Genomic DNA, 250320 nt, shown 5'->3' with positions numbered 1-250320 from the left:
TCTGCATAGATGAGGGTCCCGAGGAAGCAGAGAAAAAGTGAAAGGGTTTCTTCAGGAATGAGGAAGAAGAGGAAGGAAAAATGAACCAATCTCCACCTATAAGTTCAAACCATCAAGAACACACCTATTCTTCCTTTGATGCAGAGATGGAAAGCCACCATCTTTCATCCCCAGGCTAACCATGATACCATGTTTTGCACAAAAGCCCATCTGTTGTTGATGCTCAGTGTGCTCGACAGTTCTCTGTTCCCCTCCACCACAAGCTGTTGCTGTGGGGTTCAATTCTTCTCTTCCCAAACCTCATTTGCTTTCTGCAGCCAACAAGCTGCAGCTCTGAATGACTCCTAAAGAGAACAGAAGACATGCAGTTTCTGATCTTGCTGATGGAAGAATTTGCTTTGTAACCTTTGCCTTTTTTATTCCAACACAGAGGAATTCCTCTGTGTTCAAACACCCCCTTACTTTTGTACCAAATTGCCCCAGATTCTTGCTCCTCCTACTTCCTGTGTAGCATTCAGCACATCCTGCCTCCTGGGCCAGACCCTTCTGATAACTCAGGTGAATAAAATAGGAGAACTTCTATAATAGAACATTTTGTTTATTTTAAATCTATATTTATCATGCCAGTGTGCATCAGAGAAGATTTAATTAGCCAGTGAAGCTCGCCTTTGGTATGTTTTCATGAATACAGTAAGAGTTTTGATGCATGACTTCAGGCTACTACCACAAACAAAGAAAACATACCATGAAATTAAGAAACATAATAATATACAAGAGAAGACACTTGGCTGCTGTTACACATTTCACTGAGAAATAGGCCACCACCAAACCTGGATCAAGCTGCCTAAATCTGGGGATATATTTTAATTCACATCAAATTTTTGCACTGCACTCTCAGTTAATTGCTGGAAAGCAGTTAATTGCACGTGAGCTGCTGCACAGGACCCTGGGCCAAAGTGAGGAGAGAGAAGAAAGCATGGGCAACTAAATAAATGACACTGATGTGACACATTAACGAAACCCCAAGGTTGTTTTGCATTATTTTGACATCAAGGGCTCCAAAAAGACTGCTGTTCCAACCAGGACAACACCAGAACACAGCACAACCCTGCCCATGTTCCTGCCATGCTCCCTTTATGGGTCTGCAAGATCTGAAGCAGACTCACCCAGCAGCACAGCTCTTCAGAGCATAGTTAGGTCCTGCTGGTGTCAACAATGTGGTACAGCCAAGTAAATACTAAGAGTCAGCATCAAGAGTCAAAGCTGACCTCTTCAAAGCAGCTGCAGAATGGCATCCTTGGGATATCCACGCCACCTCGCAGTGAAGGAGATGTTCAGGTCTTCTCTGGTATCCCTTTGACCCAGTTCTAACTCCATCACACATGTCTTGCCTGGCCTTCTCTGATGAGCAGAAGTTAAATAATACATTTGACTTTGCAGGTATGCCATAAAGATTCATTATTTATAATTTATACTTCCCTGTGTGTACTGCTGTGTGATGCCATTTATTATCTTTCAGACTTCCATTCATGTTCAGAGGAGAAATCAAATTCAAACCCCCTATTTCAGACTACCAAGAGGAAAACTATCTAGCCCAAATTTCTAGAAACTGCTTTCACTTTTATCTACCATGATTTCTAGATAATAGACTTTTTCTCCCTAGTTTCAAAAGAGCTGGTAACATGCCACCTGAAGGAGCAGCACTACATCAGGAATCTTTATCAGGCATGGTTCTGCTGGCAAATTCCTTACAGCTTTACTGTGCTTGCAGCACCCATTAATGCATGACTGTCTTTCCCATTACCACTCCTACATAGCACAGAGTGAGGAAGAAAATAGCACCTGCCAGCAGACACCTGGGGTTTGCATCCAGGTGTGAGCAGCTGGGGCTCTTTCACGTGACTCGGGTTATGAGGAAGCAACATTTGGAGCATACGGATGAGGAGCAGTGTGGGAAGGTCTTGCCAAAACTGGCTCTGTCACTTCAGGGTTGAAGAGAAGATTTCATTCTCCAAGAGCTGCCAATCTGGTACTTTTCTGCTAGTGATAATATTTCCTAAGTTTAAAAATAAACTTAGTGAAGTATGTGCTACCTAACAATGTATGTCTCTTCGTTATCAGGAAAAAAAAAGAAAAAAGAAAAAAAACTACTGAATATCAAGCACTCCAAACCCAAATCAGGTGTAGCCAAATTATAGCTTAATATGTTTCAGGTATTCCATTTAGAGCTTCTGATCTTTCAAGGAAATAGGTTTTCCCCACTGAGAAATGTATATGCAGTGAAATTAAAGCAACTTTAGCCCCACGTGAACCAAAAGTAGGTTGGGCATCTATTTTAAATAATCACCCAAGTGTTAATTTTTCATGATGGAAAGAAGACCTGGGAAGAATGGAATATTCTCTTCTTCTAACCCATATGTTCACCTCAAAGCTACTGTCTTTGCTACTCAAACCTGGGGTGTAATACAGCATAAAACCCAACTTGCTGCTGTTTGCCATCTTTAGAGACAAGGCAGGGCACAAGGTGGCCTGGGGAGTCCTCTTTGAATATTTGGGGCACCAACCAAGTGCTATCTAGCACAAGAGGAAAACAAGATGCCAGGGTGAGGGGGGGAAAACCCAGCATGTGTACAAGCCTTGAAGCTCAGACCCTTCTTCCACCTGAAGTCCATCCTCCTTCTCCCCATCCTCACTTGGGAGGCAGATCCTGAGGGAACGGTGGCATCCCAGGTGGCCACAGGGGCAGGGAGCTGTGTCTCAGCTGGTGTGGGACTTCTCCTGCCACCCCACACTGGCCCTCCATGAAAAGAGGAAAAAATAAATCCACAGGCAAAGAAGGAAGGCAAGTGCTGCTAAGTGGCTCATTGGTTTCTATGGCAACTGGCTCCGCTCTACTCCAGCTGCTTACCCCACAGTCCCTCTGTCACCCTATTTTTATCTGAGGAATCAAAGAAAAAGGAAAAGTGGTGGAGGTTTGGGGAGGAGAGAGTTTGGAAACCTTCTTGGGTTTCGCAGAGAGAAGGTTAATACGCATGCAGCCGTGTCTTGCTTTTAATCACAAGTTAAATCCTGTGTGTGGAGGCTTCCTATGGGATTCCTCAGACTCCATGCACTGCCAGATTCCACATTTGCCACCATCACGAAGCAGCATGCAAGAAAGGCAGCCCAGCCATGCCCTCCTAAGATTGAGAAGCAGCTAGGCTGTGAATTTGACCTAGGCATTGACACCAAAAAGCACAAGAGGAATCTTCTACTAGGGAAAAAACTCCCACAACCCAACACAATGAAGTGATGGAAGTCAAGACACCAATATTTTAATAGCTCTTTGGTCTGAAAAGTTATTTCCTTTTTATTAAATCAATGTTGAATCTGTCCATGATCCCTCTGTCCTGCATGATGCCAGAAAATCCTCACAATAAATGCAACATGTTTTGCTCAAGTATCTCATTAAGGGAAGAGGCAGAACCACATTTACCTGGGCTGTGCCAAGACTAAGCTTTAGTTCATGGATTTTGGTGTTGGAGACTTTGTTGTTGAGCTTCAATGTATCTGCTGGTAAATCTAGAAGATATTGTAGCCTGCAGTTTCAGTAAGGATAGGAGTGTGTGTTAACTAAAGCATGGAGCCCTTGCCCTCTTGTGATTGACTCCAGAATCACCAGATCAAAGAATACACTGAGTTGGAAGGGCCCACAAGGATCATCAAGTCCCTGGCCCTGCACAGCACCATCCCCAGGAGTCACACCCTGTGCCTGAGGGCATTGCCCAAAACTTCTTGAGCTCTGCCAGGCTGGTGCTGTGACCACTGCCCTGGGGAGCTGTTCCAGTGCCCAAACACCCTCTGGGGGAAGAATCATTTCCTGATATCCAACCTAAACCTTCCCTGACACAACTTCAGGCCTGGGTTCCCTTGGGTCCTGCCACTGGTCACTACCTGCCTTTCTGAAATAAATGTGCCCAAACACTGTGAGATACAACTATTTTGACAGTTATTTCTAGTTTCACTCCCCTCCTTCTCCCTAGCAGTTCCAGAAGTTTTATAACAAAATGTTGCAACTATCCTCCAAATAATGATGCTTAAATTCCAAAGAAGGCAGATTGATGCCATAAACATCTATATTCACTTTTTCCATTTCAACTGCCATGACATTTGATGCTTACATCCATGCTGTTCCTGCTAACAGCACTGTGGAAGTCTACCTTTGCACCACACATTTTCACTGGCTGCCACAAGAAGGGATATTGATCTGTGTATCTCTGCTCACACAGCAAGGCTTTCCATTTTGGAGCTGTGATATTGTCGTACTAAGAGGACAAGGAAAAGATCAATGATTTCTAACAATGATCACTTTTAAGAGGAAGAGCATTGGTAAAATGACTTACTAGTCCAAGTATCGCATTTGCAGTCTCTGCAATAAGTTCTGTATCCTGGCAGGCATTAACTCCCTTGCTTTTGATAAAAGCAGCATATTGGGAGAGAATCACCCACTTTAGAAATGTTACTGACTATAGCATGTGATGGTATATACTTTATATAGAGGAGGTTGCAGCCTTACAAAACTGTGTAAGAAGTGCTAGGGCCCTAGGAAGGCTGGGGGCTCCACAGGGACATCCCTACTAAGAAGCAGAGCATCTGGGAGGCATCAGGGGCGACCCCATCCCATGGCATCAGGCACCTCTGTGGAACAGCAGGGCCATGGCTGGGCAGGGCAGAGCTGTGGGGAGCTGGAGATCATCCCTGCTGCAGCCTCGCTGGACAGAGGCTGATGGCTCTGAGGGCCTGGGACCTGGGCAGAGTGGAAGAAGCCCTGAGAAATGCTGGGCAAGGACAGACAGGGTTGTTGGTGTCCCCTTGAGAGGCCTTGAGAAGAAGCTGTACGAGGTATCTCAAGAAACATTTCAAACATTTCAGTTCCTAGGAGTTTGGAAGCTGGCTTACTCCATAAAGCTATGGGAATTTTTTACTTCCATGTGTGGCCCCCAGAACATACAGTGGCAACACACCTCATGGTTTATTCACCACCGTGTGTGAAGCAGCCAATTGGCAATTGCATTTGCCAATTTTTCTCCAAATGGCACTCTGTTAGTTTCTGAAAAGGCAGAAAGAAAAGGTGCTCCCAACGAGACCTCTTCTGATACACATTACTTCAAACATTGTGATCAAGTCCCTTCTGAATGTATTTAATTTCTTGAAGCCACTACCAAGCTCATCCTCCCAGGGAACCTTGTAAATTGCATTATCAAAATCTTCTCTGGCACAAAACAACACATTCCCCCTATAACCCTCCTGCACCTCTGCACAGTCTGGGGGCCTGTCAGGATGAAAACACACAAGAAAGCAGAGAGGACTCAGGACTACAAACCTTTGTTTGACAGCCTTGGAAAATGAGAGGCCCCTGAGAACAAGACAAGGACAGAAAGAAACATACAGAAGACTGAAGCACACAATCAGGACTCTTCTGCCAGGACATCTGCTGAAGGTGGCCTCTGGGCAGCCCAAAAGAGATGCACGGGAGAAGAGATCCTTTGCAGTAAGGGGCACTGAAGGCAGAAGCAGAGGTGGCCTGAAGGGAAGCAGCAAGGCATGCTTACAAAGCCTTCAGTTCACAGGATGGACAGCAGCCTCTGCTGGATGGGGATGGACAACCTCACGTGCTGAGCAATAAATGAAAGGGTGAGTGACTCCTTTTAAAAGGGGTAGTCAAGGGCAGAAGTGAAAATAATCAAACGTGCATCTGCACTTGCCTCTGCAGGTTTGGTAGAGAGGTGGAAGCTCTTTGACTGCCAGACAAGTGGCTTTACTGAGGAACAGGGTCCCATTTGCAAAATTGGAGGCTATGATTCCTGACCTTCTTTGCAGAGCATTTTCATAACTACAGATAGAAATAACCAGCCCTAGGTGGTGATTCTGATCATCATTTATTCTGCTTTCTGACAAGAGGAGTGTACAAGCACTTTGAGATGAAATGTGTCTGCACATTTAATATTAATTTATGGAAAGTATTCATGTGCAGTCTTGACATTTATTTTCCACATATAACAGCAACAGGAAACTCAAGCCTTTGAATGTTTATAAGAAATGAGCACACATGCAAACAATGCTGACAGAAGATGATTTTCTTTACTATCTGAATATTTTCACTACTTTTGCATTTCTCATTTGTCCTTATTCAGCACATTTTAACCTGCAAATGTTACCCTCAAAGGTCATAGGAAACTCAGATTGTCAAATAAAGCTGAGGCACTGTAAAGATTGTACTTGGTAACACAGACTGAAACTGATAGAGATATGTGTAGAGAAATCTTACAGAGGTCTGACCATAGTGTTAAGTCTGACAAAAGAATCCTCCACTCATCAAGAGGGACCCTTAGCCCTATCCACCATAAACTAGAAGACCCAAGTTAAAAAGGAAAAGCCATATTAATTATCAAACATGAATTGGCTCCATGGAATAGTCTCTCATATCTGTACTTCCAGATAGTCCATGGCAGCAGGGTAACACAAAATACTTTAGTCTGGCTGACACAGCCTAAAACTCAGTACTGACTCCTTCACTGAACTGCCAGGACTGTCCACAAAAACATGTAGAGCAGCTGCAAATCTTATTTGCTCTGCAGAGCCCTTGGATAAATCCCTCCTTAGAGTAGTCCTCAGGATGACTGAACTACAAAGCTGGTGGGTGCCAGTGACCACTCCAACACCTGCTGTCTCACTAACGATCTCAAATCCCTCATCCTCCAGGGAAGCAAGATAGATCAAAAATAGAGAGAGGTGACTCTCTCCTGAAGAGGGAAATAAGCTTTTCTGAGTGTCCCATCCAGCAGTTCAAGGGAGTACTAAAGGGAAGAAAGGTGAAAATCAGACAAACAGCTTTTGTTCCTTTTTTGCAAGAACTGCTAAGCTATTTTGCATTAAAGAGATGTTCCTTTGTTAAGGCTAACTCCATAGCTATTAGATCTCTTTCAGCAATGTCATACATGGATGTTTATCATCTGCTCTGCTAGACTTTGTCCAAGCTCAGTCTCCTTGATATCAAGCAAGAGTGACCTGTAGGTCCTAGTCCAGGTGTTGTGCCATTTGTGTGCTTTGCATTCCGGGCACAGAAACAGAGGAACTGAATCTTGAGGTTCTTTGTTTTCTCATCAGTTGTTTTAATGAAGCAGAATAATTCCATTACTCTATACAGAGGGAGCAGGCAGTCTGTCTTTTCTTTCTGAGGTCTGTTTGCTTGTTCATAATTTGCAGTGGTGATCTTGAAAAAGCTGGCATCGTTTACAACTAGGCACTCTTCAGAAAGGAGATATATCACTGAGAATTACTTGCTTATCAGGTCACTCTCCCCATCATCCAGTGCAAAAGGCCTGCAAGGTAATTTTCATTCCACCTGGTGTCCTAAATCCATGTCACTCTGATGTTTGCAGTAAAGGAGTTCATTCATTTTATTTGCATCCTTAAAACTCCAGCCACACCTTGGTACCCAGCGACCCTGCTTGCCTTGGCTGCAAAGAGATGACAGGGGCATGTCAGGATCTTGGCCAGCAAAAGAAGCAGCAATAGAATGAAAAAGGGAGGAGGATGCTGTGCTACACAAGACATCCAGAAAAGACATTATGCAGGTTACTAGAAACATCCTGCAAAAGAAGCAGACTTCCAGGTATTTTTTGAGAGACTGGCAGTTTCTGAAACATCACAGGATGATGATGTTGTGACTACTTCAGTACTTCAGCATCTCCAGCAGGAAACAGCTCACAAGGTGCTTACACTGAAAAGCAGTAAACAGCTGGCTGGAAGTTAGAATTGCACAGCAGCAATGGTCCACAGAAGAGATCCAAACACCAAGCACAAGAATCCACTGGCAGCATTCAAAACACATGAGCAACTGTGGCTCACCCCTTAATGCAGGCTCTCAACTGGATCAGTGAATACTCAGTTCAGAAAAGTGATGGAGTAACACACATCCTGACAAATTTGGCAGACACTAGATTTCTTTAAGGACATTGATGCACCCTGATCTGTTTTTCCTGCCCCACGCCACACAGGCACATCCTTTGCTCCTTACGGTCTGTGTTAATGGATCATCAAAGGTTTTTCTCTCTGTGTACTACTTTGAGACACCTTTGCAGCAAATTGCATGGCATCATTCAGCAAGAGGCAAAGGTCACACATCCAGCTGTGAAGTGGGCCAATAACATCATACTGGGTGGTTCCTAAATCCAGCTGCAATAATGGGGATAATGTAAGGGACTCACATAATGGCAATCTGACGATTTAGTGTTGCTATGCAACTTGAGTTGCGAACAGACTTTTGCAGTTGCTTCTTAGTTGTCCATTGAATGCTCACTGACAGTGTCTGGCAACATTCCCCACTCATCACTTTACCTAAAGCAGCAAGAATTCATGTGCAGCTTTTGTGCCAAGGTGCCCTCTTCAAGCCACTAGTGTAAGCAAACTGAGATGCAGACACTTGCAATGCTTTTTCCAACCTGAATGAGATTCCTGTTTTGCTACACACTCACAGAAACGACTACATAGCTTCACACACATTTCTCTTTCCTCTGATTCATTGCAGATCTGTCCCTTTTCCCTCCTTTGTCACCTTAAGGTCATCATGAAAATGACCTTCTTGTCAAAGAAGAGCACTGTCTTTGGAAGCTTTTCCCTGGCCATGTCACAGCTATTATCACACCAGTTCACACAGTTTTATAACTTTGTACATGTGATTCCTTCAGACCTTTTTATCTTTCTCCCAACTGTTTTCTCAGACTCATACAAAGTGGGAATAGATACAGTACTTGCTCCATCTTGTTTTATTCATCTGCCCTGAAAGTGCCTTGACCTGTCTTGAAACTGACCAGTTCTAAAACCCCCAAGCAATGATGCCTTCAGCCCTTTCCATGGGACTCTGAAAGACTGACAAAACTCAGTGGTTAAGGAAGCTGACCTGCTCATCTCCCATGCTGAAACCTGACTGCTCCTAGTGACATCTCCTTGTGCCACCCTCAAAAACCTGCCCTTGCATCCTGGTATCACCAGTACGCTAAGCTGATGGCTATTCTGCATCATGAGTAATTCATTCCCTATGATCCTTTGTTATCACTTCCCAGACCTCTGTGAATTTGTTGCTTTTCTGTGAATTCCTGTGCTTTCCACAATCTGTTTTGTGGTGTTGCTTGTGTGATGTTTAATAGCCGCAGCTCGGAGTTGGCTGCATTTCAGTGGTAGGAGGGGGAACACAGGGAACTGTGAACTGAAACTCTGTATAATGTTGCTGGAGATGAGAACAAGTAAGGGAGTGTTTGCTATGCACGCTATCTCCAGAAAAACATCTTTGCAAATGTATATCTGTGCAGGCATTGTGGAGATAGGGATTACGTTATGCAGAGGGGAAGGGGAGCTGACTGACAGTAGAGATTTGCAGTCCATATTGATGTTTCACAATTGTGCATCTGCCTGCAGAACAGCCATGAAGCTCTTGAAGTCGTTGCACTGAAAAAAAAAAAAAAAAAAAAAAAAACAGAAGGAGATAAATCAATAATTTCACTCACTCTTACCACAGCTTTATCACAGAGGGTGAGGGAGGAGTGTGTCATAACAGCTCATACTAGTGCAAAAATTTTAATCGAAACAGTCTTCAACCAGAATAAACCACTTTGATAAAATCAACATTTTTCAAAAAATTCTAAGTACAAATGAAAAATCCCTATGTAAAAGGAGCTGAAACAAAAATTTCAATATTGAAAAGTTTGCCTTAAGGAAAAAAACAATAGATTTTTTTTCAAATTAAAATACTGTTTTTTAAAGCAACCTTTTCTTTTCTTAACATATTTTTCTGCTTGTTTTTATGTTCCTCAGTTAATAATGAGAGACCTTGATGTGTTCAATATCCTGCTATTAGCCTGGAATCAGGTTTCCCGGATATTAAAAACAATTGGTCCCTAACTGGTACCCAGAACATTTCTATTTCAGAGTGCAAAAATTTAAATTGTTCCATTCAGCACAGACTAATAAAGCTACTATTGCTTTTGATAGCAAACTCATTACTTCGTAGAAAAACCACTTGTTTTGAATACAAAATATCACCTGTACTAAATTATATAACAATATTTAATTATTATATTCATGGTATGTTATGTTACTGGTAGGATTGCATAACGTGGCCTCATATGAGACTTGACTTGGCATAACTTAACTCTCCATTTCAACTGATATGTGAAATGACACCAAAACTTCACTAGTTTTTAAAATAAAATATCAGTTATTTTTCTAAAAGCATCTAATTGAAATGTTCATAATTTTTAGTTTCTAGGAATACACTGAAAACAGTATTTTTATCACTAAAAGTAACAAGATGCCTTGAAATCATAAACTTTGACATTTCTCTCAAATGAACATTTCAAGTTTCCTCTGGCTCTCACTTAACCTGTGATTCATTCTTTGTACTAGCTCTAAATCTCCCTATTTGGAATAGTTTTCAGATTGGCGGCCTTGTCAAAAGCAATCATCATAAATTCAGCATGCACTTTATCGTAGCTGGTTCTACCAGCATTTGTTGCAAGATAGAGCAGTTCATCGGTACTCACTTTCATTATTAATTCTTTTCTGTGCACTCACAGGGATCTTAAAATTATCCCCATCAGAACATATAAATGAGGATAAAAATAAATCAGGATAAATTACATCAGTCTTGCCACCCAACCACACCCAAGAACACAGAGGATTTCAAGGCTCCCACCACAGCCCTGCTCACAAGATCCTGTTGCAGGGAGGACCCGGCAGGGGACTGACACTTCTCCTCCATTCCTCTGCTCACCCCGGTGCATCAGAAGAGCTTGGACTTCCCTTTCTAGCATGTCAAGGCAAGAAGAAAAGAAAAAGCTCTCCTTGCTGAAAGCCCAAGTCCCCTTCGTGCCGTCAGCAGCTGCAGTGGAACTGCAACCCAAGGCTTCCACCTAGTGTCTGTGTGCCGGCCAGCTCGGCACAGCGGCCGCCGCCAGGCCCGGGCGCCAGGGCTGCCCTGCGGCCCTCAGCAAGAGCAAAGCCTTGGCTTATTTGTGAGGTGGGAATGTTTTCCTCACAATACAAAACCAAACCTCGGTTCATTATGGACCACCCAAGCTGTCACCTAGAAATAACCAGCTTCTGGTTTTCATGTGGAAAGTACGATTATGTGCTAGAATCCAAGGCTCTGGGTGGATGCAACAAGAAAAGAGGAGGAGAAGCTTGTTGAATTACGTAGGACCATTCTCACATGCCCAAGGATATTTTCTTAACCTTTCTCTGGTGCTAACTTGCCTTCAGGGTAAGCCCACAAGAAAACTGAGTGACTTTCTAACATTTCAATTCTACTAATTAAGAGATACTTAAAAATTAAGCATGGCCTTTAGAATTGATATGTGAGAGACAGGCACATTTCTTTTACTTGTGTTTGACTCCTTCCTCCACCTTCATTTCACATCAAGGCGATGGCTGTTCTGCATCATGAGTATCTCATTCCCTGTGATCCTTTTTTCCCCCATTTCCCAGACAACCTCTGCAGACTTGGTGGGACTTTAATCAGAACAAAGAATGAAGGACCTTATCAACAATTGGTTTTGCCTATCCCTTTCTCCATCCTATGAAAAGACAGTGTGTTTAATGTTGGACTTTGATCTCCTTAAGGACATCTAAAGCAGTACAATCTTGGTAGCTGTCAAAGCAGCACCGTTTGTATATTGTCACCCTCATACACTCATACAGTGACCTGATATGAAAGTGTCTTCTGCCTTCTCTGATAAGTCCAGTTTTTAAAAATCTCTAGTGCAGGTGTTTCCAAGACCTTTCACAAAAGGTGAGAAGCATTTTTAAATGCTTCTCTTGATCTCTCTGCTTCAGCTTCCTTGGAGCAAATTTCCTTGTGCTTTCGTTTATATAAGCTAGAGGTTGTGTTCTCCCTCCAACACCTGCTATTAGTCATTTGGGCAAGTGGGTGTGTATATGTAGATCCATACATACACCCATTCACAAGAAAACTCTGTTAAGAGGAGCTCAGAGCTTACAACAGGGCCCCAGAGCATTTTAGAATACGTAGTCACACTTGGAAACTGGAGTCATTGAAAGCCAGAAAAACTCACCAAGCCATGAAACCTGATCCAGCTGCCTCAGCATTCCAGTATCCCACTGCTCTCGCCTTAAAAAGCCCATATTCCTTCAGCTTCCCAGCTGCCTACTCTTTTTATGATGTGCATGAAATTCAGGGTATGTTCTATGGGGTTAGAAGACCATTTTAGCTGAATCAGTCTGTGTGCAGTGTAAATGTAAAGAGGAAAGGAGAAGCCGCTGACGGAAGAAATGGTTGGAGCTGATGCACACACGTTTCCCCTTGGGGATGATGAAGGACTGTGCAACACAGACACAGCATTCTGCCACACAAGACCAGCAGACTGTCATGTGGGAGCTCCACCACAGTACTGGTAGGAGCTATAGGGTGAATACAGAGAGTATATTTCATTGACGTCACTCGCCAGCATTACTTAGAACAGGGCTAAGCACAATTGCAAAAAGAACTGCCTCCAAGCTATTCTATTTATATTCCTACCAGAGCTACCATTGGTACAGTCATCCTGCTGCTGAAATCCTGACCCTGTCGTTACCAGTGTAGCCACAGACCAGAGGAGATCATTTTGGATCTTTTCAGAATTTGGCATGTCTTAATACCAGCAAAAGCAGCATTGGCAGGGGGTGGAGTGTGCTATTTGCACAGGACCTGCGTCAGGATTGGCATTCAGTGAATAGCAAGACATATGAAGGCATTTTATCCCAATATAGAGAATAACGCATCTTCCTCTGCGTTGCTGGTGGTAACTTTGGCAGTCCAAGGAACAATGGTAATTGCTTGTTACTGTGGAAACAAGACCTCCAGAAATAACACTAATGAGCCAGCAGGGTCGTGGGAGAAACACAAGCATACTGTCTCCTGCAAACATACATGATTTGGCTGCACAGAGGAGCTGGAGCTCAGGGAAAGGAGCAATTTATTTGAATGCAACAGGCACCCAGCACAACCTCCATTCATCCCCCAAGCCAGTCTGAGCCTGCAAACAATTTAAGCTACTTGGAAAAATGTCCAGATAATTTTGGAAGTCATAGCTTTTCACCCTCCTCCCTGCCTTAAATTTTGGGGAAGGTGACTGGGAGATCCTCCCTCCTTTGGAGGGAGCCATTTTGTGCAATACACCTGATAGGAAGATGTCTCCAAAAATCTCTCTATGAAAAACACATTCTTACAAATTTCCCTACCCAATTCTGCAGATGCAAGGATGTCAGTAATCTGGGAGATGGGTCTAGAAGCATCTGAATGGCAAGGTCCTTTCCTAGTAACAGTCTGTTTGTGATCCACCACCACCACTCCAACCTAAACAAGACAAAAGGAGGAGCGTGCACAGCAGAAGAGGGGAAAGAAAGTAGGAGACACCAAGAACCTCAGCATGTGCCTTTTACCCCTTTCATGCTGTATTGCTCTTGACAAAAAGAGGAGAAGACAGTGAAAAGGAAGGGAGATGGTGGATGGTAACCTCTGAACACAGATATTTTTTGTGCTCCATATTCTTTTGCCTTGTAAAATCCCCAAAATGATGCTTTCTGCCCCCAGTCCCTACTGGGACAGGAGCATGGTGGGTGCCTGCATATTAATTGTATGCTCAGCCTCATGTGCTAGATGCCAGGAAGTGGACCTAGTGCTCAAAGTGCCCTACAGGATTATTCCTTCTGCCTGCCAGTGGCTCCGGGGCTGTTAAACTTGATCTTCCTACTAAAGGTGTCGTACTTCAGATTAGCAGATGGCCTCAAAGGAGCAAAGATAGGCACTGAAGCCAGAGGTAGCCTGGGCCAGACAACACTTTCAAACACATCCTGCCTTAACATGAAGGAATGTTTTTGATTACTCCACCCTACAGGGGAAAGATAAGAGGATGTAAACATCAGTCACAGGGAGAAGAAAGGCGTACTCAGATGACAGGGCCTTTTCTACTGGTGGCTCCTGTGGCAGGCCAGGAGCTTCTCAAAAAGTAAATAAACAGGTAAGGTCACCACTTTGCTTGTTATTGCACTCCCTTGAATAATTTTTATTCACTGTTTTTTAATCTATACCAAGAGACCTCAGATAAAATCAAGGCCCTCCTGCAGGGATGAGGAACACTCCTGACACCAGCTCTTGCCATACTGTATGCCCACACAACAAGCAGAAGGAGAAGAAGAAAGAGGGTGTTGTCTACAGACGAGGACCTAAGGCAGGAAGACATGGAACGACTCAGCCATGGTTATATCAAGAGTTAGTGGCAGTCAATAGTTCATTAATAGCAGTTTCAGTCTTTGTCCAGAGCTTTTGCACAGCCTTTGTCCAGAGCTTTAATCATAAACTCCTCCATTTTCCTACAACCAAAAACAGAACATGGGTAAGCAGTGCAAAGAAGCTTGACATATAAATGGGAAATAAAAGTCAGAAGTTAAATGATCAAGATGTTGACATGTCCTTCAAATATTATTGCATTGACACAATATTGTGGGAAAGGGCTCTCCACAGCTTTAATAATTTTAATTTCAGAAATTTTAATCACATTTGTGTGAGGGGGTTTTGACTCTGCAGAATAAACAAAAATAAACAATTTTTTTTAAAAAAGTTTAAGGTCTGAAGTTGCTCTCGAGACATGTATGTCAAACAAAACAAAACAGAGCTGTGTGCATACTGAGGCCAGCAAATTAACAGTATGCTCCCCACTGCTGAGCTGCTGTGGGCCCATTCAGGATTTCTGCTTTTCCCCAGCAGCAGTGGGTGACATTGCAGGTATCGGAGCAGAGCATGGTCCAGCAACACCTGGAGAGCCAAACTGGTCTGGGGCTGCAGTCAGAGAACGATGGAGCCAGTTGAATAAGGGAGGAAATTGCCCCAAACACTGCTCCTTTCAAAAAAAAGAAAACAATTTAAATTCATACAGCCTCTCTCTGATCTGGTTACGTGAGCAGTGTCCAGTGTGTACAAACCCCACAGATGTTAAAGAAAGAGAGGAGAAATGAAACTCAGTTTGGGTAACAATTTTTGAGGTTGTAGCTGCATATTTGCCTAAAGCATCCCACCCCTCCAAACACAGAAGGTTACCATGGTGACAAATTTCAGCTGTAGGTAAGGAAATGTTTCTGTATGAGAGCCATTTTGTAGAAATATAAAACCTAAAGATTAAACCCCATTGCACCATTTATAATCTTCGTTGCCACACATTCACAACTAGATGAGCTTTCTTGTCTCAAAAACAGTTAACCAAAATGCAAATAAAGCTGCTTTGTTTTAATTCATATGTTCTGCTAATGGAGCTCATCTCCGTACAGTAAAATAACACTCTCAAATTCAGCAAAAAATGTAGGTATTCATTTGCTTCCAAATTGTGTCTAAGGGAGTTATTAATACTTTTGATTCTCAGAAGACAGATCTATTCCATTGCTTGACTGTGAATTACAAGAAAATTGCCTTAAATCATACTTGGATCCAATTCATAGCACCTTAAGCACAGCAAGTCCCCAGTGCAGCCTGCATCACGCAGGCACGGCAGGGAGCCAAGCACGGCTCGCATTGTAGATTTCCTCCCAGTCACTTAGGAGAAGGTTACAGCCCAATGATCACATGTTCAACCAGGCCTAAATCATAGATCAGCTTATGAAAGCCATCACAGTAAGCTCCCTCTCCTCCCATCCTAGGATTCCTAAGTAACTAAGGCACCATTTCACCAGTCTTCCCAGCCTGAGCAGTTCTGCTCCTGCTGCTTTAATTTGTCTGAGTCTTAGCACAGACAAAGGGAGGCACACACTCTTGGACCACCATCACCTGGGAGCCAGCGGCAGAGTGCCATCTGCTAGAACCTCCTGTAAGATTACTGACCTTAACACTGCTGAAGCTTTGTGGCATTCAATGATGCCTTTCTCTGCAAACTCTTCCTTGCCCCTTGTGTCTCACACAGACACCAACATGCCTGGGGCTGTAAAACCTTCCCTCATAGCCAGAGCACAGCTAAGTGACACTCTGGCTTTAGTAGAGTCAAATGAGCAGCAAGACAATTGTGGGATAAACCCCTGCCTTAAGCAATGTATCCTTTTTATGAAAATTGGGCTGGAGAACTACTGAGCATGGGTCCCTGACATGTCTGGCAATGCCATTCCACCTTCTTTGTGTTCACTGCAGGAATGAAGGCTCAATCCTTCCTTCTCCCCACGAGCCCATGCAGGCATGTGCTGCTTGACCATCCTGTTAGCATACACAGCCACATCACAAGCATTGCAGAGAATTGCAGGTATTCTCCTTTTGCCTCAAATCCTTTCAAAAAACCTACTCTCTGAAATTTCAACACCCTGCTTTATTTAGTCTTCAAATTGCCTTTCAGTCATCACCAAAATGTATTGATTACAATTCATTTACTGTGTAAGGATTTACAGTGAACTATGCCTCAGTGAATTGTGCCAGATTAATTGTGCACTCAGCTCAAATACACAAGCAAAGTTCAGCCCTCACCCAGCTAAGGGGAGGGCTCTCTTGGTAATTTATGATGTCCTCTAGCCAGGGGAACAGAAGAGGGAGCAATCACTAACCAGTAAAGCCAGCAGCAGCTCTGAGTTTTTATCACACAGCAGCAAATGGGCCTTTGTGGTTTGCAACAGGGTGAAGATCCTTGCTGCAAACCCTTCTTCCATAAACCATTTGTACTGGAGAGTCCAAGTTAAGAAAAGATTGGTCTGGTCAGAGTTCAGATGGGCACAGGACTGTGTAACCAGTCATTTCATCCACTTCAGCAGGACCAGCTATTTAAACCTGAATACATGGTTTTGCATGACCTGGTTTGTGTAGCAGGGGGCTACAGCATGGATTCCATGAGAAGCTGCCAGAAGCTCCTTCTGTGTCGAGCAAAGCCAATCCCTGACAGCTCTAAAGATGGCACATGCTGGTCAAGGCTGGGCCAATTATGGTGGTAAAGCCTCTGTGATAACGCATTTAAGAACAAAGATAAACAGAAAGTGGTTGTGTAATTTTTTTAAAAAGTGATTGGACCACTCAAACCACAAAAAGTGGTTGGAGTGAGAACACGTGAGAAGAAAACTGCAGACACCAAAGCCAGTGAAGGAGGGGGAGAGGTGCTCCTGGCACCAAGGCCGGGATTCCTCAGCAGGCCATGGTGAAGACGTGGTGAGGCAGCTGTGCCCCTGCAGCCCACAGAGATCCATGGGAAGGCAGAGATCCACCTGCAGCCCATGGAGAAGCCCTACACTAGAGCAAGTGGCTGAGAGGTGGCTGTGAGCCCGTGGGACACTCATGGAGAGAGGGGCCCTCCTCTCAGGCTGGAGCAGCCTTTCTGTGAAGGACTGCACCCCGTGGAAGAGTGACCCACGCTGCAGTGCTTTGAGGAGAACTGTTGCTTTTGAGCTGGACTCGTGTTGCAGCAGTTTGCAGGGAGCTGTTGCTTGTGAGATGGACTGATATCAGAGAAGTTCATGGAGAACTGTCTTCCATGGGAGAGACCCCACAGTGCAGCAGGGGAAGAACTCCTCTCCCTGAGCAGCAGGAGAAGCCACAGGTGATCAACTGACCATAACCCTCATTCCCTGTCTCCTTGCACCGCTGGAGTAGAAGGTAGAGCTGGGAAGGAGGGAGGAGTGGGAGAAAGGTGTTTTTAAGGCTTTTTTTTACTTCTCATTCCCCTGCTCTGATTTTGGTAGTAATAAATTCACTTCATATCTCTAATTTGAGCCTGTTTTGTCTGTGCTGGTACTTGATGAGCGATCTCTCCTAGTCCTTATCTCAACCCATGAACCCTTTGTTATATTTCCTCTCCTCTGTGCAGCTGCAGAGGGAGGGAGTGAGCCACTACCATGGGTGCCCAGCATCTGGCCATCATCAGCCCATGACAACCCGCCACTGCCTGCCACCTCAGACAGGGCCAGCACCAGCCATGCTCAGCTCAGACATGTCACCATCCTTCCAGGGCCAAGCCCCAAGGTCTCTCTCCTGCACAAATACCTGCCCCACCTCCAGAACTGGTGAGTATTACCCGGGCAGCCCAAGACAGAAATTCTCCATGGGAAAATCACTTGAGAGAAGGAGGGACATTCTCATGGGAATTCAATTTTTTCTGGAGCTGGCAGCAGTTGTCTTCTTTCCGGATGAAGTAGAAACTCAAGGTTCTTCCTGCTAATAGTCATTAAATAACTTTTCTTTTTTTTTTCCTAGTACCATTTCAGTATTTTGATCAAGTTCCAGCTTGGTTTAATTACATACTTTCTATCTGAATTCCTGCCCAAGCTTCATTTAGAGAAATTATTCATTTCCTATCTTCAACATTATTATTATTATTGTGCTTATTTGCACGATGTGCTTAGCATTCATTGTACACATCTTCAGTGCTCTGATGGCCTCATCAGAGTGGTGCCGGTGGGCTGGAACAGAAGAACACTTCTCATCCGCCACCCTGAAAAATCAGCCCTCCTTCCCATCACATATAGGCAATTTTGCATTGCTGCACATTAGGGAATGCTCACACTCACATCTGGAATATGACAAAATTATTACCAGTTCCTCCTGAGAACATGCCTGAATGCTGAACAGTAACATTATTTAGAAACAAAATCCGTATCTGAGTGCAAGTAACAGGTAAAAGGGAAGATGTTCATTTCAGACTATAAATTTTTCCAGGACACAGATTCCCAACAGTGAAGACAAGGAAAAGTTGGGTAGAAATGGCAAAAACACATACCCAGGAACATTTTTTCTCTTTCCTTGCAAGGATTAATGATTTCAACAGTCTTCATCTCACATGACGAACTTATGCAAACCTCATGCACATGGTTTTCTGTCCCTTAGTAATGGATGTGAACAGAGAACTTCCATTTCTTTGTCATGTCGACAGCAATGTTTTTCTTACCACGGTGATTTATTTTCTACCCAACTGTTTTCAACTGCTTTTAGACTTCACTAAATATCTCCATATCTCTCCTGCAGCTTTCCAAGTTTTAGCACACAGGGTCAGAGAAAAGCACTTTTTCCTTCTTTCCATCTCAGCCAAGGGACCTAGTTTGAGAACTCCTGGAGACTGGCAGAGACACCAACACAAAAGCCATTTTACTGGTTCACTGACAGAAGGGCAGTGATGGTACAGACAGAATGGAGGAGTACATAACCCCACACATGCTCAGGAGCAGTTGTGATCATTCCCCATCCATGAGGTCAGGCAAGTATTAGTTAAAATTATAATTAATATAAAATGGATGATCCTTAGATCTGCATTATATTGCACTTTTGCTGGGCATTAATATCCCCAGGACAAGAGCAAGCCTTGCATAAATGTCAGAAATGGAGCAAACACCCAGTCAGCCTATCTTAATAAATTAACTGCACTCCAGCTCTTGGCATTTGCTTGCTTTCTGATGTGGATTAGGATCTGATTCCAAACACAGGGCATCAAAATCAAAGCATTAGCAGCAGCTGGACAGGGATGAGACAGCTCCATGTGGATTTAATCATGGATAGATGCAGAGTAGTGATGGAGCAGAAGATGACATATCACTATGCAGCTGACATAGCACTTCCTAATGCTGAAATAAAACCCAAAACAGTTTCAGTGGCTCAGCCTCAGTCTAGATGGCAAACAAATTTCAATAAGAGGACACCTGATCTTCTGCTTGTCATGCACACTCCTTCCCGCACCACACATTACTGCAATCTCTCTTGAGAAAGCACAAAGCCCCTCTGAGGCAGGAAGTTTCAGTGTCTGTAATATCAAGCCACGTTACTAGCACCTTTCCAGCCTTGCCTTGGGTTAGACACGTTTTTTCTACAGAAAACTGGAAGTGATTTAAGACATTAGCATTCCTTAGATGCATGTCACCCCCAATCTCCTCACACCTATCAGTAGGATCCTCACTCCCACTGCCAGGAGGACAAAAGGTGCAAGCATTCCTCACCTACTGTTCTTCAAAGCCGGTTATCTGAGCTCAAGGTGCTGGGGGATAACGATCTGACAATACTGTAGTATCCAACTGCAGCAGCTCAGCTGGCGAGACAGAAATCTCTAGCACTGATGGAAACTGAGCAGCTGGGGATGAGAGCTTCTTAAACTACCTCACCTAGAAACAAAAAAGCCTGTCCACATCCTCAGACATCTTGCACATTCTCTAAACCCACTTCTACTCAAGATGTAACATGTACATGTCTCACCCTGGCACTCAAATTCAGGCTCCTCACAGCACACAGGTGTGAATCTCCCCAGTTACACAATCTGGGTAGCCACGCTAGCAAAACTCTTGTGGGATTTGGTGAGTATTAGCAAGTATTGCCCAGGCTGTAATCAACTAACTACCCTAGAATCTGAGATTTGATACAACTTTGCATACTTGCAAGCAGACAACAAATATTCCAACATTACACAGCAAATAAACAGAATCAAAAAAGTATTGCTTTCGTTTGTTACTGGTAGTGGTTTGATCTTGTCATTTTAAAGGCAATCACATTTTGGAGAGGAGGCTTGGCACACCATTTCTTTATGTTTAGGTTGACAGCATTGTTTCCAATCAGCAAACATTCTGCCATACTAAATACATACATGTTCAGGGACCGACTTACTACAGGTATGATTATGCAACATATTTCTGGTATCACAAGCTCATACTGGTCCATAATACATGTGAAAAAAGCCAATCAGTTGGTTTTAAATTTTTAAAAATTTAATAGTAATAAAATTGTTATAAAAATAGTAATATAATTAGAAAATAAAAAATTTGGACAATTGGGATTAGGGCAATACGAGACAACAAAAACAAAGAGTTACAGACAGTCTGGGTACCTCTTCCTGGGCAAAATAAGCCCCAAAAAGGGGGCTTGTTAACATGTTAACAGAGGATTAACCCTTAAAAGCAATAGCCTGTTGCATATTCATACATCTTATACCCTGTTGCATATTCATACATCTTATACATGATGCATAAATTCCATTCAAACAAAGGATTCTGTCTGGGATTTGTGTGATACATGTGACTGCTAAAATGGCTGGGGAGACAGAATGCAGATGAAGGGACAAGGTTTGGTGGTCAGCAAAGAAGATGAGCTGGCAGATCTAGAACAGGATAGAAAATTACAAGACACAGAGCTGTAATACAGTTGCTTTTTACAAAGAGAATAGCTAATGGGAAGAGGAGACAGCTAAAATGCTGCTACAAAGAGGTCACCACCAGTTCACACAAGCTTTTTGCAAACACATCATGCCTTCCTCAGTATAAAAGCAGCTGTGAGACTGGAAGTCTACAGTGCAACCAGGTGAAAAAGACAAAAGAGGTTTGGTTGGTAAATTCTGCAGAGATAGCCACAAAGATCAGCTGAGGAGTTAGATGGGAGCTTCCATAAGTACCACACTAAAGTAAAAGAAAATAAGAGAAAAGACCTAGGAGCTGCTGTTTGAAAGCAGCAGCAATCAGAAAAGGAACAAAAAGCTACCGGGAATCCCTCTAGAGCTCCTTAGAAAGCTTATCATTTTATTACACCACAAGATTTCATGAAATCACCAGAGCCTTGACTCTACTTGCTGTTATCTCACACATAGTCAAACTTTTTGTTTACTCTCCTCACTCTCTTTCAAACAAACCAGTCAAAAAAAATGTGTTTCCTTTCTGAAGAGCCCTCAATCAATGCCAGCACGACCCTGTACCCAGAGCATGGTGACGCAGAAGCCACATGGCCACTGGGACCTGCTGAGTAAGGAGCTCTACCAACACGCATCAGCACAGAGCCAGGCACCCTGTAGGACCACAGGAGGACACAGGATGCTCCTGTGCAGCAGAGCTCAGGACAGGAGCATGCCCAGGGCCACAGCACGTGCATTCAGAGAATCAGGGGAGACAGGGAAGGGTCCCTATTTCAGCCTGCACAAATGCAAATGTTAGCCATGGCCTCAGCAGTATTACCCTCCCATCCATGCCAGTCTGTGAAAACTCCACCTCCACTTCTCCAAATGGAATTGGCCCACTTCTCACCTCCCCAGCAAGCTTCAGCTCCCAAAAAGCTTTGTTTTTCAGGTGTCCTTATAAACACACACCATCCCTGCTCCACTGCAGCTTCTCCCAATACAAAAATAATGTGTGTACCAGCAGGGTTTCATTTGGGGAAGAACAGAAAAGCAATTTCAAACCAAACATGTCTTTAAAACACTTCTCAGATCTGACTGTCAGGCCTCTGGCAACCAGGACAATCGTCTAGAGCTTGTTATTAGGCCATAAATTATCTAGCCAAGAGCACCACAACCAGAAGGAGTCAAAGAAAAACACCAATAAAAAAACCAATGTGAAAATAAACCAGTACAGTTGTCTTCCCCTACCACTAAAATGCCCAAGTAGCAAAGTTACAGAATAACATTACAGTGAGGTTTTCTAAGAAGCTTGGTGCGAAATTGTATTACAAATCCTAGTATTTCTGAACCATCAGTTCTCTTCCAGGTCAGACCAGTATTCTATAACACATAACTTCTCAGCAGTACTGCAAATCTCAGACCAGTTCTCAATAAAAACCCCAAAGTGTTCTCATTGGAAATGCACCACCTTATATTGTAAGAATTAGAGAAAAATCAGAAAATATATAAATTAAACTCGCATTTGTTTATCACTTATTTTGGTGTTCTAAAAGGATTTAAACAAGAATTTGTGGAAATAGCTAGACAGGCATAATTATCTTTACCTACCAGGTGCATTTGCCAAGACAGGGACTATAATCATACCAGCGGTCCAGGATGGAGTATATTTAGAAACAAGTTCATTTTCATCTGGCAGCAGAGCTTGGATCTGTTGAGAAATGCTATCTTCCATTCAAGTTAATATCTAACCATATTAATTTTTATGACAGATCAAAACATAACTCAGCTATTTTTTTAAAACACAGAAATAATTTCAGAAGGTTTCTACAGAATTATTCTATCTCAATAATTTAAAAGTTACACCTTCAGATTTCAGTGGGTTTCATATATACTAGCTTAAAGCAACTGTCATTTTAACCTAAAATCTTAAACTTGCATGTTTTAAAACACTGATAAACTGGAGAGGAAAAAAAAAAAAAACAAATACCAAAACCAGACTGGCCTTTTTGCTAAGCTGTGGAAAAATACAAGACTATTGCAATTCATACTTTCCCAATAATTTTTCAGGTATGGAAACTGGTATCTTTCTGGACAAAGAAAGTGAAAAAAAAAAAGAAGAAAAAAGAAACAAAATCATTGTAATATCCACACAGAATTATCATTTGGAATCAACATTTTGGATGGCCCACTGGAAACCAAGCTAAGCCCCTATTTCATAAAAATGTCAAAGCAGCCATTGCTTAGTGAAAGAAAGTGGGGTTTCAACTTGTGTGAGCACAGAAAAAGACTGTCATCTCGACTCACAATCTACTCTCATCATGGCTTCCAGTAATAAAAGAAACCTCTTAGGAGGTTCAGGCAGCATACAGTACTGCTGGATAGATCTGTTGTTTTGATTTATCTGTCGATTTAAATTTCTCTGTTTCTCCATGTTTGTTTTTAATCTGAATGACAGCAGCTCAAAACAACCTCAAAGTTAGTAGAACCCATTCAATGAAGTTTTAAAATAATATAAAAGACTGAAAGCAGCCTTGTTTGAGGTAAACGAAGCTGTGTGTTTAAGGAGTTTATTTATATAAAAACTGAGAGGTTTTAGGAGAAAAAAAAAAATATGCTGCTGTCATTTGTCGACTCCAGGGTCTGGAGGGAGAGGTTTTGGGTTTGCCTTGAAAGATCTGACAATTTGTCCATGCATTTTCAGGGCTGGCAATACCACAGAAGGGCAAGAGATGGCAGCATTGGTAAAGCATCGCACGGCTCAGCCTCTCCCTTCCCAGGGCCGAGCCAGACGCTTTCAGGGCATTGTTCCATTGCTGCTTAACCCCCACATCAAAAATGTTCTGATGAAGCGTTCCCTGAATTGCTGGCTATTTGCAGATCTTGTTTGTGTGCGCTGCAAATGTAGACTGTTTAAAAAAAAGGGGAGTATTGGAAAAGAGAATGTTACTACTCTTCTTACCAGAACACAGGCCAGTTTTCAAAGGCTAGAACTGCCAGTCACATGCTCCTGCTCCATGTAGAAAAAAGATTGTCATTCCTCATGGTAGGCACCCAATATTCCAATCAGAACTCTATGAATTCTGACTTGCTGAAAAAGCATAAATTAAAAGGCAGTCCTTGCAAAAGAAACTTACAATGTAGATCAGGACACACAAAATGAAAACTCACTAAATCACTGAGAATGAGAGCAGAAGGATTGCAAATACAGAAAAACTATTCTACATAGGATAGTCCACCCTCACATAAATTTTGTAAAATAACCCTGCACTTAACAAATTGAAGTGTTTGGAATCATAAACTAACTGGAGAAATTTTATTTTTTTTTCAAATATCACGTGGTTATCTCTGGCAAAGAGATTGCTGGGTTCCTGCATTGTTTCTTGAGAATCTGAAATCCTAACTGCTCGTAATGCGTGACTGTATTTCTCTATGTAAGACACAAACACTCTTATTAATAAAGCAGCCAGTGATGGGTTCATTTCCAATTGCTATGACATCATTCTAATTTCCTAATGGTATTCTAATGGTATATATAATGGTATTATAATTACAGTTGTAAGTACCTGAGAGTACTTATAGCTGTAATTATAAAGAAATATCCCAAGAGTGCATAGTATACAGACCTGACTTTTCCTGATCAAAGGCATTAAAGCGGTTTTAACACAAAAACTTGATAACCCTTAACCCACCACACTGGATTAACTGCAGAACAACAAAGGGGCCACAGACTACTCTTCTTCCATATTTCTGATCTCCTGGAAGCACACCACAAACCTTTTAAATAGTGAAAAGACTTTTGGAGTGACCACACTGCCAAAATACCATAGGGCCTTTTCTTTTAGAGAGACTATTTTAATTGCCTGAACTATATTGCAGAAAAGCCCAAACATTTGTGAACATTGGTCAAATGATTATTTTTTTAAGTGAGAACAGGTTTCTCTCCTGTTTTTTTGATAAAATAGTCTGAATAACCATCAGTTGCTGTAAATCTAGCTGGATTTATTCACATAGAAATAAAAAAGCAACAATTTTTACAAAAGTATTCTCTTACGCAGAAACTGGGGAGGTGCCCTTTATGATAACACTGGCAAAACCACAGATTTGTTCCTTCTACAACATAAAAGTACATTTTGTACACAGCAAAACTGCTGAGTAAAAAAAAAAAATTAATCAATTATCCACTTTACAAAGGTTCTTCACTGGTTTTATAAGACTGGTGTTTCCCAAACAGAAATTAAAGAGGGCCATTGTGGCACATAAAACTAAGCAGTTTTTCTAAAATGTAGTAAAATACAATCTTAATTTTAAAAAAAATAAAAACACAAAAAAACAAAACTATCTTCTCTCTGTTCCTGGGAAGAGAATTACTTTTTATTTTATTTTTTACTAAAAAGGTAAACATAATGCCCCCTAGGGTTAGTGTCCCACTGATATTTTAATAACACTTTAAAACAATGAGGTAATCCTACCTCATTCAATGCCTTCACTATTTGAACATTGGAAAATGCCAGACTTTTGCTCGCATGAACACGTAACCCTGTTCTTTAAAGTGATATTATTACTGCTATTCAAACTTAAAATATTTCTTAGCATAGTCATTAAAATATAATACGCTGTTTATGGTATTTTCTTAAAAAGCCCACTACATACTAGCTACCATGTAATGTCTTCAATTTAAATTATACTGTAACTTCTTCTTTCTTCACAATTTTTTACTAAGATAATTTCTTGCTTTATAAGAAAACATTTTGCAGCTCTGCAAGGTAAGAATCTGTTTCACAGCAACAGAGATACGTTTATGTGGTGAGATTTTTTTCTTAGGGAAGTGTCCTTTAGTCTCACAGAAAAGCAGTTACAGAGATGCTGAAAGCTGGTATTGAACACAGCTTAAATTAACATGAAGCAGCACAAAATAGAAGCTAACAGATAAAATATTCATAGAAACAATGTTTCTAGAGACACTCACTGAAATTCTTAACTCAAGAATGAGTATTACTTTGAAATTCTAAGGGAAAAATCCTGAGCTTGATTTAAAAACATAGAGAGGGCAGTTCTACAGTCTGCTGAAACGGGATGTCAGAGATATGTTCCTTTCATATCTGCCCTTAAAATATATTATTATAAGCATAATTCTCAAGAGGACATATTTTATTTTCCTAGTCATTTCATCAGCACTTCCGTGGGGAGTTGCACATCTTTCCTTTCATTGTTGTTCCACAGCTGTCACGTAAGCAGAGAAATATGCAACACCATTAAGCAACCTCATCCCAAAACCTTGTGCCTGCCCCAGAACATCCCAGTTCCACTTACACAGACACAAGAAAACATACCTCAAGTTCTTCAAATCTTGCATAGTATGCCTTCTTCATTTGTAATACAAGAAAAGGAAGACATTGTGAAGTTAATATAAATGCAGATGTAGGTGGTCAAAATAGGGTGAAGGCCCCAGGAGCACAACTTTTCACTCAGGTGAACAAAGTTTCAGCCTCCCAAATCTCGCAATTATTTCTGCAGTTATTCAAATAAGCAGCGTTTAAACTCAAGTATTTTCAAAAGGAGAAGAATTCATCTCAGGTGACCTGGGCCAACCAAAATTGCATTAGCAGGAGAGGATAAAGCCTGAAAAACACACCTGTTGTGATGCTTCCAAAAAGGATGGTGAGGACACAGGTGGCAACACTTGAAGTCTCAGCAATTTGTGCTATAAATAACGGCAAGCTATCCCACAAGCAAATTTACTTCCCTTAATTGATAAATTTGCTAGATACTACAGGTGCTGGCCATGAGAGAAGTCTGTATTGTTAAATAAAGCTTTTTTAAACATAATATCCAGTCCAATAGGTTGCTATGCTACATCTTGCTGTGTTTTTTTCCTATTCCTACCTTTCTACTGCCTCTTAGTTGTTACTGCAATCATTAGTTGTTAATCAGTCCTGGTCACAGGTCTCTCATGAAGAACTCACCACTTCTTCCAAGTATTTTCATTTTCATAATGTCAAAACCAAGAAACAAAATTCTTGTGTCACATCATTCCCCACATGAACAACCATGCTGTCTTCAAAATCATAGAATACTTTCAAACTCCCATCCTTTTTACTATAATCTTTTATTTTTTTGGCTTTAGGGAAGGGAATGCACCCTCATATCAAACCTTAAATCACACACAAAAATATTTGCTTCTTATTGGCTGCTCCAGCTAGAACCATGACTGTCCTCCTGTACAGAGAATTATGGAGTTCTATATTCTACTTTTTTTTCAACTCTCACTTCTCTTTTCCATCTTGCCATCCTGTTCTCTTCCACTTTAACTTACAGCTGAACCCAAGAGCTGTGAAGTATTCCCAGATTCCCACAGTCAAGAAGAACTAAAAAGATGTTGTGAGGGCAAGGAGCTATTCCAAGTATCTCACAGTAATCTCTAACTTCAACTTTTGCTCTCCTTTTTCTAAAGCAGAATCACAAGAATAAAACTCATGAAGTACATAAAAGTGAATAAAAGCACTGTCATAGAGGACAGCCTAACAAACAGCCCTCAGTGTGTGGGCCTCCCACTCATCTTCACAGAAGGCAGCATAAGGAGTCCCTGCACAAAGCACAATCTTCTTCTGCTTACAGAGAAGAAAAGCAGTTACCTGAATTCAAGCAGACAAGTGGTAAAAATGATTATGTGATTCATCCAATAAAATCACAGAGAATCATCACACAGTCAATGTGTCACCTTCATTGGTCACAAGTAACAATTACCAACATTTTCTGTTTTGGTAATTGAGATCCAACACCGGCAAGAGGAAGACAAAAACCACGTAGCAGATTATGAGTGCTTCCCCCCTCCCCGCCCCAACTGAGCAACATAAATCAGTCTGGTGGGCAAATGATTTACAACCCTTGACTCTCAGACTGAAGATGTCAACAACTTGATGTTGCAAGTCTGGGTGCAGACTCTGTTGCATGTCTTCCCACCTCTCCCTGCTCACCAAGGCACTTGGAAAGAGACAGAGAGCACAGTCTGTCATCTTGTGGTTACCAGAGCAGTAAATCAGGGGAGAGTCAGTAAAACAGCAGTTGAGACAGACACTCCATCATCTAACAGAAAAGCCTTACTGGATACACAGGATACAAAATAAAGCAATATCCATTATTATCCATTATCCATTAATGTTATCCATTATCCATTGTTAACAAGACCTCACTAATCCTAGCTATCATATATCCCAGCAGTCTTGAGCAGTCAGAGATGGTAGAATGCAGAGATCCATGCAAATGCAGCTCCTTCATATTTGGTGTTCCTCAGTCCTTTCTTCTTGTGATTCTTGTATTTTTTCTTAGTTCTTTCCCCTACTTCAGCACTTGTTTTTTCTGCCTCTTTTCTAAATCCTTACACAGATACTCTCCTCAACTTCTTCATCTCCTTCCATTCTGCTTACAGGCTTTGAAATCACACAAGAGCACCATTTGTCTCTGGTTTACTTTGCTGGGCCAGTTCTGGGTTACTCAAGCCAATGGTCACACATGCCAACTACAGGCTGCACTGGCTACATCAGGACTGCATGTGTAATGATTCTCTCTCTTGATTAACCTAGTGGTGAACTTTGGGATACTACAGTCTCCCTAGCTGTCATTCTAGAATGTCAATCTTGTCTCTGTAACCATGTCTACAATGAACATGAAAGAAATGTCATGGAGCATGAAAAGTCAACACATAGAATGCATTTGCCTGACTAATGCAAAGCCCTTAAGCTAATTGCCTGAAAAACAAGTGAAACATAAACTCTGACTTAAACAACTCAACATAAACAAGCTCACAGGAGGAGTTTGACTGTAAATGTATAAGAACATGCAAGCAAAAGGGTTATTCTATTTTCATCAAGCTCAAGAAAAGGGGGTGATATGCAATGTTGATTTAAGGACAGGAAAGCACAATCACTTTCCAAGAACTTATTTTGGTTTAAATAGAAAACTCCCATTCTCTTCAGATTTAGAAATTTTTCTCTTTTTCTAAAGTCTCACTATGCTGTAGGAAAGTATATGACCAACATTACTACTCCTATGTAAGCAGCTGCTCGGGAGAGTGCCAGGACACTTTCTTGTACTGCCAGCAACCAGCAAGTATATTCAGCTCTCAGCAAGCATCCTTTGTCAGAGATCTGCAGGCTTCATCACTTGCCAGGAGAAAATTTCAAACTCGATTTTTCTAATTCCTTACCTCCTGTTCATTCACGTTCTCATCTCTCCTCCATCTCAGCTTCCATTCCCTTTCAACTCTCAGCTCTCTTGCAGATTATTCTGCACCACCTGATCAATCTCTTCTGCTTCCAGGCTTCCTGAATATGACTTAACACTTCCCCAGGAAAGCTTAACAGAAGAAACTCAGTAAATTAGACCCTCTCCTTTTCCAATATTCACTCCTACATTTTTAATCCACCTTTTTTGTAACAAAGTTAGATAAATGAATAAAATTTTATATTTCTTTCACTTGAAATGCACTGCTGAAAAAATTATTTAGCAGCACTATGTCTGCTTCTGTATATATTTTTCAGACAACATTTTACTGACCATCTTGAGGATTTTAAAGCATTTCAAGACATTTCAGAATGGCACTGACCTAAAAAGAGATGATGCAGAAAGTTCCCAAGACAAATTCTTGCTATCCTCTAAACCTAGATTTCCAGAAGTATTATCAGAGTTCCACATAGGGATTCAAACTCCCATTCCACTTTAAATCCTGTGCTAATTTCTGTAATCATGGCAGATGCTATGGAATACCAAACCAAGATGAAATAAAGCATAGGGATAAAGAACAAAGGCAAATTCACACATGAATTTTTACAAAATTTTTATGAAAAATGTTTACGTACATTTACACATATGAATTTTACACTTGTAGTCTTTCTTTTTTGAGTAGTGGTTTCAAGTCATTATTTTTAATTTACTCATACGTTCCATAGTTTCTTACTCATTTAACTGTATATCTGTTATGCATATATTAACTAAAACTTTGGCAAATATACAGAACCAAAGTTACAGAGGTCCACTTGGCAGCAAAAATCTCCTGCAGCTTCGTATGAGACCACTCTGACCTAAAGCTGTGGCCAACTCTCTCAGTCTCTGCCAAAGCTTAAGGCCCTATGAATCTCTAGACCAATCCAAGACACTTTTGAAGCCTGCAAGCATAGCCTACCTGTATCTCCATTAGATGCTGTCCTGGTTCCAGCCAGGACAGGATTATTTTTTACAACAACCAGGAAGAGGCATGGCTAGGACACGGTGGTTATTCTGTATCACCTCATGTCACTGCCAGGAGTAAAGGAAGGGATTCTCTTACGGGGAGAAGTTCCTTCCAGTCAAGAAAATGTGGTGGGGATAGCCATCCAGTGTTCTCTACTGTTAGGAGGTTTCTTTGTGAATCATTTCTTTGCTTGTCCCCTCTGTCATAAGTATTGGTACTGTTACTGTGTGTTTTCTTATCTCATTGCTGTTTCCAGTAAATTGTTCTTATTTCAACCCTGGTTCTTTGCCTTTTGTGCCTCCAATTCTCCTCTCCATTGTGTCACAGGAGGGAGGGGGTGGGGAAAAGTGGGGGAGCGTGAAAGTGGTGTATGGTTTGGAAAGTCTTGTTGGAGGCACTGAATTGGGGTTTCCATTCCTAAACCACAATAGATCCTTAGAGGCTCGCCAAGATTGTATACCCAACACTTCTACCAATTTATTTGTTCATCCAAACTGAAATTGTGTGGTTCTCAAGCAATTTGTCTTTTACTGAAAAACAAAAGGTATGTGAGTACAAAAACCAGATTAATTCATTCAACTGAAAATCACTTTTCAATCAAGTTATCAATACTTTGTAAAATTAGCAAATAATGACTTCTCTAATTCCTGTTGAGCTTAAATTGACCATTAAACAAACATCAAAGAATAATACTGTTCACCTCCCCACCTTTCTCTAGACACTATTTCCTGTTGCTGCCCTTGGGCTGGCATTGCTGTTTGCACTCCTCACAGTCAGGAAAACTACGCCAGCAAAAGAAAAATGAGCTTTCAACTGGAGTGACATCCTCAAGCAAGACATCACATAGCCACAGGTGCGTAAGTGGCACATGGGAAGGGGTGGGAAGAAGTGACAGAAGACAGCAGGAGAAGGAAAGCCAGCCTGCTCCTTTCAACAGCAACCCGTACTTCTGTCAGATTAAAATAGCAGTGCAGTGACAGTCTAAACCATTTTGAACAAAGAAGGGAAGCTTCTTTTAGGAGAATTTGTTTCCTGTAAAATTTCCATAGTAGAACGTTTGTTTGCTAAAGGGAAAGTATTCAGTTACGACAAAGTATGGAAAAAACAACACATGTTTAAAAATCCCATTGTTATGTCAGGGTAGGAGATCTGAGTGAGCTTAATGGACTGAAAAACTTGAAGAATTATCATAAGACAATCTACGACAATTAAAAAACTATTTTACATACAGCTTTCTTAAAGGATTGTTTTGGATTTACAGCTAAATTGTATTTTCTGAGAATATATATTCTCCACTCAGAAAAAACATGGGCATACTCTTAAAAAAATACAGTTGTTGAATGCTTGCTTTGCTTTCTGAACAGAAATGTTGGAACAGAATTGTTTGAGTTTTTATCACATTTCTTCTTCACTCTGTTCTCTGAAACGATTTTTCACTTATCTTTTATGTTGATTCAATTTTTCCCTTTGCCTTCTATATAAAAAATGTTCCAATTGGCTACTTTCTTATAACTCAAAGACTCTGACATTCCTGATTGTCCTAGTTTTACTTGCGGGAGTTGGGAAGGGGGCAGAGCCTAGCACTGTGTGGGCACGGCTCGGTTGCTATTCTGTATCCTGAAATCATCACTGGGGGCCATGGGCTTGGGGGGAAGAGAAAGATAAACATACACCATGAGTGTGCCATTTTGTTCCATTCCTTTCTCAGAGAGCCTGCCAGCAACCACACTATGAACTCTGCCCGTATCCATGCTGCCTGTCCCTTCCTGTCCCTCAGGTGAAATGCAGGTTGGAGTGGTGAACACCGTCAAGCCTGGCTGTGTACTGCTGAACGCAGCTGAACCTACAGAGCAGTGCAGTTCAGAAGCTGTCAGCCTGGGCAGGGCGCTATGGTTCAGATATAGCATCATTCAGATTGGGGCATTTTCCGACAGCTGCTTTTTGTTCTCTTGAGCTCAAAGGAGAATGCCAGGCTGCAGTAACAGCTGCCATTTTCGCCTTTTTCTCAGGAGACCACATGGTGCTGGTGATGGTGCCATCCACCATCTTGTTTTTGTCTCAGGATGGTGCCATCTGCCATATTGTTTTTGTCTCATGTCAAACTGAGCCAAGGTGATGAGCGCCTTTGAATGTGTAAATCACCCTCTCCTTTGTATACTTGTGTTAATTGCTGCTGTTACCCTCCCTATCATCATCCCACTGCTGATTGTTTTAGCAGATTGCTATCTCAACCCAAGGGGTTGCATTTGTCCTTTCGAAACAGGGAGGGGCAGGGAGAAGGGGAGTGGCTTATTTGAACTTTAATTCCCAGCTGATTTTAAACCATCACACTTACTCATTTTTAGCCCATCTTAAGTATAGAAGTCTCAGACAAAGAAATCATTAAACATCTCTGCCTAGTTTATGTCCCTGTTTGGGAAGTAACTGTCCTCATCAAGTAACTGACCAATGCTGTTTCTGGTCTGCCTTTTGCTATTAATGTTTTTTTTTAAGCTCTTTTATTGTTCCTGACAGTACTCGCCAGTTTCAACTCCAATTCAGTGAAAAGCATCTCTGTAGTCCTCCCACATCGCCTGATCTTGCTTCTAATGGCCATTTTTTCTTCTAAGGCACATTTCCTTTCTTTGCCGTAGTGTCAGAAGAATATCACTGCTCAGTAACAGGCACTGTCAGAAGTAGAGCAGGAAGATTAAGCATTATCTGAGTACCCCTTAGACTGTTCCCAGGCTTTTCATTATACACAACAATAAATTCTTTTTTTAATTCACATTTCATTTATATGACCGATTGAAGCAAAAGGTAAAAATTGACAGTCTACACTGTATTATGTCCATACTAACCCTTAAAAAAAAAAAAAAATCAATTAACTATACCAAAACTGTCAAATTCCCTTAAACTGACTCCAACTCTTTTCCCTGTCACCACCTCTTCAGAAACGCATCCATCTCTCAGCTCCACTATTCATGGCATCATTCCAGCATCCTGAGCTCGACTGAAAGTGAGCACTCTCCTTGCCTGATTTTTTCTGGATCTTTTTCAGAGATATGGTAAAACTTATGTTTTCATTCCAAGACTGCAGAAGTGAATTTTTAAATATATAAATATCTAAATACCTATCTTGCCACTCAATCCACTGGAACAAATATGTACACATAAAATCTTTTGCTAAGCCACATATTCAGTTTGAGTTCTTTGTGTATGGATAAAAGCCAAACAAAGACTTTCCTTCTCAAATTCCCACTGAAAAAACAACTGCCATTGACCGGGAGAGGGAGACAGATGAGAACAGCCGAAATCAGGACTGTTGGTGCTGATCCTAAATTAGACATATTGCATTACACAGGTTTTTTTCACCTCCCATTTCAAAAATGGTCAGTAGAGTACGTCTGTTACAAAATAATCCATATTCAGTTGTAATGCAAAATGGTTTCCTGATTCCTTAAATTCTTGAGGGTTTCTACTTTCTTTTATTTGTTAGTCTTATTCTTGCAGTTACAGTTAAAAACTTGAATCCCTTCCCTAGAGTATTTTCTGAGGAAACCAGGGAGAGAGTGCAAGGAAATGGGGAAGAGAGGTAGAGCACTGACTTTCCCTTTGTTGGAGCAGCCTTCCAGAACCACAGCCAGGTCTGCCAAGATTCGAAAATTATAAATAAGATGTGAAAATGAGGGGATACTTTCAACTGTAAGAAAAAACGTGGAAATACAAGTATTTTCTTCTGGCATGAGAGATAAAGGCAATGGATGAGGTGGGGAAGGGGAAGCAGTTTATTCTACAAAGGATCTAGTCCGTTTTAGAAGACAGTTGTTTGCACACATCCTCCTGTGAGATCAGAGTAAGACTTTTTTTCCTTTTTCTCTTAAATCATCTATTTTACAGCTAGACAAGGAACCACGTGTTTTGAAACGCAACATTCTTCTACTCCTGGAGCATGAAGTCCTTGAAATGCACAGCATAACTGCAAACCACTATAGTGTAGTGAATTCTGTGAATTCCCCTTTTTCCAGGCTTGACTTGGTAGTGTGCGTGTGCTTGTGCACACACAAACGTACATATGCAAGTTTGCACACACATAAATTTCTTGTCAGGTCATTGCTGTGAGCAATGGTGTCTCCTTCACCAGCTAGCAGTGAGAATAGTGTGTGAACAGCCTTCTGTAAGACCCTTGCAGCTGGTGAAGGGAATTCTCATGCTGCAGCCAGAAAACGGGAAAAGCAGAGATCAATGGTCTTCATGAATTGGCTTGCTGCACAGAAGTAGCCTTGACAAACTGGAAAAATAAGTCAAAAGAAACTTCATAAAGGTCATCCAAAATAAAGTCCTCTAACTGGTACAGTAATGTACAGCTTGAACTGGTCCCATGAGATGGAACCACAAACAAGGTAAGCCCTGTTTTTTTACACATTCACCCTATGCATGATAGTCTAGGGTCTTCCAGATGAGACCTTGGCTGTGTCTCTGAGTGTCTGGTCACCTGGCTGGGCCACAGGTTCCCTGTGCCCTTTGTTGTGCAAACTCTTGCCTGATGCTCCAGCCACTTCCTGCCACCCAGAGCTCCACCAGCAGCTGCACTGCAGCTACACACTAAGCTACTGAATGTATACTGCTCAACACTGTCCACCATGCTGCTGTGGATGGGGAGCATGAGAGCAGTTGGGTCAGAAATTACAGTAAAAATTTTACTTCTCACTTTACTTGAAGAATCTCTACATTTTGCAAACATTTGTCACAGTGCAGCAACAAGATTACTTTTGCCTGGTTTTTGTGCCACCCTTAAAATCAATACACATATATATATATTTACATCCAGACATGGCTGAGAAAGGCCAGTAGGAGAAATCTTTATACCTAGTCCTTATACCCTTAGGGATGATGAATGTTGGAGATTCAGGTGCAGGTACACATGGTTGCCTCTCCTCATTAAGGAGGAATTGTTCACAAACAGCTTGACAGCAGAACAAATTAACCTCGCTTGTGATTGCTTGCTGCTACAAACAGGGTTGTTTACTCCTTTGCTACATCCCACATGTGCAGCACACCTACTCTACAGCTGGTTGCAGCATTTTGCTGGACTCCAGTGAGCCAGCTAAACTCATGGATTTGGCCCTTGGAGGATGGAACTAGCATCTGGAGTGTCAGTGAACTAAATTGACTTGGGGGATGTCTGACAAATACCAAAGCTAGTCCAGGTGAAAGTGGGGAATATCTTCAGCAGCAGCTGCCTTTTAGATCTACTCCACTGAAGATCAAACAAAAGCCAGGGAAGTGAGTGGCATACGTCTTCCCCTCAGGTGTGTAAGGTTAATGCCTTCAGAAGCATGGAGGTCTAAAAACAAAGTTTGCACTGAAACTGGAAACTGTGTAGCAGAGATGCCTAAAATTCAGGCATGTATACCACTTCAGCGTGGCAGAAAATCATGCCTGACTGTGAGAAACGACACTCGCTTAAAAATGTCAAAGGTTTATTAAACCTTAACAAAATACAACAAAGGACTGAATAAGGAAAAATTACAGCGCTGAAACTCTGCGACCAGCAGCCACATACTCGTCTACAAAATGGATGCAGTGCCTTTTATACCCTTGGTGCCTCCCAAAGTCTTGTCAGTCAACTCCTTCTCTGCCATCCATTGGTGGAGATCACCTTCTTACACCTTGATTGGAGGTCAGGGGTTGCCATGCCGTGCCTCCTGGTAACAAGCTTGCCCTCCCCTAAAGGCTCCGACTAGTGGCAACAATACAAGGGGGAATGGAAAGAGGACGATGGGGAGAACACATAAAAATAACATAACTATACATCTATAAAACTTCTCTTAACATACACATAATACTAATCTCTAATTGTGAGAACCAACCACCGCACTACCCATTTATAACATGACAAAACCATCAGCCACAGAGAAGTTGTGCTAGCCACTGCCTCCATACGGCTGAGAGACATGCCACAGCACGGCCAGGGTGAGGCGTGCTGTCTCCCTTCTGCTCCACATGCTGCTGCAGGAAATGCAAGTCAAACCTCCAGACAAGATCCCCTCCAACATGGAGTAGGACGGTGCCTTTGATCTGTAAAAGTGAGGAATGCATTGGTGGAGGGAGGGGAGAAGAAGAAGCAGCGTTTTCCACGGTAATGGGCTGACATAGACAGGGTATGCTTATCTTGCTGGTATCTGCATGGAGCAGAAGGGAAAGGGTAACACCCAGGTTTGTGTCCTGTACTAATGAGAGTGACTGAGGAAAATAGGCAGGCACAGGGACACCTTTCTTTGTCATGGCGGCAGCTGGCAGTGGAGACACAGCGCTTGTAGGGCTGTGATAAAAAAGAACGGAGCAACTAGGGTTGCCAGGGTAGTAAAAAGTCGCATCCAAGCATGGGGCAGGCAGGAACGAAAACTGCACACAAATGCAGGGGAGCAAGGGACGGGGAACACTCCAGGTGCAGCCATGTCCCTGCAGACAGGCATCTTTCACCAAAACCAGAAAAGCATGTTCTGCTTATTTCCTCTCTAAGTGGAAAACCCCCAAATGTTCAAAACAAAGTACTTCCCTCAGTATGGAGGGAACAGAAATGTGGTTAGGCAGCCAGGGCAGAGCGACAACACACACGGACTGAGGATGAGTAGCAGCCCTAGAGGCACAGAGCAGTGGTGGGGGCTGTGCTGGGCTGTGGGGAAGCCGCAGGGGAGCACAAGTTTGCCGTGCTTCTGAGAAGGAGGCCAGGGCGAGGGGGGAAGGGAAGGAGGAGGCGGCGGGAGAATGCTGAGGAACAAGGAAGCAGATCCGGCTCGGGCCGGTTTGAGCCGGTTTGGGCCGGTTGGGGCGCTGCAAGGACACAGCAACTGAATAGGCCGCCCCTGCAGCTGGGCGGGCGCTACTCTCCGGCACGGATCACCAGAGCCCTCGGAGCGGGGCGCCGCGCCCCCGCCGGCAGCCGCGAAATGGCCCGGCCAGGCCACGCCGCAGCTGGCAGCTGGAGCCGCCTCCAGCCGGAATCCGCTCCTGGCTTCTCGCCGCGCCCCGCGGGGCCCCAGAGCGGCGGCGGGGCAGGAGGCCCCGGTGTCGGGTTTCAGGCGGAGGAGCCTGTTGTGCGGCCGGGGGAGGGGAGCGGCGGGGGAAGGGCGCTCCAGGGCCGACCTGAGGGACCGCTGCCCTGGGCAACCCGCAGGGCAGTGACCGCCCCGGACACGGCCCAGCCGCCCCGGGGAGCAGCCCCAGCCCCCGGTGCGGGTCCCAGTGCGTACATCCCGCTCTTGCCCGGCGGGAGCAAGGAGCAGTCCTGGCCCGGGGTGTGCCCGGCGTGCTGCAGGGATGACAAGGCTGTGTGGGGCAGCGCCGCTGACACATCCTGGGCTGGGTGGGGGCCTTTGAATCGCTGGTAATGCATGGAGAAAGAAATTGGGGTTTTCTCGGTAACCCTTAGGCCAAGGTTTTGGTCTGAAATGCCCGTTTTCTAGGTTCCTTTTCCACTGTGTTTGCAAATACATAAGTATTACCTTTACGCCGTGGTACCTTTCGAAGTACAAAATGGCATCTGAACTCTTGCAGGAGAAGCAACAATGGCCCCTGAAATACATTTGCTGTTTTTCTTCCCGTGACTGATACAATCTCAATAATAAAGTGCCTCGTCAGTGGAGCATTGAGCCACAGACTCCTGACTTTCTTTGGGTAACAATTTCATGCTTTAATACTTGAGCGAGTAGAAAGTGATTTTTTATTCTTTCTTAGCCTAAATTACTGTTAATTACGTTGTATTTTCAAAATCTACTTTCAGTGGCAATCTCCAGCGTAGTAAGTTCATCAGTTTCTAACAAATGGTACACTTTTCATCTGTACCCATTACTTCAATGGAGACAATTACTGGTGTTCATATTCTTTTGGTTTTTCTGTCACACTGAGCTGGTAACCACCATATACACTGGTTCATGGTTTCAGCTTAACAGCTAACTCAAATCATTTAATCATCATACTGAAGAGCAAAAACAGCCTTGTCCCCTCTTTTTGTATTAGCTCAGATCTCTCTGTGTATCTTTAATCTCCTCATGAGCGTTTGATCTGCCTCTGGTTTCAGTCTTTCATCCCCACGACTCCTACTGGGTTATACAGTTCTGCAGATAACCCTGAGAAATGAGAGATGTGCCCTATCCACCTGTCCGTCGTTAGCAGTGGTTTTACTAATTGTTTGTGTTGGGGATTTTTGTTCCTTGGTGTGTAACTGTGTCAGTTTTTCTTTGCTGGCAGAAGTAGGAATGGTGATACAGATAACATGCACTTCTGCTTGGTTTTCTGACCCATTTAGAGTCTCTGGAGATCCATTTAGAGACACCATTGATAAAAAATAGTGACCGTGCAGCAGTATGGTCACACATCTTGCCAGAAGTGGAGCTGCTCTGATAACTCCAAAGCAGCCACTTTGGAGTAATCTAGCTCAGGCAGAATCTAAGGGTGTAGGAAGCCGCAGGATATGTATTTTGTTCTTCAGAAGTGCAGAGGAGTCGGCATATGTCAATTTGGACAAATTCAGGTTTTATAAGCAGTAGCTATGGACAAAGTCACTGGGCCAGAGGTGTTTGTGTTTCAGCTCAATGTGATTAGTAAAAAGAGATTTGCCAGTTGCTCATATCCGTATTTTCCTCCAAGAAGATACACAAGTAAATATAGCTTAGCAGCAGGTACTTTTGATCCTCATGACAGAGAAATTAATGGAACAAGAAATGTTCTTACTATATATATTGGTTACTACAGCACATTCAGCTCTGGTGGTTTGGGTAAGTTAGCTGTGCTGTACTATTCTGATACTCCATATTGGCAAAGAATGGGGATGAGTCCCCTCATGTACTGTGGCATTAAAATTGTTTTTAAATCCATGGGACAGTTTATTCTCCTAACTCTGCTTCTGCTCTGGGTTTTTCTGTTTTAATAATAAAATGTGCACTTGTGGCTCATCAGAGGAAGAAAGAGACTAAATCCAACATTTCTGTTCTTTAGTTTCATGGATATTGCATCTTGAAGCATTTCTGCACTTCAGAAAGTTAGTCCCAACTATCTGTGACACCAACACAGAACTGTAAACTCCTGTTGCAGACAGATTTTTTTTTGCCCATGCTGATTTGAGAAGTGTGACTCAATGAATAAGTTGTTTCCTGCCTGAGTCTCTTAAGTGTTGGTGAATATGTGTTGCTTCAGCCAGACTTGCTGTGTTAATTTTGTTATGTTTGAAGTGTATCAAATTTTTGTAAGAAAAAAAATAGGTCTAAATTATAAAAGATCATTATTCTGTCTTCTTTTTTTCCACCATCTCCCCTGAGTGTTTATTGTAGCATTGTGGTGTAACCATAAGACAAAGTGTCAAATAAATGAGTCAAACATGAAGTAGATTCTTCATTATTTGCATATTTCAGTTTTCGTGGTTAATGCATCACATGGTGAGTTTACGTTTTAGCACTTTAAAGGAACAACATTGTGTCATCTGTGTCACAGATCCTTTTATAGGGTAGGCATGAAAAAAATTTCCTCACCCAACAGGAGAATGAGTTAAGGGGAGTTGCTGAAGGTCACTGCAAGTCATGTCATGCCCAGGACATCCATCATCTGACACCTAACTGCTAGGCTCTGCTACTCTTCTCAGATTACCGGGGTTTAGATTTTTAAATAAAATTGAATTGGCAGTCATTTTTCATCTATCTGCAAAGATAAGAATTGAAGATTCCGTATCTATAGGCACAATTAAGAATATCACAAGTGTCTAAAGCTATATAGGATGTTCAGTGAGCTTTCATTGCCTTTTATCCACTGTTGCTTAGGCAACAACAAACTTTGAACATGAGTCCTGCAAGATAAATGAAAGAAAAATTCAGTCTTTTTAGTGTAAATTGTACACGTGCAAGCGAATTGTAAAGCATTGCTTAGTAAAATTGAATACATATAAATGGAATTTCTTTATTTAGTTCCCAGTTTTCCTGATGTTTTTAATGGAGTATAAAACCACAGAACTAACGAAATACCCTTCCAGAAGATCTTAGAGATCTTCTTTTTTGTCATTGTCTTGTCATTGAATATAACATCTTGATCAAACTTCAGTTTGTGTAATTACATTTGGTCAGTTCAAGATTTAAGCCACTGTGGTATACAGCATGTGTTTGCAGAATCACAGAGGTACTTTGTTCTGCCCCAGACCTGGCTGAATTTTAACTATGCAGACAGACCTCCTAGGGATAATCAGAAGTGGAGGGTCTGGAGCCCAAGTCTTACAAGAACCGGCTGAGGACAATGGAGATATTCAGTCATTAGAACAGAAGGCTCAGGAGTGACCTTTTCACTCTACAACTACCTGAAAGAAGGCTGTAGCAACTGGGGAGTCAGTCCCTCCCCCAAGTAACAGGACAACAGGAAATAGCCTCAAGTTGCACCAGGAGAGGTTTAGACTGGATATTAGGAAAAAATTGTTCATGAAAAAGAGTGTCGAGTTTTGAACAGGCTGCCTGGGGAAGCAGTGGAGTCACCATCCCTGGAGGTATTGAAAAGACACGTAGATGTAGCACTTAGGGACGTGGTTTAATGGTGCACTTGGCAGTGCTGGGCTAATAGCTGGACTTGAACATCTTAGAGAGGTCTTTTCCAATACTTCCCATACTTTTTTCCCACGTTTCCAGTACACGTTATTTTCTTTCACAAGATCTTGGCCATGTTCAATGTACAGAATTAATCAAAATTATACAGCAAAGGAAGCATCCACAAAAGCCTTGTGTTTTTTGATGGAGATAGAAATTGTGTGGTAGGCTACCATTGTTAGTCTGGGCATTGCTCATGTTTTTTAACAATTTACAACTGTGCAAAGTCTCTAGATTTGTTACTAAGTTGGGCCTTGCTTAATAGCTTTTGTTTGTTGTAATTGTAAAAAAGTCTGAATCATTCTGTTAGTGTTTGGTCAGTTTTTAACTTACTGCTAACACAAAGAAATGTGGGCATATGAACAGTGTGTTGTTTCCCCTTCTTTGGGGGCATATTGATCCTGGCTGGTCACTACTTATTTGACATTTCCTTTGTTTCCTCTATCTTCTTGAGAATTCAGCGCAGTTTCTTCATTTTTGTTATTCATGCAAAACAAATCAAATTGTTTGTTGCTGTAGCATTTGGGGAATCCTTTGTGCCTTGTTACTGTTGAGGATTAAAATACAGATAACAGGATGTTCTTCTGAGATGAGTAATTGCTTATCTGTGTTACTCAGCTTCATTTTCTATAGCAGTTTATGGATTAAAACCTGTGTTAAAACCTCACATGTAGTTCTTTGATTATAATCTAGCTTTGTCCAACAGCTAGAGTAAAAACTTCTTCACTTATTCACTTGCTTTAGGGAATTCTAATTACCTCCCACTGGAAAAGGGAGTGTTAACATCCTTTGGGATAACTGAGACTAGAAGGAGTTTGTTTCAGGGCAAGTTTACGGTTGCTCCAAAATTCTCCAAATCTCTGAGTGCAAGAGAGATTGTTCTCCACTTTGGGTTCTTAAACACAGCAATAAGAACCTTGGTAAATAATGTATTTAGAGAATAAAATGCTTTATTCTCCTGTGCTGTTAAGTCAAATGGAAAAACAACATAACAACAACAAATGCCAACACCAAAACAAACAAAAACCCCCAGATGAATTAATTTTGCTTGGAGCATTTAAAAATACTTTCCAGCTGAAATTAAACATGGAAAATTGTCAAGGCCTAAAATTTGTTGTGATTAAAACTATTCTGAATCCTCAGTAATGATGTCTTAGGACGTGTCTGTTAATATCAAAGTAATCGCAATAAACAAATAACGGGGACTCATGAGAAATAAATTTTGAAGGTAGTGACTCTAGATTTTCTTTTCTCCAGAAGTCCCACGCTCTAAAACTTCCAATAGTGTTTTCTGGCTTGTAGTTATTTGCAATAGAATAGAGTTGCTGGAAAGGCTTAGGGGATCATAAGTCTTCTCTTTAATTGTCTGAACTACAGACAAGTTGGAATTGTCTGGCAGTCTCTAAAGTTACCTGAGGGCAGGGGGGGAAACCTGATCTGCTGCATACCACCTGATTCAGTCACATGATGGCCACATCCAGACCTGACTACCTGTGAAAAGTTGCTTGAAGAAGGTCAGAGACGAATTAAGAACACCTCTCCCTCTGTAGATGTCTTGATTAAGAATTTACATTACCAAGTACATTACAGAGTTACCTAATTTTAAATGGCAGCACGGCCATGAATGTGTTTGTTTTTTTACAGTCTGAAGTATTTTGGTTACTCAGAACTTGACAAAAAGAGGGAAGGAGAAAGAGAAGAATGCAAAACTATGTCTGTCTCCTTTCTTGCAAAGTGAAACATAAAGTTAGAAGAGTTGAGGACAGGTCCTGTGAGACAGCGCCAGAAGAGAAGTGTAGTATATGGTGGAGATAATTCATGCTATTAATGTATAAAATATTGTAAGATCCAAGCTATGTGTTTTGACTACCCCAGCCGGGAGCAGTCTTATTCTTATTCATCCAGTTCCCAGACATTAAGATCATATCAGGTTCTTTAATGTAAGAATAGAACCTTCCTGAGCAATGATCACTGACTTCCCTGGAATGCCAGGACCACTCAAGAGTGATTTCACACCTCGAAGATTGCATCTACTTACGGTGATCACCACCCAGGCCACCCTGTTACATGTGAATGCCGACTTCTCTGGAGTGCTCTGACAACATCTAGACACCCAGATTGGACTTTTGTCTAACCCTGCACATGTATAGCCCTGGTTCTGCATGTGAAGGGACACAAATGAACATTTGGTCATCTCTGCCTCAGGCGGAATAAACTGTATAAAAACTCACTGCGCAAAGCAGCATTTGTGAACAGGGGAGACTCTGACACTCGGGAGTCAGATCCGTGTGTTCACCCAGCGTCGATACCAGGCTCGGCGCTGCCCTTGGCTGTGGTGGTTTTTTTGTTGATTGAAATTCTGTTTCACTGACAATCTAATAAATCATTGCTTGTAGGAAGATATCATGATGTTATGCTCAAGATATCGCAATATTACGCTCAGGCAGAACCCCCTCCCCTTTTACCGTTACCGTACCGTTACCCCCTGTTATAAATTACCCTGTTCAGCCATTAATAAACGCCATTTCACCATCCACCACATTGGGGTGTGCGTGTGCTTGGTCCCTGTGGCAGGGGTGCTGCCACCAAGCCGTCCTTGACCCGGGACACCATGCCCCTAGCAGTGCCCCAATTGCTAAATTTTCTTATAAATTTGTCCCTCGATTTGATAATTTATAACAGAAGCAACTATGGCCAAGAGAATGAGAAGAGAGAACAGGTTGGAAAAACTACACACGGCATAGGAGGGAGAACAAAAAGATTGTAGATTGGAAAAGGACAATAAATGATGGAGGTTGGCAGAGTGTTGTGGTTTAGGACTTCTCAATTCAGCATCCCCACTGACTCTCCAAACCACACTGCCACTGTCTCTCACTCCCTCATTTTCCCCTTCCCCCTTAACCCCCTGGTAAGATAGAGAGGGCCTGAAAGGCAAAGAACACGGGTTGAGATAAGACCAATTTACTGGAAACAGCAATGAGATAAGAAAATGGACAGGAACAGCAACAATACTAACCACAGAGGGTTTAAGAAAAAAAATTATTATCACAGAAAAACAATGATAATAGACAACACTGGATGGTTCCCTCTGCTCCGTTTTCTAAACCAGAAGGAAAACCTTATCCCTGGAAGAAAGTCCCTTTCCCCTGCCCTGGCAATGGTATGAGATGGTATAGAATAACCTCCAGGTCCTAGAACTGCTCTCTCTAGAATACTCTAAAGAAATTAAATCTGACACAGAGGAAAGGAATAAACCAGGAAGAAGGAAGATTAAATGAAGAATAAAACAGAGAAAAAGTAGGAATTAATGAACAAGTAGATTTGCAGCTTTACTTCCAGAAATCCTTCGGAGGTCAAAATACCTCCATAGACCTCAGTATAAAGTCTACTTTTTTTCTCACAGATTTATTTTCTAGATGTTAAAAGGTTTTGATTGGCATAGTCTAGCTTAGAGTTCATAGTACAAAACATGATGTATCTTGGGTACAGCCGTGCAGACCATGGTTTATAAACATCCATGTTTACAGGTCGTTAAGTATGAAATAACCAAGTAATTGAGATTCATCTGGTCATTAGTTATTGGGCTTTACCTCACAACTGGGATAAGGCTAGTAATGTAATATTCCTGGAGATATCTTTTAAATGACATTCGTTGATTAGACAATAGCATTTGTCTGAGTTATTTTTATTAATGCATTTTTCTGAGTTCCATAGTTTACTCATGGGTGGTGGTGATGGGTGTTTTAATGAACATTCTCTGTAATACTTCTTTTCCTGAACTGGACTAAGGAGCTTTCAGGATTAATTTTTCATTATTCACTTTAATTAAGCAACAACTACCTTGTTTCAACCAAGATTAGAAAAGTTTGTACTCCTTTACAGTGTCAGAGAATGGTTTCTGTCACCAGATATATGCATGTGTTGGCAAATAAAACAAATATCAGAGCTGTAAGGGAGATTTCTATTTCGCCAGTTATTTTCTAAGAAGTTGTGTCCTGTTATAATGTTCTTGCTTATTTTAGGCAGTATCACTGTGCACAGTTTTTCTGAAGAAGTGGAATTGATCAAAGTGCCTCTTGCTTCCATTGTCATTTTTAACCGACTACTATTTCTAATCTTTACTAGAAGCAAATGGCAGTTCCCTAAATTTGAGCAATAATTTGGGAAATTATATTGGATATTGCACCAGTTCTGGATCACACATTGCCCCATACTTGTATTGTGTGGCTTGTATTGTACTTGGCTAGAAGGAAGGAATGTATGTACTGAATGTACATGGATTTCAGATGCGTACTTTTTAAGTGACTCTTACCACAGCAATACACTTGTTAAGCAAGTTATTTCTTCTTTTGCTCTCATTGTTTGTGAGTTCTTTTTCTTTAATGCTGAGGTTACACAAAGTGTTCAGTGTTTGATAGCATAGGGTATAACTTTCTAAATGCCAACAGAGATATATAACAAACTGTTTCTCAGAGTGAGAGAAAAACACTGAAAACTGAAGAGATACTGCAGCAGAATTCGAAATATCACTAATTTATGTCTTACTAATGGGCATATGTCATAGTTCCAAATTTTTCTTTATGTAACCTGAGCAGGACACATATTTTTGAGCAAACTGTACTTCTGTATGTAAAATGAAAAGGCAGAAGTTCTTTGAAGTCTTACTGTGAAATGCTCAATGCCATCAGGACTATGAAACCAGGGGAAAATAGCAAAAAGTGTTTATCTTCCTTTACACTTAAGTTAGGATTGCTAGAAAAAGAGGGAAGGAGGAAGAATTTTACTCCTTGATCCTTCAGCTAACTCAGAAGTGAGCAGTAGTGCTCTAACCAAAAGCTTGTGCCTGGAATGGCACAAATCCTCTCCCACACCCTTCCAGACTGACCTTCCCTCCCCCACCTACCATAGCTCGTATTTCAGAGCCGAGCTGGCCGCCAGCAGACTGTGAGCTGCCAGGAGGAATGCATTATTTGCTCAAAAGAAAAACAGAGGTGCAACCATTAACTGCCCCCTCCTGCCCCACTCCCCACAGAACAAGACAGATTTCTACATAGGAGAGGAACTTGCTATTGGTACAGCAAATCTCATAAAAACCATCATGTGTGCCCACCAACAAGAGGGCTTTATCATGATCGAGAGGCTGCATCTCCTCCCAGAAAGCTGAGTGGGTCATGGCAGCTGACTTGTGCCTGTTTTCTCATGTGATCAAGTCCTAAAGCCAAATCCAGACTGTTGTTCTCATGTGATTTAGGCAATCTGCTTACATCTGGTCAGCAGAGAAGACACAAATCAATAAAAGCAAAGTTTATAACCCAGATTACGCTGTTGTCCTTGGGCACAGGATATTTAACAGAACATCTTGCCTCTACGAAGAAATGTTTATTTAGGTAGTTACATTTTGTACCAACAGACACTGCAAGTGGATATGTATCAAAAGTTGAGGGTCTTTTGCCCCTGCTTCTAACAAAAACAAATTGGCAACAGTGCCTCTTGCATTGTAGCTTCATCTCTTCTTTGCATTTTTGGCCTCATGGCTCTATTAGTCATGGAAACTGGAATGGCTGAATTTTCTTTAGCTTTTTCACTCTAAGAAATCAGGAAGAACAGTTCCAAAACATGAAATTAAAAATTCAATATTAGGAAAGTTTTATAAAAGCCAGGGATATTTTTGCTTTTCTTCTTCTACATCTTTTCTTTGGCAATGAATATTCACTCACTACTAATCATCAACCATAATTGAAGCATTTGTGTTAATGTTTGCACATTGTGCTTAGAATATATTTTGATTCCCAGGTAAGTTTTACATTTAACTGCAAGAGGACCTTTCCATGGAATTAGGTATGATGAGGCAAAGGAAATTACTTGAAAAAATGGCTGGACATAGAGTGACATGATGGCTGTATAATAAACTCAACATTAAACATCTATAAATAGATGAACAAATTAAGCCCAGTGGCATTGGCTATTGTACAGGAATTTTTATTCAAACAAGTATGCAGATATGTTTTTCCCTTGAAGTATTCATATTTGTCCAATAAACATTCTTTATATCATGTCATCATAGTAAGTGTGGAATGAAAAGAGTTTTCCCTATCAAAGCTCAGTATTTTAGGGTGACACAGCAAAAAAACGAAAAGGGTCAAGTGCTGTCTGTATAAATTAAAAACTGTGAAATAAGCTGGGATGTAAATTTAAGAGCACAACAGCTATTCTCACCTCTTCTTAACTAACATGAAGAGCATTCATATTCTGGTTTTGAGTATCAGTGTTATATTGGCAGGTAGACAAACTCTCAGTTACAATGTTTGTTTTAACAGCACTATGAGGTTAGGTTGAGTTGGGAGAGGCGATGAATTTAAAAGTGCAATGGCTGCTCTTCGGTAACTGGGTATGGATATTCCTTATTAAGAACAAAAGCATGTACAAATGGATCTAATCAGCAATAGCTTCATGTGTGAGCAAGTACTAATAAATTATTTACTTAGAATCTAAGTGACAGAATTTGTCAGTCAGAGCGGTTATTTATTCGTTCCACTTAGAAGATCTGAATGCAAGCTACTCTTCTGGATAAGAAACTGTACCTGACCATGCCTGCACTCAAATTAGAGTCTTACAGAAGCAAGGTGTCAGAGAGGAGGTCTGCAAGCCATCTTTCATTTTCCCCCTGCCTCTGGACCCATCTTAAAGCCAGATCAAAAGAGGTCTGAGGATGCAGTTAACCGTGAAGAAGGGCTCTCCTAGGCACTAAAGAGGTAGAGATCCTTGAGCAGACATGTTGATGAACCCTGGGTCTAGAAGTATTGAGTCACAAATGCTTTTGACATGATATATTTGAGAAAATTCAGCATCAGTGCCATCTCCCAGCCTCAGCAGTTCAAAGCAGTTTCAGAGGGGACACAGGTCTAGACTTGTCTGCACAGGTTTCCCATTGCCTTTATCTTTTTGGCTCCTTATTGTTAGAATGAAGGATTTTCCCCAGCCCATGGAGAGAGGCAATCACATGCACAGATTGTTGTATGGGAAGGCATACAGAGAAGCCTTGTAACTAGTTTCTCTTTTTTTTTATTTTAATTGGGGAAGAAGATCTTGTCAGTTCACGGCTTCCAGGAGGTGATGGCTACTGTGCTGGAAATGCTGACAACTCCAAGAGCCTTATGTAAGAGCCAGCTAAACCTGTTACACAAGTATATCAGTTCCAAGGCATTGCCAGGCTCCAGAGCTGCTCTGGAGGCTTCCTGTTTTGGCACTGCAGGAAGGCCTGTGTGCAGTGCTGCTTGTGGCATGTCCTTCCAAAAGAGGATGGAAGAAGCCATCACATTTTTTTTTTCTGATCTCAGGCTTCACTGCCAAGGAATCTCAGGAGAGATTTCTGAGCAATAGAATTTTTCCAACCACTGCTTGTGGTTAAAGCTCCTGCTATCTCATGCTTTAAGCGAAACTATGTTACTACTGCAACTACCAGTGAAGGAATGCGTTGAATGCAGCAGGCAGTCCCGCTCAATGCAGACCTTGTCTTTACAAGCTCTTGAAAGAGGCCACACCCTCATCAAACCAGTTCTGTCTAGATTCCTTCTGCTGCCCTCCCCCACAAGAGGTGACTGGCACTGGAGCCTGAACCTTTGCACACCCTCTTCTCCAGCCAGGATGACTAATAGCTGTATGGCAGTGCCATGGAAACAGTTGTTAGGAAAGCAACAGAATTGCTGGTGACCAGACCCATGAACAAGGATGGTGTCATGGGGAAGAGCTTCTCAGGACCTTGAAACCTCATCTGACATAGCTTCTCCCAGTGCTCCCACAAAGAGACAACCCTTCACCAGGTGACACAAAACGGTTCTTCCAAATACTGTTTTCTCAGCATCAGGTCCCAACCCTCAAGGTGTTTATTCCTCCTCACTAATGCAATTTATCCCTCCTCAGTGAATCAGATCAATGGTGCGTGAAGCTGCACTGTTAATTAGGTCACTGGAGAGAGGGGTGAAAAAAAGAAAACTAACCCAAAGTATATTCCCCTCTGTAAAGCTACATTTCAAACCGACAATTTCTGTAGTCTGGTGTAAAGTACATCTACATAAAGGGTTTATCAGCACAGGAAAAGGAGTGGCAAGCAGCTAGGGGTAGGAGCATGCAGCTGACCTTTTCATCCCTGTTAAGGTGACATGAGCCCCAAAGCCAGCCTGTGGTGTGATGGTGCAGCTGGTGTTGTCCTCTTCCTCCAGTTGAGTGTTAACAATAGCAGAATAAGGTGTTTTTTAAGGTGCGCTGTTTTTGAAGAACTCTCTGCCTCAGAACACTGACAGTGACAGTCTTTGACTAATCTCAGAAGTGGTGAAGTGTGGGTAGGAGTATATTAACATCCATCTACTTTCTCCTTCCCCTTGTGGCTGTTCTCTGACATGTCCACAAGACTCTATTAAAGGAAAAAAGTTTAGTAGCCATGGTTTTGCTGTAGTAAGCCTTTCAGCAGGGGTTCCTAACACAAGAACTGTGTTGTGAAAGTAGCCCATGAAGTAGAGGGAAATGAACACTACTTCCTCAGAAAATAACTGTCAGCTCATTTTGTACAGGCTGCTGAGGACCACCAAGCAAATTAATAATTTACAGTCACTCCTAGCCTGAGAACAGTTGGAAAAACCTAGGTGACCTAGCTTCTGGTTTATTAATCCTTTTAGCTTAGTTTTTTAACACCTGTGGCACCATCCTGCCCTCTCACAGTAAGAACACAAGAAGGTCCCTTGACTGCTCCTTTTCTTGCTGTTCATCTGCCATGTTCTATTTGTTTTTCCTGGCCAGCTGTGTCCCATTTCCTTTCTGTACTGTTCTCTTCCTTCCTTCCTTCCTTCCTTCCTTCCTTCCTTCCTTCCTTCCTTCCTTCCTTCCTTCCTTCCTTCCTGCCTTCCTGCCTTCCTGCCTTCCTGCCTTCCTTCCTTCCCCAACCTTAATTATCATATAAATCCCTCTGGGTTTTTTCTGTTCCTGTCAAAAATTACTATTAAAACCACCACAACAACAAAATTTTAATTTTTACAACATTGGACAAAAGTAGGTAATTTTGTTTGCCAGCCCATAGTCCTAAGAGAGAAAATCATCTTGCCTATAAGACAGAAAAACACTTTGACAGAAACAAAGCATAAAACATTAGGAAAAAATTTCTAGCAAGATATTTTTCTGGGCATTCTACAGCAAGGAAAACATTACTTTGGTAGAGTGCTTTAATCAGTATGCTCTGTTCTACAGTAATCAGGTGTTCGTTGCTTCAGAGGAAGGTACAAGCTGAGGACTAACTCAGCTAACTAAATCAGAGAAAATCTCTTTAACACTTCTCATCATCCCAACAGAGCCTGTCTTCACCTGACTTTACCTTTTTGGCCATTTAACTTGAGGACCTGATGTTTGTAACGGTTAATTTGCCCGCTCATTACACAACTGATCCAGATTCTAAAAGTTTCTTCTCCAAGATAAGGCTATCTTTGCTGATGAAAAGGGGTTGTGCTTGTGTGCATTCCTAAAATTTCTCTGTGGAATGCTAAAGGAGACAAACGTGGACAATGACTACTTCAATACAGTTAGACAAGGTCAGCATTATGCTCTAATACAGTCTGATACAGTCTTTCCACTCACCAGGCTAGATGTAGTGTAACAAAACCCCCAAAGCTCTGACTTTCCCTGGATTTCCTAGCAGGATAGTGAATAAAACGGAAAAACCCCTCTAATTTTGTCTGTAAAAAAGACAGGCGGCTACTTGCTTTCCTCTGGAATCTGCTAGTTGTTTTTTCACTTCCTTTCCCCCCCCATTTAAATATAATTCTTGTGTGATGACTCATGGCAGGAAACAGGGCTGCCTTGTGTGCTTGTGCAAGCCCCAGAAGGCATATCTGGGTCAACAGAGCATGTACAGAATGTCCTGCAAACTAGAATGCTAGGCAGTCCACATTGTGAGTGCTTACACTTAGAATTCAAGAGTACTACAAGTACTGGTGGAACACTATGTCCTGGGAAAAAAAAAAAAAAAGAAAAAGAAAAAAAAAGGAGGAAATCCAGCAGCAAGAAATGTCATTTGCTAGGAAAAATCTGGAGCCATCCTTGCTGAGAAACCACTTTGTTTCAAATTACTCTTTGCTAAGTTGTGCAAAGAGGTGCAGAAACTAGAGAACATAATGAAGTTTAGGTAGAGTGCAAATTCTGATTAAAACTAAAAAAGTGATAAAATTGTGTGGCGACCCAAATAACTTTTTCCACTGTCCAGCTTTTTCCATTGCTTCCATGCCTTTGCTGTATGACAGGTAATTATCTATGATTCATAGAGGGTTACAGCCTGCATCTGTTGAGAAGTTCTGTCCAAACACTTATAGTCACATTTTCCAACAGTATCAGCCATGACTCATGTGGAAACGAGCGCGAAGCCTAGCCATGAAGATAAAAAAAAAAAAACACTTTTAAAATTTGTTCAGATCTGTAGAGCCCAAATAATGTAATTTGGTTTGCCATTTCACTTCCAGGAAGTCCCAACATCCACTTCATGCAACAAGTCATGCCTGGGAAACTTAAATAGACTTCTGAGGACTTTGCAGATAGCTGACTTTGGGCTGATATAAAGCTGGTTACTACTTTCAAACAGAACAGAAAATTTGACACTGATGCAGTCAATCCCAAAGTTACTTTTTCCAAGTACCACTCCTGAGTATGATTCTACTGTATCAGTTTTTGACAGTTAAATTTTTCTGGTTTTCAGATTGTCTTTCCATCAATACAAATACTGGTTAGATGAGCTGTGATTCTGATTGTGCAGAAAATGGTAAATTTACAGGTTCATAAAGCATAAATTTCACTGCCAGTAACCTCTCTCAGTTGAACTGGGAATAAATATAACACCAGTTAATTACGGTGATCTTATGCTTTATCCTCTCAGCTTCTTAAGATCTCCTGGGGTCATTTTTTAAACAATCTACCTTTTTTATTATTTATTCAGCCCTGAAGTGCCAGAAAATTTATCTATCCTGGAACTGTGAAGACTGGTTGTCAGAAAAAATTTCTAATCAGAGAGAAATATGTTTTAAAACAATCCTTAGACTGCAAGGAATCCAAATCTTATCTGTCTTTCCTGGTGCTAAAAACTAAAAAATGCTGCTCGATAAATTTAAGACCTTGAAACTTTTTTCAGTGATACAATTTGAAGTCAAGTTGGGAGCACAGGGAAGAGACAGTCTGACTTAGTTTCACTCTTTTATATGTCAACCACAGAAAGAGAAAGGCTCAAAAAAATTAAAAAATCATGCAGGTTCTTGTTTGACATACTCAGTATATTTCCCTTGCAGGAGCATTGAAAATGTGTCTTTCTAAGAACATACCAGTTATCAAAAGCACACAATGTCTCTGCAAAACATAAGCCATCTACAAAGGTCAGGAGACCTCTTGTAAGGTGGCAGATTTTACCTCTCTCATTTGAGGGGTTAGGACTGCTTCAGACTGGAGAGAAGTCACACAGAGAGGGGTTTGAAGAGAGTCAAATGAACTATGCAGAGGCTGAGATGAGCTCTGTTCTGCAAAGAAGGGGTTTCAGCTGGGGTCCTGGGAGAAAACTATCCATCTCAGCTCTTTCAGCTTCACCCAGCTTCTTCTTGTTCAACAGTTATGTCAAGGAGAGGCATCAGATCAGAGAATTCCTTTCAGCCATGCCTTTCCCTTAGCCAGCCTCATCTGCTGAGGGTTGTGCTTGTGCTCAGTTGGGAACAGATTTCATTGCACTGTGTCTTGGAAATGGCTTCCATCTGGTTTTTATACTGTAAATTCTGGATTCTATGTAATTACTTTAGCCCAGGTTTTAAAATAGATCCATATAGTTTTGCAAGAGATTTCAACTGCCAAGCACCAATTTCTCCTATGCTGTTAGTGAACCACTGAATTTCCATTAGCAGGGTATTTCAACCAAGGACATCTTGAAATTGTAACATGATGTTTACTTGTCAGGCTCTGGTGCTGCGTGAACTGGAGCTTTTCAGATTTGGCATTTCCAATCAAGAACCTAAGCATGATAGGAAATTTTTTAGACTTTGGTTTTGACACTTTCTTCATCATGCTGATAGATAATCTCCATTGGTTCATCTCCTGATTGTCTTCAGATCCTGTTAACAATTCAGGAACAAACAAATATATTCCTCAGCATTCAGCTGTAATAACACAAATTTGTCCCCTTCAAGTTTCTGCTTTTTTTTCCTGAAGACAGCACAGGAAAAAAAAAAAAAAAAAAAAAAAAAACAAACAAAACTTGGGGGAAATAAAAGGCAGGAGGTTTGAACTCTGATGTTCAAAACCAGATAGAATTCTATTTTCTTCAAAATTCTCCATAGAGAAAAGAGATTTATCATAACACCATTTCCAACAGAAAAACCAAACAAACAAACACAGAAACAAACAAACAAACCCAGAAACCCAGCAAATTCTTTAACCTATAAATCTGCTTGCCAGTATTCCAGATCCTGTGTTGCTGGGTTTTTTTGCTTTAAGATCACAAAATAGCCTGACACAGCAGGAGCTGGGAGCTGTAAGAACCCTGAGGTCGAACCAGTAAGGAAACCAGGTCAGACTGTGTGAGAGTGAGGTGTGTAGGGCATCAAGCTGCTCATTGCAAAGGGGCCTCCATCCCATTAGTTAAAGTCCCTGGTGGTGAGAGTGTGACTGCCAGAGTCCTCCTGAACAGTCCAGGAATGTTTCCTTAGGAGTGTTTCCTCATTCCACAGGAGGGCTGTGAAATACCTGCCTTCTTCACTTGTCAGGTTTCTGGCCATTTTGCTGAGGTCCAGATATGAGCTCAGCAAGTTTATCCCTCAACCCTCTCTCTTCCTTGGAGCTTTATCAGCTACTCAGCAGGTGACAGCCTCTATCTACAGAGGTATGCAGGTGAAATAAGGAAAAAAAATTGTAAAAAATCTTTATTGGCCCAAATACTAGGCCAAACACCACCAAGGATGACATTTTGTTTTCTTTATCACTTTTTGATGATTTCTTTTCCCAGTTTGAAGTGCACTTGAAAATAACATAGTTTTTTCATTTGCAGTTCATTTCTACACAACCATCATGCCTATATGGAGTTGATATTCACTTGGAGCTTGGTGAGCATCTGAGGAATCTGCAGCTGTGACTGTAATTGCATAGTCAGACCTTGTGGTAAAAAGATAAGAATTGTGCAGTGTTGCTTTAAGTTGGTGAAGAATTGATGAGGCTTGTTGAGAAAAACATGAGCTGGACCCCTTGTTTGTCTTTGCAGCTCATGATTGAAGGATCCTCCATAGAAAGAACAGGGATCTGTCACAGGGAGGATCTGTCAGGGGATCATGATGGGGCTGTATTGAAGCACAGGAGAGAAAGGTGTGGTCACTCTAAGGAGGTCTGTACCGTTTTCTGTGGAGCCTCATTAACAAGTTGTAACTGCAAACACTTGTACTGCATGGTGCACTTGTGTTTTGACATCAGGCTGACACAATTTGAGGAGGAAGCTGTACAGAAGCAAATGGAGAGGTTGATCCAGGTGCGGAGGAATGGCGGATGGAGAGCGACAGGCAGCAGAGTGGCTCGTGTGAAACACACACGGGTTCAGCATGACCCTGTTTCCTGCAGGACTCTCACGTGTGCAGCACAAAATCAGGTGAGATGACTCAGAACCAGCTTCTTGGATATATTTGTCAGTGCTGCTGTGGGAAGCCAGAAACCAGCAGGAAGGTTAGAAAGGTCTCTTCTTTGTTGGTCTTCAGATGTAATGAGGTCATTCCTTCTCCTCTTGATATAATCTGGCAGTGGGTATAAAGCCATTTCCTGAAACCATGTGAGTCCTACTGACTCATTAGTTTTCCTTTGGTTTTCTTTGAAAAGGATAAGTGGGTTCTAAGGCAGAAGATTAAACACATCTAAGGCAATTGTATGTTCATTTTGGCTCATTGGTCTGTTTTAAAATGTCTTCCAAGCCTTTTCTTTCTAAGTCATGGTAATTTAAGGGGTGTACATTGATGTTAAAATCTGGCCATCATAATTACCACTGCTTTCCAGAACCAGCTTTGGGGTTTTGTTTTGGTTTTGTTCCTTTGGATTTTTTCCTGTCACACTCACAGATTCCTGTGTATCTTTTTTTATTCCCTGGTGTCATGGTTTTAACCACATTATTATTCTCATACTTAATTCAAAACAAGTACTTATTCACTACTAAGAAGAAAATTAACTCTACCAGCTGAAAATTAACCCAGCTGAAGGGTACATGAAGGAAAATACCACATAATTCTAGAAAAGCACCTCTTTGGAAGGACATAAGCAAATTACATTTGCAATATGGAGAGGAAGCTAGTGGTTTGTCCCCTCAAAAAATATTTCTAGAAAAAGTGACTTGGATTCAGGTACACATAAATATAGCATCACTGTATTTCTAAGTTCTCAAACAGATCTTGCCTCCTGTGGACTTACACTTTTTCTTGCCTACAATATGGCAGTCTCAAAATTTAAAATATCTTGTCATTTATTTGTTTAAGATCGGAAGGCAAATGTAACATCCACTGATAAACTGGTAGGATACCCTAGTATTAACATGCTGTTGAAGGAATGGCACTCCCCCATTTAGTGGTCCCAATGAAACTCCAAATCCCACATTTCTAGTCCGTTCTCCCCTTTCCTCTCTGCCTCTGTGCTGCAGCGGATTGGAGAGAATTGGAGGCACAAAAGGCAAAGATCACAGGCTGAAATAAGAAAATGAACAGCAACAGAAAGAATATTAATAACAAAAGGATATAAAAGAGAGTGCAGAGTTTGCCCTGACCACAGCCATGCTGACCATTCCCTCTACTCAGAATCAGCATTATCCCACTGCTCCATCCACCATGCTTGCCCAACCAGCAGGAGCCCCTTCTCCCCTGGAAGCAAGCAAGTTTCTCCCCTCTCCCTGCCCCCAGCAATGGCTGAGGTGGTAAGGAACAACTGCCAGGTCCTGGCTGCACCCACTCCCCTCTATTGCAAAATTTAACCCCGTCCTGGTTGGAACCAGGACACAGGGTGCAATTGGTGTTAGCATTCCACATTGTCTCTTCTCTGCCTCTTGACACTGGATATTTATAAGAGAGAGAGGTTCATTTTTAAGGACCTTATGTTGGGTTTCAAGTGAATCAATTCCCATGTGCTAGCATGCTTATATGGGAAACTGCCAAGGAAAACCCATTTGCTTCAGTTAAAATACTAGATTTTTTCCCTCCATGCTTTTAATTTTTAAAACTTTGATTTAAAGAGACCTTGAATTATTTTTTAAAAGGGAAAAATTGAATTAATGTCCACTACCATGCCACTTCATTCATGCTTCTGTTACAGAATCAGAGTTTTCCTACATTAGAAATGAAGTCCTGTGATCATTGGTCTGTGGCAGAAATGATTTGTTACACATTTGTTGTAACATTCCTCAGCTGTCTATGATGGTCATACCAATAGCATTACATATTTTGGCATGCCATAATAAAACAGAACCACCCATTAAATAATTATTACCTATGTGAGACACCTGCTGAAGGTCCAATTAGGAACATACAAGTCTGTTCATGGATGAATATATACATATATATATATATATATATATATGGTGAGGTAATGGTAATAAATATGGCTAAGCCTTGCTTGGTTTGGATACTTCAGAGACATGTTTTCATAGGTATATTAACCCAAGTTTACTGCATTCAGGTAAGGTGAGCACAGTAGTACACAGGGTTAGTAGTTAATTGACTGACCAGGCTTGGTAGCTTACAAAGTAATTCTGTTTAGAAGTCACTCATGAGAATCTTATTCTAAGTAGTATTTAATACTACTCTGTAATACTCCAGTGCAGGCATGCAGCCATGAAAGGATTGGAATATATAACCTTCTGCTTACAGAAGCAATGATGTAATGCAGGAGTGTATACAGTGTGAAGGCTGCATTAGCTTTCGTGCCTCTCAAGAGAGGAAGTTAGGGGAACATTGTTGTTAGAACTGAGCTGTTGTGAACAGTGGGATTTCACAACAGAGATGACATTGCAAAGGCATCCTGAATTGGTAAATGTGTATCATGACTTGCTTAACTACACATTTCTACTTTAATTACAAAATATGCAGAAGTAGAGTTCCAAGGACATTGGCAAATAGGTCCTTCTTATCTGCATTCTATTCTCAGCCATAGTTCATTCAGCTTTGCTGTAGGAGAAAAATCATAATTTCATACGTCATCATTCAGTGCCGTAGTTTCCATGCCGTCATTTTCTTAGCCACCACCACTCAGTGTTTATATGAGCTAAGGGGAAGGGTTAGCATTATCCTGTAAGGACTCCACCAGAGTTTGGGCTTGGGAGACGCAGAAATAATTTCAGTGGGTGCAGTGATGATGTCATTGCACAGTACTCTCTGTTCTTAACTCTCCTGACCCCGTCGGATGGACTGCTTCCCTTATGGCTCTCACTTCCTTCTTTCATCAGCATTGCACTTCCTGTCTCCAATGGTCCTTCACAGCCTTTCATTCTCTTTGTTTTGCCTGCAACCAAGCCCTTCCTTTTTTCTCCCTGCCATATAAAGCAGAGAGACATATCCATAAAGGCACACCCTGAAACTGAAAAACCAAGACAGAAGTCATGGAAGCAAAAATATTAGCTACTGTTTTGCTCTACATTTGTCTTTTTTGTCCTTTGTATCTGTCTTAATCCTTAGATTTTAAGCATTCCTTATGCTCCATAGTGAAAAGTATTAGTGCACTGTAAAAACTTAAATATTTTTAATGATTCCAACAATAGAACATTTAAGTTCAACCATTGCATAAAAGAGCTTGAAAATTATTAAATTTTATGAAGGTTTCCTCTTTCTCTCCCACGCAAACACCTTTCCCATTTTTTTATAATTAAAAAGAAGAATCCAGCAACTGAAAAATTCATGACCACGAAACCTATCCAGCAGAAAAAAAACTATGGAAAATTAGCCATTTTCTTCAATGCAGAATTGAAAATTATTAAATCCTACATGTATATTTTTCTGAAGGGTTTTACAATAAATCCAAAATTTGTTTTAATAGATCTTTGTAAGATACTGTAATAGGATGTTTTGTCCTTTGTGTCTTCCTTTTAATTAATATAATTATAGTATTTATTATTTCCATATCTTATTTTACTGTAGATGCATGCAAATCACATTGCATCTTGAGACAGAAATAGAGAATAAAAGGATCCCTACAGTGGTGTTTGGCCACAAAACCTTGCATTTACAAAACATACAATGACATTACGAGTTAATATAAACAAGTATGACTGTTGCTTTTCACGTGAATGAAAGGCAGTTACTTTAGTTATATGTCCCTGAGAAATCACCTATTTATTTTGCAGCTGAACAGTAAAACCAGCTTTTAATTCTTTAAGTAGAGCAACCCAGCCTAGGATGCTCAGAAACTAGGGCATCATTGCTGAGTTTCTTAGTGCACAGTATGGCAGCTTTAGTTGAAACCTCCAGCAGGTGACTCTTTTCCTCCAGCATTGGCATCTCAGCTTCTGAAGTCCAGCTGCAATAAACCTCCAGTTCAAAGAAGATCTATATTTTGTCCTGTGCCAAGTTCCCCTCAGTAGGGAAAGGACAAGTTACATCCCAGGCTGCAGCCAGGGAATCTGCTTTTGGGAAGAAGAGCACACTGAGAGATGTGTATTATGGACATGGCCTGGCATTACTCCTCATGGAATAATGGCTCTGTCACTCCTGATTCACCACATGGCAGACAGGCATGAGTGATCTGATCTTGGGTGCCGAAGTGAGGGGAGGCAGCACACTGCACCAGCAGTGTGTGAGCTGTGGGTGATGGAAAATGAGACAAGAAGAATTTGAGTCAGCCTGAAGCTTCCTGAGTCAGGGAACCATAGCCTGTTTATTCCTAAAATGTTTTATTGTTTGTGCAAATGTCAGACAACAAAAGGTGTAAAGCTCTACAGTCCTGCTTTCTCATTACCCTGTTAATGGGTTTTGAGGCCTCACTGCTCCAACGTTTATGGCATCATTTACAAATTCAGAATTGTATATAACAAATCAATATATCAATACACATGGTAAAGCATGGGGCAGAGGAAACCCTCACCTTCATATGTAATTGTTTAGCATTGCTAAATAGCAAACGAGGGTACATGCAATAGTTGGATACATGAAATAAAATATAGTGCTTTCAATAGCACAGTTGACTATAAAAGTATTACTGTTCTGTGCTTGATATTAAACATGTTTTCAATTTAAATTCAAGGTGAGTGTAAAGTAAGGTCTCTTTATGGATGGAATTACTCTCTTCCATTTATCTGATAAAGAAGAGCATACATTTTTTCTAATGCAGAAGACCATAATTTGACCAATGTGTGCTGGTGACAGTAATAAAGAGGGAGACAGAAAGGCTGGGCATTTTATCACATTAACTAGGAACCAGAAAAAAAATTCTACACTTCAGAAATGCTACAAAGTGTGCTTATGAATTATAAAAAGAACCTGTAGTCACAGTGATTTGCACTTCCAGTAGAATCCTGGTGGCTGAAGAACTTGGGGTAGTTAGTGGTTTTTTGCAGTACAGGAACTGGGGAGTGAGGGAGCACTACATCTGGGACTTCACAAATTTACTTTTAGACTGTGGCAGTGAATCTGCCTACTTACTTGCTTCTAGACTGGCTCCTCATCAGCTGCTCCTTAATGTACCCACTTCACAGACAGTAGGAAAGTTGATACTAAAATGGCAATTCTAAAATGCTAAACAGAAGTCCTGTAGAATAGGTCTGGTACCAGAAATTCAGTTTGACATGTAGGGATTTTAACAAAACAATTAAAAAATTATTTTCCATTGCAGAGTTTGATAGTAAGAAAAAAAAGCTCAGAATTGGTTTCTCTTGTGGATGCAAGAGACACAAGATTAATGCCTGGAGTGGAACAAAACTCAAGAATATCCAAAGTGGATACATTTTTATTTATCTTTGGGTCACAGAATGATTTTTGTTGGTAGGGACTTTTAAAGGCCATCTAGTTCAACCTGCTGCAATAACCAAAGACACTTTCAAATTGATCAGTCTTCTCAGGGCCCCATCCAACCTGACCTTGAATGTTTCCAAGGACGAGACACCTACCACCTCTCTGGGCAACCTGTTCTACTCTCACTGTAAAAAGCAGATTCCTTATATCTAATGTCAATTAACCTTCCTTCAGTTTGAAACGATTACACTTTGTTCTATCACAACATCTTTCCTATAGGCCCCCTTTAGGTACTGGAAGGCTGCAATATGGTCTTTCTGGAGCTTTTTCTTCTCCAGGATGAACATCCCCAACTCACTCAGTCTACTTACATGTAAGTAACTGTACCAAACTGATGTGTGACTCAACAGGCAAGAAGCCACAATGCTGCAGAAGTATAGTTGCTTTGCAGACTTTTACTATGATTAGCAATTAGTAGTGTTGTGTTAGTGATTAGAGAACCTTGCATAAAACTGTAATTGGGGTGTCCCAGTTTGGCTGGGGACACATCACATGCATGCATAAATATTTACCCTCGTATTACATATTTTTTGTCTTAGCCACTCTACTCATTTGGCATGAGCAGGTCATGAATTTTCAGAACATCTAGAACAGAAAACCAAAAATGTTTGCATGTTGTTATGCAAACATCTTGCTTTCTCTGTTAGTTTCCTCTGGACCTCTCTCACTTTGTGACCTCTTTTGTTGGGATGCAAAGTCTAGATCTCAGCAAGTCTCTGTAAACACATTCTGATTTAGGGAACTGTACTTTACCTACCTGCATTACTAATGCTACTGATGAAAGTACAACCACAATGACCAGACTTTAGAGAGCAACTCTACTGCCTGAGAGTGATTCTCTCCAATGGGTGCTTCTGATCTCAGTCTCCACCATAGAACCAGAATTGGGGCAGGGATGGTCTGTAATGCCCTTTCACACCCCAGCAGTCTCTCAGCTTGCCCTGTGTGTGACTGGAGAGGGGGGCACAGAGCAGATAGGAAGGGCCAGCTGTGCATGCCAGGAGCCATCCCCAGGGATGGCCAGAGCCAGATCCCATAGCACTGGGCCAATGCAGGCCCAGCACCCCAGCACCTTCCTGCAGACACTGGCCGTGCCCCTTCCACCTCAGCCCATCCTTGCTCCTGCTCCTTGCCCTGTTGGGGCCCCCCACACCCCTGCCATGTTCCGAACTCTCTGGAGGCACCTCATGTCCCGAGCCCCGGTTGCCAGGCAACGCCGAGTCCCTCACTCGTTTCCAGGGAATGGTTCCTGCTGAGGCCGCCATGGCCGTGGGCCCCTGGGGCTCTGTCCATAGGCTAGTGTCCATAGCCCAGGCCGCATTCCCTCCACTGCCCTACACGGGTATGGGACCACTGGCCACTCCGCGGCTCTGAAAAGCACAATGGGAATATCTTGTTCATAGTTTTGTTCACTAGAAGCAGAACCCAGGCGTGCAGGTGGGCTACCCAATATCATGCACCCCACTGTGGTCACAGTTCAGCCAACAGGCAGACGTGTTATTTCCATGAATGCCATACCTTGGTAGAATTCGTTTTCTCTGAAGGTACTTAAGGGAGTTGAAGAGCATTTGCACACGGGCGTGCACACGCCTGTGCATGGCCAGAGAGGAGACATCACAAAGGGATCATCTGGAATAGGAAATAAATCCCTAAAAGCATTTGGTTTCTTCTTCTAGGAAAACTATTCTTACCACTTACCACTCCACCAATAAATTTGCAAGTAAATAATAAGTAAAACCATGATGCTAATCCTTGGCAAGAAGCAGAATGGTATAAGGGAAACCCAAAACTCTTCTTAAAAATGGATGTTGCTTTTGAGTAATTTGAAGAAGCCACTTTAAGATTAGAGGGGCCAAGCCCACTTAAAAAAAAACACAAGCCTGCAAAGCACAAGAAAGTTATTCATCCAAGCAAAATCTGAAGCAGCACAAACCTATGACCCCTTTGCAACATGTAGGTGGCTTTCCTAGATAAATAGCCTCACCTCCTTTTCAGTATAATTGTAAGGTAATTTCAGTTCTTACAGTTTTGACGGATATATATAAAACAACTTTGATTTTCTGCTGTTGCTCCAGTGCTGTAGCTTACAGGTTTGTGAATTGGTAGCTACGTAGTTCCTCACTGGTTCTGCTGTTGGGTCATCAAAACTGTGAATGAACCTGCTTTTTCCTCAGCTGAGAAGCTCTGAAAAGTTTCACATGTCTGGCAGAAGTGGAAAACCATGGACACACTGGCAAAGAGTAAGGCAAAAGAGATACCAAACCCTGGAGTTGCTGGAGCAGGTGAAACAGAGTAATGCCTTGTGGACACATCTCAGAAGTAAATGGGCTGGACATTAGCAGGAGACTAGAACAAAAGGCAGAACTACACAGAAGACCAGAATGAAATGCACCTAAAAACCTCAGTGATCTGAAACGGGATGACTATTTACCTGAGGGTTTCATTCCTTTTGATCAGAGTTTTGTTCCCTGATGGTGACTTGTGACCAGTTTCCAATACAATCTCAAAATATATTTTTGTGGGTCAAGTCTTGGGGACAGGAATGGAAGAATTTTTATGAAGAGGAGGATGCAAAGAAAGAAAAGATAATTGAAAAAATTTAATTAGTTAAGCAGGATTTAACAGATATATTCTTTCAAAATATATCAAATATTCAAGTGGTGTTTCTGACAACTATTTCTATAGTTGTCCAAGTCTGTTGTTAATCAAACACTGTGCGGAAGGTTCAAACACTGTGCGGAAGGTATGTTATTGTAAGTGTTGTGATATATTTACTTCTCTGTCATCTATCACACAAAAACTTTTATTTTGGTATCTGACAGTATTACTGTCAGATACACCAAAAAATTATGCATGCCTCTCATTTCAGGCAACTTAGCACTAGCATCATGAGGGTGGGCTGTTTAGTTCTGGTTAGGGTGTAGAGTTCTGGAGATCTCTGTATGTTTTCTCTTTCGAAACAAAAGACGTAGATAAACTGAGGTCACACAATGAGTGTTTATTAGTTTAAAAAGTCTGTATTTTCAATGAAATAAATTTTAATGTTTTCATAAAGTGCTATTAATATAATACAACTGAAAGTAAAATATAATTTTCTTTCAAAATAAATTCTAAAGAGTAGCATTGGCATTTGAAAGTTCGGTGAAAACGCAAAATAAAGTGTGAATTTGCTCAAAGATATTATAGGCATTTAGAATATGCTGTTGAATCACAGAATCATAGAAGTGTTAAGATTGAAAAATACCTCTAATATCAAGTCCAGTCTTTAACCCAGCACCACCACATTCACAATTAAACCATTAAACTATGTCCTAAAGTGAGTGTCAGCATAACATCTTCCATTTATCTATGGAGTTTTTGCATGAGCCATTTCTCTTCCTCCAGCTCCAACAGGGAGAATCTTTCCAGAAAAGACTGCATTATAAATATGGTTCTACCCGATCATAATGAAGAAACTGAGCATGATGTTTTGTTTTGAATTTTTCTAAGTTGTTCATTTCATTTTGAAACAAATGAGCTACATTTGAAAAGATGATTATGTTAATAATTAATAGTTTGACTTAAATGATGAGCTATGTCAAGAAGACATTAAAATTCCAATTTGCAAGATAGAGCAGAAAAACAGAAACAAAGCAAGAACCTGTACCAACTTGTGTGAAAAGGAACTAACATTTCAGTATTTTTATCAAAAGGCAAAAGAATAAAGGGAAATACATTATTTATTACACAATAACAGCTTTGGGCTCTTCTTATTTTGAGACAGGGGTGGCAAAAAGGTGTTTTAATTTTAACTGCTCATTCCCCTAATCAATTCTAATGGGCAATAAATATTTTTCCTGAAGTCAAATTTGTTTTCCCAGTAGTAGTAACTGGTAAGTGATTTCACTGTCTATCTTGACTGTCCTAAGTTTGTCCACGCTGTTTTTGCCAACAGCTCCTGTTGAAGAGGGGGAGTGAGAGATCAGCTGGGTGTTAAACAAGGCTAAGCCACCACAGTCTGTTTTGTTGTCCAAAATGTGGTTGAAGGAATTAGAGATAATGACATTAATTGGGAGAGGCGGTGTACAAAACTTGAACTAGACATTGCCAGGGAGTGGAGTAATTTGGGGGAAGCTTTTATTTTCATGTTGTAAATTAATTTTGTGGATAATGTGGGATTAATGTATATTTTAATGACAAAAGTGTCTGTGATTTCAGGATCCTGTATTGTAGGGAATGACACCATGAGAGGGGTCTGCTACAGTGGTAGGGGCATATGATTTTTTCTATATGGACATGTTAGCTTCTTAGCCAAATTCTAAGTAGGTTTTCTCATCAGTGGCTCCTTCCTTCCTTCCTTCCTTCCTTCCTTCCTTCCTTCCTTCCTTCCTTCCTTCCTTCCTTCCTTCCTTCCTTCCTTCCTTCCTTCCTTCCTTCCTTCCTTCCTTCCTTCCTTCCTTCCTTCCTTCCTTCCTTCCTTCCTTCCTTCCTTCCTTCCTTCCTTCCTTCCTTCCTTCCTTCCTTCCTTCCTTCCTTCCTTCCTTCCTTCCTTCCTTCCTTCCTTCCTTCCTTCCTTCCTTCCTTCCTTCCTTCCTTCCTTCCTTCCTTCCTTCCTTCCTTCCTTCCTTCCTTCCTTCCTTCCTTCCTTCCTTCCTTCCTTCCTTCCTTCCTTCCTTCCTTCCTTCCTTCCTTCCTTCCTTCCTTCCTTCCTTCCTTCCTTCCTTCCTTCCTTCCTTCCTTCCTTCCTTCCTTCCTTCCTTCCTTCCTTCCTTCCTTCCTTCCTTCCTTCCTTCCTTCCTTCCTTCCTTCCTTCCTTCCTTCCTTCCTTCCTTCCTTCCTTCCTTCCTTCCTTCCTTCCTTCCTTCCTTCCTTCCTTCCTTCCTTCCTTCCTTCCTTCCTTCCTTCCTTCCTTCCTTCCTTCCTTCCTTCCTTCCTTCCTTCCCTCCTTCCCGCCTTCCCTCCCTCCTTCCTTCCTTCCCTCCCGCCTTCCTTCCTTCCCTCCCACCCTCCCTCCCTTTTTTCTCACTTCCCCAGGTACACCAATGTTCTGGAGAAATCATCTAAACTCATTCTACTAAGTCATGGAAATTAAATGCATGATTAAGTAACAGCATGGTAACTCCCAATGGGCAGTGCTGACACCTCCATTTGTTGATGACTTTAATCAGTACCAATGAATATTATGTGTTTTGGTTAATTGCATGCCTCAGTATTGGAGGAATGGTTGGATATTATCTAAGCAATATTTACACATGAAATAATAATCTTTGTTTACCACATAATAAAACCCTACAGGAGGAAGTAATGACAAAGTACTCAGAATCTGGCCAAAAAATACCAGATGACAATTTCAATTAGGAAGAGGTTTTAAAGAAAGACAATGACTTCTAGCAAAAACAATAACCAACTTAATACAGACAAAACCCAAAACTTGATGAGTTTTTTCTTAGAAATATGATTGCTTTTTTTTTGGTTTGTACAAATACTGTGACATTTAAGTTATCCTTCATTTCTGCTTTAAGACATCGTGGAGAAAATTCAACCCAAGCTGGAAATACAGAAGTAACAAAACTGATAATTATAAATAAATCCAAACAAGCTCTTTCTTACATTCCACCATTCATATGTCAGCCAATTTTTTATTTACAAAGTCTCCAGCAAGTCTGTAGAAGGTTGATCGTACTGGGATTGAAGAAAAAAAAGACCTTTTAAAATACAATTGAGATAATGAGATACCCTAAGTCCCAGTTATTATGTAATTAACATCATCTTGAAAAGCTCACTGCAGCTAAGCCCAAGTATTTTACTTCTCAAAGTTGTTACTAAATCACTCTGCATCTGATTCTTCATTGGCAAGTTCCTCCAGATTAATATAATTTATTGAGACATACCACTTTAATTAATTAACCCATGAGTCTTCCACTTTCTAGAAGGATCTAAAGCAGGTATGACATTGAAGGCTTGAGCTGAGAATAAGAAAACTGAGAGAAGAATGATTTGCCCTGAGGGTAAGCCTTTTTACCAGTATATTTCCTATGCTCAACATTCAAGGTCAGTGCTTTTTCATTTATTTTTCATTTTTAGATTATGTTAGGCTAGACAAAAATCAACCCACACATTTCAGATGATTTGCAGATAAGATTATCAGTTTATTTACTGAAAACATCCAGTATGCATTACATTCCAGACATGTTCAAGCAGACTCCTTCTAACAGGTCAAAACGTATTTCCAAGGAGGAATCATATAAAATATTCTTTACATTTCTTTACCCAATTCTCAAAACACTTATATTGGGTAAAACTTAATGAGACACATGTTCAGAAAACTATGTAGTCTAATGATAAAGCATCCTGCATCTGAGAAGTATTATGAGAGCAAAAACTGAGTACTAATTTCACAACTTGTACTGCAATAACAATGCTCCTTTACCTGACTACTTTGTATTACTTTGCATTTTTAGAGGGAGAAAGACATCTTCCAAACCAAGCTATTCCAAGAGCAATTTTCCTGAAGTAATGGAAAGAGAATTGTGTTAAGGAACTAAGTTTCAGTCAACACACTTAATGGCAACCAACTTATTTCATGGCCAAATGAATACTTCTAGCGATTATATCCTGTATATCAGGTACTGGTTTTAGAAACTTGGCTTCCCAAGTTTCTCATCTCAAATGAGACAGTAGGAGACAAGCGATTCCTTCTAAAAAATGTACCTGATTGGTGCTCAGAATTGACTTTATTTTTGGATTCTTTTGGAAAGGATGTTAATTTAATGGATTCCAGTTGTCAATCACATCTCATTTTGTTAAAATCACTTTTTCTTTCAAAGTCTGATAGACTCTTTACTAGATGTTTAGCATAAAAATTAACAGACACTTGCCTGTATCTCAAAATACTGATAGTTTAGTAGAACAAATTTCAAAAGCTGTAAAAGCATGGTTTTGTCATTAATTGGACTTTGCACTTACCACTGAACTATACAAATATTGCTGCTACAAAATAAGATTTTCTTATTAAAACCAGAAATTAAGTTAGACATAATTTGTTGGTGGTGGAAGGTAGCAAAGTGAGAGAGGACAACTCCATAGGAAAAACAACTGGTAGGTGTTTAAACTAAATATGTCTGCTCAGCAAATATATTAGTTAGTTACTACACCAAAGTCACAACAAAGTAAGTTTAATCAAAAACAGCTGAACAGGAGGATATTTATTTAATAATTAGTAAAATTTATTTTTAAAAACTAACATAAAACCCAAGAGGAATAGAGAAGACTTAAGAATTTTCCCCAATCCTCTTATTTGCCTTAAAGATAATAGATAATAACAGTATATTTTACAAAATTCGCCTTACAGGAAGGTACTTAATCTGGGAACAGTAACCTAAGTGCAAATGCCTTAACTAGCTTTAATTCATTGCAGGAAACTTTCCTCAAGTATTTTGGTTATATTATCCATGTTCCTGCTCTTTGTTCTTATACTGTAAAGTTAATATATTTAAAATATTTATAAAATGTCTTAACATAAATTCATAGAGTACTTGAAGTTTTGTATTTTAAAAAAGTGCCCTTGTATGAAAAAGGAATTTTAAAAGCTTTCTGGTTTTCTTCACCAGAAAGTTAACATGCAGTTACTATACCAGTGACATTTTAAGCCTTCACAGTGAAATTCTTGAAGACTGAAATCAGAGAAATGTTAATGTTGGAAAAGACCTCTATGATCAGCAAGCTGAACCATTAATGTAACAATGCGAAATCACAGATCGGGTTGTCAGATAAGGATTTATTTTTTCTTACCAAAAATATATCTGTTAGTGAAATTACTTTCTGGTATTATAATGTTTCTTTAGACCTGTGTAGGAATTGTTTATAATCAGATAAGTTTTAATCATTCCATCCTATTAGGCAATTAATATGTAAGAAATACTGACTACTCTAGCGATTTACCAAAAAACAAATAATGTAAATCTTACTGGCTCAAAAGTGTCATCCATTTAACAAAGTGAGGTCTTTAAATACATGTTCTCCAGTATTTATTTAAAATTACTGGAAATAAAATTACTTTTTCCCTCTTGCTAAATGTTTCTTACAATCATCTTTTGTTTTTATTAATAGTCAGCAGTTATCTTTATATAAAAAGTACATTTTCATACTGGGAATTGTACCTTTTTTATGCATCACTTTTCTTTCTTCCTTTTAGCATTCCCACTGTGACCCTGCAATGTCTCCATTAGCAATTACTAAATCATATGGGGAGAGTTAATATTTTGAAAATATTCATGGTGTTAATGTCACACTTCTACCACAATCTAACATACAGAAAGAAGGATCATGTAATCAGATTTCTAGTGATATTCATAGGTTGGAAACTGTCCTATAACACTACCTGGAAATAAGAAAATTAAATATTGTATGCAGATTTTAAGCCTCAAGTTCACTGAAGAATTGAAATCAAGAAGAAATTCTCTGTTGCACATAAGATGCCCAATTTTTAACATTATTTTTGTTAAGTCCATTGGAATATATTTTTTTCTCTATGTTTATCATTACAATGCTTGAACACATTAATAGAGTAATCAGACAGGAAACTAGATTGATATCTACTTTTTTGTGGTGTTAAAATTTTGTATGTTGTCATTTAATTCCAGCGTACTGTTTGCTTTGCACATTCTTCTTACAGCAAAACCCTCACATTTTGCAAATAGAGACAAGTTGATGAAGTTTCAGTTCTCTGAAAATTTTTTATTTTAACCTTCTTCTTGCAAAGATGCCAAGCAATATAAACTGATACTACTGCTTTTTCAAATTTATGACCCGTCATAGGAAGAGTCGTTGACAAAAACCTGGAATTTCATGTCCTCAAATTCCTAATCTTATAATTCAAATATTATCTTTTCTTTAAATTTAAGGATGCAGTCCTACTACCACTGCTGGTGGCTGAAATGCGATAGCAGGGCACTAACTTGCTATAACACTACATTAATACAACTTCCCTGACTCCTCTTCATGCCGTTCCCTCAGGTCCTGTCACTGGTTGCCAGAGAGAAGAGATTGGTGCCAGCTCTCATTCTTAACTCTCTCTTTGCTACATGAATTGTACTGCATTGAACAAAACTACATTGCTGAAATGGCTTCTATACTAAATTGAGTTTGGAATAACACCAGTCGTTACTCAAAGAGATTACAGAGATTGAAAAGATTCACAGTTTTCTGGAAACTCACCTTTTAGCCAAAAAGCATTCAATCCTGATTGACTCCCAAAGGACTTATATGCAAGGACCCTGCAAAAGGGCTCACCAGAAGTGAATTTACAAGTTAAACAATAGGCATGGCTAGGAACTGCCAATTTATGGGTGGTTCTGGCCTCTTTTTTCTGAAAAATCTTGTCCTCTGACTGTACACAAAAGCTTAGAAGGCTCAACTTCAAATTCATGTATCCCTTTTTCAAGACAAAACATTTCACCATGGCACTTTCAACAATGAAAGTTTAAGACATTACGGTTACAGGTTTCTGTCACACTTCCTCTTAGAAATCGTCATGCCTGCAGCAAAGACAGCTGAGAAAGATGCATGTTCCCATTTCAGCAGTTCAAGTTCCAGGCTAGTACCTCTTCTTAAAGCCCTGTTGTAGATGTGTTTGCAAATTTATAGGCATGTGTACATTTCCTTGTTCCATCTTGGCTGTGCAATGGAAACATGTAGCAGAGAGATCAGGAAAACCACTGGGAATGGCGGAACTCTAAACCACCGCCCCTCAATCTGTTGAGGAATACCTTCAATGCAGGTAGCTCAGTGTGTGGCTGCAGTGCAGCTGCAGATTGAGCTCTGGGGGGCAGGAGCCCCAGAGGAGCAAGAGGCTGTGAACTGGTGGCAACCCTTTGCACAACAATGGAGGCAAAGGGCCTGTGGCTTTGGCCACGTGATCGGGACACTCAGAGACATGGCAGGAGCCAAGGACTCAGCTGGAACACTTCAGACTATAGTGTGCATAGAATGGGAGGATAAAAAAGCCCAGGGCTTCCTTTATTCAGGATCCCTCCTCCCTCCAAGGCACCAACCTCAGCTCTGATTCTGTTGCTGCACTGTGATTTTATTATTTTAAGGATCCAGATATTGGAGACTCTGCTATGGGAAGCTTGGGGTAAAACCAGTAAGGAAACGTGGTCTGACTGTGAGAGTGTGGGGAGGGTAGGGAGTCAAGGGGATCACCCATCGGTTGCTGGAGCCGCGAGTGTGAAGCAGCTTCAGTCCCAGCTTTGGTGGTGTGAGTGCGACTGCCAGAGTGGTTTCTGGACAGTCACACAGGAAAGTTTCCTTAGCCCATCCACCAAGCACACCTGACAAGACTCTTACAACGGCTGTGTCTCAGATACTGTTTCACAACATATGTGCACAGAGAAACCTATTGCCCAGCCTTGCCCATATATGACAGACATTAGTTTTATCTATATTTAGCTTAATTTCTAAGAAAACAAATAAAGTTATGTTTTTCACACCTTCAGTTCAGGAAGAACGTGACCTTTCTATGCCTCAACAGAGAAAGAACATGATTCTCCACTACCAGCTTAGTAGGTGACTGGTATTTCTGCTGGGAAGTCTACACGTGCTCTTCCATGGGCACAGCCATGGGTCTCTCTCCTAGACCTGACCCATGCCTCCTGGCACAGACCACCTGCTGCTCAGTTCTGCCTTTGGCTGTTCAAAGAACACAATGTTCTAGCTCATGTCAAAGCAGGCCGTGTGTTTTTCTCCCCCTTGCCAGAGGCAGAAATGGAGGGTGGATGGGGAAATTGTCGTTTTGACCTGAAGCTCATCCAGGATAACCCATGTGCTTCAGCTTCACCTAAAAGCAGAGCCAACAGGCACCCTTAGGTTTCTTGGCACTCTTGAATCTCAATGCGCATTATCAAACAACTCCAAACCTCTTGGGCTTTGGTCAGGCACAGCCCTAGCCCAGAGGCGGGACATGAGGTGTGATAAGGGACGAGCAGCGAGCATTGCAGGTCACTGATAAAGCCGCCTGGCGGATTGCAGGCGGGCTTTCGAAGGTGTCACAGAGGCTGCAGGGCCACGTAGCCTGCAGCTCCTGTGGCGGGAAGCTGCGAGAGGCAAGGGAGGAAGGAAGGAGGGGGGGTTGGGCCGGCTGCTCCCGGCACCGCCCTTCGGTGCTCCACAGCGCCCCCTAGCGGCAGCGGCCGCAGCGCGCCCCGGCGCTTAATGCGTCTACCCTTGCACGGCTGCGCGCCAAGGGGCGGGGCCACTTCTCATTTAAATATCACGGAGACTTATTTGCATGCCACCAAGATGGCCGGCCCTGCGATTGGCCGGTTCCGGAGCAGCGCCCCACTGCCGGCCCCTGTGCCCACGGGGGGGCGGGGCAAACTGAGGGAGGGGAGGAGACACGGGGTTCATTTGCATAGCGGCCCGGCGTGTGCGACTGGGGGAGGCGGTGTTTGTGCCCGGGGCGCGTTGCGAGTTTGAATCCACAGCGGCGGCGGCAGCAGCAGCGGCGGCGGCGGCTGCTCGGGCGGGAGCTGCCGCGGACGCGAGGGCGCAGGTACGGCGGGGCGCGCTCGGGGCGCGGGGGCCGGGCGGGCAGGGCACGGCACGGCACAGCGGCGGCCGTGCTCGCTGCTCCGCGCGGCGGCGGCGGCGGCGGCTGCAGCGGCGGCGGCTGCAGCGGCTGCAGCAACAGCGCGCATGCGCCGGAAAGCTGCAGCGCTGTACACGCGCATGCATGGGAGCACGTGACCCGGCTCCAGTGCAGCGGCGGTGGCGCGCGTGCGCGTCCCCGTTGCTTTCGCGCGTTGGCGGCGGCGGTGGCGGCGCGGGCACAGGTGGGTCTGACGGGGGCGCGTACCGGGAGCAGCGGGCACCCGCATGGGCGCGCCCCGCCTCACGCGGCCTGGGCGAGGCGAGGCGAGGTGAGGGCGCGTGTTTGGGTGGGACAGGGGCGCGTCGGGCGCTTCGAGAGCGTTTCCTCGCTCCCTGCCGGAAATGGGCTGGCCTGGCCTGGGTGGTTGGTGCTGGGCGCCGCCGGGAAGGGCCTCACCGGCGCGGCGGGCGTGGGACATCGCAGCGTATGGACTGTGGACGCAACGTGGGGAAAGTATTGGTGGTGTTTTTACACTGGCAGACACCAGGGCACAATTTTTGTACTTTATGGATATGCTTGTTCCTTGGAAACCAAACAGTTTCTATATGGGAACAGAGAAGGTCGAGTTGTGCTTACTCGTGTGGTGTCACCAGTAAACAAGGCCCAAGCGGCTCCTCGAGGTGTCATGGCCGCCCACATCAAAACATGGCAAAAGAGTTTAAGCCATGTGCTAAGTAAAGAAGGTACATTCGAACCTCTTCTCATCCTTAAGGTTAAATATTTTAAAAATCCAAACTTCTCCCAGTTAAGTGCTTTTTTTCTTTAATTCTGAGGCCTGGTGTCGCTCTGCCCTGGAGTAGTTTTTTCTTCTAGCAAATCCATCTTTCTGGATTTTGCAGTCGTTGGCAGATATTCAGTGGAAATGCTGATAGTAAGATATTTTATTTCTTAACAGTAATCTTGAAATCATTCTAAGTAGCGTCACATGACTAGGTAGACTTAGCAGAAAAGTTGGATGGAAACGTTGATGGAAAAGTACCTGCTTAAAATAAAGGGGTGAACAGCTCTGCTATTCTAGGAAGCAGTCAGTGAGCTTAAAAATACAGGCTTCAGGCACAGAAAAACATCACTTACACCTCTAGATATTTGCTATGCTAACCAGTGGAAGTAAGAGCATGTTAATGGGTATGTTTGCTTAATATTCCAAACTATACAAAAAATGCAGCATTATTATAGCTAGGTTTATTAGAACTAATTTCTGCAAGATGAGAGTATTTTACAAGCATACTATTTGTCTCTCTTTTGCAAGTTAAAATACATGCTTGCGCTTGTTACAATTCATAATACTTATGTTCGTATTTTTAAAAGCAGAAGAGTGAAGAATGTTTGTAATCTCTGCTTAAATGTGGAATGAATAAATATGTAATCTGTACACGCTCATCAGCTATCAATATAAAAAATAAGTGGTGTTCTAATTAGGTGCTGGTTTTTGCAGTCCTACAGGAAGGTATGAAGGAGAGTGTTGCTGCAGATACTAAGAATTTCTTGGAAGAGAAGAAACCAAACACAAAAACCACTGCTGTTTGATACGTGATCTTGGGTAGGTAATTTTTCAGTTTCAGATCTATGAAATGGGGCTAATGATTCTTGTCAGGCCAATTGTAAAATATACTTGTTAACAATTTCATGAGGATTTATGCATTTTATGAATTGCGGTAACTGCACCCACTAGTTATTTTTGACATATAGCAATTATTATTTTATATGCTCCAGAACTACCAAGTTAAATTTTTATGTGTGTATAATCGAAGGAGCCTTATATTAACAATTTTGGATTCTTGTTACATTTTTAGTTTGGAGAACTTAGTATATTTCTTGAAGTAAACCGTATTTTTATTAGCTGCAACCTTTCTACCAACTGTAGCAGTGCTGAGCTGATGCTTTCTGTGATAATATGGAACAGTGTTGTATTTTGTTCTATGAAGTAATTTACTGAAAGTGCTTTGGATGTTGTGTAGACTTAAAACTAATCACAGTACCGTTCATTTGTAAAACGATTGAACAATAATTATATGCATCAATTTAAATTGTTATTTTGATGACTTTTTTGTGAAACCATTTATCTTCTACCCCATTTGAAGTCTGTTTTCAAGGAGATGCTGATTCTAACAGATACATCTTTTTTTGCCACGTTTCCTAAGCTGTAGGTTGTCTTATTGTACTCATTTCAAAAACTTACAAAACCAACATTAACTATAGCATGTGAATTTCTCTATAAAAGCTCCTTTGGTAATCCCTCCTGTGAGGACGTAAAACACATAAGCATATGCTTTCCTACCGTCATGGAAGGTGATTTTTCCAGCCAAGCAAGAGCCTGAACAGCTTAATGAAAGTTATTAGTTAATAAAGCTTAAATACTGATTTTACTGAATTCGGTGCAAACAAAAATGTTTTACATGTTCAGTGAATTCTAAAGTACTGATTTGCTGTTAGTAACTCAATTTTCATTTTCCTTCTATTTGCGTGTGTTTCTTGTTACTAACTAGAAATATTTTCACCATGAAATGGATCTGATTAAGCCAAATACTGTATTTTGTTTTCGAAGTAAGGTAAAAAAAATCATTTCTTACTATTTAGATGTTTTAACGATGTAAGTATTCATTAGGTGTATTTCAGCTTAATTGTCAGAAACAATACGTGTGGCAAAAATGTGAAGTTTATTTATGGGATATAAGCAGTAAGGCCAAAACATTCTTTAAACCGGTATGTCCTTACTCAATAGTTTGCGTGTTAGTGCTTTTCTTCTTTCGTATTTATTCTACTCCTGATGAGGTTTTTTTGTATTATGGGTTAGTTCCATCTTTACGTGATGAATTTTAATTTGCGAGTTATGGCAATGACACGTGTTCATTGCAGTTTTCATAAGAGGTAATAAATGAAGAAAATAAGTTGTAAGTTACGAAACTGTTAAGATATTTGAGTATGGGGAGCTGGGATTTTTTTTCCCCTCCTTGATGTTTTTTATTTAATGCTGCTCTTAAATGCAATGAAATCTAACGTTATTTTTGCAGAACATCGCTCATTGGTCTCCTTGGTTTTCTCTAGTACCTGACGTTACTCTGAGGAATTGACCTATTCACATAAAATAAGTGGGAGTTTGTAAACTGATCAGCATAAATGCTGTTTTCATGATGTATATTTGAAGTCCTGGTGTTTCAGTTCTACTCACTGTGCTATGTGTTCTGCATGAAAAAGTTTTTCTAGTTCCACTGTGCTGTAAGAAGCTGTTTATCAAGCAGCAGTGACTTAATCAAATACAGGATGGGAGTAAGCTAGGGCTGTTGTGTGTCAAGTTCTTTTTTTGTTGTTGTTGTTGTTTGTTTGTTTGTTTTGATAGTTCATTAAAAGAAAGTTAAAGTGATTTCTATAATCATATTTTTCTTGTCAAGTCAGCTGTAGATTGTTTTAATCAGTGAATATGGTTTAGATATGAATTGTGTAATACCTAATGTCAAAGTTTCTCTACTTTGGCCTTGGTTTAGATACTAAAGCTTACTGGATGATGCCAAGGAAAGTAACTTAAAATATTTTGAATGCTTGGGTTAGGAGGATCTGGAACATAGTTTGTGTCTACTTTTGACTTCTGGTTATCCTGTTGAGAGAATAATTTCACATGGCATTGTGAGAATCTTAGTTTTTATTAGCCTGAAAAGCTTTTGTGTATTATTGGTGGCATTTTTAGATGTTTTTCATTTTTCATTCATGTTCAGCTTTATCTAATTTTTTTTTGTATTTTTATAGTAATGGTAGTCAAATTCTTGATTTCATACGTACAGCGTGTAAGTTTTGAGAGCATTTAACTGAAGTACAGTATCAGTCTACATATTAGACTAGGAGAGTGTCATTGTAGATAAAAAGTACTGATATTCATTATCTAAATACTGGATTTTCAGAATGCGTTATTATTTTTTTATTGTGGTGAACAATGGAAGCGTGATTCAGAAAGGAGAGTCTGTTTTGTTAGTGTGGAGAGTTGGTTTTGTTTTTTTTTTTTGTCTTAAACTGCATATTCTGGTTTTAATAAATACTCTAGTTCTTAGCTCTGTTCTTCCTTGACTGTTTTTTTGGAAATATATGTAGGCCAAAAAGCATACCAAAGTTGAAAGTAGATTTCTCAGTTGCATGTGACTTTTACATAGTTTTGTATTTCGTGGTTTCATCTTGTGTTGTATTACATAACGTTAAAAAAGCCAAAATGCTGTAGGTGCACAATAAATCATAATCATAGAATGATTTGGGTTGCAAGGGACCTTAAAATTCATCTGCTCCCAGCTGCCCTGCAGTGTGCAGGGAGACCTTCCACTAGACCTGGTTGCTCAGAGCCCCATCCAGCCTGACCTCAAAAACTTAACATAGGTGAAGCATTCCCAATTTAATCGCCTCACAGTACAGTGCCTCACCGCTCTCACACAAAAGGATTTCTTTCTTAATATCTAATCTAAACCTACTGGTTTTCAGTTTGAATCCATTACTTTTTATTCTATAACTACATGACCTTGTAAAAAGTTTCTTTCCAGCTCTTTTTTACTCCTTTTACAAGCACTGGAAGGTCCCTTAAGGTATCTACAGAGCCTTTCCTTTTCCATACTGAACAACCCCAGTTCTCTCAGCATTTTTTCTTGGGAGAGGTGATCCATCTCTCTAATCATCTTGGTTGCCCAGCTTTGCAGTGAGTGGTTCATGTCCTTCTTGTGCTGAGGACTCCAGAGCAGTGCAGGTGGGGTTTCAGCAGAGCAGAGAGGCAGCATTCCTTTCTTCACTGTGCTGTCCATGCTGCTTTGGATGCAGTCCAGGATAGAATTGGCTTTCTGGGCTGCAAGTGCACATTGCTGGGTCATGTCCAGCCCTGATCCACCTGCACCCCCCCAAGACCTTCTCAGCAAGGCTGTTCACCAGCTGTTTATCAGCCCCAGCCTGTACCAATACCAGAGGCTGTGCTTACATGCAGCTTCCCCTTTGCATGCAGGCATAAGTTTCAGGCTTGGATAAAACTTAAAAAAATTTGTGTGGATAAGGTTATTAAAATGACACTTAAAAATTCTGCTGGGAGAATTTTTAAGTATCCAACAAGGTTATTTTTCTGCCTAAGAAGAAAAATTGCAATTTCAAATTGTGCAACAGCCCTAAAATTTTTAAAAGAAACCTGTTCATCTTTAGCACAGTAGCCCAGTTTTATGTGAACACTGATTGACAATTGTTCTTAGTAGTTCTTGGAAAAGTTGTTCGTTTTCAGTAAATATAAAGCATAGTCAGCATCAAATGTGATTATTAATAATTAATGATTATTATAGTTAATACCTGCAAATCTTGTGAAAAAATTTGCTGGAGTGAGGAGAAGCTACTAGTGTTGGTAGTGAGGGAGGTTTGAAATTATATGGTGTTTTGGGGGGATAACTTGCTGTCAGTCAGTGCATAGGCCAGTTTCCACTGTTCACTTGCTTGGTGTAGTAAGGCACCAGTGATAACCTGAGTGAAAAACAGCAAGACAATATTTACCATCTGTAAGAAACGTGGATTCCCTAGTTCCATTGCTCACTCCTTATCTTGCTTAACACTGCTGGTGTATATTTTTTTAATTCCCTGTATATTCAACAGCAAGTCTGCCCTCCCTTTTCCATCCCTCCCCCCATCTTTCAGGGGTTTTTTCTGAAAGTAAAGACTCCCTTACAGGTGTAGCTGAGAGCATGGTACTAACTATACCATGCTAAATAACTGCCTGATTTTCAGTTGTAGGTCAGTTTGCATCCCTTTGTAGTGGAAGAATTCACGACATTGTGTAAATGTATGTATGTTGTATAAATACCTTTTATGTTTCTCTGGGAAAACTTTTGTTTTGGAAAGTAAACTATGCCTTTTGTTATATTTTGAGCTATGCTTGTTACAAATAATTTAAGAACTACATGTAGGAATTACTAGCACTTACTTCTTTCATGAACCAACATCAAATCATTTGAGAATTTAGGGAATTAGGTGGCTGGGTGCAAAGTACCTTATTTTAAAATGTGTTTTCAGAAATATTAAAGTACCTTTTTAAAATGTGTTTTCAGAAATATTTAGCTCAACTAATAGAGGTACTTTTGTTGTGGGTAACATGAATTTTTGTAATACAGGAAAAATCTTCTCCTTTTTCTAGGTACGGTTTCTGGAAATGCTTTCAAGTAAACTCCCATAGTCAATGCACAGATTTCATTAAATATATGGCTATGGATATGGGAGACAAAATAAACACACAGATTATTTTAACAACTGTCATTTTGTGTTGTCTCAAGTATTATCTTCAATTTCATGGTAGTGTCAAAAAATGCTATGGTAAAAAAACCCTGAACAATTTCCTGAACAAAAACTCATCCCTTCTCCTCTCCTCCGTCAAAAGAAAAACGCCAACCAAACAATCCAAAAGCTGCCATCTTACTTCTAGCTTTGCTTCCAACGTGCTGCACTTTCCATAAGGTCTTTTTTAAAAGAAGTTGCATTCAAGTTTTTTGTTTCTTTCAGAAATGCATTAAACACATTAATATAAATGCTTGCTGACTTCAGTCAGTGCGCTGAAAATTTCCCTCTTTGGTCCTACCATCAAGAAGCTTGGAATAATGAAGTGTCCTTAAATGTGGTGCAGACTTTTGCTTTTCTGAACTTCTGTGCTGTTTGTCTAGTGATTATGAGCTTTTTCTTTCCCCCAGCAGTTTAGTTAGTGTTTATATGTGATGTCCCAAGTGAGAGCCAAGATGTTTCTTGAAATCAGTGTACTGGCCTGTGTGAAAATAGGAATATAAAGGGATTTCAGTAGATAGTATTTAGAGACAACAGTTGAATTGTGTACAAGTAGTAGTTTCTCCTTGATTTCATCAATGTAAGAACTGTTTTTTCTAGTTAATGTTAATTAACATATAAAACCCCACACAACAAAACAAAAACGATCAATAATGGAAGAGAGTAAATTGGAAAAGTGGATAGGATGTGGTTTGGACACAGGGACTTGTGGATGAGACATAGCTAAGTGATTTCTACGCATCTAATTTGAGCAAAAGAAAGTATTCATGCTTCGGTTGTTCTCTCCTGCACTTGTTATGTTTAAATAACAATGTTTTCTGTCCATTGTCTGAATGGACAGAAATTTCTGCCTGCCCTTGATCCTTCAGGAAGGAGCCCTGGTATGAACTGTGGCTCTATGTAATGGTATTGAAGAGGTGTGTGCAAAGGTGATATTATTTACACAGGGTAATAGCTAGAGAAACAACAGGATGCCATTCTCTTGCGGTTCTTGTTTGATGTCCATGAGAAATTGGAAAAATGGAAGTCTTGCTTTAATTTATGGCTTCCGTAATTGAACTTACTGAGATGATATTGGAATGTTTTGGCATGTTATCAAAAGAGGCCAGGATTAAAGGTTGTTTGGTGTTCTTATTGTAACATGTTAAACTTAACTTCCATTCTCTAGTCTTACAAAAGTGCTTTATTTTCTTGGGATTTTGACTAGAGAGGCTGTATAAATGCCATGCTAGGTAGCAATGAAAAAACTGTAGTCCCGTGCTAGTACAGAATTACACGTTAGTGTGGGTGCAGTCTAACATTTCCAGGGCTAATAAACCAGTTTCAGAGGACTTATTCCATTTATAAGTCTATGTTTATTTAAACAACAGGTTTTATTTTAAACACACTTTTGTGTGTTAATGGAGGTCTATTGAACTAGACATTGAAGTTAATTAATGCATGTGATTTCTTTACTATTCAGAAAGATATTTTGCGTCCATGTGTCTGTATTAATGTATTACGGTCTCTGCATGTTCCTGAAGCTTTCTGACAAAGCAAGACATTTGTAGCAACAGGACTGTGACATGGATTCTGTTTTCTGTGGCTCAGGGAAAGCATTCTGTGAAATTTTTTTTGCAAACTTGTTGGTTTTGCCTGTTCAAACCTATTTAAATCATTGTCATCCATATGTCAAGCTCCAAGACTCAGCGTTACATAAAACGCAGTGTTGTACAAGTGCAACTTTTGGATTCTGGGTTAGAATGTCCCTATGTTTTTGATGATGTTCTTGAAATTGTGAAACTTGAAATCAGAATTCGCATTTTGATGTACAGATTTTGTAGACATACTGAACACAGAATTCTATTAAAAACATTGTCACTGGAGAAATCAAAGTATATGTATATTTGTTACACAAATGGAATATTTAAGTTTAAATTTTGGAATCTTACAAGTTATTGTAAATTTCCACAAGCTAATAGTGTGGTATATATGGTGCTCAGAGTAAGCAACATAGGGTATATAATTTAGATAATACAAAATTTTATCTTTTGATTTGGTTGTAGACCTGATTTTTACTTTAATACAAGGTGTTAGTGAAGGAAAGCTTCATTGTAATGGATTGTTTCAAAGTAGCTGTAATGAATTTGTTCTCCAATTTTCACGAGTGTTTTTTGAGAAATACATTTTTTGAACTTCAAGTATATTTTCATTTAGTTTTCTAAATCTGTACTGTACTATCAGTGGAGCTGTCTCATACGTGGCATGTGCCCTTTCTTGTACTGCAGATCATGGTAATACAAGGTCAAAAAGAAAAGCCAGATAGCGTGTTTCACCATTTTTTTAAGTTAGAAATCCTGGCTGTAGTGCTGATGAGTGCATCAGACAACTACTGCTGGCATGATTAATCAATCCTGAAATAACTAGCTACAGCTAGCAACAGACATGCACAGTTACATAAGTCTAGACCTTTTCATAATTGGAGTGATTGGAGGGCATGTTGTTCTACTTTTTAGGGGGGAGTGGCTTACTATGTTGGGCTAATTTTGGATCACAAAGATTATTTTTTGTTAAAAGGCTAGGTGTAGTTCAACTCTGATTTTCTTTGGAATTGCCCCATGGACTCTTGCAAGTATTTTGTTGTGAAGTAGATAAATTTGGATTATGCAGAAGTGAGGCAGATGTAGAGGAGCTCCCTCCAGAACTGATCCAGTGTTGCCTCTATGAGAGTGTGTGATTGGTTATTATTTATTATATTATTATAATTAATATTATTATTTTCATTACCATAAACAGATAGTAGAGTGAAACCTGTATTGGATTTAATTTTCTGGTAGACGTGTGTCTTAGGTTAACAACCCCATTGTCCCCACCATAGGTTCTCAAACCAGTTCTTCAGGAACTGCTCTGTTACGAGATTCCATCAAAATTCCTTAAGTGATTCCAGATACAGCCCTTCTTTGAAAAACCTAGACAACAAGCTGCGTTGCAGTCATAAGGACTTAGATACTTGGTTTCTCTAAGCATTGAAATTCTGGAATGTTCTTGGGGTTTTTGCTAGTTTTCTTATAAAGTGGACATCCTTTTTTCCTCCCCAAGTAAAACTTTTATTTGGCAACTAATGTTATAGAATATTTTGAAGTAGATGGAGCAGTACAAAGCTGTAGATTAACTTCTTAAATTGGTTGTTTTGGTTTTTATTTATTTTTTTTTTTTTAAGAAGCATTGAAGTGAGCCTGCTCTTGAAAACTGTTCCCTAATGTTTGTCAGCTCTGTGTGTGATCCGGCTCTGTATCCGTGACTGTTAATATGTGACATGAATTCTGAACTGCCTTGCAGTTGTGAGTGATTTGAAGCATGTGACACAAATCCTGGATCACCGGCCTAGAAGGGCTGCCTCTTGTTCATTTTTGGTTTATTTTGATTTTCCCTTCACCAGTGGTGCTAAGGAAGCTGCAGTGCTGCAGCTGTGCATTAACCACTTCCTGCCTGTCAAAGAAACCACTCCTCTGCTTGCAGGTACCCACCCCTTCCACCTCTGCAGTTTGTTGCAGTGTGGTAAAGACAGAGGTGCTTTGCTGTGTAAATGTTTTACCTCTTGCTGAGTTGTCACTGATTGGCTTGAGTGAATGCTGCAGCCATCTTAAGTCTTATTTTCAGTACAGCTGAGAGAGCCGTTTCAGAATGGCTGAAAAAGTGCTCTTCAGTGTAGCAGTGTAGCTTGACTGGGTGCAAATGAACAGAGCTGTTATCATCATGTGCTCCGGACCTTAGAGGTGAGCACCAGCTCTACTCTGCTGTGAAGCAATTTAAAAATTGGTTAGGCATAGTTAAAATTAATTCTAAGCTATATAAAATACATTGCAATGCTGTTGTCTTTTGGTTTTTTTGTTTTTTTTTTTTGGTTTTTTTTGGTCAATTGTAGTGGGTTTTGGTTTTTTGCTGATTTGTTAGTGGTTTGATTTTTAGAGTTCAGTTTTCAGGGGTTTTTTTTGTTTGTTGGTATTTGAGATTTTTTTTGATTTGTGCTTTTTTGGTTTTCTCTTTGCTTTCACACTGAATTAATTCACAGACTTTTATCTTGTCTCAGTTACAGGATAGATTAGATGGGACAGGTCAAATATCATATTTGTCTTGCTAAAGCAATTATTTTACTTTGGCTTACCTTCTTAGCAGGCCAGAAGAGCACTTATTCTGTGCTGTCCCTTTCTCAAATGCTTTCCTCATACTTTTACTGAAAAATGAAATAAACACTTTACAAACTTCATTACATTTTTGAAACCAAGCAATTAGATTTATCATGTTTTCAATGTATAACTTTTCCAGTGGTAGATGATTACAATGCCTGTATGAATACATTAGAAAAACAGTGATTTTATAAATGTTAACTGTTCTGTAGGTAGCACTTATTTGCTACTCCAGAATAAGACTCCCGATTTTATGGAATTACTACAAATGAGAAGATGAAAGATTTGAAGTTTATTGGTTTTTTTTTTTTTGTATAAATTAATTGAAATCTGAGTTTTAAAGTGTTAGTGGTTTCACAGGCCTCATGTATTTTGCTGTTGGTACTGGATGGTGACCTAGCTGTCATCCTTAAAAGTCATTAGAAGGTACTGTTTCCAGGGAGATGAAAGTTGGAGAAAAGTAATACTCAACTTTTTTCACTGGGGAGTTGGGACAACAGAAGCGAAGAAAAAAGGCATTTTTGTTCATGACTATATAATTTCCTTGTTCTGTGTCTTATACCTAGTTCAGGTCTTCATGGGTTCTCTAAGCTGCACATAGGTTAAACCAAGAGTAAGTAAACAGGAAGCTTCTTGAAGTTCTCCAGAAATATCAGGAGCAGCAGATGAGCTTGGTGGCTCACAGTATTTTCCTGGCTGAAGCTGAATTTAGTGCTAGGGCTGTGAAAGCTAGTCTAAATGCTGACAAGTTTAGTCCTTCCTCAGAATTTCTGCACGTTAATTTGGTGCTTTCAGTATAATCTCTAACAAAGCACTTAGTGGTTAAATTAGTATTAAATATCTTTTTTCATGTATTATGTTACACAGTTAATGGCAACACGGTGTTTATAAAGACACTGAATGTTCTGTGCAGACTTTGCATGTCAGATTCGCAGGAGATGTTGTTTATCCATGTTTATTCTGTTCATTTGATAAAAAGAAATAAAGTCAATAAAATCCACAATTTTTAAGGTGAGATAATTTAGTGACTTAAGTTAACAGTAATTTTTTAAGTAATCGGTCATAGAATTTTTCTGCTTTAGGATAAGAAATGCAAGTGTGTGATTAGAGGTGATAAAAAGTAGGTAGGTAGTTTTTTTATTGCTAGTGGAACTTTGGTGAATTTGATTAACAGCAGATTTTGGTTCATAGTGCCTTCTTTTGATTGGGTAAGATAGTTAAGATCCTGGGAACATTTGAGTCCTTGGAAATGTCTGAAAATTCAAATCACCAATCCTAATTAAACAAATTTATCTTGATAAAACTTGACAATTTACACCATACATTTACCTCATCTAATGGATGTAAATTAATAATGCAGCGCAACAATCATCTTTCTGGTTTTCTGCAAAATACTGGTTTTTGGGAGTTAAATTTATGATTGGTTGGGTTTTTTAAAAAGAACGGCAGGCATATAAATATTGCCCAGTGCTCTTTGTTTTGTTAAGATGTCGCTGTTAAACTGTGCTTTAATGGAAGCCTGAAAAGTAGAGTATTTTAGACAATCATTAGAGTGTTTTTCATATGTATTACATTTGAATAAAACACAGTATTTTCAGACCGTGTCTTTTATATAGTCCTTTTAGGGAATTTTTTTTTGCCCGTGGTTTTTTTTCTGTGAGCTGAGTAAGCTTATTCCCATTTTGCAGAAAATGTATGGAGTGGTTGCCAGAGCTCAGAGAAAAATTCTTGTCCCTGTGTTTCCCGTTCCCTTTGGTTCTTGTTTTCCTTTGCTTTTTAACAGGCCATTTTGAACACGGATCCATTTTTGGAAGTGCTGTACAGAATGTGACTGGCCCAGCAGGGAGCTGTAGTGTTTTGTTCCATTAACTGCATGGGTAGTGTGGTTTGGTTTGGGGTTTTGTTGGTTGGTTTTCTTTTTTCTTTCCTAAAGTAGGTGTTAGAATGCTAAAAGTATGGTAGGTTTTGCATATGGGGTACGTTCCCATTTTCAGAAATCCAAGTACATTGTAATGCTTTTTTTATGGTTGTACTAGTAGCTGAAAGGATAATCTCTTCTCTCTTCACTCCCATGGTGCTAATAGTTTGCGTCTTTCTTACTAATCAAAAAGAAAATGAAAACCACCAAAAGTCAAAGAAACAGGGTACTTGAGTGGGTGCTAAAACACCCCCCTCCCCCCACCACCTTTATTACATACCTAAATTAGATGTTCATGCTTTGAATTAGAAATAGATGTGTGTAATGAAGTAATGACTTCAGCTGAATTGATTGCTATACAGTTTTAATGCAAGATGTGTTGTCAGACTGAGGTCAGTATAGTTGTGTCTGTGTATTCTAGAAAAAATAGCTTTGTACTGCTGGTAGTCTATCCTTCAAGGTTACCTATCAGGAGTTAGATGAATTTCTATTAGGGTAGTAGTCTCAAATGTACTTGATTTTTTTTTTTTTTTTTCCAAGAGAAATACCATTTCCAAAAGAAAACCAGTAGTTTACTCTGAAAAAATGTATTCCCTTTCCTTGCATTTTATTTGCAAAGGCTGTACTTTAAAAGAGGAGTTTTCCTATAACAACTTTATTTTTTCATTTATACGCTAACTTATTTTGATAGTATTTCACTACTAAATCACAGTTGCTTGGAACCATTCTAACATGGCTTGATTATTTTTTATAATTCTCCTTTAAGTTCTGAATTGTCTTGATTTGCACAGCTGCATCTTCTATTTTGATAGAAATTTGGGAGCAAATGATTTCAGGCAGGATTTGCAATGGACTGGAACAGACTGCTGAATGAATTCAGTACTGTTTAGTATATGGCAATCACTTTAAAACAGCTGACTTGTTTGGTTCTTTAGGTGGAAGTAAATGGTTACCAAGTTCTTAGAACTGTCTGCAATGTTAAATACTTACTCATGTTACAACTGCTATTAAACAGTTGAATTGGATCTTTATTATTTAGCTGTAAAATTTAGTAGACTTTTTAAGCATGTACTGTCTTTGAAGGAATTATGAATAAGCCGAATTATTTACTGTCTTCCATCATCTTGATTTTCAGATTGAGATCAGTCAGCTGTTTAGTAAATAACAAAATTCTGCATGTAAATTTAAGTGAGCAAAATGTAGGAGTTTTGAAGTTGATGAGACTACTCATACTGAGGATTTTCCATTTCTAGAAGAAAGGGAGTGCAACATATTAGACTGTTACAGCCTGGAACTTACCTGGTTTAGACACTTTCTCACCTCTTTTCTACAGCAGAAAAGCAGATAGAATTATTTTCAGTCCTCCCTCCCCCATTTCCTGCTCTTCCTGTTCTTTCTGCTGATACAGCCTTCTGCTGTAAAATATCTTCAAATAAACCACAGCAGCTAAGATAATCGTTTGATTGACAGTTTTCTGCTTCAGAAATGTACATCATTTTCTGTTTCTTTCAAACACTAATGTGAGAAAATTCTGCGAATTACTAAACTTTTAGCTGACTATTTAGTGAATAGTAATTTGATCTGTTCTGGTTTAGAGAAGAAAAATCGGGGAAGGGAATGTCTTGGACTAGTGTCAGAAGTCTCAGGGCCTTTCATTTTCATTTGCTCTGTGGTGGGTGTTTTTTTGTTTGTTTAAGATTTGTTGGTGGTTTGGTTTGGGTTTTTTAGGTCAAGGTACTAGTGATAGATTTCATAATGGTTGGATTTATGTTTATTTTTCCTTTTTATTTTAGACAAACTTTGTCAATTAAATGCGTCAATATTTAAAATGGTCTGGATTGTGGAAATAATTTTGTGTGAGTTTTTTTTTCTACCTATTTTGAGAGAATCAAACCGATATTTGAAGATGTTGTCTTTGATTATTACCTATTGAACCCATGCAGTTAATAGTAGTTATTTTGAACACAGCTGGTCTTACTACTTTTGACTGCAACATCTGCTGTTTAAGGTTACTTTTCCTGAGGGAGTAGGAAGTCGCTTGCATGTTGAAGGAAGAGAGCTGGCTCTGAGAATATAATAGCTTTTGGGCGTTTCCACCGACATGGGCTAAACGTGCTGAAGGCAGGCAGACGTTTTTTCTGTAGTGCCAGTCACCGGAGTATTACGATTGAGTATATCATGATTTGTTGTCTCAGAGTCACCTACTAAAAACAAAACAAACTACAAAACAAACCATGCTCCCCCCCGCCCCCGCCCGAGGGGAGGGGGGAGGGGGGAAAGCCCAAGCTGGAAAGAAAAAAACGCTGCCTAAACCCAGTACTTGCGAGGCTGCTGAAGGGTCCCGGTACATTATTTGGGGTCGGTTGCCAGCCCTGCGTGCAGCAGACAGAGGCTGCCGCTGCTCAGGGGCTCAGCCCCTCTGCCCTGCGCAACCGAGTTGGTGCGTTTCAAACTCCTAGATCAATGGCTCCTCCTCTCTGTGAAAACGTTTTGTGTTTGAAACGGAGCTTTGTCATAACCAGGGAGGGTGTGAGAGGGAGGAAGGCGCAGCCAGGGGTGCGGGTGACTCTGCCCGAACGTTCTGGAAGCGGGGTGGTGCTTCCCGCAGACTGCAGATGCAGCGCTCGCCCGCGGGAGCTGCCGGCAAGTTCAGGCATGGATTTCCCATAGCGGACTGGAGCCTGGAACAGAAAATGCTCCAAGGCTCTAATTTTTACAGTATGTGTTTTAATGTGTTAAGAACCGTGCTGTTATTCAGGTATTCGTGCATAACGCTATAGAACTGGGGGGAGGGTAGGACTATGGCTATATTTGGGAAATATAAGGGGTTTAATTTTTTGGTTTTTAAAGCAGCACTGGTGCCCTTTCTTTTTAAGCTCAGAAGCTGTTAATCCGGTGATTCATTCTGCAAATGACCACAGAATCACTGAAAGATGTATTTTGCATGGGCTTAGATGCGCTAGCATACACAGATCAGTCTGAAAGTAAGGCAAATCCAAATATATAGGTAACATTAAAGAGATGGTACTGATTGTCACTTTAATGTGATAGGCATTCTGGAAAAAATTATTAGCTTTCCCTTACAAATGACTCTGGTGTTTTGGATGCAAAAGGTGAGGAAAAATTTTAACAAGTTAGGAGTACTTTACATTGCTAAATATTTTCAGATACAAAAACAGTATCTTTTTGACATTACAGATTGCATATTGTGTTATGCTCAAATAACCTAGAACCAGCCATAATGAACAAATTATGCTTGCAGCAGAAAATGGGGCATATAATTTGACTGTGTATAGCTTTGACACTGTTGGCATCCTAAAGAAGAACAGTGCAGGGAACTAGAAGCGACCAGGGCTGTAAATAGGCTCTTATGGTCCTGAGATGCTCTGCCACGTTCAGATTAATAAGCATTCCTGTCTCCATTACTTTGCTTTTTCACTAAGTGGTGCTAGGCAGCTATTACAGCTGCCTGTACAGCTGCCTAAATGTCTAGCTAGCCAAACTTGATTTTATTTAAGGTAAATTTGTGTTTGTAACTGGTATAATAGTGTACCTATTTGCAGTGGTATTTTCATACCCTAAGAGTTCTTGCAAGGCAGCAGGTGAAGAGGGAAGAGCTATGGCGAATTAATCCTTTACACACACACACTCTCACTCTTAAAGTCTAGCCTCTTTTTTCTTTCCCAAAAAAATTACAGTGACTTTTAGAACACATTTTTGTCAAATGTAACCTATTCTTCTATTTTAATTGAACTTTGACTGGAAGAAAAAAGGTAAGAATTTTAAAATTAGGTATTAAAAGTCAAAGTGAGGCTGAAATCCAAGCTTCTGCTGCTACCTGTTACTCTACCTTAGAGGTACTTGAAAAAATAATTATGATTGAGAGATTTTTTTTCTTTCCCTCCTACATCTTACTAATTAAGAAAAGTTAAATGTGAAATAGAGACGACAAATTAAATGGCCAAACATGTTACTTGTCAGTATTAGGTTAAAAATGAATTCGTCTTACTTGGAACTAATATTTATTTCTTGTTGGAAATTTGCAAAATACTGGAAATACTAGGTTAAGAATACCTAGTTGCTGAGTGCAGTGTAATTTTTCTGGTGTTATTTCTGTTTCACAATGACTGTGAGCAGTGTGTGTGTAGCATCCTGGTTGAAACAGGCTGCAATTTATTTTGCAGTCACTATTGTCAAATTTTATTTATATGAACAATGAGAGCAGCACTTGATTTCTGACACGGATCTGGATTATTAATAAGCAAATACCTAGAAAAGTATATTCTAGAACCCGTTGGGAGGGGCAAGGCTTTGCTCAGCAATATCCTGCTGCAATTTAGGCTTGAAATCAGGCCCCTTTATGTAAATTTTACTGGCGCCAGCTAGCTGTAACTGCAGTCTGGCTCCCTGTCGGCAGCAGCGAACATGTGTCATGGATTCTCCTTCACACGGGCTGCTGGAGCACTCTGGTTTCTTGACAGAAAAAGCAGCACTGATGAATGTGAAAAGATGTACAAAGGAATCCAGGTGTAATTAGATTGCTAGTAAGTGAAAATCCTAAGGGAATTTCAGCTTTCTTGGGTTTTTTCAGTGTGCTGTCTTGTGCTGTGCTGTAATAAATCTTTGCCTGTTGGTACTACAGTGTGGTGTGTGGGAGGTACTTCACTGCACATAGTTGCTGCAGCACTCATAGTTGGCAGCACAGAAGGCAGTACAAAGAGTACAACTGGAGGCACTTGCAGTTGCAACAGTTTCCTTAGAGGCTGTGGCATGCTCAGTGAGCTGCAGGGGCACTCTGACGCAGTCAGCTACTATGTGGAGAAGTAGGAATTCCAGCAGGCTTTAACGAACAGATGTAGGCTACTAGCTGAGAGGTGTAACAGCATAGCTCAGGCTGGCTGAAAACCAGTACTCATGCTGCTGTGTAAACAAAACAAGGTCTTAGGATCAAGATGGCCGACCTGGAAGTCTACTTGTAGCTCGTAATACTTATGCAAATGAGCTGCATGTCAGTGGCTTACTCAGAGAAGGAAGCTCATTTTGCACGTGCCATCTTCTCACCAGGTAAGAGAATCAACTCATTTTCGGCATTCATGTTTTAGAGAACTTGGAAGTTAATTTTTTCATTTAGGTCCCACCCCCTCACTTGGCACAATGCCAGGAATTAAATTTCAATGCAAGTGGCATTTTCTGGGAAACCCAAAAGTCATTTGTTCTGGTTGTAATTATATTGGGGCTGCTGTTTTTAGGGGAAATGTTACCTAGAATTTTTTGTAGACTATTTACTTCAGTAAAATTAAGTAGTTAAAAAATATCCAAAATTTCAGTATGTAGTTTTTTTTGGTAATGTTACTGCTTTTGTTTGATTCCAACCTCTACTGTTTTGCTAGTGTGTTATTTTTGTCTCTATAGTGACACTGGTTGATGCACACGGAGGCTTAGCAATAGTGAGAGCTTACCCTGGAGGGGGTGCAGAGTTGACAAAGTTGAATCCACCAATTGTACTTCAGCTTCATGGTGTTATGAAGGATCATTGTCATCCTGGTTGTAATTTGAATTTTCTTCTTGTTGAGATTACAAAGCTGTTAAAGCAATTAGATACTGAACTGTTGTCCATGAATCTTTTAGTATATATATTTTTGTAAATGCCTATATGTACATTTAAAAAAGCTAATTTTGTTAGAAGGGAACTACCTTAGAATAGGGTGTTCTTATGATCTCTCCCCCTGAGAGGACAATAACCTTGCCTTAAAGCAGGAAAATTTAGCAGAATTGAAGTGTTGTTAATTACATAATATGCTCTATTGTGGTTATGCATGTAGTGCATGAAATGGCTGCATGGGGCAGATGTGCTGGTTCTGCACAAATACATTTATGTTGTTTCTATGTTATAAGTTGAAGTAATGACAGCGTGGAAGACTGGAAAGGAGGGATGGTAGGAGAAAATTATTTGAAAGGATGGTCACTGACCTAGAGAAAAGAGATAATTGGAGATGCATTAGCAAGCCAACAAAACATGGCCACTTAAAGGCAGACATCAGCTCAAGACAGGGATGTGGAACTGGAAGTAGAAAGGCCCGTTTTGGTTGAAGGAAAAATAAGATTAATTGAAGAGAATGAAACTGAAGAGGTAGAAGAACAAAGTAAGCAGATAAATAATTACAGGTTAAAATGGTAGTGATAGACATTAAAAGTATTGGAGGCATTCTGAAATAGCCTGGGAATTAAGGCCAATAGGGTAAATATACTAGGAAGGAGAACCAGAACTGGTTGATATTGCAGAGGGGAGGAATGAATGGTAATAGAGAAAGGTAAACTTTCCCATTCATATGGCAGAGAAAAATGCTGCATGCCTACAGTATGGGCCAAATGAGTTGCAGTTTGTAGACAGCTCATACACTTCGAAACCTTGCATAGCTTTTTTGTGCTAACTTAAGATTTTATATGGACAGAATTTTGCTTGTCTGCTTATATGCATGTCCAGACTGCAAAAAGTAAAAAATGGGCATGTGTGAGAGAGATTACAAACACAAGTGTATGGTACATTTCCCCACATTAAATTACACTAGAAACTTTTAATGCCTATAAAGTTTTCCATAAATGTCAAATTCTGTTAGAACCAATCTTGCTTTCACTGCTATATGAAGGAAACTGTTTAGGGTCCCTCCCTCTTTTCTGTGAAGTGTGTTAGTATGGTAGAGGAGAAATGGCATTGAGTGGGGCATGAAAAAAGTAGAAAACTGATTAAAATAAAATGTTCCTGGGAGGAAAACTATGAGTGGTAAAGCAAACAATAACAAATGTGGTATTTGTTAAGAATTGAGAATTCTAACAGTAATGTAGGTGATGATGATAACAAAATCATAGTGAAAGAAAAAAAATATATCACAATAAATATTTTGGTGTTACTTTAGAATTATTTTTATGAAAGTGAGATTATATTACAAGATTATGTAGACAGCCTATATTTTTGAAGCACTGAAGTTACAAGGAAGATACTAAAGATTCCATGATAGATATTTCTTAGCAAAGGTTATAAGGAGGTCTTTGTAATCTGAATCCAGGAGTTTTAAAATAATTGGCTGAGAATTCTGAGATGTCCCTCCCAGTAACTCAGTATAAAGTTGGTACTGTGGAAGACCCTGAAGACTTTTTGGAAAGGTCTGGAGAAAAATCATGGAGGATTAACAGTGTGTCAGTAAATGCGAAAAACTGTTATTTCGATCAGTGCAAAAGAATATTATTTCAATCAATTATTTAATTGCTGAAACACTATTATAAAAAGGATATCCTAATTAATTTGTTTTAGAACAAAATTCCTTGGTGTAAGTACCCAGTATCTTTAATGGACTGACTCGTTGATACTCCTTAAATAACAGCTTCCCCTCCCCAAATCCTGTATCGATAAAACATTAAATTGATTTTTAAAGCTTTTGAATGGTGGAGGGTAGCAATCATGCTCCAAGTAGAGTTTATGATTGGTATTGTGAAATAGTTATTTTTTTAACTTAGAGGATGGAAAGATTGACTCTTACAGAGTCATCAGGATAATTTAGTGAGACCCAAACACCATTTATTAGATTTATTAAATTGTATGTGTTGCCTTTGCACACTAAAATCAGATTTCTACATCTATAGACCATCCAGCATAAAACACATTTGCTTGACAGGACACTCTGTCCTGGAAGTAAGTGGTGATCACACAGACAAAGTAGATAGGTAAAGCCCAAAATAGACAGATAACGTGGGGAGTCTTGAGATTCTATAGCATACAGAGAAAAAGAAGTCGTATTATTTATAAAGTTATATTCCTGGATGTTACTAAATGCTGATGATGTGAATTATGCCTCAATACAGGTTGCAGTCCTGTTGTCTTCATTAGCATTTTACAATGCTGAAAAATTAGGAGGAGTCCTGGCAAAAAGCACAAGAATTATTATGACCTGGTCATATTCACCTTGGGGCTATATAAATAAAACAGTCTTATGGTTGCAAATGCAAGCCTGGGAGAGGTGGTCATGCAGACAAATTAATCAGGACAGTTTGTAGTTAGTCTGAAAAGTTATCAGGAAACAGTTCAGCTATGCTATGTGCCAGCACATGAAGAAAGGATGTATAATGATTCTTCGCTCATTCAAAGAGAAATCTAGCCTTTGATTTTTTGGATGAGGTGAAACTGCAGCCTGTCCTTTGCAGGAATCAAGCAAGCATGTTGGCTTTGCTGGGTCACCAGGCAAGAGACAGACTGTGGACAGGTGTTCCTTTTGATGTTACAGGTTTCTGGGCAGAATCTTTCTGGATGTTGACTTACAAGCAAACCTTAAATGGTCAAAATTAAATATACTTTCCTTTGTGTCTTTTATATATTTTATCAATTGAGGCATTTTTAAGTGTAATTCTTACTGTCTGCTTCTGACATCTAACCCTGGGTCGTGTTTGGGAAACTTCCAGGCAAGAAAAATGAAGTTTCTTGTAAATGGTCACCCTGAGTAACTGTGCAGATGCATTTTTCTCCATATGATTTTTTAAAAAATTTGGGAAGGCAAGCAGTCTAAAATAGCTGTATAAATTTTTATGTACTTACGTGTTTCTGAAATGGTATTACTGGATTGTTGCTTCATCAGCTGCTTTTCCACCTCATAAATCAGCAAAATAAAAAGGTTTTTTTTTTTTTTTGTGGAACTGCTTTGAGCTCTTCACTGAAGAAGTTGTCTTTTGCAGACCAAGTACTACCAACTCATGAATGCATTGGACAGTATCACTACAGCCTGGCCACTGTTTTTTGGCTCAAAAACTTTTTACATACTGTTCTGGCAAAATCGTTGTCAAGTAGTGTATTGGTGGAGGTAAACTTGCAGCTCCATTTTTTGGTATTACATTATACTGTGAATCCTAGTTTGATATTCCGTGCAGACTATCAATGCTTCATGAATTTATAATATTGTTTTATTTTTGAAAATTTGCATTAGCAAGCAAAACAAGGACCTCGTTACTGGAAGAAACGTGTTCTGCTTTTGATCACTTCCATCCTTTCCCCTTAGGAATGCAACACTGGAGTTAGAGGTGGCTCTAGGCCTGGTTTTTCTGATGTCCTACACAGATCGTATATCTGTGTATTTCATAAGTTCAGTGAGTTGGTGTGTATGATGTCACTAGTCAGCATGAACAAAACGTTGACGGCTGACTTCAGTCCACACAGTTGCTGCCAGCAACCCTGCAGAGGTGATGGTATTGAGTAACTGCAAACTGGGGCTTATGGTGGCTTTGAAAAGAATTCATCAGGAAAAAAATGTAAAGCCTGTCATCCTTGATGTGAAGTTTAAACCCGGGAAAGCCTTCCAGAATTACTTGTGTGTCTTGCATAATAGCAGGCCTCACTGAGGTCATTAATAACAGACATAAGAAATACTTTAGGAAGTGTAAGTTGATCTCATTTGAGGCCTGTAGCTGCTTAATCTAAAAGACAAAGGTCTTTATTGACTACATGGGTCATGTCTTCAATCTTCCTTTTTATTTTGCTTTTGTGTCCTCTAAGAAACCTAACATGAGAACTTGCTGACTTCTGTGGACAAAGAACATCTCGCATATCTTTTTCCTGCTTTCTTCTTCAAGGATCTTAGACTGAGAAGCTGAGGAAACACAAAGATTAATTCTTCCATTGTTATGGAAAAGAAATGCCTTCAGACTACAGATTTTAATTTCAGTTTCTTATGTTTAGAAGTCCACATTCCTTTGTAATATTAACACCAAGCTGTAATTCACAGAAAATACTTCACATTCTTTCTACTTGGATTTTGCTACAGATATAGCTGTTGACATTTGGTCATCCCACAACACAAAAAATAAATAGTACTTAGCAGCTAAAGTGATACAGCACTTGCTAATTTACTCCCTTTTATTAAGATTCATAGTGCAAGATGAGAAAGTCCAATAGGTGGGTTGCTTTTAGATAATTTGTTTTTTACTCTACATCTTTGAGACTTCTGTGTAACATTAGGTTTGTCATCTCCTATTTCAAATGGGTAATTAAGCATTTGCTTTTTTCCCTGATCATTTTAAGGTAATGATTTGAAAAACTGTTGCCTGAAGTGCATGCATGATTCCACTTATTTAGTATTTCATAAAAACATACCTATTTGCAGTTCTCATCACAAGAGTTTACACCTAATCATTAGAATTTCGTCCTCTTCTCGTTCTTCCTTAACCATTAATTAATCCAAAGAGAGAGAGATGTCACAGTATTTAGTTAATGTAACAGAACCCTTTTAAGAAGAATTGAAGAGTACTTCTTAATGCTTAAGTGCTACTTAATAAAGGCAGGAGAGAATGGGACTCTGTGTATGGATATTGACTAAACTATTTAAGATGGTACTGCATAGCAGTGGTGCTGCTTATTTTGCTGGAATTCTGAAAAGCTTGTTGCCTCTTTTGAATTTTATAACTGTATGCAAATTGTTCAGAGTAGCTGTCCAGGGCATAAGATGCTGTCTTGTTGCATAGGAAACCCCTCTGGATTAGATGACAGTGAGGGCAGTCTCTCAAGGATCAGTAACCTCATAGCAATATTATCTACAGAAATATGTTGACTGTGTGGATTCTTGCAGTCTTTTTTCATTTCCTGCCACTGTGACATCTGCTGCTTGATGTCTGTGTATTGTTAGAGTCACTGAAGGTCATTTATATTGGTTCTTTTTTTGTAAGATAGAAGAATACGTATGGGATCGTGTGTCGCATTCTTTAACTGAGGGAGTTCAATCTCATGTATCAGAGTAGTATTTTACTCCATTGTAGAATAAATCTAGATAATATGCTAATTGCTATATGGTATGAATTTTTTTATATTCCTGTTAGTATGAAATTCTCTACTTCCTGTCCTTGCTGAACTTAGGTGGAGAAACCAGGATGATTGCTGAATGTCTGTGGGATTTCTGTGGCACTTGTGGTGATTATTTCTTGCACCATGCAAATATTCTAAGATATTTTATCTACACATAGATACTTAGAAAAGCATAGGAAGAAAGAATCTTCTCCCACACCCCCTTTTCCCCTCTGAAAAATCTATTTTATTGCCTTTCATAAAACAGTTTTGAAAGGAGTGGAATGAGATGAGGTTATTTAAAGAATAAGTAGGGTTCCAGTGAATATGCCAAAATGGCAAATATCAAAATTGAGATGAAACTAAGATGTTGCTTAGCAACTGTGGTAGTCTCTGGTAGCCACAGATGAATACACTGCTACTGTAAAGTGAGTCTGTCTGAAGCAGGATTTCTAAAGAAATTACTTCATGAAATTTTATATCAATTTATTCCTCATTTTGGTGAACCTTTTGGGATGGGAAACAAAAACCTGCCAGTAAAACTTATTTTGCAAATTTATGTTTTTCTAGAGATAAACACGACTTTCTGCCAAGTATTTTGGTCTTAACATTTTATATTCTAGTAGCAATAAGCGCCAGCTTTCCTGTTCCTTGACTTGTCTTCACAATTGATCCAGGATTATACTGGATTAGTCATGCACGGGCTGCAGTTGCAGAATGGGGAGAAAAAACTATTTCATTATATCTGAATAATATAAATTGCTTTCAATGTTTTTCCTCATTGCACCATATTTTGAAATCTGACTTCTTAGTTGTTGTAAGCTGTTTCAAGCATTCTTCTGAAATGAAATTTTGCAGGTGGAAGATGGGTTGTGATGGTTGAAACCTATATATGAAAACAGTTCAAGCTTGTGGGAATTTTAAGAGTGCTCATTTTAATCAAATTCTGTAGGTGTGTGGAGCTTATACAAAAAACATGTTGTATTGCGTGGCACTTCATGTTTATCCTGATTTTTTTCATGCGAATTCTTAGAATTAAAAAACCCACCGGAAAAGGCATTTCTGACAGGCACTTAAAGAATTTGTCCGTTGCTTGATGTTCCCTAGTCTGGACTTCCAAAAATAATCTTTCCCATGTAGAACTGGATTCTTGGGCCTTGCAGTGTACCTTGCCCTAAAATCAAACACATTCATAGCAGTTTCTGTTTGACATCCTGTTTGTCTATGTTGTTATTATGTATATTCATAAATAAGAGTTGAAAATAACTTTGTATGAGCCTGTTGAACCTGTTACTCTTTGCAGCGTCTTTAAATATTTTTGTCTATATTTTTAGTAGCAGTATTTACTCAATGAATAGTTTATATTGCTACATCAGAAGACTAAGGAGTCAAAACAAAGAATTGAAGGAAAAAATGCAAAATGAGCCACTCATTCTATTGATTGACCAAAGAAGGGGAAGTGAGGTGCTTGGAATTCATATCTCAGGTGTGATAAAAGTCAGTATCTTATATGAATTAGAAATTAAGTTTCACAAACAATCTTGCTTTAGCTGTACGAAGTTTTTTGCATACCTGACCAGAGGTAGGAAACAAGATGAATTTGTTTTTCTGGGAGGAAATTGCCTTAAGGATAAGTTCAGTTATGCTTATTTCAGCCTGATGATCTATTGTTTCCATATATTTTTTAGCTTCCATGTACATGAATTACATTTAAAGCCCTATACAAATAAAACTAGATCCTCAAGTTCACAACCTAATTACCATTTTAGACTTCTCTTATTATACGCCACCTGGTCATGTTTTCCTCAACTGTATGTATCTATATAAATACAAAATGCATAAAGCTTATAAAAGGTCTATGGACATAATATATTCAAAGAAGAAGGGTGTTTTGTTGTTGTTCTTTAATGACTTAGCTTATTAGTAGAAGATGGCTTATCTTGAAAAGTACCTTCTCAACTGTGTAATTACTGCTCTCTTGCTGAAGATGTAACAGTCCTTCAGAAGACTGGTGGAGTTGTCATCTGACCACCTTTAAAAGTCTCATTTTAGAGGGGTTTTAATATCTGACAGCTAATACGGATTTTCTGGTAATGAAATCAGTTGTACAGTTCATTATGAACTAGTTCATAGAATATCTTAGATTGGGAACAAACTTAAAAGATCATGTGATCTGGTCTTTCTTGGGAAGGAGAGCCTAGATGAGATTATCTGACATCCTGTCCAATTGCATCTGGAAAATTTCTAGTGATGGGGATTTTGCCACATCCTTGGGGAGGTTGTTTCAATCAATCATGTTCTCTTTGTTAAAAAAAAAAAAAGAAAAAAAAAAGAGAAGCATCCGTCTTATACTGACACACAAGTCATGTCTTTTCCTGATTCTTTACCCACCAACTGATTTCAGCCAGACTTTAAAAAGTTTTTACACTCTGGTAAAAAAAAAAAAAAAAAAAAGGATTTTCCCATCAACTTTCAGGACACTACTCTCATCTTCCTGTGTTTAAATATCTTTGTTTTTCAGAGGATGTGAGTTGACAAGAATTATTAGCATTAGGTGTAAGCATCTCAGAAATGAACATAACTGTGCTTTGTTGCTTGAGGTGCTACTGATATAGGTTAATACAACTGTATCACTTTTAACTAGTGTGGCATCATTTCAAAAGTTACTCCTACTGGTATTGAATTTAGAAGTCTAGCCACAAGGTGATAATGAGAAAAGAGTGTCTCTTACATGGTAACAATTAAATCTAGAATATTGCATTTGGTCTCCTAATGAGTCAGAGAAATTGTATACAGCAAGATCATATGTCTGCTGTCTATGCAGTAAGTGTGGTGAGTAGGTGGGTGTGTCGAAGGTTCTAGAAAGGAAGAGTTCAGGAAGAACTGGTACCCTTTCAGGCTACATTTTGTCATTAAAGCCCCTTTCAAAGCTGGTTCTGTTTTTCTTATCATTTATTTCAATGATTGAAACTACATAAAGAAATCATAGGTTTGTTTACTTCCTGCCTCTTTTTTCTTGGGCAGCTTAGCAAAGAATTATATCTGGCAATCTGTGTCTCTAGAGCTTGTTCCAGATAAGCTGAAGTTAAAGAATCATCCATGCAGTGGTTGTTTAATATATAGCTTATGAAACATTTAGAGGACCTTTTGGGTGGCATATCAGGTAGTTTTTGCTACAAGTCTTTACAAATGTGAGATGTGACAGATCCTTGCCTAAGAGCAAATACAGAAAATTAATTGTCCACCCACTGACCCAAATGAATTTAATCTGGCATTATAGACTTTTATTAGAATAAGTAAGTCTTACTCTGGTTGCATGCTTTGTACTGTAAGAAATTGAGTGCCATAGAACTTCATTAGAAAGGAACTGTTTATCATTGTAAAAATATGAATTACATGCATTATCTGGGATCCTCAGCATATTAATACAATCTGTTACCGGTACTAAAAATGTACCTTTTTTTCTTCCTTTTTCTGTATTTAGTAATGAATAGAATATTAGGTTGGCATTTTCTTTTCTAGTTCCCATCATTTCACAACATTAGCTGCCTTTGGAAAATATTTAGCATCTGATAAATGAAAAAATGCCTTGTGGTAGGAGACAGTTTCTAGTAAAATGCATTAGGAGGAGCTAATTAACATCAATGCAGTAAGCTACCTTTCCTTTAAGAATGCTTGCGACAAACAATCTTCACACTAGGTACAGGTAATAAAGTTTGGGTAAACTGTCGTTTTCACAAGAAAATTTGTGTGCTTTGGTCTGTTGGGTGGTAGTGATGGTGGAAGCTTCCTCCTAATTTTATTTTGAGGCTTTTTTATATGCATTTTTTTGTCTAATTTCACTTGCTTCGTATTGGGATTTCTGTTTAATTTTTGTGATTCTGTTGAGTCACTCAGAAGATACCAACTGTCCTCAGTAATCTTTGTGACCAACCACCTGCTTTGGCCACTTTTTTCCTGATCTTGTTATTTAATTGCAACAGAGAAAATACCGTTTTTTCATTCTAGCAGTGCTTGTATGCATCTCATGTATCAGATGGCAAGTTTCAGGCTTCCCAAGAGCTAGGTTAGACAGGGTACATGTCCTGCCTGCACTGGCTGCTTCATTCACCTTACGATGTTGGCTTTCACCTGCCTTTACCTGTTCCATGAAACAGAAACCTGGGGGTGGATGTGTTGAATAGAAGGGTGTGGGAACCTATTTACTTGCTTCTGCTGCAGTCAGAAGAGTTTATGCTATCAGTTTCAGTGAAAATGAAACTATGGTTGAAGTCATAAAATTATGTACATGTAGATTACTGCTGGAATTACTATCATAGAACGTGTACATACATAGCATCTTTAAGATTTTGCATTTTACGGACTTAATTTTGTATCTAAATTCTATTCTTAAAATGCCTTCTCTATTGACAGATTTTCTTTTCTTGGTTCATCCTGCTTGCCCTTCCAAATCCCACAGTCTTTAGTTTCAAGTGGAGGAATGGTACAGATGTTTCTGGTGAGGTGTGATTAACAAGGGCTAACTCAGGAGCCAAGAACTTCGTGTGGGAGTCCACATCTAGTAAGGATTAGGTGGCATTTGTTGCAGGTGTTGTGGATTACTCCATTGCCATCTCACCGACATGAGGTATTAGTCAGAAAGATGGTTTCTGTTTCAGCTTGCCTAGAAACGAAAGTGAGAAAGAAGATAGTATGCAGATTATAATTGTTTGTTTTGATTTGAAAAGAGAATTACTTCAGAATTTATTGCTGTCACTCAAAAAGCTCCACGGCAACCCTGAGGGAGCTGAGTGCGCCGTGGCTGCCCGTACCGTCACGTTAGGGTGGCTGCGCGTGCCTTGGCCCCTCGCGTTGGCCGCGCCCCGCTGCGGGGCCGCTCCCAGCAGCAGCAGCGCGGGCTATTTTTAGCCTGTTGCCAGGGAGATTTGGGTCATGCAAAGCAGCTCTGCGGCAGCCAATCCCGAGCGGGTATGCAAATCTCTGGCAGTCCCCGGCATCGGGTAGAGCCGACGAGAGGACAAGATGGCTGCCGAAGTGCGGCCTTGGCCTGCCTCAGGCGCGGATAGAAAACTCATTCTTTCATGTGTCAAACGGGGAATATCCTCCCTGCCCCGAACAGCTCCGAGTCCCCACCAGGCTTCAGTTTATGGAAGAGCTGGTTTCCTGGCGCCCTGGCAGCGTGCCCCTTCCATCCTGTGCGCGGGACAGGTCTGGTGCGGGCCAGGCGAGGTGTGCTGCCCCTGCCACAAACGGTGTCTTCCCGGGGGGAACGCTCCCAACACCCAGCGTACCAACTGCTGGTTCAGTTCCACTTTAAACTTGCTTTTCAAACGCAATCTTTGCAAAAAAACTTCGTAAAAGGTGTTTATATGTTTGGCAAACACTAAGTAATGTTTCGATGCAGCATCACCTCTTTTGTTGCAAGTTTTGTTTTCACTTCTGCTTCTTGTGGCATTTGAGAAGTGACTCTTGGGATCACTGTCAGCATCAGGTAGCTCACCTCTGAATTCTGATGTCACTGAGGTGCCAGCTGGAAATCCAAGGTTACATCGCCACAGCTAGCTGCATATGTGATACGGGAACTAATCTAGACAATAGACTGTTCAGGGTAAATGTCTGGTTTTTCATTACAATAGTGTTTTTCTGCATTTTTGCTAACAGAAGCCAAGGGATGCAAATGTGCATATGTTAGTGATACTCTGTCAAAGTTGTAGCCTGTTGCATTACTGAAAATTATACATTTAAAATTTATAAAGAATTTCCTTATGAAAGGAAAAAAATGTATTTTATAATGCCTCGAAAAGCTTAAGCATGATCAGAACATCTTGCCTTTTTTCTGAGATTGTTCTTTTTCCACAGAGTGTCTCATATTTTTTTCATTTACATGTGCATGAACAATTCATTTAGGTTGTTCAGGTTTAAACTTTGGAATATCAGAAGTTAAGTTTTTTGTTGTAGATGTGTTTTGGCAGTTGCTGACTATATCTATGGAATTATTAGGTCCTGCTCATATTAAGATAATGGAAAAGAAATTCAAGCTGTTTATCCTAAACCAGAGATGAAACTGTAATCTGAGACCGTGCATAGTAATATTTATGAAATATATCTTTAAATGCACAAATTCAACTTCACAGTCAGTAAGTATTTCTTTTAATTTAAAAAAATCCAACTTCTTTAGAGATTTAGCTTGTGCTAAAAATCTTTCTGTAAGAAAGCTGAATTTTGCTGTTACCACTATTTAAAACAGCAGGATTTGTTTAGTGTTTGGAGATGTCACAGCTGAATTGAAAGCTGATGTTTTGAGTTGTTGATAAAAGCTGGAATCTTTAACACATGTGGGAAGTAAGAAAACACATTATCACAGCCTCGTTGCTGTTGCTGAGTTCCAGTCATGCACTTTTATTCATTTAATAAACTAAGTAGCTGTTAAAATCCAGTATACAGAAAAAGATAAACTTTATCTTGGAGAATCAGCCTAAGTTCCGTGTGCTAAATAGTGAGTCTTTCTGAAGGCCTTGGGTAGGAGAGACTCTCCACATGTTTTCCATTCTTCCATGTTCCAAAGAATCCAGTTATCTAGGCATAAAGTGATGAACATTTAAGAACAACTCTGCAAAACCAGCAGCAGATGAAATATCTTAGCCAGGTAAATAGACCTGTGAGTCATTTTTGTCCCATGAGGAATTCATTTTTCCCACAAGGCATCAAAGCATCATGGGGGAAATAACCTCATAAGTTTGGTATGAGGAATAGATTAATGAGCCAGTGTCAGAGGGGCTATTATTCTCTGAGGTAGAAGAGACACAAGAGAAGTGCTTAAGTTACTGTGATGTCAACGTGATGAGAGCATCGTTCAGCTTAGTACATGACGCTATCACATATACAATAAACAAGACCAACCTCTTTGAAATTGTACTGTGAGTTTACTCTGGTTTAAGAAGGCATTAACCATGTAGATGCGTGTTTTTCTTAGGCAGCGATACATATGTGGCCTTAATGTTTTGCTGAATTTCAGAAGGCGATTTTTGGCAAATGTGGGGGAGATTGCCTTCTCCTTTCAAGGCAGAAGTCATACTGCAGTCATGACAAAACACCAGATTTCTGTTGGAATACTAAAGAAGGCAGCGGTACTGCATAGGATGTGAAGAAAGGAAGGTTTTCCAGATGCCATACTTAAACCCAGGCTGGATCTCAAGAGGTTTTTCTGATTCAGCATTCAACATGGCAGGAATTCAGTGATCGCCTGACAATGCTCCCGCGCATTAAACGCCTGTTCCTTATGGCGGCTGTGTACCCGCGCTCGTGGGTCAGCGCTGCTGTGCAGCTCCAGGTCTCAGACGGAAAGCCCTTGGCTTTCTATAGCGCCCTTTGGAAAATCCCGCTCCTTTAACGCGCGCCCCCGCGCTCGTGCCCGCGCCCGACGTTTGCCGCGTGGGGCTTGTTGCTGGGTGGAATTTCAGGCGCTCCCGTCTGATTGGCTGCCGCGCGGCCGCTCCGTTCGGCCAATGGGAGGCGGGCCTGCCCGTCCGTCGCGTCGCCGCGCGGGCTGCGGCCCGTGGGGCCCCGCGGGCGCCCTCTGGGGAGCGGCCGCGCCACTGCAGGGCTCCGCCGCAGGGGAACGTGCCTGGCTCCCCGCTCTGCGAGCCGCAGCGCTTGGGGATGTGGCGGGAGCGAATGAGCCGAAGGGGGTTTTAATTACAGCTCACCTTGTTCTGCTGTGTGTGCGCACTAGGTGAAATAGGGCAGGATGGTGACGTAATTTTCTTTCTTAGAAAATGATATATTTTTCTCCCTACTCTCAGCTGACATTAACATAACTTCAGCCGAAAAGGGACAAAAACTGAAATTGTCTTTGGTGTGCTAGAAGAGCTGTTATTTGCACATACAATAATCATGTGATTTCTGTTTTGTTTATTACATTTAAAAGCAAAGGCACAGTTGTATGTGGAGCTCAGTAAGCTGGCGGTGTGCATTCCATTCAGCCAGATCAGTAGACTTGTATTATTGGTGGAAAACCAAATTATTGGTGCATTATTTAATTATGTCTTATATAAGAATAGGTCTCAAGATTTTTTTTTTTCCCCCCTTCCTTGAAAATAGTTCATAAATTTCTGACAACTTATATCAAAATTGCTATGGAGGATTTCAACTGACAACTGCTTTTTATGAACCACTACTTAAAAGGTAGGTTTTATTCACCACTTTCATTCTCTGGAAGTCTCCATCTAGAACACAATACTCATGACCATTTGCTGCTTCACTTTCTTTGATTTGACTATGCTACCTTTTAAGTAGGCTTGCACATTTGAGTGCTGATGTTCATTATCAGTGAATTTTATTTCTTCATGTAGTTCTTGTGCTTTGACAAACATTTTATGGTTGTGGCGCATTTGGCTGGTGCTGCATGCCCTCGAGGAGCCCTTTGCTGGTGCTGTTCTAGACCCGTGATGTTATGCAAACCCCATTACGCACTGTTGTTCAGATTGCAGCTTCTCCCTCTCCACCCCCCGCTCATTTTTCCATGACCTTCCCTTTGTCTGCTGCCTGTCACTAGGCAGGATTCAGGCAGCTCCATGCTGATTGGCTTCTCTTTCTGAGCAGCTCATGGGCTGCTTACCTGAGCACATGATCATAGGCTGATACATACCAGCTAATCAGCTAATACAATGCTTTATTGCTTTAGAGCTGTGGTCTCTTTGCAGAGTCAGAATAATAAAAAATACAGAAATAGAGGGAAAATGTCTCAGAAAAGGGACCTTCTCACATTCCTAGCTGCACTAGCACGTTTTGTGCCATTTAGCACACATTTTGTCGTGAGAATTTCTAAATTTTGGAGGGAGTTGCCTAATGATGCGTTCATGTCTCACATGACTAATGACATATGACTTTAAAGCTTAAAATGTAAAAGGGAGGTTTTGTATCTAAACAAATGAACACTGTGTATTGCTGGCCTGTCAAAATTGTTGACTTTAATAAAACAAAAAAATCAGCCCAAAATCTCCGTCCTTATTTACAGCATTTAACCCTTACACAGGTAGCTGTACATGCCAGAGTCATTTTGTGCTGATGCATACAAAAGCCATTCTTTGAAATAAAAGGTGCTGCTCTGTTGGCTTGGTGCCTAGGCCGTTGGTTTCCTCTTTGTGGCTTGGTCGCAGAATGAGTAAAAAAAGAAAACACCCAAGCATCAGATAAGGGAAGTGTTTAACAAACATAGCTAAACTTCATGTTGCTCACTATAAAGGGAGACTACCAAAATGCATTCATTTAGAATAATAGCATAATAGTAAGTTTTATTTGAAGATAAAATGACTGAATCCATGTAATTTGCTCTGTTGCTCCCAGAAGAGGTGCACTTTGCCCCTTTGAAAGACTGGAAACCAGTGTTTATCAAATGGTGGCTGGCTGGCTTACACTGGTGTGACCAAGCCTGTCTGGACTGGCTACCAGTTGATTTGATTCTTTTACACTCAGCTCTCACATGAGTCTGTTCTTTGGCTGCACTGTGCTCCCTTGTGGGTATGGCTGGAAATGCTTAAAGACTGGTCTGCCCTTAGAAGATATTTTAAAACATCATTTTCAAAGACGAACCCAAAACATTGGTTCATCTCATCTATGCTTTTAATTTTGTCACAGTAGTTTTTATGGAATATTTTTTGTAGCTTTAACCAAATATTCTTTGTTTTCAAAAGACTGTGGGATTGAGCAGGAAAATGTGCATGAGTTACTCCCATAACCATTTAACAATGGAATTTTAAGAAGCCTGTATTTCCTACAGGTTCTTTCTAGAACTGTGTTCGTGTTTTGTTTTTAACTAGATTTTGGATAATATCCAAAGATAAAAAGTGAACAGAATTTTTAAATATATAAGCAATTCAAACATGTTTATCTATTTTTTTTTAATAAAAAGGGTGCATCAATATAAAGGGATTCTGATGTTTGAATTTTTTTAAGACTGCTCTTCTTGGCAAATGTAAAAAGAAGTGTCCTTTATTTTCTTTGTATTCACTCTGTATTAAAAATGTTAATGAAAAACTGCTTAGACGACTTAAGGAAATTAGAACAGCAAATATTAATTTATTTTAAGTTATATGGTTATTCAAGTGATGCACTTAAAGATTTGGTTTTAAGACATCTGTAAATGTTACATTAATCTGTTAGTGTATTTTCTGGTCATAGGAAAAGTAAGACTGTCAATTTTGTAATGTATTTTGCAAACTGTGGGTAATGCCTGTAAAAGAAAACACTGCAGGCTGGGAGGTCGAACTATCCTGTTGTAACTTTGATGCAGAGGCCTGTTCTTGTACTGTGCTACCGGAGGGTTCTCATTAGTGGCTCATCTATTAGGAGTTCTTGGACTTGTTCAATGTTAGCCAAGCCTGATTTCTTTTTCCAAATTTCCTTCACAAGATAAAAATCTGTAACATCATATGTGTTGGTTGTAGGGGTTTCTATGAATGAAGGGGTTGATATCATGTGAATATGTTTGCTTTCTGTTCTGAGTTCTTGGGAAGACGGATGGGATGTGCTTTCTGTACTTTCAGGTCTAAAATTCTTGCATTAAATGTATTCTCTTCTGAAGGAATATGAAGAAGTTTTATTTAGTGTGTAGACAGCTCTGGAAAGGCATTAACAGCTCACCTGGAGTGCTTAAGTCATCTGACGGAAAATGGTTGTGATGAGAACCTTTTTTCAACTCAAGTAAACTGCAGTTTCAGATCTCTATTTTTGTAGGTGTTATATTTTGCTCCCACCAGTGGCAATGCAGTAGTAGACAATCCAGTTCTGAAAATCTAGGTCTGAATGGCAAAAAATCATCATAATGGTTATTATTGCAAGTTCATAAATAGACCTGATACAACTTTGTGTCAAAATTTGTTCATGTGTTCCTGAGGCATGAGTCTAACTGTTAAGTACTATCAATAACACAAATCTGAGGATTCTAGATTGTTTTGTGGAAAAGAACTCAAAAAAGGGTAAGGGAAGCTCAGTGATATGTTAAAAGGAAATATTAAAAATTGCTTTGTCCCTGTTTTTGTCAGGTTGCATTAATTAAGTATGAAACAAGCCTTAGAATTGTAATGTAAGGTACATCGTGATTGCTGGGTTTAATAGTAGCATTCATATTGTACTTTAGAATATATATTCTTACCTTACAATGTAGAATATTGTAGTTAGGGACAAATGTTAAATAATTTTCTTCACAAAAAAATTATTTCAAACAAACTAGGAAAGATCCAGCAAACCCAAATGGTAGGAGCTAAAGCATGTGACCCACTATGAGATGCTGAAGGAGCTCAACAGCTTCAGTTTTCTGCAGAGGAGGCTACAGGGCAATCTTAGCATTGCCCAAATAAAACTTGTGGATGAGGTCAGCTACAAAATGGAGTGGAGCCATTGTTATTTAGAGGCTATGCCATCTGTGTTGTGAATTTTGCAGCTTGGTTCATAGACTTGTCAAATATCCTGAGTTGTAAGGGACCCACAGGGATTGAGTCCAGCTCCTCACCTGGCACAGGACACCACCAAGAATCATTCCACCTGCCCAAGAGGGTTGTCCAAATGCTCTGGAGTTTGCGACTACACAAAACTGTCATTGATCTGAGTTAGTGTTGGCAGTAGTCCTGCTTTCTTTTCCCAAAAAAATTTAAAATAATTTATATCCCACCTGAATAGACAAAATGCAATCTATTTATTAATTTCTTAGCTCTGTAAATGAAGATTAATTGGGAGCTGACACAAAATGAATCATACTAAGTATTTAAAGTGCATCCTTTGCCTAATAATTCTCCTGTGTCACTGTTAAAAACATTTGTCTATCTGGTCCTTGTGGGCAAAAAAGTCACATTGAGATAATTGTCTGATGATTTTTCTCTTTTAATTACTGTTAATGTAATTTTTGTATGTTTTTGAGAAACTTAATAAAGCTGTATGCTTGATGGGAATAACTTTATGGTGGTTTGTAGCTTCAGCAGACCTAAATTGGTTAGCACCAGCTGATTCAAGATCTTAGTTGTTGAGTTTCATTTAGAATATAGAAACTTTCGTAGCTGCCTTCTGCTTGTGAATGTTATCTTATGTAATCCTTTAAAACTTAAAAGGCCATTAAGCAAGACCATGTGGGGGAAAAAATATATTTTAAAAATCTCTATGGATTTGTTTTGTTTCATGGAAACAGATGAAATCAGATTTTGGTGTATTTCAACAGAATCATTATAGCTTCCTAGGTAACACTGGATTTAACTCCTGGTTTTGATTTGATAAAATAGATTTTTCTTACACTTTTTATAAACATTTATATTTTTCTTAATAATTGTGTGGGTGGATGGAATGAATATGACTGTTGAGGGCAAACCCAGCAGTTTTCCTTGATAGAGGGAGTTTTTCTACAAGGTGCTCCTATAGCTGTAGTTTTTATGGCCTCAAATAGTCTTAGTAAAACGTTACTACAAACTGAATGAAGGTGGTCTAAAAATCTGAGTTCATTTAACCATTGTATAGAGGTGGAGGATGAAAGTCTGTCGTATTTATGCAGAAAAAAGTATCTTAATGATACATTGAGAAATTCTTTGTATATAATGAAGTTTTCTTAAAAGTGATTTGATAAAAAAGTCTTGTCATTTACCCCAGTTATTAATTCTGTTTGTAACTTATGAAATTGAATATATTTGGATGGATGGAAATGTTCTTGATCCATCAGTTTCCATTTTTTTTTACCTTTTGATGAGAAGAGAGGCTGCTGGCTCTTACCTTAGTATAACATCTATTTTTATTGGAATCTGTGAGACAAGTGGTGTAAAATGTGTAATTAGAATATTAGTGCATGATGTCTCAGTGTGACCTCTGTGACCTTTGCATAAATGTGTTTGTGCAGCATACAGAGAAACTTGGATTCACTTTTTGGGAAGTCAGATGAAGTGTTGACAGGTGTTTCTTTGTTTTTGTCAGTACCGTTTCAACTGGTTTACTTTAAAATGTGCTAAATGTTGCAGTCTTTCTTAGTAGCAGTGTAATATGACAATGATAAATCTATATCTTCACAGTTCTTTCTGAATTTTTTAAGGGCTAAGATGGATAGCACAGAGGAACCTCAGAAAAAAGTCTTTAAAGCACGAAAAACCATGAGAGTGAGTGATCGGCAACAACTTGAAGCTGTCTATAAGGTTAAAGAGGAGCTGTTGAAGACAACTGAAGTGAAACTGGTAAATGGAAAACATGAGAATGGAGACTCTGATATAAATTCCCCTTTAAGCAATACAGATTGTACAGAAGTCAAGAAAGAAATTAATGGTGTGGTTGACTTGTGTGTTAACTCTGAAGAAGGAACAACAGCTTGTGATGAAATTAGTGAGACCAAAAGCCCTGAAAGCAGGGCAGGAAACATGGCCAATGACATAGAATCCAAACCTCCAGTGCTGTCTTCAGAAAATGTTACACCTGAACAAGCTAAAGATACTGACGTTGCAGTAAAATGTGAGGCTGAAAATGGAGTTGGTAGCAGTAAAGATAACTTCCATGAAGAAAATAATAAAAAAGATCATTTGGACCAAAGAAAGAATGATATCCCATTGGAAGGTGAAAGTAAACCAGTCTGTGATATTAGTGACTCTTCTGAAGAGAAGGGAGAAACAAATTATTTACCTGTTAATTCAAGTTCATCTGGTGAGGAAAAGAGGACTGAAGAAGTAACTGCTGAAGAGGTTGTTGGAGAAGTAGCCATCTCTAGCAGTATGGAAGCTGACCAGGAAAAACAAGAAGGCAGTGCAGGACCTGCAGAAACCACTGTTTCGAAGACAATAGATGAGCCAAGTGAAAGTATCTTAGACAATACGGACTCTATGGAAACAGATGACATTATTCCAATTCTGGAAAAACTAGCCCCTGCTGAAGATGATCTGAGCTGTTTTTCTAAAAGTTCTCTGCTTCCAGTGGATGACACAGTCGCAGATTTAGAAGAGAAAATAGACAATTGTTTGGGTTCACCATCCAAGCAGGAAAGCAATGAAAGCCTGCCAAAAGAGGCTTTCTTAGTACTGTCTGATGAAGACGATCCCTGTGATGAGAAAGAGGAACTTGTTGAAGGGATATTGCCAAACAAGTCAAGTCTTCCAGGTAAGAGTTTTCTAAATCATTCATTTCCATTCAAGTTTGGGATTTTGTTCATTTCTTAGAATGACACACGTGTCAGGTTTCTAAATCAAAGAGGCAGTCTTACCCACCAATAATGTTATGGAGTCTTAGTTTTTAAGGCTGGTATTTGAGGCACAGGAAAAAGACTTTGCAGTGAAAAATGGTCATCTTCCAGATTTGGAAGATGACCATTTGATTTTGATTTTTTTTTGTTTATTTGTTTTGGATTTTGATGTTAGAGTTTGTTTGTTGTTTTGTTGTTGGTTTGCTTTGGGTTTTTTTCATATTCTCTAAATTTGGGTGCCAACTTGGATGAGGTAGTGGGTAGAAAAAGAGGAAAGATGAGTAATTGTCAGAGAGGGAACAGAAGGATTTGGGAGAAGAGGAACTGCATTCATTTACTGCTTTCACAGAGAAGAAAGTATTTCAGCTTTCTTTAGCATGCAAATAAATGATAAGGAAAACATGCATATAATCAAGATGTGCCTCATCTTCTCTTTTAACTTTTTTTCCCCCACTGAAAGACAGTATTGGAAAAGTTTCATGAAAAACGCATGTCATGTATTGTTTTTATATTATATATCTTTTATTCATTTAACTCAGTGGTTTTATCTAAGTTTTCTTTGATGACTATGGCAGCTGATTGATGCTTTTAGATGTTAAGTGTGGAATCTCTTCATATAGTTAGCAGAACCTTTTTTTTAAAGTTAAACTCAATGGATGTGCTTTGTAGTATACACTGTTTAATACAGTTTGTAAGCTTTTTTCTTTTTGACAATGGACAGTCATTGTGATTCTATTGCACTATTGAAAATAAAACAGATAAATAATTTACAAATAAGTTGACAGTGTTCTTTTATATGTAATTAAGAGAGATGTTTCAGATTATCTTGAAGATGGAATTATTTTTTTGGTTTTTTTTCATTGCCCTCTTCTCCCCAGCCCCCTGCCCCCCCACCCATATATAGCTTTTATTTATATGCTTATTTAGGCATTAGCTGTTGTCAATGAGATTGAAAAAGTGATACCATTGTTCTGCACTGAAAGTCTTCCAGAAACTATTGGAGGTGGGGGAAGGAAGGTTGTGTGTAGTTATGTCAAAATCGTAGGGTTATGAGTTTATTTTATGAAATAAATGGTACAAATAAATTGGTTATCTTTGCTCTCACTGCAGTTTAAGTTCTCTCATTGAAGCTATTAATGTTACTTTTTTCATTTTACCCAATGAGAAAACACTCTGAGATCACAGAAGAATTTGCTATGGAGCAGAAAGACTGAAGTGAATATTAAATACTGTGCTACAGTTTGCAGAAGCTTAAAATTAATGTATCCAGCAATAGATTTTTAAGATTCTAAATTCTGGTGACAAGACAAATTCTTTTGACTAGTTGTTTTCTTTATTGACTAATAACAGCTTATGACTCTTACAGTTGTGTGGCTGTAAACTGAGACGGTTCATGAAATCAAAATTGGTCACTGTGATGTTCTGCCTTAACCAGCAACAAAGATAATGGCAGAGAGGTTGTGTAGGCAGGAAACAGTTGTATGAGAAAACGGATAGAGTTACCTTATAAAGAGTAATTTTTGGAAAGAGTCTGGGAAAATTAAAACTGTGGAGACTGTATGGAGATCATTTCAAGATGCTATATCGGAGAAACAGGTGCAGACTGCTCAGTTAAGAAGCAGGATTTCAACAAGTCCAGATAAAAGCCAACATGGCTAAACAACAATGGAAAAATGGTACTAGAAGGCTTTATTCAAATGTACCGATTAATGGAATGTCTTTCCCAAATGGAATTAGTAACTATAATAGCAAAGTTGTCACAGATTTTTTTAATGAAAGATCATACATCAGAAAGCCTTGGAGCTTTTTGTGTAAGCAAACAAGCACGTGATAAGGAAGCCCTGATGTGAATTATCTTGGATATCCTAACACAAGTGATCTCTTATCAAGAAATTTTGGAAATGAAACAGTAAAATGGAAAGTCCTTGTGGAGGAAATAATCAGCTGAAGAATAAAAAATAAATTCAGAGTTCCAGAGACTAGTTCCAGAGACTTTGCTGTATGACAGAATTAATAAATAGCCTAAAATGAATGGTAAATCGTGATGTCACAGTTTGCTGCTTTGAAGAACTGGAGAAGAATTTTACAATGCGGATTGACTGAGAAACAAACGTGGCAGGTGAAACTCATAGTGGTTATCTACAAAGTGGTGCACATGAGTATAAAACTCATAACTTTATCAGAAGGTAGAACTGACTTGCCACTCAATAAAAATATTTCAGTATTACAGTAGGTGCTTTTGACAAAACCTTGATAAAATGGCAGTTAAAATCAAGTGAAGAATGATTGGAATCAACTAAGAGGAAAACTTTTCTATGATACATCAAGCTCATGGGAGGCTGACAAGGTTGCATTCATTGCTTCTGCTCGTGGAGCATCAAGATGATGAGATCACAGCTTAGCAGTGGAAACTAAGCTGATAGCCAGTTGTGAAATCTTCTCCTTAACTAGAGAGTTCTTCGTGTTGAAACCACTTGTAGTTAAATGACAGATTTGTTCATAGTAATGGAAGTTAGTAATTTCAGGGCTTTCTCAGCCCTGAAATTACTTGTCCTCTATATATAGAGGTTTTTGGGGGGGGGGAATATACATATATACGCACATATATACGCACATATATACGCACATATATACACATATGTTTTTATATATAGACATTCTAGGTATGTGTATCTTTCCATGGAATATTTGTGTCTTTCAGCTGAATATTAAAATCTCTGAGTTGTGGGAAAAGTTGTCTTAAACTTAGCAATTCTCCTTTAGATTCCTAGGTAAATGAGTCCTATTTTATTCATAGCAATTAAATACATGAAGTTTATTTCTAAGTCTTAAGAAACAGGTGGCATAGGCATTATACTAATTTATTACCTTAAATGTAAATCATATTTGTATTGAAGAAGTTGTATTATGAATATTATTTTTACATTTATAGGAAAAACTAAAATCCCGTAGTGCCAGGTTATCGGGTTTTGACTCCTCCTTTTTCTGATTTATTGGGTAACTTGTTTTAAGTCATTTAAATGTTCTTCATAATAGAAGGAGACTTATGGCATACCTTTGCAACCAGAACTTTCCTTAGAAAAGCTGGTAAACTCTCCTGTAATAACAAAATTAATATAGGAAAATGAAGTGTACAGATCAAGATGTGCATAAGAGTTCTTACTTACTCTCTTATATTCTGGATAAATTTTACTGTAATCTTAAAAGCAATAGAAACACATAATGGAAGCTTGTTTCATTCACATTTGTACAAAACATGTAATGGAAGCTCATGGTGCATATAATAGTATTTTTCAGGAAATGCTACCATTTTTATCTTTGTATGTTTGGTGGCTTCCGGTTTTCCTTCTTTTAAGCATTTCCTAAACTAAGTATTTTTAAATGGCTAGTCCTAAGTTGTGATACTTTGTATTAGCAAGAAACTTCAAATTAAAATTCATATCTGTTTACCTAAATCTAGGCCTTTCCTACCATTAAGATTATGTTCGCAGTTGCCAATTGTAAATACAGAGAGATATTGGTATTTTAGTATTTTGTTGCTGAAATTTTTATGCTTTGTCCCTAAGTGGGAAAGTAAGCTAAAATAAATTGTTGAGAACTTCAGCTGCATTAAAAATATATCATTATATTTCAGAAGTAACTGAAACATGTTTCCCTCATAATTACCATTCGGTAATTCTGGTTAAAATGTTAAGCAAATTCAAGTGAGTCTTAATGTGTTGCATGATAGTTCAAATTTTTGTTTTGAGGGTGTTCCCTTATTTTTTTTATATCTGCATTCCCTCTTTGTCATGATTATTTCTCTTGCCTTCCTTCACATGTTCTTTTTTTCATATGTTTTTTACATTCATTAGTCAAAACAGGACTGTTACAAGACTTTTGTAGATCTGAGAAAGTGTGATTTTTTTCTTCTGTTTGTAGAAGAGGTGGAGGGGGAGAGAAAAAAGGAATGTGAAGATAAAGAGGAAGAAGAGGCTCACAAAGAAGAGGAGATACAAATAGAGAAAAGTATGTAATGTTAAAACCATTGTGTTTCACTGTGTTGTATGTTTTTAGAAGCACAGAATCATTAGGTTTGGAAGGGACTTTTGATGATTATCTAGTCCAATGCCCCTGTTAAAAGCCAGCTCAATTAGAAAGCAGCTTGCCCAGAACTACGTCCTGACAGGTTTTGAGTATTTCCACAGGCTAAGATTCCACAAATTTCCTGTGTTCTGATCCCAGTGTTTGATCACCCTCACAGTAAAAAAGTTTTTAAATGTTTGAGTGGAAATTCTGGTATTTCAGTTTACATCCATTTCTCTTGTCCTGTCGCTGCTACTCACTAAGAGTCTTGCTCTGGTTATTCTCCACCTGTCAGGTAATTCACACACATGATAAAATCTCCCCCAGGGGCCTTCTCCAATTGAACAATTCCAGCTCTTGATGAATGCTCCTATCTCAAAAACATCTTGGTGACTCTACACTGCACTCTCTCCAGTATGCTCACCTATTTTTTTTGTATTTAGAAACCCAGAACTGGACAAAAGACTCAAGGTTCAGGCTCACGTTTCCTGGTTAGAGGGGAACCTCTAACCTCCCTCAACCTGCTGTCAGTACTCATTCTCAGGCCGCCAAGAATGTTGTTGGCCTTCTTTGCCAACAGGGCACATTGCTGGCCCATGATCATCTTCATGTACATGGAGACCACCAAGGCTTTTCTGAAATGGGGTTTTCCAGCCAGTGAATTCCCAGCCTGTGCTAATGCATGGTTTTCTTGCTATCCAAGCATAGCACTTGGGCATCTCCTTCTCTTAAACTTCACGAGATTCTTGCTTGCCCATTTCTCCAGTTTGTCAGTGTGACTGAGTGGCAGCATAACTACTTAGGAGTGTAGAAATCACTCCTTCCAGTTTTCTATCACCTGCAAGTGGCTGCAGATAATCTTCTTACCCCATTATCTAGGTCATGAATAAAAATGGTGGTGTTGGTACCAGTGGCAGGCATCTGCTAGTGTGCATTACTGAGCTCCAGCTGGACTATGTGCCAATAATCATGGCTCGTGGAGCCCAACAGATGAGCCAGTGCAATTATCTAGGCCATACATCAAGAATTTAAGGATAGTTTGGGTGTCAGAAGCATTATTAAAGATGCTCTCCTCTCATCCACCAAGCTAGGGGTCTCACTGTAGAAGGCTATCAGGCTGATGGTGCCTTTGATAAATCCATTCAATTCCTCATCATCTCCTTCTTGATAGGCCTTGAGATGATTTCTATCTAGATGTACTTGTGTTCTGTCATGTTCCCAAGGATTGAAGTAAAGCTGATAATCCTGTAGTTCCCTGGGTCCTTAGCAGATGTCCCTCTTGTCTTCGAGAACCTTCTGGACACAGTGCCAGGAGCTGGAGGAGTGACTAAGGTCTCTTGGGTTCTTTTGTGCTTCATCATTGTAAAAGTCCTTTTTAATAACAATCTAGTTCTGTTTTGAGCCTGTTCTTTTGTTAGTTTTTTACTTTCCATCTTAACCAAGAAGTAAAAAAAAATGTTTGAATGGTTTTTCAGTCACGTGTTTGAGGTACAAGTTAAAACTTCATGGCAAGTAAATACAGTTAATTGCTGGCATAGTTAAATGAGATGTCGTTTTATTTGGCTGGAATTCTGAGAAGAGGATTCCTTTTTCAGAAGAAGGTTTTCTTTTGCTTCTCAGAAGCCATGTTTCATTACAGGATGGTGCTGATAGGAGCAGGATGAACTGGAGGGAGGCTCTGGAGAGAGGACTGGTGGTAGTAGAACTATTTTGCATTTGGGGCAGTGACTGGGTGAATCACAAAGCAGAACTCACTGACAGGGCAGTAATGTACAGATACCAGAAGGACTGATTTTGTACTTTGATGTCAATCAAGCTTGTTTTTCCTAAGGCATTCCTACTGGTTTACCATGAAAAAGCTTAAACTGAGAACAACTTCATGGTAATTATGGCATTCTGAAGATACCTGTTTTTTCACGAGTTCCTCATGAGCAGTTTTATCTAATTGTTCCAGATGAAGCATCAAAGAGAAAGCGTTCCAAATCTGAGGACATGGACAATGTTCGTTCTAAACATCGTCGGTACATGGGAGAAGATTATGAAGCAGAACTCCAAGTCAAAATTACTGCCAGAAAGGATGTTGACCTAAAATTACAAAAGGTAAAATAGAGGTGCAGAGCAAAGAACATAAAAATATGCCTGTCACTTGTGTTACCATCTTTGAATTAGCAGTCCTTCTGCACACACTCTCTGTCCCCAAACATTTTCTCTTTTTCGTGGTTGAACATTGGATGTAATTCAAATAACAAAGGTGCTTAATTCATATAAAGTTCTACATAGCCCTCCTTTTAAGAAGAGACCAAATACCATTTGAAGACTATGCTGCAGGAATTATATTTGAAATGTATAAAATACTTGAAGTTTCAAGTGACTGTAGGTGGAAAACGTTAGTAAAGGATGTATCTCACCATGATGATTTATATGTGCTGCACTTTATTCTGTGCGTAGCTTTTTAAAAAAGGCAGTCTCCAAAGAAGACTGTAATCTACCTGGCATTTTGCAGATTTTTGTAGAGCTGTTAATAGCCTGATTGCACTATTGCTGTATAAGGAACCTATGGTCATGAAGAAAAGAAAATTGTGCTGTTCTTCTGTTAGTTCATTAGCTAGCATGTGTTCTAACTTCATTAATTTAGGATGGCAAAAACTGAACCACATTAGTGGCTTATTTATTCTTATTTCCTATGAAAACTTTTTACAGTGCAGTAGGTATAGATGGGAGAAGAACATTAAATAATAACTTCTGTCAAGTAACCTTTGTGAAAACCAGTCTTCTTACGTTTTTAGCTTCTGCAAGAAAGGCAACACTGAATTTTTGCTAGGAGAAAATATATCTCAGAAAAAAGTTTTTGTTGAATGTCTTAAGTTTCTGTTCTTTGAATGCCAATGTCCCTCTCAAAAATAGAAAAGTAAGAAGAACAAATAATTTCTGTAAGCACAAGTTAATTGCACTTTAAAAGAATACCTTCTGTTGTTAAGGTTCTTTTTATATATAGTAATATTTTATACCCTTATTATACTGCAAGGAAATTAATTTGTTGAATTAATGGAAAACCATTTGTATTTTCCAAAATGATGTCAAAACTTAGCTGTGCAACCACACGCTTATTACTGACTGTAGATTTGTTTGATTGACAGGATACAACAGTTGTCATTGTTCTCTTTATAGCAAGGTATTTAATAAGAGTTGAGAATATTTTTATAGGTGGTCCCCCAAAGTTTGGGATTGCATTGTTGTATTTTTTATATAACAATTTTGCAGATTATCCAGAGACTGTTAGAAGAAAAACTTACCACTTTACAGTGTGCGGTATTTGACAAGACTCTGGCAGACTTGAAAACCCGAATGGAGAAAGTAGAATGCAACAAAAGGCATAAAAGTGTGCTTACTGAAATGCAGGTGAGTGTTTGTGTGTTCAGCTCCATACTAAGGTCAAATGCAAAAATAACTTCCTCGGTGTTTAGTAGTAAGGTTCCTAGAGTTGCCAGTAGTTGGGAAACCATTCTGACTCTGCAAGAGGAGGAGGTGGTGGAGGAAGCAGCAAATACTAATGTTCTTTTTGAGTTCTAAAACTACTTTCTTGCTCAGAGGGAGGGAAGCAACCAGTTAATCATACAGAACTCCAAAGGGTATCTTCCATGTGGCAAACTTATTCATTAGCTGTTAGCAGACTGCTTTTCCACTCTTCTGTTCCATTTAGGCATTTTGAAAAAAAATCCAAGTATGAAAATATCTAAGGTCTTTATGAAGCTGGAAAGTTACTTAAAAATGGGAACATGCAGAAAGGAGAGGACAGTAGTGCTGGACTTGGAACATTGTTCTACATGTTTCCCCAGAGTGTAAATAGTTTATGTTCTAGCAAGGAGGCACATAGCTAGTGTTGAATGCATTATGCTTTTCTGCATTATTTATAGAAAATATGTACATAGTGGTGACGTGAAGAACATCACAAAAAAGAATTTTGAACTGACAGGACAATTAAAAGCTTATAACAAATTCAAACAATAATGCCATTCTACTTTATGACAAGAAACATGGAGTTTGCCAGATCACTTCCCACTGTACAACTCTTTCCTCTTGTTGCCACAGACATTTTATGTTGACTTCTTAAATGCTTTCTAAGATGCTTTCAATATACTTGTTTACCAGTGTCTTTAGCCATCAGCTAGAGTGTCAAAGGAATAACTTCATATAAGGCTTTCATGTATGTAGTTTTGTGTGAACATGCCAGATGGATTCAGTTTGTGCAGTTGTGACTAGGAAGGAAAATAATTAAACCTTTCTCTAAGATACCTTGACTGTGATGCATACATTTGTCTTTCTGCTATAATATAGTTGAAAATAACATAATTGTACTGTATTTCAAGGGAGAATAATTTCCCTGATATGAAAATAGCATTTGACTTAACTATGTCTTAGTTATATATCTCTTAGTTTATAAAATTTCTTTGATGGTTCTTGGGATTTATGGTTTTGTTTGTTTTCGTCTTCTTCCTGTTTAGGCTAAAATTGCAAGATTGACAAAGCGGGTTGGAGCAGCCAAGGAGGACTTGAAGAAGAGACAGGAAGTAAGAACTAGATTTGTTGGGGTCTGGGGTTTTTTCCTGACTTAGCCTAATCCTTGTGTTGGAAAACAAAAAGAAAATTTATATGCAGAAAGATGTTTATTCAAGAAAGACTTGTTTATTCAATGATATTAACAATTGGGTTTGTCTGGTTTAGTTAAAGAAATCTTAACATCTGCTATGTAATTCTGAATTATACAGAAGCTTCTTTAGCTGTTTCTAGTGTGAAAACACCTTAAACTGTATATAACTGAATGAAATTTACTTCAGTATGAAGAGCACCATGTAAATAAAAGTGCATCCCACTACTGTGATTCTGAGAGAGGAGAGGGGGAAGAAGACCAGAATATAGGAGAGGGAGACAGTAGGACCAAGGAGATTTTGTGTAGTTGTAAAATATGTCAAATTCTCCTGCAATGTTGACTTCAGAAAATGAATCACTCACACAGCAGTGAATGGATATGAAATAGAATGAAAATATAAATTTGCAAGCTGCCTTAGAGTTGTTCTGTTATGGCCTCTCTCTCATTCTGTGTAGAATGTGGCAAATGCACCTGTATCTCCAGCGAAAGCAGCACCCGACCCTGCAAATGTAAACAATGCCACGTGCCGGTAAGCAAAGCACATCACTGGGACCGCGTTAAAATGCACAATAGGACGCTTCAGATACTCTCTGTACTTCCTTTTTTTTTAATTAAAGTGTTTTTTCCTTTTCCTTCATTGCTCTTCACTTGTAAAATCTGATTTGTTTTTACAGAAGTCATAAATTGACAGAATTGAACCCATTCTTGGTTAAATCTAGATGGTATTTAGCATCAGTTTCAGTGTTTAAAAAGTACAGATAATAGTGGAAGTTTAATTTCAAGAACAGGAAAATTCTTATGGTGCAAGGACTTGAAAATTTATGAATAATTCCATACTTCTTTTTATTTGGGAAATAGCCAAAGTTAATTTGCCTGAGAAGCAAAAGTGAGTTTTGAAAAAGTAAATCTCAAAGAAGAGAACAGCTGTAAAATTAGGAATTTTTTCACCATTGTACTGTTCATAAATATACCTTATGTGAATTTTTGAGAGAAATGCCAACTCCAACTTTGTTTCTTAGAAATGCTGGCACAGTAAGGCAGATGCTGGAGTCAAAGAGGAATGTAGGAGAGAGCACACCAGCAACTTTTCAAGCCCCTGCGAATCCAGGTAAGAAACTCCCTATGGACTATAAACACACTTCTTAAAAGTTTTATTGCTTTCCATTAAGGAAGTAACTAACCAAACCAAGCAAAACTGATTTTACTCATTTTTTCTGACCTAAAAAAATCATTATTTTTAGTTGTCTAGTGCATTCCCTGTTTATGTTTGTTTAGTGTGCTTACCAGGTATGGAAAAAAGGTGTTGAGTTGGCCAAGCAGAACTTGTGGTAAATTAGATGCTTCAGTAGACTGCATGCTGGGTATACAAAATTGGTTGTCAAGAACTGAGACTTGTCTCAGGCCCCTTATTGTACTTGGTCATAATAGGATGGTGATGATACCCTTCTCTCTACCTAATGACTATAGAAATTGAATTGGAAACTAAACAGCAATTATAAAGCACATCTGAATCTTTCCCACAGGATTATCTTACAGTTTGTATGTACTGGCTTTCAGTAGTGTGTTTTGCTCCTGATCTTTAGAATTAATCCTGAAATTTTGTTGCATTAGAGTCAGTATCTTCTCTGACACATTAATACTTGGTTTTGGTAGAACCTTCTGGATACAAGGTTCTGCCTATACAAGACAAGCTAGTCATAACTGAAATAGTTTTTCTTTTCTTGTGTTTTGTGAAGCACCAGTTGCTCTGCTGTTTCTATAATGGGTGCTTAAAATGCTGTATTTTATGTTTTCAGCAGTTAAATCTTGGAGCTTTCTTCAAGCCTGTGTCATAATTCTTTATATATATTTTTTCCTGATATTTCTTATAAACAGAAATTCAGTATTGACTGTATCTTTAACCAGGCCATTGAACATGAGAGTGTACAACAGAAAAATAACACCTATAGCCTTTATTTGCAAAAAGGAGTAATTATACACCACTTTTTTCATAGAATCATAGAAGTATTTGAGTTGAAAGGGACCTTTAAAGATCATCTAGTCCAACCTTCCCACCATGGGCCAGGCCATTTTTCACAAGATCAAGTTGCTCAAAGCTCTGTCCAGCCTGACGCTGAACACTTATAATGATGGGGTGTTCCCAGTCACTGTGGACAGCCAGTTCCACTGACTCACTGCCCTCATCATAAATTGTTTCCATTTGTCGTGTTTCAGTGAAACTTCCCACTTGATTCAAATACTTAATTTTTTTATTTATTTTTTATGTGTAGTGCCTGCTTCCAGTCTTGCTGCTTCTCCAGCAGTTGTCAGTGGACTTCCTAAGCTTCAGACTCCAGTGTCCTCCACCAGCTCTTTGACAACAGCAGTGCTTCCCACAGCTAACACGGCTACAGTTGTAGGCACTAACACAGTGCCCACTGGCAGCACTCAGTCAGTGTCTGTCTCATTGCAGTCTTTGCCTGTAATCCTGCATGTACCTGTGGCAGTGTCATCCCAGACTCAGCTTCTGCAAGGCCACACAGGGACTTTGGTCTCTAACCAGCCCTCAGGCAACGTTGAATTCATATCTGTACAAAACTCATCTACAGTTGGTAGCCTTACCAAAACGACAGTGTCTTTGGCATCAACTAACACAACTAAACCAAATAACATCCCACTTGTGCCCAGTCCTGGTATTCTAAGGAACTCTGCAGCCAGTGCTGGGTCTATAGGCACAACGTTGGCAGTACAGGCTGTTCCTACTTCACATCCTGTTGCCCAGACCACAAGGACTTCTTTGCCTGCAGTGGGTACTCCAGGACTTTATAATGCGACTGCCAGTCGAGCGCCCCTACAGATGAAGCTTCCTCTCTCTGCATTTAATAGTACAGCTCCTACTGAACCACCCCCCCTTGCAGCACCCAAGATTGGTAAGTTGTGCTTGAATGTTGGCACTGGCAGAGGAGGATAGTGGTCACAGGGAAACATAAAAGTGCACTCTGTGGGAAATTGTTTCTTAAGGTGTCTTATAGACATAGTTCTTCTAGGTTACATTTCTGTTGAAATTTTCAAGATCAAAATAATCTATTTCTATGACAGATCTGTTTCAGACATTGTTGAAAGTAAACTCCTCTTGAAGTCAGCGGTGTGGCTTTGTAAGCTTTGTTTTATTTAGAGTTTGATTTATATAATTCCTAGCGTGAAGTAAGAAATTCCTGTCATGAAGAACTTGGTATTTCATTTTAACACAGCCTCTCAGAATAAAATGAACTACCTTTGTAAGTAAAGGCATACTGTGAAAAGAAAGTATAATTGTAACTTAATTTTAACAACACTTAAAAGAAAACAAATTGGTAGAAAAAGGCAATTTAATATGAACCTAGTTCCAAAGGAATGCATTTACAGTATTTAAATAAAGTCTCTAAATACAGTAAATATTCAGATAACAATAATTAGCTTGATTATTTTAAAATACTTTTTCTCAGTCTTTGGTCCTGCCCTGACGGTTGTCTGCATTTCTGATTTTATGTACCTCAATTTTTTTTTTAATAGGTGGGATTTTGGATTTTTTTTAATAGGTGGGATTTCAGGATTTATAAGTGTTGGAGTTATAGCCTCATTGACACAATATAAGCTAGAAGGATCTCAAGCAAAACTTGACATCAGAACTAGTTTCATTTCATTTTCCTGTATCTAAGTTACTTATGCTAAAATATGTGCTCTGTAGAGTTAGACATTTATGTTTTATATTGACTCTTAGCTCTAAAGCAAAAAGATGTGATTTAAGACAACATAAAAAGGGTTGTGGCTGATGAGATACAGTGAAAAAAGGGAGGACCTATGTGTCCAAAGAATGTCTCATTTTATGCAGTTTCCGTAGATTTGCTTTGTACCCTAGTAGTTTTCTCACCAGAACTGAAATGCTGATTTAGGCCAGCACTGTTGCTGATGAGCTCTAATTAAAATGAAAAGGAATGAGAACCAAATTTGAATTTATATATTTGCATCAAATATTAAAGCAACTTCTTAAATTGCTAGTTTAATGTTGGCTGAGCTACTAAAGATACTCAGTCTCCCTGCCTCAGTTATATATTTTGCAGTCTCTTTAAGCATCCTTTTTTCAGTCAGGTCTTTTTTTGTACAGAAATATTTAACAATTGTATTAATTTTTAGTTGAATAGCTTATCAATATGCATACAGGGGGAGGAGAGATTGGAGTTATACTTTGTGCTCAGGCAAAGAAATTGCTCATAAAATACTTTTAATATACTGTCAAACTTACAAGAAAAGGAACACGTCAATCAAACTTGACTACTTATAATTGAAAACTGAGGCTAAATGTAAAATATGTCACATATTGAATGTTTCATGTCAGACAGTTTTGAATATTGCCTTCAAATATGGCTAGTGGGTAGCAATAAGTAGCACTGAGTAGATACTGCAAATGAACAATTTTTTGACCCCTCAGAAAACCAGACAAGCAGGCCACCAACAGATACTTCGTCAAACAAGCGACCTGCTGAGGGAACAACACAGGTAGGCTGTTGATTGTTTCTATATAAAATTCTAAAGTTACAATCCACAGGAGATTTTCTTTATTGATTATAATTGCACAATTTTAGTTTCTTTTGTGCCATCCTTTCTAGTTTCCTTTCTAGTTTCTCTCAGTTTATATTCTTCTTTTTTTGATTCACTGTTACTTACAGCATGAGCTTCTGATAATTTTTTCAGAAGTGTTCTGATGGGATTTCTGTAGGTAGACGAGTTGGTAAATCAGGAGCAGACTAAAAGTTGTCTGCTAAAACAGAGCTAGCATACAAAGAAAACACTGCCCAATCTTTGTCTGAATGGCTTGAACTTATATAGATACAAATATTTTATAAATTATCGCACTGCTCTCATTGCTACACTAATCCAGAAGTTAAAATTGGAATTTTAATGTTTGATTGCCATATATCATGGGAGAAAAAAAAAGGAAAAGAAACCTACTTCACGAATAGCTACTTCATAAAGGATAGCTTGCAGTACTTCTGGATTCCTTGTCTAAAATTTGTTGGACTTGCTTTGAAATTTAAAGTTTGAAATTAAGCTATTTAAAATTCTTCATAAATAATTTTTTCTGACGATATATGTTTCAAAAAGCACCTCATGCTTAACTCTTCCTATTAATTAGAAGTCATGTTATTAAGAGGAATAAAATCAATTGCTTCTAGACAGCATTTCCAAATTCATTAGTGTCTCATGGTACAGTTAATCTAAATTGTATTTCAAAGCAAGAAGAAAATATACTGGACAATATTCTGGTTTTCACCTGCTGAAAGTAGTCTGGCAAAGGTAGTCAGTATTTTAGAGTATAAACTATCCCTCACTCTTATCTTTCAATTAAGATAAAGAATGGTTGTTTGGAACTTCATTTTTCAAAGATACCTGTGGATTATAGCTGTTCAAAACCCTTGTTAGTACTTGCTACATAGGAAATCCAGTACCATAATGGATGACAGTAGTACAGTTTTAAGGTTTAATTTTCAGTATAAGATGCATATTTTGGAATTTTTCTTCAGTTAGAGCCTGAAACCTGGAAAATTTTTGGAAAAACGGATTGTGTATGATAATGGTATTTAGCAGTGGAAGATGAGCTGGAAGGAGGGAAATAAGACATAGGATGTTTTCTGGTTTTCAGTCTTCTGTTGTGTAGTGTATGTTCTAGGTTTGCTTTCTGTGAAATCAGGTAAAGCTTGTGTAATGCCATGGTTAAAAAAGAAGAATCTGATGCATTTTACTTGGCTAGTGCAGTATGGAATTGACATGCCGTTCAGTTGAAAAACCCAGTTAATGCCACCTGCTTTTTGTTAGGTAAAATCCAAAATATTATATATTACTGCACACTTCACAGCTCTCAGATCATAAAGTAGTTCGCTGTGTGCCGAATACCCGTGGCATATTTGATGGTACAGCTTTGATCAATTGTTTCAAAAAGCAGTTGAAACAGGAAGAGACTCCATCAGAAAATAAAGAAGCAGTAGAAGCAGCACAGATGAATTTTAACTTCCCTGAGGATGTTCTCTTTGGCTTGGAGGAAGAGGAAGAGGATGCTAAGAGCATCAAAAACACCCACAAGCAGACTGGCTGGGCAGCTAACCTATTAAAACAGTGGCTGGCCAAAAATGGCAAGGATCCTAGCTTTGAATTGGTCCCAGTAAGTGAACTCAATGATATCTTGAGAGAGTTTTATTACACAATAAGAAATCACGATGGAAATACCTACAGTGTGGCAAGCTACAAGTCAATGCGTGCCGGCTTAAACCGGCATCTCAAAATGCCGCCTTACAATCGTCAGATTTGCTTAATGAAGGACAAAGAGTTTGCCAGTGCAAACATGGTGTTTGTGAGCGTGCTGAAGATGCTGCGCATGCAGGGGAAGGATGAGACTCACCACCATCCTCCTATAGCTGCCGAGGACTTGCGTAAGATTAAGCAATCTGGTGTGCTGGGTTTGCACAGTCCCCTGGCACTCGTCAACAAGGTGTGGTTTGATTTGCAGTTGCATTTTGCCAAGCGAGGGAGGGAAATTCTGAGAGATCTGGCTCCAGATGCATTTGTGGTTAAGATGGACAAGAATGGGCGTCGATACGCTATGTTTAGATACCCTGGCAAAGGCAAAAATGGAGAAGATCCTCATAAAATGGGTAAAATGTATGATATGCCTGGGGACCCAAACTGTCCTGTATTTTCCTTGGAACTTTATTTGTCCAAGTTGCCTCCAGAGCCCCCTGCCTTTTACCTGCACCCTCTAAAGCTAACGTCAGAGCAAATGCAAGAACAGCCTGTCTGGTACAAAAGAGAACCAATGGGTGTGAACTACCTGGGTACCATGATGCCCAGGATAAGTGTGGCAGCCAGGCTCTCTCAGCGGTACACCAATCATTCTCTCCGAACTACCACCATCCAGCTACTGTGTGAAGCAGGACTGGGGCCTAGGGAAATAATGGCAGTGACAGGCCATCGCTCCGAGTCTGCTATTAGGCACTACTGGGGATCTGCAGAGGTTCGCTACAGGGCCTGGTCAGATATAATGGAAAACAATGCCCCCAGTTGTCGATACAGCAAGATCCCAAATGAAGTGAGAAAAGAATCCGTATCTGGTGCATCCACCTCCTCTGTGAAACGTACTGTTCTAGAACAAAACAAAAGTTTATTCCCTACAAAATCTCTGGTGCCACCTGGCACTAACTCTGTGGCTTTAGTCCCTGAGGGACGCCCAGCTCTGAATTACAAAAGCCCAGTCCTGTTGAACCGCAGTTCATCCAAGGTGTTTCTCCCCAAGAGCGTGACCAGTGGGAACCTACCTGCTGGTCCTCTTCAAGGCTGTTGTAGCAAACCTGTCTTTATAAAGCGTGTGATAAAACAAGAACCTATGACTTGATGCTTCTGTAATAGAACTGATTTCAGATGAATTGCTAAAATGGAAAAATTATCAGATTTGGTTTTTTATATAGTCTATGAAGGAAATTCCTTATGGTCTAATTCAGCAAGAGGTATCTTGTTTGCATTCAAGATGTCAGCTATGGAGCAGAAATTTAAACTGTGGAGGGCTTGGAGTTTGTGTTACTTTTTGTGGCAGCTGGGACTCTTCCAAGTGGCGGAGCAGAGTTATTTAAAAAACATTAAAGGGAGATATTGATTTCCACTTAGCTGAAGATATGCTTTCTTCACTAAGAGTGTGGTTTTTATATTTTGTGAAGAGTGTTATATATCATACCATTTTGTGACTGCTGGCACTAATGTAGCATCTTACAAATCAAATACTTGATTACTGAAGAGCACCAAGAAAATAGAAGCTGAATGAAATAGATACAGATGCTCTACAAATATATACATACGCATGAAAACACCTGGAATTGCTTAACCACTGTCACCCTCTGTTCAGATTCTTATCAGACCTACCAGAGGACTGTGCCTTTGTTTCCTTTTTTTTTTTAAACCTTCTTCTAAATTGATTTTCTCTGTGAGCTGCAGATTTGCATTGGAGGTCTTTCCTATTTAATATTCTTGGCTTAAGATTCCAGTCATTCTGTTCTCCAAAGGCATTATTGATATGTGTAGTATTAAAATTGGGATCTCTTTGGTTGTGCATGAAACGGGGAAAACATTCTCAAAAGAGCTGAAAACGATTTCTTGCTTAAATGCGAGGTAATTAGTGTTTGTGTTGTCTCTGTGCCTAACTTGTGAGAGGGTCTTTTTTTTTGTATTTCCTCTCACCAACCCCCTTCGTTGTCACATCATCTTTGCACTCTAGTCTTTGCCAGTATATATAATTCACAAGAAGTACACGTTGTTCTTCCTCACTGAACCCTGTCCAAATATTTTTGGTTTTAACTTCTTCAGGTCGGTAAACTGGTCCTGTCATTGTCTTTTCTGTAGATTTTCACAGGTTTCTCAGCATAGTGGATGTGAATAATTTTCATCATAGATTCTGACGAGAGATCTTCCAGTAAATAAAAATAGAAAACTGGTTATAGAATTACAGGTTATGGTTGGTCCACTTTGGAAGAAGAAACAGCATAACATTTAAAACTGCTTTCCATATATTAACAATGAAATAAAAATTGTTTTTTCCTTTTCAAATGCGGGTACACAGAGGCACTTCACATGGTTTATCATACTAAGGACTTCACTTGAAATGTTGATGTTGCTCAACAATGGACAAAATAGGGAAAAGTCGCAGCTGAAATGACAAATTGACCGTGGTAAACTCTTAATTCTGTAGAGAACTTCCTTGCTGAGATAGGCTTTCAAATTTTGAATGAGATTTATCACTCTGTTATAGTGTATAGTCATTATAGACACTGTTATAGTCTGTGCAGAGGACTTGATGCCTGAATGTTGGAGTTTATATCTTGGCTGATAGTATTTACTTTTGTGACCTTGTGTCAATTATTCATACTTACTGCATCAATTTTCCAAAGTGTAAGACCAACACAGTGCTCCATTTTCTAATGGATTGTGATAACAGTTAAAAGGTTTTAAAAGTTCTTTAGTGATCTTAAACTCATCTATGGTTGAGATAGTTGATCAGATGTAATTGTAAATACAGAAATTACTTCTACACTGTTCTGCTTCCTTAGTAGGACTGTTAATTCATGACATAAATGATTAGAGGAAAGAAAGCATGGGTCCTTTTGTCAAGCCTAAAGTAAATCAATTAGAGATGGTCAAGAAAGTGATCCTTTCTAATGGCAAGAAGAAAAAGTGAAAAAACAAATGGCAAACAGTTCTCAAAATATAGGAGAACTGTGTAGTAACTTCTTCAAGGTTATTTTAGGGTAACACAGATTTCGAAATTTTAGAGATTCATGGAATTAATAACTCGGCAAAACTGGCAAAATTAATCTCTAAATTGAATCTAAACTTCCACCAGGATGGGTATGTATTACTGTCCTCTCCCAGAAAAAAGTTACCATCTTTGTCTCGGGTAGTTGCTTCTTCCAGTATATTGGCACTGAACATTTATCCTCCAGGAACAAGAAAAGTAGGTTGCCAGATGATTCTGTGGATTCTGTGTTCCCTCTTGCCCCATACTCTGGTCATACTGACCACATACCCTGCTCTGGTTCTTACTGCATCTGGGTGACTTAGTGCAACAGCAAATTGCTGATGGCTTCATTCTCCAACACAAATCTAGTTGGTGACTAAAATAGAAAAAGGGACTCTAGGCCAGTCTTGGCATGTCTCTCATTCTTGTTGATTATAGTTTGGCTTCTGACGTGACTTCTGTTCTGTTGGCTTATAATTGGGTATTTTTGGATTCTCATTTGTTAAATTCTAGTTCTATTGGCACCAATTGTACAGTGTCCTCTTACTACCTTCTGGGGTTTTGTATGGGAGAATTTTTTTATTTTTTGTTTTTTAGTAAGAAAGTATTCCTTATATGGACTGGAAGTATTATTGCTTCACAAGACCTGGCATCATTATTTACTAAGCTTTCTGGTAACCTTTGATTTCTAATTAGTAGAACATCTTTTTAACTTTCCAGAACTGAAAAAATCTTTCTCCTCTTTCCCCTCCCACCTAAAGTGTTAAATCTTTCCTACATGTATTTTATTTCTAGAAAAAATGAACCAAATGCATATTTTGCAGCTTTTGTGAAGTCAGTTTTGGCTGTGAGTACAGGGAGCAGGGAGTCAAGTTTCAAGTCAGTGCTCCTCATGGCAGTGCAGGTTATGCTGTGTGAACATAATAAATTCTATCAAAATGGACATTATTGTACTCCTCAGTTGCAGTATCAGCAGAGAACCTCAGAATAGCAGGGTAATAAGTTTTGGGTCTTTTCCCATTATTTCTCTGCTATAAGTGAACCTCTTTGGTGAACCAACAGGTTAAATATAGTTTGTTGTCTAAATTTAGATTTATACTTCGGCTGCAAATTTAATGCAAAATCGCCAGTCATCATTTAAAATTAATTTTAAAAATCCAAATATAAGAAATATTCTTTGGAAGAAGTTTATCGTCTGTGTTTCTTGAGTTTTCTAATTAGATCTTCTCCTAAAATAAGATAGTTTCATTTCAGTTGCAAAAAAATCTCTAAAAAGCAAAACCAACCAAAAACCCCCAACCAAAAAAATCCCAACAAACAAATAAAAAAACCACCAAAAACCCAAACAACAACAACAAACCCCCAGCGCTTAGTCTAAGTCAACTACATTAATAGTGACTGCTATGTTATTGATTAAATTCCATTTTCTTTGATGGAGATGACCTTGAAAACAGTGAAGAGTAACTGGTTCCTTACCTAATGCTTGAATAAATTTAGTTTTGCATCTCATAGTCATAATTCAGCTTTGGTAGTAGTGTTGTGAATACAGGACTTGTTTTCCCTGTGCATTCCTGTGAAGTTTGGAAATCTCAGCTGTTACTTAAGGGGTACTCCAATTACTTCTTGTTTATATGAAGTTGGCATGGTATCTTAAAGTATGTTAAATTTTCTTTGCTTATATGCACCTTCTCTGTACCATGTGAAGTGCTCCACTGTGCAGTGTCGAATACCTGAAGGCATTGAAAGGATGCTTTGAAATGGAATTTGTTCTTGGGTTTGTTGTGGTTTTAGTCTAGTACCTCTGGTTATCCTGAACTGAACTGCTTTTCAGTAGTTGCTAAAGTTTTCCGTATGCAGCTTGGATGTATGATTTTGCTGTGTTACTGTTTCCTTCTTTTCAGCCTTTCTCTCTGCTTCTTGCTCCAAAAGGAGTGGCTGCAGGGATGTGGAAGGGGATGTCTTACTACTTGTATTAGTCTTTCATCTTCAGCTTTTTCCTGTGTACACAGAAATTTAAGGGTTGTTATTTGGTCCCAGTCATTTTATCTATGGCCATTCCAGTGCCTTGGGTCCTTGAGTTGCATTTCTGAAGACATGACAAGCACTTTTACTGTATTGGGACAAATGTTGTTGTTATAGAGGCAGAGGCATTTTTAATTATATAGCAAATATTTAGAATGGTTTAAAAGTATTTTAGTACAAATCCCGGTTATAGATACAGGATTTATATATATTATATATAATATATAAATATAGCTATGGTATACTGAGAGAATCTATGAAAGCAGTTTTATTACACTGTAACTTAAAGTAACAGTGAGCAAATCTTAACAGGGTGAAAATGTCTGGCATAAGTCAATCTTCAAGAATTGTTTGCATTATATTTATTAAAACACCAGGTCAGGTGAAGAGTCTTTTTTTCCTGTTCCTACTTCATGTGCAATTTATTTTCTTAAGGAGTAAACCTGTTTTTTAGTCTAAATTTCATCTGTGCATTTCACTTTACAGCTGCTATTAATTTATTAAATAAAAGTCCACAAGTGTCCTACCCATTTCCCATTGTTTCTGACACACCTTGATTTCTTTGGTTGAGCTACAGTTTAATTTAAGCTATCTTGCTGACTATTGGAAATTCATTTCGTAAAACATTAATAAAGTATATTTATAACTCCTATCACATTACTCTGCAATGTCTAACAAACTTTATGAGTGTCTCTTAGGAAATAATGTGAACAAAGTTGATATGTCAGCGTACAGTTTATAAGCAGCTGTTAATTCTATGTTGTTGAAGCGTTATTGATGAATATGTTACCTTGCATTTCATGGTTTTATCACTCAAAATAAACATATACAGTTATAGATGTCAAATGGACTGCTTGACTTTTGTCTCTGACCATGGGGTTATGTTTGGGCTGTTTAAAATGCCACTAGCTCTCTCTGTGAGGTGGAACCTTTGCCTGAGACTAATTAGAAAACTAAATTATAAAGTTGTTAGCAGAACATCGTGTAGCTGAATTGGATGGCTGTTTTAAGGAGCATAGTTAAAGTGAATCCATTCTCATGTGACTTTAAAGTGATTGTCTTTCCTTGCGACTGTATCTGTGTTACTTAAACCACTCCCAACTACTGAGCAGTTTTTAATGAGTAAATATACTTGTATATTGTAGGCTCAGATTTGTCATTTGAGGCCAGAAAATTTGCGAGAGGTATTAAAACAATCTCACTGATTATGCCATTATTCCACGCATGGATAATAGCTTTTAAAAGCTGCAGAAAACTAATCTGAAAAGTATTATAAATATATTTACTGTTCAATAAGATGGCCAGTATCTGCTCTTTGCACCAAAGAAATGAGAGGGTATATAATACATAGGGGTTAATATAACTGGTTATTCATTTGTTCCATGTTTGTATTGTTCTTGTTTGGTGGGAAGTTAGCACAGTTCCAGTTAAGGGTAAGGGGAATGGAGCAATTGTGTGAATGCAACACATAAAGTGTCTGTTAAAAGTATTTTTGAGTATTACACAAACATGCAACCCCACTATCAAAACATGTATTGCAGCACTATGAAATTTTGTTTGTGTAAACGTTGATCTTGGTAAACTGCTTCCTTTATTACATTATCATTCTCCTTTTATCTTGGTAAGAGATGACAAATGTGTTTGGTACCTGGTTGAGTAGATTATCACGACATCTTTGGAAGGCTGGAATAATTACTTCAATTTTGTGGGAGTCACTGCATTGGAAAAAATAACGGTTGAGGAGTGATAAATTTGACACTGAAACAGTCTGTGGCTGAAATATGCTCAAAAATGTATAAAAAAAATAATTTTCACAACTGCTTAAACTGTGCTTGAAGTCTGTAATTTTGTATACAGATGACTCAAAATGAAATACTGACCTTATAATTATGCATACAAACACGGTATTGCCACCCTCTCTACATGCATTCCATTCCCAAGACATATTTTAACATCACTCCCCATAATTTAAGATTGATTTTGCTATTATATAACGCCTTGGTGCGTCATGTATTATTGTGGTGGTGTGATGCTTCATTAATTGTCTGGTTTGCAACCTCCAGATTTTTTTCTAGTTTGTTACAGTAGAAACTATTAATAAAATTGTCTGCACTGTGTCAGTGTGCCACACATAATCTTCAGAATTTCGGTCTTTACTACCCTGAAACTATTTTTTTACGTTGCAATGTATTTTTTTGTTGTTGCATTTTTTCCCCTTAATTTTTCACTCTTACATACTGAAATGTTTCCTGTATGAAAAGCAGGTGGCATTACAATGAATAACCTTGTTTATCTCTTTGTGATGAGCTGAACTGTGGCGTTATATAATACCAAAACTTTTTAAATAATGTATATAATATGTGAATAGAGAAGTGCATATTCAGAACTTCCTTCAAAATTCCAAGTTGTAGCTTTTGGTTTTTCATTTGGTACAATACATGTGCATGTTGTTGAGCTGTTCCATTTGAGCTTTAGAAGTTTCTTTCCCAGTTTTCAACAGTAATTTGCCCATTGACCTGTATGTGCTGTGGTAGTGTAACTTTTTCTGTGGTAAATTTCACAATTGCAGTTATGGTGGGAGATAACTTCTTTTCTCAATATCATGTCTACCAATCTGTGCTTTGGTCCCTAAATTGTCTCCTTCTTTACCTGTGTTTTCCTTGTAGCATCAGAATAGAAAAAAATCGTGGGGATGGGTGTCTGTAAAAAAGCTTTCTCTTTCTTTTCAAAATTGCAAATAAATCAACCTAATTTGCAGCAGTAATGATTTGAAAAGGTTGCTGGATAGCAAAGCTAAGGTAATATTCTTTCTCCTACTCCATTGTATTTTCCAACACTGTAGAATGCTCTCTGCAAGTAGAAAAACACATATAATAGTACTAGCCTGTCTGAATGTCCCTGCTTTTCTAGAGGCAGATGAGGGAACTGCTTCAGAACCACTTGGATGCCAGAGACAGCCCTTCATTTATTGCAAGGCTGATGCCCCTCTGATTTCCCTTTATTAATATATTGTTTTCTAGTGTGTGGATTAATTATTTGATATTGCAGTTGATGACATATGGGATATTATGACAGTCTTCCAATAGCAGGAAAAAAGTTTCTAATTATAAAACATTTGCATTGGTTTTATTGACGTTACAATTTATCTTAATTGTAACGTCAAGTTCAAGTGACCCTGTATTTATCCATTTTTGACAAGTTCCATGATTTTTATTATCTCTAAGAACCCCTTTTCTGTTATACTTACTGTTTAAATTTCTTTAATATCCACTGGTTTTAGAAAGTCAATGTATAATTACTTTCTTTCTCAAGGAAACTGTATTATTGCTGCTTTTTCCTCGCAATTATTCCCACCAGTATATCTTATTTGTCAGTCCATCAATTTCTCAGTACTTTCTTCCATTCTTAAAAAGACTTTAGTGGCTGGGATTGGAAGAAAGCAATTATGTTGTCTGTGCATAAATAGTAGAAAATGCATGAAATTGTGAGCATAGGTAATTTTTACTGATTCTCTTTAGAAAACCCTTAATTGAAGTGTAATTACTAAAATATGAATAGAGATTTTGTGTAATCAAATAAATTAAAGTTTTGTTTCTGGTAGTTTTCATGGTCAAGAAAATCTGGAAATGTTAGTTTTAAGCAAAAGTTTTACAGTTAGTAGAACACTTAGAAGTACCAATTTCTAATATGAAGTAGGAAAAATGCACAAATTTGAGTAGTTGCATTCATTTAATGCATACTTTTCATTGTTTTCACTTCCATATGCACTATAAAGCAGTTTCCATGTAACTGATAAAGGGAAATTTAGAAGAGGTTATAAGGTCTTATTTCAGGACTTGACAGGTTTCACTCAGATACTTAAAAGAGAAGAATGTTTACACTTTCAGTTTTGCCCTTTTTTCTAAGGTCTTTTCAGTTGCTGCTTTCACAAGTTCTGTGCTTGCCATTAAAATACTTCTCCTTCACACATGCCAAGTTGATGCTTGCCTGGGGCATGTGACGCACAAACAGATCATTTCATGTGGGTAATAGCAATAGGTGTGGACATGACTTTGCAGACTAAAGCAGCTGGGGCAGAGGGCCTGCAATTTGACAAGGTTTTCTTTAAAGAACACATTTTTCCAAACAGATCAAGGTTGTAAATGCAAAGGGCCTTCTCCTCTGCGGGCTGTTTCAGGGAAATTACACAACGCTGGGAATATTGAAGTAACTTTGGAGTACATTTGCCCCATCATTCTGTGTTTGTGGTGGTGCAGGCTCAGTTGCTGCATGGCTTGTTATTTTCCTTTCCCCCACTACCTTTCTTCTTCCTGCTTCCTTTTTTCACCTTTGTTTCTGCTCTTAGTTGTACCTTGCCATCTTCACCTTGTGTTTTGCCTTTCATCTCCAAGTTGTTACATGTGTTGTCTTGGGCTGGAGTTTGATTTCAGTATGAAATGTTCAGTTACAGGACACATTGCTCTTATGCAAAACATTTTAATTGCAATTTGAAGTGCACCTACCAGGTGAAGACTAAACATGTGGCCATATTAAAACTGGGAAGTCAAGAAAATATGAAGTCTTGTATTTTTCTTACTTTCTTCCTAAATTTATTTTTACATACGTATTTAAAACTCTGGCATTTCAGAGTGGGATTTGTTAGTTTGAATTTTTAATTCCATTTTTAATTCACTTTTCTCATTCCACTGTTTTGTGTTAAGACTGTTACAGCCATATGAAAGGAGAGATATTTAAACAAGGGAAGCTCAGATACAGTTGTGATTAACTGGATTCAGTCCATGATGCTGCTACTTCCAGGCTATACAAGCTTTGCTCGCCTGCTGAGATAACACAGGTCCAAAATGACAATGTAAATTACAGTATTTTGTAGGATTTCTACTTACTTGGAATTTAAAGGCACTTACATTAAGATACATGAGCTGTAAAAGTATGGAAAAGTGGGTTTGGTAGTTTATATTTCTTTTAAATCTCAATGTAGACCTTTTTTGCTAGATTACTAGAAATTGCCCAGATGCTGTGTTAAACAATCAGTTTTAAGTGCAGCTTCTGTTTGGTCTGGAGACAGGTGCACTGGTTCTGACAAAGGATTGACAGGTTTTCTGTGGGGTTGTGATTTTATTCACTTTCGTTGGGTTTGTTTGGTTTTGTGTTTATTTGTAACTGTGACTTTTTAAGTATATACAGATCAATTTATGATGTGGTTGTTTTGTTTCTGTTTCAGTTTATTTGTATTCTAAGGTGTGTGAATCCTTTGTTACTAAGTCTTGCTAGGCAGTATATAAACCAAACCATCAGGCAAATGTTTGAGGTTCTCATTAATGGTTTCCATTATTTCACTGATATGGCTGCGCTGATAGAAGGGTGTTAAGATGGCGTCATCTGTTCTTCTGCTGAGATCAGCTGAAGCAGTTTCATGTTGCTGGCTTCCTGTGCTTGGAGATAGCTAAAAAGTGATAGCAGACCACAATGCTTTGACTAGACTTTTCTGCTTTACCAGTTTCTACCCAAATGCTTGCTGAAATCTAATATTAGGAGCTGAAAGACTTGTTCTCTTGTTTCAGTTTTTGACACATATGAAAGTGTTGTTCATATATGACTGAACGTCCAGTGCCAGGCTTCCTCTTGACTTCATCAGGGCTGCAAGCATTCTGAAGTTGTCTTCTAATTTTGCTCAGAGCAGTATGTCTGAATCTCCATTTCTTATGTCTAACATGGCAATCTTGTCCGAAGAATCCCATTCCCTCCTTTTTATGGAAGAAAAGAGCAGTTGTTTCTCTGTAGTTTTTCCTCAGACATAGTTCTGTTGTAAACTGGAGTTGCCACAAGTCCTTGTACAATAAAAAATTTCCCTGAGAGAATTTCTGGGTGAAATAGTCACAATACTAAAAAAGGGTGCTTTTATTTTCTAGTTTGGTTGGGCACAGGGTTTTCTGAAAACTATTACTTGCATTTCACAGAGATGATGCTCTGGGGTTAAATTTGTAGCTCAACCATTCTGGTGGTGTCAGTACTCCAGAAACATCTGGATAAGGTGATAAAGTTGCTCTCTGAGATCATGGAGATGCTTAATTTCACCATGGGGAAGTAGTGTGGACCAGTCCTCTAACACCAGATTGCTAGTTCTTCCTGGATTTCATTTTCATTCTCAAATGAAATCTTGAATTTGAGATATCTACAAGCATCTGAAAACTGTCAGCACGATGGGTTATAGAAATGGATGCTCCTTCTCCTCCTTATGAGTGTAGGTGGATGCTGCAAATAGTCAAAATGCTGACCTTTATGGCAGGCATAATGAGCAGTCTCTTTTGTTTGGGGATGCCCTGCCTACACCATGCTCCTCTAGGTAGGAAACACAATGTTCAGCCTTATTGGTTTCTCAAGTTTCCTTAAGATTTTCCCTAAATTTCATTTGAGGGAAATGCATGGTTGGTGAAGTAGGGGAATCTGGCTGGGGACTTCATGGTGTGCTGTGTATAGAGTACAGCATCTGCTGGGGGTAGCTGGAATGGGTGTCTCAGAACCAGGACTGGGGTTGTTGCACAGAGCCCTGCAGATCTGCAGCTTCTGGGCTGGGCTGCAGAAGGAGCCTGACTGCTTCTGCATTGCTCCTGTTGAGGAGATCGCTGTCCAGGGTCATTTAATAAAAAGCCTTGAACAGTGGAGCTGGCCAAGAGAAGGTCTTTCTTCCTGAGAATTGCACATATGAGACCTTGTTGGCTGAGTTGATTTAATAAGTCTGTTTAACTAAGGCTTATTCAGGATTTGGGCCTTCCAGACCTATTAAAATAAAGAAATGCATGCTGTGACGCTTGCTGACTTGGAAATTCAAAGAACTTTCTCACTGGCACAGTCAAGTGGGGCTTCAAAACAGTTAGCTGTCATACAGAGTATTTTTCTAAGGATTTTGATTTCCTTGCAGAGGAAGAATTGAAAGGAAGTTACTTCAGACTAATGTATTTTTTAGTGGGAAGAAATAGCTTGATATTCGGTTTTCTTCTTTCTGTAGTTCCTTTTAAATCTCCCTCTCCATTTATCAATCTGCTTTCTCCTGGCAGAGGGAGCCATGGTTCAAAATACACATTGGTGGCTGGGAAGATCATCCAGTTGGAATGAAATTCCTCTTGACTTTATGCTAATTAATTTATCATTGATTATTTTAATGTGCCTTTTTCTTAAGCTTCAAGTTAAATCAGCTCATCATACTAAGAAACCTGAAGCTAGAAAGTATTTTAAATAGCAACCACTCAACAGAAGAATTATGTTATGTTAATAACTCTGAAATATGTTTCTCTATGTATTGGAAAGATAAATCCCTATAGAGATCTCTTCTACCACCTGTGAATATAAGTAGTTAGATATTTTGTACTTAAATTTGGTATTGTATTTTATTAGCAGAATTTCATCAGTGGCAGCATCAGTACTTAAGACAAAAAGAAATCAGGTTGTAATCATGGATAATATAGAGAAATGTCAGGCACTCCAGATTCACTGACTGATAATTCAAGCAGCTTCTACTTGCATTTAGTAATCATAAGATGCCTCTTTTTGCCTCTCCTCAGAGCCTTGCCTGTGTGAGGATTGCCTTTAGGACTTCCTTAAATGCCTATTTTTTTCTAAATGATAGGTCATAGAGCAGATAATCTCAATGCTTAGGCTTTGTGCATCTGTCACCATCTGACTGCACAGAAAAATCTCTTAATATTCCTAGGGTGTATCATGTCAGCATTTGTACAGACCATGTGGGTGTGATAACTTATACTTTTTCCCATGTTAATTGCTCAGAGATATTTGATAATTATGGTGCTTTTGTAACTCCTTGTCTGTCCTAAGGAAACTTGTTTAATCCATAAATTTGTAGCAGTTCAGTCCAAGAATAAGTGATAATCTCTCCACAGAAGAAGAAGAAACCTCAACTACTTTTTGTAGCAAGTTTAAGGAAGTAGAAACTCATATAATCATGACTGTTTTCTAGAAAGTGTCTTTAAAATCACAGAAATATATAAGACCTCCCCCATATTTTTCTCATCACCTAAGGGAAAATGTTAGGGATCTCTAGAGTCTGACCAGCCATGGACAGCAATTGATCTACAAGATAAATCTTGTTTGATGGTCTTCTAGGGTTTTTTGTTAAAACATATAACCTGGGCAATAGCTTAAAAGAATTCTTTATGTTCTCTAAAGGGAAGATTAAAAATAGATTTGTATGTAGAATAATAAATGCTAAAGTTTTTCATAATGGGTGAGAACACAATAATAAAATTACTGAGTACAGTTGGAGTTTTCTGATGATTTTTGATGTGTTTTGTAAGCATACAAGTTCCAGGGTAGTTCCCTTTTTCCTAATATGAAGTCAGTGTCTTCATAAGTACATAGGCAAAGCTGTCTCAAGATAAGTAATGCATTGTCCTGATGACTGCTCTGTCAAAGTTATGCAGAGGAAAGGACAGGTTATAACCAGAATAAAATGTTAGGAGTCATAGTTGAAATATACTTTATACCAGCAAATTGTTATGCATTTACCTGTAAAACAGCAATGTGCTACTATTCATCAGGGGTTTTTACTCCTTACAAAGCTGAAAATACTTTAATACTTGTTTCTGCAATACAGTCATTTGGTTATGGCCCATTTTTCAAGTCCTGGGATATTCGTCTGAAATTACCTTCTCTTGATCATTTCATCAGTTCCTTTCTAATAAGTATCAGTTCTGAGATCTCTCCTGAATGTACAATGTGTCCCTTTTCCACCTGTGTTCCCTGGATCTGCTTTTGCAAAATGAAGGAGTTTTGTCTTTCAGAGCGGGAAGTTCACAGGAAGTGAATCAGGAGGTGTCATTGATCTTACACTGGATGAAGAGGATGACAGCTGCTCTCAAGGTAGGTGAAAAATACTTTCCTAGCTGCAGGGATAGTTGAGCTACAAGTGTTATTTCATCCTTTGAATGGCAGAAAGGAATCAACTTCTGTTTCTGCTTAGTGTATTCTTTTCTTTGATGTTTCAGTTAGATAGGACTCCTGTTCAAGAAATTATGTTAGATATTAAAGAAAAGGAATTTTTTTTACAGTCTTAAAGAATTTTACTATTCTTTTTTTTAAGCATTAGGGCTATCTGTGCATACGTACCTCAGGCTTGGGGAGTAATTTGAGATGTTTGAGTTCTTGATGAACTTTTCAAAAGCTCTTCTAGATGTATTTATTTTTTCTGTTTACTGATTATAATTAAAGGCCTTTTAATTCTACAGTTGATATTTAGGCATTAGAGTACTACAACTTCTAATCTTTTGTTTAACTAACACTTTATGTGCAAGAGTTTAAAGACCAAATGCAAACTATTGTTTGCTTTAGGACTGTATGCCAAGAGCAGAGTAAATATAGTCATGCTCTTGTGTACTTTGGCAGTTTCAATGCACTTCATCATTTAAAAGAACACATTTCTTTTTATATAAATCTTGTGTTAATGTAGGCCAGTCTAATTATAGTTAGCATTGGATTAGTGAAGAATGGTAGTACTTACAGAAGTAATGAGTCTCTACGTAAGGCCATGTGCTGTGCTGTCATTTCCATTGGGAAAAAATCATATTTCTACTACTGGAGGTAAAATTTTCATTCTGTTTGGCCTCTAAATGCATGTCCCTGTGCTATATTATGAAGTCCAGCCACCAAGAAGTTTGATTCCTCTGGACAAACTTGATAGTTATTTCTCTAGCTTGTGCATTCAAGTTCTACACAAACATTCTTAATAGCTTGACTTGCTTTGCATTTGTATTACACAAATGTAGAAAATCATTTTGGCATGTGGTAGCATTTCTTCTAGTGAGAAATCGTAGAGTTATAGAATGGTTTGGGTTGGAAAGGATCTTTAAGGTGATTTCATTCCAACCCCCCCTGCCATGGGCAGGGACACCTCCCACTAGCCCATGTTGCTCAAAGCCCCATCCAGCCTGGCCTTGAACAGTTCCATGTGATGTTATCACCAAAAAGGGAGTGTGTGAGGTACACAAGTATTAGGGAGGCATGATGCAATTCAGATTGCTGACTGTCTGCTTTTCACAGTGAATTGAGTATGAGCCGACACTGTGTTCTCATTTCAATTTAAGTATTCCCCCAAACTGACACTGGTGGAACCACAGCTGAAATAGGGTGTCCAGTTCTGGCTCCCTTTTCTTCAAGCTCAGAAGAGTTGTGGTAGCAACTGGAGAGGCCCCCACTGATGGTGTCAGGATGGTGAAGGCCTGGAGTGCATGACCTGAGAGCTAAGCAAGAGACAATGTCAGGGCAGCCTGCAGCTCCTTGGAGGATAGTTACAAAAATGACAGAGCACAACTCTCTTCAGCAGTGCCAAGTGATACATTAAGGAACTGTGACCATGAACTACAAGTTCAGGAATGAGGAGGAAAGAAATCAGCATAGTGCTGCACAGAGGGATGGTAGAAACTGTCCTATTGAATGTTTTTGAGATTTAGCAGGGCAAAACCACAGATCATTTGAATAAATTGCTATTGGCAATCCAGCTTCAACGAGAAATTGGACTACACAGCCACCAGAGGTCCTTTTCAGCCAGGAGTTTGACTTGACAAGCTGAGTGGCAGAATAGCTGAGGCAAACAAGTTTTTATCACTGTCATCTCTTCTGAGGGTTAGTTCTCAAAAAGATAAAAAGGTGGTTACCTTAAGACTGTGCAAGCCTGTCAGACAAGGTTAACCTCCCCAGTCCTGTTTAATATTTTGTAAAAGACACCCAGCAGATAGATTAAAATGGATTTGGGATATATTTTAAAGTAACATGTCACAGTATTGTAATATATTTCAGCTAATATTTTTCTATCTTAAAAGTTTCTGAAAATAACATTTTTTCTTCCTAATTGCATGAAGTAGATGCTCACCTCACAATTGCCACAAAAGATCAATACCACAGTTGCACATACAATTGTAAGACTGCTTCTGTAGGTAGGAGTGCTACAGAGTCATAGCTCCATTGCAGCTTAATTCTTCCTCAGTTTCTTTGTTGGGGCTTGAGCCAGTATCTTAAAAATTTATCCAGTGGGATATTCTGAGATTCTTTCCCCTTAATGTCAGGTCTTAGAATACTGTCCTTCCATTAGGAGGAAGGTTAGTGGAGTACTTTTGTGCTGGGTTAGCCCCCCTGTGTCTCTTCCCTGTAAAGCAGAAGCTGATAGTCTGAAGCCAATGCCGATTAGTTGATGTTTAGAATTTGTGTGAGAAGTCAGTGGTTTTTAATATGTACTGTTAGAAACATAGGCAACCCTAATAAAAGCTTGAGTTTCACCCTGCAGTGAGAACACAGCACTAGGATTTTGGAGCAAGTTTCTCAGGAATGTGTTCTGATAAAAACTTCAAGGTTAAACAGAGGAAGACTACAGTTGTAAGAGCTTTTGCATGATCATAAGCATCTGTATACCTTTGGCCAAGTATTTTTTCCACTGAAGTTCATTTACAGCAAATGTGGAGCAGGTTTTATTTTCTCCCAGATTTACACAACCTCAGGATAGAAAATACTTTCAGCATTATGGTGTTTCCTGCAGGAATATTAGCTCAATACTAATTCAAATTCAAGATCAACACTTACATAGTGTTGTTGGGAACATCAGTTCCTGATTGTCTTTTACAGCATTATAACCCACATAAAAAGTAAGCCTAATGCTGCTACTGTAAAAGGTATGTGAATAGATCTTATTATCTGCTAATATCTAATATCATCTTCTGATTTGTGCAAAAATTATGAATGAAGAGGGTGTGTAATTTTTGAGAAACCATGTTAAGAGTAATCTAGATGCTTTTCTGTCTGCAAGTATCTTGCAATACTTGCACTTTGGACCTTGCTGGCCTTTTTATAAAAGGATCATCAAATTATTTTGTATTAATATTGAAACAATTATTAGATTTAGTCTAAAGTGGGTCTGTAGTCTAAGAAAGATTCCTAAATGTACTCTTAAAACAGCTATGTTCTGCTTTTTCATTATTTTGTAAGAAAATTATTATATACATAATCAGTGTTTTATTTTATAAGGTGTTTTATCTAGTTAACAAATCTGTAGTTCTCTGGATAATTTTTTCTTATTCTTGAGCATGCCTGTGGCATGCTTGGTGTTCTGTAATGCACCTATACCAGTTATGAACCAGAACACTGTTCAAAACTCCTTTGTGCTATAACTGCAGTGTTGTAGACTGTTTCTGGCATGGAAATTAGTCCCTCTACTGATTTGTATGTTAGAGTAGGAGTTTTGCTTACACCTCCAGTAGTAACAGTTTCCATTTTATGCTTATTTCCATAAATCATACTTTTCTGTGTCCTCTAGGTCCAAGGTTGTTGGGAATATGATGCTGTGTACATTTAGTATTGGAAACTGTTCCATAATGACTTCTAATCTTAGTCCTGTGCTTACTATGTACCCAGTCTTCCTCACTTTTTTTTTTTTTTTTTTTTTTTTTGCTTAAATAGCCTTTGCCTCTTTTATTTCCATTTATTTAATGAAGTCTAGTTAGTTATCTGTCATCATTTCCTGTGGGTGGTGCAATGCTGACCTAGTTTCCAGTCACTGGAATGTCAGCAGGGCTCTTCTTGATTTGTCAAGGGTAAATGAACTTGCTCAGTGTGAAATCAAAAACAAAAGCAAAACTGGAAAATCCCTCTTGTTTGTCCAGACTGTCGTCTTTCCTTGAACCCCATTTACAGCAGTAGGCTGTAAAGGTGTTGTTGCACTGTAAGTACATCTTGTAAGTAATGAGTAAGAAGGCACTCACATCACTGAAATTATTCAGTGGTAGTTGAGACGTGCAGCAGTCTCTAAATATTTGAAGTAAAAACAGATGTGTATACATGTCTGTAGGAATCTCTTTGGAGTCAGTAGTTTATTGAACAGTGGATTCAGTGAAGTAGCTTGGCTGTTGGGTCTACTGAAAAACAATATGGGCTGCAATTCATACTGTGTTTTATTCTTGAGGTCTTGAATTTGGGGATATGGTCTGGGGGTGACTATGCTGGTGCAGGGTTGATGGTTGGACTAGATGATCTTTAAGGCCTCTTCCAACCTTGATGATTCTGTGATTCTGTAATTATGTCTCATAGAATCATAGAGCAGTTTGTGAAGGGTACTGCTACTTCAAGCTGTTAGCAGCTGGTGTTAAACACAGCTCAGGGAGACCATCCAAATAGTCTTAAACTGCCAGAAACCCCAACACTGAGCTATGGTGGCATTAACCCTCTTCTTAATGCTTTCAAATCTAGCTGGTATACTTAGTTGAACATTTTAAATGTGGTCCTCACTATATTACTCTATTTTCTCAAGAGTAAAATGAGTATTTACATATTGTCATCTTTATATTCTATGCTCTTTTACTAAATTAGTGGCTGATGTATGTACAGTTTTATTAGTGGAGAATCCTTTTGAGTATCAGTCCTTAAAATCTACTCTTTTATCTTGTGGTGTTTAGTTCTTCAGGGGTGGGTGCCTGCTCTGCACATTACTGCTTTAATGTCCAGATGAAAGCTTCTCAATTTTTCTTAGTTCAACTTGTGCAAAGTCTTGATTGCATACAGACTTGCACTCTAATTAATATTTTATATAGTCACAAATAAACTAAAGAAGGAAAACGTATTGCAGTAGTAAGCTACAGATACATGCAATATTTGTCAGTATCACAAGTCAGTAAGTCATGTTGAGGAGGGTGTCAATGTGATAAAACAAATTTTCTTTTTAAAATTTCTTATAAATAATAAAGCAATTTCCCCCTTTTTAAGTAAATACTGTGAAAATTCAAAAGAGCAGCAAGAGGACTAACAGACTGAAAAAAGGAAAGAGTCAGCAAATAAAAAGATGTAAACATCAAAGGTAGACAAGATTTATTTAGGGAACAAAATTTGAGTACTGCACTGTTCAGGCCTTTAAAGGCTTTAAGACTTGCTTTTAGTAACAACTTTTAAAGACTTTGGCACAGTGTTCCCTTGAATTCAGGTTTCCAAATTGCTCTGAAATATGCAGACTTCATGATAATAGAATAAAACATTGTAGAGTGTGTCTGGGCAGGGGAAATTGCAGGGTTGAAAGTAAGAAGATTTAAATGAGTTTTCTGCAGATTTGTTTGCATAAGCAAAAAGGTCAGAGAAATGTCATGCTTCGAATATCCTCACCAGTCTGTAAATGGGAGAGGGAGGAAAGGATTGTAAAACTCCATGGTGCTTGGAACTGTGATTCAGAAATAAAATTTTCTGTTTGCTATTGCCTATATCTTTTGTTTCTTTTAAAGCAGATGGCAAGAAGCAGAAGCAGAACCAGAGCCAGGCACCTGTGCCAGGACTGAGCATACCCACGCAGCCCTTGACTCGACCCCTGCAGCCTATGCCACCTTTGCAGCCAAGCCCTGTGCAGCAGCCAGGTGTGCCAACAAGTGGCCCTTCCCAGACCACCATCCATGTGTTACCAACAGGTAACTTCATTTGACATCACTGAGTGAGTGCAGTGGCTGCTTTTTTCCTTGAGTTAGACTGCTGTGTGCTCTACATTTTGCTAATCTTTTAAAGTGAATATGCAGAATGTTTGAGTCACTTCATAATCTTTCATTCTAGTCGGTTTCCCGTAGCATTTTTTCTTTTAAACTGATAAAGGGGAAGGATAGTTCTATTGATTTGAAAAGAATTCAGGATCAATTTTATTTATGGAGAGGAAAAAATCCTGCTAAGGATAGTCATGGAAGTTATGAAATATACTACTGTTGGTAAAAGTGAAGGAGAAGCAACCTGTACCTTCTTTAAGTAACGGGGAAAAAACATTATCAGCATCACTCTTGTGTCTGTCCATTGGCAGTTAATTCTTTTGGCAGAGGGAATGGCGAGGCTGACATTGAAGTTCTAGCCCTAGTTAAATATTACTTTGCAGTGTGATTGTTTTCCCCTGTCTAAAGAAACACAGATCTTCTTTTTTTCTTCCTTTTATTCTTTTTCTGTTTGTGATTGCTGAAGATTAGTTGGCATTGGAATTCCCTTATGATTACTATGTTCTGCAGACTCCTTGATGGATTTTATATTCTTCCACTGTCCTTACACGCAAGACCTTTGCAGGGAGTGGGGGAGATATTATATTTATCTTTTCTGTTAGGAAGCTGTATATATATTGACTTTAATATTTCAGTAAAATACCGTTTAGGCTGTTTTCGCTTCTCTTGCAGTACCCAAAGCAGACACAGTTGTTATTTGACATGGCTCAGATGAGTCAGTTTTCCAAAGGACATGTGTACTCTGGAATAGGCATATGGCTTTGACTCATGGAATCAGATTTAGGATGTGCTCTGTCTGTTTTTCAGCGTCGACAGCGGTGAATGTAACTCATCGGCCCGTGGCTCCAGCTAATCCCAAGCTTCCTATCCCAAGAACCCCTGCTAACCATCAGGTGGTCTATACCACTATTCCTGCCCCACCAGCCCAGAATCCTGTAAGAGGAGCTGTCATGACCAGCCCGGGCTTAAGGCCAGTCACCCCACAGACTGGAGGTAAGGGATGATTCCTTCCATGTGCTTCTTACCATGACACAGCGTGGTGCGTTCTACCTCATGGATGTGGCATTTATGTTTTTGATTTGGATGTGTTGCTTGGTCTTTTTGCAATACGGGTATTAGTTAGAGAGTTTAGGGTTTTTTTCCCAGTTTATAGAATTTAGAAAATTCTCGAGCTACTAAGAAATTCTATTTGCAGCTATGTGAATGAGGAGAAATTGGAGTTAAGTCATCCCAGGCACTAGCTCTGCCAGTTAAGTATCTGTGGTTGACACACCCCATACTTTACAAGGCAGTGGAAGGTAATATGACAAGCATCACTGTAGAAAATGATGTTTGATTTCCTGTCTAAAAGGTATATTTCTGTCAGGCATCCTAGTGTAATTCCTTAGCAATCTCTGATGTCCTGTGCTCAGCAAATTTCTTTCCTTTCTCAAGGCCTCAAGAGATGAAATTTCTCACCAGATGTATCAGAAATTGATATATGCTTGAGTTTCCTAGAAATGTTGGCAAGTTCCCCTTGACTTTGCAAATGCATAAGTGATACCTTCTCCTAGCAATAAACTCATTTTCTGAAATGAGTAATAGATGTCAAAAATAAAGAACTTAAATGATATTTTGTTACAAAGTGGTGGATTTTACCTGTTTTTTTTGGCTCCCCAGAATTTCTACACTGTGGTTGTTTTAACACCTTTATGTTTAACATAAATTTCCCAGTTTTATGAGTATGTGCCTACCTTTGTGATGTCCTGGTAGTAATGCTGCTACTGATGTATATTGATTTGTGTTATCATTGCAACAGCCTTTAGTGCCAGTAGCAGATGCTTCTTGAGTAAGAGCACTGCTGCACTTTGTCTTTGAAAAATTGTGAGAACCCATCCAAAGTGTTTTGCAAATTGCAGTTTTGTACTTCTGCCTCGAGTAGTATCCCTACCTAGAAGTGATGCTATGTTTGTATCTTATTAAGGCATTTCTGACCATCTTCAGATGGTTGTAGTTTCCTGATACAGAGCTACAGTCATACTAAACCAGTGTATCGTACCAGGTTCTCACAGAGAAATAGCCAGCTCAGGTTACAGTTTAAAACACAGGAGTTCACACAAGCTTCATCAGCTTCTTAGAGAGACTCCAATAAGAAAAAGATACAAAGCACCTGCCCAGTGTTTAGCACTTTAAATTAAAGCATTAAGATTTAGCACTGAGCTCCCTGCCTTGCACTCACAGATTACACAGATTTCTGACCCTCATTCCCTATGGATTGTAGTTTGATGTGTGTTTATGAAGAAAAGAAATTGCCATACAATAACTGTGGTTTCCTGATAATGTGTTGCTTTGTGAGCATGTCTTCTGGAGTATTAGAATGTTTCAGTCTTACACAAGTGTAGAACTAGGGTATCGTAGAGATTGCCTCAAATCTTGTATTTCTCAACAGAAATGGAGGGATAACCCAGGCAATCCATAACAATGAGCGAAGGCTTTGAGTTCACAGAACATAAACGTTCCATCAGTGAATAGATAGTGGTTTTTAAGATAATTAGATGTGGTATAAAATGAATGAAAATTTGGTAGCTTGCAAGAGTTTTGGCTATTATTTACAAGGCTGTAAAACAGTCTAGTTTATTCCTGCCAGGCAGCTTAGTTTGCTGTGGGAATGACTGAAAACAGTGATGCCTGTGAAGTAGTGTCCATCATGGAGTTTGTTCTGGGAGGGAGGACAAGCTTCTTGGACAGTGACTTAGCTTTTTTGCTTTCAGTGTCATCCACAGCACAGCCTTCTGAGTGAATAACATTGTGCTGCAGCAGCATTTCTCTTTTCCTTTCTGAATCCCAAAATGATGTAATTGTTCTTTTCATACTTAAGCTCCCTGTATCTCCCACGCTTCTCCTCCTCACCCATTTCTTTCATGCTACAAAGTGCTAAAACAACATTCTGTCCCCTCTGCAAACACAAGCACTCGCTCTGTCTCACTTTTACAGCTTCAGGGGATGGGAGGTGACTTTGTTGTTACACAGTGCTTCATCAGTCTGCTGGCAGCTGTAAGAGTCTGTCTGAAATTTGGCTTCACGCAGCAGAACCAAGGAGTTGGTCTTCCAATGTTGTGTTTAGCCGCCTGTAAGTATGGAATGCTCAGTGTTGGTTGTGCTCCTTGCAGGTGTGACCGTGCGGATGCCTCAGACGACCTACGTGGTGAACAACGGGCTGGCTCTGGGCTCGGGAGCGCCTCAGCTCACGGTGCACCACCGACCGCCGCCGCAAGCGCACACTGTGAGTGGGGCTCTCCAGCCACCTCCTCCAATGTACAGCCTTGTCTCTACACTGGCGCTCTCAGGCTGCTCTTAGTGTGAGCTGCAGAGCACTCAAATGCCTTGTTGACACTCCACAGCCAATTCTGGGCATGGCACCACCCAGTCACCTACAGCCTGCCCAGAATGATAAAAGCTGTGCAATCTGTTAGCTCACCCTGGCCTTCTCCAAATTACCAGGAGAACATACTGAAAATTAGTACATGAGTTGTCTGCAGGTGACTCATGGAGTCAAGTGTACAGAAAAACTGCCAGTAAAATGTGTTGTCATGGTTTGGCTATGAATTGGGTGGCCACTTTTTAGTACAGCTCTTTGCGAAACTGAGTTAGGAGAACAAGGTGCAGACCAAATCTCCAAGGTTGCCAACTCCCAAACTCCAAAGGTTTTTAGTCAGTGTTGAGGGTGATCACTTCTGCATCACCTAAACCCCCTTTTGGTTAGAATTTGAGAATTCTCTCTAACACATTTAATTTCATTTCAACTACATTTCCTGTACAGCCAATGTTGGGCGGTCACATTACTTACAGTGTCCTGAAATGGTAAATATATTGTCAAAAAGGTGGCTTACCATCCTTTTAGTCTAGACATAATCAACTCAGTGCACTTGTCCATGATAAATAATGAGAATAAAGGAAGCAAATATCACACAGAACACTTAAGATGCCAAAAACTACCCCAGATTCCAACCTGAAAGATCTCAGGCTTGAAGCATGGTAACCACATTCCTAAATTCACCCTAACTAATATAAATGAGGGACTAGGACTATTTTTGCAGTATAAAAAAGAAGTATCACTGGAAAGACACATTTGTGCCCTCATTTCAAAATTTTCTGGAAAGTGAGGCTGAGCTTCTGTTATCAATTTAAAGTGATAGAATCTATGAGTCATCATTACCCTGTCTTCCTTTTGTGACTGAATACCTGTCTGTAGAAGAGAGGATGAGTTGTCAGCTTAATGCCCTGTCTGAGGTGTTAGGTAACGTGGGAACAGCAGCTCAAATGTAGATTGGTTCAAAGTCACTGTGAACCTGCTTGCCCAGTCCTGGTAAAGGGCACAGTGTTGAGTTCATCCCCCCTGGCTGGGAAGTAAAGAAGATACAGGGAAATTACTGTGGGATACAGGGGTACAGGGAAATTAATGTCATTTGCACAACTAGAGATTTAAATATTAATAATGTAAAAATTTATGGCATCCTTGCTCCCACCCCTTCTCATCATTTGCAGCTGCTGCCTTGCCTGTGAGAGTTCTGATGGCTGGGTGACTGCAGGCTCATTTGCTTCCAGTTACCTGGGGAATAATGAATTGAAGGCTCCTTCCACTGCTGTAGATTCTGACTTTTCCCTTATTGCTCTTGTGCTGCTTAGGAGCCACCACGCCCCATACATCCTGCTCCACTTCCAGAGGCACCACAGCCACCACGTCTGCCCCCCGAAGCCGCCAACACTTCTCCACCTCAAAAGCCACAGCTGAAGCTGGCCCGGGTACAGAGCCAGAATGGGATTGTGCTGTCGTGGAGCGTGATGGAGGTGGACCGGAGCTGTGCCACCGTGGACAGTTACCACCTGTATGCCTACCACGAGGACCCCAGCGCCACCATGGCCTCGCAGTGGAAGAAGATCGGGGAGGTGAAGGCGCTGCCGCTGCCCATGGCGTGCACCCTGACTCAGTTCGTGTCTGGCAGCAAATACTACTTTGCAGTCCGGGCTAAGGATGTCTATGGACGCTTTGGACCCTTCTGTGACCCCCAGTCCACAGATGTGATCTCTTCCCAGAGCAGTTAAACTAGAGATCTTTGGACCCTTGAAACCTGTCCTGCTATCAAGAATTACCCCAGTTCTGGGAGGAGTTGATCCCATGCATGTAATTCACCTTTAAATCCACTCTGCAGGATTATTTTAGACAGTTGTGTGATACACTACATGCACTCAGAACCAACAGAGAAATAAAGTCTGACCTGCAGCAAGAGAGCCTGTTTTTTCTAAATAGTTCATGCCATTGGCCATTTGAAAATTTTGGTTTTCCTTCCATGACAGGTGTTCCACCTAGATACCTACTATCCTTTATTGAAGAACATCCTGAATGCCTGGGGTTCTGCTTCAGAATGGAAACAAAATAGTAAATTGCAGTTTGTCTGAAGTAAAACATATACATCTGTAATGTCTGTTGAGACACCAACACAAGGGCAAAAAAGATCTGCCTCTTGCCCCTCCCCAGCATTCTGTGACATAACATGAAGGGTGATTCAAGGTCTCACTTTTTTTACTGGAGGCTTGAGTGGTCTGGTCTTACCTTACAAACTGTAATAAGCTCTCTGAGGGGAGGGAAGGGAACTTGAGTCTGGCCAGGAACCCATGTAAATTTGGAGGTGGTGGAGAAGAAAGAATAATCAACCCACAACCTCCTACCTCTTATAAGTAAGAATGCTCCTCTATTTTCACTATCCTCCCCTACTCACCCTGGGAGCATTCCCAGATCTGAAACTGGATTGTAAAGTCTCCGTTCACACCTTGATAGTTCTGGCAATGTCTCTGTTCCTCCCCTCATACATCCAGCCCTATTTTTTAGATTTATTTTGTGCCTTAAAGAATAATTTCAGAAATAAAATGTAGCCAGATACCTTGTGGTGTTCTTTTATTTGCTTGGAGTTATTTTTCCTTTTACCCTTCTAGTCTTTTATCAGTGCTTCTCATTTTCCAGGCCTGCAGTGATTGCTGTTTATGTAAAGACAAGAAAGTGTAACATCTGCTGATTGTGAATTTGTTCTTATCTGCAGTATCACTCAACCTTTTCCTTACTGAGTAGTTGTTTTTGTCCTGTCAAGAATATTGAGTATACAGACATTATTTTCCACCAGAGCCTTTCCTGGTTCTTTTGGGAAAGCTGCAATTCAGCCAAAGAAGAAACCCCTGTGGTGCAGTGCCATGAAAGCTTCTGCCTGTTTGCACTCGTTTGGATGCTCAGTGAGTACAAAAGGAGGAGCTGCTTCCCCGTGTGCGTCTCTCTCCCATCATCTGCCTGCCTCTGCAGAAAGCAGATGTAGCCAAGGGGGTTTTAGAAACTGTTTTAGACACTGGCCTGAACTTTGTGAGTGATTGCAAATGTTAATAGATGCTTTCATGATGTTTCTGAGCTGAGAAAAGAAATTGGTGCATCTCCCCTGCTGTCATTGACTTGTTAAACTTGCTTTTTGCAGAACACAATTGTAACACACCTGGACAAGAAAGTAGATATGAGGATTGAATTTTGGCAATTTTCAGTTGCATTCCTACCCCGTAGAACTAAACAATGGGTTTAGAGGGGAAAGATATTTTTTAATCTACTTCACCATATAGCAAAGGTGCAGACTATGACATTTTGTCATTTCAGTGCTCTTTCTCAAAACCAGCATGGTGAAGTGTGAAGCAAGATTGAAAAAGTATCACAGAAGTTAAATCCTCAAACAGGGCTGAAATATTCTAAGAGATTATGGGTTCTGTAGCTGTGGTTCCTTTGTTTAGAACCTTTACAACGAAAAAAAGGGCAATGTAGACATCTATCTGATTTAATGCACTACTTCATGTAGCTGGGAGTGTCACTTCTCTCAGGTGAGTTATGGATATTCTCTGTATGAAAACTTGCATTTAAAAGTTAATTTTGGCAAGCAAAACTTCTGGCTTAATCCAAGTATCCTCAGAGAAGGTTCACACTGTATATGAACAATGTGTAACCTTTCCTTTGATCTGCAATTGTCCCTGTATTTCTGGTGCTATTATCAAAAGCTCCTTGAATTTTTCTGTGTTTAAGTAAATATTCTGTTTGCTTATTTTAAGGAATAATTACTAAATAATGCATTTAGATTGTTTGTGGAAGTAGACTAAATTACGGTCCTTATAAAGACAGTTCTGTAATAGAGATTAGAACAGTTATTTCCAGTTGATGGCTGTCAAGTCCTTGGGCAATTTTTTTGTTAATGTGTCTTTGAGGTGGTACCAAAGAGCCTTTGGCTGTATTAGTAGTATGAAGTTTTACAGTTTGAAAGTTGAAATAAACATGAGGATACAACCTAGAACTTCATTTATTTAGTTGTTATTCCAGCCCAAACGATAAGTGAGCTTTGTTATAGTTGGAGCTTCCATTTAGATATCCCTTGTTAGGTTTGTCTCCTTTGGGATAGGCAGGGGGTGAAAGTCCTGCATTAAAGTATTTTCTTTCCTCCGTGGAGATATTAATAGGGATGGTGTGTCATTCCATTTGGAGGTTTTGTGGGCTGCATCATTAAGAGAAAGAAGATTCATACTTACTTACTAAAGATTTAGTTCTTTACTGAACTGACTGTAAAAACTGGCTTCTGTCTTACCAGATCCATTTCTGGCCTGTATGGCAGCAGTCTGGGGTTTTGGCAGGATTTTGTGAGACACTTCATTGACCAAAGACATTGCAGCTCTGGCGTCAATGATCACTTCCCTGTTGTTCCATCCCAGCAGGGCTGTTAAAGGTCGAATTTCAGTATCTTGAGCAAGTACTGGTGGAGAAATGTGTGATAAAGCACACCTTGACTTTGAGTTGGTGTGGAGACCTCCAAGAGAGCTGGTCCCTAAATCACTGATGCCCAAAGAGAAAACTGTCCCAGTTTTGTGCAGTCACTGTCACTGTGGAGCAGATCTCTGCAGTGAGTCGCTAACAAACACGAGTAGAGCTTAATTCCTTACCTCATGGCAGTTTTTCCCATGTAGTCGAATGGCTGATGGCTTTATTATCCTTAACCTCCCAGAATGCTTAAAACTATTGAGAAGCTTTCTGCTAGCAACAATCAATCAGAAACAATTTGTTTCTTTTACAGACTTTATTTGAAAGTATAACCAAAATATTTGGCAACATTCAGTACAGGTCTGTTAATACTGTGCTTCTAGACTGGTCTCTTCTTTAATGAAAAGTATCAATACCTGAAGCCTTCCAATAATCCACTTTTAAATATGCTAAAAATTTCTATATGGTTTTTAAGTGGAATTGTTGAGTTTGGTTTCTTCTCTGCACTTAATGCAAATTTTTCCATCTTTCAATAGCTTGGTATAAAGTTGTTCCTGACTCTGTGTCTGAATTCTGTGATTCTGTGTTTCGCTGCTGCCTCTGGGCACATGACATTTCAGCAGTACTGCCTTGGACTGAGTTGCCCATGTTTTAGCAAATACTGCACTGACTACAGTGGTGTTTCCCATCCTTATTTACTTTTGGGTGTGCTTTAGGTTTGAATTGTATTCTCTGTGTGTGATACAAGGGCATCTGGATGTCCAAGTTGAAAGTAATTTGAGTTAGTTCCTCTACTTGGAGAGTAGCCCTGCTGTGGAGTGCTGGTGGCAAAATGGCATTCTGCATTTCTCCTAGTTACAGCTTCACTGGCCTGTTTTATTGCAGTATGGCTAAAAAACTATTGGATACAAAAACATAAATGCTAGGAGGGGACTGACTGCAGACTGCATCAGTACTGTCTCCAGTGACAGCTTCAGAAAACACATGGATGCAGATCTCTCAGCCTGTAATTAATTTCCATGCTCTGAGCACCTTCCCCTATGCATTGGTCTGACGTTGCTCCTTGGAATTGTTTGTGCTGCCCTTGGCCATGTTAGGTCACTGAGCACAAGCACTGACACCCATTCCCAAGGCTTTTAGCACAAGGCTGGAAACACTCATGGTGTTCTCCCTGTTAAATTAAGAGGTCTTACCCTGCTTCCATTGAAAACAAAGACAAAACCCCTCAGTCTTCACTGGGACCATGACTCAGCTCAATAGTAGGATCTGAACATCATTTTGTACTGTAACAGAAATAACCACTTCAGCTCTTCCTTGATGCTGTTAGTCTTAAATGTACAGTAAATAAAACCAATATTATATAAAGGGATGGGTCACGTCTGTTCCTGCTCCCAAGACAGCCATTCCCCAGGATGAGTATTGTATACACTGTACAAAACCAAGCTGTGATTCTGCCTTCTTCCACACCCTTTGAGTATTCTCCTTTTGTGAAAAATATCTATGCAGATATTTTAAATAGAAGCTTGATATATTAAATATATATTTTTTTAATTCGTTGATTTGGGTAGGGGTGGGCATTGTATGAAAACGCTGGAGGGAGAAGAAATTAAATGACACTAAGCCAGGCCTGCCATGCAAATCTGTTCCCTTCCAAACACCTTCTGAGAGGAGAAGGAAAAAAATAAGGATAGCTAGGAGAAAACAAATCAATGAATTTTCCTTTTCATCCCTTTTAAGTTAAAAAGGTATCTTTCTTTCTCATTGTCATTATGCAGGCTGAGCATTCTTTTCTTCTTTTATATACATATGCCTATATATATGTACAGATGTGTGTATATAAATACACACACACACACACACATATATATTTGTACTGCTGTCTTAAACTAATAGGGTGTAGTTGTAAATACAATTGCTGAGTAGTAGTTGTTCAGGGATTCCTGTTCAGCTTTAGTAATTTATTGGATATCAGAAGTCAAATGTGCAAAATCCTTTGCTGGAAAATTCCAAATCTGATTTCTTGTTTTGTTTTGCAGCTGGACTTGTAAATACAAAATAAAAAATGTAGGACTGATTTAATGTCCACTTTAAACTGGGCAGTTGCCAGCTTTCCCCATTTTCGTATGTACTGTAGATTAGTGTGTGTCTGTGTTAACTGTTAGTGGGGTTTTGTCTGACAAGCCTGGAATTTATACTTTGAAATAAAACTACCGGGTTTTTAACAGTTTGAGTCATTTGTGCTTAGTTCCTGACACTACAGGAGGCAGCTCTCAAAAAAGAGCCCAAAGCCTGCTCCTCCTCTCCAGAGGAGTTGCCACCTTGCTCAACCAACATTGAGCAGCAAGGCTTTGGCTTGTGGTCATTCCCAGGAAGTCACTGCATGGTGCTGCCCTCACAGAAGCAAAAAACCAAAGCAATGCTGTAACTTCTGCCAAGTTGCCGTTCATGCACTTCTGCAAGGCATGGACAGAGAGAATAAAGTGACCTGCACCCCAGAGTTGCCCTAGATGAACTCAGGAATGGAAATCCAGTTGCTGGTGCTGCTCTCCTTGCCCTCCAAGATGCCAGGTTTGACCACCAAAGCAATGGCCATTCTTCCAGCAACAGGCTTTCGTCAAAGTACTGGAATTTTTCAGAGCATCCTTCAAGCAAGAAGGCCCACTCACCTGGCCAGGAAGCAGCTGCTGTGCACAGAACAAAGTGCATCTCTCAGGGTTATGAAATCAGGATTAATAAATTATAAATAAATAATTAATTAAAACATGTTCAGGCATCATGAAAGGCTCTGCCCCCCCACCCAGCTGCCTCAAGGGTAGAAGCCAGGAGCAGCACCTTGACAGATGATGTGCAACTCCTTTGGGACCAATAAACAGCTGGACTAGAAGGCAGTCTGGGAAAATCTGCCTCTTGAACACAACTCTGCTGCCAAACTGCAGAGAACTCAGAGTACTTAAAACATGGAGTTACTGATGTGCCAAGCCTGTACTTTGAGGGCATATAATTAATTTGTGATGCTAATAATTAGTTTCCATGCACTTACTAAAATTTGCTTCAAGTCATTGACCAGAAGATGATGGACTCTTGTGAAGTGATGCCTCAGCACAATCCCACTTAAAAGTCCTGAGTTTCTCAAACTGCCTATTTAAACTACAAGTATATGTACTGCACATAGTGCAGAACCTATGTTTTATCATCAAATACAGCGTAACTACTCTGCTCAAGCACTGCTGTAATTGCAGTTCCTGCTGAAGAGAAACTGCAAGTAGAGCAAAGTGAGAATGTGAATGTACAGAACACACTGTTTGCTGCACAGTAGCTCTGGCACAAACTCCATGGTAGGTCTGGAAAGTGCTACAGCCCCAGAGCAAAGTCCATTTCTCCACACCACTGATGCTTCTAGTAAGGAAACTGAAAAAATTCCAGCAGTCAGCTGAGAAGCAAATCTGAGCCAGCAGCACAGCACCAGCACATTGCCAACACAGTGCTCTTGGTTTCTCCCTGAAGTACTGTGCAGCCTGGACAGGCACTGGTACCATGCCCCAGTGTCTCCTGCTATGACAAACTGTGGCCCCTGTTAGAGCTGAGGCTGTGCAGGGTATGACCACTGGAACCAGGAGGGGCAGGCTTGCTACTGAATTTCAGAAAAGGGGAATGGTAAAGCATGTGAAAACTTGTGTTCCATGTGACAATTTTGATGCTCCTACTGAGAGGAGTCATTTCCTCTAGGCATTGACTGAAGAGTATTTTTTCATTATGGCAAGAGAGATTTATCACTATCACCTCCCACTTCCATCTCCCCACCAAATAAGTCCCTCTTCAGCCAGACCTGGAAACCTGAAGTCAAAGAATCAGAAGCCACAAGACTTGGAAAAACCTGAAAGCAGAGTATGAAAAAGGTGGCAACTTCTGCCACAAATCCTCTGCTTAGACCATACCTTCATTTTTTTTTTTTTTATTCCAAGTGGCATCTGCAGAAGGAAATAAGATACTCAAAGAGACCTTTAAACTTCATGTAGCTGTCTGTCAGTTCTTTTGCACCGGCCAACAGAGCCATGCAATGCCGTCAAAGCCTCCTCTGGCCACTGATGCAGCTGTACAGGGAAGAGGAGCTGGACCTAGCTGCTGTGGTCAGGACTGGCAGATCAGCCCTAGCTGGCCTGGCAACAAAAGAAGCACAAAGGACAGCACAGCAAGAGGAAGGCAGTGGCCTTTAGCAGCACAACCAAAGGCAAAAAGTAGCCACAGTCACACAGACTGGAGTCCAAAGGCTCACAAATCCCATTGGTGTAAATATTTACTTACAGAAAGGCACTCTCAGAACAGCTCTGATGTCCCACAACTCTAGGTTGGAGCACAAAGGTCATACCTCAGGGTAAGAGGCTCAAGGTGACAGAAAGGCAAAGCTGCCATTTCCAGGCATGTTGTTGTGTCATGGGCACATCACAGGTGCCACACAGCTCCACTCCCTGCAGGTGGAAGCATCTAGCTAGCTGTGCCCTGGGTCAAGAACACTGTTCACTGCAGCAATCCATTGGCAGTTTCCTGGTCCCTGGGGACCAACTTATAAACAGAACTTCTCCATTTGTATTTTTATATAAAACTGTGTGAAAAAGCAGTAAATTCATGCTGCTGCAGTGTTGGTGCATTGTCTAGGAGTGACAATGAAATCAAGCCATCCTCCAGCCCCTCTGTGCTTTCAGTTTCAAACAAGCAGCTGATTCTTGGTCCTCTGCTTGCTGGCAGCTCAGCTCCTTGCAGTGTTCTTCATGACCCAGATCCATTCCCTAAGTGTCCTCCTTAATGCCTGCTGCAGCCTGTTCAATCCAGGTCAATTCAATCCAATCTGTGGCAGTGGCTCCACCCCCACATGGAGGAGGTCTCTGCACACAGCATCTCACACCTATCTCCTACCTCAGCAAACAAATCACTTCAGTCCTTTCATGAATTTTTCATCATCAACAACAGCTTTGCTGTAACTGCTGGTCTCCCTCTTCCCTTGGCAAAAAATCACCCTTACTCTGACAGCAAATATTTAGCTAGAACCTCACCCAGTAACTTGCTCCCTTCCCCATCACACAAGCTAAACGCTAGAGGCTTCATTAAAATCTCACACTGCTCATCATTCTTCAACTTCATAACACAGGGCAGTGCTGTGCACTATTTAACTTGGACCATCAAGGACATGAGGAAAGAGCTGTTTATTTTGTTTTACTTAATTACACATAGAACATCTAGCACAAAACAGCCTAGTGACTCAACTCCTTGGTGTAAACACAGGTAGCTAAGAGTAGCCCTGGCCCTCACAGCCATCTCACTGTCACATTCCCCTGCTACAGCTGAGAGAGCAGACAAAGATGGCACTGAGCAACTGCATGGGCTGATCCATTCCAAGAGAGATCCCTTGTAAGAGATCCACTGCATCACATTTCTGTCCCTGCAGCCTGAGGCAGAGGCATTTCTAAAGCATCAGGCCGCTTCTCTTCACCCTCTTTTGCAGCCTGTGCTGCTCTGGCCACACAAAGGAAGTCTTGACAGTGCCACTAAAAGTCACATCCTGTACAGAACAGACTGATCTGCCATGGAGAACGCACGCTTGATGGGAAGCAACTTGCAGCACACTACTCAGACAAAAGGCAGACATCAAGCCAGCACTGAGGTAAGGCCATCACGGCCCAAAGCAGCCACCTGGTTTGTCCCAGCTGCTAGAAACAGATCACTCTCACTGGTGGCATTGCTCCTCACTCCTGCTCTGGGAACAGCTGTGATGATGGCTCAGATCAACAGAAAGCTCTGCCACCTGCTTCTCATCAATCCCAGTCAGAGGAAGGGCCACTCAGCTCAGAAGAAAGGAACGTGCTTTGGGCTGCAGAGAAGCAGCCAATATCAGTACAAAGTGCTTAGCAGGCAGGACATGGGAAGGCAGGTATAAGGCACAGGGATGTGGACATCCAGGTCGATTTATTACACAAGAAATAAAATTCCCATTAAAAAAAAAATCTACTTGTGGATGCTGGTGCTGGTTTTACAGGATGGGCCTCATGGTGACAAAACCGAAGTTGTAGGACTCGGGCAGGCCCTGGTGCCGCGTGCGGTTGAAGCGTCTCCAGCTGAAGACCGGGAGACCGCCCTGCACCGGAGGGCCATTGATGGCCGAGGCCGTGAACGCTGCAGCCAGGCGGAAATCCGACACCTGGAACAAAGGACAGGAACCGGGGCAAAAGGGCAGCGTGAGGCTTGGCACATCCCCATCCCAGCCAGCAGGAACAGCTCTGGGAGATTTCATTATAAAGTGAGGGAAGAGAGCAGAGGGAAACACACACAGGCAGCAATTCCTCCCCTGCGCAGAGGCACCTCCAGTCACACAGCAGCCAGTGCTGAAGGGCACCAGCAAACCACAAGCCCACAATTGCCCTTGCCAGGCTGAAAGAGCCAGAGCATCTGCCCTCAGGCCAACCCTCCCTGATTTTACGGGGCTGCAGCAGGTGGATGAGGGGTCTGCGCTAAGCTCTGCTGCATGTTGAGCACTTGGGCCATCCCCGGGGCATGTCAGGGCAGTTCGGGAATGGAGAAGGGCAGCAGAATTAATATTGCTACCCAGGCTCTGCACTGCTCCTTCATGGTCTCCAAAGAGGTCCCAAGCCTCCTCCGTCTTCCCAAACTCAGACACTAAATGTGCTGGTAGGGTTTATAACTAAACAGGTTTGGCCTGTGCTCTGGGTCATTTCTTGCAATGCCCCTCTTAAGCCCCCCATTCCACCTCCAGCCCAGCCCATTCTCCTTGCCTAACTGTGCTGGCTAGGCACTGCAGCAGGCATTGACCACTCCCTTACCAGACCCCTCTACAACGCCATTTTCTGCATTCTTCTTGTATTACCCAGCTCTGGGAATCTCCCACTACTGTCCACTGCAACACACAGCTGGCTGGACACAGCAATGGAGATATTAAAATAGCTCCCCCAGTTCCACCCTAGCAACCAAACTCGTAATCCAGAAATGCAGCAAGCTGGACCCCACAGGATAGACACACTGAACAACTTTTCAGCACAGCTGCTTACTTGGGCACTGCTCTTCAGGTGAAAATATCATATCACCTGCCTAAAATAAATGCTGTTTTCTCCAGGACAGTGGGTCTAAGGATTTTCCCACATACCCCTAAAATGCAAAGTGATCTTCACCAAACTTTTGAGAAAGCAGTTTTGCAGAGAGGTGGAGCCCCAGAGTGGGGTAGCTTACTAGAGAGCCAGGCTTTTGTAAATGTAAACATAAAGTGAGACTGCAACCCCTTTCCTGTGGGCTCTGGGAGGCACCCACAGAGTTCTAATGAACAGGAGGCTGAGGCTGTACAACAGTCTCCTTCCCTGAGTGAGCTGAAGACTCATTTCCTGCTGTAAGGATTTGGAATTTAACTCCTGAACACCACAAGCTCCCATGGATTAAGTTGCTTCATACATCTCCCCCTGTATCCTGTGCCACTGTGCCAGGACTGATGTCAGGGACAGGAAATGAGACTCTGCAGAGAATTCCCACCTGAGGAGGATGCCCAAGCACTGGGACAGCATGAAAAGAGGGAACAGACATTCCTGGCCACGCTTGGCCTGGTGCGGGGAAGCATGCTACAGGTCTGACAGGAGCACAAACAGGCTGCAGCCAGCATTCAGCAGATATTGGAATTGAGGTAATTTACCTTGGTGTCATAGCAGCCTGCAGGCACTGGTATAGAAGGATTCAGGTCTTCCCGGCAGCAAATGGTGTTGCAAGGATTGTGTTCAGCATAAGGATCATGCTGATAGTCTGGGGTGAAATGTGGTGGGAAGAGCAGAAGAAAAGAAAAAACGTTAGCCCCCTCACAGAAAGCTGATGCCAAGTACTAGAGCCACTAAAAACTGGGTAACTGCACTCTGTCACATTGCTTTTGTGCTTCTCCACAGGTACCAGCTACATGACATTAAGTAGACAAGCTCCTAATTCAGGACCATACAGCTACTTCTGCAACCCAGGGGCACCACTGCCAACCTCTAACCACAAGTATCTGCAATACCACCTGATGAAATTCTACATGACAAAAGCTTGTAGAAGCTTTCTCAGAAGAGAAAAGCAGAAGAGAAAGGGAAGTGGCAGGTGGGGGGTAGAGAGAGGGGAGGGGAAATGAGAGCCTTTGTTTTCCTGTTCTGGATTAAAATAAGTGTAAAGAAGCAAAACCTTTGAACACCCACTGCAGTAACTGCAAGCCAGGAGGGGAAGGTGGTGAGCTCAGCATCTACGAGCATGCTGCTACTCACAGCCCAGACAGGAATGACACCCCACCCTGGGAGAGGCCTCCCAAACCTCAAGTCCAGTAAGCAGCACGCTCCCTGTAATTGGGAATAAAAATATAGCATCTAAAGCTATCAGTACTCTGAGATGGGCTTAGCCAGAAGTTAATTAAGCTGGGTTTAATCGAGTTCAGGAGAGCCCTGTCAGGAAAAAACAACAGAGCATTACCTGTTGTCCTGGTTCAACCCCTGCTGGCAACTAAGTACCACACAACTGTTCATCCACATCCCTCCAAGCCCCACCCCTCATGGGATGGGGAGAAGAATTGGAAAAAGGTAAAAACCATGGGCTGAGATAACAACAATTTCAGTAAGTGAATTGTTAATAATAAAAATTAAAAAGGAGAGGGAGGGCAAGAGAAAAAAATCCTTAGAGAAAGAAGTGATTCACAATACAATTGCTCACCACCTGCTGACCAATGCAATGCCCTTCCCTGAGCAGGGATCAGCCCCTTCCAGCCAATTCCCACAGTTTACACAGTAAGTATGAGGTTCAATGGTATAGAATATCCCTTTGGCCACTTCAGGTCAGATGTACTGGCTTTGCTCTGCCAGCTTCTTGTGCATCTGCTTGCTGGAAGAGCATGGGAAACTGAAAAGTCCTTGACTCACAAACAACTAAAACATTGGAGTTTAAATAACAGAGCTATCAACATTATTCTCTTACTAAATTCAAAACACACTCCTGTATTAACCACTTAATTAAGAAAATTAACGCTATCCCACCTGCAAAAGACCGTTTGCCTGAACATGGGAAAAGACCTCAAGTTTTACACTAAATTCTCTGGTCTGATCACATCTAACTGTTGCTTAGGACTTAAGGCTTTCAAGATTGACAGGCTGTAGATGTATTAGGTGACAGCAGTCCATGAGGTCTCTTGGAGTACTCTCTTGGAGTCAGAAGCTTTCTGGAAAAGTGAAATAACAAGCCCAAGGGGCCTTGCTCTTAATAGGAAACTTTAGCCCAGTTTCCTACCTCCAAAGTAAGCTTGTGTTACCTTTTTGCTTTGTGTGTATTCTGCATTTAGGACAAAATAACTGATCTGTATGCGAGGCTGCAGCTTCCCACTATAATCCAAGAAATAAAAGTAACTCTGCTTATTAAGATCAGCTCCACAGCACACAAACAAGTGTCTTACTGTTGTATCTCATGATGTACTTCATGCTTTCCAAGTTGGTCACCTTGCCCTGGTCTCGACGGAAGATTTTGGCTCTTGGAGCAAGGTCATAGGAGAAATCCATGCCATACTTGACAACATACGATGCATACCCACTGAGATTGTAAATCTTTTCATGGAAAGGGATATTGTATGAAGGCCAGTAACCTGTCAGAGACAAACCCCAATCTATTAATCACTTGAAAAAGCTGGATGCTCTTGCTTGTATCAGAAAAGAAAATAATAAATTGTCCATGTTCTATTGCCTCACCAGCATGTCGAGGAACAACACAGAAAACTGGTTTGAACACAATAAGGAAACAGTCACTGGCATGACCAGGGCTGACTCCCAGCCTAACACCACTGGAGACTGCATACCCAGGCAACCCGCCCCCAGACTTCCAGCCTCAGGACTCATCCTACAAAACAGCTGAGATCAGACTTGCAGGAGCCTGAACATGCAGCATGGCCACAGCCCTCTGGCAGAGGTTTCCCTGCTGAACCTTAAAGGACTGCAAAATCATTTACTCTGGTTTTGCCCCCTTCCCGTCTCACGAAAGCAGAACACACCATGCTGAGATGTCAGGGAGGGACTGACACACACAAACACATGGAGACGACAGACACTCAAGGTGAACAGGAGGCAGGTCAGCACACACACGCTTTGTGCAGTGGGGGGTGCACATAGCCATAAAGAAAGATGGGGGATTGCTGCACTTTTGGCAGAAGCTGCCTTTGAAGGTTAAGAAGTGATCAGCAGAGCAGAGCCTTGCTCTAACTTTCCCAAAAGCAATCCTGCACAAAACTGCCTGAAAGAAGACCGTTGTGGAAAGCTCTTGTAAAGAACCAGGAGACGTTCCAGGTCAGAATCTGAGTATAGGAAGTCCTAGAATATATAAAAATAGATAACTATACCTTAACATTTAATTTTTTCTATTGTTTAGGCAGCAAGTATATAACATGAGCTAGGTCCCAGAGCAGCACACTTTCAAGTTGTCTCCAAAGCACTAACATTCCCTTGTTGTTCATTCTCAAATCACACACATCAGGATTTGGCTTAGAGATTTACTATCTAGGCACTGGTAAATGCAGGACTCTACATATTAAAATCAGCCCAGCATAGTGTGAAGAGTCTGGTGTAAGAAGCTCAAAAAAATCAACTGGAACTCACCGGGAGCAATACACACAAATACAAACTGAAGGATATGCAGACAGCATAAGCAGTGGAGCACTGTCTGAGTGGAGGCCTCACAAGCTTGGGTCCTGCCTAGGATAGGGAAGACAGGGTATTCCTGTCTGCTGGCATTTGCTTACGTGACCTAGAGCCTACCTGAAGGAAACAGGTTGTGTACAGGCTGTGTTGTAATACAGGCGTCCTCCAGAAATGAGCAACTTGCCAGCCTGTAATGACGCAGGCCCAAGGACACGGATACATCAGCTTCCAAACCAGTTAAGGTTTAGCTGTGATTCAAAAAGGTGCTGCTGTCTCACATGAACACAGTGTGTACAGATGACCTCTTTCTCCCACCTGGAAAAACTTGTTAAAATTGCTAAAACAGAGAAAGCTATTAAAGTTCTCCTCTAGCAAGAGCTCTTCTGTGTCTCAGGCTCTGCCAGACTGCAAATCCCATGCAAAGAGTGCAGCAGACAACCTAAGCCAGGCTTTACCCAAGGGCTGCTATAAGCCAGTGAAACCTGGCAGGGTGCACAGTGACAAAAAACAAGAGAGACTGTGAAGCTGAAAGGAAGGGATGACACAAAGACAGCAAAAAATCCCTGAATCAAAATGCTTTCCTCCTCTGCACTTAAGAGAGTAAAAGATATCAGCAACATGGAGAGAGAGCAATAAGAATATTGCACATATGGCAGAAGACACACAGATCCCAGGCTTTGCTCTGATGTGTTGATTTTGATATATTACTCATTCATCATCAAGAAAAATGAAGTGCAGCCTATTCCTGTGACCTACTCCTTCTCTTCAGACAGTGTTGCCCTCTCTCACCTCCTCTAAAGGATTTCTGAGCTTTCTTTGTCAATATACAGAAAGCACCCAGACACCTTTGCCTGGAAAGGGCAATGTAAGAGATTCCTGGTATTGAGAACTCATCTGCACTGCCCTACAAAAACAACAGAAGCCATAAAGAAAAAAACCTTTCCATTTTCAAACCTGCATAAGGAAATGTTTCACTTTTCCTCAGTACAATGTTTACTACAGCAATACCTGCTTTTGTTCACCTGAGATTTCAATTCTCATTCTCTGTTGTTTCTAGGTTTATGCTTCAAAGAGACTTAAAAAGCAGATGCTGGTGGCAAACTCAATCTGACCAAACTAGCGTGCCCAAAGTGCATTATCTTGGGACACCTGCTACATGGCAATGATGGAGCTTGTCAGGGTCAGCTATTCTACAAAGGCTTTAAGCCAGCAGTGGTATTGAGAAAGATAAACCTCCTTCACCTGAGCTGCTTCAAGCACCTGGGAACAGGGCAGGGGCCTTGATGGGACTTGTCTGGTGTCCTGCGTGGCATGGAGGAGTTCAGATCTGCTGCTTACAGCAGCTGAGGTCTCCAAAACTACACTTTGGCAGGGCTTAACTCACCCTGTGTGTTGAAGGCTGTCCTCCTAATGTTTAAATTCCCAGAGACTGACTGCTCTGTTATCCAGTCTGCACAAGGTACACTTAGATATCTGGGAAAAGACATAGTGTAGGTATGAAGTGTAACTCCTGTAGGTAATGTGTAACTACTAATGCATGCTGCCACCTTTGAGAACAGAGCAGCTGCAACATCTCAGAGGGAAGAAGTGGTCACTGTGTGCCCAAGCCCAGGAGTTGGGCTCAGTCCTACAGAGAATGCCACAAGCTGCTCCAAAATCATTGCTGAAAAGGAACTCAAGGTACCTGCCAAGCCTGGCCTCTCTGCACAGGTATAGCACTGCCATGCTGGGGCTGCAATGTTTCCAGTGCCAGAGCTAGAGGGTCTCTATCAGCTGCTTTGTCTGCATCCCACGCACAACACAGCATTGAGAAGCCCAAGGCAAAGGAAGCCAAAAGAGACTGACAATGTGGCAATGCCTGGAATAAGCCAGAACTTTCCAAGAAGCTAGACACAAGGAAAAATTTCAAAGAGAACCAACCCCAGCTGCTAACAGGCAAATTTCCCATCATTTTGATGATGAGCAATTCATCAATTTATCCCCTCAGCATGTGATTAGGGGAAGGAGCAAAAAGCACCAGACACACTTAAGGCTCAGGCTTTTTGTTGATGTTCTAAGTGTCTAGTAAACACTTGAAATTAAACCTGACAGTGAATGTTCTACTTGACCAAGATTTTTGTTTGTTTTCCATCAAGTTCTTGCCAGTCTTGCTAGGGAATTAAAGATGCTTTTAAAAAGCAAATATTTATCAGAAAACAGAGATCCAGAAAAGTTCAGGAGATTAATTTACAACAGAACTTCTTTGGTATTCAAAATTTCATCTTCTTGCAGGGTGACCAACTCAACAATCATTTTGAGTAGCCCACAGCATCACAGTTATTTAGTACTGCCCCAAACAGATCTCACATTTTCCCTCATTGGTCTCTACAACAGGGAAAAATAATACCAGAAAAAAGGCAAGGATGCAGACAAGCAAAGACACAAAGTCTATTTTTCCCTCCTCTGCTTCTAGGAGACACAGATGTTTATTGCATTCCTGCCACAGCATACCAGATAAATGAATAGATTGCAATTCACCCAGATGCAGAGGGATGCTCACACAAAGCTTCCTTACTTTAAACTCAGGACTAGTGTTCAACAAACCCTTCCCTGATACAAAACATTATTCTCAGTCGGCATAAAGAGATGGTTTTCCTAAGCCAGTAACTACTATAGCAGCTATTACCTTTCCGGAGAACATTTGTTTGATCAGAATACTCCACAAGGGTTGGGATCTGCTCGACAATGTACAATGCACCATCATCAAGGCTCCTCTGCAGCTTGACCTTCTTCAGGTCTAGAACCATGTACTGATTGTTGTAGGTTCCTGGGTACGAGAACAGAGAGAGTTACATGTCCTGCCAAGGGAAGGAAACAAGCACAAGAGGTAGAGGGAACACATATTTTTTTCCTAAGATGCATATACAGGTGTACTTACCAGAGTTGCACTTGGAGAAGGTCTCTGCCCAAGTTTTGCCATCATTTGCCATCATGTTGGCAATGCGGACCCTCTGCCAAGCTAGCAAGGATTCAGGCACCACTTGCTTAATGAGGGTTTCATTATAAACACTGTTGGTGGTCTGCAACATTACCAAGCCGCTGCCCAGTATGTAAAAGTCATCCAGGGACACCAAAAAGCCTTAAAAAGCAGTAACACAAAACCTGTTATCTTTGTGAACCTTTGATATACTCATAGAACAAAACAGAGATAAGTAATGAGGATATGGATGAGTCCATGCGTGTGTGTGTGAACTGAAACTGTACAAAGATTAAAGATGAGGTAGTAACTTCTGCAAGGGCTTTGGGCCCACCTGTCAACACAGTTTGAAATAAGAAACTGTCACGTTTTCAAGACACCTAATTCTTTATCTAAAGCATTTGCTTTGTCTTTGTATGTCAAGCCTGGAAGCTTCTCCATAAGTCAACCTATGTCTTATGCTAGGGATTACATACCTTAAATGCCTGTGAAGTGTTTGTTTCTAACAAAGAAGTGAACTAAAAAAATATAAAAATTCAACAATGAAAACTAAAGCAAAGTACAAACTCCACAAAAACACTTTCATCAACCAGTATCAGTTTTAGATTTTTAGTCTGTAAAGACAACTTAAATTCATTTAATTAATTTGAATTAATCCCCTTAATTAACTCCTTCTTTATTAAACCAAGCAGAAAAATCTTCCTTCTAGTTTAATCTTCTCCTAAGTATTCTTAAAAGCATCTCAAGACACGGGCATCTCTTAAATCATAAACCACATCGTGTATATGAGGAGAAGCTCTACCTACTCCTCTTCCTGACATGTTGTCACAGGGGTTTTTTATTCCTGCCAGCTCTGCAAAGTCAATACAGCGATGGATCTGTGGGCAGGATTCCCTTCCAGGTCACATGCCAACAGAAGTCCTAGGTCCAGTTGCAAACCCTTTGCCAGGAGGTGGCACACAGAGCTGAAAAGGTCAGCTATATGCCTTGGATAGTATGGGGACTACTTGTAGAGCAGAAATAACTTGGCCTTTAGATAACTCAGCAGATACATGGCTGCCAGGCTGGGGAAGAAAGATTGTTAAGCAATCTGGTCATGGGGAAGTCATACAGAGCCTAAACTCTTGTTAAGAAGTTTTTAATAGCATCCATCTTCAAAGAGTACAAAATGCTAAAATGCTGTGTTACACCATAATAGTTGAGCTCCCATATGAAATCTTCTACAGCAAACTTTATTAACACAAACTGCAAAAGTCACCAACCTACGACAGCAAGAGAGACAACCCAGCTCTGCCTCCTACTCCTGGGCTTTTATCAAAAGGCAGACCACCTTCAAGCAAAAGTAATTTTTAAGGGCTCTAGTTCAGCAAAATTTCTTTAAAGAAGCAAGTTCTCAAATTAGAACAGATCTAGGAACTTACACTGTGTGGATATCTGTTCTCTAAAAAAATATCAGTATACAATAGACTGAGCACTCTGGTATTACTCATGGAGAGAGAGGTAATACATTATGTGCATTATCAGCAGAGATCTCCCTCAAATAAGTAAGGAAATGAGAAACATCCTAAACTTGGCTCTGCCAGTCTATTTTATACAAGGACTTGGGATAGTCTAGCAATAATCTGCTGCATAACACGTCAAGTGGTGCTTGCCCAAACACAGGCAATAATTGAAATTTTTGAAACAATTGTGATGTGAATTGAGCATCAATTCCTGCGGGTGACAATGCCAAGTGTCCTACTTCAAAACAAACAAAGTAATTTCTCTTTCCAATTTCAATCAACAGCTGAGATAGAACAGAAAAACTTGACTCAAAACAAGTGCTAACACAAGGAATGATGCTGAATTAACTGAAGGTTGAACTCTGTAATTCAAAGCTCAGCTAAGCTGAGCTCAGCAAAGCTCAGCTAAGCTGAAAAGAAGGAGATTTCCTTCTGGGTCTTAGTATTTACCAAGTTTTATCCTGAAATGTTTTATAACACAACATGCCCTCCATTATACACCATTACCAACTTAATAATTCCAAGATGGCATTTTGATTTAAGGCATAGGCAACTCTGAAACAAAGGGAAGCTAAAATACAAGCAACAGGTTACCCATGGTATAAAGACATCCAGAAAAATAAAACCTGGGTAGAGAAGTCTAGAGACATCAGCAGATGTCTGATGTCCTCTTGAGCCATTCTTCTAAGTGTGTATGAGAATCTGTTGTAAATGAAGGTGTTATCTCACTGTATGCTTCTTCTATGTTTTTCCTGTAAAACCATCTCTGCAAACCCACTTCCCATTTTGTTAGGAACACTCAATCAAATTTGTTTTATTTCATTGTTTTTTGGGGTTTTTTTAACCCCTCCCTCCAACGAACCTGACAACTCCACAGAGAAACAAGCAAAAGTACTTCTGATTGCATTTTCTGGATCTGATCCATTTAGATTCCATTTCCAAATGCCACTGGAAAACGGAAGTTTCCAGAACATGGAGTTGCACTCACCATGACATTAATCAGCCAAGCAAAGCATTTTTTGCAATCTGAGCCACAGTGTTCTCCAGAAAGTCAGCACATCAAAGAGCATGCGGGTGGCAGCACGTTCTGGGGTACTATTGTTCTGAAAGAGGTAGAGTGCTGCTTTCTGAACTAGACAGCATCAGCTTTTTTGATGTTTTAAAAGGTCACTGTGCTTTTTCAAGTATAGCATGGGTCAGCTTTACTGGCTGAAAGTCAAAGCTATGAGGTCTAGCCCACCTCTCAGGACTGGGAGTAGCTCCTCGCTGAGATGCCCAATGCTCTAGTGCATAAACACATTTGAATATGGGAAAATAAATGTATTCTCTGGATTAGCAGAGAATGAGCAACTGCTTCTCATGTCAAGACTGAACACCCATCAGCTGCCTCCCTTCCACTTGCACATCTCTCCTAGGCACTAAGAACAAGCACACACCACACCATAGCTCTGGTCTCAACTCCAAAGCTTACCACACCTTCCTTTGCTTCCCTCCAGGTTTTGAACACATGCTGGAGGAAGCAGAAAATGCTCTGGCAATACCTCATGAGCAAGGTACTGCTGAGAACAAAGGCTACCATCTTTTCCATGGTTTGTTCCTCCCAGCTCTTCCTCAAGCTGTGGGGAAGGATTATGCTGCATTAACACCAGATTGCTTCAAAGCAAGGGACACAAACTACCTCTCTCTCCTGCCTTAGCACAGATAGATAGATGGATAGATATGACATGTATAGTCAGCCATCAAGACAACTTGTGCCATCTTACTCGCACATCACCACCTAGCTCAACCCAGAAAGATCCCAATAATGGATCAGAGGAGGAAAGGTGGAAGTAAAAGTCTTCAACTGTTCTTCTTCAGCTGTTTTGTTTAAGCTGCTAAAATCAAATTAACATACTTTAAAAGACCATGTCTCAGCACAGAGAAGGTAGTTCACTATCCAAACCAGAGTGCTTAGTCAAAATGGCACCTTCCTGCTCTTAAATGGAGTTTAAAAGAGCTCCATCCAAATGGATGAAAATCCTGGAAGCTGCAACCCCCCTGCTATCCAAAGAAAATAATAAATTGTATCAGTTAGTTTGGCTCATTTCTTTGAATGCCTCAATAAGCAGTGTAAAGTATTGACCAGAGGTGAGGAGGGAAAGGGGCAGAGAGGGAGAAGTGCAGGTTCCTGTCTGATCCACCACTAAATATGTGGCACAAAACATAGAACCTACCTTGTCTCTATCACTTCCTTACTCCCTCACATGAGCACAGCTTCATTCAACATTTGTGAGGAACAGAAACATCCTCTGTACAATTTCAGTTCTCTCTGCTATGCATTGATTCACAAGCCACAGGAAGTACTCATGTCCAGAGCTTGAAGAAGACAATGAAGCTCAAGCTTCCAGTTCAGAGACATTCCTCCTTTCCAAAGGTTCACAGAACTGTCCTACGTGCAGCTCTGCGGACAAAGACTATGAGCAGAGTTCAAGTGAGAATTAAGGTGAGTTAGTGTGGAAATGAGCAGCAAGTAAAGAAATCATTCTGCAAAAACAGAGATTACAACTTCCATTAATTCCCACTTGACTGTGCCTCTGCAGGACTACCGCTGCTCTGAAAGGGAGAAAGCAGCAGAGAAGATATGCTGTTAACAATGGACATTTGAACTTGGTGGCAGAACACTGGTAACTGCTGGGGAAGCTGGGATGGACTCTACTCCTGCCTGTCCTCCTACCTGCTCACTCACAACATGAGCAAAGAAGCGCAAGGCCCTCCAGCTGCCCCACAATGCACACCCTAACACAAATCATGGTTAGTCTATAGCCTCAGAACCTCTAAACTGAGTCACAGCTAATACTAATTTTTGCAATCTAGTAGCCTGTCTTTTGAAATTCAGTAAATAAAGAAATAATATGGATAATTTTATTCTGTGACCCCAGGAGAAATCATGGATTTGGCATATTCCTTCTCAGAAGACAAATGACCCGTTAACATTTTCTGACACATCTTTTGGACAGCAGCATAGTTTTACTCTATATCCTATCTTACTGGATGACAACTATCTTTGAATAACTCAGTTAAGTGTCACTGAAGGCCTAGAAGGGCACCTGTCTTTTAGTGCTCTCTGTTTCCTCCAGAAGTTAAAAGTTCTATGTCCATAGGATCATGTTACTATTCAGTTGAGATTACTATGTAGCCTTTCTTACTGGTTCTTATGTCTATCAGGGCAGAGACTAAAAGCAGGAACATTTATGCAAGTAGACATTACAATTGTCAGGCCGAACCATGGCCAGGAGCTGCAGATTCCAGAGTCAGATGCTCTGAAAATATCTCTCATCATAACATGGAGCAGAGGAATTTGGCAGTTGCCTCCTTCCTACGTGACACCCCTGGAGCATTACTAGGCCAGTGCTTACTCATGCCATGGAAAACTGCAGGTCTGTGAACTACACCCACAGCTAATGCAATTTGCTGCAGTCAATGGAACATGCTTGTCTAGTGCTTGTGATAGCACCCTGTCATCAGTGAGCACCCTGTGCATGCCACAGGCCTCTCTAACTTCACTGTAGCCATGGGAACTATGCTTTCCAACAGTTCTCACTCATCTTGTTGGTAGAAGTACACCTTCCCACACCACTATGTTAGAGTCCACATAGCAGGCTTTAAAATCAGCCACCTCTGCAGACCTCAGCCCTCTCAGGGAAGCACAGTGTGATTTTGTATACCAATGAACAGACCCCCAACTGTCGCCCTGATTTTTTAAGATTTTCTAAGCATTCTGATGTTTACATTCTTGTAGCAAACTTTCTGTAAATAACTTATTGTTTTGCATTCTTTTGTGGAGGAGGAGAAATTTGATGGACTGTAAGTTTGGCTAGTGTCACTGGAGATGTGGCACTTTCACCCTCTAATCCAGTCACTTTTGGAAAATTGTAAGTGTTGGAATCAGAAAACAAACTTTCCCTTTTCTTCACCTTGAGAGCAGCAGTGTGTGCGCTTGTTTTGTTTCGTGTCCTATACTGACACCAACCATTTCAGCAAAGCAGTAGCTGATTTTTGATTTTCAGGTATCCTGCCACACACTATGCTTTGCCAGTCTCATAAAACCATAATATTTTTATTTCCTTATACAAAGAATCCACAAAAGGGGACAACTGAAATACATCACCACAGACATCCACTAAAAATAAAATAATAAATGCTCTGTGTGGCTGATCACGATCCCCAATTTTGAATCTGCAGCACAATGCAACATACAACAGTTGCTAAACAGAGCCACATTTTTGTCAAGGGTAGTGCTATCATCAGTATTTCAGCTGAGAGATATGAGAGCCAGAATAACCTCATGAACATTCACGTGATGAACAGAGCTCAGAAACCTTTGCTTTCAACCAAATTACACAGACTCGGCAAAATTCCTTGCAACAAGCAAGTGAAATTCCTCTGAGGCAATCACAGATAATCCAAGCTCTTCAAAGGCTGTGCACTCAAGAGACATTCAGGCTACCTCTACTCCCTTCCTCAAATTAAAAATCTCAGTCAGAAAATGCTGCATTCCTGAGGAGGCTCAGACCCTCACAGAAAAAGTCTTGTTTTCAATGTGAAATGAATGCAACTGCTTTTCAAAACATTCTCCCAGTCACAGTCTCAGGAGACCCTGCCATGAAGAACCCTTGCCCTTACAGTAAAGCACCATTACTCAACAAAGCACATTTGGAAATCATCAGCCAACAAAATTTCATGAGAATGACAGAGTCTGCTATAGTATTTACTTCATTTAAAATGTTTTATGAAGATTTTTGACTGTTTAGGTATTTTTGAACTTGAAATTTCACCTCTAAAACCTTATGCAATGTCAGCTCTAAGAGGGAGTTACAGATTTGCTTTGGTTTTTCACGCTCTCATTTCTTGGTGCTGTTCTTGGTACTACCAAGAGCACACATTTTGCTCCTCAAACATTACTTGCTGGCAATTTCTAACATTTGGCCTAATCTTCCCAAAATAATATTTTCCTAAATATTTTGGCTGGCTATATTACTAACACACCAAATAAGCATTAAAACATACTCTCCTCTGCAACAGCTTATAGAGAAGCTGGAAAAGGAAGATGTGGGGAGAAAGGGAAAAAAACCCAAAAAACAACAAAACAACTGAAGGTTCCTGAACCCAAGATCAAAGAAACTGATACACTTCCAAACAGCAAGTGTTTGATACTCAGTAATAATCCCATTACAGTAGGAGTCACGTCACAGTGGTAAACAGAAGCACTCAAAATTGTTGTTACCAAACATGCAAATGCTACAGGCATGGTGAGGAGTTCAGTACTTGAGATGACTGCAGACTACACAAGCAGAATTCAAAGCAGCATGTTTGTGCCAGAGGTAAAATATTTAACCAGTATTATTCAGAGCACTGAAGGTGATTAATCAACAACAAAAGACAATGACAACAATATCATGCTCAAGACAGAAAATTCAAGCTAGCATTTTGTCCTCTTGGTTGCTAAAAGTTCTAAGGTAGATTGAAGCCAGTGCTTCTTTTCACAGCCAGGACAGCTACAAGACAGTAAGGTGGTCCATATTAAATTGAATATCTACATATTTTTGGTTTTCTTGACTTTACCTGGGTAACTACTGAATGAGACCCGGCCAGTGCTGGTGTATGGATCAATTATATTGAAGTTCCAATGCTTATATATTCTCAGTGTGGCTGCATAAGTAAACCAGCTGGAATGGGCAAAATATATATTCTCATATCCAGGTAGAACCTGGAAAACAGAAGCAGAAAGATTAATAATTTCAGACCTCATGATATTCTGCATGTTTTCTACTTGATAGAAACTGGGAGAACTACTTTTTTAAGTAGTTTAATTAATTGCATTATTGAAGAAAGGGCAGATTCTTGTGCTTTTAGCTGTGTACTAAATGAATTTCTGAAACCTACAGAAACAATTCTTACCTATGTGTTGTTTTCAAAATAAAACATCGTGGGGTTATTTGGGATACCTGCATCACATGGTATAGGTTTTCCTCCAATTTCAATTGGAATATTTCTATTCACACATTCAAATCACATCTTTTCAAATATATGACATCAATTTAAAACATGCTGTTTCTGTGAGAATTCCTCTGGCTCACTTTGAAGTGAAGTACAGAAGCAAATGCAAGTAAATTTCATTTGAAAAGGTAAATATATATGTTGATAGTTCATATTTTCAAAATATGTCCCTGGTTCTGCGATTTGTTGTTAGCTCAGAAACCTCTTACTGTAAGCAAATACTTTAGTTCATGTTTCTCAATTTAAGGTGAATATTGTTACTCTGCCATACATTGACTCTCTGGATGCTGATTAAATCTTCTTAGCAATTTTAACTGAAAAATGTAATTGCCAACATGATGCATCAGTCACTTATCTTAAAACTGTGGGGTTTTTTTCTGTCATCACTCCTACTGGAAAGCCATTCAAAGGTATCACTATTAACAGAAAACATCAGCCACTTGCATCCATTTGTTTTTATGTTAGCACTATCCCTTACTTTAAATAATCCTTTTCCTTTTTTTCCCTGCTTGTTTGCCCAATGTATTTGCAGTCACTCACAACATCCCTTTTCAGATGCCACTTCTCTAGGTGAATGAGTTATTTCTCATTTAGTCTCCCCTCCCTGGTAGTTCTTCATTCCCTAGTAGTTCTAGCAGCTTTTCAACATCCATCTCTGTGGTTTTAGTTCAGTCTTTTCCCTCCCCTTGAACTCAAGTGAGAAAAACTGGACTCAAAATCCTGTAGAGGCACAAATGACAACTGCATATATGCATCTTGATCATTGACTTTAAGTACATGCAACATGAACAGGGAAGACTGCAGAAATGCAGACTCATGACACTGCAAACCAACACAGTCACTGGAGATAAGGTTCTGATGCTCACCTTGATCAGTGCAGAGCAGTGTCCCATGTCCCACTGGTATCTCCCATGGCCTCCTGAATCCACACTGCATTGTCTACCTCGTGCAGAATAATCAAACAATGCAGGAATAAGGTCCAACAGGTCTCCAACTGCATTCAGAAACTGGACATCAAAGTTGCTCAGTGGCTGAATGAAGGAGAAGATGACAAAAAACACTTTGAGACAGAAAAACATCAAGACAGCCTCAGTGGTTAGAATTTTTCTTTTGCTCCAGAAGGAAGCTCTCATATTGCCTATGAAATGCCTACTGACAAGGCCCAGATGCTCACACTCACTATGGCACCAGGCACTGAGGAAGCTTTCAGGATCTGGCCCTTGTAGTGGCATTACCAATGCTACAATTTCTGAGGCAAAAAGGAAGATGTAACTGTAACTCAAGAAACCTGAGTGTGTGTTTGCAAGCAGCATGTCAATCAGTCTGTTATGATTTACTGAGATAAAATTTAATTTTTTTGTTTATCTAGATGTCTTTGAAGTGTCTTCCACTAATGGTCTTGGGAGCTCTCAGACATCTATAAACACTGCAATTTAAGACATCCTCAGGACTGAGGAGGAAGAAACAAATGAGGGGGAAAAAGATAATAAATACCAATCAAATAGCTGAATAAGGAAAGTCAGTCAAAAGGCACTCTGCTATGTGCTTTAGAAAACTCCTATGGTAGAGCTAGCCAGGGTTAACAGGGTTAACTACACACAGCTGGTTGTGCAACATGCTCTTTAGAACCTCCTCTTACTTTGCCTCTTCAAAAATAAGAGCTTAATAGTGGTTTAACCTCAACCTTCAAATACCATGTTCTAAATCTTTCCTGTTCTTGCTTTTACCTTTTGTTAAGGCAAGGCTTAAGAAAAAAGTCAGAACACACATCACTGTGGTGCTGTGAATAGTAATTTTATAATGCCACATAATCATTTAGCAAAGAAACACATTGCAATATAAATCACTGTTACTAAACCATATAGCTGACCTCTACAAACCCCAGTAAAGGGGGACAAGGAAAAATGAAACAGCATCAAATTAATTTACTTTTTATTCAGAATAAAAGTATTCTGAATATTTTTATATTGAATGTAATATATTAAATATAAAAATATTGAATTCTGAATTCTGTGTTATCCATCTCCTGCTTTGGCTGAAAGAATAACCAACAGGAAAACCAGAAATCATGTAAACTCCAGTCCATGCATCCCATATCCCACAATGTTTACAGACAAGAGAAATAATTGTCAGAAATTGCCATTCTGACAATTAAAACCATTCATGGCAGAAATCCCCAACAGCAGCTGTAGTTTGAGGGAGAAATCCAAAACAAACTTTCATGTGTTACATTGCTTTAGTTCATCATGTTTTTGCTGTAAGGATCCATACAAGGGAGCAACATCAAGAGATGTGTCTTTGGATGGTTTAAGCAACTTAGAGGCATGAATCAGTTACAAACCAGTCACAACTTCTATTTCATTGGAATCCATGTAGAGAGACTTGGCACTGTTTAAGCACCATTTCCCCTATCCAGCTGCACTGAAAACTCACCACACAATAAGAAAAGGTCATTTTCCAATGTCTGATTCACACAGGCATCACTGTACAGTACCACCAGGAAGGGAGCAAACTGGCTTGCATGAGATTGGTCCAGCAATCAAGATATTTTAATTGTACTTGACACCCATTTGCTACCACTCCATTTTCTCCTTCATAAAAGCTTCATTCACTGTAATATCTACAGGTAGCTACATTGATACTGCTACAGCAATAGTCAGAATTGCCTGTGTATTTTTAAAAAGTTTCACATTTCTGTGCTTTCTTACCATCATTCCAAATTAAAACTTCTGTAATTATTAGGAAGTCCATTCAAATTAGAACAAAAGTGCCAAGCAATGAAGCTTTCAGAACAATAGGCACAGTAAGGTGCCCAGAGAGCAGGAGGAAAGATCCATTCAGAGCACAGGTTATGCAAATTCCTAAGGCACTGGGTGAGATTAGGCTGCCAGCAGCCATAGCCAGCCAAAATATCAGAGATGCTAAAGAGGACTAGGTTGTTAAGCACCCCCCAGAGTTCCGTTTTCAACTCCCTTTTGAGGGTCAAGCAAATTTTGTTCTAGTTTATTTCCAAAAATTCATTACTCTCCTTGAACAAACCTGTTTTTGTGTTTAAGACTGTCTGATGTGACATCACATCAGCACTGTGCTCCTCTGGAGTCTCAGTAAAACAATGCATTCAAACAGAAGACACAAGAACCTGCACTGCAGGCCCAATCAGGAGTGGTCTTAAGCATCTGCCACAACACGGCTGAGAGTGCCAGTTTTGGAAAAACTAAAGCTGATTTCCAGGATATATGAAGAAATCTTCTCTATGATGAGTTAATCAGTGTCCACTAGCAAGAATTAAACCCAAAAAACTGCATCATAACAATGCATGATATAGGGCATATTACAATTTTTTGTAATCACTTTTTCCCATCTCACTCAGCAATGTCAGAAAAACATTATTTAGATCCTGAAGAAGAATGAATGAACTAAACTGGCAAGCAGAGAGGTGGTAAAGCCACATCAAAAGTCCTTTTGCTAGAATGTCTGTCTCCTCTAGGGTGCTGTCCTGAACAGCAAAACAAAAAATCAATTTGTTTGCCAATCCAAGAAAGGCAGAAATAAACTTACAAAGGGCAGCAGAAAGGAGAGAACCGAGAACCAGCCCTAAAGGCTTGTTTACATGGGACATTAAAATAGGCAAGTTATTCTGTAACAATTGTTTTCCAGTAACTTGTCCAAGCCTGAGCACTCTGAGTAGAAAATAAGGAAGCATAGAGATCTATCCTGGAGTCATTCTAGTATTTAAAACTCTGACACCTCCTCATTCAAGAGTAATATCCCTGCGTAGACAAGCCCAAGATTAATCACAGTGTTGGAAGAGCATTAGGCAGATGAAAAGGCATTATGTTCTTTCAGTGCCTCTCCCTCAGAAATTGTCTTGACAAAAGGGCTGGGTTTGTTTACTGGATATAAAATGTTGCTAAACCAGATGGAATAATGTAACATTTTAACATAAAAATGTATTCAAATTTTGACATCACTCTTAATGATACCTGTAAATATCAAATTCAAAATACAGAAGTTTACAATGTACATTGCCTTCATGCAGGTCTTAATGGAAGAATCTACCTAAAATAGTCCTCAGGACTCCATGCAACAAAAACCCAAAGTTTAGAACAAAACATTTTATATGTTTTGTTCTAAACAAATACAAAGCATTTCCTTCAGAAAGAATAAAAAAATACATATACTAGTGCTACTACCAAATCATTCAAAGCCCAGATTTTCTTTCTGCAGTAAGGCTCAGTTACTTGTGGCAGACACAATGGTTTTACAATATTCAAATAAAGCAATCTGAATTTTAGGGGAGAGCAGAAAAACAGAACATTTCAGAATTACTTATGTGCACATAACCCAGCTCTCACTTAGGAAGTAGCTGGCTCTGGTTTCAAACTACCATGCATAGTACCAGAAAACAGAATTAAAAAATTAAAAGCAGATTAGTTATGAAACAGCTTGTTTTCATTCTCCTGAAAAGGAAATAGTTCTATAAAACTCTGCCCAATGCCCAGCGTTACAATTCACAGACTTCATACACACAGTTGCTTTTCTTCATCCCCTTTATCTCTTTTAGCCTATCCACGTCAACCAAACACCTTCTCAGGGTTCAGGAGACCATCCTGTCTATGTATGATCAGGCATGGAGCAGGGAAACATAAGAACCTTGAAACTATCTCCTCTTCCCCTTCTCTTTCTCATGTCTCTGGTATTTTGGGAGTTAAGGGGAAAACCTTCCTAGCCTTTCTTCAACAGCATTTACTCTTATTTTAAGCTTAAGACAGTGGGAACAATTCTCCTCTACATATACAGAATAATATGTTGAATTTAGAAGTATAATAGCTTTCCCAACAGCAAGTAGAACATCAGGCTACAAAATACAGACTGTCACATGTTGAGTTTTGGCTTGGTTTGTTTGGGGTTTAGGGTGTTTCTTTTGTTTTGTTTGAGTGTGGGTAAAAAAAAAGGAAAATAAAAATGCCCCAATTCATACAAGAGGTATTTTTTAATATTTCTGATGTTCATTACCACCATGAATTCGAAGTATTGAACTACTAGACATCAAAAGATAGACTTGTTCCTGATGATGATAATCCAAAGACAATAAACACGTGGAAAGGATTATTTTATTAATGAAAAAAAATAGTATCTACGAAAGGAAAGAGTTAAGAAGAGACCTCCAAAGCACTGAGGAAAATGTGCTATAGGAATCAGATTTGCTTTTAAAAACATGCAGAATTTGTTACAGAGACTTTCAGTATGAAATTTCTTTGATTGTTTTATTTTGAGAATTGAGTAACAGAAAAGTATTTGTTACTGGAGTTGCTGTCCAAAAAAAAACCAAAACTGAAACAATTGGGTTAATAGAACTAAAGTACAATACTTAACAAAAGTAATCTACTAGGTAAATTTATTTGCACTTTGGATGGTAGATTTCTTTAATCACAAGGAATAAGAGAGATACTGGTGGTGGTTTTGCTTGTTTGGTTGGTTTGTGAGTTTAGTTGGGACTTATAAGTGCCAACAGTTTACAGAAGCCGAGCTGATTCTCAGATGAATGGATGTGCCAAATCTAGAATACCAGCCAGAAGCTTTGTAGCTGCACCTGTTTTTATTGCCCATGTAAGCTCACAGCAACAGCCTTCAAGGCCTGTTTCCTGAAGGACACCTAACAGCAATAAATATGCACACACAGTGGTAGCCTAATCTCTCCAAAGTACTTAAAAAGTATCATGGTGTCCAACAAAATGAACTCCCTGTACTTTTACAGAACATTTTACAGAATGTCAGGTATCATTCTGATGCCAAGAAAACCTAAGGACCTGGCTGCAAGAGCAGCAGTCCAAAATGTACTCAAAGACAAGGACTGATGTTAACTTAGTGGCTGTGGCAAAGAGAAGAAACAGCAGCACCATTTCAATTAAGAAATACATACACAGTGAACATTTTTGCTTTGAATAAAGTATATGCATCTTAACATAGGTGATAATGTCCAAAGCTAAAATTGTGCCTGGCAAGGAAAAGAGTCAAAATAAATCCCATCAATTGCTGCAAGTACGTCCAGGAAAAGAAAAAATATTTCATGCATATAATTCAAGAATGGAGGACACATATATTTCAGCCTGAACCACACATCTGAACTTTCATCAAATGCACTATTCTTATATAGACATGCTAGTGAGATCTCTAAAGAGAGGATAAAAATTATTCAAACACTTCAGAGGTCAGTGCTTTCTAGTGCATAGTTAAATAAGCAAGCATCAGGGAACACACTTTGCAAGCAGGACATGCCTATCACAAAGAAGTAACTCAGACACAAACCAGCACTTTTCCCTTCTCCTCACAGGAATCTAAAAGATTCTAAAGCAGCAAAAAAGCCAAAAACCTGATGAGCTTGACAGGGCTCTTCATATACAGGAGTTACGAAAGGATATTAACGTGTTCTTTTCCTAGAAAGTCAAGGTTTCTAGTGTTTTCCCCTATAAACTCAGGTCCCTCAGGATGGATTATTGTTACAAACATCTTTATTTTTTCCAGTTTGAGCTGGCTCCCCATCCATGAAAGCCCCAGATTGACTTCTATGCAAGAAAGATATACATTTTACTAAAATGCAATTGTTTACAATTCAGAACTCCCAACTTCTCAAAATTCTTGGTATGATTAACCTAGCTAAGAAGGTCAACTACAATTACTCAAGTCCTTCTTCGCACACTGAAAAACCTATTAGATATTAGACTTTAGGACAGCATTATAATTGCCATATCTCTATTGGAGTTAAAGAAGTTCTGCTATTACATACAAGCTGATGATATGGAATTCAATTCCAATTGAAATTAAAGAAAAACAAATGATGAAAAAACACCAAAAAAACCCAACTAAACCTCCACCCAACAAAACCCCAAAATCTATCCCATCTGACCTGCCACAACACAGACCACATCTTTTGTGACCATATATTTTTGAGACTTAAAAGACAGAAAAGAAGAAGTCATTTAGTAAAGTAAAACATACTCCAGGATAGAAAGGCTTTTAGGATTTGAAATCTAATGCTTGGAAAAAAGAATGAAAGCTTTAATTCTTGCTGTTGCAGGTATACCTAAAGGGTCATCTGCTTAATAACAATTGTAAAGTGACAACAACAAGCACTTTAGAAGTGTTGGTCCTTCAAGCATTCACATGGATACAAGAGCCACTCCCAACTTAATCACCACATGAGTGCTCAGGGTTCCAAGACCCTTGTGAAGAATCTGTGGTTACATCAGCCAAGGGCTCAGTCACATTATCGACACTGAACAGCCACTAAAGATTTTGCAGAATTACATGCAGAATACATACTTGCCACTAAGTAGCCTATTTCTGGTTTTTATTTTTAAAAAGTGGATCCCCTTCTCCCATGTTTGTCCACTGACATCCCAGCCCCAGCTCCTAAAAAAGACATGCAGTAGTCTTACTGTTAGTTTATGTAGTTTAGCCCACTCGAGAGCTCCCATGTACAGACCATCCAACTGTGCAATAATATAGCCAGCATGCCTCCAAAATGGGTCATCCTTATTATTTCTGATTTGTTGTCTTGTCCATTGATCTTGCTTCCTGCAGAGGAACAAACAGGTAGGAGTTTTCTTGGGTTGTTTTAGAGTATAATTGATAATGCAGGGAAGGGGAAAATACATTATAACCCAGATGGTCCAGTCTTACTCAAGATCTGAGGCAAATAACGCTTTGGAAATCCTGCAGATATAAGCATTATATCCTCCAAGTGTAAATGTTCAGACTTAAGCAAAATACCCTACTATCATGTGCCTCTACCAGATTTTAGTGTCAAAAAAGGAATTGAACTTCATGTTTGTGGAGGATTTTGCTATAGCAGATTCAGTCAGTAAACGGAAACAAGTGCTTGATAGGTTGGATGAAAAATTCCCTTTTAAATGTCTATTTAAGAATAAAAATAGACTGATATTTGAAGAGCCTCCTTCTCTCCCCTGGGTTCAAGTGCAGTGAAGGCTTTCTGCTGGTGGTGCTCAAACATTGCCTGAGAACCATGTCTTTGCTCCTCCGAGTAACAGGTGGGAGGCCAAACAACTGTACCCTGTGCCAGATCCAGTCAAGAGCCAAATCACCCAGGTTTAGGGCATGAGGCAACACAAGCTGAACAGACCCTAGGGCAAGAGCCATCAACATTGTAAGGACCTCCCAGAATTCTCTCTTTTGCTGTGCAAAAAGAGCCACAAAAGAACCACAGGAAATGAGAATCAGATGCTAGCCTCTTCCATCCTCCTGTATCTATCCATCCAGCACTATAAAAAGTAGCAAATTGAGAGGACAAACCTGTAAAGGAAGCAAACTCTTCCAGCAGCATATGGAGAGAAAACCAACCAGAGTTTGCTTTCTAGAAACATCAAGATGCAAGAAGTATGTCCAAGGAAAGAGGGATATGGTCAGAGCATTTAGGGCTAAGGACTTCCAAGACAACACAGCAATCCATATTACAAAACTGCTATAAAGTAAAGCAGTGATGCAGGAGTTGAGGAAAAAGGCAATAGAAAAGCAACACAAGGCCACCTAGTATTGCCCCCATTCATCCAACAATGCATCTTGGAGAATACAGCTGCTTTGCTGTGTCATTCTAGGGAAAAAACCACATATACACTAATACAGCAGCTATCCCATTTTTCTCATAAGGAGGAGCACAGCAATGCTGAAAAATTATAGCAAGGGAGCACTAAGATTCTTTGTTCTATGTTTTGAATAAGATAAAACTAATTAACTTCATATATGCACACCAATAACAGTCAGATATTCAACCCCTTATGGAAAGGGCAAGACAAGGCAAATATGGAAAAAATTAGTCCCCAAAAGTGACAATTTCACACAAGTATTTGTAATGGAATAAAACACAAGCCTAATGAGATTAAAATAATTGGTAATCACAGCTGAATTTCCCAGTACCTGGCCTGGTTCTTCTCCTATTGTAGTTTCCCCACCAGTGTGGCTGCATTATTCAAGCAGCTACACTTTTCTTACTTTTGATTTTTACAGCTAAAGTGAACAGTGAATCACAACTTTTGTGATTAGGATAGAATTTACACTGGTGGTAGAATAAAATACTAACCTAACAGAAGAAGAAAAGGATACAGAATGCTAAGACGATTAAGGTGCTAGGAGACCACTGTTCAGTGTAATATTGAAAATATCAACTTTTCAAAAAAGGAATTTTACTAGAATGACCTTCAGAATTCATTGACATTTTCCCCACCCTTTGGCAGCAATGGTTTTAAACATTTCTTGGAAAGAATCAGAATTAGGGAAGGGTATAAGCACTTCTTCATGTACATTTAGAATTTCTTTTAATAATAATGGCATTCAATCAGAGGGAAAGGAAGCACATGCTTCCCTCAGCCCATAAGGAAGAGAATAAAAAAAGGTTGAAAATTCTGTCATCCTCCAACTCCAAGTCTTGATTGATTTATTTTTAGCAAATAAATACATACGCCATAAAATTCTGAACTCCTGTTCGAACGGTGGGAGTCTTAATTAGCTGTGGATACATATTTGCAGCATGGTCATACATTTGCCTGAAAGAACAAGAGAAACAGGAGTTATTCCTTTGCATCTTCTGTTTATCAACCAGTTAATTAATATGCCTTGACAGCAAAAGCAACACAGTCCACAAAGTAAGTTTTTCCTACTCACAGAAAACACTCCAGTGCATGACAAAGAGCAAAAGTAACACAAAAGGATTGTTAAAATGTGACTTAAAATAAATTACTTTGTCAACGTCTGCTCAAACTGCTGCACAATGGAAAGACGATAAGCAAGAATTTGATTGAACTACTTCATAAAAAAACTGTACCTTCAGGGAATAATTGTAGGCCAGAAACATCTTGAAAGCATTATCACATTAATTTAAGCACAACAAAAATAGTTTTCTGGAGACCTATGCTATTTGGAATCACAAGAAACACAGTGGCAAAGGTAATATAATTTACTGATTCAGTTCATTTCACTCTTCAGAGAGAATTTCAGCATGATATCTAGCAGGTTTTACCTGCCAGTAACCATGTTCCTTTCTGTTTAAGCTAAATATCTCCATTTTTAAGCATGTATAAGATGATCCTACATGTTACCACAGAAACTCCCACTCATGGCAGTCCTAAATAGATTCAGCTTCATAGAGACCAAAATTCTTGTGGCTTTTTCTGTTGTTGAACTCAGTTAGCTGTTTTATCCACATTAACTTTTAAAAACAGAAGTTGAAAAGGCTTTGTTGCTTGTTGGTAAGGGCTTTTTTGTTTGTTTTCCTGAAGTGAAGTACTTCAAGATGAAATCAACTGTTAAAAAATGCTCAGGAGCCCAGAATTAAAGTCACCCTTCCTTTTTAGCTGAAATGTAATTGTCTGATCCAAGCCAAAATAAAACCTCAACATTTCTCTTAATGTGAGTCAAGCTTCACCAACATTTTTTTCAGTCACTGATTAAATTGCAAAAAAAAAGGGGGGACATCAGCAGAGAATTATTTCACTGAGGTCTGGAGTTGATAGAGATAGAATTACATCCATCATCAGTACATTTATCTTCTACCAAGTGCTGAGAGAAAGAAAACAGCACTGAGAAACAGATACCAGCCTCAAGGAAAGCACATGCCAGCAGGGCAAAATTCCTGTAATAAAACTTATGAGAGCAGCTTTCTCTGGGAGGGATGCAGACAGGAGCTCTTCCCAGTTTCCCTCAGGGCATAATTAAAGAATACAGATAGAGAGAATGGTTTGCTGATGACTAGAGAATCATCTACTGACCTTCTCCCCTCTTTCTGTCCCTTGCCCCATTCCCAGACAATTGCATGAACTTGATAGCATGATCCTGTTGCTTCTTATCTCAGCTCTGGTACCATTCTGACAATCAAATCTAATTGTCTCACACCTTCAGGCAAAACAGTAATCCAGCAAAAATGTGATTTGTTTTCATTTGTAGTTTGAATTAAGTTGTGGAAGGGAGATGCTGGGACAAGAGGGGGGCATTCAACAGCTTTGCACCATTACATTTCTCACAAAACTGCAGCAACAATTTTTAGTTCTAGAGTTTTCTGTCTCCCATGTAAAGCAAGACTACATAAAATATCATAATCTACTTCCACAAGACTGCAAGAAAATTGGAGAAACAGATCAATATTCTCCACCCCTGCATATTCACAGAGAATTTGGCAAATAAAAATCCCAAGTAATTTTAGGAAGGGAACTAAAAACATACTCTATACTAGAAATCATACAAAACATACACCATACTAGAAATCAGAGCTCTCATGTCACTAAAGAGGAGCAAATAGCACAGGTTGGTCCATCTGGCAGATGATAATTTAGTGATTAGAGCCAGATGAGGAAGATAAAATCCAGCTGGGATACTGGCATAACCACTGCCTAAGCCAGGACAAATGATCAGGCTTCCAACTCAACCATCAGCTCTACTCTCTATTCTGCACTCAGAGGTTATGCAGACTTTACAGCAGTAGTATCTTTAAGCTGTCATGACTGATGTAGAGACTGGGTTAGGTTAGAATTGTGACTGAGAAGATCTTCTTTAATAGTTTCACTCTTATTTGCTAACAGAGGACAAACAATTCCTGGAATTGATTTTTTTTTTTTTTTAATGATCAAGGTTATCAAGAATTTTTTCCCCCCAGTTGCTCTCTTCAGTTTTTTTTTTTGCTTTAACAAAGCTTCTATGTGCATTGCTTGTGTGTTTTGCAAGGGCATTATTCTCTGAATTAAACTGGATCACTACAGTAAGGCTTTGCAACTACATCTATGGCCAAACACAAGGCAATTGCAAATCTGGGACAAGAATTCCAAACCTAAAACCAGAAAAGCAGAGTCCTCCTTCTTTAAATTAGCAAGCAAGATGACAGGACTCCGGTCAGCTGAGGCTATATGAGGAAGAGTAAAATTAATGTTGCTTCAAATTTAAATGCTGTTTTTAGGCACTTGGCATGTCCCAGCTGGAACTGATTTAAAATAATGTCACAGATTTAGATGTGTTCTGCCACTAAGTAAAGTCAGGCCTCATTAACACTTCTCTGTTAGAAATGGGGAAAGGAAATTCATGCCTAAGAAAGCCAGAGCAAGTACCTTGGCCACATGATATGACTGGACTTTGCAGAAAGGTGAAGGATTTGGGATAAAAACAAGTGCTTGGATCCCCAGACACTACAGACACTAGGATTCAATTTATCCAATGTCTAACTAGGCATTTTAAAAACACGTGGATACTCTCATACTCAGAATTAGGTGTCAACACTAGGAAGGTGAAGCATACTCTAGAGAAGACTTACATTTCTGCCATCACTGGAAAACTGGTCTGACTACTGTTTTCTCTACCACTGACCTATACAGTTAGAGCTGAAATTAATTATGCCCCAGTAATCCAAAATGAAACAGTTCTAGCATGTTTCATATTTTGATTTTTTTTTAATCTCATTATTTTACAGACTGTTTAGGTTCCTACTATAGGCAAGGCATATACTTTTAAGAGAGATACTTTGTCACTCTTTTGCTTACATGTTAAAGGCCCAGCTGTGTCTGGAAACTCTCCTTCATGCCTTACGAGTAATGTGAGATCTGAGCTAGCTGAGAATTCCCAAAGGTCTCCAAATTGCAGCCCAAGCTGGACCTCAACAGCTTCTGCAGGAAGCTGTACTTTAACATGGGTTCAGGCACCAACATTTCCATCCTATCAATGCATCACATCAGAGCTCTTCCTAGCAGGACTTCTAGGATTTCTGCAAAGAGCCACCCTGGGTCTGCTTCATGGAGTCCTTACAACATATGGATGCAAGACAGCTGGAGACCATGGAGTTGTTCAGACTACAGGCAGCCATGTACTAAAAAGCTCTTCAATTACCAAGCATTACACCCCATGTTTTCACATTGGAAGGCTGTGCCTGAACCACCTGAGGTGCTTGTACAGGTAAATCACATAAGGGTCTTCACTGCAGCAGCTAAGTGGCTGACAATGCAAATAAAGCCTTCCCCAAAGCTAAACACATACCTACACTCTCCCTTGTTCTTACCAAGAACTTAAAAGGGAAGCTGGAGCTGTGGACACTAATGTGTGCAAAAGTAGAACAACAGTGTGTAGAGACACCTTCTCTAAGGAAAACTGTGATGGTGCTAGAGCTCCATAAAACAGGCTAAATGGGCCAGGCAGTCTGATGGGAACGGAGTTACTGATTGAGAAAGGCTGTTTCCCAGTTTTACCCCAGAAGACTTGTTTAACTGTCCCACAGAAAGAACATCTGCCTGCATGTTAATGAGGATTCTCTAAATTTCTAGGCTAGATGAAGGAGAAATGGAGTTCTGAGCGCAATCTTAACATCTGCAGACTCAGGGAGTTCTCACTTCTCCTGCAATTTAAGAAATTGCAAACACAGTCTATAAAAGGATTCATTAGTTGCAGTTTGGCAAATAAAAACCCACCAAGGTCATGCAGCTAAAACCTGAAGTACTAGGTTCTCTGTCTTATCAAGGGACAAGAAAGTACATCACTATTTCATCTCTGTTCCTTACCTGAAACATTTTCAGAAGGTATTAGCTTCTGGAGAAGCCTTCTTTATCCAAAATAGCTTTACACAACCTGACAGAAAAAACTTGTTTGTAACTCACAGAGAGAAATGCGCTTGCACTGCAGTTACAGATGGACAGTGGGGCAAAGAAATAGCCAAAAAAATTAAACTCAGTATGTATAATATTTGATACTCATTTTATTGACAGCAAGCATTTTCAGATTTTGCACTTGCCAGGAGATTTCTTGGTGGATTTTCTCAAAAAGTCTTCCCGGAAAAGGCAGGCTTTGGCTACTTCTGATTTTGCATCTTAACCCACTCTTGCACTTAACCTCCTTTCAAACAGCTGAATTTCCCATTTTGCTTAAAAGCCTAAGACTCAAACCATACTTTTCCATATTAATACAAACCCTCAGCTTCACTTCTGTTCATTAATAGTTCTGCTACATCCACTTCTTTACAAAGAGCCACTCGGTGCTGGAGCTGTTAGCCCCAGAGTAACAGCAGCCAGGGCTAGGAACCAACCTCAGTAAGCACATAACCTGCAGGAGGCAAAAGCCTTGAGCAGAACAACTTGGATAACTTCACTTCTGTGAATCTTCACTCAACACACATGGAAAAAAAAAAAGGGAGAAAACCTCCTTCCTCTAAAAGTTAGCCTAGAATAAGACATCAGATAAATCCCTGCAGACACTGTTCCAGATTCAAACCACATAAAAAGAAGCAGACACATACTTAAGTTTGTTTCAAAGCCAGGAAGACACAAATCTACTGTGGAGGCAGAAGAGGAGAGGGTGTGATTTGTTCCTACTACAGCACTACTTGCCATCTAATTGAGCTTAGCATGGACTGGGCTACCTGTACTATGACAAAACTTAAGCTTAATCACCTATTGATTAACACACCTAGGTAAAGCCTTAGGAAAAAAACCTGTTGAACAACACCCAATTTTAACTATATTCTAGATGTAATGCTAGCATTCCCCAGATTCAGGGATAGTTTACATAAACTGGCCAAACAGGGCAAGGCAATAACCTCTCACATCAAATAACAGATCTCTCATGAGCTTAATGTCCTTTCCTGTCTGGAGTACAGGTTGTGTACTATGAATTTTAGGACTCCTTCACTCCCTCAGAAGTGTTTTGTTATTGACAAATATTACTTTATTGAATTTTCTTTATGCACTTCCAGAGACCTAGGTGCCTCACCAGTAAAACCTACTAGAGAATTACATTATCATATGCCCAGAGAACTATCCATAAATATTAACTGATCTTAAAATATCTTACTAATTAAATGAATATAATCTTGTCCAGCAGCTGTACCTGACAAATGTTCAGCAGACAACCTTCCCTTGCTGGCCTGTGCAACACAGACTATGAGTATTTATTTCAGTATTCTGAAAGCAAAGCTGATGAAGCCAAAAAGTCAAGTCACAGCAGCCATTGCAAACTCCTCCCAGCATCAGAATTTTGGCATTTTTCTCTTCCTATGACTATGTTGATAGAGCAAAAGATGGAGCTTGTTCAACAACAAGCCATGTGTCACCACGTGTATCACCAGCTATAGAAAATCATAGAATCACTTAAAAGATTGGAAAAGACCCTTAAGATCATCAAGTTCAACCTAGCACCACCATCTGCTATCAGGGAATACTTCATAATATCATTCTGTCTTCCAACTTAGCGACAGAAAGAACAAAGTCTGATTAATTTTTTTGGTTGGCTATTTTTTGGGGTTATGGATTTTTCTATTTGTTTTATTTTAGGAAAAAAACCCTGCACTGGATTCATAACAAGTACAAAATTCTCTCACTTTTCACAGATGTGCACTGTGGGAAAGGCTCAGTCCCTCGGGGCTTTCAGGAGAACACTAACCCTTCCAGACACACCCCAGTCTGCCTTCAGGCCTATAGTTTTTGGGTTTTTGTTGCTGTTGTTTTGGGGTTTTTTTAAGTTAGCCAAAACAACTCCCCATGCTGTGAAGTTTCAGTATCTGCTCTCCGGCAGTTTCTTGACATTATCTGCTGAAAAACATCCTTAAGGAAGCACTGCAGACCTTGCTAGCAACATTTCTCCCTGCCTGAGCTGCTCTCAACTGCCTGATCAGCCACCAAACTACAAGCTGGGAAATAACCACACTTCTTGCTACTCCTTATGCACTTCCTTATACTTACATTATTTTGTGATTACATTACTTAAGCAGTAATACAGATACAGTACCCATCTATCCCACCAAAGTGTTGGGAGATGCTGCAGGACGAGAAGGGGAGGGCACATCCTGATCCCATAATGAAGAAGCTATACTTTGTACCTGCTACTAATTAAAGAATACCACACAGATGCAAAATGTATCATTAGTTTAAAAGGAAAGGAATTTAGGACAATGAAAGCAACCAAAGAACATCACAAGTACAGAAATCCACTGGAAGCGCCATGAATTGAGTTGCTTCCTGAGGTACTTACGGAGCTGTGAGATAGCCTTCCAAGAAGCCAGCAACATACATAATATCTTCATTGCTTAAGGTCTGCGAGCCATAGCCTGCTCTGATCTCCAGGACTCCCCAGCCTGTTGTCTGTAGACTGTTGTTGTAGAAGCCATAAGCATCTCCACTCCTGTCCAGACTATTCTTGACCTGAAGTATTTTTTCAGCTTTATTCCAGTACACAGTTGCATAGCGGAGTTCTGTGGTGGAGAAGAAAGGAGAAAGGGAAACAAATATAAAAGGTGTTTCCTATGCAATACTGAAATGTCAAGACAGTATTTTGGCAATTTAAAAGTTAATTTCATAGCTTTCCATCAGGTTTAGTTCTACTGCAGAGATCAACGCTAATGCTAATATACTGAAAAAGGGCATGAGGAGTAACTGGAGTTCTACAAGAGCTCACAGCTAAACATTCTCATGTTATTCTTCTGGAAGTTTTCTACAACTCGTTCAGTGTACAGCTCCAGCATAGCAGTGTTGACATGAAACTCTGAGTAGTATTTCCTTACCTGGCCCAGAACACAAGCTATACAAATCTTATTGAAAGCAACTTTAGAAGACAGCATGCCTTAGGAACTGCAAAGGATTATAAACTACAGTTGACTTAATTTTCCACCTAAAGATTCAAAAACTTCTAAAAGCTTTCTACACAGACCATCTGGGAAACCAATTCCTGAGATGACATAACAGAAGCAGTAGGACACAGTGGATCACAAACTTAAAGACAAAAGCACAGCAGGTATGCAATCCTTTACCAAGTACACGGTGTTTACCATGCATCTGAAATAGAATTGATCCTAAGCATGATACAAACAGGAAGGAAGGGAATAGACTTCTCAGATTTCCATTTGGACTGCTGTTTTAAAAAACATTCTTGATTACTTGTGTTCAATCCTGCAAAACTGAAGAACAAAGAGCAACGTAAACTGCCTTCTGAAAAAAAACCCAAACCACACCACCAAACAAGCAACATCAAAAAAATCCCATGTGCTACAATTCTAATTGACTCCTCTCTAAGAGAAGCTGTGATTACATAAGCTCTCTATGCATGACTGATCAAATCACTACTACATCACTGTGAGAAGAGTTAAAAAATTGTATGTCAGAGGTCCAAGAATCATTTAAAAAGTTTTAAGAGATAAATTCATAAATAGCCCTTCTGAATGACTGCACAGCCCTCTGGCATATCACCAGCAAATTTGCTGAGGGAACACTGCCTCATCACCCAGGTCATCAAGGAAGATGCTGACCAGTATCAACCCCTGGCACAGACGACTTGTTACCAGCCTCCAGCTAGGCTTTGTACCACTCTGCACTAGGTCAGTCTTCATGACGTACTCGACACACTTCTCATGGGAACAGCAAATGCATTGGCAGAATGAGAATCTTAGTAGGGAAAGAACTTTGCTTTTTTCACATTCTGTGAAAAGAAGTTGTTACATGAGTCTATTCAGAGATGAAGTAATTCAGGGACTTGGAATACAGTGTTTAAAAACATGTTTTTCATCTGCCAGGTACTGAGGATATTTAAAGGACAGACATGACAGACTTTCATTAGCTCTTCAAACAGCTATGAGCTTAGTCTTCTGTTGTCTCCTTAACTATCTTCTAGTAGTAGAAGCAGTAATTCCTACTTTAGATTAAAAGCAAACATGGGAATCACTCAGACTGAAAAATCTGTGAACTGAAGAGCAGGCTGATAAGGGTCATCACTGATGAAAGCCAAAGACCACCTTACAAAGATAAAGCTTATATACCAAAAAAGTCAGGGCAAAGAAAGTTGTGTGAGGGGATGATGCAAGGGGTCAGAGCAGAACACAACTTGCCTGTCCAGCAGTAAATGGGAGGGCTGATTCCAACCAAGAAGCCCCCTGCAGGGCAGAGGAGAGACTACTTGCACAGTAAACAAAGATGTTGAGAAACAGATAAAAAGAGAAATAACAAACTAAGGCAAACCATGACCATCTTTCCATCTCTTCAGGTGGCTGTGGAGAGGTGGCTGGCATTCAACAGGAATCAGGGCAGCTGGGTATTGCTATTAGTGCCTGCAAACTCAATAGTGATGTCAGAATACCTATTAGACCTGTAGAGAAGCTGTGCCTGCCTAAATCAAAAGAGCTGTTGCTTTCCTTTGGAAAAGAAAGCTAATGCCAAAGCCAGACAGACTCATCTGACACAGGTACTTGCACAGTGGGCTGGGTTCCTTTGTTTTTTGCTCTGCCAGAGCATGAACGTGCAGAGCTATTTTCAAAAGTCCAAACAAACTTTTGAATTACCCCTGGAGTCTGCCCTGTCCCAGCTTCCCTACATGACAAATTTAATCTGAAGAAAACCAGAGCTCAAAGCGGGTGGGAGAGAAGGAGAAACATGAAACCACAGGAGAACTTGCAACAAACCCTGAGAGGCCTTTAAAGGAACAGCATCAAGGTAGCTGTTACAGTTTCACAACAGTGCTGCAAACCACTATTTCCCATTACGGCTTTTTCTTTTGATTGACTCATCGTCTCATTTCACCTTGCAGCTGGAGTTAAAACTACAAGCTTATAAACTGTCTACACTACAATGTAATCAAAGCATTTAGTACCACCTAATCTGGTCCAATTTCATTCTGTATTCATCTAAACAAGCAGGACTGCCTTTGCCAAGAAAGTCATCCAGAAGTATAATACGGAATATAGATATACAAGAAATATGTGCACATTTTCAAACAATTCTGTTTGAGTTCTGAAGAAAACAGAAGCCCTCCTATTGAATAACATTTATATTTGAATTTGAATATTACATTTATTTTTGGAGGGTGAGACAGAAGCCCTAGCACCTCTTATCCCAGCCGTCATATTGGTCAATTTTTGCATAGAAAGCAATTGCAATGTCTCCATGAACCCACAACTCATCTTTTCATCATCAAAGTTAAGACCTCCAAGTGTTCAGCCTGCTAGAACTCTGACAAATCAGAGACTGTGATAATCTCTAACTATTGCACAACAGTGTTGCTTAGAATAACCTCAATAACACACCAAAGCACACACTATCTACTGCAATGAACAAGTCCAAATCCTGGGGGATGGGGTGGGCCAGTGGCATCATCCTTCCCCTCCATGAGCCAGCCAGGAGAACTGCACAGCATCAGCACTACAGAGTTTCACCACAACCACCAGTGGGGTGGGAGAGAGATATGCAGAAGTGCAACGACAGAATAAGCCTGGAAAAAAGAGTCTCTTCTCCTTTCTGCAGGAAAAGGGGACTGGGAGGAGCCTTCCTTCAAGCTGCCTCCTTTTAAAGATACATCAACCCTTCTCCCAAATACAGATCCAGAAACAGAGACTGCAGCTGGGAGAGTGCTGGAATTTCTACAGCAAGTGAGAAATATCTGCTTTCTGTCAAAATTATTCCCTAAATAATGGGAAAAGGGTATTCAGCCAGGAAAATAGGAGGTGGTAGCAGTCCCTTTGGGTTTTAAGCTGAAACACCAAATCTGTTCTCTGCCTTTTGGGCTCAGTACAGGCATTTCAAAAGTTATGTTAAAACTGTATATTGTCTTTTACTTGGTGGCAGCTGCAGAGCAGAAATACATACATGTGTATTAGAATATGAAACAAGCAATTAAAGGAAATACCAAGATAGAGGACTGACATGAGATGAAACACAAGGAAAGCAGATGGTGAAGAAGACATGAAGGAAGAGCAGCAATCTGCAATAAAAGAAGAGAATTGACAGAGAAGGTGAAAAATGAAAGAAAAGCAGTATGGAGATGGCCCAAGACAATCTAACAAGCACACTACTAGTAATATTTATTAAATAAATTAGACCCAAAAAGTAACACCTGGCATGCATTAAGAACACCAGTAAGATTTATTTGGCGATATGCAACAGCTTTTGGAAAAGAAAAGCTTTTCCTTAGGCTTTCCCAGCTATAAGTTGTTTTTAAAACATACATATATCAAGTTAGGTTACCGACTTTATACTTAGAGAAATGAGTAGAGCTCTTTTCCTTGCTGGATGAAAGAACTACAAGGTCAGGGGGTGAGAAATAATATTCGTATTTTTCCTTAGTCTGCCAAGCAAGCCAGCTCACAAGCAATGGAACACTAGTTAGTTCACACGTAACAAGCTAAATTAACAATTGTGAGCATCTCCTACTAATATGAAAATTTAGTAGTTAAGGAAACCAGTAGTTAACTACTAATTTTTATCTGTGGCTTTCCAAATGTGAAGCTATTTTTTGTAGAGGTGTTCTTCACAGATTCTGCCCATAAACTTTCCACTAAATAGGGAAGATAGCACTCTCCTGTTTCACCAAAGACTAGTTTTGCATCACTTCAAAATACAAAAAACTTTAGAACAAAATTGCACATTTGATTTCAGTATACTCTCCCCTACAACTAATGTTCAGTAGTAAAGATTCTATTATCACAGTATAGCATTTAAATATTTAAGGTCAACCATAATAAGGGTGTTTCTGTTCAATGTTTTAATTTGAAAGACCTTGACCTATTTTTCCATTAAAAATTTTATAGAATCATAGAATGTTAAAGTCTGGAAGTGACCTTAAAAATCACTTAGTTCCAACCTCCCTGCTACAGGCCTCATCACCTTTCACTAGTCCAGGTTGCTCAGGGCCCCATCCAACCTGCCCTTGAACATTTCCAGGGATGGGCCATCCACAACTTTCTTGGGCAGCCTGTGCCAGTGCCTCAGCACCCTCACAGTAAAGAATTTCTTCCTGCATCTAATCTCAATCTGCCCTCCTTCAGTCTAAAACCACTACCCCTTATTCTGTCACTACCTGCTCGTATAAAAAGTCCATTTCCTCCTTTTTATAATTCCCTTCTGGGTACTGGAAGGCTGCAGTGAGGTCTCTCCAGGATGAACAACCCCAGTTCCCTTAGTCTGCCTTTGCAGGAGAGGTGCTTCATCCTTCTGACCATCTTTGTGACACTCCTCTGACCCCACCTATCCATGTGTTTATTTATTTAGAAGCAGCATTTAAACTATTTTTAAAAGGCTGTATAACTCTAAAGAACAAGGGAGATTTCAATACATGGTTATGATTGGAATCTATTACAAAACAAAAGTATTTCAGGGCTTCTTTAGAGATTAGCTTAAACCACACAAGAAATTAACAAAGCCCAGTAATTTTCAAATAAAGGAGTAAATGCTTTCTTGATCTGCCTGAATATAAGCTATTTGTGCTTTCTATTTGACTGGCCTTAATTAATCCTATTTCCTCATGCATTTCAGGTCTAAGTAATTTTTTCAATTTGCTTCCAACAGGCCTGTCCTTTGAAGCCTAATGCCCTGATTTATGCTTACATCAGTGAAAAGTAATATTCAAATGTGACCTATCAATTAAGGGTTTCAGTCTTGTATGGTTTTCATGTTCACAAGGATACTTACTAGTAAAGCTCAGCAAATTTGCCAAAACAGTTATAGGTACCTAGTATAAGTCACCCAAAGGAAACAAAACCAGCCATTCAACAAGTAGCTTCAGAAATGTCAGAGCACCTCAATTTAAGGCATATTAAAGAACATTCTCTAGAAACATTTTCCAAAGTGTATGATGAACAATCTTCAAGGCATTCAAAGTGCTAAAGAACAATGAACCAATTTTCAAAAACCCAAACAATGGAATCTAGACAATTCACAATGTTGAAAGCCATTTACTCTATTTAATAGCCTAAAGGCATTTCTATTTGCTCCTTTGTAGCTTTCCTAGTAACTCAATTATGATGCTAGAAATCAGTTGGGCATTAGGTGAAACTCCTTCATAGCCTAAACTTCCTTTCATTTCCTCTAGATAATTTACAGCTAACCCTTCCTTCCCTTTCCTAACTGAAGTTTTTGCCGATCCATGCAAAGTTTTGAAAGTGTGTCTGCAAGATGAGATAGGACTGCCCAAAAAATGATATGCTTATAATATTTTGCACACGTTGAAACAACTGTTACGTGAATTTCTCCTTGGTTTGTGCCACTTCATACATTGACTGGAAACTTCCTGGAAGATAAGCACCGAATCCAGCCTTTAAAACCTTCAGAATTTATTGAAAGCAACACAAGAGTGAGATACTCGGTCCCTGCCCGAGGCAGCGTGGCTGGAACAAGATAATCCTTAAGGTCCCTTGCAACTCAAACGATTCTGGGATTCCGTATGAGCGCTGAAGCACAGACCATGACCTATACCCCACAAGGCAGCACTAAAACTCTGTTAGTCACAAGCTGCAGCACGCTGTAGGCCACAGCACCACAACGAAGTCTTCATCCCGAACGATTCCCGTGCCGGCATATGACATTGAAAACCAGCTCGGCTGGGAGCTCAAGGCAATTTCCCACCTGTTGGATCCTCAGTTTAAATCCCCGCGCCCCTTCTGGGAACTGGGAGGATGTTTAGAAAGCGCCGGCACCGAACCCCCACGAGGCAGCACGGCCGCGCCGGCCCGGCTGCCAGGCACGAGGTGCTCGCGGAGCGGCCGCTGAGGGAGCGGAGCCAGCCCGGCCTGCGGGGTCCCGCCGTGGGGAGCGGGGCCCGGCGGCCTCGCACCCGCGTCCCAGGCAGCACGGGGCGGAGGCGCGGCTGCCACGGGCGGGGCGCGGAGCCCGGCGGTACCCCAGGAGAGCTGCAGCCTCCGCCGCAGCCGAGCCCGGGCCGGGCTACCCCTCCCGACCGCCTGGCAACACTCGCGGGGCAGCCCCTGTGACTCCTGTCGTCCCCCCCACCACGGCGAGGGGGCTCTGGCCGGCCACCCCCCGCGCCCTCGCTCGCCTCACCTGCGCGGCCGCCCGCCGCCGCCCACAGGAGGACGAGCGCCCAGCAGCAGCAGCGGCACACGCTGCCGCCCGCCCGGGCCATGCTGCCGCTCCCCCGTGACTCCTCCGAGCGCCGGGAGGCGGCGGGACTTTAAGAAGTTCCCTCGCTCAGGGCAGGTCTCGCCGCTGCCCCCGCCTCCTCCGGCGCCCGCCCCGGCCGCGGCGGCCCGTGCTGGAGGTGGCTCTGCTGGGGACGGTTGTTCCCCGCGCCGGTCGCCGGGATGTGCCCCGGGAGCGGCGGAATCTTTCCTGCTCCGATATGGGTTTGGAGACCCCAGGGCCTGGCTGAAGTGTGGGAATCACCCCTGGCCGAGGTCCGGCGTCGCAGGGTAGTGAAGGCGGGTCCCCAGGCAGGTGCCTGTGGCGCCCCTGGACTTCCCGAGGGTGATTAACCTTGAAGGGGCGAAAGCTTACCAAAAACGGCTGTGGAAAGACGCAAGAGGAGTTGCGCGATGCTTATCAAAATATGCGTTTTGCATCACAGCGTGAGAAACGACAGCGAAGGGCAGCTTTCAGCCCTGTTAGAACAGTAACTGCTGTGTGTGTCCCAGCAGAAGAAATGAGGGGCAGAACTTTTCCTATGGTTTACAGATAGAGACAACTTTCCTTGGGGTTTTCCTTTGCACCCGTGATTCAGACCATTTTGAGGCACTGCGTTTTTGTCTCACCCAGTGTTGGATATTCTGCCATTATCTGAAAAGGGCCATTATTTGTACTTTGTGTTTCAGTAATTGTTTAAGACAGTTTGAATTTGATACCGGTGCCTGTAATAGCCCCATATAACACGATCACATGCCAACCAGTTCAGGCCAAGTAGTAAGCCTTGGCCCCAAGCCCTGGGTAAGAGCACTGTGTCACCAGGCTGCAGGGATCCTTCCGTACCTATCACCACTTTGTTCTGGGTTACTTTTCACTTAGAGAGAAGGAAAAAACAGACATTCAAACCAGAAACCAGGATTTTTAAAAGGGTAGTCAGTGTTGATTTTATTGTGGTGTGTAGGTAACAGATACGTGCAGGGACAAAATCATGTGAAAAATCTACCAGAAGATGGGTCCATCAACTCATTGCTAAGGTACCTATTTCTCTTCACAAAATGATACAAAATGTATTGTCTGAAGAACACTGGAAAGAGAAGGGCTGCTGAAAACTAAGCACTTGTAAAAAGTAATTTTCTCAATCAATGTCAGCAGACATGCTCTAAAATAATTTGTATCTCAGGGGTGTCAAGGAACCCATAAAACTCTTCTTTAAAAAGAGAAAGTAGGTCACTTGTATCACTTCAAAGATCAGAACGGCTCTGCTTGGGGTAATCATAGTGGTCATCTTCAGGCTTGACGAGTCCAGCATTTGTCACTACAATACAGCTCCACTTGCTGAGTGTTCCAGCCACAGCAACCAGAATAGCCCAGCAGTGCCCAGTAGCCCAGCAGTCATGCTCAAAAACACAGACAAAGAGACAAAGCTTGTGGATTGGCACCACGAGGTAGGAAATAGCAAACTTTATATTTTTATTGTACTCATACTCTTTTCAATACATACCAGTTTTAGCTCATCAGGGTTTTTGGGTTTTTTTTTCTATCCTCACCCCAATGAATGTTTCCATTAGGACACTGCGGATGGTATGGTATTAATGCCAGTTTGAGTTTCAGATTGGTTATATATCATGTGAAAGCTGTGACTGTTGGGTACACACTTTCTGTTATTTGTCTGTATCATGTTCCTGAGTGTAGGAATATACATCTGTTAGATAAGAGTATAAGCCCTACAGAACTTCATTATTGAATTTTTCCAGTAATCTTTGCACTTCAGATCTATTTACATCTATATTGCTCTTTTAACGTGTGTATGTTCTTACAAAGCCAGCTTCTCTTAGAAAGAAAAAACAGAGGCAACTGGATTGCTCTCTTTTAATTCTTTTTATGTTGTTTAGTTGAGCAAAAATGCTGTTCAAAACTATAAAATAATGAATTTGCACCAGTTTTATTGCTGAATACTGACCAATATTTGACAATGCTGGAAGTAGTTCTGCTTTGAAAGCCAACAATGCACTAAAGGCCCTTGCAAAAGCAGATATTCTTCACTCACTAGATGTTATTTCTTCATGTGAATGCTGATTTTCTTTTACATGTGACCCCTGTGCTTTTGTTGCTTGTTAAAGCTGTTTATTAATACCAGTACCATGGTGTCAGTTGAAGAATGAGTCATCTGAGTAAAATTTGCTTTACAGTAAAAAAAAGTTGAATTGCAAAGGTCTGAGGTTAAGAAATCCAGATAATTTTATTTCCTTAATTTCTGTTTCACTTCTGGTTTGGGGGCAGAAGCAGAAGTAGTGAAAAGATATGAAAGTGTCTTGTTTTGTATGAATGAGTTTCATTTTTCAGGCCCAGGAGATTCAGCTAAACTTTACAAACCATACTTCTGGAATAATCTCCCAATGTAAATAACAGAAGTGTTGTCTCTTGAACAAAGTCAGCTTGATTCAAGAAAACATGTGAAACACAGAGGAAAATAGCAGAAGAAGCAAAAGAGCAACATATTCACATTATACATATGATATATTTCATTATATTTTCAAATATATTACACCAAATCTATCTTCACATAAAAATTACAAATTAAATACAACATCTAAAGATCATGACAAATTACGGTTTTCCTGTGAATATTTTCAGGAGTGGATTATTGAACAGACTATCACAATTTAAAAAAAAATAACTAAAACAAAACCCCCCACTATTTTCCAGACTCGAGTGCAAATATTTCCATTTACCTCAAATCGTGCTGCATGTGTCCTAACAAAGTCACCCAACAATTTCAGTGAGGAGCAGTTTGATTTACGGATAGCAGGTTGGATGGTAAAAAGGACTCTTGAAAAGGTGTTTTCTTTTTCCTCTAATTGTGTCTACAAGCCTCCAGCCTCCACATGAAGTTGTCCAGAGAGTTGCTGTAGCTTTTTGAGTCATGCTAGATATCCAGTTTTAAATATAAGTGGTAAAATTCTCTGTGCTGACCAGTTGCAGGTATTCCAGGGTACCTGATCGGTGGCTACCTACCCGCGAAAGCTCCTGTGCCTTGGATCCTTCATTTTCCCTTTTCTGAAGACTGTTGGTTATCATCTCTGCTAAGTCATCGTGTAACCGCTGCTGATTCTCCCTGAAATCAACAGGATGGGGAAAAAAATTCAGTGATTCACACGTTTTTGGTGATCCTCAGGTCGCCAGAGATTTTTAAACATTTCTATTGCCATGTTAATCTTAATGTTATTCACACACTACTGATAAAAAGTGGGGACAGGACAAATTCGGCTTCTGAATTTAGGAACAGAAGAAGGATTTTCATGTGATTTTTCCAGATAGTATGGATCAGTGTCTTTGCACAAGAGGTCGGTAGCTGTGTCATTATTGACCTTAAAAAGTCATGATCACTTGCACAAAAAGGAAGACACCAATTCAATCCTAATCAAAATAGTTTGTAGCTTTCGATATCATTACTTTATGGCACCAGGACTTTAACTATTCAACTTCAGGTGGCCTTCAGTAATAGAGTTGCCATTGTTTCAGAAACTTCTTCAGTGTATTTGGCTTTTGCTGGAGTACCCCACATATGACAATTTTTAAGGGGCAATCATATATGAAGAAGTGAAAACAAAAGCATCATGTGCTACAGCTCAAGAGGTACTTTAAATTGTTGAATTGCAGAAGATTGCCAATTCAATAATTCTAATAGTCTCAACAGATCATATTAATTTTAAAAAAGCAGTTCTGAATTTACAAAAGAGATGTATCATGAGGTAGTCTTGACAGTATTTCCTGCTCAGCCCAGACTCTTGTACTTTCCATTTTAAAAAACAACAAAGTTCATGAGATTCTGTAGCAGATTAAAAATTTGATTATTTCTGTTTTGCAAATACCCTGAGAAAACCCTCATATTCCACTTAATCTCCTCTTTTCTCTTAGGGAATAAATGGACTGAGAAATTTATTTGTGCAAAGGACACACTGTGAGACTCAAAACTTACAGCCAGGAGCAAGCTGTAACATTTACTTATGCATTTCAGGACAAGGGATCCCTGTATCTGGCAAACACCAATTTACAATATCATTACTTCAATTTGTAAGGAAACATTGCCATTTCAAAGCGGATGGCAACAAATTCCTACTTATTGAAGAGCAACTGTGCCCAGGTGTTAAGAGCAGAAAATGAGGAACTTCTACATTTAGTGAGTTTGCAGGAAATAAAGAGGTACTTATATGCAAAATATACCCTAAGAAAATGCAACAAGTTTTCCTGAGTTCAATTTTGCATAGTTGCTCAAAAACATCACTTCCACTATTGCTACATTTTATTCAATTCTAATGCAAAATGATGGCTCAGCTCCAAAATATCAACTTCATTTTTTTTTTACTGATAACTTCTCTAAATGTTAGAAAGTAATCTCTTGTTTAATTTTTAAAGGCTTTATCCCTGTGCAGTATACAGTAACTTTGTCCACCTCTTGTAGCAGAATAGTGCTTGAAATCCTGCAAGTTTCATTCCTCTTACAAATTCCTCCACAAGAGTTCACAGGCACAACAGAGCTGCACACTCAATTGTGGTTATCCTCTTCCTGTAGTGTGACACACAGGTGCCATTAGGACTTAACTTGTGGGAATTTTATTTTTTTAATTTTCCTGTCCATCTCTTGCTTTTATCACATCAGCAACTTGTCCTGTATGTCTTAGAACATTTCCAAGGCAAAGAACCTGCTAAAGATTTATATAGACAACCTTCAGCACACACACAGTCCCATGTAATGAATATTTACATGTTTATATGCTTATACACTATCAAGCCTCTAACAACTGGAGGCAAATTCAATGATATAAAAAATCCACAAGTGCCAAGGAGAAACAATAAAGGCTAAAGTGCAAAGAATGGGAATTTCTCCTCCCTTTTCACATAAAAAAACATCTTACACAGAAGGAGGTGTTGGGAGATTGTATTTCTTGTCCTCAGTACCCGTCAACCAGTAGGTAATTTCTGTTCCTCTGCCCTAAAGAAGAGAAAGCACAATTTTGGGATTAGAATGCAATTTCCTGTAGTTAATTTACTTAAATAATGCTCTCTTGCATATTGCCATGTTTGCCTTTGCTTATTTTCAGTAACTGATGCTGACAGCAAAGGATTACAAATTAGATGTGAGAAGAAGAATGGGGCAGATGCGGCTGCACTCTCACTTCCTTGTTCCATGACCTGAGACACAAACTGTGGGAGAGGTGAGCTGTGCTGCCTGCCATCAACTCCCAAGGACAGACAAGTAGAATAGATTGAAATAAATGGATTGGTAGATATTAGAGCATGAACAAATTAACACTATATTCAGCTTCCCTTTCAGCAGATGACTTCATTCTACAATCTTCTGTTCCACATGGTATGTTTCATTTATTCTCCACATCTTTATGTTGCTTTAATTTATGAATTAGAGAGCTTTTCATTGCCTGAATTGTCTTTATAGAAGTGTCTTCAACCACTAGAGACCGTAATACCTATTTTGATCAGTAATCCTTGTTCCCCAGCTGTTAATTGAGTTCTGGGGTACTCTCAGCTATACAATGCTTTTTTAAATTCCTCTTCTCTGTGTTCATGATTGCACATGGTAAAGGTTACCTTCAAATACGTTTCTCCTCTCTCTTCGTACTGGAATTGGCAGTCTGTTCTTTTCAGGATGTTAATTGTAGAACCACTTACATGAATCCTTAACGCTAAAAAAATAAAGAGACAATGAAAGCTCAGCCTGGAAACATCTCACATATATTAAGCATATGTGAAAACTGGTGCTATAACAGAAGCTCCTTCAATTGTTATCATCATAAATTCTGAGAGCCAAATTAAATGAGAAGTAATTACACTGCTGTATGAAAACTCTGACTGCACTACAGAGCATATCCAGGCAGGAATAGCTGGTACAGCCCTTGATCTGAAATACAGGTGACAATGGTATCTGTAGTAGTTAGATGTCAAAAGGGAAAAGAGTAATTGTGAGTGACCTATATAGGGAATGCTTATGTGAAGACACTAGGCAGAAGGAGGAAAAACTGGCTCTTGCCACAGTTCCCTAATGGAGAAGTTGATGACATAATTGCTTCAACTTAAAATACAGAGTCAATATATTTACACAACAAAGCTGTAATACAATTCTAGGTCAAACTAAAAGCTATGGTTCATAGAGTAAAATGAAATTCCAGACACATAAGTATCGTATCTTCCAAAGGAACTCAGGCAGTGAACCAGCCTACAAACTCCCTGTTACCAGCACTGAAGCATGAACAGGGAACAACTCTTCGTTGCCCAGTGAAGTGCCCACTGTCACACTGGACAATTAAATAATTGATAATCAAAACAAATATGGCTTCTTTGTCCTTAAAACTTCTGCAAGCTGATAATGTATTCTTCTCATCTGGAAACAGACACTTCAGTCACAAATAACCAATAGCCTTTGGTCCTGTTACACTGATAGCTAAAATTAACTCCTTACGCAAGCCTGTGGATTCCATCCGCGAAGCTGTGTTTACTGTATCTCCAAACAAACAGTAACGAGGCATTTTTATTCCAACCACACCAGCCGCACACGGACCTGCAAATGGCATGCAGAGAGGTAAAAAGGGTGAATCAAGAGACTTGATTTATTCGGCAGGTGTCTCATTGCTGCAAAGCACTGCAATGCCTGGGGGAACTCTGCATTCCTCACCAATGGCAGTACTTTCTACCTCATTTCCCACAGTATCTTGTGGTCTCCCACTACAAACCAAGCCTAGCTCTGTTATTCTTGCATAATATAATAATATGATAAAAAGTACACAGCTGCACAGTGTTAATTGTATTTAAGTAGAATTTCTGTGCAGAAAAAAAGAAGTACATTTATTAACTGTCATGTTTGGAAGCAAGAGAAAAATAGAATAAGCTTTATTTTGCAAGGGTGAATAGTAGTGCCTCAAGAGGCTTCCCAGTGCCTCAGTCACTTTCTCTGATGTGTTCCTCCCCTGGCAGTTGGTGTTGAAGTGGTTGAGGAATTTCCCAAAGTTGTTGTGCTATCTGGAGTTCCCCTTTGACAAAAAGTATTTTTATAGATAAATTAAAACATTAAGTCCCACACAGACTCAAAAAAAGTTTTGCTCCAAAAGCACAAAATACAGGCTTTCATCTTTTGCCTAGATAAGCATAGCTGGCCATGACTGATCTCCCCTTCAGTCAGAGAGAAATAATCTGTGAAGGCTATTTGATACAACTGGTTTAATCACACCAGGAACAGTGGCTGTTGCTCATGCTAGCTACTGACTTAGGCTGTGAATTAATGGCTATGAGCTATTTCACTGCAGCAGGAGCAAAAGAGTGACTTATTTACTCTTGTTACTCTTCCTCTATAAACATTTTTTCAACCTGATTCTTCATGAGGAGTGCTGTGGTATCAGCACTGTGTATGGTGTATTACCCGATCTTGTATGGGTGTTAATTCTGTGCAAAACCAGACAATTACAGCATTACTGTGTACCAGAGTGAATTCCAATGCGAATCCAAACAGGCAGCCCTGGCAGATGTCTCAGTTCAAAAGATCCCATGAAGCTGAGGATGTCCAGAGCCATCATGGAGATGTCCACAGCGTGCCGGTTGCCGTTCCTGTTCGGTAAACCACTTACCACCATGTAAGCATCACCAATGGTCTCCACCTGTGGAAATAAAATCAGAACTCACTATTTCCAGACATAGAAGAGTACATCTTTATTTAAAAGCAGAAAGATTTTATCAGATCCTCTTGATCATGACTAAACATGTCTTCCCCTGAGAACAGGATTTTTTTAGTTTAAGGTAGCTGACATCATTTGGGTATATAAGTGTTTATGACTATATCCAGCATTCCAATTAATGAATGTCTGACCACCTACTGTAGGAAATTTGGTATAAGTAGGCACACTGAAAGCATATTTAAATGAAGTAATCATTTGAATATGACCTGTTTTTCTTTCTTTTGCTTTGCTTAGAAGACAGATTCCCAAATCTACCACATCATGCAATTTGATTTGTGTGTCCACTGGTTGTAAATTAGCAGAAGTACAGAGCTAATTACCTTGTAAACATCATGATGGTCAAGAATGTGGTCAAAGTTCTTGTAGATATCGTTGAGCATATCTACCACCTCCATAGGGGTGCTATATTTGCAGAGCGTGGTGAAGCCAACAATGTCACTGAAGTAGATGGTGACTTCTTCAAACAGCTCTGGCTCTACCAGGCCAGTCTCCTTCAAAGACTTTACCACTGGCCTGTGGAAATAAAAGAAGGCAGGAACACAGATGACTAGGGTTCACTATTAAAGGTATTTTTTAATGCAACCTAATTGCAGTATTGCTTTCTGTGTAGGAAACATTAAATAGTTTGCTGAAAACTGCCATTGTAATCACATTTTAGATGCCCATAATGCCTTTCAGCCAGGGACCTCAAAGCACTTACTAATGGTAATTAATGCACTACAGACTTTCAACATCCAGTCATGAGGAAACTGAGACCCAGGCAACTGAGCTTCTTGGTTAAGGTCAGAAACAGGGATATTGAGTCAAATTTAAAACTGAAATTCTGAACTTCCTGATATGTAGACTACATTCTACCCATACAATAAGTAAGAACAGACATATTTTTCTGTTTTCCCAGCACAGAAGTAATTTCATTATAATAATTACATCAACTCATCCTGATTTCAGAAGAGATATCTTAGTCTGGTAATTTATGGAAGAAAAATTCAATACCATGATAGTCAATGTCTATTCAAGAGGGACCTTCTTTTTTTTGCAATTCTAAATCCAGGGAAATATCTGTTCCTAGTGGTGATACAAGAAGAGAAGAACTGAAAGAGACCCAGAAAATTATAGGTTTTGCACAGTGCTGTGTTCCATCTACAATGAAATGGTAGCAGACTGATAGGAACAACAGAGAGTGGAAGGAGACATGAATTCCTTGTTGAACTATCTATACAGTCAGATCGTTTTTGATTTCCCCCAAAACTGTATTCAACACACACTTTTTTTTTACTTTTCTTTTTGCTGATGAGTCATAAAATCAATAACTTGACTACTGAAATACCCTTTAAACTAGTAATGACATACCAAGATAGTTTTACTATTCCAAATGTGCGCAATACCAAAATTACTGGTATTGCCAATATTAGAATGTCAATAACACTTATCCTATAGCATATTCCAAAGAATCCATCTAACCCAGTATGGCCCAGCCAATCTCAGCCCCTCTCTTGCATTGCTAAACCCCAGCCTGAAGCTGGACTCCACTCAGTGCTCTTCAGCTGAAGACACTCCTTCTAACTGGCAGAGCAGAGCTCTGTGATGTGGGGTCACTGTAGACCTGTGTTCCCTGGAAGGCAGTGAAAGAGAGGCTAGGGCTGGAAAGGGGGATCCCGTGCATGAAGAAATGTTGAGCAAGATAATGGGTCCCAATACCATCTTGGCATGAAACTCTACCATAGAGTGGAGAGCTCAGGGACAGCTGCTTCTTCTTTCTTTTCTCTCAGGATTAGATTAGATGGGAAGAAAATAGAACATAAACATTAATCCCATCCGCTACTCTGCAATAATCATATGTATGTAAATAAAATGCCAGCAAAAATCCTCCTGGCCAGTTACCTTGGAAGTAACATGAAATTAAGCCTGTCTGCTCTGTCTCTCTCCGCTTTGTACAGCTCTGTCCTTTCCTCCACCAGGTGTTCCAAGTTCCGGGAGTACAGCTGTAGACGCCGGATCAGGGTATCCATGTAGCTTTCATTGGTCTGGCCATGGAAATTACTGCAAATAACAGAATTACACAGGAGTCAAGAAGAAAGACTGATAGATGGACATTGTTGAGAGCAGTTAAAAGGAGGCCAAAAAGCAGCAGCAGACAACTTCTCCGGTGTTTGACTTCCCTGTAGTTAGAGTGCAAAGTGCCTCAAGTGTGTCATTCTTTTGTTTGCTTGGAGGCCTTATGTAGATGAATTGAAAGTCTATAATCCACACTTGTCAGTTGGAGCTGGTAATTCTTAAAGCACCCTTCAATCACCTAACCCTGCTAATATATTATCTATTCCAGATTACCTTAGGTAACCCAGGAACATTCATTTATAAAAAGTAATTGGGAAGCTCAGATTCTGATAGGAAGCTAAAAATAGTAGGTAGAAAACTGCACATAATGTTTAGATGGGGACTGCAGCAGAAGAATTTAGACAATTTGGGGCTGTCTGTTTAGAAGAACAAAGAATACAGTGGAACAATGAACAGCCCCAGGGCTAATTTTACTCACAAAATCCTGCAGACTCAAGCATACTAACACGTGGACACAGAAGTGTGGTAACATGAGCCACTCAAACCCATGTTTGTCTGGGCAGCCTGCACTCACCAAAGCCATCTGAAAGTAATTGGTACCAGACTGACTGGAAGAGTCAGATTAGTATTGTATCCAACAGGACTTCAAAATCACTCTTACTTCAAACAAATTTTGTATCAGGGATTCATCATCTTAGACCCACCCATATTGCATGTGACAAGAGGTAACCTCTTTGCTTTTGTAGGATGAAGGCTTAGGAGCTGAACCAGGAGACCTTTATATTCAGCTGCAGAAAGTTTATTCAGCTGATACATTGCTATGCATAGTACAGCTGTCCTGCCCATGTAAAATGTAAAATGGTGCTGTTGGGGTTTGTTGACTGGGAGAGCCTTAAAAACTGGAAGCAATGTCCCAGGAGAAGTGATTAAAAGCTCATGGTTTGGTCATTGAAATAATTAATTCAGACCAATGTTCTGCAGGAACAATGCAGCATTGTCCAGGTGGAAGGCCTGTGTAACCCCACTGGGTTTATCCAGCTGTCAGCCTTATTATTTCCCCACAAAGCTCTGTACCACCAAAGCCCTGTAATTAATACTTGTGTGTTACAACTCAACATTTCTAGTCAGCTTAATTTGGAACCATCCAAACTTTCAAATCATCATTCAAACATCTATGTGCATTCATTTACCAAAACTTAAATTACATGAGTCACTATCCAACTCTTGACTTGAGATAAGGACAGAATTACTTGATTGGTAAAAATCCCTAACTATCCAGCTTGCTACTTTCATAATGTACCAATCTGAAGTATGGTGATCACCTCACCCTTACTCAACTAGGAAATTGTACACAGGTGTATGCATACATAACATATACACATGCTCACCTACTTTTCTGCCAAAGAATAGAAGAGAACCTAAATGAAGGCATTAAGGGTTTTCACTGACTGAATCATAATCATATCAATTTACACACTTTAAAATATGAGCTTTCTAATAGAAGAGGAGTTTGGAGCATCTTACAAAAAGCCCCTGCTACTCACCTGAATATTTTAGCCAGAGTACTCTCAATTTTCTTAAAGTCAGGCCTTTTCTCTGGATCTTCCTCCCAGCAGTTCTCCACTAGTGTATATACCTTCAAACAAAAATTTAAGGAAAAGTCTACCTGAGTAATGGATATTGACAGAGTAGTGCTAAACAGCACTAGTTCATTATGGAATTTCTGGTTATTCTTGACTAGCAACATATTAAATTGTGTGACTAACTGTCTTGAACCTATGGTTAGAACACTCATTGCAGGCATCTCAACTCTGTGATGACTACTGACATGATCTTAACTCAAATTTGCAATATACAAATGAAAGGCAAGTGAATGGATCCAGTCTTGTAGACTGGTGTCAGACACAGTTACTGACATGGTGGTAAATGCTGTGGTAATTTCTAATATCCCATGTTTGGGATTTTTCTGAAACTGGTGATTCAGCCAAAAAGAATGAGGCTGATTGATGAATATGTGAATATCTACAACACAGACATTTTCATCCACGCAAGAAGGCATAGGGACTACACCAGTGAAAAGAGGTATACTTGAGGTGTAATTCATCCCATCTCAAAGATACCTAAAATAGGTCAGAAGAGTGAGAGCATAAATGTCTATTTGTTTCCAGTGAAATAATTTCCATTACTCGTATTCCACATTGCTGCTAACAACTATAGAATGCAATTTCTTCTGACAAGTTAGGGCCTTTGGAATAAAAAGCATAGCTTCCACCTTCCCATGATCATAGGCTTTAGTTTGGCCAGGGCTTCCACTCTTCACCCAGAAAATGGCTTTGTTAATTATTAGCTTACTTCTGCCTGTCTTTCTCCCACTGTTTCCAAGGTCAGGTCTGGTCGGAAAGGCTTTGCTCCTTTGCAGTTCTCCACTCTGTAAAGTTTCTCTAGTACACAAAAAATATCAAAGTTTTAAACAAAAAAACATAAAAAGGACATTGTCATTGTCTATAGCAGTCTATGATGTTACAAGGTACTGTACAAACAGAACTCTTGAGCACAGTTCCCTCATTTTGATGTGAATTTCAACTTTGAAGCTTTTCTAAATATATGGCACAAGACCAAAAAAGGTTGGCTTGAAGGTCCCTGAAAGCAAAACAAATAGAAATGTACATGAGTATTTACTGGTCACAGTAGACACTGTGGTTATGGCATCTTCCCAAATGAATGTTGGGCATTATTAGTGTGCTTCTCAGCATGAAGTATAATTATAGTCAAAAACAATGAGAAAAGCCCATTGCAACTTGATCAAAAGTGTGGAGACATACGCTGCTCATTAGAGCAGTTCAAATCATCCTGCACATGCTTAACTTCCTTAAAACTAAGCTATTCATATAAATGGGTTAAAAGCATTGCATTTGTTAACTCATTTGTACTCCTAGTCATAAAACCCATTCTATGAAAGTTATTTGGACTCTGAACACATCAAAATCAGGCTGCATTTGCACAACTCAATTTAAGCACAGTAAGAGAGAGCTAAAGCAAAAACATCTTCCTTTGTCTTTTTCCTGCAAACTTCAAGAATTCCAGGGAAAGGAAGGTATTTAAAAAAGAGAAGTAATTTTTAACCTCTGGAGTTAAGGGAAATTAAAAAGGATTTGTGAATCAGAACAGATAATTTATATTAATAATGTCTGATTATATTTTGGATACAATTTTACTGAAGGAAGCATATAATGACATGAGGAAGATCTATAATTGCACTGGTCTAGGGCAGCTACAGATGCCTAAACATGCCAATGTGCATGATCACATCAAAATGATACAGCAGCTTCTGCCTTTTTGGTACAGAAATTACAGACTAGAGAAGGAGCAGGAAACTTGAGTCTCCCAAATGCTATAGAGGGGAGAAACTGCTGAGAAGTCTTCTGTGGGCTAAGAGACAAGAAAGTCTATGTAGGGCTCATGTTGCAGAAGGAATGTGCTGGCTTTCCATGCTTGGACACACACCTGAGAGAGGAAGTAACAGTACCTATTAGCAACACTGCAATTACTCAGAAAGTAGTGGACAAGAAAGGCAGCTTGAATTGAGCATTGGTACGTGGCAAGACTTCACAGTCTTGAGCAGTGAATGAGGTGTTTCTGAGAAGAGTGGAGTAACCAGATGGGGAACAGCTTCTTGCAGAGGTGTCAGTGAAAAGGACTATGACCTACTTCTACACATTAGAAATCCAGTTCTGTATACCTGTAATGGGACTTCTTCTCTCTCATTAGCAGCAATATTATTCTACATTAAGTTGATTGATACATATTTTCATGTTGAGAAAATTGGCTCACAGACTAACTGAGAGTTTAATTTTGCGAAGTTGGTGGATGGAGCTCAGGTATGGGGTTTTTTAAAATAAGTCTTTTAAAGTCTGAACACAATCTTTGCTAGTGCCATTTAAGCCTGCAGAAGCAGTTATATCAGTTATCCTGAAATATTAATATAATGTCTTTTAATTTGCAGAGACTAACTTCTGATAGCCTAGACATTGAAAGAGTTTCTCTTGTGACTTAAAAACCAAATGAATCTAACATACAACAGGGACATTTCTTCGTCCACTACCACTGAATCTAATTTGGTACTTTTCCCCCTCTTTTTATCTTGGACATTTGTAAATTATTGGTCACCCCAAGTTTAAGCTACTGTCTTCCAAAGTTAGATGACGCCACAAGCAAAATGCAGAAGTGTTTGAATAAGTTGGTTCACTGTCTTGCTCATCTTGGCTAATGAATGAATCAGGCATTTAAATGAGGAGCCACTTCAGCAATATGTAATAAAACGAATTCCTTTCTGTTACATGAAATTTGATGAACTGATGAACATATTTTACTCAACTTGCATAAACAAAAGTCAAGAATAATACCAGAAGCCATTCAACCAGCAATGTGTATCTTAAACATCTAATAATGCTTTTATAGAAAAAAGATTTTGTGGAGAAAACAATCTCCTTGGTGAATGGAAAATGTAAAATTTCATCTGAAATTTACAAAGCAGATTATTTTTTAAGTTACAGTGGACCCAGATTTAGCAAACAGATTTCACGTCTAGTAAATTTCTTGTTGTTTTACCTCACATGCTAATATGTAACCATCTCCAGCAACATCACTTAGGTGCTGTTAGGTACCTAGCTTAGGTGCTACAAAATCTTTAAATTCCATGGATTGCCCTCTTGCTGTTTGAAAGGGACAGTCTTTCCAAAGAGACAGAATACAGCATTAAGATACAGGTCAAAGATAAAACAAAGAACCAGGTTCTGGCTGTGTTAGCCAGGGTCAAAAACAGAGCAGTGAGGATGCCACCACATCTCAGAAAAGCAAAGAAACACTATGTCTGAGGCTAACTTAATACCATTAACACAACACAGAAAGATTGCAAATGCTCAACAAGCCATTAAAAGAATGTAGTTTGCTATAGATTTGCTTCACAAGTCAAAATGAGCAAGGCAGGGCATTGCACTTTCTCCATGTTGGCAATATTTGTAAAATTCTTGCATTCGTAAGGATTGTGCCTGCCTATTCCTAAGAAATAGGAATAGAAAGGCCTTATTTTCTCTACCTTTCATTAAGCATGGAATCCTGAACAGTTTGTTTTCAGGAGAACAGATATTTCTGATCTCCATTAGATCTACATTTCTATTATAGAGTTGGTGATGTCAAAAACTGTGTTTCCCCAAACATGAACACAGATTTGTGGTAGTGTAGGATGATGAACGTGCCCCAGAAATTATTCTCAAAAGTGACTCAGTAAAAGGGCTATTAGGTTGTTGAGCTGCTGCTCTAGGTGTTTTAACAAATGTGAGGCGGATCTAACAGAATGACTCAGAGGTAAAGGCTATGTCTAAATTTGTTGTTAGTAACTGTTGTTAGTCACTAGGAAAATCCCAAACCCACACATGTTTCTCTGTCAGTTTTAGTACATAATAATGCCTGGATTCTGGGAATTGGGATTGACTGGGCCGGATAGGGGTGGATATTGTCCCGGTTTTAGCTAGGCTAGTTAATTTCTTCTCAGAAACTGTCAGCATGTTGTGTTTTGATTTTGGAATAAGAATGGTAACACACTGATGTTTTGGTATTTTGCTAAGCTGTATTTATCCTAAACCAAGGACTTTTTTTTAAACTTGTTTTAGGTCCCCTGCCAGTGAGAGGCTACTTTATTTTTGATTATTTAACTGTTCTTATCTCAACCTGTAACTTTTACTTTGATTCTCCTCCTCATTCCACCAGGGGGAAGGACGGTAGAGAGGGGAGGTTGAGCAAGTGGCTGCATGTTGCTTAATTCCCAGCTGGGCTTAAAACCACAACAGCTACTCAAAAACAATGTCCCAAAATGCACAATACAGGGTTTAATAGATGCACTACAGGAGGAGATGATTTTTCTGACAGAAGTTAAATTGCTAAAGTTAATTATAACCAGCTTGAATGAAGTCTGAATTGCCAGTTTTTAAATGCCAACTGTTCTTGTGTCATGCAGCTGAGTTTTTGTTTTTCTGTGTTGACAATGCTGATTTATGCTGCCTAAAATAAATGGCATATTACATGTTGTTTCTAAGTCAAAATAGAAAAATCTTTGTGCTTTAAATGTTACAGTAAGTCTGGACAGCATTGTATAATGTTAACTTCCGTAATGCTGGGCTCCAGGTGAGAAGGAAAAGAAAGGGCAAGAAAACTCAATGCAAACTTTAGTTACAGAAGAAGGGACACTTGTGCCCAGAGTGAGATCCTTCAAACAGGCTCTTCATTCACCACAGAGAAAGGAGCAGCTGTTCAAGCAGTTATCAGAGACAGTGCCTTTCACAAAACATGGAGAATGGACCAGCTACAGCTACAACCATCCCAGAAGGCTGCAATAGACGGGAAACCAGTGGAATTACCTCTGTTGTCCCACCAGTGTTTGGTGTAGAAGGTCTCTCTGCGTAGGATGATTTCTTGGGCAATGATCCCATAGCTGTACACATCACCCTTCTGAGATGCATCAGCATGCCGGAGATGCTCAGGAGCTGTCCACAGGTCTGAAGATACAGATGTCAATGCAGGATGATGCAAAGGGGAAAGGAGAGAAGCAATTGCAAAAAAGGGTGATCCTTCTCAGACCATCCACTGGCTATAATGATATTTCCTTTTACTATTTTCATATCCAATCCAGAGCCCACTGGTATTTTGGATTTCCTACTTTAGCACTTTTCTTGAGAAGCTGACATCAATTCAGGTTAGATAAAACTCGGATGTAGTTTTCAATTTTCTGGGATTTGCTGACCCTGCTACTTTCCACTGTAGATGCAGACTCTTACACCTTCAGAAAAGTTATGTTTATTGGCAATGAACTTGCTCTTCTTAGCTATGTGTCAAAGGCTTCTTAGAAGTAGCCTATGTATCTGGATAAGACCAAGGAGTGCCAGTGCTATAATAAAAATACTCTGAGCCGTAAATTATTGAGCTAGGAGGTGCAAGGAGTTTTTATACACAGTGTCTGATAAAAAGGCAGCAATATTTCCCAATGACCTTGATATCATGAAGCTATTGAAATAATTTTCAAGTGCTTTTGAGTCTGGCATAATATTACCTGCTCATAACTACTTGCCTTCTACAGAAATTATTAATCTGTATTTCTAGTGCAATGAGCACCGCTGTACCTCAAAACCAGAATGCTGCCATGGTACAACAGCTGTGACATGCTGGTGACATAACAGAGACCTGAACACAGTGACCATGAAGACAGTGTTATGATATTAGGCTGTAACATCCAACCACAATAAATCTGTGGATCTCTTGTGAAACACTGAGTTTTCATCAAGGACATAGACTGAGTAGCCAGAAATTTTGAGTCTGTTTACAAGCAATAAAAGAAGATAAATACATTACAATGTAATACTAATACTAATACTAATAATAAAAATTTAAAAATTAAAATTTTAAAATGAAGAAATAATAGAACATTTATGTTCAGTGAACTTTTCTTAGTCCTTTTTAATGTTCTTATTGCTACTCTTGAGTACGTTTGTGTCTAAATGTAAAAATTTTCTGCAAACCTGTTGCAACCAGTTTCTTTTCAGGTCATATGTTGCAGTTGCAGCACAGTGCTGTGTTTATTATATCTCAAGCTCTACTCTGCATACTCATATGACATAATTTCAGATGGGCTCATCTTTTCACTCCAGATCAAGTAAGAAGGAAAAGATGAGTAGAAATGAGTGTTCTATTTTACAGAAATATTCTATGAATGTGAGGTGAATAGAAAATGAAGAGAAAAGCTATTAATATTATTTCAATCTGGCTGAGCATATATTATGAGATTCCTAACTAAGGAATAAGAAACAGAGTTATCATCAGATATCAATACAGATTTTTTCAAGGATTATCAGAGTCATGTCTGTTACTGTTTAAATGATACCACAGAGCACTGTGGTAACACATGTATCTAGTCAATTACAAGATTTATGGTAAATTAACTCTTTTTTTTTTCTTCACACAGTTTCAGTACTACTGCTGAAAAGAGCTGTTTGCATGAAGGACTTGGATACTGAAAATGTTTCTCACATCTCAATCACAGGTGAAATCTCTGTTTTCTAAACTAAAAGCTGAATATTCATCTTTCCTTGTTCTCACACTGTCTGCTAGTAATTCTTCCATTGTGCTATTCAAGTTAAAAACATATAATGGCTGCTATAATATGAATCAAAGTTGCATTGTTTTCTACTGTGTACAAGACGTAATTAGACCCTACTGGTTATGAAGATGAGAAAATTCCACTGGGTTGGAAACTGTGAAGGAGAGTCCAGACAGGCATTTTTTTTTACCTTTCCTTGGAGGCAGAATTGAATTACAGCCAAAATCAGTGATCTTCACTACCATGCGATTGTCTACTACACAGTTTGTGGATTTGAGTCGACCATGGACTTCAGTTTTGCTTGAGTGCAGATAAGACATTCCCTGTGGTTGAGAATAAAAGAGAAAGAAAGCATAACTACATGTGGGACACTCAGATGTTACCAGACTCAACAAGAATGTGAATATTAGCATAGTATCTGTGCAAGTAATTAGATGGACTTCATCTGCAATGGATATGCATAAATCACAATTCCCTTTCATATTATTATTCTACAAAGGAGACTTTCCAAGGTCTTAGGAACAGTCAGTATTGAGAAATGGGTCATGGGAGGCCATTCTTACTCTTAGTTAACAACAATCTGACATACCATCTTCGTTTTCTCAATATTAGAGCACACATAATTAAGGAAATGTATTTCCTCCCACAAAAGTTTTAATTTCACTTACAATAAATGTCTTTGGGTAAATTTAATATAGATTTCTTGGAATGTCACACAAAAAGTGCTTCCAACTACACATTCATCCAAGAGACACAAGAAGTGTGAGAGGAATTGCTTCTTATGTCTGTATTTTCTTTGAAGATCACTATACACCAGAAATGTTTTCTGAAACATTGCAGCAGATCCTGTAATTGCAAAACAGAGGGCTCCAGAGCAGTCAATGCAAAGAGTGTCAGATGATGCACTAGGGCTTAGATCAGACAGAGGTTTGGACTAGACAGACATAAAGGTCTCTGCTGACCTGTTTACGGTTTTCTCTGTACAAGGCAATACACAGCAGTTATCCATGAGCTAAACCTGAAGCGAGCATGAGGCCTGGCCAGTACAGTTTCATCTTTATCTCCTGAGATTCAGACTCCTGACTCACAACACACAGAGGCATACAGAGGTGTGTAGCTCGCCCCTTTTTACTCATTGCCTCTAAATTATCTGATCTAGCCTAAGACATTCAAATATGGTGCAATCCATGAGAAGGGGCTAGCACTGAGGCACAGCAGTGGGTGTCAACTGAAGAAGGGAGCAGGTATGCTAATTTGTACCCTCTTGCTATTATTTATTCTGTTCCATTTCACTCTCCTGAACGACTTAAACTCACACCAACTTATAACCTACTGCTGGTTGTTCTTCTTCCTATAGCCCTCATTTCTTCGTGCTCAGTATATGAAGTGCAATCTCTATCCTGTGGAAGTCAGAACAGGTATGTTATATCTGTTCAGTTTCTTCTCTGAATGATCTTCCACTTAGGCTCCTACATGTATAGCTCATCTTTTTCTATAACTGGTAGAATCCCATCAGGGTTACATGGCTCATGTGGTCATGATACACTGTATGACATGCTGGGTCTTCTTTTCAAAGAAGTCCTTACCTTCTTTTCAAATACTGGGTTATTCCTAATTGGGAATGGATCAGCAAATGCTACAAGAGATCACTGAGATACAAGCTGAGTTTTGGGCAGAGTAGATGTACGTTTGAGACACAAGCTGCCTGCAAAAGATGCAATCTCTGGAGAATGTTGTTGGACTGGTTATCCTGGATCTATCTAGACCATGCCAAATTTACAGAGATTGTGTGCACACTATACCCAAGGAACACATTTCTTGATTAAGCAGCTTTTCGCATGCAGCCCTGATGACACTACCCGGGATGTTTTGCGTGCTTTAGGCCCTTTTCCCTCCAGCAACGCCTTCTTCCAGCTCCTGCTTTCATTAGCCACAAAATATTTCCATTACTGCAGCAGAATTCCCAATTAGTATCAGCATCAAATGACAGGCAAAGGTAATTTAGATTTCCTTACCCCAAGGCTTTCTTGTTAACAACTTCTGGAGGCAAAGGTCTTGTAAATGTCCCTGATAAAATTTTCCTCTTTCCTCCCCACTAACATATGCACCTACCTGAAAACACAGAACCTATTAAAAACCCACAATGTGATTTTCAAAATTTAAAATGGCTTTCAGTACAATAGTTCCAAATATTTGAGCATTCTTGTAACCTTTGCTCCGGAGCTCTGAAGCTTTAGTTCTGACTGACAAACCTTTTCCTGGCATAATGCAAGAATATTACAACCCCTTGCACAATATCCTGCAGCAGCCACTTATTTAATAAATAGTATTGCAACAACAGTGTATGCACTAATAACTACAAGGCTTGATTACTGCAATTCCCTCTCAGCAGACCTTTCATCAGAGCTCTTTGGGCACATGGCCAAATCCACGTAGTTATAAGGTGGTCCCATCAATCCAAGAGGCAGATACAATAGCAAGAAAGAAAGAAAAAATGGAGGGGGGAAAGTAAACTGAATAGATTTAGGACTTCCTCTTTGGCCCCATCACCTTTTCTATTGAATTAGAGACTGCTTCAAGAATAGTCATCACTTGGCTGTTTGCTCCAGGGAATACAGAAGACCCAACCTTTGTTCAGAAACAGATGCAGCAGCTTCTCAAGCAAGCATAGTACAAGGACTGTTTGGGCCATGGTAAAAGCAGAGTGAATGAAAGTGGTGGTGTGGAGAGGGAGAAGCATCTCAAAAGGAAGGCAAAGGAACACCAGGTCATAAGTATTTTAATAGCCTGGAGAGCTGCAGCTGGACTTGAAAAGGACAGATACTGAGATGAGAGGAACTGGAGTTGAGAGGGCATGAAATTACTTCTTTAAAAAGAGAAGCCATTCAAGTAAATATAGATATGATGCTTGGAGGTTTAGAAGATATTGTTTGGAAAAAGCAATACTAGAATTTCATGGAAATGTGTAGGTCCCAGAAGCTTCACCATAGTATCAAGGAATAGGAGAGTTGGCAGGTCATCCAAACAACAGTAATTTTCCTGATAATCCTAGGTACATACAAGTTTTCATGAAGAGTTTGTGAACCATCTCTCCTAACACAGGTAATAATGCTCAGGAGCCATTCCACATAACAGATGCTTTGTGCCAATCCATCCTCAGGTGCCATGTCCCCTTTACCAATGGTGCAGCAAATGACTGGCTGTGCAGTCTCAGCATAATTGCAGTCATTGGGCATTTGGTCACTCCCTTCAGAGGGACTGGGATTTCTCTTTCCTCATAAACAGAGACAGTACTAATCATTATTTGCTAAGGAAACATCTGAAGGTGATCTGAGGGTGCAAAGGGTTAAAAAATACTCTGGGTTTTGAGGAGGAAGAGAAACTCCTCTGCTGCTACTTAAAATGAAACTTTAACTGAACGTAAACTGAACTTGAAAGTCATTAACAAGGCCAAGAAACTGTGACAATTTGGATTAAGTAGGCTTTAATAAAGCACAAGATTTTCAATATCTCTTTAGAACAGACACAGTGGAGTCATTCATCGTGGAGACCAAATCTGAACTGGTGCATGTAGGGAAATAGGAGGCCTGTTCAACTCAAACCAGCTATAGGAAGAGGAGAGCAGCTGAGCCCTGGCAAAAAGATCAGATTGTGGAGGGTGTTCTTTACATTATCTGTAGAGGCATAATGAATTATTATACCAGTGAATTACAAAGGGTCCTGACCTACTAGCTAAACAGTTACGAGTGTCTAATGTAGAACAGAATTTCCTTTACTGTGCATATTGATTTTTCCTACCACAAGGACCTAAAAAGCAAAGATCTGTTGAAAGCTACTGAAAACCAGCCTTGGTTTCTGTACATGACTAAATTTTTCCCTCTCCAGCTGCTTGTAATCGATAGCTGTAGTGAGAAACCAGTGTCTCGCTCTAATGAGAAAATGAGGATGGTACATGAACAGTTTGTTTAGAAAAAGTTGATCCCATCTCTGGATAGATATTAGAATAAGTCTGTGATTTGAAAAAATACAGTTTTGCTCTGTATGCTTTACCTGAGGCCACAAAGCAGTGTGTTTTGCAGAGCTTGTGACGGCAAAAGCCCTACTTAACAGAACCACTGGTCAGCAGATTGTAACCCTCTGATCTCTGGGCCACATTTCTTTGGGGTATACTTGATTTGTTTATTTATAAATAGCCCCAGGCCAGTTCTGGCCCCTATTTCCTCCTTCAGTCTGAAAGCCTGCCTCAGATAACTGTCCCCAGAGGAGAACAGACTGGAAGGGCACACAGCTCTAGGAAAGAAGACGACTTTGAGAGCTACACTCCTCAGAGGATCAGTTCTGCAAGACAGGACAGGCTGATTTACATTTACATATGACAGCACACTTACCTTGGCAATATCATACATGACAGAGATTTTAAATTCCCAGTCCATGAACGTGCCATCAGGGTAGGATATTTTATCATTTAAAACATCCTGTCAAGAGAAGAAAGGTTTTTCAGGGAAAAAGCAGAAGATGAGATATGGGTGCACAAACTGCATGCCTTTCAACCAGCAACTTTGGTTTTTATAGAAAGTACATGCACTAGAACAGAAGTTGACTCAAAAATTAGGGAATATTAAATATATATTAAGTTCAGACAGAGCTAGAAAAGTGGGGACTACAGAAAATAAAGGTTTCTGCAATTAAAATAGGTTGCGAAATCGGTTTTCAAAACAAGTTTTTAATAACACAAAATAGCTGAGAAACAAATGGTCAAGTTGTGCAAGAGGAAGGGAGAGGATTTTCCATGTTTTGTGCTCACAGTCCATTTCCTACCAATTTACTCCTAGCCTAACAAGTTCAAAGTAAACTGTTGCTTTATCTTTGCCTGCCAGTCATTTACAGTTCTTTCAGACATGCTGACATCCATTGATAAAGGTGAACTTCCATAAGTATGCCAGTTTACCAGAAAATAACTTAGAGAACAATTATTTTGCTGCCTTGCTGTGAGTTTGTTCCAGAGACCACTGCTACTGATGACAGTCCTTGTATGATCACAGAAGCAGAGACAATATATACCCTCAGAAGAGCTGATGATTATCACTTCATGATTAGCACTGAAATAATATTGGTAGTACTAAACCAGTAATAAAGTAGTAAGTCTTTCCATATTCTTGCCAGCATCAATTTACCATTTCTTTTTATAAACAAAAAATAAGGGTTATTTTCCCTTAAAATGCAGAACTTGCCATTTTTCTCCCTTACTAATATTGAATATATTCTTTTTTTCTGTCCTTGCATACTCTGTGGTACACAAGCACATCAGCAGAGAAAACAGCTACAGATTGGAAAATTAAGAACAAGTTAAATCCTATATGCTTCCAATAGGGGACACAACACCAATGCTGGCTGTTACTGTGGCCTGGGTCTGTACTTTTCCTTGGCTCCCCCTCACCTCGTCCTCTTGCTGCTGAGAACCATCAAAGTGACACAGCAGAACCTGGGGAGGGATGGGGAGCACCAAGCAAGGGGGAGGAAACTTAGAATCAGAAACCTGCCACCTCTTGCTCAGTCCATGGCTGCTGTACGGGGGTCAAAGACAGAGAGATGGGGATTTCTTTTCTTACTTTGAAATTTGATAATTTGGGGGTAGAAGGAGACCCTTAAAATTCTTTACCCGCAAAGAACCTCTTTCGCAGTATTCAATCACCCCAAAGATCATGGTGTCTATCTTCACAGTGCCATAGAACTTGGTCAGGTTGTAATAATCAATCTGTAGGAGCTGGAGCAGAGACATTTAATCTGTTTTTAAAAGCAATCATTTTTAGTACAGAAACATAGGACATGGATATTTGTATGACATGACTTTTTATCTCAGGCCCTGATAAGATGTATGAGTTTCCCTTAAACCAGAGTGTGCTAAGGCACTGAGTGAAACACTTGAAGACATTTGTCATTCCAGAATCTTCTGGATTAGGGAGATAAGAGTGGCTGCTGTTGGGTACTGCAAGTTAATTTTAGAGCCCAATATAGTATCTATTACTGCCTCTCTATCAAACCTCCCAGCTGACCAGAATAGCCATTATGAGTGACAGAATGATGTGAATCAGTCAGTAAATGAGCAAGTAATAAAAATTTAATGATGCTGCATGATATTATGGAGTTTGTCCATTTAAATAGACAACAGTAATTTACTTTGAGGTATTTTTAGAGTTTATTGAATTCACAATATAGCAGTGTTGTGTAATAGGAAAACCATTCAAAAAAAGATGCAGTACTGCAGCCAAATTAATCTCCCATGCTGAAAGTCTGTATGTAAAAGTCAGCAGAGAGTAACTTATATTTAAAGAGCTGCACTTGGCATTCAATAATAAGATTTAACTACAACATTCCACTACTGATGAATTAGTATGATATGAGTCAAAAGAGTGCAGTGCCTTTTAGCATCAGCTATAAAAACTGATTAAGTAAGGCCATATGACAGCACATGAATTACTTCATTCATCCTCAGCTTGACTGGCACACAATTCAGACTCTGAAGTGGTGATGAGATCACATAACAAAGATAAAGTTCATCAAGCAATATCCTTTGAGGAATTCATTACCTGTCCACCTCACAAACATGCACAAGCATATGGCTATTGGAGTTGACAGCGGAAAGCAATGACTTCACTCATAGCCTCCATCCCACCCTGCTGTGTCCAGTTTCTATGTGCAACAGTTACCTTGTTCAGTTCTATTTTTTGCTTTTCTGAGAAATTTCCATCACTGTATTTGAGATCCTTTAGGATCACCACCTGAAGGAAAAATACCAGTGGGAGAAAAAAAGTCATATATTTAGTACAACAGCAATTAGTCTTTCTCTTCCAAGAAATGTCCATACAAAGAAATACTTCAGAAACACCTGCCTACTGTTTCACTGTTGGAGTTTCAGTTAATCAGCTAATAAGTACTGGAGCTATATTTTCTTCAAAGGATTTAGATCTATCAGTTGTGCAGATTTTAATATACCTCAATCAGGCAGATAGCTCTACTGAATGCAAAGAATTGCCATGTAAATGGCCTGTCCTCCATTAAGCTATTCACCTCTTTAGTAACAAAATGTATCAGATTTCTGGTCCCTGTGTTTATGCTGCTGTACTCCTGGGCTAGGGGTTCATGGAGTCTAATATTTGGCCTTCTGTCAGCAAACAAAATACATAGCAGAAGATCGGGAACAAAGGGCTTATTCCTTCCATAAGAACTAACCATTCTGCAAGGTCAGGGGAGGTGGAATGACCTCCTCCCAAAATGTGCCCTACTAAAGGTGAGGAAGGGAGCATGGACACTGCAGTCAGGTTACCTTCTTGTCATACTTGCCCTGGCGAAGTCTCTGGGTGGTGTCACGTCTCTTATCTTCATCAATCTGAGAACAAAGAAGAATAATTAACTTGCAATTATCACCTACTCCTCACTTGACAGGTCCAGAGGGATTAGTAATGTCTGTGTGTGCCACACGGAGAAGCATAAACCTCTCTCTCTAGGGAGGGTCACTACATGCCACAGAAATTGTGGGACATCCATGCCACTCCCAGGGCCTCCACCTGCTGTTTTCATGCTCTTTGGCATTATAGAGGCATAACAATGCACAGGAAATCATTTGTAACAGAGACTGGAAGTCAATACCCAGCCCATTCCCCCATCATAAAATGAGCTTTACCGATAGAAACAGGTATATTCTATTAGGGAGCAATAGATGGGGAATGATTTCTATTTCTTCAATACAGCAAGTGTGGGTTAAAATAAAAATCAAAAATCAACAGGGCCTCATCCTACCAGAGCCATAGGGTGCTGTAGTCAGAACATGTCAAAACCCCAGCATTGATTGTCCTTAGGAGACAGAATCCAAGATCCAGCTTTGGACACTGTGCTTCTCTTACCTTTAAACTAACATAACTTGTCTCACTGGTCTCTAGAGGCAGGATTTCCTCAGGTGGTATATGGGACCATTTCTTCCACCGGCGCTCATTATCTCTCCTGTACTTCCTGAAGAACAAGAGAAGCCTTCTGGGACATCCTCCCAGGGAACCAAAACCCACAACAGCAGATTAGGACAGGGAAGCATCTAGCGTCAGGATGACACAAGGATGGTGTGACAGGTTGATGAGACTTGAGCAGAAGCCTTGTGGCTCTCATCCAGTTTTCCAGTTTGAGGAAACTCCTTAATTCTCCTAGCTTTGGGAAAGCCTAAATGCTCATTCATTCTGTAGCAGAACAGAACAGATTTAGCAGAACAGCTGCTAGGCAATTGCCAGAGTCTTGGGGGTGGTCAGAAGAATTTAAAGCATAAAGGACCATCTGGATTTTATACAGTTTTCTCCTCCATGTTATTAAATGTACTTGGAAGAGAGGTCCCACAAACAAATGTAAGCCAAAGGAAGTCCTGCCATCCACAGTGGTTAGTAAGAACTGCTGTGAATACAATGCCAGGAGAGGAGGTGCTGAGTGCCTTTTTGTGGGTGTCCCTTGTATTCTTCACATTTTATAAAAATGAGGGAAGAGTCCTTGGAAATGGGAGAAAGAAACTGCTGTCTCCCCTGCAGAAATTCAGAGCAAGCAGTCTTAGAGAAAAGCTAGTGCTCATCAAAGACAGCTAGTGCTCATCAAATTGTCTCCTTACTTGTGCAAGTCCTTCCTCAACTAAAAAAACTGCACAGGATTGAGTGGAGAGTTTGCAGGAGAATCCTAACACACTGATAACTGCTGGCAAATGCTCCAAATGGCAGAACCCATACTACTGACTAATAACACAAATATTCCCTTGTTCACTACATTTTTTTAGCATATATTTGCTTAAGAAAATGAAGACCAACAATTGCAATAAGAACTGTTTTTCTCGGTTCTACCTTGTAAGGTGTGTCTATGTGTCATTAGAATGCACTAGAGTTCAAACTGGTAGCAGCTGGTTATTAAGAACATATCAAACTGAATTAAAACCTACTAGGTCTAATATTTAGTTACATGTTTTCAGGATTTAGACCTTTTACTTTGCAGTCAGAACTTCACAGGTAGCTGTAGAATAGTTCAAGTGTGCTAGAAACTTAGGAGATAAAGAACAAATAATGAGACATTTTGTTGATTTTCGTAGGAATTTCTCTTCTTTGCTTGTTAGGGGATAATCTTCAGTAGCAATTATATTTGAGAAGTTTACTATTGTTTTGACATTAAAAGTGCAAGTTTTATTCGAAAAAAGTCTCAGAAATCTCTTCTATATTTGATGCTTGGGAATATCACAAAGATATGTAGACAATAATCTAAAGAGAATATTTAGATTTTATGCATCTGCAAATATGAAGAAGTATAGAATATTTTACAAGTCCCTGCTTTTGTTTATTAATTTTCATAGGCATTGGAAACTTTACTGTCTGTTTGTATGTCAGTGCTAAGACGTGACAATGATTAGTGCCTACGTATCTTGAGTACAACTGGATGTATAAGAGTTGTGTATCTTTATCTTTGATTTTTCCCTTGTTTTAGTTAGCAACTCGGATTGGCCTACTCAAAATAAGAGAGCCTGAATAGCATCTGTTTCTAATAAACTTTTCTTAAGATCTTATTTTCTTGTTTTTTTCTGAAGTTCTCCACTATATAACAAAAATACAGATTGAAAAGGGAGGCACAGGTAAGAAGATTTTTTTAAAGATTAAAGAAAATCCTACACTTTGGAACTGTGGTGGGATTTCTTCCATCAAAAGGAGTCATCAATTATTTCTATTTCTGCCTTTTCCATAATGATAATACTGCATGAAACTCCAAGCTGTTAGAAAAATTTTTATGCAGGGTGTTGACAGAGTTGAAGGAATGGATCCATGCAATGAAAACACCAAAACCTCATGGTGTTTTGACTCCTACGGTGTCTCAAGAGAAACACCACCTTCTAGATTGAGCTTTTATGTCACCAATACATTGAAGAAATATAAGTGAATCCCAAGAAAGCCAAAGATGGGTAGTAAAGTGGAAAAATTCTGAAGATTGGTATGAGACATGTTTCTGTGTATGTATAGGAATCAGAGCTTTTTAGGGGATGCAAGAACACTGAGCCTTGCTGCACCTTCTCCCTTGATTATTAACCTGTCATAACAACACCAGGGATGCAAGCACTACTTGGCATATACCAGAGTTCACACTAGGGACAACCACACAGGTCTGCAAGGTAAGCTAATGAAGGGCTCTTCAAGGAGGGATCAAAGGCTTTGTCCTAGTGGGAAAACTGTTCAAGGACAAACAAACAGAAAGCCAAAGGGGTTGGTACCTTAGAATCAGCAAAGAGATGATCAGAACCAGAATCACAATTCCCGTGAGTGTAAAGACAGCAATAGTCAAGATGTGTGGGCCTGCAGAAAAGAAAAAATGAAAGATAACTTCATGGAGGATGCTGAAAAACAATATTGTATTTAAGAAATTACCCTCACACACATGGAAATCACAGTAGCTGACCAAGGGCACTTTTTTGGTCACATCGAAATTGAGAGGCTTTTGTAAAGTCCAGCACTGCCTTGGAATGACACTTGCCTCTTTCAATGTGGGATGAAGCATGACCCAGATTAGTGCAGCCTTACATCCCCACCTGAGGAATGGGCAATCTGTGGGCACACCCAGGCAATGGTGCTACTGTGTGGACTGTACTCTTCAGTAGGAAATTAATATCCTGTAGAGGAAAATTAATCTGGTGGCAGCACAAAGCCAGTAAAGTATCCTTGGAAGCTGCTAGGAGCCAAATAGTTTGAAAATCATGTTGTTCAGGCATCTGAGGACTTAGACCCCAAACCTACAGAGCCCACAAGGGTTGTAATCCTGAGCGGGTACACAGGATGAACAAGGCTGGGAACTGAATAAAGTTTTAATGTTGATTGTCTTACTGTGGAAAAGCAAACTGAAGCCTCTCTCGTGTCTGTTCTTGGAGCTTGGGGGTACTGGAAAGGAAAGTTGGTGGCCACCAACTTCATTTGAAGAATAACAGGCCATTATCACAGAGCTTCAGCTGGTGGTCACATGACTAGAGTGAACCTGCTTTACTGAGCAAATGTCTCAGGCAAAAAAGGCAGAGGAGAATCCAGTTTTTCAGATTGCCATGTTGATCAAGGACAGTAAAAGAGCTGAATTATTCAGCCTTACTGAGGCTAATATATTTCTGTCTGTGCCCAGGACCAGAAATGAAGGGACACAGAAAAAAAATATCAAAATTAGTAAAGAAATAAGAACCAAATGTACACACACTAGCTGCCTTCAGAATCAAGCAGCAATTGAGGAAGGATTTTTAACATAGCAATTTTTGTGCCTGTATCTGACATAGGATTCCGTTTATGAACTCCTCTGGAATTTGGAGCCAGATTTCTGTTTTGATTTTTCTTGTTCTGGGTATCACATCTCTCCAATTTCTTTCAGTATGTTCATCAGGGCCTCTTTCAGTATGTCTAAGGGCCTCAAGGTAATTTAGTATTAGTCTGATGCTCTCTGATGAAAATCATCAGTACTATCGTTCTCCTCCACAAGTTAAGTCACCACTATAAAATGAGAGATAAATGAGAACGGGAAAATAATTTTGCATAAAAATTGTCTGAAACTTCAGGTTTGTGAATTGTGGCATACAGCTTCAACAAACAGATTACAATTTTCCGTCGAAATGCTGTGGGACCGTAATTTCCCTTTCCTGAGGTTCTGCTGCCACCTTCTGGCTCTTAGTTTTACAAGAGGCAGAGGGAGACAACTGGTCCTCTGGAACCAGAAACGTTTGTTTATTGAAGAATGATCTTATCTGTGTTTAGAATGAGGGTTAAAACTTTCTGAATAAGGGGAAAATATGGATGAGCCCCCGTTTTTTTCACGGAATACTAGGAGGAAGGTAGGCAGCAGAACTGGGTCAGCTGTTCTCAGTTATGCCTTAGAAGAAGCAGGGCTCTCTGGTTGTCTCTGCTGTTCACCTACGTGGAGGAAAAAAGCTATTCCAGGATGGAAAGTTTTGACTGGCTATAGCAAGACACAGTGATTACTTAAACTTTGACCATTCTCCTTTTTTGGGGGGATATATTTATTTAGAATCACAATGAAGGAAGGTTTATTTTTTTTTAATGTGAAACAAAGTAATCAAGTGCCTTTGGGTGGCAGTTTAAGTTTAGTATGGCTTGGCCACAGTGTCAGGCTTCAGTTAAGCACTAGATGTTAAGCTACTGACATTTGTAAACATTGGCTTTCTGCAATTCTCTTTCCCCCTTGTGCATCAGCTTCAAACAAGGACATACTGAAGAGAATATTTGAAGGATATTTAAGATCCACTGACAACACAGCATGTTATGGGGCCCAAGGGATGGATAAGAATGGGACTGGAGCAACATCCTATCTTCTATAGGAGCCAGAAAGCACAAAGCTCATGGAGCTGGTACAGGGAGACCTTGTGGCTGATGTGTGCAGTGCTGTTGTCTCTGAAACAAAACAGCACTCATAGTCAAACCAAGGGAGACCAGAGATTTGACCAGAGATGAAAAATGAAAGCTCCACTGAAATCTCTCTGCTCTTCCCAGAACTAACTTGAGTCTTATCAAAGCTCCTGCCTCCCTTCTCCTGGTAACTCCCATGGGTCTCTGGCAATAAACCACTACTCCTGCCTCTCTTAAGAGGGATAAAGCCTAATTTTAGGGCATCTGATTTACTTTACTGAGGAATAAAAATGTTTAAATTTTACCACCTTACTGTGAATGGACTCTTAGTTAGCAGAAGATGTTTATCTCTCCAATTATACTTTGCCTATTCCCTAATGGAGGCAAGCAATACAGCAAATTAATGGGACTACTTTAGCAGAGACTTTTAACAGCTTCATCTATGGATTCTCACTGATGGAATGACTCAGGTGAACACTAACCCACTATGCACTAACCCTTGCAATTACTGCCACTGCAATAATTTTTATTCTGCATATCATACCCTGAAGCATTTGCCCTTCCATTGCCAATCACCATGTGGCAGAAGTCTTAAAGGGGGAAACCATCTCAGTCTGATCAGACTGCCAAGGCTCTGCTCTGCTATGCTGAATAACAAGGGACTTCATGACTTCATCCATTCTATTCAGGAGTCACCAAAAACTCAGAAGGAAATAAGGTGGTGATTTCTGAGATTTTAGATTTAAAGTATGGGTGTAAATAGAGCTATAACCAAGTTTCCCCATGGTCTTTCTTCAAAGAGTCAGCTCTTCTCAGAGCCCCCTGAATCTGCACAGTGCTGCGTCCTCTCCCCAGCTCCCTGCAACAAGGATAAAGCAGCAAGAAGAAGCCACGATGATCCATCAGATACAGAAATGTAGAGTCAGATAACTCATCATAACCTTAATTCTGCTGCCTTTCCTGGACACTCTTTCAAGCAGTTCACACCACTACCACATTCTAGTGAAGATTATTCATTTGGGGGTGACTTCTTCTGAAATACCCCGTGGTATCCCCCATAATCACTGGTACAGTATTGAGTTTTCAAGAGACTTGGTACAGCACCAAAACAGAACTAAAGGTTTTGAACTGGACTGGGGGCAGAGAACATGGTGGGGATGAGGCAGGAGAAGGAAAGATGCTGTTCTGCACCCAGCTCCTTGCATCACTGGCTGGGGGCAGTGTGAAAGTGGCATGCTGGATCACACAGCAGGTGGATCTCAGGACTGTGTGACTTGTCTTCAAAGAGGTAGGTGGTAGGTTTAATAGGTGTCTCACCAGTGCCTGGAGTATCACTGGGCAGTTTGTGGTTCTTCCAAATAAAATCCGGACTGTTAGTCGCCACGCACGTGCCATTGCTTTGAGTGTTGAAATACAGGAGAGGTTTGAACTACGGATGGGAGGAGGGAAGAAATGCAGTCAGCAGCTGTGTTCTCCCTCTTTTGTCCCTTGCTCCAGACTACCCTTAATAAATGTATTGCCCAAACTCAAATTAATTTTCCTGCTATAGTGGTGCATTTCTCAGTGTAGCCATATGCTTGGCTGCAATATTCTTTCTCATTCCTCCCCTCTCTCTGAAAATAAATTTACCAATCCCACAAAATACCAGCTGCACTTCACTTACTGAATCACCAGATTACATCAATCCTGCCAGTCTCCAGTACACCTCACATGACCCCTTTCTGGCATGCACAGAACCCCTTGGCACTCCACCACACCTGCTGCAGTTATTTTCATCATTCTTATGCAACAGTACAGGGCATTCTGTTTCTCCTTTCATATATAAGGTTGAACAGTTGCACCCTGCACATACGTACATAATTTGCAGTGTGTGATGTGTACAGCACGGTCAGATTGGTATCAATGTCTCCAAATTCATCCAGAATCACAGGACCCACTACACCTGCAGACACAAGGAATTCGTTAGAGGGCTTGCTTTTTCAGAAACACAAGTATGGGGCAGGAGGGATGGGATAAATAAAAGGATTGCTGATACTTAGGGTACTTTTCTTCTTCAGGTATGTGCTAGATACATATCAGCTCAGTGTGGTGCTTTTAACTTTTCTTTTAATACCACACTACACTTTCTCTACAAAATCCAATAAAAAGTGTTGAACTGACAGCACTGAAGAGGAAAGTCTCCCTCTAGCTACAACAAAATATATTTGTCAGATTTCTTCCGCATACCAAGAATGTCTCTCCCTTGAAGAGACCATTTTGGAAGTGAGAAGCAAAATAGTCTGTTTCCACCTGCAGTTTTTCCACCTATCAGTAGTAAAAGAAATACAAGGATACTTTCATTCCCTTTATTCTTTTGAAAGCCTAATAATAATGTTTTTACCATGTTCTTTTTGCCTTTAGCCTCCTCTCTCTGTACATCAGCAAATGTGCACATTGAGAAATTGCCTGTGTAGCACATTACAAGGATTTTAAAGTGGAACTTCCCAAATCCCTCAGCACAGCTTGCCTCAACTTGACTGCATAAGTCAGTTGCCTCAACATGAGCACAAGCTTAGCCAATATTCACTACTCCTGAAAGTCTCACCTCGTTTTCCCCTTTTTTTATAAGAGGATTTTTTTTATCAGCTTCAGATTGTCCTTTCTCTGCTCTTGATGATGACTTGTTTTATTTCTCCTTGTTCAGTATCAGCATTATTTTAGTTCTGCAATTACCTTCTCCCTTTTCACCTCAAAAACTGATGCTAACTTTTTCATGGTCTAACTTCTTAATATCAAAATAATTATTGTATGAAATCCCTACTGTACCAGACTCCATCACAGGAAAGAATGAAGGTTGTTCAAAACCTATCACTTTCAGAATTTTTTTTTAACTAAACCTATAAGTTAAGATGAGCATTACAGTGCTGTATTTTGAATGAGTAAAAACGTTTGTGCAACTTAACTTTTAAACTTAAACAGAAGAGATAAGTTTACTGACATTCAGAAAGGGATGCTGTCTCCAGAAGGAATTAGTAAACTATATTTTGCTAGGTATTAGATACCATGGTTAAAGCAAAGATAAGCCTGCAACCTTTCCTATCTTAGAAAAATCTGGGAAACTTCTACACACATATTTGCTGAATGTAGGTGGGGCAAAAACACAAAACTTTGAGTCATCGTTTTGGTACAGATCTCTGATATGAAGCAACAACTGGGACTATACTCCCAGAGAGATAACATTTTCACTTCTTTGCATAAGTTTTGCCTCTGTCTTTTCCTAATGATTGAATTCTGTGATTTTAAGCCCATGGCCTACAAAACAAAAGCCCTCCAGTGCTAGACAACCTGAGAGAGGAACAAGAAAGTTGACTAAGAGGAGCCAACCCACTTTGAGCTGGCCTACACCCACACTGCAGGCACCCAGGCCTACATGGCTTTGTAAACTGGAAAAGGTTGAGACTACTTCATTAAAGCTCAGCCAAGTGACTTCAGAGTCATTTTGAACATCAAATACTGAAAACAGCATCCTTGTAAAAATTATATAAAAAGAAAAAAGTCTGGAATAAAACTCATTGAAAGGCTTGGACTTCTTTTAGGGTAGAAGTGACTTGTCCTAAGAGTGTTTAAAATGAAATTTCTTTCCCCTCATCAATTTAGTGAACCCTGCAAAGGACAGTACTTTTCTTTTACCTTCAAAAGTGGTATTTCGGAATTCACGGATTAAATTGAAAGGTGTCATTGGGCTCTGTGAGATGACAAATTTCTTGACACTATGTCCAAACAGCAACACTGCATTGAAATAGCCAGCAAGAAAGTCATCTTCCATCTAGACCAAAAGAAAATAAAAATGACTGTTTAAGAGTTCTTGCTTCTGCCATAAGGCTATAATAACCTTGATTGGCTCCATTTGGTAGAAACTCCAGCAGAGAAGACCAGAATCTGCTGAACACTGCATGAGTAGATGGCCAATGCCATGTGAGCGTTTTCATTTCAAAAAAGAAAGGCAAACAAAATATATTTTTGATGTATGAAGACAGGAAGGTGCTGAAAACTTAAAAGAGGCCAATAGGTAAAAACCTGGCATGCTGATCCTGGTGCAAAGGATTCAAGAAAGGATTTAAGAAATCCTACACTGTAAGTTCTTGGCAGTTCTGCTTTGCTAAGTGTGTCCTAAAGACCCTGGCTTTGAATATGAGTTTCTGTGCAGATAATTCAGTGTGGTGCCAGCAAGTTTGGGCTTCCCAGTGGCCACAGTTCAGGGGCAAGGAGCTATGCCAGAATTTCCAGCAGCCTACCATAGAGCTGGCACCCAAAAAGCATTGAGCCCAGGCTGGGGGATCTAGAAGCCCTGTAAATCCAGCCAGAACCTTCAGGCTGCCTGCTGGAGAGCTGGAGCTCAAAGCCACAAATCCTGGGATGGAGAAACTATACAAAAAGAACCTGGTTCCTTTCCTGGGCAGATGGCGGGAGTATCAGTTTCACTAAACAAATACAGCATTTTCATAGGTTCTGCTTTTCTGGAAATTAAAAATAACCCTTATTTCCTATGGAAAAAAAAAAAAAGATTCCTGTTTTTGAAGCTTATCTGGAAAGCCACTGGAGAGAAACTGCAATGGTTGTCATCTCTTAGACATATCTGCGCAAATTAGTCAACAATTATTAGTTCTGAACTTTCCATGCTCACATCTCAATTGCATGTACAGATCTTTCTTGAGCGATGCCTTGTGGCTACATGTAAGAGTGTCAGTCACTCAGATATGGAGTGGTAAAAGCATGTGCCTGTAAGTCTTCCTCATGCCCTGTGAATATGACACTTGCAGAACAAATAAGAAGTTTGAGTTGAACTTCACAAAGCAGGAACATGACATCCTGCAGATTTGCCTTATGATACTATATTTTGACATTATTACATCAGGACAAAATACCATCCTGCAATAATATAAAGGAATATCACCTTAGAAGCATGACAGGGGATGATTACAGCTGCATTTTTAGTTTTCATTTCCTCATACATGAACAGGAATGAACGAAATGCAATAATCAGATATAAAATAGTGTTCTTACCTGGATGTCCTCCTCCATCTCTACATAGTCTCTAATTACAGTATTGTAGCTGTAATTAGCTGGTGGCAGAGTCAGGACAAGTACGTTGTGCATGTAATCAGCTGAGATGTTCTTCTTGAAGTACATGTTACTGCAAAGCAAAGCACAAGAACCCCATGAACACTGAACAACAGGCTCAGCAGTATCCATGCTAATCAGTCACTTGTTCCCAACAGCTCTGTTATTTAACAGGTTAAAACAGTAGTTCTAAAAATAAAATTTCATAATGCACACAACTCTTTATATCATTAATTCGCTGATGCTAGCTTTTGAGCCTAAATATATTAAAAGGTAATATCAAGGCGATCTGCCAATCTGACACTCAAAGGTTGTTGTGAACAATGGTTATTATTGTAACTCTTTGTTTTCTACCCTGTTTACTTCCTCTTTTTTTTTCAAGTGGAGTTTATATTTATTAAAACTCGGTTTCTCTTTGGAATCCACAATACCGCAATCATAGTTTCTTCATGTTACTGTGCCTATCTCTGAGCTCATCTGCACTCTTCTTGCTTGTTCTTCTAATTTTGATATTTCCTGCTAGAATTGAGCACAGCAGCAGTTGCACTAAAAGCATTTAACAGGAGGGAATGAAACAATCACAGAGGTGCAGAGAGCAGATTATTGATTCATTTGTTAAATTCAGTGAGATAGGAAAATCAGAGGAAACTGTGTCAACTTGAAAACTCTGCTAAAACAAGCAGAAGATGTTGTAGCTTTTGGGTATCCTTGGTTCCATCACCCTGACAGGCCATCTGGAAGTGCTTCACAAATTGGCCACCACCAGATACACATGTTAAAGAAGAATTTATGAATAGATATTAGTGTCAACTGGCAGCATCTGTCATTGCTATGGCTAGATTAAGAGAAAGAAAATAATTGTGTGAGCCTTCTCCCATTATTCATGTTTGATCACCCTTTTATTTTGTCAGTCAGTACTGATTGGCCATCTGATTGGATTCTTACACCAGAGCCCTGTACTTGCCTTTCCCCGAACCTTCTGATTTTTACAACACACTTTTCACCCTAAAGAACTTCAAAACGTTTCTCATCCAATCTTGGGCTGAACTAGCCAGTTGAAAAGAAAACCTCATTAATCTCCACCAGATTGGATAATCCTCCAGCATCCCACCTCTCTTGAGGGAGACTTAAAGACTACGTTTGTGTCCTGCTTGCCAGACAACTCAGAGTTGAAGAAAATTTAAATCTATCACTTTTTCAGAGGCACTTCACTCCTGGAGAAGCATAGGACTTTGCCTCTTCTGCCTCCTGCAGCTTCAGTTTTCATCTAATATATCTGTCTGTATTTTGTTGGGTTTTTTTTAAGAAGAATAGTGTGATTTGAGATACTCAGCAAAATAAAGGGTCTGTAGAAAGCTTAAGAAGAGCAGCATATAAAAAAGCCTGAGGCAGCTGGGTATATCAGAAGGATGCATATCACAGCAAAGAATCCCCTAATCACCCTCACCTATTGTAAAGCAACATCTATACCTACAACACCACTGGTAAAGCACTCACATACACTGTTCCCATTATGCATTTGCAAAGAAAAAGAGTTGAGGTCAGCTGCCTCAGGAAAAGAAAATGGGAATTTCTAATGCCTGGATAAAATTGTGGAATGCAAAAGCTCTTAAAGGCACTTCTGAAAAATAGATTTGGTGAAACTGAAGGCGTACAGGATAGAGAAGATCCTGTTAAAACCTGAACAGGGTCCACTTAGGAACGAAAGGTTAAATCTCTGAAATCATTAACCCAGAGTTTCTCAGAACTGACCTGTTACGGTCATTTAGACACAAGAGCTGGCAAGTCCCACTGGCCCTAGAATTTCATGGAATCTTTTTGCTACACCAACAGTGAAGTAACATCAAGGCATGGGCACATATTTGCCTTGCAATCATCCATCCATCCATCCATCCATCCATCCATCCATCCATCCATCCATCCATCCATCCATCCATCCATCCATCCCACCAGACTGCCCCAGGCACTTAACTTTCTCCCAGACTGTGACTCACTATGGCAACTGGGATTATACCCAAAAAACCACTTGGTTTAGGTATCTACTGTGTAATGTCGGCTGTGTAATGTCGGCTGTGTTAGTTTAGGGCCAGAGATCAGTTCTCAGTCCTCGTATATAGCCAAGGCTTTTGAGGATACCATTGGTAAAGCCAATTTATGTCAGACATCTTCTATAAAGAATTTGTAATTAGCAATGTTAAGAGAAAATTAAACAATAGAAAACCAAGGTTGTATGCTAAGAAGCTTCTCTGAGAAGTTATGTTTCTGCGGTTATAAAGATGTTGAGGAGATGGTTATAAAGTGCAAGAGTTATAAACTGGGAGAACAGTTATATCACATAAATAATTTAAAAACTGAATAGATGGAGTCTAGAAAAATATACTGTAAGTCCTATTTACATAATTGTCTGGTTGAGCAGAGTGTATGAAATATGTACCATATCTCAAATGGACTATATCTCATGTCCATTCTGACTTTAGACTCTGTGCTTCTTTCATGGTTTCCTGCAATGAGGAGCCCCAGGAAGGCATTAAACCTACCTGCTCTGTCACTGCCTTAGAAAAATATTATATGAACCAAAAGGGATTTTGTAGAGGATATGCCATGAATTAAACACTATGCATGTTATATAAATGGCGAGACGTGAGGAAAGATGGCAATAGAAAACATTTTGTGAAAGCGCATTTCTTCAACAAACCAGTTTCACTCAGACTATCCCCATTATCTATATCCATCAGCAAACTGCAGGGAAAAGAAGAAAAACAAAGGTGATACTTTACTTGAAGAGATCTATCAGGATGATAACGATGTCATTATCCACCTTCTCCGTCCCTAGGTCTGAGCTGACATTCTCTGGAGAGCCACACATGATGATCACTACAGAATGGGCAAAAATGGAGAGAGATTGGTGAGATTTTCAGACAAGAAGAGGATGTTTGCCTGCTCCCCCATGTTTGAGTAGCAGGCAGTAGAGCAACTCTGGACTAAGGCACATTATCTGTCATGTACTGGGGCCCAGGCACAGAGCTCCAGCCTCTCTGCAGTAAAACCACAATATCTGAGGGGAAGTGGTAAAAGGTGCTTCAACACCTGCCCCATTTTCTGTCTGATTGCACCAGAGCACTACCATTATCCCACTCAAATAAACATTAGGAGTTGTGGTGCCATAACAGCTACTCAATATGAACATTTCTAGGTTAAATGGCCTTCAAGTAATGATTCCATTAGCTTGATTACTCTCACAGTCACTTGGCCTGCTGATGCCAGGTGCTTAATCTTAGGAGAAGATGAGGTATTTATTCATTCATTTTTCTAGTTCAGATAAATCATTTCCAGAAGTGCCCCTTGATATCAAAATGAGGTCCATAAATGTACCAGGGCTGCAAACACATGAGTGATAGAGAGCTTGCAGTATCTATATTCTTGTAGTATTTAAAGCCCTTCTTAGAGAAATTGTGATACTTGGATTTCTGAATCTCTCACAAAAAAGAGCTTGTGCTTAGATGGGATAATTTACCCCAAAAGCTCTCTGGAGCCAGGATATTCCCCCATATTTTATGAGGATGAAGAGAGAAATCTAGGAACTTTGTGCCATTTTATCTTTACATCCATGTAAAATGGTGTATCTTTGTTTCCATCATTTCTGGTGAAAGGCTTCCCCTATAACCTAACTAAGGGGTGGGTTTGAGTTCCTTGGAAAAGCAACTCACTTGCTGAGACAGTGCAGCCTCAACCCCTCCTTACCATTGCTCTTCCGGTTTGGATTTTTCACAGTTTTTCTAAGCAGCTCTGGAGTTCTCAAAATATCCTTGAACTTGAGTTTTTCAGAGAACTCTGTGATTCCAGCATCTAAAGCATTCATGTACCTGGCACAAAGGAGCAAGGATATTGTCAGGAAATTGCTAACTCCTCACATTTTCCTAAGATGTGCAAGACAGGCTGTTCAGAGCACACAAGAGTGTTTATAAGCTGGTATGAAACCTTTTCTGCAGCAATAAAAGTGAAAGAACCAATACATGGCATGAAAGATGCAGAAATGCTTGGAAAGTCTACCAGAGGTGTTTGAGCATGGTTATAGAAAGGGTGAATTTGGAAATTGCAATAATCTAATAAGACATTAGCAATTAAGAAAAAATAAATCAAGGATATGAGGAAACTGCAGGAAGTGAGATTAACAGGGAGGCAGAGCCAGGACACTGCTATTTAACACATCAGTGGTAATCTAAGAAGGCATATGTGAAGGTCCAAAGGACTAAATAGGAGCTACAGAAAGAACTGAGATAAAAATAACACATGTACCCTGACTGTGAGAGAAGCAAAGGAAGAAAAGCAGCAAGAAGAAACCTATGCAGAATCACTTAAAACTTGAAGGAAAAAATGAGCTCAGCATAAAAAGCAAGCAAGTAAAATTTGGTAAAAGATTAAGGAAAAACAGTCAGCTCCTCAATTTTACTCTTGCTTCAATATGTTTTTTCTGAGAAGAGATATTCTATCTGAAATAAAGTTAATGCAGAGGAGAAACCAAAAGAACTCTCTTTATTTATAAACTACATAACCTTTGATCTACCAGCACTGAGATCTCAGTCCTATGAGCTACTAAATACCTTTAGCTTCCTTTTTTTCTCCAGGAACAGAATCATTAACTGCTAATTTACAGAAATATATGCATAGTTGAAACATAACCTGATTTTGTTATCACTGTGGGTATTCATTTATTTTTGTATGTATACGGGAAAAAACAATTAGCTCATAGAGCAATACTTGTGCTTTAGAGAAAATGGATCTTTTTAAATTAGACTTCAAAAACCTTCACATTGACAGTTTCTATTAAGGCAGGATGAGATACATGGTTACAACTAAATTAGGATGAAAAGTAGGCAGATACAAAATTAATTTTTTTGTTGTTAATTCAGCAATAAAGGGACTTGAACAATTCTGAAGTCATAAAGAAGGTCCTGGCCAGAAGCATTTAAAAAAGTGAAATAAGAAAAGCTTGGAAAGGTCAGAAATAGCTTCCATGCAATTATTTCACTGAAAGCTATGAAACCTGCAGAATTAAAGGGATTTAGCTAAAGCGTGTGTAGTGCATTGGCAGTTACAGCTGCAAATGTGGAGGAGTAGGCCTGTAGTAAGAGGTGAACGAAGTGCACTGATATTTCAAAGCATCAAAGAGAGGTAATCATAGCAATTATATCATGTGATCAAGTTGCTATCTATACTAAGAAAGAAGAAGGAAAAAATAAAAGTCCATAAATACCTACAATAGAGGTAAATGGAGATAAGGTTTTAGGTTTCCTAATTTAGAAAAAAAACTCTTTAATTCTGTATCCAAAATAATCCATAAGTATATGCTTCTATCAATCTGAAGCATAAATTTTGCTTAGAATTCTGCAAGTCTCTCAGGTTATAAATTAGAAATACATATAATAGTTATTTCCATGAACTCTTCGCTACTTCTCAGCTACATTTATAAAATTAGTAGGAGAAATTAGATTTTGTTTAATAAATCAGCTTTTAATATCCCAAAATTGGAAAAAAAATCAAAGTAGCGTAGACACACTCACATGAGCTGAAAGTTAAATAAGACTCAGTAATAGAAAAGTATTTATAAGTACTGGTATATTAAAGAGTCTATTTGTCTAAAAGCAGCCTTTGTTTTCAGGCAAGGAGAAAACCCAGCATTTCTGAGAACCAAGCACAACCTGATGTTTCAGGTCACAAAATGAAAGCTGTCTCCTTTGCTCCAAACTGATGAGAATATAGCTTAAACTCTGCATCACTGGGGTAATTTTGCTTGAAGAAATGTAAAGCTTGAATTTTGGAAATAGCACCTACGTATTGAGGACATTAATGTGGAGAAATATTTTAGAAGCTTAGTAAGACCCCTGACCTAAAAAGGCATCTATGGGGAGCCTGTGGAGGAGCCTCTCATGTCACACTATTTATACTGAGGAGGCTGTAAACAAGTATCTTCATCACAACATAACATGTGGGTTATGTTGTCCAAAGGAAAAGCAAAGGCTTGCAAATATTTAAAACGGACTGAGAGAAACATTCAGGTAAGTGCTATAGCTAAAAGCTACAATCCATCTTTTCCTTCTCTCGTTCCTTGGTAGTAGCAAGGCACCTCTCAGAGTGTAGGACTGAGAGAACACTTTGCAGAAACCATGTCTGAAGGTGGAGACAGCATTTATCAACAGCTGGGTCAGAGGTGGATCCAGATCTTACCAGAGGCATGCCTCTGAGGTTTCAGTTCTCTTGTAAATGTAGACAGATTCCCAGGTTGTGGTTTTGAATGGCAGCTCAGAATGTCTCCAAAAATGGAAGAAGAATTGGTTCAGTTTCCTGGCTGGGGTCAGAAGGCGGGTTAGGTTATCTTTGTAGTCACAGGACAGTCCAAAACTCCCTACAGAGATCATAGGCAGGCTCAGTATTGTTTCAAGTCTGAAGAAAGAGATAAGAGGACAAGTCTGAACAGATTGCTGTTGCACCAAGGCAGCTACTGATTTCCATCCTCACTTCCCTCTCCTCTTGTGCCCTGAGTTAGTTTAACACAGTTAATTTGAACCAGAATCAGAAGGTTCCTCAAGGTCACAAGCAGATTTCAAGCCTGTACTGGTACCAAAAAGCCCTGCTGAATTGCTCTAGGCATCTTCTTGCACTGTTCCCAGTCACCCCTATCCTTTTGGGTACCACACACCATTTCAGCCCCAAGGGTTATGACAGGAGTCCAAAGGCTCAAGACAAGCTTCTGCTACCTGGATGTCATTCCCATGGGATGGATTTAATCTCCCTATTGGGACAGTGCTGCAGGGTGACAGCTTTTTGCTATCAAAAAAGCTTTACTTCTACAATTCAAAGGAAAAATCTTTTTGTTTCACAAAGGTGTATTTTAGGAGCTGTGCAACAGCAGCAGTCAGGGAGAAAAAATTAAGACAACCCTCTGCTGACAAGGAATTTGTAAAACAAAAATCACTTTATATACAGAGACAGTAAGCTTTTAAGGACGAAAGTATATTTCTGGATGCCGCAATGTTACCAAACTAAACTCAAAATGCTTTTGCTCTTGTATGCTGTTTTCTTATAACAGGGAATTTTGCCTGCAAAAACCATGGCTGTAAGTGTTGTTGGCATTATTGTGACAAAATTTTATTTTCCAGGTAAAGTTCACTTACTCAACTACAGGGGTTTTACTTATTGCAACAGAAACAGACATAGATGATGTAATATATAATGACAGGGAGAGTATTTCACTAATTAAACAGGCTTTTTATTTTTTCCTGACAGACTTAGAATAAAAGAGAATAGATTATTTTGGTTAAAAGGGACCTACAAAAATCATACAGTCCTGATTATTTCAGTACTGACCAAAAGCTACAGCATGTTATTCATAGAAACGTAGAATGGCTTGGGTGGGAAGAGTCCTTAAAGATCATCTAGTTCCAAACACCCTGCCATGGACAGGGACACCTTCCACTAGAGAACTTACTAACTGCATTGTCCAAATGCATTTTAAACTTGACAAGCTTAAGGTATGATCCACCTCTCTAGGAAGGCTGTTCCAGTGTTCAGCCATGCTCCTGCTAAAAATACTCTTCCTAATGTCCAACCTATACACGCAGCTTTGAATCATTCCCACTTGTCCTGTTGCTGAATCCTAGGAAGAAGAGATCAGCACCTGCCTCTATACTTGCCCTTCTCAGGAAGCTGTAGAAAGCAACAAGGTCTCCCCGCAGCCTCCTTTTCTCCAAACCAGACAAACCCAGTGCCCTCAGCTCTTCACAGAATATGCTTTCCAGCCCTTTCACCAGTTTTGTAAGCACTCAAAGACCTTCACATCTTTCTGAAATTTCATGGGGCCCAGAACTACACAAAATGCTCAAGGTGAGGCCACACCACTGCTGAGTACAGCTGGATAATCACCTCTCCTGACTAGCTGGTGATGCTGGGTCTGATGCACCCCAGGGTAGGGTTTGCCCTCTGTGCTGCCCAGGCATACTGCCGACTCTGGGGGTGCCAACCAGCATCCCCAGATCCCTTTCTGCAGGGCTGCTCTCCAGCTGCTCCTCAATCAATCAATCATTCAACTTACTGTCAGGAGTTAGCAATTTCCCTACTGAAGTTGGGCTTTGGAAGGGTTTTTTTCCCCACCTACCAAACAGAGTGGCTATGCATAAAAGTCTTACTGCCTTGACTGTAGACCTCGAGGTGTCTGATGTACTCTAAACCAATGTCTCTGCAGGTTTGTTGCTCACAAAACAACTTTGTTCAGCAGCTGACATCTTTAACATCACAATATAAGGGGGAAGAATTGGTACTTACGAGATCATTTGGAAGGTGGCATAAGTGCAAGCGGGTCCTATGACAGCACAGCCAAGGTCGCCAGATTCCTGCAAGGAATCAAAAAGGATCATTTGGGATAAAGCAGAGGACTGGCAGAGAGAGGAGGATGGGAGAATGAAGAAATTTGTAGGATATGAGGAGTCACAGAATTTACCTGGCAAAAGCAAGACAAGAGAGGAGCTACAAAAAGTTTAAAAGAACAAACAAGAAGGGGAGGAGGAAAAAATCACAGACAGCCAAAAAAAGATAGAGTACAATATTTGTTAAGACATAGACAGCAAGTAAGGATTAAAATATTGTTGTAGCTGCACCTTTGAGATTAAACACCCCAGAAGAGTTTGCATTTGCTGAAGACAGGGTGGTTGGTATTACAAGGTCCTGTGTACCAGAAAAATTATTACATAAGTATATATGAAACTATTATTTCAAAAACTCCTTCCATGACCATCAAATGAGGCCTGACCTGTATCTTTGTGTGTCATGAGGGAGAATTTCTTAGCAAAGACTAGAGCATAGTCATAGCTTAGTAGACTTAAAAATTCTCATTGGACTGACCAAGTTTCATTCAGAGGTGTGAAAATCTTCAGAAACTTGGCTTCTCGTAATGCACTGATTTTAACTGAAGCTTTTCCTCATATTAAAGAATTCACATAGTTTCTCTCACATGACTTCTGTGATTTCTAGTGAGAAGCAAGCACTTCATCTTTGCCCTTTGGGCATAGTTCCATAACCACTTCATTGGTAACAGTGCCAGCCTAAGGATTTCTCTGCCCACATCCCCATTCTCACCACAGCTCTCTCTTTTGTGTATTGTGTAAACTGATGGTGAACCAAATCAGGATCTGATCCAGTTAGAAATTGACCTTTTTGCTCTGCTCGGGCTGTTTTGAGAGTTTGAGTTGCTGGTTTGGATTTTTAATTAATTGTTATTTGTGGGTTTTTTTAATGGATTGCTTTGGCTGTCAGACCACACAAAGGATTGTGCAGATATAAAAAGGAGGTAACTTAAGCATAGGAAAAGGAGCCAAAAGCTGAAGGCAGTCTCTTGGAAGCATTCATAGAACCTCTCTTCAGTATTTGCCTACTTCTTTTCACAAAACATACAGGAACATCTTCTCTTTAAAAACTTCACTTCCCTATCAAATTTCTTTGGAACTGAATAGCAGGATCAAAGGTTAAGAAGGAAAGACAGAGACACACATGCACACCAAGGCAGAAGGAAAGAAGTCTGCTACTCACATAAATGGTTCTGAGGAGCTCCACACCTTCACAGGTGCTAGTACGGCAGGCTTGGGAGACATAGAATGATGAATTAAAGAGGTGGAAGGTGGCATTCAATGTAACATTTTCTCCTGCAACACAAATGGAAAAGCAAACAGCATCATGAATTGCAGGTAACCACTAATACACTATTATCCCTCTCCTTCTGACACAGGTCTGAGCAGCCTTATACTCTGAGGTCTCCCTGCTTCTGCAACGTCTACCTACAACCCAACCCCCACTACTATGGATATGACTGTGAAGTCCATTCCAAGGCGGACTGCTGACTTCTGTTGAGTGTTAGTACTTTTAGTAAAAAGTACTTTTAGTGTTGACCATTACTAGACAAATTTTTTAAGGCTCTGTAAGAAGTAACTGAGACACCACTTTCCAATAAAATTGGACAAAATCTTTTAATCTAGAGGGCAGGTAGGGAATAGATAATATTTCTTTTATTATTTCCTTGGAATCTCTTTTTCCTATGATATTCTAGAGAGTGACAGTAGATTGGTGATGTTGAAAGGAGAAGTAAGATATCAAAATAAATAAAAGCTATATGACTCTAAATGAAGGAAAATATGGACTGCAGATTTTTCACAGTTCAGATCGTGATGTGATCAACAGATAGGGTCAAGAGGAAAATTATTTTCAGAAAGTAGAGGCTAATCCAGTCAGGAGAGGAAGCAAGGGCAACCCAATTACTGCACGAGATGGATCACTGGTCTTGTCTGATCTAGTTCAATAATTTCCACATTACCAAACCCAGCTGAACATCTCCAGAGAAGCATGCAGGAAGAGTCTGCCCAAACACCATGAAAATATATATGGTTCTGCCCACTTGTAGAGCACTTCAATTTATACAAAGAGAGGTCATTATTTCCATAAGTTCTACATAAGATGGGCAAGCAAGGAATCTGTCTGAGAAGCACCTTACTAAAGGTCAGATGAGTAGACACAAAGTGTGACAAGAAATCACAGGAAGAGAGGGATAACCAACATCCATTGACTTACCTGTCATCTGGAATTCCTTTCGTACCCTTTCCATTGCTTGTTCCACAGTTACCCTCACACTGTCAGTACTTGATGGGAAATCCGTGTAATTCATGAGCATCACATTGATCGCATAATAGTTGTTGTTACATCGATCTGAACCCACTGTCTTCAGCAGCTGCAGTGAGGAAAACAAAGGCCAAATGGCCAGCACCAATACCAGTTCCTTCATCCTTGCTCAGTTTAGACCCATTGTGTGTGCTCTCCCACTTCTTTCTGTCTCCTAACTCTCTTTCAGATACTCTACATTGATTTTGTTCCTGGATTGAAAGAAAGAAAGAAAAAAAGAGATTTCCACTCCGTAGAGTCAAAGGCTGTGCGATTCTCTCTCCTGCACTTCCCTATCCCTTCCTTGCCTTCACCTCTGCCCGTCCCTCCAGTGTACTAGGTGGCACTTCAAGGTGAAAACTAGCAGCAACAAAACTCAGGAAAAGAGAGAGGCTAAAGGTTGCTGAGAATGTTTGCTCATGGAAAGGCTGAGGCTATAAACTGAAACATTACCAGAAACCTTGCATGATAAGTGCACTAACTCTTCATCACATGCATAAGCTGAGAGAAGAAAGAGGAGGGGACAAATGAACCATAAAGACAACTCTCCAAAATGGAAATAAAATATAAGGTCTGTTAAAGCCTAGAGGAAAACAGATGGTTACTTCATGTTTGCATTGCCCTACATCTCTTGATTACATTGCCACACCATCTCTGCTGATTGAGCTCATAAATTGAGGGTGTATTTTCTTCTGAGATAAGTTACCGATTTCATTCCTTTAGCTTATAACAGTGAAGTACTTTTTGTGTTGGCAAAAATGTCTCACTTGCAGACCTTCAGACCAAAGCCTTTCTTTCTTCTTACAGACTCAGTACAAGGCTTGTCCACTCATGCTCGCCCAGCACTGTGCACCAAAGTGCCCTGGGTCTGCCCCTGCTCTCATCGCCCTTTCCCACCCCCTCAAATGGGGGCCCCAGATATTCATACTTTATGTGATGAGCCTCTCACATCAGGTAAGGATTAGCAAAGCTGAAGGACTCTCAGACCTACAGGACCAAAGCTAAATTTTAAATGCCATCACTAAAAAAACCCCACAAAACAATAACAAACAATAAACAAACCCCAGCAACCCACAAGCCTTATGGAAAATTCTAGGCATTCTAGGCACAAAGGAGACAAATTTAAATAAAGCATAAAGTGTGCTTTTGCTGAATATGGGGTGTTTATGCACTCATACAAGAGGTTCTTTTTTTCTACTGAAACCTACACTGAGGCTGTCAGATAATAAATCAGTTAACTTTTATTATCTTCCTGAAATAATTTAAGACAAATAATGAAAATAATCAGAAACAATGTAAGTAACAGGGCTTGTGGTATAAAACAATACTGCAATTTCATGGCTTCTTTTGAAGCCTATATTTAGAAAGTATTGAATACACTTCAGATATATTTGCACAGACCTTTTTAAGTGATTCTGTTTTAATACCAAATTACTATTGCTTGAATCTAATACCCAGAGAAGACCATGACCCAGCATTTAAAAGTAGTATATAAACATCTCTGCATATTTAATCTAGCATTTGTAACTAATAATACAGTAATTCTAAATTAACAGTCTGTCATGTAAACATGTGGACTGTTGTCCACATGTTTACATGTATGGTTGGCTAGAGCCACAGATTGGGAATGGAACATGGCTTTTCCTGTGGAGATCATCTGCTCATCACTGGCTCATTTTATAGGTATTTCCAATGTCCTTGAAACTTATCCCATATAAGTCAATAAGAGATTTATCATTAACTTCAGCAGAGCAGGATTTGCATTTTTATACCCTTCTTAGCCTACCTAGGAGAAACAGTCAGCATGAATAATGCAACTAGAACTGAGTATTTTACACAGCTGGTCACACGGGAGTATCTAACAGCACTGAAATCTCCCTGACTTTGTATCTATTAATGTATTTATTTGGTTTTCTTAGCAGGTTGAAACTGTCCTTCAAAACGAAAGTAAAATCAATGATAGCCTTATCACAGCATTTCTTTTTACTCTCTCCCTTGTCCTACACCATCACAATGCCACAGCCCCAGCCAAAATATGATATAAATTTAATTGTTGACTTATAAACTTTTTAATTGCCTCGTGCGTATGTAATCTCTCAATGAATTCCCATGACAGAAGAATCTGGTGACGTGGAGCAGCAGGGAATGTGGCAGGAGGCAGCAGCCAGGATGAAACTCTCCATGAAACCTGCCAAACAGCACACTTTCCCTTGTACCTTGGGGCTTTGGACATCAAACACAGTTGCCTGGCAGACTGATCAGTAACATCTGCCTCATGGCATAAGAGAGACAAAGAAAAGCTGTGTCATTGCACTGTAAATATGACAGTTACTGTTGCTATAGATGTTCATAAGGGTGGAGAGAAAAAAAAGTAAATAAATGAGTCAGATTAGGATTTAAAGGATAATATTTGATAGGCTTGGCACAAGGAAAAAAAAAAACATCTGTAAGTTTGTCCTTGTTGCTGTCTCTGCTTAAGGCATTGTTGGCCCTGAGGAATAGAAGAGATACAAATGCCAGTCAATTCATAGTGTCCTGGCTGCAGAACACAGTTAAGCTCCCAAGGAGCCAAACTCATCTAATTCCTTCCTATGGTCTGACCTAGCAGTTTATAAATCCAAGAGGTTAACAGTGACACAAACTAGACAGCTACTCAAAAAAACCTTGTATATCTCTCTAGAGCACTCTCTCCACTATCTCAGTAACTTTTCCCCAACCATGAGCCAGCCCTCACACTTCCAAGATTAGTCAATGAAGGACAAGTTCAGAAGCTCAGAAGACAAATAATGTGTTGGAGGCAAAAAGAAAGCTTTATGACTCCTGAAGGTGACTGCAGCTTTAACTAGAAATACTGGCTTCAACGTAACTACAGGTAATGGGAGCATCCTGAAAGCACATGCAAGTAACTCTGCCTTCCTCTGAAAGAGTGTCTCTCATGCATGGAGAAACAGAGCAAGAAATTCAAACACCAGCAATATCCTGCCTAAGGTAACCTCTCCTGACAATCCACAAAACATTTTTAAAGCACATCTTCTAGAACTATTTATTCCCCCATAAAAGTTCTGAGATTTAATCACTGTCTAAGGAATAAGGTGCTAAAAACCAGCATCTGACATCCCCAGTGCAATTCTTTTTAGCTGTTGCTTCTAGGTATCAACTACTGCTATAATCTTGGCAGAAAGGTAAAAAAGATCCTCAGTGTTACATATCTTCACTATGTGCAAGTGTCTATCCAAGAAGTCAGTTCTTAGGTGAACATCAGCTTGAGACCCTCATCATTGTAATCCTAGCATGCGTAACAGCTCGTGGAGGTCTCCCCTTCAATCACTGTAGTTTATCACTTATTTTGGCTTCAGCAGCACAGGGATGATTCAGATTCAGATAGGCAGGTCTTGTATTTATTTGTCTGAAGAAAAGAATTCAGTTCCTCCCCAACATTACCTGTCCATATATTGTATAGACACAAAACATCAATACAGCTCTCTTTAGGCAATCTGATAGTCAGTGTTAGATTAGAAATACCACCTCAAATTAACTTACCAGAGAACTGTATCATTGGTTTTAGTGAAAAGTGGCTTTCAGTGCCTGGTTCTGCAGTACTTTAAAGCACTGTATTGCTTCTGCCCTAGGATTTACTGAATAATAAATTACTAGATATTATAGGGTGTATTTGCAACTGATAATCAGCACTGACTTCCTGATCTAAAACTACTCTGAGAAGTTCTCTCTGTCTTCTGGAAAATTCAAGGATAGTCAGAGAATGAAAATTCCAGAAATCTCAGAAGAGCCAAAGACTTACGTGACAGTATCGAGTACCTACAGTCAGTCAAACTGCTACTTGTGGTACTTAGTAACAATAGTCCTAATAAATCTGAAAATAACACAAACATATTGTCAGCTTGTCTTCCATTTCTTTGGTACCAAAGACAACCAAGGTAACATTTTTCAAGTCACTAGTTTGTAAAGAAGCATGCATTATGATACAATCATCTTATTTTGCAGAATAACATGTTTTGACAGTGTCCTTCAAAATGGAATTTTTCCCTGAATATTTTGCTACAATTATTTCTCTTAATGACAATTGTTGTGATCAGCTTATGTTTTTCACAATTGCTCATTATTTTTTTATTTTCTCCAGAGCCAGGAACTTTGACAGTACACAAGAATATGAGGTTCTATTAAAATAAAAGAGATGCTGTAAGTCTCCAGCATTGCAGAACTGAGAAATGTGAAAAAGGGAGAGACAAAAAAAATCTGAAAAGATTCTAAATAAAAATAACAGTAGATGTACTGATGTTCTTAATTCTCACTAACTCTGAAAACAAATTTCCTTTATTTCAGTGACACAAAATCTATCATGTCTATGTTTTTGAATAAGCAAGGCTGTCAACATTGTTTGCATAAAATACAGAATTTTTAATAAGAAATATGAAATATGCATGAGACATTATATGTTGTATAGTTCATCATATTTAGCCAACAGGATAAATGCTGAAAAACATTGACATTGTTTTCAAGTTCTAACCACTATTACTAAGTCTGATTCCAAATTATATTGATTGTCTGGGACTTTAACAGCTTCTACCCAGTCTTTAAAAAGATTCCAAAAATCAGATTGAAGAAAAATAAAATAGAAATGTTTCAGTTTCCCTTTTCTCAGTTTTGTTAGAAGTTAGAATCACAAATATGGTTACAGACAGAAAAGAAAAAAATACAGGACTGTAACACCTGTGTTTATCTAATGTCAGTAACTTAATGGTGTCAACTGGAGAATATAAAGATGTCTTCTTTAACTTTCAATAGGAGAGAGGAGATGAGGGATATGAAATAATGTTTTCCCATATTTTAAATTATTTTTACAACACTTCTACTATCTAGGCTTAGAGGACAATAATGTAAATTATTTTTAATATAGTTGTATAGTATACATACATAGCAGCTGTATACATAGATATAGCATACATGTATAGAAGCTGCATAGCAGCTATATTGACTTTTCAGAACTGATCTTTTTTTCTTTCTCATTTACTACAAAAGAACATAAAGAAAGATTTTGCAAACACAATCCTTTGGAACCAGCAACTGATAAGCAACAAGCTTGTAAATCAACATAAAAACAAGTGAGTCATGTGATGCATGATCCTGATAGTAGAGCACAATAATATAGCCATTGCCATGGGTTATTGAGAGTTCAGGTTCCTGCCATAATTTAGTTGCTGGCACAGATTAGAATGAAATTACACTGCAAAGCACTGACTGTTCTCATCAGAAGTTACCAATCTAGTAAGAGGAACACTGCAGACAAGGATAAGGAAAGTGGAATTGCATCATATTACCAACAGCTTGGGTGGTGGCCCCATCTTCCCGTTGATCTATTATGTTGCCACTACCAGAAGATGAAGCTAAATATGTGATGTGTCATAAACATCTAGCTCAATTAAGAAAGTCTTCTTCCTGTTAACTCTTTCCCAACACATATATACATTTTGATGTGAATATTATTTATCCACCTAACTTGTGTACTACAAAAATAAATAGTAGGAAGTCTTTCCTATTAACTACTGCTTCTTTCTTAAAAGGACTTTGCTTCCAGAGTGACAGGACACATTCACCTTTTCAGCATACTGATTTGCCTCTTTTACACATGTATCAGCAGGATACATCTCTGTCAAGAGACAAATGTAAGCTATCCTTAATGGGCAAACATCTGTTCGGCTTATCTTTACAAAGGTAAATGGCTTGAATGTGTAATAATTTATGTCCTGGACATATATTTCAGTTTCCTTAACCTCTTTCTATTAAACATTACACATGTTTATACTATGTGCTGGGATGGAGTTACGAGATATTCAAGCTAGTGCACACTTGATCCTGTAAATCCAGATGGCAGTGGAACATTGTGCAGATATATAAGCACATGTCCTGGGCCAGTACCACTGCATTCTTTGGGACACAGCACCTGCAGTGATGTGGCTTTCTGGCTTGGATAAGTTTGTGCAGACACAGCTCTCCATGCAATCCATCTTCAGTTCTATCACTGATTCATACTGGACCAGTGGATTGTCTTGCCTCCACTCCTTCAGTTCTACATATATAAACTTCTAAAAACTTACCTAAATGTAATGCTAAAATCAAATACAAGAACAGCTTTTTTATTAACTTGACTGACTCTTGATGACAGCTACATGCTGGAAATATCAGAAAAATTCTGAAGGTGCATTTTCCACAGACCCATAAAAATAACAGACATAAACATGAATGAAAACTAAAGTTTCCCCTTTCCAAATAAAGATAAAAATGATGAATTTTCATGTCACCATTTGGAGGTCTTTAACTGACACGAATTTTGTTTGCTTTCTTGAGCTGGGTAGAGACAGAACAAAAGCATTAAAGGCACACATGATCCATCAACTTACGTGTTTCAGCTTCTCTCATCATGGGGGGTCCAGCCAGGGTAGATCAAGACTCAGAAGTTGCTGGCGCCATATAAAAAAAGAAGCAAGTATTGTTCAAGTTCCTTGCTTAAAAGGGATCATTTTCCATTTTCTCATCTCAAGAGACTGCCTTTGTAGCTGTAGCAGGGGAGCATTTCATTGCTCTCACTTTTGTATATCATTTATCTTGAGATGCCAGATGTTGTCAGGTGCATTTTCAAAGGTACAAGACACAGAACACAGTGAAGCATCATTACTGAAAGAACATGATCTTACCCAGATATTGTGGAAATTGAAGTACATGATTGTTGCTGATGCAAAGGTCATGTCCTAACCTCTTGCTTTAGTTTATATTATGATAAGGTTTTTTCCACTTCTTGCTTTCTTTCATTTTTAAAAATTTCCTTCATCTCCTTTTCTTAAATCTCACTTTCCAGTCTCTGTTTTTTTATTTAAACACTCATTGCACCCTCTGATGATTACCTTGGTGTTTAGCCATGAGTGCATGATTTCCCTTTTGCTGCCATTAGTGTGAGTAAATTCCCATTCTCCCAGCAATTCTGTGTGGAAATAAACATGACCATTAATAATTTTACAGCTCATAGGCTCAGGATAATGGCACTGGCTAAAAGAATAGTGGAGGTAAGAACTGTAGCAGTTTTCCAGTATTATTCTAGAGTAGACAAACTTCTTGACTTGTCTTTAATTTATGAATTGTCATCTTGTGTTTCAAATGAGGAAAAACTATAACATTTCCACCTACTTTGTACTGCATCTTAGTAAAAATTTCTACACCAGGCATGCTAAAAATATTTTGGTCAATTTGATGCTGCTATCACTTTTTATCACAGCTGACATTGTCATTTTTGTGCCCACACCTAACACACTGACACTCTGTTAGCTCTTGGGCATTCTCCAGATTTGGATCCACCACATACAAATTCAGGAGCCACTTGGAAATGGGAGAAACCAGTGGAGCAGCTGAGAGCTTTCTTTCATTTGAGTTAATATTTTAGCTGTATTTATGTTGATCCTTAGAACAACGGGGTCTTCTGAAAGAATCTGTTAAAAACCAGAAGAAAGCAATGTAGTAAATTGAATTTTCAGTTACTTTTTCTTAAAAAAAATAAAAGGATCTTACCTAATTGTACTATCTGCTTGACCACATGAAATCAAATCTCTGAAAGAGCAAATAATTTCAGAATTATTTATGGAAATTAATTTTCTCCTGACAGAAATAATACCTTACATAATAGAGAAGAGCTATAAAAGCAGACTAAATCACTAGCAAACATTCTTTATCACTTTGACTAAGTAATTAAAAATTAATTTCTTGCAGAGAAATCCTTTGTGGGAGAGTGGATTATCTGCCTTCCTTCTTTGTGGCCTGAGGTGTGAATGCACATTCATTATCAAGGGACACTGTCACAGTGCTGCTGTGCTCCAGTGGTTTCTGGTTGGAGAGCAATCTCTCAGAGCTCCAAGCTGGGTGTATCATTCCTGGGTCAAGCCATCTTGAAGTGATTGGGACACAGTAAATATGGAACCCATACTCTGAAGAAGCAGCACACAGTTCTTTACTGCTGGTCTATATTACAGATGATTGCAATCTGACAGGATATGTTTATTCATACCAAAAACAAAAGCTGGGGTTTTTTTCCTGATAAAGGTAGAAATGCAGATACTTCATTAGTTCTGCCCATGGATATGTGTTTTTTAATTAGTTGAGTTGTCAGCAGTAGTGTAATGTTTTAGTCCCCTGCACTGACATTTCTAATCATAGAAAGCTGGAAAAGATCTCTATGGTCTGTCAGTTCCCATGTCCCTAAGTGCCACATCTACTTGTCCTTTGAACACTCCAGGGATGGTGATTCCATCACTTCCCTGGAGAACCTGTTCCAATGCTTGACCATCCTTTCCATGAAGAATTTTTTCCTAATTGTCTAAACCTCAGTCTAAACCTCCAACAACCTAACTTGAAGTGTTTCCACTTGTCACTTGGGAGAAGAGACCAACCCTTACCTTGCTAAACCCCACCTTCAGGTAACTGTAGAAAGCAGTAAGATCTCATCCGAGTCTCCTTTTCTCCAGGTTAAACAGTTCCAGCTTCTTCAGCCACTCATGCTTACATTATTAATCTTAAGAAAATATGTTCTTTGATATTTATCTTTGTATACTTTCAAGACTAATCAAAAAGAGATTTAATCTGTGAAACAGGGAGCAGCTAACAAGCAAGCTCTAAGTGATGTCCAGGTGTTAGAAAGAAAAATTAGTTATTGGTAGAACTGCCTTGTCAAGGTTTAGGGCTTGACATGTTTCAATTATCTCAGACCTACAGGGAGGTTAACAAAGCTTGGGAATAAGGACGTACCACTGATAGTGGACACAAGGAATG

General features: G+C 39.8%; 3 protein-coding genes across 14 annotated transcripts; 1 reads left to right on the top strand and 2 right to left on the bottom strand.

Moving 5' to 3' along the window:
• Window positions 1–71399: 71399 nt before the first annotated feature.
• ATF7IP (activating transcription factor 7 interacting protein) lies at window positions 71400–153533 on the top strand. Of its 11 annotated transcripts, none has more exons than XM_063154707.1 (16): window positions 71405–71507; window positions 73042–73146; window positions 107840–108888; window positions 112892–112978; window positions 114990–115135; window positions 116297–116434; window positions 117538–117603; window positions 118139–118212; window positions 118703–118791; window positions 119954–120592; window positions 122131–122198; window positions 137793–137871; window positions 143262–143438; window positions 144312–144497; window positions 146654–146766; window positions 148170–153533. In XM_063154707.1, the coding sequence occupies exons 3-16, from the start codon at window positions 107847–107849 to the stop codon at window positions 148584–148586; spliced, it is 3321 nt and encodes a 1106-aa protein (XP_063010777.1). In that variant the 5' UTR covers window positions 71405–71507; window positions 73042–73146; window positions 107840–107846; the 3' UTR covers window positions 148587–153533. The 11 variants fall into 11 exon arrangements, with proteins under 11 accessions (XP_063010775.1, XP_063010774.1, XP_063010773.1 ...); XM_063154706.1 differs by having other exon boundaries at window positions 143259–143438; XM_063154705.1 differs by lacking the exons at window positions 137793–137871; window positions 143262–143438; window positions 144312–144497; window positions 146654–146766; window positions 148170–153533 and adding an exon at window positions 123556–129843 and having other exon boundaries at window positions 71400–71507; window positions 120470–120592.
• Window positions 153534–156492: 2959 nt separating this feature from the next.
• PLBD1 (phospholipase B domain containing 1) lies at window positions 156493–195359 on the bottom strand. The gene is made up of 11 exons (XM_063154696.1): window positions 195278–195359; window positions 188493–188712; window positions 181964–182047; window positions 179927–180065; window positions 173354–173518; window positions 172053–172197; window positions 164911–165111; window positions 164659–164799; window positions 160763–160948; window positions 158996–159102; window positions 156493–157501 (listed from the first exon to the last, which is right to left on the bottom strand). Exons 1-11 carry the CDS (start codon window positions 195357–195359, stop codon window positions 157334–157336), a joined length of 1638 nt encoding a protein of 545 aa, XP_063010766.1. The 3' UTR covers window positions 156493–157333.
• Window positions 195360–197296: 1937 nt separating this feature from the next.
• GUCY2C (guanylate cyclase 2C) lies at window positions 197297–241825 on the bottom strand. 2 transcript variants are annotated; one of them, XM_063155906.1, is made up of 28 exons: window positions 241405–241825; window positions 240373–240485; window positions 239113–239180; window positions 237019–237234; window positions 234535–234656; window positions 233571–233667; window positions 230737–230866; window positions 229363–229498; window positions 227550–227635; window positions 227011–227122; window positions 223572–223653; window positions 221200–221305; window positions 220623–220685; window positions 220006–220077; window positions 218958–219062; window positions 217687–217773; window positions 213489–213621; window positions 211566–211703; window positions 207505–207593; window positions 206697–206788; window positions 204979–205137; window positions 203418–203610; window positions 202845–203019; window positions 201831–201929; window positions 200963–201057; window positions 200272–200348; window positions 198371–198470; window positions 197297–198281 (listed from the first exon to the last, which is right to left on the bottom strand). In XM_063155906.1, exons 1-28 carry the CDS (start codon window positions 241613–241615, stop codon window positions 198210–198212), a joined length of 3228 nt encoding a protein of 1075 aa, XP_063011976.1. In that variant the 5' UTR covers window positions 241616–241825; the 3' UTR covers window positions 197297–198209. The 2 variants fall into 2 exon arrangements, with proteins under 2 accessions (XP_063011976.1, XP_063011975.1); XM_063155905.1 differs by having other exon boundaries at window positions 197297–198470.
• Window positions 241826–250320: the final 8495 nt, after the last annotated feature.

This window comes from Melospiza melodia, chromosome 4 (assembly GCF_035770615.1).
Source record: "Melospiza melodia melodia isolate bMelMel2 chromosome 4, bMelMel2.pri, whole genome shotgun sequence".
Taxonomy (NCBI): domain Eukaryota; kingdom Metazoa; phylum Chordata; class Aves; order Passeriformes; family Passerellidae; genus Melospiza; species Melospiza melodia.
This window is presented reverse-complemented; position numbering and strand designations above follow the sequence as displayed.

Coding starts and splice junctions, on each gene's coding strand:
- ATF7IP (XM_063154697.1), top strand. CDS start 107,847: ATGGATAGCACAGAGGAACCTCAGAAAAAAGTCTTTAAAGCACGAAAA. Junction 112,979..114,989: donor GGAGATACAAATAGAGAAAA/GTATGTAATGTT, acceptor TAATTGTTCCAG/ATGAAGCATCAAAGAGAAAG. Junction 120,593..122,130: donor CCTTGCAGCACCCAAGATTG/GTAAGTTGTGCT, acceptor TTGACCCCTCAG/AAAACCAGACAAGCAGGCCA.
- PLBD1 (XM_063154696.1), bottom strand. CDS start 195,359: ATGGCCCGGGCGGGCGGCAGCGTGTGCCGCTGCTGCTGCTGGGCGCTC. Junction 188,713..195,277: donor GGCGGCGGGCGGCCGCGCAG/GTGAGGCGAGCG, acceptor TCTCCACCACAG/AACTCCGCTATGCAACTGTG. Junction 172,198..173,353: donor ACTGCTCTGCACTGATCAAG/GTGAGCATCAGA, acceptor TCTGTTTTCCAG/GTTCTACCTGGATATGAGAA.
- GUCY2C (XM_063155905.1), bottom strand. CDS start 241,615: ATGAAGGAACTGGTATTGGTGCTGGCCATTTGGCCTTTGTTTTCCTCA. Junction 227,636..229,362: donor CCGAAATACCACTTTTGAAG/GTAAAAGAAAAG, acceptor TTGTGTCTGCAG/GTGTAGTGGGTCCTGTGATT. Junction 217,774..218,957: donor GCGAAAGAGGTTCTTTGCGG/GTAAAGAATTTT, acceptor TTCTCTTGACAG/GATGTTTTAAATGATAAAAT.